Below are 288,358 nucleotides of genomic sequence, written 5' to 3'. Positions count from 1 at the left end.
ATTTCTTTTAAATATTACATAAAAACAACCAAATAGAAAAAAAAACAACCAATATGGGAAATAGAAATTTGTATATTACAATAAAATAAGAAAGCACCATTGATGTATATTAAAAAGTAGCTAAGAAAGGTCAGACTACCTTTCAAAAGTTGCTCATGGTCAGTTTTATGTACTGTCACTTATTTCAGAAGGAAAATGTGTAAGGATGCAAAGTACAGATAAAGAAAGAACAAGGTAATTTATAAAGTATATTGGTTTATTATAAGGATACTGTCTCAGAGACTGGCAGATTCTTCCACCTGTCCAGCAGATAATTAAAGGAATATTTTCACATTTTCTTTTCTTTCTTTCAAGTTTATCCCCCACATTGAAATGCAGCTCTTACAGTTCTGACAAGACATTTAAGAGGAGTTAGTCTGTAAAGCTTAATTGTTTGTTTTCTCTTGGGTGTCTTTTGTTCTTGTTTTGAACCATTCATTGGAGTTGGCTTTCAATTATGAGCTGGAATTCAGATCCTTGTATAGACAGACCTTACACTGTCCATAAATTCTGGAATTTCACAACCATCAGACAGACTCTGTAAAAGCTTTTATGAGGAAATATGGCTTAGGATGGAGACAGCTGGTATTTAAATTATCCATGTGAGAGAAATTACTCTTATTCATTCACCAGATGCTTTATTCATATATAGATTTTTAAATTAATAATTCCATAATACTTATAGCTATATAATCCTAAAATCCACATAGTTTTGCTCAATGACCTTAACAAGCTTTGACATCATTTTTTTATTTCTTGCAAATAGAGAAGGAGATTTTACCAACTGCCATTTTGATGGAACATTATAACAGATGTAAGAAAAAGAAGCCAGTAACCACTTACCAGGCAAGTAGAGTTCATCAAACCATTATTTCTGCCTGTACTCTAGGTCAAGACTCCACATTCACTCAACTAGGAAAAATATACATACCTGCTAATCCCATGCAATGTCTAACCCTACTTCTCACAAACTGTTCTGTGATATATATCTTGAAATTCATTACAATATATATTGTAATATATTCATTATGTTACATATATACATATATACAATATATATTGTAATATATTCATTACATATGTATTTTGAAATTCATTCATGGCACCGAGTGCCAAAGATATCTGTAGAAACAAGGATATATAGAGACATATCTATTAGCATAATTGGCCAATGAGAGATTTGGGGAAGAAAAGCAGGAAAAATAAGAAATAAACAAAATAAGATGTTTTGCTGGAACATTCTAGGAGATGATCTTAAGTAGACATGGTTGGCATTTATGGTAAATCAGAGGTAAAGAAGAGGTAGAAATACAGTAAGTTATTTTGAACAGGTATTCACTGTAAAATAAACCTGTAACAGCAGGGCACATTGTTGTTCAGAAAATGTTTATTCAGTCAATATCATGTTGTTTTTCTTTGCAGCACTGAAAATGATTTTTTTCCTGTTCTCTTCTTTCTGCTGGAATGCTTGTTCAAGATTTAGAGCTTAGTGATATGGTTTAGTAGAGGACTTGTTAGTGTTTGGTCAGAGGTTGGACTTGGTGATCTTGGAGGTCTCTTCCAACCTAGGTGATTCTGTGATCTTGATGATTACAGTTTCCTTATTTCAGGCCTTTCTACATTTTATTTGTCTTGGAAAGTGCTATATTTCTTCCTCATTTTTAATCCCTGTACTGGTTAAATTCCACTTTACAAAGAGTTCATAAACTTTGTCTCATGCACCACACAATGTCACTTACCACTTCAGCACTTCTCTTATTTTCTCTGCTCTTGTGCCATCTTTCACATATTCACGTTGTTTCATGTAAAGGTCAGTCATCACCTGTGTGAATCAAAATACATAGTGTCTTCATCCAAATACTCCTTTAATGTACTTGTCTGTACTCACCAGAAATCATTACAATATTAAAACAAAATTTGAATTTGAAAGCTACTCCAACTCAGGACTTAATGTGTATATTATAGATATTTAATATCCTTGGCATCTCTAAATGGGAATCTGCTTAGCAGTTTATTTTCTTCTAACCATGCCAAAAACAACAATTATACATAAATGAGTCCCAATTTCCCTTCCTGTTTCTTAACACAAGGATTTCCCTGGGCAAGGTTGTCAGAAGAACAGGTTGTCTTGAGAATCAAGGCTACAGTAACAGGTTTCCCAACTTTAAAGGCTTGGAAATATGTAGCTGATACTGCTAGAATAAGTTAATTTATTATTTTTCTTAGCTGCTCAGGTGGCTTCTTTTTAGCAAATCTACAGAGCATCTAATGAGGTTTAGGCCCCGGAGAGACAGAATATTGATATGTGGATATAAACAACCTTATGGACTACCAGTGGTCATGGTGGCATTTTCTGCCAGCTCACACTAGTCATGGCTCAACATTTGACCAAGACTTTCACTGCTCTTCCAAGTCACTCCATGGTTAAAAGCGGTAATAATTTTTTAATTGAACATTCAAAATGGCAGCTATGATATGAGAATGCTTCATGCTTGAAAAGTGGACGTTTTCAGTCAGAAAGCCTGTATTAACCTCCAAATTCCTGAGCCTCTATGATTCTTGCCCAAGCTAACAGAATACCTTCCTCCAAAGCCCTCTCAAATATCTGCAGCTAGGCATCAACCCCAGTACATCTGCTAATTTCCAACTCTGCAGCAAGACTTTAGGGATGAAAAGCAACCCTAGTTGCCTTCTTAATTTTTATAAATGAGATAGTTAAGCTTCAAACGCAGGCCAGAATCATGTCATGCTGAACCCATCACAGAAGTTTCACCCAGGCTTCACCTAGGCAAAGGATATGATTTCATTCATCAAGACAGAAAGACCTAACCAGAGGGTTTCATGGGCCCATCTGATATGGCAGTTGTATATTTAATAAGTACTTCTACTTCGTAATAATTTCAATGCATGTCAGACTACTAAATGTTGAAGCAACAGTCATAAGTCTACACTAGAACATCCCATGATTACTTGAGAGACCACCAAAGACACAGAAAAATTATGCCCTGGAATATTACTATACAACTCACCCATCACAACCTGAGCTTGTACAGCTGTTTGAAAAAAATGCTTTTGTCAAGGTAATTTTCCAACATGCAGCCAGCATTACACAGCATGACCAAGAACAGACAAAGGGTTAGTAACAGATAAACTTCACATCCCACCCTCTGCTCCAGTCATCTATGTTCTCTGATTCAGTTTTCTCATCCCCAACAGATACCTTTACTCTCCCAATGCACTGATGTGTTATAAGAATTAGTCAGTATCTAACTAACTGCTTGAACATTTAAAGTGCTATTCTTCAAGTGTTAATATCTCCAAAACATTTGGATATGATATTATTTATGCTTCTGACATTTGCTTTCCATGTTTTATTAGAGCTTGTAAACAATGAAAAATGACTGCTGCCAGGCCATATTACACACTTCCCTGAGATGATTCAGGCACTCTCAGACCTTTCACGTTTGTTGAAGTCATAGCCACTTAACAAATTTATTGAACTACTTTGGATTAGACCCTTCTGAAAAAGGAGAAATAACATTATTTATCTTACCTAGTGTTCCTTTGGTGGAAAAGAATTAGTTCGATATTTTTACAACAATAGCAACTTTAGTTCTTTGAATGAAGAAAGGAAGTCCCAGTTCTCTGCAGCGATCACTGCCCTGTTACTTTGGTTAAATAAATGTACACAGAGTACGACGACAGCTTCAGCAGCTGGGTGCAAAAAGGTGATCTCTGATCTGATGCTCCTGACTCAGGCTATTTTATGCACAGTGAAAATTGTCTGCAGATAATAAAAAGGAGAAATAATAGCTCTGTAGAGATGGTTCTCTTAGATGTTTTGGAAGACAGGTCTATTCCATTCATATACTTTGGAAAAACTTCAAATTTTCACATCAAATAGACAAGCTTCATTATTTCCCTGGGTGCAACTCAAAACGCAGTAGTTACAGTCATGTTTTCTGTCTTTGTTTGATGTGTGTGCACATCTATGCATATGAGTGCATGTATTTGAAGTGAAGAGTCTACTGATAGCCTGTCCATGTTACTTTCCATTAGCTATGCATTCAAGATAATGTCTAAATACCAATCATCCCAATTTATAAAAGATTTATTAACTTTGTCACATAGCAGTTGTTGTCTCATACTGGTAAAACCTCTTTTCTCTTCAAATTTCAAACTGTATTTTTTGCCCCATGGACAAAACAAATTCATTCATCCTGTCCTTCCCATTTCCAAGCGTGCATGCACATGCACAAACAGGCACATACCCCTGTGCTTTCATACAGGTCCCATCCCAGGAAATCCTATGATCTGAACACAGATGATCACACTAAAAATGTCACCATGCCTTTACAGTTTAGAAGAAGGCATCTGGTCCAATAGATGATATTTGCAATGACACAACTTGGGGATCTATGATATTTTATCTTGCAAAAAAAAAAAACAAAAAACAAACAAACAAAAACTTTCCTTCTTATGTAGAACAGCCAGGAAATGGAGACCAGTTAGATGAAACCTTGATTTGTACCAGCTCAGGAAATCATTTCTTGTTCTCAACATTTCTGCTTAAATTGTACTAGTTTAAGAAAATTATACAATTTAGTTGTATAGTCCACACAACACCAATGCTCAACTGTTTTGCATAAACCTATATCCACAGGTTTTCCTGATAGAACTTTATATATGTATAAAAAGAGAGAACATAAATGATCCTTCCATGATCATGATCTGGAATATGGGTTAGGATTAATACGGAGTACATACAGAAGTTTTGTATAGTACTGAAACATATAATCTATCAAAATGCTAATTAATAAATGAAGGCACATACATAGCACACCTAAGTCCAAATGTCAAAATCTTTGGCCCCCAAATCCTGACACACTGAGTTATCTGTAAAATTTCCTCGATTTGATTGCTAACATACACATAGTTCAAGAACCAACTGAACCTAAAAAAAAAAAAAAAAAAGTCTAACATATTCTTTGTCTATGCAAGGGATATGAATGATATGTAATTACGTCTTCAGCAACTACATGAGTAATTATCTGCTTTTTCTGGATCTTATCAACAAATTAAGGCTCTTCTCATATTAACAGCTTTCCAAATCACCAACTGTGCTGCTCTGGCAGTCCTGTTAATAAACATTGCCATATCACAAAAGGGTTTGAGGACTAAAGAGTAAATCTACCTATATAACTAGGCAACCTGTTTTATTCTGATGGTTTGCTGCAGGATAAGACTTAAAGAATGCCAGTAGAAATACAAACATGTTGACATGCTCCAGAATGCACTGGGTATTTGTTCCTTCTGCTATAAAAAGCCAAAACATTTGGATTAACGGCTGTCCATCTATCTTGAAAGCTTGACATCTACCAAAGCCCTTATTAGTCCCTCAGAGACAGACAAACACTGTATATCAGTGTTTGACACTAGGTTGCATCAAGGAGCTAACATAGCAAACAGAGGCAGTTCTAAGTATTCAGACACCTATGGGAAGAAAAGTAACCACTAGCTATGCTTTTGTTCTAACCACAACCTATCATGATGTAAATTCATTTAGAAAACACCTTTGATGAGGAACAGTAATTGACCTTCTAGATATTGATCCAGGTAGTAACAAGGGCTATGTGAGACTAAAAGATCTTCTCTGCCTCAGCTTCAAAAATTCAAAGATGTTGTTACAATGCACTGCTCTATCTGAAAGGCATGCAAACTTTCATAGCATTAGCTACTTCTCAACCTTATTATGTGGGCCATCAAGATCACTAACTGATGATTTTACCTAAGTTTATCTTTTTCAATCAATGACACTAAAAAGAAGCCTGCTGACAGTAGTTTTCTAAACAAATAGCAAACAAAAAAGTCAAGTTATAGAAAGTGCTGAAGTAGCCTGTGATGAGTCAGTCTGGAAGCATCATTTTAGGACATCTACATATTGAGTTGGCAATTATAATATATATCAATGAGTCCAATCAGAACAGCTGAAAAAATAAATATCAAACCTCACAACAAATTGTTGTAGACCAAGAATTATTCAGTGACTCATTCAGACTGGAAGTAGCTCTGAGAAGTCATGATCTCTTGTGGGTAATTCATAAAGAGAAAAAGGCCAAATTCATAAAATTATTCATAATAAATTATTCACCCTCCTTTTTGGAGGTATGAAGTGTTTAGTTTTGATTAGGTGAGGAACTGAACATCATAAATACAACATTTGACTCAATAAATCCTAGGAAATTAACTGGTTTTGGAGGAAGGAGAATAAACTTTTTTTGCTATCACTCTTGAAACTTGATTAGCTGTTTGCATAGTGAACATGTACACAGAGCCAGATCCCAAAAGATGCTGAGATTGCATAACTCCCACCACCTTCAGCTGTGGTTACTCGGCACATTTCAAGTTCAGCTGCAAAACAGCATATGTGAACTGCTAAATCTTTTCTTTTTTATTATTTTTTTTTCTTCCCAGGAAAAGCTCATGAAATTAAAGAAAGCAGTGATGAATGGTAGCAAAACTGTATCTGAAATGTCACTAGCAACCACTTCCCTTCCCAATCTTCCCTTTTCAGGGCATCTTTGACACTTATTAAGCCAGAATTATCAGCTTCACAACTTTTATCACTGATGTTTGTTTTTTCATGTGAAAAAAAAAAATCATTTCAAAGAGCTTTGTTTTTTTCTTAAAAATATTTCCCTCCTCTCCTGCTCACTGCCCCATACACAAAGACAAATATGAACCACATGGCTTCAGTCTTTGCTAAGACTAAAATGACAACAACAAAAAAAAACAAGTTTGAGGATTTTGTGTTTGTTTGTTTTCTCAATTACATTTTTGAAATTACATTTTCTGATAGGGCAGCTTCTGAATATTTTTCTTTAACCTTTTAAAAACACACTGAAGATTTTCCTTGCCCCTGTTATTATTTGGGTAGTCTGCTTTTAGTTTTGTTGTTGTTGTTGTTTTCTGGGGGGAAGGGCAGGTTGGCACTGGCATCACATCAGAAGCATCACATTAGACACTATCTCCCATTTCTTTCTTTGCTCTTTCCTGCCTGCTGCTGCATTAGTTTCATCTTTGGTACCACTGTTACCAATAAACACTGTGACAGAGTGCTGAGTAAGAAAGTAACTAAAGCACTGAAATGCTGCACATATTAACTACTCAGAAAAGCATACAAATATTTTCCTTTTTAATCTCTTTCAGAGGTGGCAGGAATTGAAGTCAACTTTTAATACATGCAAACAGTGAAATGTACATATATTTTTCTCACATGAATGTGCTTTTCTAATTATTGCCCTTATAAAGTTATGGGAAGGCAAGAAAGAAATTAAAAGCTGATGTGAAAGCACGATACACCACCCTGTTCTGAACAAAACTGAGCACAGAGAAAATCAATGAAACATAAGGTCAAATGATGGCTGTACTTTAGAAGTTGTGCCACAAGTGCTTGTCTCCTCAAACCCACAAATGAGTTCTGGGACATCTAAACACACTGCTTGGAGAAAAGGGATGCAGAGATGCACAACAATTTGGGAAAACCAGATGGCTAGTACAAGGACAAGGTCAAGAGAAGATTTGGTACTGTTCATATTTAAACTGAACCAGCTTTCTCATTCCTTTGTGAAGCTGAATCACTTCTTTTCATACATCAGTTCTCCTATGGACTCAGTGGTGGGCGATGAAAAGAGAAGCCCATAGGAATGAATTGCTACTGACAACCATTGTTAATGAACGTGGCCCTTTCATGACAAGAAGAAACCTGCCATCCTTTCCAGCCTCCCAGAGACTTCTGCACCCCCTCAAGGTGCTTTTACAATTCTCCTCAGCTCTCCAAAACTAAAAGAAAACTTTTCCAAGGTTACAATAGTTAGAGTTGAGTTTGATGCATCTTATCACCCTGGGTTAAAGAATATTAAAATATGACAAAAATGAAGCATTTTCTTTCAAAATTACTTTAAAATATTACATCTCCTAAAAGAGAGTTTGTAGGCTCTCATTTGTTTCACTTATTTGCAAATCTACAGCTTTTCCTTAGGAGGGAAGAGTCATCTTTTCATTAGCCTTTTGAGGATGAAAAAGCTGTAACCAGTTCAGCACCAAGTGTTCCACTCCACTGACAGGGCACTCTTTTGTACACTGGTTGTTTTTCCAACATTATACATGCAATTTTAGCAATAAAAATTAATTCCCATATGCTAGCTTTCCAGAACTGCATTTCATAACCCATCAACTTATGAAGTAAATTTAAAGCCTATCTCCTGTCAAAAGCAAACAAGTTTTTACCCTTACCCTGAGACTTTGGCATCTTTCCAGCCTAGATCTACATTTAGCAGCAATATTAATTTCTGTTTCCCTCAATTGCAGCTGTGCAGGAATAAAAAAGTCATTTTTCTACCCTGGAAGGATAGAACACACTTTTTAATTTGTTACTAGATTAAGCTAATGACAAAATACTGAAATCATTCCTTGCAATGACCTGGAGTCAAACTGGAGAAGGTAAGTGCACTAAGCCATTGTCCAGAATCTCTTCTTATTTTTAATAAAGCAATAGTTACACCTGTCAGGTGTAACACACAGAGAGCTGTACCTCACAGCACAGGTGTCAGGAGCCAAAGCCACATTTTCACATTGCTTAAGGAGGTAAAATATAAGCCTTTCCGTGTGTAAAGTAAAGAAGGATTTCTACACAGCTGAATAACACTGGAAGGATCATGTTAAATTTTTCCCAGCCCTACCATGTTCCATTATTAACTTATGGAGTAAAAACAAACAAAAATGCACAGAAATACACCTTATGCAACAAGGCATCCCAAACAGGATAGCTGTAGGCAAGAGGTAGGATCATTGAGTGCAGCTGGCATTACACATGGAAACTCAAAACCAGTCCTGAAACAATGTATGCATGCAACACCAACTGCACCCTCAGTCTGTCACAAGGTAGGTAGCAAGGGTAATTGAACATCTGCTAGAGTTTGGCCCCATAGTTATTTCTAATTGGGTTCTTTCACTCTCTACACCTGAATTGATAGCAGGTGTTTGGTCTAAGCACTCTTTTAAACATTTTGGATGGTTCTGGCACATCCCTTTATGAGGCACCAGATGTGCAGGTCCTGAAATAGTGTCTGCTGACTTCTACCTGTAGGGAAACTGGAAGTCATATCATTAGAAAATAAATAAATAAAATGAAATAAAAACTTATTTGGAAAAAAAAAAAAAAAGGCATTGAAAAATGGGTTAACCAGCGGGAAGGGGAAGATTTCTATTTTAAAATGCGGTTTTGAATTTCTCCAATCTTGTCAGTCCATCTGGACATTGCTAGATGCATAGTTACATCAACACATCATGTTTCATTTCGGTTCCTATTTTTTTTTTTGTTCTTGTTTTTTAATGTACCCTATGGTCCCCAAGCACCACAATATGTTCCAAAAATTCCATATTACATTTTTTGTCAAAAGAGCATCAGTGAAGAACAGTACAGGGGTTACTTAGTGCAGCGCTCAGGCCAACAGGAAGACTATGACTGTCTGCTCCCTTCTATTTATATATTTTTTGGCTCCCTTATCAGCATCTTCCCTGGATATTTCACCACAACTCTAATTATAGGACTGAGGATAACAACCATCAGGAAAGCAATACTTTATTTTTATACCTACTGCCAGTAGTTTGCTACTCGCGTTGCTCTAGGAAAAGTGAAAAAAAAAAATTGTTTACAAATGTATCATTATACAGCAGATCTTAAATTGCACAACTATTAGCTGTAAGTATTGACTATTGTCAGAGCTCTGCTGCTGCCCGTGAAAAGGTCAGGCCTTTTCATTTGTGTTCTTTTTATGTGAGGAATACCAAATAATAAAACACACAATTTATTGGGCTGCTGAGATATTTTTTTTTCACGCAGACCTGCAGAACAGTCACTGGGTTTGAATCTTCTTTCCCATTAATATAGGAACAGGGTGATTTGACTTTTTTTTCCATCTTGATTAAAAAAATTAATATCCCACACTAACACACAAAATGAATAGTCTTTATTTTACAGGTAAGCAATACACAATTACATCTCCATGAGCGGCTTCTATCCTTAGGATGTCCATGGAGAATGGGGCACTTTTGCTTGGATGGGAAATCTCAGTTCCCTACTGGTCTATCAAGCCAACCAACAACTTTTTCTTCACTAACATATTCAAAGCACTGAGTAGCTCATTTTAAGGAATCGTATCTAAATGTAGATGTCTGAAAATATTTTGACCTTAGGATTCCTTGATTTCAAAGAGTGCCCCAGTTTAATAAACAGCTTAATAAACCACACACTTATTTAAATTCAATTAACCAAATAACTACATGAAATTTTAATATCAGGTCATATAAGTCATATAAACAGAGCTGCCTAGCTCCATTTGTACACCCTCACAATTTCGAAATCGGTGTTAAGTGTTTTTCTGAAGCTGCTTAATTCACTGTTGTTACACCAAGCATTATCATCTTCTAAATACCCAGAGAAGCTGGTAGTGGTTTAGAGAAAACTACACAAGACAAAATACAGGAAGAAAAGACTCTCAGCCCATCATTTTTAATTCTTCTACCACTTTGAAGGAAGTAACATGGCAAGATGGAAACATCTACATGGTTTAGTTTAACATGAGTGCTAATTAAACATCAATAAATAAATAAATAAATAATAATAATAAAACATGTTGGCAAAGCACAGTAAAGGGCTAATCTCAAACCCAGGAATCAACTCGGCAAATATGCTGAACACTTTACATTGTGGTACTGAGTAAAGATGAACTCAGCAACCATCACAGGCCAGACACACAGAGGTCTATCTCAGCCAAAACCAGGACAGAAATGTAAGCCAATTCACCAGGCTGCAACATGAAACCTGCAAGATGTGACTCATCTTCCCTTTCACAATCCCTGTTCTGGAGCAGGAGCAATGAGCATGTGGCAGGAGACAACACCTCAACACTACCACTTTCAATGGCTCCAGTCACTTTTACTATGGAGCACCCATAAGCAGTTTTGCTCCCCTATCTGTTAGACTGCTCCTCTACACCACACGAAAGGACACATGACTGCTGATGAAATAAGGAACAATTTGGTGTGCCCATGGAAATAAATAACCACACAAAACACTATGTCACTAGCCCTACTGTTTATTTTTATTTTATTATTATTATATCATCATCTAGAGACTGTTGAGGTAGTAAAGCACCAAAATAAGGCCTGGCCTCAGAGGTTGTGGAGTGTATGTTGTTGCTAACCTTGTTTTCAGGAACTTTGAGGCAACCGTGAGGAATGGCCCAGGACTTAGCTGATCTACATTGGGGATGGAAAGGATGACTTATAGCATCTCTCAACTCCTACAGCCTTATTTTCTGTGATCCTGTGGAAATAATACATTTATGTGGTAAATGAGACCATTCCTGTTTCTAAGAGTTAATTCTTAAACAGAGTTTTGAATAAGACTCTGTGCTTCAGGGTTTTGCATTAATATTAAGGATGCATATTTTTTTCAAAATGGTGTGGATAGAGTTTTGTCCACTTCTCTCTGAAGCATCTTGCATTGGCTGCCCCTGGGAAGGAAGATCAGAGAGACTGTACATCTGATTTGGTATGACAGCTTCACTGTTGCAAATCTTTACAGAAAAGCGTTGCCATACTTCCTAACGCACAGAAGAGTGCTTAACATTTCTCCCACTTTGGAAGACTTCATTATCTTGATTCATATTTTGCATGTTAAGCATAGGAGTGGCAATAAAACTACTCTTTTTCCCAAATACAGAGATACATATATACATGCACACACATATAATGCACATATATACACCTATAAACATATGTATATTTACAGATAAAAATCTGTGTGCGTGGCACAAAAGCATGGTTATTTTGTTATCAAATACAAACAAACATTGTTACTGAATTAATTGAATTGAACTTCAAAGGCCTGGAACACAGATTTAATCGTTATAGCTGGGATTTGATGACAACAGCATCAAACATGTCTCCCTTGAAAGATCAAACAATGCTCTGCTCTTCTGTTTCAGTAGGCAAAGTTTCATTCAATGACATTTTCGATCTCCAAGAATGTGAAGAAACTGATATCCCACACATTAAGGTGACTGGAAGGCTTTTCTCTCTTGCTTTTAACAGATGTTGCAAATGTTTACATTTTACCCTAGAATAATTATCAGATTTAATACCTTCAGCCCAATTAATCCTCTGTTTCTTTACTATTTCCTTCAATGTTAAGCATGTGGAATCAAATAAATTCATAAACTGATGTTTGGCAACCACTGAACACTGATTATCATTTGAAGTTCTGATCAATAGCTTTCACATTTGCTGCACTTCAAACTCAAAACAGTCACATAATGAATTCCACACCAAAAACTAGAAAAGGAAGAAGGCAGCCAAAACTGTTATTGTTTTGTATCAGCTGAAAATATTCTAGCTGGTCATAGAGATACAGACGAAGAATTTAGGAAGGCTCAAACACACCCAAGTGTATAGCCATGCAGTCTTGAACCTGCTGTACAAAGCTGGCACCTATAACCACTTTATGCTTCAACATCTTCATTTTCTTTTAAGTTTCTGGGTAGCTTTTGCATCTCATCTTTCTTATCTGTTCTCTCATGTGAATTTAGTATTTTTCAAGTTTTTAATCACAGAGTAAAATTCAAACAATATTTTTAATAAACTAATACACGCACACACATATATGTTCCAAGTACAGCTTTTTCATATACAATTTTCAGAATGACATAAATTACAAACAAAAATATTAGAAGTAACCTTTGGACCACATGAGTTAAAAAAAAAAAAAAAAAAAAAAAGAAGCAACACAGAACACAAAGGATAAAAAAGACATCTTCAAGTTTGCATACTACACTTACAGCTCTGCATACATCAGAAACCCAAGCATTACACTCAACATGAATCTATTCCTGGGAGAAACGATGACAGATGTTAGTTACATTGTCAAAAAAGGTACTGGAAGGCTCCCAAATACTACACCGATGAGACTGATAAGTATAAAATCAATGTAGAACAGAGACAGAACATGCAGGCGTAGAGTGAAAGCTCACGTGATGAAGGTAGAAGAAGCTACATTTTAGATATATATAATGAATTTTCCCCATTGCTGAAAGCGTATGTCCCACACTTCAGAAACCTGTAACAGAGAGCAACTATTGCCTCTTGGCCATCATGCAATAAAAAATAAATAAAATAAAAAATTGAGGCATTCACAACTAGAGACAACATTAATGTCTACATTATCTTAGACCTTTCCTCCTCTCAGATAAACATTCCTTTTTACTGATTATTCAAAGACTTTCCTAATAATATATATACTTAATTTCTCATAGGAATTTCTAAGGACAAAATTTGAACTACTCTGACTTTTCTTCTTTGATTCAATTATCTTCATTTTGCTGGGATCAGCCTAGAGATTTTACTTTCAGTTGATTGTCAGGAATTTCAGGTATATTAATAACCATTGATTAAAACTAGGAGTTTGTGTAACAGTAGCAAGTACCAGATATATGGTAAAATAACATTTGGAAAATAAAACACACTAATTGTGATTCACTTATTGTCTCAACTGGAGTTTTATAGAGTTCTAGCATGATTATGTGCACAAGACTTTCAAAGAAAACCTTACTTTTGAATTAAAATGTCTAGGAATAGGCTGCCCAGGGGAGTGGTTCAGTCGCTACCCCTGGAGGTCTTTAAAAGATGTTTAGATGTAGAGCTTAGTGATATGGTTTAGTGGAGGACTTGTTAGCGTTAGGTCAGAGGTTGGATTGGGTAATCTTGAAGGTCTTTTCCAACCTAGATGACTATGTGATTCTGTGGAATAAAGCAAATGCATTAGAGTTTGTATTTTATTTTTCTTTAGCAGTCTGAAAAAAAAAATCATATTATAGCATTTATTACATAGTTAGAGATATTTTATTGTTGTTGATATAGTTGTTGATCTTACTGTCTCTTTGAGCTCAGCATGGCAGCCCTTAGAACAGAACAGACAAGTGGCTGGGGACTCACACTCCTCTCTCGTAGAAAGCATAGGTCCCTCCTGGTGTCAGGAATGGTGAAGGGTTCCCGTTTACTACTAAATTATGGAGCAAGAGGTCATGAGCAATTGTGTACGGATAGCAGCTTCTGTTGTTATTTTATTTTATTTGAATTAATGTTCCCAACACCTGCACATAGGACCCTGTCTGCTGACTTTGACAGAAAACTTTTATCCTCACAATACAGAATGCCTCCAAAGTTACACGCGTGCAAAGATGTTCATGCACACTGTGCATACGTATCACAAGCAAAAAAACTCAGAACCACAAGAAATAAACTGTTTTTCTCTTAGGGAATCCTGAATTAATCATTTCTTTTTTTCTTTTCTTGCCAGTAAATGTAATGAAAACGTTGGCTCAGTACAGCATAACTCATTAATACTAGGACCTAATGTGTTAAGCACTGTTAGAACATCTAGCCCATTATATAAGAATGAAAGCTAATCTAAACATGGAGTCTGAAACAAAAATCTATGACCTTTTTATTTTTTATTTGGAAGGTTTCTTGCTGACTTCATTTTGCTGCTCTGCTTTCCCTACATTTTGTAGAAGCCAAAAAACAGTAAGAGACCATTACAAAAGGCAGCCCACAATACAGTGATTCCATAGTACCATCTAGAGCTTGTGACTGTTATAACACCTCTAAAAAGAAAGCACTTCCCGGACTCTTGCTATGGGCCATGGGCTAAAAAAAACCACTCCTGTATTTTTTCCAGGGCCTCAGAGGTGATTGCCCAATATAATGGAAACAGACATCAAACTGAGCATTTTGCATCCTTTATGTAGGCATGCAGTTTATAACGCTGTCTTTTCATGCATACTGTTTTCAGGATGCTTTATTATTATCTTGTGGCTGACCCTTCAGAGGAAAAGCAGATCAAGAGATAAAATGGTATATTTGACTTAATCATTTTGGCATGTTGGGTTCTTTGGTCTGTCAGTGTCTCCTGAAAGCACATTTTTCACCAGTCACTGCAGACAGGCTCACAGCATGTAGTTCCCATCTCAACAGCAGTTTCAACATGACTAACTGTTGACAATATTAGAACTTTTGAGCCCTGCCATCCTTGGGCACAGACTCAAGAGCAGGCAAAAATACATGAGTCTTCACTTCAAGGATACTAGCCTCCCCTTCCCCCCCCCCCCCCTTCACAAACTAAAGCCTTCCACCTCCCCTTTCAAATCCCATCTCAAAAACACACCATGAAACCCATTTAATTAGAAATGCTCTCACACATTCATTATACTGGCTGGTCTCAACTCAGAAAACATATTCTTCTGGCTCATTTCTATGCACAGCACCTCTGTTTAAATACTAGACTCCATAAGGAGGACCTGTGTCTTCTCTGTGCTTTCTTATGCTAGAGGCTCAGCACTCTGGCAACTCCTAAGTATAAGTAATAGGCCATTTATAATTCAAGTTACACATGAAAGAAGGGTAAAAAGACTGACAAATGCCTCTTTCCTCTCACTTCCTCTTCTCCCTGTCTCCTTCAAACCAGCAAGTCAGCCATTCCTCTTGCCTCTATTCCATTTTATGAATCTCTCTTTTCTACAGAGACATGCCTACAGCTATCAGTGGTCCACAGTGCAGCAGAATCAATGCAGTTGATATGCGATAGAAAGGGGAAATGTTGGCGATATATCGTTCCAGATTAAATGATGCAATTTCAGGGTCAGCACTAGAGAAGGAACTTACGAAGAGGCTGACAAGTAAAGATGAATAGCAAACGAATGAGGGCAGTTACAGTATTTAATATACATTTGCCTTCTCTGAGATCTGTAGACTCTGCTACCATCTGCTGGTTTATGAATAAGAGCCAGGGAATCTATTTTAGTGGCTCTTTATACATAATCTTTCAGCTGTCTCTCATTATGAGAACAGTCCTTGTTTCAGGTCACAGCCTACCTTCAGCCTCCCCAGAGCTGTCAATTAGGCTTGCTTTTGTCTCCTGACGCATTTCCGACAGCAGGCATGAGGAAGAATGACAAACAGACAGTGCAAAATTTATGCTAAGTCCAAATAATATATCCCAGAGTAATGTACATTTTCAGTATCCTGCAAAAAGAAAAAAAAATGAATCAATGCAATTAGTTTCAGTTTATTCTAGAGGACAGAGGGTAAGGATAGATTGAAAGGTATTCAATTTTGATTTTGAATGAACATACCCTTCATTATACTTCCCCTATACAATTGATATATAAATTGGCATACTCCACTGAAATCAAAGGAACAATACAGATTGCTGTCTTTTGAGAATATGAACTAGGGAGGATACATACCAGACCTTAAACATAACTTAATGCAAAGTTATGGCCATTAAATAGAGTAAGAGAGAAAACAGGAATTTATTTCTAAATACAATACTTTTATTCTACGCATTCTTCCCTTGGATGAATGTAAAAATATGTAGACACTTACAGAACTCATTAAATAAACCAGTTTCTTCAACCATTTAACCCATCAGGACCATTATGAAAGGGTAGGCAGGGGTGGCAATGAACTCTTTTTGCAGATGAGTGGCATTATAAATTGGATACATACAATCAACCTAATTCTTTGGAACTTAAGGCCAAAATAGTTCATGGTGGCCACTTACCACAGTCCACAGACTTCTACTTCGTGGCTCCTTTTTCAAGTCATTATTGCTAGCTGAGTTTGGGGATTTGGAGAAGAGAAAAACAAAGAGAAAAACAAGAGCAAAACCACTATCCTGAAGTTAGAGGATTTACTACATGCTCAGGTCATTTATGTTGTTCACTCAGCCTTATTTCTGGTGACAGTAAGGTCCACACTGGTACCAAAACAAAGCTGTAGCACTCCACATGAAGCCCAAGGAGCATCAGCAAGCCAAAGGGAGCTAGAACCCTCCAATAGCTACTTTGCTTCATAAGAAAAGCCCATACCATCTTTGGACAGTCCAGTTTCCTTTCCTGGAAGCTAACCAAGACTATCCTAATCCAGCTGGAGCATGCTGTTCCTCACTGACATCACAGGCCATCCACATTTCATGGTAATGTCAAAAGACTGAGATTTCCTATATTTGGAGACATTGGAGCAAGGAGGCAGTTTTGAGAAAAGCCTGTAGTGAGCCTTCTGCATTTGCCCTATACAAATTGGACTTCCTCCCATCACCATTAAGCAACAGCAAGCTTAGGACCTCCAGATAAATGTGCATGAGGAAAAGAGATGTGCACATACTGTTTTTGCAGGAGTAAATATCACAGACAGCCTGTGTTCATTGTGTGCCACCTAGCAAAAAGGAAACTGAGGTTACAGGAGTCAATGAGAAATCATCAACTGCATCTTCTACTCCTACAAAGGTTTCAACAGAATTCCTTTTAAAATGAAACTGGACACAGTTTCAGTAGTACATTTTCTCAAGAGAGATAGAATTAGGGTGGTTGACATATGCTGCGTGCTTTAGAGCTGAGTTGATGCTACTACAGATACTGTGCAGATGAATGAAACCCTGGTATAGCCTCAAGGGACTTGAAGTAGTCTAGAGATGGACTTTTCTTGGTCTAGTTCAGGCAGAGTTGTTTTTTTTTGTTTGTTTGTTTGTTTTCTTTAATGTTGTAGTGATAGAAAACTCTGTACTTCTATAAACAACTCTATGATGAGCACACACACAGACAAAAAAGAAATATTTAAAACCATGCCTCCTAGTAAATTTAATTCTTTAACACTCCTTAGTAACATGTTATCTTAACAATTCCTTTTGGGAGTGAAAGAGAGAAAATATCTCATGAGGACAAGCCAACATGAATTATAGACCATGCACTGCTTGTCATTAGCAAGGGTGGAAGAATGTGGGAAAAGATATGATTTGACAACAACAATAAAAAAAATACCAAACACAACATTGTAAAATGAATTATTGATACAATAAACCAGTCAACCTGCTTCATACACTCAAGAAGCCAAACTCCAGTCACACAGTCACCCATCCTCATTAAGTTAATTCAGTCATCTATAGGATTTTCTATCTATATGAAAGAAATTATGGAAAAATATTTACAAAATAAATTGTGGAAAAATATTTTCAAAATATTTGGCTATACCTATTAGAAATCAGAAAAAGCACAAAGAAGCTTTGCAATGATGGTTCCCTTTTTCACCACATTGTTGAGAAGTGCATTTGGCTCTTATTTTTGAGACCCCACAAGGAGTCTGCAACACTTGGAAATTTTTCAATTTCCAGAGAGCTACAAAGTGCTGGAAGGGGGCTAAGAAACAGCCACAAATGTAAGCATTAATGTAAGCATCAGACAGATACAGAGGAACTTTTCCACACAATCAGCCTCACAGCCCAAGGGCACGATGATGTTCTTCACTTCTTACAGGTCCCAGGTGGAAGACCAGCCCCTTTTCTATTGAACCAGCATTTTTCGGGGGGGGGGGGGGGGGGGGGGGGGGGCGCAATTTCCAATTGCTGCTAGTCTTGAAGACTTTCATCTGTTTGCAACAATACAGTTGAAGAGTTGAAGAGCAGATGTCTTTTTGCAGGTTTTGGAGAGCTGCTACCTACAATAAATGCTTGTAGATATATACACCATATAACAGGATAGGCTGCAGCAACTTGTCTTAGTCTTAATAGTTTATCTATTAAGCTACATTAGCACATCCTAAAACAATATGGAAATAATTTTCTCTCCTTTCCTATTTTTTAAAGCATTTATCAGTTTCAGTTGGAAATAAGATAACACAGGGAAATAAAATCCAGATCCTAAGATGTTTTACCAGAGAAATCAGAACAAAAATATTGCATCGTGTTATACAGAGATTAATTTTCCCACCTGTTGATACCAGAGTCCCTGCAAGACAGCTATACATTTAATCAGAGAACCATTAAAATGAGCTAAAACATATACACATTTATAGCAGGAATAGTAATAAATTTCCCTTATTTTTAAACAAAATAAAATTCAGGAGCCAGATCTTTCAGATTTGCCCACAGAAATTCTGTGATTAAAAACAAACTTTAGAGCACAGAAAGTGTTTACTTTTTTTCATGAACCTGTTACCTAGCCAGTCTGTCATTTTGCATAGGCAGACCACCACAGTAAAAAATTAGGGTTCTGAATCACAGTTTATATATAGTTTAATTATTTATGTATTCATCTTCCCAAAAGAATCAACTAAAATAAATCATAAGAACATTGTCATGGGAATACACAGATGTACCTCTTATAACAAATAATTAGGCATCTAAATAGGAATCTCAAAGAAAAGGGAGAGTTATTTTGTGTCCCTTAAAATTTCACTGGACTATGAGGTCTTGCTTTTGTATGGGTTTTTCTGATATAATTACTATTTTTTAATAAGAAAACAGGATGACACACTTCAAGCGTGTATAAGAATTCAACCTGAGAAGGTAATAACAGTGTTCTCTCACCCTCTCTTTCTTTGTCTCATTTTGTGCCTGCAGTAAATTAACTAAATATTCTTTGAATCACCTAGTATATCTAAGAATCATGGAAACATTTCTTTTGTTGATAGTTCCATGAGACAATTTCCATTTTCTGTAGATTTTGTCTTCAGAGCTCATATTTTTCCCCAGCAGGGAGGCACTGTGTGACTCCTCACCTACCAGAAGAGACACATGGTTAATCTACCCGCCAGAAACTGGGACTCTATTCTCTGCAAGAGGCAGATGATTTTGTATGTAAATCCGATACATCCCAGGCACATTCCACAATAACTGACTTACTCGTGTTTCAGTTTATGAAGAATTATAGTGCTTCCCAATTCTGAATAAGAAGCCACATTTTGACTTTTTTTTTTTTTTTTTTTAACGAGAAAACATTATTTTCCAACTCTGGTGATAATCTCAATTAGTATCTTCTGAAGCAATTCTTCTAGTCATAGAACCACAATTTACCGAGAGTAAAAACAAAAAACCTTCATGCTTACAGTTCAAGGAAAAGAGGGTAAAAAGGCCAAGTAAACACTGAGCTCTTTAAGAGTGTCACAGAATCATAGAATATCTCAAGTTGGAAGGCACCCATAAGGATCATCAAAGTCCAACTCCTGGCACCACACAGGTCTACCCCCAAAATTTCAGACCATACGACTAAGAGCAAAGCCCAAATGCTTCTTAAACCCCGACAGGCTTGGTGCCATGACTACATCCCTGTGGAGCCTGTTCCAGCGTGCAACAACCCTCTCATTCTCAGTCTCAGAACCTTTTCCTGATACCCAGCCTGAACCTCCTCTATCACAGCTTGACACAGCTTTACCTCGGGTCCTAGTAAATATGGGCAACAGTGTTGCCTTCATAATAAAACCAATAGTCAAATCTGGACATGACTAAGTCAGCAGAAATATTTTCCCTGGCTTAATGAGGGCTAGGATTTCATCCTAGGTCTTTAAAGTAAGCAGAAGGAAAGAGCAAAGCTTAACTTTATAGAAAGAAAAGAGAGCAAAGAAAGTTGAAAATAGATCTTCGGATTTTTTATTTTTTTATTTTTTTTAAGAGTTAAAAGGTCATTTGTCTTTACAAAAGCTAATGAAACAAATGTTGTTAGATGTTGGAGATATGAAAGGTCAAATAAATATCCTGAACGTAGAGCTAAAATGTTACTGTAGGAATAAAAGAAGGGGAAAGGTACATTTCTTCCCTTGAGGATAAAATGATTAAAGAATAAAAATAAATTTGGAAAAAAAAAAAATGAATCTCAAGCAAAAAGAAGAAGTCCACATGCCAAAGATATGAAGCAACAAGCCTGCATTCAAAACGAAATAATTTCCATGTATTAAATATCTAAGGAGCAAGCAGTAACCAGAATCTGTAGTGATCACACAATGTAGAATATTATTGAATTTTCTTTATTAAAACTTGAAATTTTATAGGAATCATGTCCATCAGGAAAAAGGAATATTACAAGATAGAAAGATATCTTTTATTCAGTCTGAGAAATCACATTTGTTCAACAAGTGAAAGACAAAAGACAAATTATAAAAATTCCTTTAAAAAAAGACAGCAGCAGCAAAATAAATGTTAACTTATCATTGAATCAGTTTAGCAAAGAGAACTTTAAACTCTCTGTATGGATCCTTGGTCTCAACGTAACTCTTTCCAACAATCATCCTTGAAAATAAGGTATTTGCCTTTGGGGAATTTTCTTTAAAAAACTAATTTTTTATTTTATTTTATTTTTATTTTTTGAACTGTAAGGGGAACACCAGCCCAATCCAAAAAGCCAAACCAAAACAAGAGAGTCACCGACCTTAACATCAACTTCCAAAAAGATCAGAACTTTCATCCAAAAAGACATATTCATTTATATTTAAGTGTTGCAGGTTTGGGGTATTATATATACCAAAATTATTGGGAAAAAAAAATATTTATTCATCTGCATTTACTAATTTTCATAATTAAAAATTGTATTCAATTTTAGATAATTCATGATAAAATAGTACATTGTGCTATTTTTCTCATGACTCGAGTAACTGTCAGTGTTCACATTCTTTCCCCTTCTTGATTCTGACAAGGACTCTGAACAATAAGTTGATTATCGTAGTGCCAAACATGCTATTTTTAGGGAAGCATATGTTCCGGTGAACTCATAGCACATTTTGTATTTTTTCTAATTTGATTATGGGAATTCAGCTATGATGTGATCCAAGTCCTGAATGCACCTTCTCCTAATTTAATGCCATGTTTTAAAAGCACGACCCTTCTCTTCTGGCTAAAAAATGGCAACTGTTCTCCAACAAGATAAATATGAATTAACTGAAAAATGGCATGTTTCTACATTAAATCACAGAGCACATGCACCTGTTTCCAGATGCTAAGCATTCCACACTTTTAAATAGTAACAGTGCTGTTGTAAACTATGCACATAATGAAGCAAAATGCAACTGTATGAAGTTCTTAAGTCTTGAGATGTCAATGAATTCCAGATAGAAGACTTGAGATTTGTCAGCTCTACAGTATGTATTAGGTGATGAAACACAGTATAAGAATTTACCCAACACCCATTGCCTCATGATTAGGACAGTCATGGTTTCTACAAGCCACAGTCTTAAGTATCCTGATTGTCCTGTTTCTCTACTTGTAAGGGATAGGGCTGGACAGAGATTAATGTGTCACAGCCTGCCAAAAGTGAACAGAATTACATCCAGACAACAGGAAAGATGGGAACGAAGCCTCACATTAAACATACCTTGAGATGTGTGGGCAGAGAAACAAGTAACTGTGGGGTAAGCTACAATGGGAATTTACAGTCTGTCCACAGTTCAGTAAACACTCAGCCACAGGTATGTGAAGGTAGGTCAGCCAGCCTCTTCCACTGATGTGATCCATCTACTACTACTACTTTGAATTATTTATTTTCATTTCAGGACATGTGCATACAAGTAGTTCCTATAGAATTACTAACAGGTTTTGATTATTCAGGAATAACTGATTGTTATTACATATTCCTCTGTATCTCTTTCTTACTGAAGACAGAGGAGGGGAGCTGTGCAGAAATAAGTTCTCTTTCATCAGATCCCAGCTTATATGAACAGCATCTGGGAGGTAGTCAAAACCTTTCATGTGTCCATGTCCATAGTTACTCACACAGCACCCCAGTTATCTTCATTAACCGAAGTTCAACTTTGAGTTTCCTTCATGGGAAAGACCTGGGATGGAGTTTCTTTTCCATTAGGACTGTAGGAAGGACTTGGCTTTCCCGTCTTTGAGCCCTCACCCTGCCTTATGCTGCAGCTTTTCTCATTCCCTTTAGTTTTACCAGCTGCAGCCTAGCTCAAACTGTTACTACTCCACTGAAGACACTACTTAGGAGCTATGTCTCAGACCACCCTGGACCACAATCAAATCCAAGAGAACACACAAATCACTCTCCTGTTTAAACTTTTCCAGGCACAATCTTTTCTCAGAAGCTATTTTGGACTAAGTTGGCAGCCTTACAATCAATTATTTTTCTACTTGTCCACAGATGTAACTACACCATCTAAAAGATAAGAAAATAAGGGAACCCTATTTACACCTCTTAATTTGCAGATAAAAATATTTCTGCATCATATTTCATGTTCTCCTAAATGGTGAAAAGCCATTCTTATGACTTCTAGCATGTCTTGTAGTCGGATTGCCCAAGGTCTACAATGCCAATCTACATTAGGTGCTCGATGCTATATACATTTAAATCAGATAAGATGCATAATTCTCTTGCCACATACTTTTGGTATTTCATTTGCTCTGTCTGACAAGGCTAACCTGGCACAGCTGGAAAACTGTCTTACCTCCCCAGTGCAGTCAACAGGAGCAATACAGCCAATTAAAATGTCCTTTAAGTTCAGTGTAACCAAGAAAGTTTCCTTGCTTGGTCCTTTCCCAGACTGTTCTGTCTTGGAAAATGTCTCCAAAAATAGCAGTTTCTACAAAGAAAACTGTTTAAAAAACAAACCTACAACTACAAGTATGTTTTTTGTTCATATCAATTAATTGTTGATAGAAGATGCTGATGCCCCATCCCTAGAGGTGTTCAGGGACAGGTTGGATGGGACTTTGAGCAACCTGGTCTAGTGGAAGGTGCCTTTGCCCATGGCAGGGGAGTTGGAAATGAATGCTCTTTAAGGTCCCATCCAACCCAAACAATTCCGTGATTTGCTAATTCCATTAATTCATTTTCACCTGGAGTAGAAGCCTGAAAGAGCAATGGGAGCCCAAAAAAAAGTTCTCTCTGATCCCAAACAAACCTATGCATGTCCAACCTCCTCAGCTGCCTAAACAACTTCTCTGTTAAAACTAGTATTTTATCCTCTTCTGTAATTAAAACATCTACATTTTTACTTGTTGGCTTATCACTGAGAGAATGATAATTTTCCTAAATCATTCAATCAGCCATGTCATTTACTTTCTTTTCATCCCATTATGGGGTCTGACTTCCCCATAGGATAAAAGACAAAACTACTTACCTTTATTGCATAGTCCTACAGAGGACTCACACCTCAGCTTTCATCTCTAATTAGCTCCAAGAGGCTGAGTGACCTTTTCATCCATACCTGCATCCCTTTCCAGCTTTTCCCAATTCATCAACTAGATGATCTTCATAAATCATGAGTCACGTTCACTATCTTTCTTGATACTCCACCACCAAACACCCCTCTGTTGCAATATGTACTAAAAGCTTGACAACAATTACACTGTTAAAATACCAGAGGTCCCACTTACCACTTTGAACGTTTTCTCACTGTATCTTTGTTGCCCCTTTTTCTTCCACATTCATCACTTGTTTTGTACTTATATTGTAATGCTTTTCTAACACTTTTATGCTCAGTTTTGGTAGAGCACTAAGCACAGTGAGAATTTGGTCCACAGCTTGCCTCTAATTACTACAGTAATGCTAGTCCCAATAATAAATTGAACTATGAATTATATGTAATTGCTGTTTTCACATGTCAATTTGCATGCTGTGATACATTCTGAAGGAGCCACTGTACATATCTGCATTTCCTGTCAGGACTCCTGTTTGATATGTACTTTATGTACACAGCTAAAACTACAGATAGGACCTTAAATTATTTCCCAAAGGAAAACACGTCCATTTTCTTGATTGCTGTGGTTCCTTCTGATCAGAATACCCTTTAATTAAAGTTCACTAAATGGACAAGGAAGAAACCATTTTTTTTTCCAGTTATTGAAGATTATGTGCTGTGCACTTCACAAATGTTGTTGGGAAAATAAAACCTGAAGTAGATCAATGGTCTCAAAGTTAAGTTGTTCTTGACTACTGCTTATTTATATTAAAAAATACCCTAATAAAAGAAATTCTTACTTATTTAGGAATATCTTAGATTCAAACTCTCTTAAAAGTCTTTGAAGGTACATGCTTGTAACATTTTTTTTCTATAATTTTTCCAGCATGCTGCCTTGGTAGGTCTTAGCAGCCTTGTACTGCTTAGCAAGTGTTTCAAACTCTGCTAGTGATCTACCTGTATATGCTATATGTGTTTTGTTTTTGTGTGTGTTTTTGTTTGTTTGCTTGCTTGTTTCATTTTGGTCATTTGAGAAACAAGCATTCTAGAGAATGGTAAAATAGCAAAGCTAAATCTTCAAGTAAAAAAATAATAAATCAGATTAAGGTTTTTCAGGTTACAGGACAAGACAGAGTGTCAGATTTCCACATGTAGTTCTCAAAGTATTCCCAGTATACCATTTCATTCCTTAACAGAATTGGAGTACAGGAAAGTGGAGGTCTGTTTTCTGAGCCAGTGTCTGCAATATTTTTTCAGAAGAAATTTTAGTTTATTCCTAGAGATGCTTTAGACAACAGCAACAACACATACACAAAACAAAACAAAACAAAACAAACAAACAAACAAACAAAAAAACACAAAATACACCACACAAACAAACAAAAAAACCCACACCACACACTACACCAACTAAACTAAATTCCAGCTCTCACTTGCCTTGGGGAGCATATAAAAGTATTTGTTCAGATATTGAGTTTGGGAAATGTTGAAGACACTTTACTCACTCTAGAAAAGATTACACTGAACTGCTTAGGATTTTCACATGAAGAGATTTCCCCCATAACGCTTTAGGTAGTAGTGAACAAATATTCTAATCACATTATAGACAGTAGACTACCTCCCCCCCCCCCAAAAAAAAAAATAAATCAAAAAAGACAATAAAAAAACAACAGTGTTTAGCAAAAGTGATTTGGGCTTGTGATTTTTATTTTTTTTTTTAATATATATATATATTTCTTTTACAAGGAAACTAATAATCCCAAATTTACAAAACAAAGGAGGAAAGAAAGGAGAATTATGAAAATGAGCAAAACAATGAGTAATGCTTTTGATTTTCAAATTCTTCTACATGAAAGCCTTCTATCTAGCTACCTGGCAGAGCAGTTAAAGAAAATCAGAAAGATCAATAGAAGTCTAGAAATAACCAGTAAAATGATTTGTGAGTATGGAACTGGAAGTTAAGAGTTTACAACCTTTACAACCACTGAACCTGCATAAATCCTGTTATTTTTAGGAACAAAGTTTGAATCATTCTCTTCTAAAACTGCATTATCTAAAGTAATGGCTAAATAATGGCTAAAACCAGCTTCAAGCAGAATATTGCACCACAAAAGATAAAGTAAGGTTTAAAAAGAAGCGAAGCAGAAGCAAAATACTATCAGCACAATGTAGTATACCAAAGGAAATATTTGTCCATGTTTCAAAAACACAGTTTATTTGCTGGTCTAAAGCAATATAGCTCCCCCAACTTACACCTACTTCATACTGAAGTATCTTCATACTGAAATGAAATGGCTCTTGTCATGAATTCAAAAAATATTTCAACAGTATCCATAAATTTAAAACCTGGTAAGGACCCAACAACTGTAATTATCATCAGATGTCACTGCTACCTATTGTCTATAAAATAGTAACTAGTATTCTACATACAAAGGTAAATACAAGAATAATTAATATTTTAAACCCAGGTGAAGTTTGCTTTGTGATATGAGATAGCTGATAAGAATCACTATATGTATTGATTTTGATTGTACTGACAACAAGATGCATAGAGTAAAATTTTCCATTGTGAAAAGCTCCACCAAAATTCTCAGAATCTGTTATGAAATAACACAGAAGTCTGGTTCTCTGTACTGGGGTAAAACTTTTGTTCACATAGATGATGCCTGACCCACATATTTAACAGTTATAACCAACATGTATGCCTATCTATTAGTACAATCTCTGATCTATGTCTTCTGTGTCTCAGAATAGGCTTAAACAGAAACAAAATAAAACCAATATGAAACTGAAGGTCAAAAAGCAAAGATCCATCAGACACCTCTTCAATGTGAAATTTACTAGAACACAGAGGAAAGACATTTGCCTAAATTTACATCTGGAAGATGGAGATTCTGACACTTAGGAAAGGAGTGCCTGAATGACCACACAGGGTACCTGGAGATCTTCTTTAACAGGAGACTTATTTGTTAATCACTATGATGTTATCTATGGAGGGGAATAAATAAATAAATAAATAAATAACCTAAAAATTGTCTTGTCTGGAAAACTGGAAAAAACAATGTGCAAGTTCGAGGGGAAAAACAATACAAAACAAAACAAACAAACAAACAAAAATGCCTCAGAGCAAATACCTCTGTATTCTGTCCAGAGTAGAACCATCTCAAGAAGAGTTAATTTTGCAGTGTTTCAAATGCCAATCTGTGATAACCATCAGCAGATGGTGAATACTGGATCTGGTGGCCCCAGCAGAGGAAGTGCTTTGAGGAGGAAATCTTTGAGAACCAGCATTTGAGCGCATCCCTAAATTTCAATTTAACAACCCAATTAATAAAAAACAAACAAACAACAACAAAAAAAAAAAACTCAGAGATTTTAAAACTCACAAACAGCTTAATGATACATGATGATTTCTGATAGAAGAAAGCAAAGTTTGTGCTTCATTAATTTAAACTTTCACCCGTTTCATCTTGTAGAAAGAACTATAGATATTTATGAAAGAACTTTAGAAATGTGACTTGTTTCCCCTCCTCAAACACTTGCAGAGACATCCACCCTCAATACCTGTAAATCTCTCACTCTTGGCTCTTCATGCTGCATGGCTTTTTGGCAATATTCTAAGACAACACTGAGAACAGGAATGCCTGGTCAACGCAACAAAAATAGGCTTTCTGTTTCAGCGGTACTGGTGTAACAGTTCTGTAACAGAAGTGCCACTGACTGCTGGGAGGACTGTGGTCACCTAAGAGTTCACACTGGTATAGCCTGATTTAGATAAGACAACACTGGCACAGAACACAATTGACTTTGGAAATCAGTCTCCCCTCTCTGTAGAAGCCCGATGCCAGTTGCCAGCAAGGATCCCAGGAAGGCAGACTGCCTTGTGCCTTCCTTTTAGCAACCATGGACAAAGCACCAAGGAAAGTCATGACGCCTCTTGGCATTGGCTCTGGAGAAAGCCCAGAAACACATCATCGGGGATGCAAGTGGGAGGGGTCAAGTCACCTGTGGGCTCCATCAATGTGCAATATACTAAGATATTCTGGGATAAGAAAACCTGCCACCAGCTTCTGTGGGCATTGAGGGAGAAACAGAAAATTCAACAGAAAGTCACTGAAGAGGTTACATTTCTGGTAAGACTAACATGAGCCTCTCAATCTTCTACTGCTCAGGGCTGGCCTTTTTTTTTCCTCAGAGACCAGACCAGAAACCTCAGGGCCTGCAAAATGTCCTGATACACACCTGCTAACCTCACACCTATGCCCTGCTCAGCCTTTACTGTGAAAGCCTGCATAGGATGGAGGCAGAGAAGAAAAGCTACTTCTATCACCTACCCCAAATTAAAGATGGAATATAGATTAAATTCATTAAATCTTTCCAGTTTGTCAAAAGCAAGGACATCCAGGCTATTAACCAAAATTTGTAATTGCAGTTGCAGCCAGGTGCTGACACTGCATGCCATGGTTGTCTCCGATATTTATGAGTACTTACAAGGTCTTTCAGAGAACACCACAACAATTTTCACAATACTAGCAATTACTGTAAATGTAGAAGATTACGCAGGTTGAAATGTTCACAGAGCATGCCAGCTTAAATGACTTTATGGTTCCTTCTGACATAGGAATCTATCAATCTACAATTTGGTCAGTAAAGGAACTTTGGATATTGATTAAAAAAAAAAAAAAAAAAAAAAAAAAAAGAGAAAAAAAAAAAAAAAAAAAAAGATAATCTAGAAGCAAGTATAACAGCACTACTTTTCCTTAGAAGAAATATCTTAGATTCAATAAATGGTCTTCTAACAGTTAGATAAGAGTTCTGTCCTTGTCAGGGAAGTTTGGGAGTTCTTACAAGTTACATGCATACATAGGTATACATCTATATGACTAAAGAATTTAACAGTTTAAAATACATTCTGACAAGTTATTCACAGGTAGATTGTTCCAGGGGCTCTACTCCTTTTCTTAATATCCCCAGAGTTTATCATAATAGTGAGAAAACAATTGCTTTTGTATAGCAATATTATGTGTGCTATTTCAATTACTGTGCAGGAAGGGAGAGAAAAAGAAATAGTCACACACTTAAGAAAATGTGCTTCTGTAGGGTGGTGCCACAGTTGGTAGAAGCATGTTCTTCTTTATTATTATTATTTTTTATTTGTAAATATTTATGAAGAACACTGGGTCGGTATGGAGAAACACCTGTCCATCTCTCCAATGTCTGAGACCTTCTTGCAGGATAATTCAGAAAAGGGAGGCCGATTTCAATGAAAAGCAAATCTTGACCAAAAAAAAAAAAAAAAAGAAAAAAAAAAGAAAAAAAAAAGAAAAAAAAGATAATGATTAAATTACTACAAGTGGTGAAGAAATGAGAAAGTAAACAAGTACAGTTTGAAATGATACCCAAAGCTATGCTGCTTCAAAATCATATTATCAATAACACACTGAATGGCTTTACTCTTAAGCAAACACAACCATTCCCTCCCACCCACCCATTCACACTGAGCTCTAGTTCTGTAATACACTTAATTTTAAACTTTTTAAATAAATGCAGTTTTCCTGTCAAAATTGTAAAATGTTACCATCACATAACGTAACTAACACATCTTTAATGGATGAAATCCACACCATCTTTTAAAAAAAATCCACCACCACATATAATTGCCAAAAGGTGGCTCAAGACATGCTCCAAGCATATTCTCTACAAGAATAAAGCATGCTAAAATACTTTCAGTTTGTAGAGTAGATGTCAATCAGGCTTGACTTACTTGAAGCTCTTTGAAGAACTGTAGTACAAGGGTGGAAGAGTCAAGTGAAAGTTTTTCTGTTTGGTAACAAGCATTGCTATAGCTGTGATTTTTTGTCTGCTTTTCCACTCAAGGCCTAGCCCTGCAGCCATGTCTTGGGTATAACTCCCGCTGACATCTGACATTGATTATGAAAAAATTAAAAAGTTTATACAAAATCTTGGTCCTTACTGGCAGCTAATACCTCTACCTGAAAGCTTTTCTCAAGCTATACAAAAAAAAAAGCAATTCAAAGTCCCTATTTCCAAGATATTTTTACTCTTAAATTCGTATGAACTTGGCAAAATTGGTATGGGAATTGCAGTTAAAAGCATATATGCACATTTTAATGAAACTCCAGCATTATTAACAGATTTTTACTATTTGCATAGCTTACATCAAAGTTATAAAATATAAATAAATATGTATATATTAAAATACTTTTATGTGGATGTAAGAATTATTCCCACATGGAACCAAGAACTAATGCTCTTTGTGGGCTTCAGATAATCTAGAATGACCCTCAAAGTACCACCTCAGTGAAATACAATTCTGATCTACTTGGGGCAGTTGGTATCTCTTCTCATCAATACATTGTTTCTTTTAACAGCCAGATTTAGTTGCTTTAGAGAAACTACAAAAAAAAAATAATATAGTAGGCTAAAATAATGTTCTCCCTTTAACTTATCCCTGATGTTTCAGAAAGATATGCATGAAAATTGGTAATGGTTGACTTGAAAATCACTATAAAGATCCTTTCTTGTGGACAAAATGATTTGCAAGAAGTTGGCTGGATTATGCATACTTCAGTTTCAGCATCTTTTATGGTATAAGATTTGCAGCTTGGCTAAGTAAATCAGAAAAAAATCTTGCTTCCTCTGTTTAATGTATACAATTCCAACAATTAAAAAACTAATGATAATACTTTCATTCATTCTCTTTAACTAGGTCCCAAACCACTCACATTCACATTTCTTCCTCTCCAGTTTTTCTTATCCAACTTGGCATCTCTAAGCCCCTGAGTGTGTTGAGATATATATCATACAATGCACAAGTCAAGGCAATGAAACTCTGAAGCAAATCTCTTCACTCAAAACAAACAGGAGAAAATTAAATCTTTTCTTGCCAGGGCTAGACAGGGTTTAATTACCCCACAACAGTAACTTCAGTGGTCATAGACTTGGCTCATAAAATAATGACTACAAAACATATGTACCCAAAAATCCTCAGAGGAAACCAAAAATCATCAGTAACTGATGCATAGCTGAAAAAAGAGCTGAATTTGTCCCCACAGGCACTATTTGTGCATTCACGCACTTAATATTTCACATCAAATCTGACTGTTTGAGTAAATAAAGTGACATTTTGATTATGGGACATATTAGAGACTGACAGTAGTTTTATTGACCTACCAAAACATTTGAAGGATTGATTATTACAGTTCCAAAGTCATCCATTACCACAAAGGTGCAGGCTACAGTCCACAGCAAGTAGGCAAGTACAAAACTTGAATAATAATCTTGGTTAGAAATATAGTTCTAAGACTGATAAGTGAAGATGACTATCATTTGAGGAAACATTCCACAATGTTTGCTTAGCACAGTGATACAGATCTTTTTTTTTTTTTTTTTTTTTTTTTTTTTTAATAGGACCCAATGAACCCCAGAAAAGTCTTCCTTCATAATCTGCCTCTGGTAATCTCAAAGGAAAAACTATGTGATTACAATAAAAATCCATCTGAATTCAATAATATATGTCCAATAGTGAAACTAAACCAATCCCATTACAATCAGGTGCATAAAAATTATTATGAGATTTGATAAGTCACTTTATGTTGGTTTCACCAATAATCCTTTCTCTCACTCCTGAGCACAGCACTTCCCTGCCCTTTAACCACTAGGCCAACAAATGAGCCTTCCAGATTTCACATTAAAATGACAGCCATTTGCTTTCCAAATTCTGCTCCTACCTATGCTTCATAATTTAAAGCCTCCTCAGGTTCTCTAAAACCCAAGAAGAGTGGGAGGCAGAAACAACAGACACATCTTCAGCAGCGTGATTTTATCACCTTTGATGCCTTCAAATTGTAGTCTAACCATTACCAGGCCCCTTAGCATAATTACCTGCAGAGTCGAGGGTAGGGAGAGAGTACAGAATGGAATGTAACAAAGAGTAAAATGCTTTGAGAGGTGTCATGGCCTTTGTGTAGCAGAAAGATGAATTTTTATAAGAACTGAAAGAGGAGGTTAAACATGAAGAAAGGCTCAAGACAGGGACCTCTTACGAGATGTATTAAGTAGTATCTCAGGATAGAAAAAGAATATGAAGCAAAACCAGCATGAAACAGACAGAAATACAGTGCTCATGTGTATGTACAGTGCTCCTACAAATATCTGCACAAAAGGGAAATTGTTGTTTTCCTGCACTTTTTGGTTCACACATGTTTTTACACAGCCTCCTGAGGACAATGGTGAAGGAGCTCCCTCTTGTAAAATAAATAAATAAATAATCAAGCTTAGACTAACCTGTTGGAAAAACTTAACTGTAGTGAGGGCCATGATGTACAACAGGAAAACTAATGGAGTAATTGGAGAGTGTAAAAGAGAGAAACTAATGCCATTTCCTACTGTGAGCTTCACTGTTCCCACAGAACAGGGAAGGGGAAAGGTCCCAGCAAGGTGGGTCTCCAAGCTGCAGTTCCTCCCAGGACTTCCTATTTCTATCATAAAGGGTTGCTTTCTATCATCCCTTTCAGAGGGCCAAAAATAAACCTTAAAGATGACCTAGACCCAGGTTATGAAAAGGGGCATATTTTGTCATCTTTTTCCTTGCATTTATGGCAACACATGAAGCATTTCACACAGACTTCATTCCAAAGTTTAAGCCCAAACCTTTTTGTCAAGGGTTTGTGATCTTTTGAGTGGTTTTAGTTTTAAAGCAAAAGAAAACGGAAAAATTCTGAATATTTCATTTCTGAAAAAGAAAAGAAAAAAAAAAAAAAGATGGGGGAAGATTTTCTGTCAACAATCAAAACTAAAATTTGATAGGCAGTCAAGAAACACTCCATTGCATTCCAAGGAGGAATAATGTCTTCAAATGTGAAGATAAGATTATCAGTAAGTTACCACAAACAGACTTGTTCTCCATAAGTACCTAGAGCAGGGAAAACAAGCTTATTAGTGATCTTGCAATCACTCTGTGGTTTCTTATGATCCAGAAGTATGAAAGCTAGAAATATACCCTAAATGTCCCACCATTTCTAGGGAGAGGATCTGTTGCTGTAAGCAGTCATAGTCACTGGGGCTCTCTGGGAACAAAATTTACTCATCAATCCAGGACTAACTCAGTTAACAAACAATTTACTCCAACAGACTACATGAACATATGCATATAACTTAGAAAAGAAGGAAAATGCACTAGCTTTATTCAGTGTTGGTGGAAATAAAAGACCATAAGAAGGACAGAACAAATGGTGTTCCCAGCACAAAGAGCTGTAAAAAGAGGTGAAGAGCCAGCCAGACTAGAGTTTCTTAATGAGTTGATTTCTTTTTTTCCAGCTTCCTACAGTTAACTACCTAGATCTTGTTATTTCTAACTGAACTACTTCAAAAAGTGCAAGACAAGAATACAATTCTAGATGCCAAACCACTTCCTCAGCTGAGGCATCAAATTGCCAAAAACAATCAAGAGTTTGGCTGCTTTTAGTCCTTTATTCAGCACATGATGTTTGAAGATAAAAATTTATACTTTAATGAAAAGTTTTAAACATGCACCCAAAATTCATTATGAATATTTGAGCTACATAGTGTCAGATGCTTCCAACACTTAGCAAAGGTAAAGAAGGAAGCAGAATGGTACATAAAACAACTGAATGGAACATGTAAATTAGCTTCAGTGTACCAAATACATTAGCGTACAGAGTGCATGTTTTTCGCCAGCAGTTCATTGAGTTAATTTACTCATAGACTGCTGTATCATGTTCACATACTTCCAGAGAAGCAAGTGCCAGGAAGAATGCTTTTTAATGAGAAGTGCTCTGTGTAACATCCACTGCAGAGGGACCACATAAGTCTACTAAACCTCTGGACCCCTGTGACAGAAAAAGGACTGCATGCACATCAATGAATCCCACATCGGGTAGCCTCTTATAATCCATTGTAAATCTGCTTACTGCAGCTGAACATGAGAGCACCGTATCCAACACTGAAACAGAAATATAGCTCTAATGAGTTGGTGGAGTCTCTCTGAAGAGAAACACAACCTCTGACATAGGTCCTAAACAAGGTATTGACCACTGTTTTCATGTCCCAACACCCTGCAAGTTGGGATGTAAGCACCTATTCTATACTGTTGAGATGAAGGAAATAGGTGAAGGTATTAATAGTTACATTATGTAAAAAAAGGCTAGATCATTGTTTTTACTAAAGGTATTTTCAAATGAGAGTCAGAAATGTGATACCATATACAACTGAACAGGACATTTCAGAGCTTAATGATAAAATAGCATTTCTAAAATCAAGGTCTTAGAAACTTTTATTTTCCAATGATCAATGAAAAATTCCCAGAAGATAGGGGACATCATATACAAGCCTTTAAATCTTCTTATCAACTGAAGTTTAGCATCATAATGCAGAGAATTTAGCCAGTCTTTTGATTCAGAATAATTTGAAAAAAAAAAAAATAAAAAAAAAAAAAAAAAAAAAAAAAAAAAAGAAAAAAAAAAGGAGAAGGAGACAGAAAGAGAAAGAGAGAGAGAGAAAGAGCGAGCGAGAGCATGAGCGAGAAGAGAGAGAGCAAGAGAGTGAAAGAGTGATGGAAAGGAAAGGTAAAGGGGAAGGGGAAGGGGAAAAAAATGTCTCCCGGCAGAATAAATAATTTAATTAATAAGAATACAGCTCTCAGTGTTTTCCAAGAATACATTAGACATAAGTTTTTCATGGCTTGAAAGTTCTAGTTCTGGGTTTACTAGTTGTATCTGGATCACCTGGTTTTCTCACATGAGCTGAAGTGTGAGGAAACAAAGGAGAAATTAACTTTTTCTAACACAAGAGGAAAAGGCTAAGCTGCATGAAGAGAAACTAGAAGAAAATAACTAGTAAAATTTTCTCCAAAATAGAATGCACCAAAACCAATAAATCCCAACAATAAGCAACTCAAATAGCTGGTCAAATATTTGGCTATGGCAGGAGTAAAATGTATGCAGGAAATATGTAAAAGAGAATCTGACCACTTATGAAACCACCATGTGTAACAAAAACAGGTACAACACTGAAGACCTGATGCCACAGAATAGGTTCAGCTTACCTGGTATTTTTTATATAAGCCATACATGACCTTACACAAACATTCCCAGGAGAAATCTACTTGCACAGATTCACTGCATGATTAAATCATAGGAAAACAAATACTCATTATCCATCCAGTGATGTTTTAAAAGTCGTAACACCATCTTTGGTGTCACAACCAGAAACGAATACTGTATGATGCAAAACCTTTTTTAAATCATTGCCTTGACCAAAACCATTATTTATCATCCTAATAAACTTTGAGCCTTTGGCTTTGAAGCTGAATTTTTATCCTGTCTTGGTATGGAATAAAACAAGGAATCATAGAACATCCCAAATTGGAAGGGACCCATAAGAGTCACTGAGTCCAACTCATAATTCCATGCAAAAAAAAGGCAAGTGATAGTGAAGCCCAGTTTATTCATTCACTAGTAGACATTTCCAATATCATTTCTTATTCATTTATGTATATATATATATATATACACATTATATATATATATATTCCTTCTCCTTTCCTGTAGAAGTCTAAATAGCTGTGTCATTGATCTGCAGCTGGTACAAAGATGTTACAGCATCAGTTAGAAAGAGCACGCATGTATCTTTATGCAGTAATTCATGCTTTCTACCTTCAGAGGCATGACAGCTGGATTATAGGGAGCATAGTCAAAGATGACCATCCACACTGAAGAAGCAATATTATCACTCCAGTCATGAGACTGGAAGAGAACCTTCAGATTAAAAATCTGATGCAAATTCAGTGAATTGTCCCTTATGTTAAACAGCACAAGTCCATTAGAACAGTAATTATAAGACTTTCAGAAAGTCTACTTGTGCATATAGCTTGAGGCTTATGTAAACATTGCCAGTTAGAATTTCAATTGACTTCAAGTATTCTCCACACATTTTCTTCCAGAGAAATTTGTCAGATAATCTTTTATCCCCAGTCTAGCTACTGTGCCTTCAATAAAATGGTTTGTGGTCTTCAGCAAGAGTCATTTTCACCAAGTTTAATAATCCACTCCATTCAAAACGTATCAACATTCATATCTCCATCGTCAAGACCTACCCAGTGTCAATGGCCTCGTAGACAGCCAAGCTGCAAAGACAATACTGCTAAATACTGAATCTATTACCCAGAATTATATATTTGAAGAGCGTGAAAAGTTACTGTACCAGCAATCCAAGGTTCTATTACTGCGTAAGGTTTTTTGAATGTGTGTCTTAACAAGGCCTTTGACCCAGCAAACAGGACAGTCTTCAGTAACATATATCTGGTTTATCAATTGCAGCCACCAGGATAAGGGCTGCAAATGTGAAAATGATGCTTGATCCAAGTGTTGTCTTTACTAATCAAGAAACTAAACAACAACAAAACAGCTCTCCAAGTGTCATGAAAAAAATATAATTGGGTCAGGACAGCTTAAATATGGACTAATTTGCACTGAATTTGGAAACAGTTGCAATGCTTGAAGCATTCAAAAGGTGGTCTTTACCTGCTTCCTGTGATCTGCAGGCTTCACCCAAAAGAGGAACATGGACCTTTCAACTCCAGATCTCCATCCATTCCTTTTCCATAAGCTAAACCCCAGCACCCTCAAGCTACTCCAAAGGCATTTATTTTGATTTTTGCAACTTTGTGTTCCCCAAGACTAAGCCAAAAAGTAACCAAAGATTTAAAGCAAGGTTGATGCATTCAAAACTAAAACCTAGTCACTGAGCCACTCTCTGGACTGGTCTTTGTAACACCCCTAGGCCATTAAATTAAGGAAAGTCCTTAGTCTGACACCTAATGCCAAAAAGAGGAAGGCTTCTGACAAGACACCATCCAAGGCATCTGTGAGAACTGGAGCACGCAGTTTTAAGTGGGCAGGTAGGGGAGGCTGTAAGAGGAGAAAAGAGGACCATTAACATTTACTAATCTAATTGAAATCCAAAAATTAAAAATATCGTTTTTGTTCTATATGACTTAAAAAAATGCTCTAAACAATAATAAAAATCTCCTAAATATAAGGTTTTTAAATGAGCTACATAATGTTCCATGCCGTAATCACCACTGCAACAAGAAAATTGCTCAAATCATTTCTGAGCCAGATTTGTCAGTCATGCTGCTCTGTGCTCTGAGTAACAATGTTCTGTGCAATTAATATCAAACCTTCCAAGGCAGCTCTGATTTCTTATGTTCTGTGTGTTCCTGTCACTGCAGAAACTGCAAAGCCATACTAGACTATAATATAGAGCACTGAAGGGAAGAAGAGAGAAAGAAATGGGAATGAGGAAATAAAGAAATAAAGGAGAAAAGTTTTGCAGCCAAACAGAGGCCAGGAATAGTAAGATAATTAGGGTGTGTTTTTTCACAAGATTGCAGCGGCTTGAACTGTCCTCCCCTTCCCCCTCCTCATATTTAATTACAGTTTTTATTGCACTCGTAAGAAATTCAGCTGCTGAAATAATCCAAGGAGCCAAGAACAATTCATTTCTCCCCATTTTCCAGAAACTTTCAGCTCAGCCATTATACTCTATTTCTGACACAAAGATGGAACAAAGTACTATTGCACTCTTGTTTATGTTAGGATCTTATATGCCATCGTTATTCTCAATCTGCATGAAAATCCTAGGAGAAGAAATGGATGAGGAAGACACAGGGGCATATAAAGGACAGAATTCTTTTTCTCTGCATCTTGCTGTGCCTCTGCATTGCAAAATTGCCACTTACATCAATAAAACACACATCAGGCGATAATGAATGTATAGAGACCTCGCAGAGGGAAAAATCACAACTCCAATACATATGAAACATCAGCCTCCTACATATGTTTAAAATTATACACCGTATGCTGAGATTTCAAAAGAGACATTCACTCAGTAGAAGTATAGGGATGGGAGAGGAGGAAGTATGTACAATGCGATTTTTAAAGAGCTTTCAGAACTGCTAAGTACTGATTACCATAAAACCCTAAAGCATAATATTTAGCACAACGTAAACTGTAGGTCCTTAATATCTGTGACCAGACAAAAATTAAGCCTACATAACACCAAGCAGTACATGGGAACAAACAGGAGGCCATTGAACATGCTGCACACAATATTTTCAGGCTTTGATCTATAACTCCAGCCCACATGAATAGTCATACTGAAATCAATAATATTTTGTCAATAAAGTTTATATCAGTAAGAGTTAGTGGATTAGGCCAGTAAAGCATTTTTCATGGTAGGAAACCTGATTACAAAACCAGTCATTTGCTTTCAGACTGCAAATGAGGCTTTTCTTTCAGGAATTCTGTGGATATAGCTGGAGAAGGAAAAAAATGAATTCTCCTTTATATTGAAAGTTAAAGCTCAGCCTGAAGGAAAGAAAGACACTTTATTGCACTATTACCTACAGAGAATTTCATTTCTCATCATTGACTCGAGTCTTGTCTACAGCTGTCTTCTTCACAATGTTCCACCTTAGCTTCTGATATTCCACCTAAAATGAGTAACAGAGCTATTTTTCTATAGAAAAGCATAAATGAAATACTTATAGCAGCTGGAAAACCAGTTTGGAATTTTACCTACAATGTTTTCATACACAACTCTTTAATCTGAAAGGATAACTTTTTAGGCTGATTTGGCAATAAGTTTTTAGCAAAATTAAGCTCGAGACATGCTCTAAATGCCACACACTTAAAACAAAGAAAACAAGCAAACAAGCCAAAAACAACAACAACAAAAAGAAACAATGAAACAAAAGAAACAAGCCAAACCAAACCTTTACTCTATGCCTGAGGAAACTGCCAGAGCAAAATGTATAAGTGAAACAACAACGAAAACAACAGCGAAAATCAGTTTTCACTTCTAGTGGAGTGTGCAGAACAGAACACTATCAACGGAAAAGGAAAGGATGCTTTTCCCTCAAAATCAATGATTCAGGTGGGGAACTGGTCGAAATTTTCTAGACAAGAACACCCTTAGCAGTCTAGGAAGCATGGGAATATAAACAAACAAACAAAAACACAACACCACACACACAAAACAAAAACCAACAACAACAACTAGAAAACAGCCATGATGACTTTACATGAAATTTAAGTAATTTTAAGTATAAAAACAAAAGTCAACTTTGATCAAACAAGCAAGCCTTCACAGAAAGTGTCGCACAGAAAAGTTCTGATTGTTCCCTTAGTTATGAATAGAAGCCTTCTGGTGAGGCACAATGTTAGTCACGTATGCAGGACTGGACTTTTTACCTTTGAAAGGCTTGGGAAACTAATGAGTGAATTTCCTGAAGACTCAGATGATAAAGAAAGGCACAAAAGACCTATCTTCTTGTTCTTATTCTTCAGAGAATTGTTAGATCACTGTTAATAATGGACAAGTTTATCTTAAGACACTCTATCTCAAAGAGTGTTCTACAGGGAAGAAAAAAAGAAAGAACAATTTTTTCCTGCCCTTTACCTAATGGCATCATTTCTTCTAGCCCTTGGCATCTGTCTCACTCCACTTCTCTGTTTTTCCTTCGCATCTGCAGGCACACCTTGCTATAATGGAGTTTAACAAGGAGGCAGTCTCATCCCTAATCCTACCTGGCTGTGATATGGCTTGTAGAAGATCGGATTTACAATAGCATTGTATTTTAAGGCCCTTATCTATTAGATGCTGTCAAAGCCAATGGGGTGGGAAAAAAAAAAAAAAAAAAAAAAAAAAAAAAAAAAAAAAAAAAAGGAAAAGGAAGAAAACTAGCATGGTGCTGAGAAAAACAATTCTGGATCTGAAGAAAAAAAAAATAAAGCATAACTAATGGGTATAAAAATTGAAGCCTTCACAGCAAGCCTAGTTCACCCATTCAGAGAGTTTTGTCGTCTGTGTTGTGGAGTCTGGTGACAGAATCAGAGCGGTGCTCTGGGCATAAAATCTTCCATTGCTTCTGTGATAATACCTCTGATCTTCTTATTCATCATTTCAGATTTTATCTCCTCTCAGTACATCATAAATTTCTGGAGGAAACATAGCAGTCAACACAGACTGAGCATACTGGCTCAGTCTGAGTAATGCAACGGCACTTCCATTCAGCAGTGCAACAAAACACAAGAGAGTCACCACTGTGGCCATCTCTACCAGGGTGGCAGGCAAGCAAGCATCCCCCTCCATGACCCAAGAAAGCTGTATGTCTGGGCTGTTTTATGAAACAGTCATAAATCCAACCCAAGGAAGAATGCTTCCCATAAATGAGAAGCAGCGTACCAGAGCTCACTTCTGCTGCATTATATTTATTCTTGCTTGTCAAGATACTTATAATGATATACCATTTTCAGCTCACATTGTCACACCTCCAAACTCAAAGCCAAGTTAAGCTGCAGTCACAAACAAGAGTACACAGATTTCATGTGCCTGTTAACTACTAGGAACTAGCCATCACCATTTATCTCAAGCCCTTTAACATTTGTAATAGCTGCTTATTAAAATAATACATCTCACAAAATACACTTTTCAAAAAAGACTAAAGGACAATTTCTCCATTGTTGGCATTTCATGGCAAATTCTTTTTGACTCTATTCAGTCTGAATTTAAGAGAGATTTCTTTTGGTATCTTGCCATTCAATTTCATTTTCCCAGATGGTACTAGAAGCTTTTAAGCTTGAACTCTTGCTCATGTACTTAAACTTTCTGCAGTGTCATAATATCCAAACTTTTCTTAGATGAAATATAATCATTACCTTCTATGATCCATAAGAATTTTCAAAAATCAATAATTAATAATATTAAGATGATGAGAAAAGCCAAATTTCCCAGTATTCATTAACCTTGAGCAGAACTAAATTCCTTTAATTGTTTTAAATTGGAAGGAAGATGGAATATCAACCCTATAAATATCTGGGAAGATTTTTCAACGTGATCATTTATACTCATACAGAACTACTCATGAATTTTTCAGCAGGGACACACACAGCAGTTTCAGAAGGCCCGAAGAAAAATTAATTCTGACAACTTCTGGGCTGTATTATAGCATAAAAAGTTACAGCTCTTCACTTCCTTTATCTTCCCAAAACAGGACTGGAGCAGAACACCCTCGTTGCTCTGCTGTGGAGGTCCTACTGTTTACTTAACAGAAGTAGCTCCTGTACATGTCTAAGCTCCAGAGAAAACAGCCACAAAGCATACATTTACTGTTAAGTTTACTGAATACTACATAGCTTTTTGTTTTGTTCTGTTTATTTGTTTTACTCTTTTCTTCCTCCCTGAGACCCACCTCTATCATACCAGTGATGGTCTGATAGCAGAGATCAGAGTAAAAGCTAACAAGCCTCTTTACAGCCATCCCACCTTTCCAATAAGCCAATGACAACTGCCATCTCTTTGTGCCACAGTGGTGCATGGCTAGACAATGTAGTGAGTGGGGCAAAGGATCTGTGCTGAGATTTAGTCAGTCTTTTCCTCTCCACATTTCCCATTGTAGAGAAGATTAGTTTTATCACCTGTCAAACCAATATTCCAGAAGGGTATGGTATAAAGTAAAGGTAATGAAAACCAGGAGGAGTCTCTCTGTGGGTATCTGCAGAAAGAATGGCACATAGCTGTTGGAATGGGGAGCACAACTTATTTTCCTAGAACTTCATTTGCATTCAGTGTTTCCAGGATAAAGAGAAGAGGTGGAGCATACGTTGGTGAATGGGTGGTAACAGCCTCCATTTCTATTGCTGTTGATAAACAAATCTCATATGTTCCCCCAAAGTCTGCCCTAAAGAAGTGTAAACCTGGGACAAAATTGACATTTGAATTTCCCCCAGTACAAAAAAAAAGCCTTTTTTTTTTTTTTTTTTTTTTAAGAAGAGTTGGTACACTCCATGGTTGAGTTGATGAGAAAAAGTGGGATACTTTGCTCTTTTAACACACTGAAAAAAAAAGAGATCAGTTTGGGGATTAAAGTCCATCATGCAGCCCAGAAAACATTGTATACAATACATTATACTTTTTTGGGTTTATGATGCTTTTGCATATAAAGCAGTAACAACAGGGAAGATTTGAAGCTGTCACTTACTCTAAATTTCCTTGTAGCTGGGAGCAATAAAGAAGAGGCACTGAGAAGAAGTAGCACTTTCTTCTTAGAAAAAGGGTGTTACCTTGCACCACATGTCCTTGGCCATTTGGGGTATGCAATTTAAGAGCAGACAATGTTGCTACCCACTGTGTTGCTTATGATTGTAAAAATACTTGCTCTGATTTAGCCAAAGAGAATCCCCATATATTAGAAAGCTGGAGAAAAAATTTTTGGCCTCTTGTGGCATAAGACTTATAAATAAAGAAGGGAAGCTTTTGAGGGAGGTGAAAAGAATTGAAAAAAAAAATAGTTCAAGAGAAGGAATTTACCCTCCTAGAAAAAGAAAAGAAAACAAAACCAGAAAAAAAAAAAAAGAAAAACAAAACAAAACAAACAAACAAAAAACAAACAACACACAGATAGTCAAAACCAAAGCAAAGCAACAACATAAAAACCACCTCAAGACAGAAATGCAGGCTCTGTAAATTAACTCAGTTATGTTATATTATAATATGTTATATTAACGTTAATTTTCTCATAAATGCACAATCTTGCCTAAAGCACAGCTGAAGCAGGTCTAGTAAGGGGAATAATGTCTGTATGTTACATTAATTTTTCAATGTACTTAAATTAAAAAAAAAAAAAAAAAAAAAAAGGAAATTAAAAAAGATATTTTTAACCATCGTTCTTTTGTTACTCAGCCATCCATACTGCTCACTACCTGGCACTTCACAAGTATTAAAGTATAAAAGGACTTGTAAAAGATGCTCCTCACTCAGACACTCCTGAGAGCCAATGGAATTGGGAATGTTCCACTAGTCATTCATTTTCAAAACAACAAACCTCCTGTCTTCTCTCCTCCTTCAACATGCTGGCTGGATAATGTGCAATGGAAGGTCACGAGCACTCCCTCTTGGCCATCCTTTGCTCAGGATCACCAGTTTCCTCTTTCTAGCTTATAGTAGAAAGGACGTTAGAAGTCTGTGAGCTGTAATTACTCCATCTGGAATACAGCAACAGCTAAATTTTGATCACTTTCTGAGCAAGGCAATGCTGAAAAGAACAGCAAGGAGTCTTGAAGTAGTTCCTGCATACCCTGCATGTTTCAATCAACTCACAGAGAGGTTTGTTTCCCTTTACAACATCCTACTCTACTGGAACAGAGTTTCAGCACTGAATGAACACCTGAGCCTCAAACATGGACAATTTGAACAATTTAAATGAAAATTAGGGATGTGAGTAGGCAACCAGCACAGGATAAAATTGTTTTGCTCATCAGAACTCTGCCTGACACACATCTAGTTGTGTCAGCCTGCACTAGGGGCAAAGCTCTTTCTTGCTAATCCTACAGCATGGGATCACCTAATAGGAAAGTTAGATATAGTCTGTCCTTTGAACCAACAGCATTGCTGTGCAAAATTCCGTTGGTTACACTTGAAGAAATGCAGACAAGTCTATGGGGGTTTTTCCAGTTGCCATGAAGAGAAAAATACTGTTAGACTAGGATTGTATTTATGTTGATAAAAGCAACCCTTCAAAGCATGACTGAATTTAGAAAACTGGTGAATAGAAAATTTCGATGTACCAAGCTTTTATCCAGTTTAGACTGTGGCCACAAGTTTTTACAAACATAAGTACAGTTAAGGACAGAACACACCATCAGGAAACCTGGGTTTCCTCACATAGTTCACAAGCCATAAGGTTTAAAAATATATATATATACGTACTTGTCTAAATCACTTCTTAATTTCTTATCTCAAGTTGTATTGGTAATTATCTAACTCAGAAGAAACAAAAATGAAAAAGCTCAATTGATTAGTACCAGAAAGCAACAGTTTCTCCACTTCAGGCTTGAAACCTATCTTGAATCAGTACTGAAGAATAACATAAAGCTTCAGATACTCAAAAGTAGAGCGGAAGCTGCTTCTCTGTTCATCCCCCCATGCAGAGAAGTCGAAGCCATGATCTGACTCATGGTCAAAGAGAAAGCTTCAGGTAGTTGATTTTTATTATTATTATTTTTTTCTCTGAATGCTGCTGCCTCATGGACCATAGATGGGCAATTATAGCTGTGTAACACTGACCATACACATATTAGCACCATACCCAACAACAGTCTACATCTAATCCAGATACACAAACTTCTGGGCTTTACTCTCTGTACTCTATAGGTAAACCCCAAAGATAAGAGCTTAAAGACTATATCTGCCAGACTAGGCAAACCAGCTGAGAGTAGCTGGAGAATATTTCCAGAAGGGATCCAATACCCCCCCTCTCAATGCGTGTCTAAAACAGTCTCTCTAGAAACTCTGGGACAGCTGTATTTTCCCTCCCATTTCACATTCTAGGCTTGTTCTCCAGCTGCATGGAGAATTTGAGCAAATCAGTCAGAGGGTTTTCTACCAGTATTAAGCTCATGTTGAACAAAGTAACAAAGTTCTCTCTCATTTGTCTAATACTTTTTAAAAGTTGTGGTTTCAGGCAGTCTGTAGGTGCAAAGCAAATGCAGATTTAGAAGAACAACTTGCAATAGCTTAACACACCACACCTTCCAGGGCAGAAAGCCTTCCCTCCGGATAACAACATTACCATTCCAGTGTCACAAGCCCCTTTCTGCTTGATCAAAATCAGTGACATTTACAGGACCAAAAAGAAATACCTCAGCAGCCCAAGGAGAGATGCTTCGTTTATGTTAGTGAAAGCCAATACTGTGGGAACTGCTACCTACAAAATAAATAGAGTATCAAAATATATTCTAATGGTAAGTAGTATTCTTGCACACAAAGACATCCTCCCCTGTAGGCAGGAGCAACAGAAGAATAATTTGAACAATTACATCAAAGATTCAAGATACCAGAATACCATTTTAATGCAGATAACCACATGGGAAAACAAAATAGGATGCATAACAGCTGTGAACTCACCCTTCACCCACTGTGGCTCTCTTCAATTACTCTGCACATTTCTGGCAAAGCAAAAAGCTGCACTGATAAGAACTGATTCCTGTGAGCTGCCCTACTAGGGGTAAAAAAAAAAAAAAAAAAAAAAAAAAAAAAAAAAAGACACTTGCATATATCTGCCACCTTCCACAAATCCCTGCTATAATAATCCAGTAGTCACCTGTTAGAAGTGTCAGTTGATCAGGGCAAAATTACAGCTTGACCAAACACTCTTAAGAAAGTGTTTTCCACTTGACAGGCAGAAGACTGTTAGGGTGTTAGACAGTGCTCTACCATACACCAACCCTGCTTGCTCGTGCTTCTCTGTAGCTCTTAGTTTAGCTATTAGAAAATGCAACCCTACACACACACATACAAGATCATACAGATGTAGAGTACCTGGAATCTTCCTACTACACAGAATAACAAGTAGAATGCCAAGTCTGTATCTGTATGCCCTGCATATCTGCATATCTATTTAAGGCTCGTCCATTTTTTCCTTGTTCAATTTGGAAAAGATCTGCAGCCCCTTGCTTAGACACAGGGGTTTCAGTCTTGGCAGGTATCTCAGGGCTCTCTCTCTCTCCGCTCTAGCTCATTGCTTCTGTGCTGGCAGCATGCAGTCGCTCTGTGCGGCTGTTTTTTCCCCACCGTTTGTCAGTACATGCGCTCTGGGCTTCCCGCTGCCATCTGGCAATCAGTATGAGATCACAGCTCCGGATCCCAAGAGAAAGGCACCACAAGACAAGGTCACAGATAAAACAATATCAGAATACACAAATCTTTGTGTAGCTGCACCACACACTGTTTGGCGTTCCTGTGACCCACTTTTTACCTTTCTGTAGCAATTCAATCAGTGATTTTGCTACAGTAGGTAAGCATGAAATGAATTTTTCACAGTTGTTTACTGATACTGAAAAACCATACTGCTCAGAAATTCTTGTAGGTCTTAATGCTAGTCAGTTTATTTGTGTTTTATCTTTGGCAGGTGATTTCATTTAGCATCAAAACTGAGTTGCAATAGAGTCTTTTCCTTTATTCAGAAATCATATTGCTGATGTCTTCTTAATGCATATAGTCTAACATGAGCATTTCTTCCAATACTTAGAGGATATTAGATCTCTCTTAGCATTTGCACTAAAAGATTAGTCATGCTCACTGCACATTTTGCACAGAATTACAAAATCATTCCATTTGGACAGTTTCCCTGGGCACTGTTTTGTGTGGATAGATAGGTAAAAACTTTGAGTAACAATAAAACTGGCAAACTAATCTATTCTATCCTCAGTTTGCACCAATCTGGCATAATCACTGGGAGGAAGGGGCAGCTCGGTGTCAGGCTACCTGGACCTGACCATGAGGCAATTAAACCACCAGAAGGGTGGGCTGAGCACTTTAAGTTAGAGACAAAGGTGTACATTTATTTATTTATTTATTAGAAACATAACCTCTTATCTAGCTTCTCATATATTTCATCTTACCTTTTCTTTAATCAAAGCTAGAAGGGGAAAAACACAAAACTACAACTTGCAAATGAAGATTTTTCTCATTGGTTTCAAGCAGCTATTTTGTTGTTTTAAATGCGATGACTTTCTCATTAGCAAAAGTCCAATATACTCATGTGATTGCTATAAAATGCAATACTGAAAGCAGAAAGTTTCTTTGCCATGTGCAACACATGCAGAATTACTCACAATATCCATATTTCTTGTCTAAGGCAAGTTTTTTCTTCTAGTAAATTTTCAGTGAAGCTCTGTGCAGCTTATTCCATAAATAAAATTGATCTGTCCACTTTTTAGCTAGTGTAATGAATGGCAAATTCAGATGAAAAAGCCAAGGCTTTTTAAACATGTCAAGCAATTTCTCACCTACATGTTGTATAGTCATGAAAGCTATTACTGTACCATATGGATGAAATGGTTTTTTGGTTGAATAGATTTTTCTTATATTCAGTAGTCATATTCAATTCTTAGTTCACTGAACCTCCAAGGATATCAGGTCCTTCATCAGGGTAAACATATGTAATTCAGCCACTCTTTAGAATATATATGTTTCCTTATAGTCTTTGTTAGTGCTTAATTATAAAAGATGTTATAAATACATTTAGTATCTCTGCAATTTCATGAAGGTACACATTCACTTTCAGAGCAGAGAATAACCTTTTTCTTTTATCTTTATTTTTGAAAGGGACTGACGCAAAACAAACTCAGGAAATATTGTATAACCAAATAGAGACATCTGACAAAAACAGAAACAAAGTGAAACCATAAGATGCAAATTCTACGTAAGCCCCTTCAACTATAAAGACATTCAGAGTCCTAATACGGTCTACAAGTCTTTGCTAGAAATTGAATCTATGTCAAAACTTGAATGAAACGAGCAAGCATCTGAGCATGCTTCTCTGAATTATCCCCAGTACTGAGACGGATCTTCCTGTGTTCATTTAATTCAGATAGTGCAACATCGTTAGTGTAAATCATCATCCACTTAGGCACATAGGGTATCATTTGCATGGTAGGAGTTACGGTTAAAAACAAAAGTCTGAGAAATGGAGAGGGAGAGTGGTTTTGCTTGATAATATTATCACGTTTTCACCACTGCCACAGAGTTTGTCCAGTATATCATACAAGATGATGAAGCCACAAGGACTCCCTGCAGACAAGAGCTGGCAACAGTAATTTATGCAGAACCTCAAGAGTAATGAGTTTCATGTTACTTTTTTTTTTTAAATTATTATTATTATTACTATTTCCCTGGGAAAATAACCGAGATTTACCATATATGTATTTTAATATGTTTAACATATTTTACCTCAAAACAGAATATTTATAAATATATTTTCCTCCCTGCAGTATTCAGTTTAATGTAACTTTGACCTTAAACCTGGGGCTGGAGTAAAAGAAGAGGCAGGGTATTTCATATCACATGATCAAGTGAGCAAGCAACAGAATTTAGTGCTTAGCCACTAGGGACAGACAACAGGAACAGCTTAACATGGCTTTCATCGATGTGCTGATGCAGGTAGGAGGACTCTCTTGGTGGGAAGGAGAGTTGGGAAAACTAAGTCAAAGGAGGAAAACAAGATAAGTGAAATAAATTTAAAAATATATATATATACTTAAAGACTGACAGTTTTCAGCCCAGTAGCAACATTAAATAACAAACACAAAAAATACACCCTTTCATTCAGTCAGCAGTGTCATTCTCCCTGAGGCTAAAAGGCAACAGTTCTCACACATGTAAAGGCATTTAGATGTCTAAATTCATTTTCACACTCAGACGGAGCTGGGATCTCAGATAAAGTATTTTGTGATGCCACTATAAGGTTCTCAAACTTGTCTTTCATTGGGCATCAGAACTTGTCACAACAAACGGTATTGATTTTGTTAGTACTCAGATACTTTATCTAGGTAGTAAACAGTAGTAAAGCAGCTGCTTTCGTAGGAACACAATTTGCAGTTTAGATTTTCCAAACTAGATATATGGTATTAAAGAGCAGACCATGCTTAGCATTCTGATTTGTATTTGTTTGTTTGTTTTAAAGTTTCATCCCATCATGAGCAGTTTTTCCCTTCCCATTACTTACGAGATACTTTATGTTCATCTCAAGGAACAGCTCTCTAGAATCAAGATTATGCAAGAATCACACTTTTAATAGAATTATTTTCATTGGAAAAGATCTTCAAGATCATGAAGTCCAGCTATCAGCCTGACCTACCAAGTCCCATCACTATACTATGTCCCTTAGTGCCACATCCACACATTTCTTAATTACATCCAGAGGTGAAGACTCCACCACTTCCCTGGGCAGCCCATTCCAATACTTGACCATCTTCACTGTGAAGAAATTCTTCTTAATGTCCAATGTGAACCTCCCCTGGTGCAACTTCAGAAAATTTCCTCACATCCTATGAATTATCACCTGAGAAAAGAGAAGAGCACCCTCCTTCCTGCAAACTCCTTTCAAGTTGTTCATGTCCTGGAAGAACATGAAAAGATTCTTGACACCACAGTCACAGAGGAAGTTTTGCAAGCATTTGTTCAGCACATCCTCATAGGATGACTTGAATTTTTATTTTTATTTTTTAAATAATCATATGGCTTTATAAACCTGATGCACTGTTTTGTTGTTGTTGTTTTGTTTTTTCAAGCTGTGGTAGTTCTCCAAGACTATATTTTACTACATCACATAGCAGTAGAAGAACAAAGTGCCTAACTGACAGTCCCACATGTAGCCTTCACCTGGACTTCTAAGGATACATAAAAACGTGGGCGCTTCTCTCCCTACATCTTTAGTATTAAAATAGTGCAAATTAAAATGAAATATATATATATATATATATATATGTGATTTAGTATAAACATAGTATAAAATGCATGCCCCAATACAGCACAACTGGATTGTCTTCTGACAATTTTGTATCATTATTATTTTTTCTATGAAATAAATACACAATGTCACTCAATTGACAGGAAATACATCTTTATATTTGTCAGTGGTATTCCCCAAAAGAGCACAGAACTCACAGGTTTCCGTTTCACATCAGGAGATAATCAAGCAAATAAGATATTCAAAGAAAAAGGGTAGGGAAGAGTGGAATGGAAAGTTTTATTTTCATTGACCTTAAAAAAAAAAAAAAAAAAAAAAAAAGAGAGAAAATAATATAAAATGCACAATGACAGATGCACTATGTCAGATTCTGCTGAAGAAAGATGGAAGCTGGAGCTAGTCATGCTGTCAACACCATTAAAAAAAAATTACAAGCAAGCACTAACATCTGCAAAAGTGTTTGTTCTTCATAGTGAGAAATTATCTATCAATCTCCTTGTGATGTTTTCTTCTATGGTATTGACTTGTTATCCTTCCATATTTTACTCAATGCTTTGGTGTGTGTGTTTATATGTATAAATCAATGTGTATATGTCCCTTAATAAATTTCTCTAAAATAGATAGGAGGTTTTTGTATTTGCTATTTTCTGTGAAACAAAAACTCACCTGTTAACTTCATGCTTGCAAATGTATATGACAGACCAAGAGCCATTCACTGTGGAATCTACTTCCAATTAAAATTGCAGATCTGGCAGCTACAAAAATATGGATGTAAGCACTAATTTGATCTGTTTACTGATAGGAAACCCATTTTTATATAGCCATGAGCGTAGAAATATTGATTCGTTGTTCATGAATTATGTTTTACCGTGAAATCTGGAGTCATAGTTTTCATACTGGAACAAATTATGATGTTAAATAGCAAGAGCAGCTCTTCTGTGTTTAGAAAAGTCAAAGAACAGATTATTACAAGGTGGGAATAGTATCCTTGTATGTATACATATATTTACAGTATTTAGATGTCACACTAAGTCCTAAGTCTCAAAGTACCAAAACAATCCTTATTAGAAAATAGATTAAAGCCATTTCCAAAACCAAAAGACACTTGAATATAAGTATTTCATGCAAATAAGCTTTTCTGCTTCAACACTGTGATCAGGGAGATAAGCACTAATGTTAGGCCTTAATCCAAGAAGCAAACAAGAAAAATGCAACAGAAACGAATAAGAAAAAACAGTAATAGGAAAGAATCAAAATATTTTGTTTTGTTGACCATTATGAAGTTTGTATCTTCTATCATGTCTTTTCAGAATTTAAAGTATATGAAAAATGAATAGTTCATTATTTAATGTGAAAAATGTAACGAGTTTCTGTTAACAGGCTGAAAATAGAATTAGGACAGGCTCTACATCACTAGTTGATGCAAGTAACATAAAAAGTGACAAAGCCTGAGGGAAATTGGTCAGTAGCTACACCCATTTCTTTGCTTCCGCATAACATGACCACCTCTGGACAGCAGTAGCTGCTTGGGAACACCAGAAGACTAAACGCTGTTTGGACACAGTAGCTACATCCATACTCTTACCCTAGAAGTAATATTTTATGTGCTGGGGTAAAACATGATGCCAAGATAAAAATCCAGTTTTTACAACTGCCTAAAAAAGACATTGTGTGGTCATCAGAAACACTACTGAGGATCTACCACCCTCTGCTATCCCTGGAAGAGCAAAGCTAAAACCTGAGTAGTGTGATCCACTTATTGCTCTCACCCTGGACAAATGATATATACCAACCACAATTTCTAAAGAGCCATGTAGGAAACTCCATTTAGTGCCCCTGAAAATGACTGAAAATATTCCTTCGTCTGGATGTTCCCAGGAATCTGTTTCTTCCTCAGCTCCTGTCTGGCCTGTTTCATGATGTAATACCATGACAAATCGTCCCGAATCCAAAGTTATTTCAGGACAGACCCATTCACCGATGATGTTACGACATCAAGTTCCTGTCCTCTCTTTAGAGCAAAACAGCATCTCAGCTCAGCGTAGCACCTACAGAGGCTGATCATTCAGTAAGGGTCTAGAATTAGCTAACTGTCTCTCTGGTTTCTCAAGAGGCAGAAGCAATGAAATATTAACATGTTTTGTTGCAGCAGTGCCCTCAGAAGTCAGCCTCTATCCATAATCATCATGTTCTGCCCAAGGAAGTGCAGAAACAAACAGAAAACATTTAAGAATTCTGATATTCACAGAAATTCAGGAAGATTAAAATGTTTCTTTCTGATGGCCAGCTGAAAAGAAACCTTTAATTAGTTTATTTCTTCTAAATTAAAGTCATCTTCTTGCAAAAACCACTTTCTTTTAAATGACCCCAAAATAAAATTTCAAAGAGCTGTGCCTCAGTTGGTCCTTGTCTAAAATAAAAAGGACATGAAAACAAACAAACAAACAAAAACAAATGAACAAACAAAAATCCCTAAACACATCATTTATTGCATCATTTTACAAAGCATCTAACTTTTATAAACGTAACTCTGGATGACAACCATTTAATCATTGTCAATCCCTCTTCTGTTACAATTAATCTTCACAAATTGTTGCCTTTTTCCTTCTCTTTCCATGGTGGAGAAAATCATGCTACTAGATACAAGTTGACACCTCTGCCTGTAGCCATAAACGACACTTTGATTTCCATCCAGTTCTCACTAAAAAAAAGGGACAGACTATTCAATGTTAGAATATAAGTGGAAAAGACTAGCAGATAATAAACCCCCACAACATTTGCTATATAAATTTGAGCTATATAAATTTTGTACTCTACCAGCTTCCACAAGTAAGACCTATAATCTGGTAGTAAGCCACAGTGCACTGTGCTGCACTGCAACAAAATAAACAGCTATTTTCAGTCCAAGGTTTTACCTGTTTGGAGCATTTGCCCCCATTAAGTGTCTTGTGTGACCTCCCTCTTTGTTTATCTGAAGTCATTTTGATCTTGCTGACCACCAAGTAGTGTACATGGTTAGCAGACAACAACTCAATTTCCATGCCCTGAAAATCCTATTCTTTAACAAGTTATATACAAAAGCAGCATAAGGGAGAGGAAGAAAGGCCCTGAAATCATACAATAGTTGGAGGAAAGTAAACTGTAATGTTTTCTTGGTTTCAGAGCCAGAGATCAATGGAACATCACTCACTTTTCTGCAGTGAAACTCTACTTTCAGGGCAAGAATTTCAGTTCTGTAAGCCTTGAAAATCTTTAGCCAAATTTACAGTTAGGAAGGAAAAATAAGAAGAGAAAAGAGAAAATAGAATAAGTGTTCATCCCCAAGATTGAAACTATCATGTTTCATCTTTCTATCTGAATGCCATTTTAAAGCCTGCATAACAAAGTCTGTCCTGCTGAGAATCTTTTGCTCCTCAAGGAATTGCAGAGGAATAGATTCAAAATGCATAAATACATCAGGGCTTATTTTCACACTCTCTAAACTACAATAGCTAGTAGAGAGAGATAGATAATACTGTGATGGAGAGAGATGTCTACGAAGTCAAGAAAATGCCCAGAAAGGTGCATGAAGGGCTCAATAACATAGCAATGTATTATAGCCAGTATATGGTTCCTCAGAGATCATATGTAGCTGACAAAAGTTATAGCAGCTTTATCTAATCAAAGCCAAGGCTGAGGCAGAATCTGAGGATCAGCTGCTGGCTTTCTGGATGGCTATTTTATTGTTCCTAGCAAAAATCAGATGCATTAGAAAACATACACCACCAGATGTAAAATCAAGAGAGAAATTATTTAAGAATAACTACACTGAATAAAGCATTAGGACATTTTTGGGGTTTGCTTATGTTCGTGAATATTCTAGGAAAACAAACAAAGAAACAAAACAAAAAAGAAAAAACAAAAACAAAAAAACAAAAACAAAAACAAAAACAAAAAAACGTTCTCTACAGATTAAAATATCAATGAAATAATCAGTAAAATCCAGTAATACAATTGATCTATGCAGTCACTTACTATACAACTACTTTAATAAGAGCTGAAATATCAATACCGGTGATACTAATGTAATTCTAAGTTTTGGTGTCTACTTTCTCCCAGATAATGTCTAACTCCTTACTCACTGCTGAAATTCAAAACTCTGAGAGGAGACTTCTGCCGATGTCAAAAGGTGTTAAAATCAGTTGCCAATAATTTGAATATTTCTTTCCTATTAAAAAAAAAAAAAAAAAAAAGGCAAGAAAAAGCACATCTCTTCTTAAAAATGGTTATTTTTAGTGTAGACATTTGATTACTATTTTAAATGAAAACTAGCATGACAGAAATTTTCATTTCCAGCAAGCAACAGAAATGAAACATTCACAAAAGTGAAATCTAACAGCTTATTTTTATGTCCCTGATCAATCCACCTTGAAAGATGTTCTACATTACTTACCATTGGCAACGAGTGCATGATAGCCTAGAATATTGGCACGTTTTTCACAGAGACTTCTCTGCACCTGTGGACCCATGCCCAGTTTTAAATTGTCTAGCATCCCGATTACAAGGGTACCAAGCACTGCAATCAAGAAGACCTTACTATGCAATTTAATCATTTACAGCTGGGCTTGCTTCCCTGACTGTAGTTAGTTTCCGTAAGTCCTGTGACAGTGCCAGAAACGTATGTCTTGGGATCAGTTCTGGATATGGAATAATTTTCTCAGGGATATTTCTTAAACCACTATTTCATGTTTTATTGCTACTGCCACATACTGAATCAGCCATAGTTAACCCTGCAAACACCCTCTTCAGGCGTGGACAGATGTTATTTGTTCTCATTCATTCATTAAGCAGTAATGAATTATTTTTTCTACATTTCCTTCTGATCTCATCAAGGTGCTAAATGAGTGACTTCCTACTTCATATTCTTTGTAAAATGAGTGGATCTGAAGGTATCGTTGTTAGATCTCTTCCTCTTCCTTGCAGACATGGAGTCTCCCATATTCCAGTCCCATCCCCTGCACTGTAGCATGTTGCTTCTGCAAGACCTGTTCCACAACCCAAAGGCAAAGACCACCACCACAATGACACCAGTCTACCAAGTTTCCCAAGGGGGTTGGGACAACGACATGCTGGGGATGGAGAGAAGGAGAGAAAGAAGCTGTAGTACAATGCCGTGGGAAAAAGACCTTTTCTACTTTTCAGTACAGCATAGGGCAATTTAGCAGCCTTCCCTCACCTTAGACTAAGGGTTAAAAATGCCATTAGGATTATAATAGGTTTTGTGAAAGAAGTTAATAAAATACATTTCACACTGATTCTCACCTAGCAGTATAGTGCATGGTCTATTGGTCTACCTGCTCTAGGGATGCCTAAACAACCTTACAAAGATTGTTAAGTCTTACTGTATGTCATCCTCTGCAAAGCTATAGGATTTTCAGTCTCTGTGTGGGAAATCATAGTCAAGACAATGTATCTGCAAGGATCAGGTCAATCAAGTAACAGCTATTCTGCAGGTATTTGCCAGTCCACTCTGTGTCAAAGCATCCCTTGTGCTTGAACATAAATGACTGGCAACAACCTAGAGCTGCTACAATACAGGGTAAGTATGGACATGTACCCAAGTCCAGCCTGAGTGAGGAGGTAAAAACAGTTTCTAATCTAATCTATCTGTGTACATGCATATGTACCTGTAGCTGCTATAGGATAGCCTGAGGTGGAACATTTATGCCAAGCAATACACTATCAATAAACATTACATGTACTGAGGCAAATCTATATAGAGATTATAGATTTGGAAGGAAGATGTTACCTTACCGCATCTGGTGCAGCTGCTGCTTTATGCAGCAATGATGAGTTCAAAGAGCAAAAATTGTAGTATTTCCAGATGTAGAGCTGCTATGCATGGAGCTCAGACACTTGCAGGAGCATTGCTTAGATGCTTACTGCCCAGCAGCAGCTGCCTTGGCTCCTCACATCCTCTTGTCTACTGTGCATTTTATTCCCCTGAGCAAATGACAAACAGAGGCAGGTGCACCATTACCAGTTCTGATGCTAGCACCCAAGGCAGAAGCATCTGACAGGGTATATTTGCTGCTCTCTCTTTCCTCAGGCAGGGTGATGTGGTCATGGCCTCCTGCACCAATGTCATGACACCGCTATGACTGCTGGGGGGAAACAGAGTGTTGAAAGAGGGAACTTGCTTTTCAGTTATTTCTCCTTTTGCATCATGTAACAAAGATGAACGGTGACACTGCGATATCACTGCTTTCTCCATATAATCTGGACACTGATTTTTAAAGTAACATTTTTTAGGGAGAGAGAAACTGTGGAAGTTCCCCACAGCCCTGAGACAACACTCAGAAAAGGAAAAGATAAGTCTTTTGTTTCACCAGACAATTGTTTCAGCCTCTTACACTGCAGTGAAACTTGTCTACAGCTGGGGGTAAGCTGCTAGGTTTAGCAACGCCCTGTCTCTGCTGTTATAGCTGCCCTTGCATCTTTCTACATGCAATGACAATATTCAATCCCCTACAGTCCTAACAAAATGGGAACAGTTTCTCCTGTATGTAGCATCCCCTGCAGGTTACGGAAGTCAGAGTGAAGCTAATAATGTGGCTCCTGGGTGACCAGCACCAGCACTGACTGCAGGGTGAAGAGAAAACCCTTAGAGGAAAAGATGAAAGAGGGACACTGGAAAAATTAAGGTCACAGACCCATTTAAAGAAGCGTTAGATGGCTACTATAGTCACAAGTCACACTCATTGATTGTGACAGAAGGGACATCAAGACCCATCATGCCCTTGGTAGCAGCACTTGTTTTGAGAGCAGCACGACTAACAAAGTCAATGTTCCTATGGATGTGTGCTTCATGTCTGAATTTCCTAAAATGCAAAAGCTTTGCCCATGGTTGGGGCATTTATAAATGCCTGTATTTTCTGCTACTCTAATACTTTGTTTAGGGTAAACACCACCTGTCCTCTCTATGAGGTCTCTACCCAAAATACCTATTTTCACATAACTCATAAGAAATATATATATATTTATAACCCTTCAGCTGGCTTGAAATTGCTCAACAGGATCAGTAAGGGGAAGATGTAAAACAAGTGAAGCACATCAACACAAGGTCCATTTCCTCAGGAAACCAGTGTCAACTAATTAAAAGGACAAAGCTGTCTGTGCGGACTACAGATTGTCCATCTTCTAATTATTTTATGATCACCAAGTTTTACAAAATCCCTTTCAGAGATTCCTAAATATTCATTTTGCAGGTGGGAAACTAAAGGAAAGGTATTCTCAAGGCTAGAAAATACTAGTCACTGTCAGGGATAAAAGTTGGAAATTACTACCTCCAAACCTGTTTTTCTGTACTGATCTGTTGACAACAACTAGGCTTAAAACTTTAACCACTTCAGGAGACCACTAAGGTCACTATTAATCAAAGTCTCATGGCATTTTCATATACCTGGAAGATTTTACCTTGATTTCCAGGAGGCCAGAGTTTTCTGTTAGATTTAATAAGGAACAAAGGCCAGACAATAACTGAGTTTACTGAAGAAAATATTTAGAAACTGTTTTCAAAAGGGATATTCCTACTCCTAGGAAGAAGGACTAATCTAAGAAGGCACTACTCCATGATAGTACATCAACTCTTTAAGCTTTCTCTGGACTCCAACAGCTCCCTTCAAAAATTTATTTTAAATCTCTTTTCTCATCCATATTTGCCTGGAATTTTCACTTTCTCCATATTATTGATCTTTCTTACAATGTTACCTGTCTTTTAATATGCATTGTATCATGCACTGTATCATCATATAAAGATGTTGCGAGGCTGTGCAGGGACAAAATTAGGAAGGCCAAAGCTCATCTGGAGCTCAATCTGGCTACTGCCGTTAAAGATAACAAAAAACGTTTTTATAAATACATCAACACAAAAAGGAGGACTAAGGAGAATCTCCATCCTTTACTGGATGTGGGGGGAAACTTAGTTACAAGAGATGAGGAAAAGGCGGAGGTGCTTAATGCCTTCTTTGCCTCAGTCTTTAGTGGCAATACCGGTTGTTTTCTGGATACCCAGTACCCTGAGCTGGTGGAAGGGGATGGGGAGCAGGATGTGGCCCTCACTATCCACGAAGAACTGGTTGGTGACCTGCTACGGCACTTGGATGTGCACAAGTCGATGGGGCCGGATAGGATCCACCCAAGGGTACTGAGAGAACTGGCAGAGGAGCTGGCCAAGCCGCTTACCATCATTTACAGAATCACAGAATTTCTAGGTTGGAAGAGACCTCAAGATCATTGAGTCCAACCTCTACCTAACGCTAACAATCCCCACTAAACCATATCCCTAAGCTCTACATCTAAACGTCTTTTGAAGACTTCCAGGGATGGTGACTCCACCACTTCCCTGGGCAGCCTGTTCCAATGCCTCACAACCCTATCGGTAAAGAAGTTCTTCCTAACATCTAACCTAAAACTCCCCTGGCGCAACTTTAGCACATTCCCCCTTGTCCTGTCACCAGGCACGTGGGAGAACAGGCCAACCCCCACCTCACTACAGCCTTCTTCAAGGTATCTGTAGAGAGCAATAAGGTCACCCCTGAGCCTCCTTTTCTCCAGGCTGAACAAGCCCAGCTCCCTCAGCCGCTCCTCGTAGGACTTGTTCTCCAGAACAATTTATCAGCAGTTCTGGCTATTGGGGGAGGTCCCAGTTGACTGGCGGCTAGCAAACGGCCCACCTACAAGAAGGGCCGGAGGACTGACCCAGGAAACTACAGGCCTGTCAGTTTGACCTCAGTACCAGGGAAGCTCATGGAGCAGATCCTCCTGAGAGTCATCACACAGCACTTGCAGGGCAAGCAGGCGATCAGGCCCAGTCAGCATGGGTTTATGAAAGGCAGGTCCTGCTTGACGAACCTGATCTCCTTCTATGACAAAGTGACGTGCTGGGTGGACGAGGGAAAGGCTGTGGATGTGGTCTACCTTGACTTCAGCAAGGCTTTTGACACCGTCTCCCACAGCATTCTCCTCAAGAAACTGGCTGCTCTTGGCTTGGACTGGCGCACGCTTCGTTGGGTTAGAAACTGGCTGGATAGCCGAGCCCAAAGAGTTGTGGTAAATGGAGTCAAGTCCAGTTGGAGGCCAGTCACTAGTGGTGTTCCCCAGGGCTCGGTGCTGGGGCCGGTCCTCTTTAATATCTTCATCAATGATCTGGATGAGGGCATTGAGTGCACCCTCAGTAAGTCTGCAGATGACACCAAGCTAGGCACGTGTGTCGATCTGCTTGAGGGTAGGAAAGCTCTGCAGGAGGATCTGGATAGGCTGCACCGATGGGCTGAGGTCAACTGCATGAAGATCAACAAGGCCAAGTGCCGGGTCCTGCACCTGGGGCGCAATAACCCCAAGCAGAGCTACAGGCTGGGAGAGGAATGGTTGGAAAGCTGCCAGGCAGAGAAGGACCTGGGAGTGATGGTGGATAGTCGGCTGAATATGAGCCAGCAGTGTGCTCAGGTGGCCAAGAAGGCCAACGGCATCCTGGCTTGTATCAGAAACATTGTGGCCAGCAGGGCTAGGGAGGTGATCGTCCCCCTGTACTCAGCTCTGGTGAGGCCGCACCTCGAGTACTGTGTTCAGTTTTGGGCCCCCCGCTACCAGAAGGACATCGAGGTGCTTGAGCGGGTCCAGAGAAGGGCGACAAAGCTGGTGAGGAGCCTGGAGAACAAGTCCTACGAGGAGCGGCTGAGGGAGCTGGGCTTGTTCAGCCTGGAGAAAAGGAGGCTCAGGGGCAACCTTATTGCTCTCTACAGATACCTTGAAGGAGGCTGTAGTGAGGTGGGGGTTGGTCTATTCTCCCACGTGCCTGGTGACAGGACGAGGGGGAATGGGCTTAAGTTGTTCCAGGGGAGTTTTAGGTTAGATGTTAGGAAGAACTTTACCGAAAGGGTTGTTAGGCATTGGAACAGGCTGCCCAGGGAAGTGGTGGAGTCACCATCCCTGGAAGTCTTTAAAAGACGTTTAGATGTAGATCTTAGGGATATGGTTTAGTGGGGACTGTCAGCGTGAGGTCAGAGGTTGGACTCGATGATCTTGAGGTCTCTTTCAACCTAGAAAATTCTGTGATTCTGTGATACAGAAAGCAATACCCTTTAATATAAGTTATACTATTTAACATTGCTAAAATGTGTAGAAATCACACCACAAACAGAAATGCTGTACAAAGTAATACGGCAGCATGCCTTTGGTCTCGGCAAGATTTCCTTATGCTTATCGTCAGCCATGTAAAGGAATACTGTCAGTAAGTAATATAGGACACACAAGGAATTCAGCCTGTGTTTGCAAATATCTATGCATGTGCACAACACATACATTCAAGAAGTCATTCAGCAGGTCAGTTGCATTTAAGATGATAGAGGAAAGAAAAATTTCAATCTTTCATTAAGGATCTGATTTTTTTTTTTTTTTTCTGTATTGCAAAGCATTGCCTTTTGTAGTACACGTGATGCTGGTCAGAATTTTTCTTGGGTAAAGAAAACACCTTTTAAAACAGACGACTTAGAGCTTTAGAAGTTTGTTACAGTGTTCCCCACAGCTTTATGCATTTATTCATTCAAGTTCTGAAGGCCAAATGCCCTGTCACCTTCCAAAGGAATTCAATGGGAGCTTTGGTTTACACCACACAGACAATTGGTGCAACAACAGTGTGGCGTGCAGGCCTTCCCTGTGTCAATGAACAAAGCAGCCATCAAACCTGCTAATCAGGCAAGCCTCCAACAGGTTTCAAACTGTGCAGAATCCTAAAAGCAGCAGCAGTAGCTTTTGCATCATCAAATCTTTCCCATATAACACATTGCAACTGGGAAGGAGCAGGATCCATGCAGATCAGCCACAGCTCTTTGGCCTTTTTAACCTGCTGTTTTGCTCAGTCTCAGCCACACAACAAAGCCCTTCCACACCAAACCCAGGATTCCCCTGGGACAGCCCCAAGCCACCAAGCTACTTCCTTCCCTTCACAGCAGGCAAATAGGCAGATGTACCTACTGTAGCATTTCCAGCTAAGTTGCAAGGATAAAGGAAGGAGAGGAGAGAGGCTAGTCAGATGCGTTCCTAATGTGTGATGGGAAGAGATCTGGGAGGAAGCAAAGAGCAGTTTGACAGCACTGCGCACACAATTCAGTTTTCTATGTTCATGCCTCCAGCACTGCTAAAATCAGACAGGAAGGGAAAAACAACTCTCCCAACCTGTCACCTCAACCACCTCCAGTATCAGGTCAGAACATGCTCAGAGCCTTTCCTCCCTGCATGACATCTTGTTTCCTTATCATCACTTGTCTCCTGACCCGCACTACCGCTAGCTACCTCACCTTCCTTACCCTGTAGCATTGTCATTGTGCTGTGATAAAGCGTACAACATCCTTACGTGCAAACAAAAGACAATCTCTGCCAAGGAAGACTGCCAAACGATGGTTTCCATTAGGAAAGATCTGCATTACCACATGTTAATATTAGTACAGGTGAGATCAAAGGGAGGTCTTTTGAGTGTGGAACAGAAGATGTAAAGGTGCTCTGTGGTGCTCACCTCCTTGGGTGAGTACATTGTACAGGTTCACACAAGCAGCTACAGAACATCTGCCTCCTCCTCCTCCTCCAGCATGCTGTACCTGAGGATAGATTTTACCAATGATGGTGTCCACTAAGGAATATGGGAGGGAGCCAGATGGACAGGAGGAAAAAAAGGAAATAGGGATCTCCCACCTCTGGTATAACGCCTGCTTTCTACTTAACACTTGTGACCATGGCTGTATATACTTTGGATGACTTTCAAATGGGATGGCTCTGCCAGAGCCACTCTGCCAGGTTGTTTGCTGCATCATAGCTACAAATATGCATTACAGAGCCAGAAAGTAGAGGAGCAGTCATCCTGAGGAGATAATAACAAAAGGAGACATAACAAAAGGCAAAAGAGGATACCTTTGGTAAGTGTTAGGAAAAAAGGAGGAAAGCTGAGTAGTGGGAGGACATACACAACATTGTTCTCTTCATGAAAAACATTAAGTGAAAGAGGGAATTCTGAATACAGCAGTAAGAGAAAAGACAGATATTGTCAAAAAATTGTTCTCTAGCTAACACAATGACACAGGAAGGATGCTCTGAGGCCTACAGCCCTGAGCTAAGAACCAAGACACCTTGGATCAGCTGCCAGCTCTGCCACTTTGCCAGATTTCCCCTCTGATCTCTTGGCTGAAACTGCCCTTCACCCTGCCTTGAGCTGTGCAGCTGCAAAACATCCTCCCCTCCTCAGCCTCACACTTCTAGCAGAGAGAATTTTGAGGAAGAACTGGCTGTGGACACGTGAGGCCTGACTCGCAAAGCACCACACTGGCACCACCAGAGGAGCAGCAGTGGGATGCTGCAGGCTGTGCCCACCCCTTGCCTTCATCGCTCACCCAGGGGCATGTCCACCAGGCCATCCGTGGGACAGCTCCGCTGCATTTCACAAGTGGAAAACTGCAGGCCTACCACAAGCTCTGGAGTTTATTCCAGGGCCTCTCTTCTTGTTGTCTGGAAGGTCTTTGGCCTTCCTTTGCCTCCAGCCACTGCACTGGACCAGTGCCGAGGTCTCATACCCACTGCATGGCAGCTAAAATACCCTGAATAGATGAGAAAGTTCCCAGGAGAGCCATGAGTCCCTCAATAGCTGTTTTCTGCACTCTGAGTCCAAGCTGTCTACCCACACAGTGCAGGCACAAGAGTTGCACACGCCACAGCCTTCCATCATCTTCCAGGGCCTCTCAGCCAACAGTCACTGCACAGGTACTCAGGACATTGTTACATTATTACAACACACCCATAGCCAGAAATGAAGGCATTACAGAGCAGGCAGAACTCACTGCTGCATTGCAAAGTAGCCAGCAAGGGACGTGCACTTGTTGACCAAGGAAATACATTCATGTGTGGGCCTAGCTCAGAAGCTGACTTCTTATTCTAAAGCCTTTAGCACAGGATTTTTTCCCTCAGTTCCAACTTACTACTAAAATCTATGTAGGTGTCATCACCTATTCAACAGATACAGTCTGGCCTGAACAAAGCCAGCTAGCTCCCTCATCTTGCCATTGTACATCATGCAGCCACCAACGAACTGTCTTTGTGCCATCTAACAGGCTCCTTCCGATTTCCTAAAGTGCCAGGGAGTCCAGTGCCAGAAATACTATTCCAGGTGCAGCTTCACAAGTGCTAAAGAGAAGGGAATAATCACTTCCTATCTATCTCTCTGTACTTTTTCAGCACACAAGAAGTCTAGAACAGTGTTACAAAATTTTTATGAGACCTGGTATATACTGGCAAGTTGTGGCTGGGAGTACTACCATCATCTATACAGGCTGCCTCCTACTTCTTGCATTACCTTTTTTTTTTTTTTTTTTTTTCCCTCAGTTGGTTATTGTTTGGAAGGACTTGGGCTAGTTTTCCCCTGTCAATATCCATCTCAGGCTGAACCTTTGGGGAAAATTTCAGTCAAAATGATTCAGCCATTTCTGAGAACACAAGCAGAAATGCATTAATGCATTATTCCAACCAATCTGAAAAGTTTTGACAGGGTCCGCTTTGGGTGGAAAAAGAAAACAAAAAAAAAAAAAAGAAAGAAAGAAAGAACACAACATTTTTCCTATCCTTGTGAAAGACTGCCAAAGTCTGGGTGAGTTACAAGCCTTCAAAATGTCACAGTTCATATATGCAAAGATAAAACCTTGCAAGGAAAATCTCCAAGGGTTCTGTCTGAACTGGACACGCTTCATTTTCTTGCAAAGCTTAGTACTTCCCAGACTGCACAAGCACAGAGCAGCTGGATGCAGCTGCTATGGAGACTCACTTAGTAGAGGCTTCAGGTGAGGGAGGATTTGAGACATTGCTTTGGCAGAGGCTGGGTTTTGAGCAAATCATTTGTGGAAACTTCTCTGTGCCTCTGTTTTGCAGGCTTGAAAATAAATAAATAAATAAATAAAAAGCCGTGAACTCAACAGAAGAGGAGTTCTGTGAGAAAAAGTTTGCAAGTTTGAGATGATAGGATGAAAGATAGTTAAGGATAGTTAAATATAGTTCAGAAAAAGTTTATTTTTATTATACAGACCTATGAAATTCCTTAGTCACATTCTGACAGATGCAGCTGATTGTCAGACTTGGCTGGTAGCAAATTCTGCTGTATCTTTTTGGTAAACAACTATCTTTTCAGACCGTTTATAGCAGCAAGAGATGAGCCCAGCTTCTATTGGAAACATAAAATGTTTATCCACCACCTGCTAGGAAGGCTTTTGTTACTTGAAATTTGTCTTTTGAGCTCTATGGAAAGCAAATATGTATTCTAAATGTATTTTCAAATAATGAAGCAGTTTTGATGCCCTAAAACATGTTTTCTCCAAAATAAATAACAGGTTTTATCACTTGAATTGACTTTTAAATGATTATAAAAAGGCTCAGGATGGAACACCCTAGAGAGAATAAGTTTCTCAGCTCCCAGAGAGCCAGACTATAAACCCCTTACTGCCAGTAGCAAACAGCTACTCACTTGCATAACCCTGTGAGCACTGGTGTGAGCAGTTCTTCACTGACAGGAATTAAGCTTTCATATGTCTGGCTCAGTATGACACAAAATGGTCATCATCAGTGAATGTTTTCTTCATGACATTCTTCAAAATGTTCTACAAACATCCATCTGGAAAGATCTCTCACAAAAAAGAAGATCACCAGAAGCCGTTGTTTACTGCAGCAAAAGTTAAGTGCTCTTCTGATGGAAAAGCATTTTTTTCAACACCAGGCTGCACTGGTGTACTGGGTCTGGCTGGAATGTTAACTTTCCCGGCAGCAGCCCATTCAGTGCCGTACTCTGTACTTGTAGCTGGAACAGCAGTGTTGTCACACCAGTGTTGTGTCTACTGCTGAGCAGCAGTGGCACAGCATTGGGCCTTTCTCTAACCCTCCTAGGGGGTGGGCAAAAAAGTGAGGAGAGAAACATCACTAGGGCAGCTGACCTAAACCAATCAAAGGGATATTCCATACCATGTGGTGTCACACTCAGCAGTAAAAGGTGGAAACAGGAAGAAGAGGGGAGGGGTGGGCTCTCGTTGAGAAGACGTAGGTCCTCCTCTCGAACACCGGCTGCGTGCGTTCAGGCCTTGCTTCAAGGACGTGGTCAATCATCGCTCATTTGTGGGAAGTAGAGAGTAATTTCTTTCCTCTGCACTTCCATATAACTTTCATTTATTTTGTTTGTTTGTTTTCCTCCCTTTTTCCCCTTTTCCCTTTTACTTCCCCTTAGTTAAATTGTTTAGTTCATGGTAGTCTTTATTTAATTATTATAATTATTTCCCTTTAATTAAATTATCCTTATCTCAACCCGTGAGTTGTTCTTTGCTTTACTTCTCCCCCTCCTCATCTAACGGAGGGGGAGTGAGAGAGCGGTTGTGGGGTTTAGCTGCCCAGCACGGTAAAACCACCACAACTGGGAATTTTGTTTTTAAAGAAACCTGAAGCCAAACTCTTCACGCCATACAAGCAACATATAACAACTAATAGCAAGAACTACTGGTCAGTCATGACGTGGGCTAAAGGTGAGCTGGGAAGCAGGGGAACAGGACACCGTGAGCTGTCTACCACTAGACTCTGGAAACTGCTGTCATTTATAATGGGAGCCTGGCAGCAGAGAATCTGAAAGATAAAATCCTTGTTGGTATGCTCTTATTTATCAACATCATCCTTAAAACACTTGAAAGATGTTTTTTTTATTTTTATTTTTTAATTTTTAATTTTTATTCTTTAAAAAGAGGACTTCATCAGCTCTAGCAGCATTCTCCCTTGCATACTGGCAGTTCTAATAAAAAGAATAGATTTGTGGATTTTAGAGCTAAAGGAGAACATTGCTAGCAATTTTGTCTGACCTAAATATATAAAATCACATCCAAATAAAATACCTTAAAAATAATACCATTAAGGTCACATAATCCTGCACTGAAATGTCTCAAAATGGCAGTATTAAGGTTGCCAGAATGACCTTAATTCAGCAACCCTTAATTCAGCCTCCTTCTGTGTAGCATTATGTGACTGCACAGAATGGACAGGGTTTCTTAAATAGGTACCTAATCAGCATCTACTTTTGTCCTTAGTCAGCTGATATCTCCAGAGCAGCAGCAAGCACATACCACAAAAACCCAGCCCCTGAACTGCCTGTTATTTTACAGGTCATTACAAGCCCAGAGCAGAGCTTCAGTGACCCCAGGCTGCAGCACTGACAAGGGATTCAGAAACAGTATCTCACGGCTGAGACTGAAGAATTGGGAAATGCATAGGCCAGATATTTAGAGCCCTTTATGAAACTTGGCTGCCATTTTAAGAGTCTAAATCCAAAACTTAGAACTCCACTCTTAACTTTTTGTGCCTGCAATCCTTCAAACAAACAGCCAAACAAACCTGCTTCTAGACACAAAACAACTTGTGCCCAGGCAACACTATTGCTTCTCAGCAGCACTCTGATACCTACACTCCAAAAGAAATCCTATACATACTATTTTCTGACCTCTGTGGACCACAGCAGTAATACATTCATAAATACCTACAAAGGTCAGAGGGAAAGGTGGTGTGCCTGCCCTCCTCTTTAACACACTGGCCAGAGCATTCACATGAAGGTGAAGAGCCCTGGGTTTCAAAGTACCTTTTCCCTAAATGTATTTGATCATGTCTTTGGGAAACGTATCCATTCCATCACATCAGCATTTTGTGAATAGCTGCAGACATCAGAAACAGGATTGCCTAACCCAAAGTCTGGACAGTTAGGTATCACTGTGTTTAACAGCATCCAACTCAATACAGACCAACGTGTTCTTTTATTAATTAAGTACTTGCAGGCACATACAGGCACAAGGCAAATACTGAATCAGACAAATACAATCCACTTTTGGGTCATCCAGCATCCCTCAGTATGAATTACTCTGAAACCAGGAAGCAAAGAAGGAGAAAATCATAGCCCATAGCCCATAAGAAAGATATAAGAGAACTCACTTGTTTAAAAGCGAAGCAAGAATCGAACTTCTGCTATGACTTTTTAGGCAGCTTTGACCATTTGGATATTTCCCATTCAAAGTTAACTTGCTATAGCGTTCCCAAAGAGTACATCTCTACTACACAGCACCATGACATGCAGAGACACTCAAGACAGCAGGTCTGCAGTTTCCAAATGTGAAAAACAAACAGCAAACACAAACAAGGAATGCCAATTGTTCTTCTGGATACAGGTGCTGATAAAGCTGCTGGCAGATCAAAGACACCTTTCTTAAGTCTGGAAGCTGTGAGAAAGTACCATGCTTCAACTCTTTCCAGCTCCCATGGACTATACAAACCAGAATAATTTGTTCAACCACAGAGAGAGCTACACCAGCGCTGTCACAGAGCTGTGAGATTTCTTGCTCTGCAGCCTGGTTTCTGACCGCATGTTCATGCCACCTAATCCTCCAGCTGCTGTGCTGAGGAGGATGGGATCTATGAAGGCTTTGAAGGCCCTGCACAGGTAATTCCTGAGGTAATTCTGAAAGCAAAATAAAGTGACAGTCTGCTTCCTGATCCGCTTTTCTAGGAAAATTACACTTTACGGTCAATTCTGTCCTTACACAGTGACTATAAAATTAACTTATTAGCTGACTCAACTCCATTTTGTGTGAAGGATTGAGAAGGATTGCCTCCAGCCCTTGTCCCCTTAACTCTAATTATCAAGTGTATACTAGATTAAATTCAGAATGAAGTAGCCGGGTCAAGCAATCTACTTAAAGTTTAATGGAAGTTAATGATTCATTGATCAAACTCATTTATGTCTAATTAAAGCTTTCCTGCATTATAAAAGACAAGGGGGAAGTTTTATAATGCACCTCGCTCCCCCTCTGCGCATGGCAGATTTGCTGCAGAACTGAATGGAAAATTCACAGCATCTGTCTTTCATGAGTACATGGTTTGGCAACAGCTCCATGGATTTAAAAGTATAATTATTTTAGATGACTTCACCAAGTGGATGGGGTTTACACAATGCTGCCAAATACAATACCCATATCCAGCTGCACAGAGCCAGATTGAGAACTAAACTTGTATGCACAAGCACCAGCTCACAATAATGAAGCTCAGGGAACACAATAATAACCAGACCTGCGTCCAGATCTCAAGCAGGAGCCTCACTGGAGCAAGGCAGCAGTGATGTTGAGCCCAAGGCAGGGAAGCTTCCAATTGTGTGTGGATTCACTTCATGTGCCGCTCGTACTCAAAACAGGCAAAAAAAGACAAGCCATCTAAAGCATGGCACAGACAGTGCTCAGTGCTCCAGCCAAATGAGAGTGACAGGCAACCCACTGCAACACTAGGAATTTATTCCTTCCTCCACTGACTGTCCCCTCTTATTAAGCACTTTCTCGACATCTTCTTGTATGTAAATATGCAATCACACTACAATGCTTCTATTGAGGGGCTATCCACCAGAGCATTACTCATACCACATTTATTCAAGGTAGTATAATTAAACAGGAATACCATGGCCTACTTACATATTCATCGTTGTGTTACATGGTTTTAAATTTTATACCATTCACGTGAAGAGAAAAAAATACCTTTCTACAATCTCAGGCTACTGAGTACAGAAAAAGCTTTTTTTTTTTTTTAATCCCCCTGCAGTTTGAAATGATCAGTCTTTAACATGTTAGCTAGTATTATTTAATCTTTATATGATACTTTTTAAACTTTTCCGATGTACAGATTCTTAAAGTGGAATAATGGCATAAAGATCTTTTGTGGGGAAAAAAAAAAAAGTTATATAACAGTTCCCCTTCTTCAGTAACCTACAGTCCTATCCCTCCCAGGTGTCCACCAAACACAGGATGAAAACAGCTGGTCACACACACATGGGTGGTTTATAAACAGTTCTGTGTTGGAGCAACTAACAGGCTTTCATGTAGTGGAGGATATGGCCTTTTTTCCTCTCATGTTCTTCTCATTGTATAGCATTTTGCAAACCCGTATGGATGTCTATTGACAATTTGTTGGTTTATTCTTTCTGCTTCTTGCTCATTAAGACACAGTGAATGAATATTTCACCATCTTCAAAATTACATTTCTATTTTGCATTTCAGATTGTGCAATATAATTTTCCTTTAAGTAATATGTATGTTCACCCCTGTGAAGTAAATATGAATGGGTGCTTATACATGAAATGTACACCACTTCCTAAAGAAATACTTGACTTGTCCCAAAGAATCATTTTGAACCTGATCAGTTGTCATTTATGGAAGTCTAGTAGAAGCAGCTGCAAGCTTTGGTCTTTCATACTTTTTCGGCTGTAACTTCTTCTAGCACCCTTTGCAGCTCTGCCAAATCAAAAACATGGTAACAAGCACTCTGCTAAGTTGCAGATGAAACAAGCCAGCAGTAGTATCACTTCCAGATTGACTTACCATATATTGTTTTGTTGTTGTTGTTGTTGTTTGTTTGTTTGTTTTTGTTTGTTTTTGCTTTTTTGCAGTTTTCTTTAATAAAGCCTTAACAGATTTTACTAACAGTTTAACAGTGGCAAGTGGCTGTTGTATGGCAGTAAGATACAGCTTAATTTCTATTTCATGGTAAACTGTACAGACTCACTGTGAATATACTAAGGTCCATTTTTTTAAAACTACATTGTTTGATACCCTATTTCTGCCCAAATATTTTGTTTCTTTATCTTAAACATTTTTAGATTCCAAGAAGTCAGTCAGTTCCCAGAAGTCTATAGAGCAGTCTGCAATAATGAGGCAGTTTGTATGTTTCATAGCAGAAAGGTCATTTCCTATCTTTTTCCCTCGAGGTCTGTTGGGAACTACTTGTATTTTCATTGCTTCTTTTTGCTACTTGGCCTACGTATAATTTAAATACAATTAAATCAAATGGTAATTGCAATTTAATTTAATTGCAAATGCAATTAATTTTAAGGTCTCTGAAACACTTGGTCAGGTTTGACCAGCATATGGGCCCTCTGGGTTTCCTGAGGCAAGTTCTGACTCCAGAATGGTCATACATACACTTTGGTGAAAAAAAAAGAAGTTCACAATGAGCTAGGCATTTCCATCCAATTGTCTTTTTATATATGCCACCATAAACATGTGAATCATCTTGATATTTCCAGTAGTCTTGAAAGATAGGTGGGGTTTATCCTAGCTGTCATACAATCCAGGGAGAAAAATGCATATTAATACTTAAAAATCTTCATCTTGCAGATCATTTCACAATTCTTTTCAGTCTCCATCTTGCAACTTGCACATAATTCTTTAATAACGGGAAAATCTGAGAGGAATCACACAAGAACACATGACTAAGAATAAGTGAGGTTGAATCACGGTTTGTAAGGATAAAACGAGAAAGAGTAAGACATGAAATGAGTTACAACTAGCAAGGAACATAAAAGACTCCAAGAAAAAGTTCATGATTGCATCAGAAACACTTTTATCTTATTTATTGAATATAAAGGAAGGAATAGAAAATCTATGTGCACAGCATATTGTGGAAGGAGAACAAATAATATGACACAGGTAAGACTGAAATACTGACCTTTCCATTCTCTTTTTAGAATGACATAATTGACATTAAAGGGGAACAGAGTATGGTTCAGAATAAGGAAACATCTTGAAGAGTACAACAGTGAGTTAGATGTTTTCAACAGAACTGGACATGATGAAGTTCACCGCATAGCACGTCAGGAGCCAGCTAAAACCATCTCTAATTCTTCAGAGGACAAAAGTTTATCCAAGAAACAGAGACAAGTAAAGCAGTGCCTGTCTAAAATAACATCCCAATATACATTATGCAAGTTAGCCCCAGTTATCTTAGTGGAATAACAACTAGGAATAATTTCATTATTGGTTGCAATGACTGAGAAGATAATAGTCTAATAAAAAGCAATAATAAAACAAGGATAAGTCATATAATACCAGTTTAATTTGGTATACTTGTAAGGATTATTAGCCTAAATGATAAGCAGAAAGGAAAATATATGATATCTATATTCTGCTTAAACTTTTTGACACACCCACATTACGTTCTCATTTCAGCAAAATACAATTCAAAAGAAATATAAATAGATAAATACATAATTTTAAAAACATACTCAAGCAGTAATTAGGAATTTTCAGAATCTCAAATTGAGCTTAAGAGGCATCTGCAGTGAGACCAGTGCTAGTCAGTATTTTCATTAATGACTGAAAATGAAATAGGATTATATTTAAATTATTTAGTACAGTCTCATACTGAAAAGAACTGTAAGCACTTCAGAAAGTCAGAGCCTAGAATGACTCTGAGAACAAGACAAACAATAATAGGAAAATTCAGGTTGGAAGAGTTAGAAGCTTTAGCCTAATTTCCAGCTCAAGGACCAGGTTGCTTAAGAAGTTTTTCAAGACCTGACTCCTCAAGCCAAGGATAGAGATTGCACGACCTGCAGTCACAACCTGCCATGGGCAAGCTGTTTCATTGACTGTCCTCAGTGTGAAAAAGGTTTCCTGTAAATCTAGTATCAGTCTCTCTTAGTTCCATTTACATCCCTTGCCTGTTGTTCTCCCACCTCTGTGAAGCATCAGGCTAATCTTCTTGACAGCCTCTTTGATAGTGTTTGGGGACAACTGTTAGGTCTCCCACAAACTTCTTCCAGTTAACAGTATTCTCCTTTCGCTCACTGATCTCGTCTCCTCCCCTCTCCTCATCCTCATAACCTAACAAGAAAAAATGTAGGAAAAAAGACGTGTTTAAATTCAGGAAGAAGCAGCCAAATGTGCAAATGCAAAACGGGAAATAACTAGTTAGGCAGAAGCACTTCAAACACTGACAAGGTGTTGAACTATATCAATACACGTGCCATGTGAAAGACATTACTTTGCTCAGCCCTTTTGGAGCTCAACCCAAGTCCAGTTCTGGGAAACCACACAGAAAGAGAGATGGAGGTAAATAGGAGAGCCAAGCAGAAATAAAATGATTCAGAAATTTGGAAATACATTATTCTAGGAGAGACAAATGAATGGGTTTGCTGGGGGTAGAGCATGATGAGAGAGACAGAGAGAGAGGATGCTGAAGAGGGTCATGGAACAGTAGCTCAGTAGGTAGAAGTCTTCCAGTATTAAAGGGAGGAAAAAAGAGCAACAAATCCCTGTGCTCACTGTGATCATGATAAATAGAAATATGCTAATGAGGGGGAAGAAAAAGTGCATAAGATAGCATGAAAGAACTCCTACCTACAAAACTAATCAGGTAGTAAATCAGGCAGCAAAGTGAAGCAGTAGAATCCACACCACTGCAACCTTTCAACCAAGGGTGGAAAAATAGGTCCCAGGGTCAGCTCAGGAATAGTCGGCCCAGTGTCAGGGCAGAGAGGAGCAGGAGACAACATCTCATAGTCCTTCCTATTCAAACACCAAACATTTCTTAACACATTTGACTGATACTTCAGACAGACCAATATTCCAATACAATCTAAGCAATAACACTTCTTTATGGAATATTTCTGAGGTTTTGATGTCATAAAAGGCAGACAAAGATAAATTGGCTGAAAACAGCACCTTGTATGTTGCTTACATAATGTCAATATTCTGCATGAATACTTTCCCTTAGAATTTGATTGTAGTCCACAGCATCCTAATGGCATTTATTTGGCTTTGCTTGGCTTTATTTTTCTTGTGTCGTCTAACCTAGATTGTTAGTTGCCATTCTGTGGTTTATTTGGTATTTATGCCTAATTGTTAGAACAGTATAGCCACATTTTTTTTTTTTTTTTTTTTTTTTTTTTTTTACAGCTGGTGCTACTGGAATCTTTACAATGCATTGTTTTCCTGTTTGTTCAGAAGACTTTATTTCATTTTCTTAAGTGCACTAACATATTATTCAGGCAAAAAGTCTTATTATTTGCATCGTTTGCTTCTTCTGTAAGATAGTTTTCTTTCCAAGTCTGCAAGCTCTGGTCAGTCATTTCTTTCATCATAGTTGCTCCACTTGACTTTATATCCAAGGCATACTTGTATACATGCTTCTGCAGATATCTACAGCTCTGCACAAATGATGCTAATTCTCAGAACATCTCCACTCAAACTGTCTGTCTTCTTTCTCTGTGGACTGTAATCCCAAGCCCTACAATAAGGACACAGACTTTCTCTAGTTCTGAAACTACTGTACATGTGGTAAACATCCTGACTGAATACAAACTGGAGATTGAATAAGTCACTAGGTGGCAGGGCCTGTACAGGAAGAGAGTAAATAGAGGAACATTTGGGAGAAGAAAGTGCTTGGCCCCAGTAGCAGCTCCACCTGGTGTTACTCAAACAGTTGTCCAGTCGAGCTCCTGTGCCCAAATGGCATCCTTCCATCAGGGGCATATTTACTACCCGGAAACCTCTTTCTACAGCTTACCATGGCTTCCAGTGAATGATGCCTACAGGGAATTTCTTATACTTTATTTTTTAAGAATCACAAATAAATTCAGCTTTTATAGATATACTTTCATTTGATAACATTAGTGATACCACCTTACAAGCTTTGCCAAAGTATCTGAAATCTTATCTTTTGTATATCTTTTCCACTGCACTTGTGGCAAGCATAAAGTGTTCTGGAGTACATTTAAGATCCCACATGAGATCTCATCTGCTACCAGCACATCAGGATACCCTGGGAGCATAAAACTTTCTCTGTCCATTAAAGGCAGATGCAACTGCTTTTGTCTAGCCCTATTAAAGTGAGCTTTTTTCCTACTCTGAGCTAAAGACTAATTGTTACACATGTAACATACCCTTTCACATCTATCCCCTATGTTCTTTTGGAGGAATGGGAGAGAAAAAAAAGCAATCTTTGTACATTTGTTTTTGTAATAACCCTAGCTTCCGATAAACCATATTTGCAGAAAACTAATTCACTCCGTAAAATGTTCAGTGTTTGACTATAAAATGATACAGTAATAAAACTGTGCATTTGGGGGCTTTATTCGTTGTCCTAAGTGTACTATTGCTTCTCATCAGGCAGTTCCTGAATGGATTTATCTGAATGTTGAGGTATTATCTCAGTGCAGTAATAGTTTTTACCAGTCTTGGATGCCTTTTCTAGGGCTCTGCCCCTCATAAATGCTCCTTTCAAATGACAGCGCTATGCTTCTACTTTTCCTTGGAGAACAGGGCCTTGTAATGTAGCCACATATATCAGCATGATGAGGTTATTCCATTTTGATTAGGAGCCTTGATACCAAGCAGGTTTAACAGCTCCCTCAGGGAGTCTTGCACGGTGACAGTATGCAGCAACTTCCCCAACACAAAGTATCCATCAAAAAGTCTATGGCATTCAAACAAAGCTAATCAAAGACCAGATTTATGTGGACACTGTCTTTCCTATTCTTAGCATGTCTCTTAAACCAATATGAAGACATGACTTCAGGCTGATATCTCTAGGGAATGGTGTTATGACTCACTTCACCTTAGCAAGTTCATGTCACCTTGCTGCAGTTGACAACTCTGCCTCATCCATTTCCTCACTTTCTGCATGCTGTCTTCGGAGCTATAACTCCTCAACACTGAAATTCAGCCAGGAGATGCCATTCAAGAGCAAGCAAACTTTAAATGCAGAAAAAGTTGCAGTGCAGCTCTCCACCAGGAGCATCCATGAAGGTGTGTGTAGAGCTTTAGAATAAATTTCCTTTGCTCAGCTTCTGATGTACTCTGGACCCTCCTCATGCTCCTGAAAGCAAGCCATCCTTAAGTACTTTCAGTTACTGAAAAAAATAACCACAGTGCTTATGAAGTTACAGTATTTGAAATTTTAAGTATCTCTTTCTTTAATTTTTAAGTAGAGTTAGACATATTACATCTGGAGAAGTTACCATCAGGAAACCTGATCTGGGAGAAATAGTCAGGGAACACTCATCTCTGCAAGATCCTGTGAACCGTACTAGGTCCAACCTAAACTTCCTCTCCTTAGCAGGTACTGTTGAGTTACTTAGGAGCACTGTAAACCTGACTAAAAGAATCAGGCTTTAGCCTGATTTAATCACTCCTTAAAGCTGGCAGCAACTCATTTCAATGATTTGGAGCAATCACGAGGACTTGTCAAAAAACTTCCCTGAATGGAACCACACTGCATTAGATGCAGTGTAACTAAAAATTGTATCTTACCCTGCAGAGATTTACCATCATCTATAAGATGAGGGGGAGATACAAGCACAATGATATATACACAGAACAACAAGAAAGACAGCAAGAGAGGGCTTCCCCTCCCTGAACTTAAATGCTAAAAAAAAGTTAAGCAGCTACAAGATGCATATCTAATAGCAGAACAATGACAAGGGGAAGTAATCTGTAATATGGATTATTTCTGGAGTATGGTTGAATATTAGCTTAACTGAATAGCTTTCTTTTAATTAAGATTTTCAGCACAATTCAAAGGTAGTGTTTGAAAAATAAAACAAAGCAACCAACAAACAGCACTGATCTCAACAACGTAGCATTGAAAGGTACAGACTCTCATCCCTCTTTCAACTAAGCTTTTTCAAAACTGAATGAAAGTGTCCACCAATTTCTAGGGTCAGAAATGCAGCAAGTCACATAACCTGTTTTCCTAGGAAAAAACAACAACAACAAAACACACACACACACAAAAATAATAATAAAGATTTTGCTGAAGAGATTCCTAAACTCTCACATTTCACTGCTAACTTCCTTCTCTAGTGACTGCCGTAAATAAAAATATGCACCTTGGCCAGTAAGAGAAACAAATGCGCATCATGATTGTCACTCCAAGTCTCATCCTGGATCCTGTTGAACTTATCATGGCTGTGAGCCAGGAGCCACCCTGTCACAGGAATGCAGTTTCTCCCACAACCCCGCAGTCCTTACCAACAAGACTGACCTCCTTCAAGTGCCACCCTGTTGGTGTACACATTTGTCATACAGCTTCTTGGACTTCCTTAGTGAGCAGCAGATTCTTATCACTGTCAGCCAAATCATTGTTTTATCACTAGACTGTTCCAACATTTTAACTGATGTGGCTTCAATGTCCAAATTTTAGAAGTAGTACCATTGTACTTCTGTTAAAGCTACCTCCTTTGACAGATTTGGTCAGACATGAGGTCTTAAAAAAACTAGATTATTCTCTGGGAAGGTAAACAATCTGTAGAAGACCATTAGAAAATCCTAACGTTTCTAAAGTATTTTTTGAAAAATTTGATAGGCCTCAAACAAAGGTGTTGCCACAATGAAAAATCACCCATGCATTACAATCTTGAGCCCATTAATATCAGCTACACAGATGAAAAACAGACACTAATTAATAACCACTTTCAGTCTCGTATTAAATTAATATGATCTTTCCTTTTACAATACAAGATTATCTGGATAAAAAACAGAGTCCTACACATTAATTACCTTTTGCCCTTTACCTGTACTGTCTACAGTCACATAAACAAAGGCTAAAAGGTCCAATCTTACATGTCATCTCTGTAAACTTTGTGGGAATTTGCTTTCAGCAGACATGTGAGAAACAAGCATACAGGAAGGTGGACACTTCACCCATGTGTAAGATCATAAATGGTCACAAAGCCAACAAAAAGCTGGAAACCATCAGCCAATAACTTCTGAATGCTTAGCACTCTTTAATCCCTTTAAAGAGGTGCACTTTGTAATGCATGCGAATTCCCAGCAAGGCAAAATCAAAGATCTGAGTTTATTTCAGCCAAGTATTTACAAGAACAAAATGTTGTAGTATTACTGCCAAATCAAAAACCCTTTTGAAGGATTGCAGTGCGATGGACTGTCATGGAGCTGTGGGTGTGGTAAGCCAAAAGTACGTGGCATACTAAGATGGAAAGCATATGGATAGAGAACAGATTTCACAGAAAAGATTTGCCAGGAGAGACTAAAAAACTGTTGACATTGAAAAGTAGGACTTAAACTGTAAGGCCTCATGAATTCAGAATACATTTCTCCCCTGTATAACATAATAAGGAGAAAGCAACCTTTCTTCTACAGTCTTGCACACACCTTGGGAATGACATTCAGTCTTGCTGGGGAAATATTATTGAACAATAATATTTTTTCCTTAGCTTTATTTTGTTCAATAAAGATTTCCTGCAGAAGTCTGGAGGATTTTTAAATCTTCAAGGCTAAGTATGAGCAATCTTGAAATAACTACTACATCTACAGAGAGTTTATCCCAGCTGTTTTCAACTGGGGAGCAGATTGCAGTAAAATTTCCTTCACTGCTCTGAATCTGGAAAGTGAGCACAAGATAATCATTTTCACCTGTCCTTTCTCTTCCCAGAGGAGAAGCTACAGGCAAAGGGAAAGAAGGAAAAAAGAACTGCAGCGAGAAAGGGAAATGATCTGCATCATGTAGGTGTCAAAAGATGAAGGAAAAAATTAAGAAGTACTTGTCCAGTAAAAGAAAAGATTCTTATTTAAAAAAAAAAGGGGGGGGGGGGGGAGGACAAAATGACAAACAGACACGGCTAGAGGGAAAAATGACATTCATTTATTAACTGCATTAAAACATCCAGTTTCCAACTGATAGGAAATTCTTCAAGGATATGCCTACATCATACATGACTATTCATTAGAGAAGTGCCCTACATCACTTATGTGATCACAGAAATACTAGTCTGTAAAGAAAGACCACTTGCAACAGCATGCATTTATTTACATACACACATTTCTCATTGAGTAAGCACATACAGAGCTACAATCCTGATCTACGGAACCCCGGTACCTGAGTTAGTTCATGCAGGGTGGTCAATGGAGATACGTCAAGCTAACTCAACCTTCCAGCAAAGCATTGCACCCAGCTGCATCAATAGCCTGCATGCAAGGCTACAATAACATGAACATGGCATTCAGAGAGCAGAGGAAGAAAAAGCTTGAGGTACTTGGGCGAACAAGATCCAGAATATAGATCACTTCCTATACATCACAAACTCCAAGTATAAGAAACCATCAGTAGTGTCACTGACTGTTTGGAGTGAAGAGAAAGCTTTATTTACAGCTTGGAGAGTTCATTAGGTGACCATGTTTCTATTCCACTAGGAAGAGTGAATTAGTGTTACTAATCCTCAAATTATAACTGAAACATTATTCTAATCACTCTCCTAACGTTATTCTTGTCACTCTCTTCAGACCTGAAGCAGTAATTTTCCACATCAAAACATTTTAATAGATGATGCGTTACTGAAAAAGATGAAAGAATAACTTGCCTTAAACAAAACAATATTTTAATAAGCTTTTAATGATAACTAGTTAAAAGTACTTTGAAACAACTGTCACATAAGATCTGTATCTGTGCATTCCCTAGCTGATTGTTTTTGTTGCTGTTGTTGTTGTTAAAGAAGTAGAAAAAAAACCAAAAAACTATAATTCTCTTACTGCAAGTAATAGCAAATGCTATTCCCAATTTTCAAGCCCCGCATTTATTTCCTTTGTAAGTATACCCCTAATCAAACAACCCAATCCTATTAAGAATAGCAGCATAGCTCAGGATTACTGTGGATTATAAACACAAACTGTTCTTGTTATTTGATGCCCTTTGACTATTGTAATAACCCAGAAAAACTGGTGTTTTTCATGTTAACTGAGAAACCTTGATTAATGTAGAAAGGATAAGGTCAGAAAGGTAAAAATGATAGATGCTTTCCTTTATTGTCTATCCATCCACATCAATTTGTAACTTAGTGCCCATATGGCATATACTCAGAATCTGTACAGCCTTAGACCTGCTCAGAAAGGACATGACCTGCAAATACTACAGATACAATTGTTCTAGGCCTCGCAGCACTAGCTAGAAATACTGAACTATAAAATGTGAAACTTTTACTGTGTGTGTTCAAATAAAAATCCCAAAATCAATGTTAAAGAAATCCAATAAAATTGCTTTCAGATTACAACATCTTTCACAGAAAGGAAAAAAAAAAAAAAAAAAAAGTACAACAACAACAAAACATACAGCCATTTACCTTTCTGAATGATCATCTGCAGAAAATAGATGGCAAAGAGTACCCATAATAGGTAAGATTGGTTGGATCTCTTTTAAAGGTGTGAAAAGAAAACAACAAGAGCTTTCTTTGTTTTTACAGTTCTACCTCAATCCCCCAAGCTTTGCAGTATCCCTCCAGGCCCCTATCAATGAATGTTGTTGAAATTAGTCCGTTTAAAAGATAGGTTGAGCCATTTTCACACTGACTTATGTAAAGCCATTTTTCTGTTTTATTAGTCACATTAGCATTCTATTGCCCTTTAAATGTCACAAGTTCAAGAGCACAGCTGTACATATCCTGGAAATATTCCTGTTTGATGTAATAAAACAGAAAGGTACAATTTCCTGGGACAGATAAGGTGACAAAAAAAAAAGGGGAAATGAACAGGGCATAACGGCATGGAGTAAAACAACAGGCAGTAAAGCAAGATTGTTTCCAAGTGAAAGAGGAGCATGAGTGTTACTGGCAGCAGAGATCAAGAAAATCTTGTTTGCATTGTCTCTTATCAAAATAAGTGAAATAGGTGATGAACCTGCCACTGTCTCTAGCTCACAGAATGGAACAAAAATGACACCATACTCACTTCACGTGTATTCTCTAACCCATTAGGTGCCTTTTCAAAACCACATTGTGTATTCTGACTACTCATTTATTAGCAGTAATTTATTTCAAAGCAGAAACTTGCAAAACTCCCTGGTTGCATGTTTTTAAGCTAAAACACGGGCAATATGAAAACTGCAAACTGGACAGAAAGAGTTATTGGTGAAAAATGAATTCTGAAGTCTGCAGGATGTGACCTACCACATTCTTCTGCCAAATGCACTGGAGGAGATTTGAGAGAAAGAGAGAGAGAGAATGAGAAAGAGAGAGAGAAAAGAGAAGGAGAAATGTGGAAGTGTCCTAAGGAGAATATACAAGACAGTGAAAAATAATCCAGTGAAACCAAAGTGGTTATCCTCATATTGTGAGCTTCTCATTTTAGAACTCCACTATACATTATTGGAGCTGCATTACGACTCCCCCGGTTGAAGCACTGTCTACAGCAGAAAAGCCTGCAGCTGATAGCAGTTCAGTGCTTAGAACAGGGTACACAGCTTGAATATATCACCTGAACCACCAAGTTCAGTTACCCACAATGGAAAACAATCTACAAAGAAAGTTTTCCCCCAAAGTACCATGAAAACACCAGGTCACTACAGCTCACACTGTGCTACCCATCACCTTCTGGCAAGTAAAAGGCTCACTGTGGTTGCTTTTGAATGCCTACTGCAATGGGTCACACAAGGAGAGAGCTCCGCTTCTGTTGCGGTGTCACAGGTTCCTGCAGTTACAGTCAACTTAAACTCTCCAACCACCATAAGACTGTATGCCCCATGCACGATACAAAGGAGGGGGGCAAACTCTTCCTCCCTCTCCCTTCCCTCCATCCCAAAAAATCCTGACAAAGTCATTGTGGTGGTTTTACTCAGGTGGGTAGCCGAGCTCCACCACAACCGCTCTCTCACTCCCCCTCTCCTCAAAGAGGAAGGGGGAGAAAATACAACACAGAGAACTCGAGGTTTGAGATAAGAAAGGTTTAATTAAAGGGAAAGGGAATGGGAGGAAAAAAAAACAGAGACAAAAGAAGCAATCAGTCCGCGCGGAAGCACAGAGAGAGGAAAAATTATTCTCTACTTCCCATCAGCGAGCGGTGTTCGGCCACGTCCTGGGAAGCAGGGCCTCAAACGCGTAGTGGTTGTTCAGGAGGAACAGCCCCCTCTCTCACGAGAGCCCCCCCTTTTATTGCTGAGTGTGACATCAAGTGTTATGGAATATCCCTTTGGTTGGTTTAGGTCAGCTGCCCCAGCAATGTCCCCTCCCCATCGCTTGCCCACCCCCAGCCTGCTGGCTCTTGGGGGCTTGGAAGGAGTCCTGATGCTGTGCCAGCACTATGCAGCAATAGACACAACACTGGAGTGATATCAGTGCTGTTCCAGCTACGAGTGCAGAGTACAGCACTGTGTGGGCTGCTGCAGGGAAAAGGTGACTCCAGCTCAGACAGACCCAACACAGTCATTAAGGAGAAAACACCAACAAGAACAGCACACAGTGTAAGCTTACACATCTACACTGCCAGTGAGCAGGCACAGTTTAAAGCTTTTGTAGTAAAAAACTACATAGTTTTTTAAACTATGTCATTGGCACCTGAACTGCACCCACACCAATAAACCCACATTGGTTTCAGTTCCTTCCAGCTCTCATTGCACATATTAAAGTCTACTCACATTTTGCCAGTGCTCCCCAGGGCCAGGAGCAGCAGGGGCTGCCCATGGGTCGGGCAGGGCAGGGCCTGGCAGCTCATCTTATCCCCTCACAGCATTTGGAGCTGCACTGGGGGCACCAGGGCAACCCCAGCACCAGGCACCTCTGCCAGGACAGGCTGAGAGCAGGCTAGACCATGGGCACACAGGCAAAGGTCAGGACTGTGCTCTGTGAGGGGAACCAGCATCAGACACTGCTCTGTGGTGGCCATAGATCAAACTGTGCTGGTGGTTTTCAAAGCCCATCCCAAGGAGGACTTCTCTCACTACAGCACCCATCCTATGTGTCCTGAGCATTCTGAAGTCACAGGCAGGACAGTGTGGCCGAAACATCCCTTGCCATGACACCCACCTCACAAGTGGTTTGCCCCTCACATTGTGCCCCAGCACCTAGCTGTGTACCTATGTGGAAAAGCACACTGGAGACAGACCCACAAGTCCGGCCTCCCAGGCCACACCCAGACTTTCCTTCCTCTCAGCAGGCGAGAACCACTGCTGAAGGCAACACATTGGTCTGCAGAGGAACAAACATCTGTCTGCACACTCTGCTATGGACTAACACCTTTGTGGGCTATGACACAGCCCCCTCACAAAGCAGAGGAAGGTCCCCCAGCATCTACAGCACGGCCATGAAAACCAAAATCTCAAAGGTGGCACTGGTGCAGTCAGCATGTCACCACCTCACAGCAGCATCCTACTCAGCCCTTTAGAAAACAGGGTGCACTTTGGCCCCCAGATGGGGCTGTGCACATGGACCTACCCACTGCCATGCAAACTTCACCCAGCAGCTCTCAGAGAGGTGGGAGCCAGAGTGCTATGGCAGAGGGCTGGGGAGAGCTGCTGCAACACTGGCACTGCCTGCTCCAGTGCAACCTGTGTCATATCTACTACCAGGTTCAGAAGTAAACAAATACAAGATCAACAGCCTGAAGATCCAGTTACAGCTCTGGCAGAACAGGGAAGCCAACAAAACAGAGGCTAGAGACCCCCAGCACATACAGGAACAGACAAAGAAAAAACTCATCTGCCATTGCTTTTGAAGGGCAAATAACACCAGATGCCCTTGTAGAGGGGATATTGGTGGACAAGGCACAAAATTAGTACATCTTAAGCAGAAAGCTGGTGATAAAAAAGTAAAGGCTGTGGATAGGCACAAACACTGAAGCCAATGCAGCAGTCACCAGGAGTCCGAGTAAAAGAAGGGCCTTGGAAAGGGCATTCTCTTACCCAACAGGAACTTAAACTATCATACCTGTATTTGGTGCTGGGAACAACAGCCTCAACTCTATATCTAGGCAGTGCAAGTAAGCAGACCACTTGGAAGCTATTGTATAACACCTGTCAGATGGAGGAAAATTAAGGCTGAGAAAGACAACTTCCAGTCATATCTTCTAACTTACTATCCTGATCCATTCCTGGTTTACACATAGCACAAATCACCTTAATGAGTCTACTGCAATCCTGAAGAAAGACCTAGGCTCTGCTCTTTTTCATATACTTTCTTCACATGTATGTTTCACTGAAAGAACAGGCATAAGTATCTTCTAGGAAATTATATAAATATTTTCATGCATGGTGCCTCTTGGAAATTTATTTCTCCTTCCTTGAAGCTCTGAGGGCTGCAGCTCTGAGAGCTGAAGCTCTTGCAGTCTGTCAGGTCTGCAGCTGCAGTACTAAAAATGTGATCCCAGGAACTACTAAATCCACTCATCAGATGCAGTACAGCAATTCTGGTCAAAGCTGACTATGCTTCTGGAACTGACAGCTTGTGCAATTCATGCTCTATGATAGACACAGATTGCCTTCTCTGTGAGAGTAATTCCTTGCTCTGAACAAATCCCACACCTTTCATTCAAAATGTTCCAGAAACTACATCCTAGATTGTCTTTCTGCAAGTTCTTCTGACAGTTCTTCCCTCCCTCTATTGTTATAGAATCCAGAGAGATGAATTTATGTAGAAATACATTCAAGTATTTTTTTCTGAGCTATAGAAATCAGGCATCACTTACAGTATATGTTAAATCAACAAGCTAGGCAACATCTGCCATCTTGTTTCAGAAAACTTGTTCCATTTACCTGTTTCTGCATTATCACGGGAATAGGACCAAGCATTTCTGACAGATTTTTTATTTAAAACAACAACAACAAAACTCATTTATATTAGACATTTCTTCTTCAGCTTGTTTAAACTTTATTTTAAGCTCATTGATAATGCAGCACCCTAGGTAAGCCAAAAATACAGGGTACACTTTATTTTCCTTCATTTTCTTAGCTATGGTTTCAAAAAGTTATTTTACATAATACTGATACTATGTATGATGTTTCAGTTCAATCACATTTTGATTTTGTTGGTCTGACCTTATGAAGAAAAGCCTCCAAATTCTGCAAGTCTGATATTTGCATTTCACTGCAGTAACACAGAAGTGGCCCTACAAAGTCAGGGTAAACTTCCATCTGGTCCACAGTTCTGCTTCTATAATGGCTGGGAAAAATGTCTAAAATCAGTGAAAGCATAGATACATGTTCTTAAAGCACCTCCCCAGCTTCCAGCGATTAGAAAAGAGGGAAGCAGGAAAGAATACTCTCTCCCAAGGGGAAAAACAACAACAAAATCCAGCTCCCAATTTGTGCATTAGCAGCATACTCAAATGCAAACTGTATGGTCACTATGCCTGTTTATTGTCTTTCAGAAATTTAATTGGGGGCTGCATTTTCTATTCTATACATTGTGGACATTCACCACTCGCTATCTTCTTCTTTTGTGCAGGGAAATTAAGGATGCTTTTAGTCATCTCTGTGCAATACGTGTTCTGAGCTTTTCTCCAAAAATAGAGTTTTCCAAGAGAGCTCAAGGGGTCTGTGCTTATGTCAATAACCCTTTCTCAAAATCAGGCACCTAACCCATTTCCTCTTATACGTGCTTTTTGTTTTTTGTAGTTTCCAAAAAGAATTGGAGAGTTTCAAGTACCTAAAGCCCATGAGACTGGGCTGAGATACTGGAGAAAACCATTACATTGTGACACCACAACTGGGGCAGGTTGCTGTGAAGAGAAACCTGCACTAAGAGGAGATTTTTCCTTTCCTCTGTCCTACAACAACTACATTCAATCCTCACAACACTCCCTCCCTCCCCCTTCACCTCCCAACCCCCCCCAAAAAAAAAGGAAAGAAAAAGAAAAAAAAAAAATATGGAAGATCTTAGATATAACCACAGTAGGCCTTTTAGAATAATTAAAAAAAATAAAGAGAGAAGGAAAAAAAAAAAAAAAAACACTATTACATTTTTCCAGCTGGCCATGACACTGAATAAAAATGTCACAGCAGAAGTCTGCTTTTCCTGTAGCTAAGCAGTAAAGACACTCGTGCATCATAACCCAGAGCTGAAGAGACAATTTTCCTGGAATGGGATATTTTGCCAATCTGAATCTCTCCTCTGGGATCAGCAACATTTCTGTTAATAAGAGACCGCCCTAGTGTGGGACTTGTGACAGCATTGGGGTAGATTTGGAGATGAGGGAAAAGGCAGAGGAAAAAAATCTCAGCTATTAAAGTACAGGATCTAATCTGATTCTTCTGTGTTTATGAAAAGAGCAAGTGAAAGCTGATGCACCCCTAAGAAGGCAAGTGCTGTCATCGCTGACCTTAATGGATGATTTGTGCACACCCGTTGCAACACAGCCTCTTATGCTTCTCTCTGGCAGCAGAAAGATCATTCATCATTATCTGGTGGCTTTAGTGGAAGAAGTCAAAGCTCCCCCTGCTCTCCTGCCTTTTTCAGAAGCCAGGAGATGCAGCCTCAGGAGCTGGCTCTGATTGATATGGCAATAGGCTGGAAGTAACTGGGTCCTGTGCACATCCTTGTCCTTGAAAGGATATAACGTCAGATGTTATCATGTGCTTACTATTCCAACATACAGAGCTGGCCTACAAAACAGGATTTTTGATTTACTGACACCATGTGAATAGACTGATTCTTCTTTGATAATGAAGGCCTGCTAGTTTGGACCTGTTCTCCTCAGTCCTAGCCAGGACCCTGTCTCCTCATTTGCACTGATTTTATATCATAAAGTAACTAGACAACCTGATAATGAAGACCTCCCTGCTTCCCTCCCAAACCCTGTAAGAAAAAAAAAAAAGCCCATATTTAAGCATGAATATTAAAACATGGAGTAAATAGCATAGAAGGAGGGCTGTGGTGACTTCACATCCAGAAATTCTTCCCTCATGAGATAACTTGAATGGGGAGGCCACCACCCAAACAGTAAGCAGCACAAATCCATCCTGCAACAGATCCTTAGCTGAGGTTGAGAGCATAAAAGGACAAAGTTTACATATACTGTGCCCTGAGCATAAGGTGATAAAGTCCGTAAGATCACATATGTTTCCTGTTGCTTATTCTCCCTAATATATATGATTGTCTCTTTGCAGAGACCACTTAGGAGGTTTTTCATAGCACAGATACTAATGTCAGAAGCCCTGGGCATACATATAGCTTTCTTTAAAAGCCGTGAATAAAAGAATATAGAAGGTTAAAAAGTTTACTTTTGAAAATTGCTTTCTATGCCTTTTATTTTATATATCTATACATATAGTCTCATAGGCTTTACTAAATAAAGTATTGACTAAGAGTCATGTTCTCTGTATATGTGAGGCAAAATATGAAAGCAGACAAAAGAAATAATGTTTATATTGTTGTATAGGAGTTGTTCATTTTCATCACTGCCTTACAGAGAGTAAAGATAATGAAGAAGGGTGGCTGAGAACCTGACATGAAATAGCTACCGTTGTTTGAGTACTTAGGATCTCTAATTAAAAAGATTTTGACACCCATACATGACGGAAGAGCTGTATAAAATTAATAGCAAAAGAAAATTCTCTGTGTTTCTCTAATAGTTCATGAGTGCTTGAGATTTACAGGTAAGTTTTAACTGATGGGCTCTTATTTCTTATAATAACACAAAATAAATCCCACATATTTAGAAAGTCGACATTTCATAAAATCAGAACAAATCAAAAGGAATCCTTTCTGTTCTCCATCGCTTCTTCCAATCAAGTATTTCTTTCTTTATTCTCCCTTCTTCCACAAATATGCTTTTCTTCACCCCAAGAAATCTAAATTGAGAGCTTAAAATAACCCATAGATATGAGGGTTTTTTGTTTGTTTTGGTTTGGCTTTAGAGTAATTGAGGTTTCAGGCAATGTAGCCAAGGATATAAACACATCCAAAAATCATGACAAGTCTATTCTTCCAATATTAAAAACATATTTTTAAAGTATTTCCCATGACTGTGCTGTGAATTCAAAATCATGTTATACATGGACATACACTTGAAGTAGCAGAATAAAGCTTAATGAGAGTTTCCGTACCGGAATTCCACAAGTTGTACACTGTACAACACAGTTGTCACTCTTAAACAGCAGAGCTTTTATTTTAAAATACATTAAAATTCATTGCAGTGATGAAGGCAGAAATCCTGGTCCTCATTATACTTTATTACTCATTCAACTGATGCAGAAATACACTTTCATGAGTACTGGTGCTAAGTTTATTCAAAGGAATATTTTCACATCTAGTCACACGATCACCCTTCTCTTTCCACTCCTTCTATTTCAGGCTGTGATCTTATCAGAAACCTGAAGGCAAACAGAAACATGACCAGCTCCAGCTCCAAAGAAATCCCAGAATTTAAACATCAATAGTTCCCTCCAAAGAATTTGATTAATAGGAAGTACATATAAATTCACTGAATTTGATGAAAATCACATATGAGGTGGGTACAGACCCTCCAAGGATCAGTCTCTTACTTTGCAACTTCTGCAGTCATGATAATTGCAATTTGTAAAAATTACACTCAGTAAAGAGACTTTGCAGATGGAGCCTCAACTTAAATCTGACCACAGATTTTGATCACCTGTAGGTAAGCTTAACACTAAGCATTCAGCTTCTCTCATTTTAAATCCTCTTATTTTCATAAGGCTGTAATTCTGCAGAAAGCCGCTAAATTGAAAAAAAAAATAAAATAAAATAAAAAAATAAAACACACGCTCAGAAATATATATTCAAAAGGCATTGAGATACCAAATGTTTCAAAGGTGGGTTCAAAGTCTACTCTATTAACAAGTAAATAATATCTTAATGGAAGTAGTTTCACCCAAGTAGCTATAACTTTAGAAAACGTGCAAAGTTTTTGGAAAAGATGTATAATAATGTGAAATGCTGCTCATTGTTCAATGAAGATGATACCATAAGATGATGCCCAAGGGAATAATTTGTGAAGATATCAGATACTAGGAATTTGGATCATCAGCTGGTAAGCTGAACCTCATCAATGTCCTTGCCTGCACTGCTCCCCATTCTGAAAAACTAGTCAAAAAAGCATGTTTCAGAAATTGTGTGAAGCTTTAGCATCCTTAGGGAAAATGTTTCATCCACTTGCAGCTGATCTAAGAACTATTTATAGAGAGACATTATAGAATCATAAAGCTCCCTTCACCAGAAGAGAAAGCACAACTTCTTGAGGTAGATGATGAGATTAAGGAGAGGTGTATCTGAAAAACATTACTGTTCCTGACCTTCCATGAAGGTCCAACTGTCGTAATGGATTCACAAGCTGTGGGAGATTGGCTCTAAACAGTTCCAGATTCCCTTATCAAATCTGGGGGGGACACGGACGGACACACATCCTTCCCAGATTTACTGAAGAATTGACCAACAGTAGAAAATAAAAAGAATAATTAAAAAAATAAGAAAAGAAAATAATTCAACAGAATGACAACCCAAATAACTAAGTGATAAGGAGAGGTCTGGGTGGCTAAATGATACACAGCTTTAAAAGCAAGTTGGGGTGGGAAATCTGGACACATATGAGGAAAAGACAAAAAAGTGTACACAGAGGAAAAGAGGAATACAATGTTGTGGGTTTTGTTTGTTTGTTGGTTGGTGGTTGTTTGTTTTTTAATATCTGGAAACACAGGATAGTGAATTTCTGTAAGAAGTTATTAGGTAGAATTCTGACTTCCCTCAGGTTGTTTATATGAGCAACTAAGGACCGAGTTCATCATTAAAACTGCTGTTGCTTTGTATATAACAATCCTTTACCTGAAAGTGAGCTATTGATCCTCGCCTTTCTCTACAGTGGGATCCTGAGAAATAAACAGCCCTTTCTGCCCATAAATAGCTCTCACACAGTCAACCCTGTAGCCCTACCCCCTTAATCCAGTTTTTTGACATTCTCTCCCAACCCCAACACACAGACACACGCTCAGTCCAAATATTATCCATCTAGAAATCTGAAGGAGGACTGCAGGTACTTTTCTGTAGTAAAAGGTATGGCTCAAGATGAAAATTTTGGGGGATCCTTCACAAAGGGAACAAATTGAATAAAACAGTGATTTAGAAAGTCAGAATTCTGGCATTGAATCTGAGTTAATGCTATGGCTTTCAATACTGTATATTACTGTAAGTAATAATAGGGGCATATATTGCACTGGTGGTTTAATTATTTAATCTCACTAATTAAATTGCTATGTGTCTGGTATGTTTTGTGTGTTGTTATGGTTGTCAGGAGAAATTAATTCACAGACTTTTTTCATCTCCAGGGTTTACTCTATGTCTGTGCTGATGCAATTACCTTCATAATGTGCTCCTTTTCTTGTGTGACTATAGTTATATAGTCCCTTGAAAGCCACAGACAGCATCATCTTCTACATGTACATACACACACACACTGTAGTATAATAAACATAAAAAAAGCCTAAGCCTCCTAGCATTGTTGACAAAATGTCCATATTCACCTTAATGCTTTTCTTGAGCAGTAAAAGATTTTTGAGCCCTAGCAGGGGTGATTTTAAATACAGAACCAATTGTTAGCAAGAGTTCAATAAAACAAGCAAGCTTTCCATTTGCAAGGCAGGATCATAAAATATTTCAACACTGAATAAGTGGAGATACAGAGCAGACCAAGGGCTATGTTTTTTCAGAGGGTACCACACAGCTCTGAAGAGGTGTCACCTAACCTTGGCTGAAGATATGATTTAGAATTTGAAGATTAAAATCCTCTAACTTGGCAAATTTGCAAGCCCCAGTCAGCAACATTAACTGAAATCCATCAGCTAGCAATATAAAAGACAATGTTCAATGTTGATTTTATCAAAAGCATGCCCTTACCTAAATCCTTGAGAAACTCTTCTACTAATAACAACACCATATAACTCCATACTGTCATATATACGAGTAAGAATGATCTGCCTGAGTATCTAACAATGACTCAACAAGCATGTGGCTCTAATAACTGCTGAATCAGGAATTTCCTGAACACCTTGAACAGCTAGACAGACTTCTACTTACTTCTGTGTTCACTCTAAAGCTATGAAACAATAGCAAAACTTCTGTTGAGTGATAGAAGTTTCGTCAGATCTCCTGAACTTTCTCTTTCCATTACTAGAATGACAGCTACATAGTACTAAGTGATTTATCTGCACCTGGTAAGACACCACACTTGACTCTCTGCTCATTATGGTATCTGTATAAGACTTATTTTTTCAGGACAACAGACATGAGTGTTCCACAACAAAGACAACTTCCAACAGTGATCACTGGTGCATACAGGCTAGCATCAGCAAAGACTATGCTCAAAATCAGAGACCACTCCCAGGAACCAAACAGTAATGAGACTTACTGATTTTTTTCCCACTCTTCCTTCCAAAGGAATCCATTTTATCTGGAGACAAGGATTAAGCCATAAATCTATGAAGATTTATGTTAGTAAAGATTTAAATTAATGAAGAGCGTGTCACATATAAGATTAGTTTTGTTAGGAAGTCACATATAATAAGTACATCTACCTTTGCTGAATCAAGGATTATTCAATCAAACAGGTGCATCATCATTTTGGCAAAGCACTAGATGCAGGGCAGTAGATGCATGCTTTAATAACAATAATTAAAAAAGTAATAAGCTACACAGGAGTGCTTTTTTTTCTTTTAAAGAAACATATGCAACAAAAGGGCATAGTTTCATGTAAGCTGCACACAGTGTATGCAAATTAACTATTCAGAAGAGTACAACTGCAGAACATGTATTTTTATTTTCAAAGTCAATAACTTCTTTTCTTACAGCAGCAAGAACAGTTCTGCTTTATATAGGCAAAACTCATGTGCAAATTATTTTGTCAGGAAGAAACAGAAAATCGTGCAGAATTTAAATACGTTGTATCCTGAAAAGTGACTTTTAAACAGCATTGTGTATCTCTATGTATATTAATGCCCACTTATTGCATACCAGATTTGCTCAGCTGTGTCAGCCCTGAATTGCACTTTAGGCTCTCCTCTACCAGATGCCCACCCATTCTGCAAGGGACACTTTGTCTCAGCCCTCAGCTATATCGCTCAGGACCATGGCTTCACCTAACAACTGCATTTCTACCCTGACATCTGCTGCAAATGTAGATCAGTTCTGGGGTTATGTTGGGTCTGCACAATTAACAGCTAAACCAATACAGCTTTTCTATGAAATGTGGCTCCAAAGAAGGCAGTGGTAATATTCACAGGGATGGGGCTGAGTATCACCTTCATTTTCTTCAGTAAGTCTGAGTGAGAACAGAGGCTGAGCAAATCTTATGCTGAAATAAGTGCTGCACCCCTTTTCTGAGTATTACTATATTTCAAGTAGTCCTTCCTTCCTGATCAGAGGTGAAGGCATCACAGACTCCTGTTCTTTTCTTCCTGTAGTACTTTTTCTTTCTTTACACATTTCCGCACAATTTTGATTTGCATATTTTTCAGTTGGTTGGTTGTTAATTAAGTACATACACTAACATGCTTCATTGTTTCAACAACAAAATGCAGCATACATTGCTTTCAAAACAGTAGCTGAGAACAATAGCTAAGAACTTGTTTAAGTAGTTCTAATGAATTCTGCTACTGTGTTGGACAGTTAAGCTTTCAACTCACAAACATCAACCCTCACTCAAGAATGTATAGCTCAGCACAACTTTAAGAATACATTACTAGAGTCAGTAGACATACTCCTACATTGTTGTCTGTACATTTAAATACTAGCTGTAGTGTTACTGAATACAAGGGACAAAGGCAGCAGCATAGAAGTAAATTGAAACAAACTCAGGGATACAAGGTTAATGTTCTACATGGAAGAAATTACATTCTCTCACACTGAAAACTCATATGAAAAAGAACCAACAGCAATAGTATATTTTTCAAACTAGCATGCAGTAGTCAGCATTGTCAGTTAATCAGAATGAACAGCTTTCTACACAAAGATGATAAAACATCTTTCCTTTCAATTCATTGTATTCCTCAGACTTACTCTGACTGCTTTTACCAGAAAACATTTTTTTTCTTTCTACAAAAAGAGCTGTAGAAACTCTTTCACTAACATATCACTTATTCTGCATACTTATTCCTCTGCAGACTTTCGCGATGTACTGGAGCTTTCATAAAAAGGCTGTAAAGATGGGAAGAGGAGCTTTAAAAACAACAAAAAAAAAAGCGCCAAATTGATAATTGCACAAAGCAATTCAAAATGATACTTCAGTGAAAAAGAAAAAAGGAAGTCTTGTCTCTTTGAAGGCTAATGTTAGAGCATTACCTTTTCCACTTGCTCCATCTAAGCAGAAATACAAAAATGCAATCAAAACATTTTTTTTCTGTAGTTGTTGGGTGGTATCAGAAAAGAATCTTCAATTACGGTCGTTTGAACTCAACATATTATAACACTGATAGAAGCAAACAGTTTGAACACCAGCATGCTATTCTCAAAGTAGCAAAAGAGAAAAATGCTAGATAGACAAAGCATTCAACAACCAGTCATTAAATGGGGAAGTGGTGTTTTGAGCAAATGATGTCTGCAAAGCATTTGATTGTGCAGCAGTATTCAGTCAATTCCCAATACAACAAACCTGGAAGAATGAACTATGATTTCAGCTGAATACCCTCCTTCCTCTGTACTCCAATAATTGTGTCACTATCTTTTCCTCTTGCCACTTCTGCAGTTGCCCACACATATTTAAACAAATATAGTGAAGTACATCTCCATACAGAACATCTGATTTTAGGTACTAAAATTTTTAGGCCAATGAGCTTAATGGAATTTAAAACAAAAGCGTCTACTTACATTCACAGTTTATACTATTCTGTCCATAAGGAAACATCAAGATGAATTCATTCAGCTGCAGAGCAATCAAGAAGCCTTATAAAGGCCTAAAGGTGGCAGAGCTCTTCCTAGACAGGTGAACTACAAATGAATCACAGAATTGTAGGGGTTGGAAAGGACCTCAGGAGATCATCAGGTCCAACCCCCCTGACAAAGCAGGATCCCTAGAGTAGGTTGCCCAGGTAGGTGTCCAGACAGGCCTTGAATATCTCCAGAGAAGGAGACTCCACAACCTCCCTGGGCAGCCTGTTCCAGTGCTCTGTCACCCTCACCACAAAGAAATTCTTTTGCATGTTGGTGCGGAAACTTCTGTGATCCATTTTTTAGCGATTGCCCCTTGTCCTGTCCCCACAAACCGCTGAAAAGATGTTGGCCAAATCCCACCATCTCCCTCATTTCAGGGCCAATGCCTAATGCCTTGCCCACCACCAAGCAGTGTGGAACCCCACATAGTACCAGCTGCTAGAAGAAAAGCAGAGATGAAGTGTCCCTGAATCCCAGACAAGGACTTCATGCAGGAGCTAAGCTGTGAAGCTACTAAAAATTAGCAAGGTCTAGACCCACACTGGGACTATATCAATGCACAAACACCAGATAATGAGGAGGATACTTCAGGTGTCCACAAGATAGAAATGGGACTGGGGAGGCTTGGACTGGTCTGCTTTTACTCATGGAGGTACCAGTAGGATCTCTCTCCTGAAAGAAACAGGGGACGTTCAAGTGGCACTAGTTGTGTCACTTTGGAATATGTCTTGTGCTGGAGCTGGGCTTGTTCAGCCTGGAGAAGAGGAGGCTCAGGGGCGACCTTATCGCTCTGTATAGGTACCTCATGGGAGGCTGTAGCGAGGTGGGGGTTGGCCTGTTCTCCCACGTGCCTGGTGACAGGACGAGGGGGAATGGGTTTAAGTTGAGCCAGGGGAGTTTTAGGCTAGATGTTAGGAAGAACTTCTTCACTGAAAGGGTTGTGAGGCATTGGAACAGGCTGCCCAGGGAAGTGGTGGAGTCACCATCCTTGGAAGTCTTCAAAAGACGTTTAGATGTAGAGCTTAGGGATATGGTTTAGTGGAGGGCTGTTAGCGTTAGGTTGGAGGTTGGACTCGATGACCTTGAGGTCTCTTCCAACCTAGAAAATTCTGTGATTCTGTGATTCTGTGCTCACCAGTTTAGCCAAGCCATACAACTGTAGCACCTGTCTCATCAAATTTTGTCATTTCTACTTCTGCTTGTGGCCAGAGCAAGTATGTGCAGAGAAATGTGACAGAGGAAATCAAACCAACACACACAATTATCCTTCAGTTCCTCTGCAGATGTAAGGTGGGTAACTTGATAGGATCAGAGAGTGCAGTCAGACTTTCTCCATCTGTACCACTTCTGTTGCAGGCACCTCTTTCTCACCTATGAAAGTATAAATTCCTGAGTAGCTGCTAATAAATGAAGAGACAGGATCACTTTCTAGAGGATTAACCTAATAACAACAAACATGGGCTATAGATAGGAATGCACAAACAAATGTATACTGCTCATCACAAACCAGCTTGATAGCTATGAAATACCAGAAATAGTCAAGAAGGTAGTGGTGGGGAGAGCATCTGTAGCATGATGCTTTAATAAAATAAGTATTGCCACAGAGAACATAATGGACTCTTAGGAAGCAGTGAAAGCTACTGATTTTTGATTTTTTTTTTTTTTTTTTGAAATACAAGGAAAAACTTTTTTGTAGAGCCCAAGCATCCGTTTATCATGAAAGTCCACTGTCACACTGAACATCATGCTTAGCTAATCTTCAACATTATTAATATAATAAATGGCTCCAGGCAGATTAACATGAAGAAGTGAAATAGCTTCAGTGAAACCACTTTGAAAGATCACATTAAAACCTCTCTTTATGAAAATATGTAACTTGTGGATCAACAACATACTTTGCCTTTTTGATCCACTTATGACATCATGTATTGTGCAAAATCCACTGTGAGGGCTCAAGACTGTCTGTATAAGTTGTTTTGCAGCTTCATGAAACCCTGTGTGTCAATGAATAGCAAACAATGTGGAAGAAGGCGGAGGGAACCCACATTGATGGAGAGCTGTATGCCGGTAGTGAAACGATGGTTTACACGTCATTTACTGAAGACATTGGCACATCTTGCTAGCCTTGCTCTATCCAGTATTGTTAAGTTAAATTTCATTGAGATATATGCAGTGTAATAAGAATGTGAGTGTCAACACAATCTTTGAGCAAACCCAACCCCACAGCAACATTAGCATAATTTTTAAGACTGTGAATATGTTTCAGTACATATTTAGATGCTAGCTTGGAAATGAGTGTGTTATCTCAGATAAGAGCTCTGGGAAGAGCAGTATGAAAACTGGCCTCTCTGTAAATAGATATGTCTGATACTTGCATTTTCCTCAGAATATCCAACAGCACTCTCCCTCCCTAGACATATCTAAAGTTTTATGCCCTAAGAACAGATTAAATCCCATTTCTATTCCCATCTTTTCCGTGAAGTAAGTGTTCTGCTCTAAAGAAAAATCTGGGTGCATTTGCAATTCTTTATGTGCAAACTTGTCGATAACAGATTTTCTGATGACAGCCCTACAACATGGCATGCCCTTTCATTTATAGAATTATTATTTAAATTTGTTTGGACAAGATGGAATTTTACATTTCAACCCCAAACATTTTTCCCCACTGGTATGACAAGCAATCAGTAGAAGCTCTACTTGTGGTAAGCCTGACATTTAAGAGATACACAGAAACTTATCGTCACTTTGTGATTCCTCCTTCAAAGAGAAAAAAAAAAAAAAAAAAAAAAGATAAAAATAGCATTGATGGTCCACAGTGGGACCATCAATGGGAAAAGAGTAACGAGTAAAAGAGATGGGAAAAGAGTAACGAGTAATGGAAAATGCTAACTTCCCAATTTTCTTTCTTAAGAAGAATATTCTCACAGAGACCAATGAAAATTAATCATTGCTTACTTGAGGGTTGGAGAGTGAGACTGGAAGGAGGGGGAGGGAAGAGTCAGGAAACAAACCAGTGCGAGAAATATAGCAGATTATACACCAGTAACTTTCAAGCACTGTAACTTCAAGCCAGACAATGGAAACACTCCAAGATGTGCAAACTTTTTCCCCTATGTCTAGCTTTGAAAGCAATGTCTATTTTATCTGGGCATAAATGCCTGAGACAGGAACACCTAGCAGAAAGATGGGAACACCTTTATCCATATTGTATGTGGATTAAAAATAATAATAATAATAAAAATACACCATCTGTAACATAAAACAGTACACAATTTTTTGATCAACCTAGGTATGATATTTTTGATATCAACAAGGAAAGCTGAGCTTCACTGATAAACAGCTGAAGATCTCTACACAATTTTCATTAACTTCAACAGTGACTGTATCATTGCCACAAGCCTCCTTTGATGAATGATGTCCTACTGGACACTGAAGTGTGGAAGGCAACATGGAAAGAGCAAGGCAATGAGCCTGCAAGGATCTGTTTATTTGCCAGTTGTACCCATCATGTTGAAAAGGCTTCACAAATTGCTCTATTAAATTCAGACTATTTTCAAAAATATAAATAAAAAAATCAGATGGTTTCAAATCTAAGGAGATGCTGAAAAAAATCAAATTTCTAGAAGGCAGTAACTGCTGACCAAAAATAAATTTAGTTTACATGTTAAAAAAAAAAAAGATTTTATAACTCAACTTCTGATTATCAAATGCCAACAAAAGTGAACCACAAAGCAGATGAGATAGCTTAGCCATTATATAAAGGTGGAGAGGAAAATAATACTGGTCATTCACATATTTTAAAATCAAGGTTCTGATTGCAGAGCTATTAAAGGAAAGCTGACCTCATTCTGCTTTGCAACCTACAAGCTTTCAATAACAGTCACTTCCCAGCAAGTATCATTATTTTCCCATACTTTTTCCATTTTTTCTTCTTTTTTTTAAAACAGGTTGTAGCCGTACAATATGTGAAGTTGTTACATAGGAAATGAAAGTGCATTTTGTTCTGGGTATTCATTTTCTGCACTGATGGTACCAGATTATGGTAACTTAAATAGAAGCAAAACTTATTTTAACAGGAATATTTACTCTCATTAAGAACTACTCTCTATGCCCAAAATATTTTAGGCTTAAAGCCTAATATAGTAAGCAGAAAAAACACTGCAAACTGACACTCCACCTTGGCACCTCCCTATGCAAGGGGTCAAGAAGCATCCAGTAACACACACTGACAAAACTAAGCCAGCAAAAAGCACTAAAACACATTCTTAATCCTTACATATCACGTGCACTTCAGCAAAGCAGGCTGTACTATCAACTCAGAGACTAATCCTTTAGAATATTATTTTAATTGTGAATTTACAGCACAAATGTCATTGATTCCTGGCTGAATTGTGCATATTTATTGGCCTTTTTCTAAAGTGTTGGACGGTTGTCATAAGTATACCAGTGGGCTGAATCACATGACAATTTTTAATATTTTTTTTAAATTGCATATTGAAATCTAGATTGGAAGAGTGTTTTTTCCTTCCTTGCTTGAAATAATTCATTTGTATGTCTGTACAGCAATGCCCACTGTGTCTATTTCCCAAGTGACTCCTGAGAGTTTCCATAATCATAATAATAGTTTAAATTACTGCAATTCTCTCAAAACATGTTTTTTATTTCAGTCCCCAGATTCAAAGTAGAGGTGTCTTGAAATAAACAATATGATGGAGATTCAGTTTGGCTTATATCACCCTGAAACTTAACTCAAATACAGCTTCATTTTTTTTCAGGACTGGGCACTACACACGGAGAAATCAAGATAGAATGTGGTAAAACAGAAGCTAGTTATTCTGATGAAAGATCTGATGGAATTCACAGCTTGTGAGCAACTGTGACCCTTGACATTTCATGTGTGGAGTCAAGGTTCAGAAAATAAATGCATATGCAAATAAATCTTGAATCTTAACATTGACAACCCTGCTTGTTTTTGCTTATAGCTTCATAATGTCATCACCTTGGATTTGTAGAGGCAATATTGCGACTTTAAATGTAAGGAAAAGATGATATTCAGGAGAAGTCACTTACTGATGTGGGCAGCTTGATTTCAATAGGACTCTGTACCTATAAGCTTTTCCATAACTTGTCACTTGTTTAGTTCATCTAAGTATGTAACACAGAACCTGTGGATGAGGACAAAAATATGAATGAGCTTATTTTCTCATGATTTCCAGATTTCCTTATATAAAAGGCTTTTGGGGGGAAGAAAAAAAAAATATTATAAAAACAAAACACAAACTAGACGCAGGTAGGCTGTTTCTGAATAAATGAATAGATTCTAGTAGACTTGAAAGATGATATGGTTTCCATTAGGACTTTTTAAAAAAAATACATAAGTGGGACACATTTTAGAGGTGTAACAGATGGCCCAAGGAATTGCTAGTGGATTACAAATCTTCTGCTTTCTATGAATAGGGTCCCTATAACCCTATTCAAACCCTATTCATAAGTTATAGTCAGTTACCACCAGCTTTCCTTTTCCCACTATTTTCCATTTATGCAAAATGGATAGCCGAAATCATCTCTGAACACTAGAGTATGAATCACAGAAGCCACCATTATAAATTGCATTAGTTGTCAGTTTAGCAATCCACATGGCTCTTACCCAAATGGGTATAATTACTTTTAAACTTTAGCGTACCCTTTGAATAAAATGAAGAATTTTCATTGCAGCCTGAAGAATTTTGCACTGTTATAGTATGTGCTGGAGTTGGGAAGACTTTCTGCATAGATGAAGCATTCTTTAAGAAACAGTTACAAGTTTAATCTAGTCTACCCTCAGGTCTGCTCAGTAACATTCCAGAACCCTAGGAATGTCTTAAAAGGCCCTTAAATATTTTAATTCCTTACTGACTGTGTTTCCTTCTCAGAACTTCATCCCCAAGAGGAAAATAATTAATTCCTTGATGATGGTCGTCAATTTTCCCTCCAATTAAGGAGCTTAGGAAAAATATAGAAAGAATTATTCCCACTGTAAGAATGCTTGATACATGAAGTGTAGATCAGAGACTGAAGTTTATTTCCTAGCCTCAGTTAAGAACAACAGGGCAACAAAGGCCACAAGAGTCAATAAAAATTGAGAGCCAGTTCTAATTTCACTTGCTCCACTTTGACAAAAGGTGTAACTGTCTCCCTTCCTCCCAGTTTATATCACTGTTTGAGTAGAAATATTGACTGCAGAAAAAGAGAGACTATAAACAAAACTAGCCATTGTAAAGCAAAACAAAAAGTTGGGAATTAATTTCTCCCACTCGTTCAAAGTGATAATAAAGTCAGAGCTCCACTGAAGTCAACTTCAAGACAGGGTCTTCTGTGCTATGGGTTATCTGACTAAGTATATGCATTTGGACAAGGATGAGGTTGTAAGTTTGTGGCACTTGTGGCTAAACAAAATACAGGTAAGCTTTACTGTATCTTTTTCAATCTTTGAGAGGCAATGATTCAGTTTCAGAAGACAGCTTCATATAACATTTCACAGTAATACATTTTCAACGGACCTTATGGAATAACTCTGATTTCACCTTGTTACAAACTGTGACAGTTAAAAAAGTAACCTGTTTTGAAACTTGCTCCAACAAAAGACTGAGACCCTTTCCAGAAGAGAACAAATATTAATGAACTGAACCCATGCATGTTTTCCAATACAGCCATACAAATCTGTATTAATATTGTCAAAGTGAAAATAACTTTATGATATTGCCAGTAAAAAAGGACAATGACAAACTGTATATGTCATCCAGCAAAAAATCATCTGGCTTGGGAGAACTGGTTCATAAAGCAGACATCTCTATTTATGTGTGAAGTCTACTGCAATGCTTATTGCCTGACAGGATTGTTTAGTGAAGGGAAATACATTGGCCTTCAAAGTTTCTGTGTTCTGAAACAAAAACAGATTTCAGGTCAGGTAATATCTGTGGTTTAAAAAGGCTTATTGTTTCATTGCGTATTAGTCATATTATTATGAAATGTCTTTCCAGATATAGATTTTTCAAAGTGTTCATCAAACACACAATAAGCGTTAGATTTAGCATCTGAGTGAACTAGTTATTCATCAGTGGAGAAGGCTTTTCCAATCAAAACCCTTTGTCCATCTCTCCAGATAACAAGCATAAAGGGTTACTTCTCCTTCCAACTCATCCCACTCCTACTTCCTCCTAACCCTTGTCAGAGTTGCCAGAAGCTCTAGCATGGAGAGCTCTGAAGCTGATGACGTCTAGGAAAACCTAAAAAAAATCAGAGGGAGATGGAAATATTTTAACAACAACAGCTGCATCCCATTCAGCTGGCTTGTCAAAGTACATCCTGATTGGAATAAATAAATTACATCTCAGCTTCTGAACACTGGAGGGGAAACAAGGTGTTTACAACACAACACCTAGTAGGATCATTTCCAAACAGTGACATATGTCACACAAAGTTGCCTTGATAGAGCTAACCACAGGTTTCTTTGCAAAGTTGAAATTGGTGCATTAGCATTAAAGTGTTGATTTTCATTTTGAATGACAGCATCATCATATCAGCACATAATCAACATAACCGTGTGGAGAAATGCAAGATTGGACTGATGCAAGATGGGGAAACATCTTGAAGAAGCATGCTTATGATTTAGAACCAACAAAAGCCTACAGAAAATTATCACATTCCCCAGATGTGGGGAATTGTATTCTGATAGATTCCAATAGATAGTACATGTATCTGGAGATAAAAATTAAATATTCTTCAGCTTCTAAACAGTGGCCATTTTATATAAGAATGGTTTGGGAAAACTAAAACAAAAATAAAATATAGTCCTGCAACTAGTAGTAACAACAGTTCAAAGCCAGAATCTGGAACCAAATAGCTTTGGTGAAATCCAGCTACATGCTTTCAACACAAGCTTCTCTTCCCCTCCTCCCCTCTAAAAAGCAACAAATGAATGTTGAGAATTGTCAAACCAAGCCTATCAGTAAACTGGAAGTTAAAGCTGGAGGCTATATGAATCCACCATAATATAGCTCAGTGCAGAATTCTTGCATCCTTGCTAGCCCTATGATAGGCCTCTGCTGATCAGAAAAATGGTAAAGCTCTCCTAAACATACAACACACACCTATGTCACCATGAGCAGAAGGACAGATAGGACCCCAAGACAGACAGATCTTATACATATCCATCTCTTGTTTTTTAGGAATATATCAGAGTAGTATTATTCATGACAAATGTAGCAATGGTCAAGAAGAACACTGTACGTAAGTTGCATCTGCTTTGTACACAAGCCTCAACCATGATCAGAGAAAGGAAAAAAAAAAAAAAAAGGAATTATGTTACAGCACTACAAATATACATGCTTTTTGTCTTTGGTGCAATAAAGATTCAGACAGTACATACTACAGATATTTTGCAGTCCATCTTCACCAAGAGAAAAATATTTCTAACATTAGAGAATTTAAAAATTGGGAAGGAGAGAGAGGAATGTCACAGAGTCTCCATTCTGTGAGATTTACAGCAGAACAGTGCTAAAATTGGCTAACGTTATAAAGATGATGTAACAAAATGAAGGATCAGGTCCTAACCCCGAGTTACTGGAATTTACATAGACTTAACAAGAAACATTGGTCTAAACTGAAAATATATATATATATATTCCTTCTACACTATGTCCTTGTGAAACATTTATCTGGTATTTTTTTTTTTTTTTTTAACCTCAAATCAAATTTGAGTATCTGTACAAAGGTTACATTAAGAAAATGCAAATTATTAGCACTTTTTTTTTTTTTAATTATCACTTCGTTTTCTATTTCCAGAACTTTATTACTGATTGTTATTTGTTCCAAGGTGACAGCCTGCATGCAGTCCAACTTCCACAGGTTCGAAGGGCAGCTCATGACTCAGGGAGTGATCTTCCAACAGTGCAGTTGGCTTCCTTTCCCAATACCCCTCCCAACAAGCATCTCTGCCTCCTTCCTGCCAGAAGCTGTCCAGCCAGCAATAGCCACAAGCCATTCCTTTGTTAGGACAGATCTTCTGTTTTCAGACTACTCACTTGGTGTGAGTAGGAGCAGCAATTTCTCTGTGGTGGTTTACACTGACAGTGGTGTTGTGTTTTTACATATCCCTGTATTGGAACATGACTACTATCTTAAAAGCAAAACACAATGATGGGTATTGCTATAGCCCCATACCTGAAAGCCAGAAATGAAATGCCCCAACAATCTTGACTCTTCTGAGGAAACTAGGAAGAAACAAAATACTTATCTTCTTTGGTACTCATAATCAGGCCTTGAACTTAACAGACCTCAAATTCAAGTAGTCCTGTACCATAGAGAGTTCTGAAATAAAGGGTCTTTAATCTCTGCTGATTCACAGGGTTGCTTGTGGAATAAAATGATACTTCTGCTGGCTTCCCTCCATTTCAGAAGGTGGTGATCCTTCACATCACCTAGTGCACTCCTGAAAAGTTTGCAGACAGAGGAGAATGCTGGAAATCTCCATACAATGCGTCAGTAAAAGCAACAGTGGGAATGCCACCACATACATGTAGTGTAGTATTCCCCTTGCAGCTAGCATTGCAATAAATTCTAGTAGGTATCTTTCCTGATAGTTCTGTGCCCTATCACAGTAGCATCATGACACATGTATCTGGTTGTCCTATAAATATTTCCACACACATACTTGGCATACTTTTAAAAAAAATTTTAACCTGTGATGGATTAGATTAGACAATGAGTGGTTTTGTGCCTACTCAGAGTCCAGTTGGCAGCTTCTGCTAAGTAGGGATACATTCATCACTAGTCCTCTCAATCCCTGGCTCAATTATTCTAGAAAGGACAAGTCCTCTCACTTTACCACATCAAACAGCAGATTACAGCAATTACCCTCCTGTCTTCTTCTTTCCAATTCTCTCCCAGACCAGTTTAATAGTCAGCCTCCCACTTTCTGGACCCCAAGCATTATCAGGAGTACAAATAGACCCCCTGACCTAACTCTTTTGCTTCACCTTCATCATAGGGTTGCTTGCTTCATTTACAGATAGGCAGCTGAATAAATGTATTGAGCTGTCTGCGTTTAAGCAGAAAATGACACTGATTGTCACTAAATATAATGAGTGCCGCATGCATGTTTCATTGGAACCACAAGCTCAAATTAGCCTGTCAGAATTTGACTGTACCCTGATGCCAGCCTGTCAAGTGACACAATTAGCTCAAGAGAATAAAGAAAAGGCTTGTCAGAGCCATCAAGGCTTTCCACTTGCTCAAGTCCCATCCCTTTGCTCACTGCCTTTATTAAATCTAAATGCATTTTGTATTTGCAGTTAGGTAGATGCTGTCTCTTTGCTCCCTCTTCCTCAACTCCCTCGTTACCACCACTTTCTTATAAAAATCCATCAAATTTGTGCAGAGGAAAAGGAAGCAATTTCTTATAGGTCCCTAAAGTCTAGTGTTGTTTTTTTTTTTTTGTTTGTTTGTTTTTTCAGCAAAATGGAATGTTTACCTGTAGATAAAACCTTATCAGTGGCTCAACTTTGCTTTTCTTGTAGACCACTAAAAAGTATTAGAATAATATTGGATTAGGAGATGAACTGAAAGAGCAGAGACTTCAGGCTGAAGAGCTGTCTTCCTTGTAATTCTCTCTCTCCCCACCAGCACATACAGAAGGGCAGCATTTCTTGTCACATAGAGCAGCAGGGAAGGAAAAAAAAAAAAAAAAAAAAGTGAAATCAAGTTCTGAATTGCTATCTGTTGCCTCAAGGGCACAGTCGTGCCTAACACAAACTGCAAACTCGCTAATCCCAAACATGTCCAAAACTGACTCAGAGGCTGGCAACTACAAACTGCAGTTAGATCTACAAAGCAGACAGCCTGCTCAGATGGCTCCTTAGCAACAGCTCTTTCTTTCTTCTTTTCCCAAGGACCCTCTTTCAGCATCTTGCCAGCTCTTGGCCCCATTTAGCCCTGACTCCACACCACTTCTTTGTAATTCCAAAGATGCCATAAGGATACCAGCACACTAGCAAAAAGGAAAATAAAAAATAAAATGAAGCCACCAAACCCATGAAAATAAAACAAAACAACAATCCCACAATACTGAAAGGTATCATTTCAGGGTATAGTTTTCCTCTTTTGACCACAAGAATATTCATGCATGCAAAACTGTTATTAATAGAAGTGATTGGTGATCTCTTCCACAGACGAATCTCAGCCATGCTCATGGTAATTTACAAAATGAGGAGTCACTTGCTGCTGAACATGAAGACAAGGGTACCTTGTGAGATGCTCTGAAAGCTACTCAGAGCTGCCTGACAACTTTTAGGGGATAAGGGGTGGGTATCTGGACCCTCCTATATCCTTGCCAGTGGGATACGAATCCAGCAATGCTAGCTCCTCTACCAGCCTTGTAACTTAGTGGAAGACACTTTCCAGACCATAGTACACCCCACATAACAGTTTTCCTAAGGATCCCATTCCTATAGTTGTATTTAGGAGGGTTTCTTTTCAAGGAAGAAACACCCTAAACATGTCACTACCCCGAGGGCACCTTCAACAGAAGCTAAATGGTAAAAAATAAATTGATTTCATTAAGGGAATAAAATGAAACTTTTAGCTCTGAGACTGAAAAGTAAATCATAGGATCTCACACTGAGATTCCATCTTCACTGCTTCTCTAGTTATGCATGGAAATGCAGGAGTGAGGGATACAACTTTCTTTAACCCACTTATACCTCCCAAACCCTCTTCTGTATAACTTGTGCTGATAAACAATACTTCACATTCTTCTGTAACAAAAAAGACTCCTCATGATAATTTCTTAACTTTACTTTTGAGGTACCTCAGGATCCCAGGGCCCACAACTGGTAGCCTGTTTGCTCCTTTGTGTAGATTTCTGGAAGCTTCTACAAAGGGCAGCTAAACAAAAAACTTCTGTACAAAACAACAGAGCATAACTAGTGCACTAACACTTAAATATTAATTAGACAGGACTGGAATATGGAAACATTTAAAATAAATGTTCATGGTGCTATTATTAAATGCTAAATTTTATGCATACTAAATCATTCTGTATCCTGTTAAAATAGCTTTTTTTTTTTTTCTGGGGTCTAGGAGATGCATAATTAATATATATATTTTTTTTTCTAGCCATCAGTGCTTAATAATTAAATAGTTCAACTAACATTTAGATGGTAAAAGTAGAAAAGTCTTTGAAAAAAACACTAACATTTTTGTGAAGAGCAAAACTGAGATAAGTCATTTCTATTAGGGATTTTATTATTATTATTATTTATTTTAAAATAGTACGTAACAGTCTCTTTAGGCCTTTCTGATGTATGGAGAGGGGTGACAGCTCCTTTTTTTTTTTCCTCTCTAGCTTCTGAGTATATCACTCAAGTGTTTTCTTGTTGCACTTACAAACTAGGTGCAAGGAACAGCTAAATAAATATAAGGAACTAACAGAAACTTTATGTTTAGGTTGCCTTTGCATTTTATATCAGCCAAAACAGAGATTTGCAATAATAGTTAACACTTCTCACTACAGATTTTTACTACATAGTAAAAACACTGAGCATCATGAGATTGCAAGATACATAACAAGCTAGTGGATGGATGGATGATCCTCAACAGCTGTGGCACATACTCCTTGTCTGCCCTTCTCCCACCAACCTGCTGGTCACACACACAACAGCCTGCAGCATGGCAGCCAAGCAGGCAAAAGCACTGCACACCAAGCTTTTGGGGAAATGAAGCAAGGGGTGCGTGGGCAAGGGTCACGAAGCAAGAAGAAACCAATGCTTGGTATCACAGCCCAGTGCTCATAAACATATCATAAAATATGAGGGTGAAAGAACCTGGCACAGACAGTTCCAGGAGCTTACTGGAGGTGGGAGTCAAAGTCTTGGTGCTGTGAGAAAAGTTAGTTAAGCCTTAAGAGAAAAACTACAGCTTATGTTTGATGTGAGATGGAGAGTATCAGAATGGTGAAAAACGATGTGCAACACAAATGATGACTGGAACAGCATATCAGTTGTATCCTAAATAGAAGGAGAAAAAAAATGGATTTTTGGAAGTAGTTGAAATAGAAAAGAGAGAGCAATTCATGGGGGAAAAAGAAGGAAGTTTTCCTGGGGAAAAAAAGCTTCAAATTAAATGACTCTATACAGAAAAGTACAGATTTCAGCATTAAAACAAAAACAAACAAACAAAAAAAAAAATGCAGTTCTGCAGTAACTTTCTTATTCCAGGAAACAAGCCATTCCCTCTTTTCCATGCTCTTCAAATTATCACAGCACTGGCATTTCATGGGAGCCCAGCAAGAACCAGCCTGAACTTGAAGAGATGCCACAGGAATACTGCTGCTTTACAACAGGCTCTTCCGGAACTTTTCCCCCCACACCCACTGAAGGAATAAAACAAGCTGATAGCTGAATAATGTAATCAACACCAATTCATTGCCTCATAGTTCAGTAAATTTGCAGAAAATATGGAGTGTGAGGTAAGGTACTTTAGAAAAAAAATCATGGTCTCTGGACAGAAGCAGAGTGGAATTTTTCATGTTAATGAAAATCATATGTACATTGTATTTTATGAATACACAGTTTAAAAACTATTCTTCAGGGTATATATCATGATAGGTACAGAATCCAAAAACTAATGAATATTCTATTCAAAGCATATGGATTTTTAAAACAATCTTTTGAATAAACTCCCATCCAGAAATCATGTTCTTAGCAGGTAAAAGATCCTGCTGTTTTTACTCTCCTGAAAAGCAACACTGACAACAGCTAGTAGCAGGAAGAATTTCATTTTTCAGCACCATGGCTGTTTTCTTACCAGCCTGCTATACCCTACCCTGCCTGTGTTAGGGACGCTGTTTACTTAGTCCTGCAGGTCCCTTCACCAGGATCAGCACCCCCACTTATGGGAAGTTTTGGAGAGAAAACAGTATATTTCCCCAAAGGGGTGGGGAGCAGAAAAGGCCTAGCCACCTCTAAGACAAATGAAATTTATTACAGGCAGCCCCACAGGCTGACACCAGGATTAAGTACTTCTGCTTAATAACAGTTAAGCTACAGAATACAGCATATTTTTAATTTTATAAGATATTTAGAAAAAAAAACTGGGATGGCAACCATATGAAAAAAAGTGCACATGCTTTTAGTATATGTAGCAGAATTATTATTTTTATTTTATTTTTTAATCTTCAGGGCTACGGGGCATTAGTTGCCAATTACAAGCTAACAAACATACAGAGCATTTATTCTGAAAAATAGCTTATAAATATTGTTTCTCTACTGATGATATCATACTTTCACAACCGTCGTGAAACTGTTATCAGAGATTTGTAAATCACCTCCACCAACCTCTTAACTGAAAAACATGTAACAACCTCTTTCAAAGGAAGCTGATAACATTTCTCATCATAACATAATAATTAGAATGAAATAGAAGTTTTTACAGAATTGTGATGAAGTCTTGAAGGGCACTCACTGGGTTATGTGACTCCAGGACAGAAGCGACCTACCATTACAGAAGGTTACACACACAGACAGAACAATAAAAATACAAAGAGAAGAGGAGGGAAAATAAATAAATAAATAAAAAATGCCACTTCTCTCCGTTCTATCCATATTCTTCAGTTATAGGAACAAGTAACCAACAAGTAAAGCTGGAAAGCACAGAAGAACACTGCTACATAATAGAGGAAAAATGAAGGAAAATCATCTGAATCTGGGAAAAAATATATACATTAAAATACTGCTTAAGATGGGTTTTTCAATGGAATTTGTAACAGTAAAGACAGAATCTGGTATGAATATTCAACAGAAAGGTTGTTTAAATTCTTTAGTTGCATCTATCAAAGTAAGAAAATTGAAAAAAAAAAAAATCTGCAGTAGAAGTGCAGGGTTTTCATAAGTTTTGTTTTGCATTTATTCTTCATGAACACCTATCAGTGAATAAAACTCTGACTCTCATTACAAACAAAGCATTTAAACTTTAAAGTGGTATGTTTAGAAATGCAAGAGTTCAGGTCTGATGAGCTGAAGCACGAGCAGAATCACTCAATTCTTTCTGAAAGTCATATTGCATCACATCTGGGAATCACAAACTAACTACCATCAACTCAGAAGTATAGAAAAGGTGACAAGTAAAATCAGAGGTGACTTTTCTCATGCAAGAGGCAAGATTTTGAACTTGTTGAGCATGAAATAGAAGTTTTATTCCTCTGAGCAGACTTATATTAATCTCAGCATTAATCCAATTCATTTCAAGTAGTACTCCCTAAAACAAATTCTCCAAATACATTGTTCCACCTTGTCTTTGATAAATAAACTATTGGTTTACAACATTGCAAAACCACCATCTTAGTGTGTGTAGTAGAGGCAACTCAGAATTCATATGTTGTGAGAAATGCTGATGTTCCAGAGTATGGTTCACCACAATTCAAAGCAAAACAAGAGTTTCCTCAGCAATAAAACAAAACGCATCCTGAATTTTCAACATTTGATATTGCAAAATATTCTAAACAAATTATACATTTCATGACAAGTCAGCAGCAATATACTACAGACTTTACTACAGCTATCAATGACTCAGGTTGATTTTATGCAAAAGCTAAAATATTTCCTCTGTTAGTTAATGAGGATTGAAACAGATGTTTCTTCTTGATCAACATCTCCTGCTTCTATTGTCAATAAATATTTTGACAGAAGCATTAGATTGTTTTATTACAAACAGTAGAAAACCTGAAAAGGAAGATATTTCATTAATTTTGATGACCTCTTTGATGAAGTGACTATTTTAAAAATCGAAATTACACCTCCTGAGTTTCAGCTTTCTATAAAGTTTTAAAATATGATTAAAACCAAAATGCAGTATAATTGAAATATCCCTAACACACCCAAACTTTCTAAGATGGTAATATCACATTTTTAGGACTTCACAAAATAACCCAAACCTCATAAATACCCTCAAATAGGTGCAGTCACTGACAGTGACCATGAGCAGATACCCAGGAAGTAGTATAAGACAAAGGGCATCTATGCCTCTTTTCACGTGCCTGTGATGCACAGCATCCTCTCTTGCTTTCCCACCATTCATGATGGGGTTGTTCCTGAGCCACATGTTGTATCCAAATAATTGACATCCCTCAATGGATTTCTCTTCCAAGAGCTTCCCGTTTCTCCTGACCTCCAAGGCATTCCCTCATTTAGTTGAGGCATACCCTTTTGTTTCCCAAGGATTCATTGCTGCCACTGGTTCCTCAGCCTAGATTCTTACTAATTTGCCTTTCATTTAAAAGCTGGCATTATTACCTCTTGTAATTGTTACTTATTTGATTAAAACTACATAACTTGTTAATAAACAAGATGCTGAAAAATGCAAGTGAATAAAGCCAGCTACTTATTAACTGATGATAAACCATAACATCATAACATGGATATTTCTTTGACACACACCACCCACCCCAGTACCTGTAGTATTGGGCAGGAAAGAATTTCTCCCCTTAGTAGGCCATGCAAGTTAACAATTTTCAAGCTATAAAAGCTTTTATATGAAAAGGCTTATTTTGTTTTCTTGGGGGGGGGGGGGGGGGGGGGGGGAGCAGGGGATTGTTTTATTTTTTAAATAAGCAGAAAAAGCTAAATTTAAAAAAAAAAAAAAAAAATAGAAAGGCTGATGTAGGAACAAGTTTGACACCTGAAAAAAAAAATGTGAAAAACAAACATCAAGTGTTCTCTGATCCTCAATGAACTGGTTGACAGAAGGGTCTGCAGTTCGTAGCACAATAAGTCAAGCCACTTTTTGTATATTATCTTTTTCTGAACATCCATATTGATACCACATCCTGTAAGAAATTTTGTCTTCAGCGAGATCGAATGGCAGCCTCCCACACTTCCACAATACCCTTACCACACCAAAGCCCAAAGGTCTGGAGCTGGCCAGGGCCCATACCCAGAACCAGGCCAGTCCCAGTGGGACTCAGCCACACTCCAATCATCTCTGGTAAAAACTACAAACAGCTCGTCCAAAAGAAAGAGAACCTCTTGGCTGCAGCTGCTGGTACATCAGAGGCTGAAGGTGTAAGATATCCCCAGAAGCTTTTTACTACAGTTAAAATTCTTTCCTGACATTTTATAATTTTTAAGGTTTTATGTTACTGAAGGTACGATTAAGATTAAAGCAATATCCTTTTCAATTCATATAGTCATTCATACAGTTCCTTTCCAAAACAGAAAATGATACTATCATACTGCCTTGAACCTCCAGTTGTACCAAAGTGGAACTCAGTTACCTAAGGGACTACATCTTTCTAGAGTAATCAGATGTTAGACATGCTACAGGTATGAAGCATCTTGGAAAAGAAACAGGTATTTCAGCATGAATTATAATGAACTATCTTCTTGCTTTTACACTTAATGTGGTTTACCAGATACATACAAACAAATATTGGAAGGGGAACATTTTCATGAATGCAGAGTCTAACTGTGCAAGTCCCAGCCATGTGGATAGCACACCTAAAAACCATTCATGTGAGAAAGGAGGTAGAGGATCTACCCTGCTAAGTATTTCATTTATTTAATCGTACATTATTAGTATCTGCAGTACGGGTGCTTGTCACTTGTTGAACTCAGCAGATCTCTGCTTTAACAGCAAAATAATAGACCAAAGAAATAATTAAGTGCATAAACTAGCATATTTTTCAAACACGTTGATTATTTCTAGCACTGGACACGCAGATCCACAGTGAATATTCAGGCTTTTCTCAGTTTTACATGTGCTAGAGCATGGTCCTTCTATTTTATTTAGTGTCCATCCCTTACAAAACCTTTTGTAGGAAGTGCCAGAGAGTATAAACAGATCCTTTAGAATCTCCTTCTGCCACTGTTAATGTTTTATTTTTTACTGATTAGTAATGTTTTCATCCCTACTCATTTCTGGCTAAGCATGTACATACATTAGTAAGAAGTCAATACATTTCCCATATTTCTTCCCTTCCCTGAGGGACCTCAATGCCGACCACAGAATTTTTTCCCTTTGAGGCTTATACATTGTCCTCTTTAAGTGGCTGCTCTTTCTCTCTTTACCATAAGAGCATGATTTATTGTAACTAGTATGAAATCGGGGTTCAGAGACCTCTAATAGCAGGCGATGCTAGCCATGACATGAAATGGAGACACTTTGAAATCATTACTGCTATTTAAATTACTCTCCTTTCATTTTCAGCAAATATGATGTTCTAAAGCCTGGGGTGGACGATTAACTTCTCTGACTGGCATTTTCAATACTAAGAATTCCCGTCAAGTTTAAAGATGAGTATGGGAAAGAACTGGAAAAAAGATTTTAATTGTGCTCACTTCCAGGTCAATAATAAGAACTGCTAAAGGCAGGGATAGCAGAAGAGAACAGGAAAAACGGCCACGACTTGTGAATAGTACTTTAACCCAGCAGTTTGAAGTATAACAGTCCACATACTATTTAGTAATTACTTTGCCTGTGGAGGTTCATTTCTTTTTTTTTTTTTTTTTTTTCTGCCCCCATAATACATTTGAATTAGCAAGTGGATCACCATCACACAATATTGCTACTACTTGGCAATTGCCAATTCTACTACATGTTACTCATTTCAATGACATAGAAAGGCATATGCTATTTACCCTTAAGCTGCTAAAGCATGCATACACAAGTGATCGCCATTACAATTCTGACACTTCTTTATGTTAGACATGGTGAGAACACCACAGAGACATTATTTGTAAAAGAAATTTGCAAGTTTATAATGCAATCCATGGGGTCTGTTTACACATACACTAGAGAATAGACTTTTACCAAGGGAAGAAAAAAATCCATCAAAAAGCTGAAATTTCCAGTCTCACCAAAAGTGAAATTGTTTTCATGCAGATGTTGCCTGCTGGGAGTTTTAATTAAGTGCCTTGGGGGGTATCTGTAGCAGATATACTGTGTTCCTTGGCCAGACTGCCTGAGTTCCCGAACTGTCCTGCCATTTCCACACTTAACAAGTTTATAAGCTTCATGAAGTTTGGGATCCTATTCCTGTTGGAAGCATCCACACTGGAGAATAAGGGAATGAGAAATAAAATTACAGCTTTCTGGCATATCATCACTAGATAGCCATATATTTTAGCTGACAATATACATTTAAAGGAGCATTTTCATTTTTCCAGAGAAGGTTCAAAGTTTTCTCCTGAGTTCAGGCATTTTTCTCACACACAAAGTAATAGAGTCAAAACAATAAAAGAATAAAGATAGTATTTACTCAATTTTAATACCCATTAAGAGAGACAAGTATTTTTTGTGTATCCCTGGGATTTGCAACAACATTGGTGGGCTGGGTCAGGAAGGGAAATGATTCAGTTGGCTGTCAGGTCTTGGGGGGTGGGGCGGAGGAAAGATTACTCGAACTGCAGACTGCTATCATAATGCTTGGACATCACTGAAGTGATGTCTTGAAACATCATCTTCATCAGTTTTGGGTGTGTAGCAGTCCTTTCCAGATCAGTGAACATTACACTCAGTGGAGTAACAACCAAGAAAAATATATGCACGTTTATTATCTCCCATGGTAATAGCACCATCACTTTTCTTTTCCCCACTGCTCTGGGGTCTCACTGTATGGTTTACTATCAGGTGTTAGAGATGCTTGCTCTAATTAATTTGCAGGCCTATTTTGAGAAGTGCCAGAAACAGATTTTTGACTAGTTTCATATGCCTTCGCAAAAATTACATCTGACTCTATACATAATACCAGGTTTTGCTCAATCATTCATACAATACAAAGAGTGATAGTTAAAACAGAAATACATGAATGTCACTCTAACAAAATATAATTTCATCCTAATTTCAGGCTTCAGTTTGGGGGGAATTTAGACATTCAAAAAGAGAACAATTAATTTGCTGAAACTTTCTTGCACAAATAAGCTTTCTTATATAAATATAGGAGGAGTTATGAATTAATCGCTGTTGTTTCAACTACAAATTTATTGTCTTCCAACAACTACGTAGCTCATACTTTCCAGCAAGCTGGCTGATCTCTCCATTCTTTTGTTTCCCCAAGTCAGCCTGTGAAAATACAGGTAAGAGTTCTGCTTGGGAAATGCATTTTTATTATTTCTCAGTAAATACTTAATGAATCTCATTCCACATCCAGCATTACTCTGGTGTGGTGGTTTTACCGTGCTGGGCAGCTAAACCCCACAACCGCTCTCTCACTCCCCCTCCGTTAGATGAGGAGGGGGAGAAGTAAAGCAAAGAACAACTCACGGGTTGAGATAAGGATAATTTAATTAAAGGGAGACAGTTATAATAATTAAATAAAGACTATCATGAACTAAACAATTTAAATAAGGGGAAATAAAAAGGAAAGGGGAAAAAGGGAGGAAAACAAACAAACAAAATAAATGAAAGCTATACGGAAGTGCAGAGGAAAGAAATTACTCTCTACTTCCCACAAATGAGCGATGATTGACCACGTCCTTGAAGCAAGGCCTGAACGCACGCAGCCGGTGTTCGAGAGGAGGACCTACGTCTTCTCAACGAGAGCCCACCCCTCCCCTCTTCTTCCTGTTTCCACCTTTTACTGCTGAGTGTGACACCACATGGTATGGAATATCCCTTTGATTGGTTTAGGTCAGCTGCCCTAGTGATGTTTCTCTCCTCACTTTTTTGCCCACCCCCTAGGAGGGTTAGAGAAAGGCCCAATGCTGTGCCACTGCTGCTCAGCAGTAGACACAACACTGGTGTGATAACACTGCTGTTCCAGCTACAAGTACAGAGTACGGCACTGAATGGGCTGCTGCCGGGAAAGTTAACATTCCAGCCAGACCCAGTACATCTGGTCACAGGGTTTAATAAAGAAAGTCTGCAATTATGGATGTGTCTGGTTGCATAGGCTATACAGTCTCAGAAGTTCTCCCTGTGGCTGCCCCAAGATGACACAAATATGCTGAAAGTGTCCTTATATTCAAATATACTTCAACTTTGCAGCAAATAGCAACCTTTGTTAAGATGCTATTTGAACTACATCCACACCGTTATGTCTCTGTTACAAGAAGTTAATGCAGGACTACAGTGAAGCACCACACACACAAATACATTCTTTTGTATATTTAACAATAGTAGTCGCTTCTTTAGCAGTCCTTCACCATTAAATATCTTGATTGCTACTGTTTAGGCCTGGGACATACTAGTACTTTCATTCTAAGGAATGAAACAGTTTATATTAATTCAGATTGATAGCATCACCCTAGTTACGTAGCCTGAAATGCATAGAATAAACAAGATGATTTAGAGGTTCCTGTAGCCTTACATTTTTAGAAGTAGTTCTGAAGTGCATTTCATCACATTATTATCCAAATTCTGACATGTCTAGCCTCTTGTTTAGTTATAATCATGTGGGTAGTAAGACAAGAAATGCAAGCCAATTTGCAAGGATTATAGTTGTCCAGGTGTCTTTATCACCCTAATCATAGTAGGGATCTGGCATTCAAAGATAAAGCATAGTTGTGTTTAGAAGGTCTGCATTTCCTCTCTGCACACAAGTAATATTTAAAAAAAAAAAAAAAAAAAAAAGGTAAGGTTTGCATTTAGCAATACAGACTCTGTAGACATGGAACTTGTGACGGCATCAAAAAGTCTACTGTCTTGGTTTTTACACTGATAAAAATCTGTAGATGTAGATACAGATGGCAAGATTATGTTTATGCTCATTTGCATGGTACAAAGATCAGGTCTTAACTTGGACTTATAAAAACAGTGAGTAAAGCAACATCTGGAGTTCTTCACCCAGTGATAGTGTTAGCAGCAGTATACACAGAAATATATTGCTTTATCACCACAAACTAAGCTTCAATTCCAAATTGTTGTGTAAACAAACACTGTAGTCATGGTGTACCAAAGTTGCCATTGTCTTTTCACAGAAGCAGTCAGGAATTTGGTGATCTCTCACACACTGGCAAAATATCAATCCCCCAGCACCAACCCTTCTTGCAGAAGAGATCTTCTGAACATCTCTGCAGATGAGAGACTCAAATCAGTGTCATTTAGAGGTGCTAGACAATACCAGAAAATTATCTTTAAAAAGAGGTTATTCTCCCTGAAGCTCAAATTCCAGTCAACATTATGCATTACTTCACCTGAAAGTGATTATTTAAAAAGCATTACCTGCTCCCTTCTACCAAACAGCCTTAAGGAGCACCAGGAGGCTACTTCAGGAAGTTCTTGTGCTGTTTTGCATTCCATAAAGAGTCATCCAGCCATCCACAGAAGACTGTGGTGGTTCATTAAGTGTCAAGAGATGTAAACATCTCACTGCAGTTAAAGAAACCCCAAGGAAGCTAGTAAACTAGATGAAAGGGGGCAGTCACATGTAGAAATCCTTACAAAGGCTATCCTCCAGGAACAGTGCAAGAAAGCCAAAAGTAATGCATTGTGGCCAGTAAAAGAAATTCCCCCTCCCACATAAAGTCCTGCCCTATAGTCAGAGGAACCTAGGAATTGATGTCTTTAAAAAATAAAAAAAATATACAAGAAACGTCTCTTATTGAAAGCCATACCCTTGCAGAACTCCAGTACAGAACTAAAATTCAACCCAAGTGGTTTAGAACCCTTGAACATCAAACTGGATACAACACACACAACCATGGAATGGAGCAGCTCCATGTCCCTGTGTTATTGCTGAAAAGATCGGTAGAACCCATCTCCAAAGTGATGCAAGTAATTAAATACAACCGCCCAAAAGAGAAAACACATTTGCCTGCTTTTTTACAAGCACTCTGACTTCCCTCTGAAGTGAAAGCTTCTCGTTCACTCCCCTTCTTCCATTATACAAATAGAAGCACACTACACCTTAGCTATATGGGTTTTCTTTTTCTAGTTTCTTTGCATCCCTATTACCTTTGTAATATTTCTAATTTAAATCTTAGTAATTCTTTGGCACCTGAATAATAACTAGTTCATAAAGATTTCAGAGCTTTCTGGATCTTTAGATTCAAATTAGTCACCCCACTCCCACTTTAGTAAAGTGGGACAGGTTTGTGCCTGAACACTCTTAAAACAGTAAAGCATACAAATGTACCTATCCATATATATATATATGCATGTATGTGTGTATATATGTATATACATATATATATAAAGCCTCCAAAAAGCAGCTTTATAACTTGCATTTATATTGCTTCAGCTTTCAGCAAGCCATGGATTTTTTCATTAGCTCATCTTGCTCTTGACAACTACATATTTTCCCCATATTTTTGGTGGGATTTACATACCTTCAGAACAAAGTTGTTCTCCAGCTTGGTCCAATTTCATATCAAAATCATATCTGCCAGACATACTTGAAGGAAAAACACTATCACAAACTTAAATATATGCAATGCAGGCCTAACACCAGGAAACACTGAAAGTAATCACACTACTCTTCATTTGTGTTACCATGTTTCCCAGGTGCTGTTGCCCTTTTATCTGACACAGCTGAAGCTTCCCTGAAGAAAGCCCACGGGCCAGTTGGAGGCATGGGCAGTCCCAGAAGGTAGTCAGGATAATTGACTATCCATGCCTGTGACCCCTGAAATAGTGAGGAGGGAGAAAGCAAGAAGAAAGTGCACGTGGGTAGGATCAAATACCTGCATGGAGAAAGAATCATTTGCAGGTGTCAGGAGGAGTTGCAGAGCAAAAGTTTTAAACCTCGGATGGATGGAAGGAAGAAAATAGAGGAGGGATATCCTAGGAGAAGAGAAGAAATTTACCCTCTCGGTAAATAAGTTCTTCCTAATATCCAACCTAAACCTCCCCCGGCGTAACTTTAGCCCATTCCCCCTCCTCCTGTCACCAGGCACATGGGAGAACAGACCAACCTCCACCTTCCTACAGCCTCCTTTAAGGTACCTGTAGAGGGCAATAAGGTCACCCCTGAGCCTCCTCTTCTCCAGGCTGAACAAACCCAGCTCCCTCAGCCGCTCCTCATAAGACTTGTTCTCCAGATCCCTCACCAGCTTTGTTGCCCTTCGCTGGACTCACTGGAGCCCCTCAATATCCTTCTTGTAGCGAGGGGCCCAGAACTGAACATAGTACTTGGGGTGCGGCCTCACCAGAGCCAAGTACAGGGGCACAATGGCTTCCTTAGTCCTGCTGGCCACGCCATTTCTTGTACAAGCCAGGATGCTGTTGGCCTTCTTGGCCACCTGAGCACACTGCTGGCTCATATTGAGTCGACTAGCCACCAGTACTCCCAGGTCCTTCTCTGCCAGGCAGCTTTCTAACCACTCAGATAGCTTTTCCAACCATCTTCAAACTTCCAGCTCTAGAGGAACGCTTTGGCTGCAGCCTAAAAGCCACGTGCACGTAAGCTGCTGCAAGCCAGCCAACCTTCTTCCCATGACCTGCCAGGAAACAGCAATGTAGGCACGTAACCAAATTAAAGCCAAAACTTGCAGCCCAGTCCTTGACCTGAATAGTGAGTGAGGATCCGGAGCCTGGCATTTATGCGTGATAGCTTCTACGCAGCCGAAGTAAATACACCCCGGGTGCCCTGAGCTGGAGGACCATGATGGTGGGAATGATCAGCTCCCAACTGACCCTGAACATGTGCGGGATTTGCTGCTCCACCTGGATCTATACAAGTCCGTGGGACCAGGTGGGATTCATCCCAGGGTGCTTAAGGAACTGGCTGATGCCATCGCAGGACCTCTCTCAATTATTTTTCAATGATCTTGTGAATCTGGAGAGGTCCCAGTGGACTGGAAGCTGGCAAATGTCGTACCAATTTTCAAGAAGGGCAAGAAAATAGACCGTGGCAACTACAGGCCTGTCAATCTCACATCAGCGCCTGGTAAAATTCTGGAGAAGATGATCCTTGAAGTTCTTGAAGCGCACCTGGGGGACAATGCAGTCATTGGTCCCAGCCAACATGGGTTCATGAGGGGTAGGTCCTGCCTAACAAATCTGAATTCCTTTTATGATAAGATCACCCATCTAGTTGATCAACGGAAACCAGCTGACGTGATCTTTTTGGACTTGAGCAAAGCTTTTGACACGGTTTCCCGTGGGATCCTACTGGACAAAATGTCCAGCATACAACTTAACAAACACATCATACGGTGGGTGAGCAATTGGCTGACAGGCAGGGCTCAAGGGCTTGTGGTAAATGGGGCCACATCAGGCTGGCGCATGGTCACTAGTGGGGTCCCTCAAGGCTCCATTTTAGGGCCAGTCCTCTTCAATGTTTTTATAAACGATTTAGATGTAGGACTAGAAGGTGTTTTGAGCAAATTTGCTGATGGCACCAAACTTGGAGGAGTTGTAGACTCAGATGAGGGTGGAAAGGCCTTGCAGAGAGATCTGGGCAGATTGGAGAGCTGGGCGATCACCAACCGCATGAAGATTAACAAGAGCAAGTGCTGGGTCCTGCACCTGGGATGGGGCAACCCTGGCTATACGTACTGACTGGGTGATGAGATGCTGGAGAGCAGCCCCGCAGAGAGGGATCCGTGGGCGGTGGTAGACAGCAAGTTGAACATGAGCCAGCAGTGTGCCCTGGCAGCTAGGAGGGCCAACCATATCCTGGGGTGCATCAAGCACGGCATTGCTGGTCGATTGAGCGAAGTGATTGTCCTGCTCTACTCTGCGCTGGTGCGGCCTCACTTCGAGTACTGCATGAAGTTCTGGGCACCACAGTACAAGAAGGACATTAAACTGCTGGAGAGTGTCAAGAGGAGGGCAACGAAGATGGTGAAGGGCCTAGAGGGGAAGCCGTATGAGGAGCGGCTGAGGTCACTGGGCCTCTTCAGCCTGGGGAAGGGGAGGCTGAGGGGGGACCTCATTGCAGCATACAATTTCCTCGCATGGGGGAGTGCAGGGGCAGGTGCTGACCTATTCTCCGTAATCACCAGTGATAGGACCCACGGGAACGGTGTTAAGCTGAAGCAGGGAAGGTTTAGGCTGGACGTCAACAAGAGGTTCTTCACCGAGAGGAGGGTGGTCGCACACTGGAACAGGCTCCCCAGGGAACTAGTCACTGCACCAAGCCTGTCTGAATTTAAGAAGTGATTGGACTGTGCACTTAGTCACGTGGTCTAAACTTTTGGGTAGACCTGTGCAGTGCCAGGAGTTGGACTTGATGATCCTTATGGGTTCCTTCCAGCTCAGGATATTCTATGATTCTATAAATAGTGTAGTCAGAGGTCATGGGGCTAGATTTAGAAAAGTCCTGCATAAAGAAGGGATCTCAGAGAATAAAATGTAAATAACATTAATATCAAGAAAAGGAATTCTGATTGCTAAATTCTTTATCTGTCATGACTAGACAGATGAGAATCTATAATGGCAAGTTTGCCTTTAAGGTCATTTTCTTTTTTATTCATTTCTTTTATTTATTTGTATTTATTTTTTTAACAGGCTCTGTACTAATTTTGCTCACAGAATGACTAACAGAAACATGACCCTTGGGCACCTTTTGTAGTTAATTCATTAGGTCAACTGTAACCAATAAGCTCCTTGTCAGGTTAATTCTACTAGTGATAAGGAGAAATAGACCTTAAAACTTTGAAGCCAGGTAGACGAGCTTATTCCACAAGGTCTCTTGGCTCCACCCTTGTTAAGTGAAACCTGCCAGGTGTGGGTCATTTGGCCTTTGCTACATAGGAAGCCTGAGGATGTGTGGGGGAATTACCTCCCCAGGAGAGACTGAGGCTTGGGTAGCCTAGGACATTTTTCTCTTGTGGTGAATCGGGCTCAGTGTTCCCTACTAGGCTGCTTTTCCTTCATGATTTCTGCCCTCTCTGTGAAATAGATTTAAAGACTTTATGAGCTAGTTACATTGGTGGTGCCTTCTTCAGAAAAACGCTGGTGGCACTATTTCACTGCAAAGCACTTTGGAAGTGACTCGAGTTCAGAAGACAGCAGGTAAGTGTTCCTGGGTTCTGTGGTTGTTACTGTTAAGGAGTTTGAGTACTTCCTTCACCTTATCTGTTTTCTGTGAAATTACTTAGGTGGATTCTAAACTCCCTTCCAAGCACTGGAGGAAAAAAAAAAAAAGGCCTCAGAAGCCCAAGTACACACAGGTCAGCCTGACGTTGAAGAAGGTTCTTAAGTATTTGGAAGATTGAAAAACGGGCTGTGTGAAAAAGGTGCCTTAACGTGAATGCAGATTTTGACTTGTGGTAAGTAGAAACAGGTTGGGATGGATACTGGTGGAAAGATTGCTACTTTGACTAAGTGGAAATCATGAGAATGTGCTGTTTATTATAAAAGAAATACGGTTTTCACAATATGCAGGTCAAAAGCAGTATGAAGAAAGTCACAGAATCACAGAATTCCTAGGTTGGAAGAGACCTCAAGATCATCGAGTCCAACCTCTGACCTAACACTAACAGTCCCCACTAAACCATATCCCTAAGCTCTACATCTAAAAGTCTTTTAAAGACTTCCAGGGATGGTGACTCCACCACTTCCCTGGGCAGCCTGTTCCAATGCCTCACAACCCTTTCAGTAAAGAAGTTCTTCCTAACATCTAACCTAAAACTCCCCTGGCTCAACTTTAGCCCATTCCCCCTCATCCTGTCACCAGGCACATGGGAGAATAGACCAACCCCCACCTCACTACAGCCTTCTTCAAGGTATCTGTAGAGAGCAATAAGGTCACCCCTGAGCCTCCTTTTCTCCAGGCTGAACAAGCCCAGCTCCCTCAGCCGCTCCTCATAGGACTTGTTCTCCAGGCCCCTCACCAGCTTCGTTGCCCTTCTCTGGACCCGCTCAAGCACCTCAATGTCCTTCTGGTAGCGGGGGGCCCAAAACTGAACACAGTACTCGAGGTGCGGCCTCACCAGAGCTGAGTACAGGGGGACGATCACCTCCCTAGCCCTGCTGGCCACAATGTTTCTGATACAAGCCAGGATGCCGTTGGCCTTCTTGGCCACCTGAGCACACTGCTGGCTCATATTCAGCTGACTATCCACCATCACTCCCAGGTCCTTCTCTGCCTGGCAGCTCTCCAACCATTCCTCTCCCAGCCTGTAGCTCTGCTTGGGGTTATTGCGCCCCAGGTGCAGGACCCGGCACTTGGCCTTGTTGATCTTCATGCAGTTGACCTCAGCCCATCGGTGCAGCCTATCCAGATCCTCCTGCAGAGCCTTCCTACCCTCAAGCAGATCGACACACGTGCCTAGCTTGGTGTCATCTGCAGACTTACTGAGGGTGCACTCAATGCCCTCATCCAGATCATTGATGAAGATATTAAAGAGGACCGGCCCCAGCACCGAGCCCTGGGGAACACCACTAGTGACTGGCCTCCAACTGGACTTGACTCCATTTACCACAACTCTTTGGGCTCGGCTATCCAGCCAGTTTCTAACCCAACGAAGCGTGCGCCAGTCCAAGCCAAGAGCAGCCAGTTTCTTGAGGAGAATGCTGTGGGAGACGGTGTCAAAAGCCTTGCTGAAGTCAAGGTAGACCACATCCACAGCCTTTCCCTCATCCACCCAGCGCATCACTTTGTCATAGAAGGAGATCAGGTTTGTCAAGCAGGACCTGCCTTTCATAAACCCATGCTGACTGGGCCTGATCGCCTGCTTGCCCTGCAAGTGCTGTGTGATGACTCTCAGGAGGATCAGCTCCATGAGCTTCCCTGGTACTGAGGTCAAACTGACAGGCCTGTAGTTTCCTGGGTCTGCCCTCCGGCCCTTCTTGTAGGTGGGCGTCACATTTGCTAGCCGCCAGTCAACTGGGACCTCCCCCGATCCCCAGGACTGCTGATAAATGATGGACAGTGGCTTGGCCAGCTCCTCTGCCAGTTCTCTCAGTACCACGAGTCTGCTGTCTTCCCTTCAGGCCTGGGTCTCAGCTGGAGACTATTTCCTGAACAGGTCCAGCAACTTGAAGAGAATTGAGCTTGCTCCCAAGCTCTATGAACCAGAGTCTCAGCTATCAGGGGTAAGCGTCTATCTGTGCAAGAAAGACGACATCAGAATAGAGGCGCAGAATAGCATACACAAATGTTAGAAACAACCAAAGGTGACAATAAATATTTTCTTTAGCTATAAATACCAGCCTAAGTATGTAAAAGCTTTATTAACATACAGTGTTGCCAAATTTTGGATGATTCAGAGGAAAAAGAAACAGCAACTTAATCCATTAAAAACAGACTCAAAATGTAAATAAACCATGTGGCAGCATGCTTACTAGTTAGTCATGAGTTAGGAACTGGGAGACAGTGTGAGAACTCTTCCCAATCTACTACATGATCCAGACCAAGTTATTTAACTCCTATTATTTATCTGTAACATAGGTTTATTACCCATATGTCAGCATGGTGAAAGTTAATTGATGTGTTTCTTTTTTTTTTTTTTTTTTTTTTTTTGCTAGAGTCCCTGATGAGAGGTGATTCGAAAATAATATCACATTCACCTTCTGGGATCCCCTATATTTATTTCATAAATGCAATAAAGAGAAATTCAGGGTTACAAGAATTATTAAAAATTTGCTGAAATTTGCTGTAATAATTAGTGATTCCAAAATGCACATTCTAGTTCACAAAATATCAATAATTACTCATATGCTAATATAGAACATTTCTGGGTTAATGGCAGTCTTATACTGAGAGACTAATGCATACATTTTTACCAGAAGAAAGTTCAAATCACATTTCTATCCTTTCCCCTGCTGTGATTTTATTGAAATGATCTACAAGGCTCCAAACCACAGGGAGAGAGAGAAAAAAAGAGATAAAATATGGAATCTGGGGCTTTGTGGTTACTGTATTCTACTTTACCATCCTAAAGTATATTCCTGGGAAATCACAGCTGCTCCCACTTTTCCTTCTCTAAAATAAGGACATGGGAATTGGCACCATGGACCCAAATTGAGGAAGCATTTTCCACAGAACTCTGTCTCCAGCAGTGAGCGGCACCATATGTTGCTATATGAAGTCCCCTTTCTACTCAATAGATTAGATAGATAGATTAGATTCTGGCTTACTTCCAACTTCCTTTCTGTTTTAAACATGATTTGTTATAATTCTGACTACTCTTGTTACCTGTAGAAATTCCTATCCTTCTCACACTTCTTGGTGACAATATCATTCCATGGCAGGTTTCCACAGTCAACTGAAATCTTGAGTGGCAAACTGTGAAGATAGTATACTTATCTTTCTCTATTCCTTTTTCATTGTGGCTTGTTTAATTGCTCTCTAACATGGAAGGCAAAAGAACACAGTTTCAAACAAAAAGTAGTTCACTAAAAGGTGGGAGAAAATGCTGGGGGGATATTCTCTTAATCATTCCTTTTCTTGTGTTCTTCCTCAGGGGACAGAATAAAGGATCTACATGTCAAAAATAAACACAAGAAGAAATAGAGTATTTTGAAATACAACTCCTAGGACAAGCTAGAATCCTTCTGTGAGATGTCTATGTGTTAAAAACAGGGACATTAATGCCTCAACAGCATATCCCATAGGAGTACAAAGTGACTACTTTGGATTTGGTCTTTGTGTGTATCTAGTACACAGAAGGAAGCAGATTTTTTTTTTATTTTCTTAGTTCTGGCAGCTACAGGTTTTTATGGATCTGCACCTAAAGAAAGGAAAACAAACAAACAAACACACACCTAACAAGTCAGCTCTAAGAAGTAACTTCTCCAGCCTGACACCTTGCAAAGTCACTTACTACAGTGACAACCTATTCGTGAAATTTGATGAAACCACCTTATTAAAAAAAAAGTAATTGAAATAGCCATTAAATTTTCTCAAATAATAAAAGGCTTGAAGAAATACCAAGATCCCTGTGTCTATGAGTCTTGTCACGAGTATGTCTGGATTTCTCTTGCTTGATGCTGTGTGATTATTCTCATGAGCCCCTTCTATTTTTTTTTTAATTAATAGTAATAATAATAATCCAATGTCGTTTATCCTGCATGGGCCTAAAGATGTTTCTTTAGCATGGATTCAATTAAAAACAACAACAACAACAAAAAGTGTAATCTTTCTCCTACCTGCTTTTTCTTCACATTCATTCATAAAGATAAACAGAACCATCCTCATAGCATAAGTTGAATTACTGGTATTTATAACTTCCCTTCCAATAGAAAGGGACTATTTCTTTTCTTTGACTTGTTCTCTCAGACTTTCTGTGAAAAGTGCCTACCTGATCTGAACCTGAATTGTGTTTTCACAAAATTTTTGCAGCCATAAATAGATTTCATAAAATGAAAGGCAAAATTTACAAATCCTGAAAAGGCTGACAGAACTAATGCTCATGTTCCAGTACTTGGCACCATAATTCAAGGCCTAGTTCAAGACTAGCTTTCATGTCTTATTTAGAAGATGCAACTTCAGTTTACTTAAATAACTTTCCGCTGTGAGTTTTGTCCTGGGAGTTTAATACCTGATATTCCTCTAGTAGTAGTTCCTCTATTTAGAGAATTTGTGACAGAATGAGGGAAGTGTCTAGTGAAAGCTTCACAGAAAAACACAGCTAGTTAATTAAACAATTATTAGCACTAGACATCTTCTTAAAATGATATATGGAAATATACCATTTCCTTATATGGAAATATACCAATATATATGGATATATGGACATATATCATATAGCTTGTTATGCAGACAGTATAGCAATCAATAATAACATATGCAAAAAAAAAAAAAAAAAAGTAATGTTTCCAGTTTTGAAATTGTGTTTTAATATTGTATTCTAAGGTCCAACAGTACATTTTTCATGCCTGGGTTCCACTTGTACAACTTCAGGATGTTAAGAGTCCTTTTGGACGGGCGAGTATTTATCTTCCTTTACTTCATTACTCTTCTTCTGGATTCTCAGAAACTCTGTCTTCATCTTCACGTAACAAGACTTTCTCTATCAGTTCCCATATCTTCCTAAAAATATATGGCATATAAACAACAAAATCACTGAGTAGAATCATAGAATGGCTTGGGTTAGAAGGGACCTTAAAGATCATCTAACCCCAATGTCCCTGCCATGGGCAGGAATGCCACCTAGATCAGGTTGGCAAATGCTCCATCAAACACCTCCAGGAATGAGGCACCCACAGCTTCTCTGGGCAACCTGTTCCAGTGTCTCACTACCCTTACAGTGAAGAATTTCCTCCTAATATCTAATCTAAATCCATCCTATTTTAGTTTAAGACCATTCCCCCTTGTCCTGTCATTATGTACCTGAGTAAAGAGTACTTCTCCATCCTTTTTATAAGACCCCTTTATGTACCGAAAGGCCACAAAGATGTCTCCCCAGAGCCTTCTCTTCTCCAGACTGAACATCCCCAGCTCCCACAGCCCTTCATCATATGAGAGGTGCTCAAGCCATCTGGTCATCTTTGTAGCCCTCCTCACTTTTTTTCATCACTTTGATGAAAATACAGACAGCGTTGGGGAATCTTCCCATTATAGGCCATACAAAAGGAACTAAGCCCTATCTCACCTAACTTCAGATACCTGCAGTTGCTTATATATAAAGATTCATATCCACAGGGAGAATGGTTCATTCTTTCTAAAATCATGCTACCCCAGATGATGAAAATTTTTTGGATTGGATCTAGGCAGAAAGCTACCACATACCTGCCCAATCTTCTCAGTTGAATGCATAAGGTCTGATACATAAAGATGTGCTGTACCCCTTTAGATATTTCTAAAGAATAGAGGCCAAGAGAGCAAACTTTTCTAGATCTGGTATTCCTTGCTGAAAGCAAGAACAGTTTAACTTCATGGCACTGGTCCATACGTTTTTATCATGCCGAGTGTGGATGTCATCATATCCACAGCACAGCTTGTTTGCCTGCTGTATCCTTTCCTACTCTGACTTAGACATGGATCAAGCAGTGCTATTAAAACTTGGCAATAAATATAGTGTCTTATTTTTTTTCCCTCATAAATACTCGCTGATATTAAAAAGTACGTACTTCATCTAATTTTTTTCCTAGCCACTTTCTACAAAGTCTTAAGAGAGACAATTGACCAACACAAATAAGAATGGAAAGCTAAGTCCAAAAGGAATTTCACTATTTACACTAAAGCTTTAGGTACCTCCATCTAACCAGGAAAACAAATAAAACCATGTGACTTAATCCATCCATTTACAACCTGAGAACAGCAATTAAACTTCTGTATTTTGAATATTTTTATTTTCTTAATGGAGTAGTAAGAAATAAAATGTTTTTAATTAGCTGCTAAGCCTGAACAGATCACTTCCTTGATGCAGAAAGAGTAGAAACTAGCCTGAGTAAATTGTTTGCTGCAAATTATTTATTTAGCTGCAGACACAAGCAAAATATTTGCCCTCAAATCACTGGAAAATCTCTTCACACCTGAGGGAAGCTTCTACTGTAGATATTAAATAAGTATTAATCCATGCTTTGCCTCTAATTAAATGTCATCTAAGTTATCTTATGTGCATTAAGGGCAAAGGATGATACAGTTTTGACTTCAGATAATTAGATGCCCTCCTTTAATTATGCCTCAAGATAGACTTTGATTCAGGAATCACATGCTTCATGAAAGTCAATGTTTTAGTGTTCTTGATCTGTCCAGGAGAAATGGAATAATGTCAACTCCAGAAATATGAATCATAACATTAGAGGGGAAGAATTCTGGACATCCATTTTATAAAACATCTTATTATGCAATTGTCCCAAGACAGTGTACATCTTTGAAGTGTTTATAGCTAAGATCTACTGAAAGCAAAATGTTCTGTTAAATTTTTTCAACATTTAGTAAGTGTGCTTCTTTAAGCATCCTAGGGCTGATTATTTTTAATAATTAATATCATACAAATGTGACTAATTAACCTTGTATTCAACTACAGCTACTACTAATTGCCTTGATTTTTTACTATCAGTAGCTAACAGACTTCTGTGCTATTTTGCATATAGATTTGTAGCTGCCCATTAGCTTCTAGATTCTCTAGTACTCTGCTGTGGCAAAGCAAGGCTTGCAGCTTGAAGTAGGAAACCAGAAATATGACACTGCCTGGTAACTGCTCTCCATGCTCTTTGTGGGGACATGGTTTATTCAGATCACTTGCATTGCATTACTGTTCTTTTCCAATTCCTCCCCTTCCCCTCATTAAGCTAAATGAATGCATCCATCCAGGAAATTTTAACAACATAATATACAGTAACTTTATATCATAAAGCAGGTTACTTTCCATGTTTGTGAAATTATCATATATTAGTGGTCTTAGATCATTAGGTAGCAGCTCTTGAACTGAGAGCTATTTGCACTGCCATCCTCCAGCAACAAAATCTACTGTGCCTGGTCATTACCACCTTGTGAAATCTGATGTTGGCATTTCTCATGTTAATTAAAGATTAATTTACAGAAATGTAAAGCTTAACCTTAATTTTAGAAGTCCATAGACTTCTAGAATTCATTATTAAGTTAAAACTTAATTGAAAATATTTACACATCATAAGATTTGAGTTCAGTGTTCTATTTTGCTAAAGTCTTAAGAATTCTGTGGAACACTATTCCCCCCCCCCCCCCCTTTTTTACACTTTTCTACTACATTACTACATTTTTAAAAGTAAAAAAATAAATCTGTCTTTGTCAGCTAATAAAACATATTCCTCCTTTTAACACAAAATGTTGGCAGTAAGTTCACAATAGAATCATTCTTTTCTGTATCAATGGATCATTTTCTTCAGCATTTATTGGTACTAATTTGGCCTTCTAAAAAAAAAAAAAAAAAAAAAAAAAAACACACATTCTCATACCTCTACATTAAAGCGCACAGCTCACAGATTTGTTCTCACACAAGAATCTGCAGTAATTGTTCTGGGTTATATGTCACAAAATACCACCTGCCATCTAAGTTTGAGAAACCACTCCCTTACATAGCATCATGTTATAACAACAGGAAACAATTCCACGATGTCTACCTGAAGTCTGAAAAACTAAAAGGCTAATCCAAAATGCAATAAGATCAGTGAGCCATTCTGTGTATTGCTCAGGCCTTTCACTAACCTGTAAATAAACAGCTGAATCAATCAGGGAGGTTAATCAAAAAACATATATAATTCCCATTGATAATTTTTCTTAGTTTAATTCTCTGGGCCTTATCTATGTTAAAACTATAATCTCTGTTTCTGTCTCCCTGCTGCTATTGTGTATGTGCCATACAACTAACACCTGAATACAGCACAGCTGCTGTTAATAACTAATCTGATTTTAGTCTAACAAGTTGTTAGGACAGGCATTTCCATCACTCTAACACTTTTTGTATAACCACACTGACATAGTTATTTGAACATTTCAGACTCACCTTTGATTTTCCTGAGTGATACTCAGTTTACCTAAAATTCCTGTGATATGTCCTTCAACTTCCTGTAAAAAAATAGATTAATTTTTGAGAAATATCAAAATATCCTTCATTACATAAGAAAGAATCTGCAGTGTATTAGTATTAATTAGCAACACATCTGATCAGCATTTAAAATACTCCAATACTTTTTACTCCATTAACCTTGACATAAATTATAGTAAGTGGTTCCTGTGTGACAGGAGTTTTAATTTAACACTACATCTCAAGTTACACACGTCTTTGAGGCTGACATCAAACCTCATTTCTTGCCAGTTCTTACACCCTGAGGGAAACCCAACAGACAGTAAAACCAGGTCCTAGTGTGTAAACAAGTAAGGGTGTTTATAGCATTACTTTTGTTAAACCAATTACTTTTATATAAACGAGTAGATTTTTGTCTTTCAGCATACACATCCTTTTCTGGCTTCTGGATTGAGCTGGTAAAACAAACTCTGCTTGGGTGTAGTAAGTTTTGTATTTCACATTTCATTGACATCTGAAACAATGCCTGCTCTTTTGGCTACTGACACAGAGCTTCAGGCTTCAGTGTGCAATGGAGTATCAACTGAGCCAAAGACTGTTTTATTCAAGCTATTATTCGCGTTTCTCAAGATATCTGTTAGTGTGTATATTTTATAGAAATCTTTCTAAGTTCTTCTTGCTGAGATATTCCATTGATTTAATATATTGGAGTTATCTACCACAGGCTCTTTTACCTCACTCCAATGCCTTCAGTACAATTGGAAGCAGAGAGTTTTTTCAGCTTTGATTTAGATATTCAGATCAAAGTACCCTAAGCTTGCCACAGTAATTAAAATGATAACAACAATAATAATTTAATAAAAATAATTAATAAAAAAAGTGAAAATATATCCAGTACATTTCAACATTCTAGCTGGTAGCATATAACAGGCCTAACTTGGAACCTGCTGAAGCCAAAGAGAATCTTTCCAATGATGTGTTATTAGAAATACTAAAGGTATCTCACATACAAACTAATTTGCACTGTGCCTGAAGCACAATGGGTTCTAAGGAAATAACTTACTTTTATTTGGCCTTGGAGAAACATGTTTGATGCATTGAGTTTCATAGTTTCAGCCTGAAAAGACAGTAAGAGATCAGTTAAATTATCACACAACATACCAGCAAAACCAAATGCATCAAATCCACTTATCTTTAAAAAGGAAAAATGCAATCTGTATGGGAACAAACACATTGTACTTATGGAGCATTACAAAATCATGTTTTTAAAATAATATGGCAATGCACTGGTTCAATTAGATTGCTCTTTTTAAACGATAACGGTCTTGTCCTTCCAAATAAAAGGTTTTAAATTATGAATTGTTATTACAAATAACAATAAAAACTCAATAACTCTCCACAAACATTCAGCCAAAGTATACTTGGAGGGCAAACTCTCCATTGGCCTAGAGCGACTACTCAGTTTTCTATCTAGACTACTTACGGTGTCTCAGATTTCCCTGCCTTGCTGCTGCGACGATCTCCTGCTCTAATAACTATACAATATTGCCATCTGCTGACTCTTCTTTTTCATTACAAGCACGACGAAAGCTCCCCAAGCCCCTCCCCTGCCCCCCCAAAAAGAAAAAACGAGCCATTTATATTTAATACACTCTGAATGTTCATATTAAATAGAATAAAAAACAAACAAACAAACAAACAAAAACTTGAAAGAGAGGAACTTCTCAGCTTGGCTACTTCTTTAGAGGACCAGATTTCATATACACATCCGTTATGCTGTGGGAGCATATCTTACAGGGTACACAATCTTAAATTTCTGAAGGCATGGAGAGCATATGATCTCTTGTTTGACAGGAAAATAAATAAATAAATAAATAGAAAATGTGAAGACTAATTGCTTCTATTCATTTTTCTAATATCTTGATACCAAGTAAAATTGTCTAAATTAATCAAGAGTTCACCTCCTCCCCCCAAGTTTTGGTGCTGGAGGCCTGATAAATATTTTTTAAAACAAGTGACAGACTTCTGTCTTGTACTCTGAGGTAGTAGTGCAAAAGGCTGTTTGAAAAATTTTACTGGAAAAACAATGAGATTCAATATATCAATTCAATTTAAGGGCAGTCTAGTATGGTACAAGAACACAACAGCTGTATCTATACCTAAACTTGTAAAGACAGAAATATAGACTTGGGGCAATTTTGGTTACGTGTTTTTCTCAGCTTTCCTGTGATTTTCTGGCATCTTAGCTCTACTCTCTATACAATTAATTAATCAATTTGATGTTCTGTCAACAGGTAATTACTCTGCTTCAGGGGACAGAAAGTTAGAAGAAATGTTTGACCTTTTAAATGCTTATCTAAACCTAAGATCTATGTAAACATTTTGCTGTTTGCCCACCATTAAAAGTGACGCATTATTCCCTGCTCATGTACTTTTAACATCTATTTAGCTGCATGAAATTACCTCCTTACTTCACACAGCTGGAACACTTATTGGCGTAACCAGTGACAAGGACAGGTTAAAAGTGGTTTTAGTGAGATCATGTACTATTTCTAACTACACAACTGCCATTACAAAAGGTATAATGCTTTTAACACTGAATGTGTAAATCCTGCAGAAATTTATAAGCATTTAACTTTTATAGTTTAAGTGTTTCTCATACAAGCCACTCTCAGTATGCAAATTTTAGCACATAAATAAGTTACTACAAGTTCTGTACATTGGATGAGATTGCACAGTATTCAATACAAGCCTGTCTCCCACTGTTTGCTTTGTACAACACCAATCACAATGACAGCTCAAGGAGTAACAATACAGCCTAGCAAATTCCCTCCCCCTCCCCCCCCCAAAAAAAAAAAGTAATAACACTATTCTGTTACAAATATTCACACTAGTATTTGTACGTTTATTAAAAGTCAGTTATTTGATATCAACGATACATCATAAAACTCTTTTTCAGTCTAGAATTAAACCTGGCCTCCTGCCTGTGTTTGGAATGTGTTCACAGATATGGTAATTTATATACCCCTGTAAAGAATCAGCAGTCATATTCAGTTATTTGGCCATCTAGAAATCAGATTTCAAAGATCATCAGAACTGTCCTATCTTTGCCCCATTGAAGTTACCAGGTATTTCAGAAGTATTTCAGAATTTGGTTCAAGCGTAGATGAGTTAGCCAACTTGGGATTCCCAAAAGATTCCACCTGGAAGTATGCCATTCATAGACATAGTTAAACCAACTTATTACCACCCTTCAGGCCAAGAAATACAAGAGGTAACAACTAACAATAATCTAGTTATTTAAGGTATATTTGGTTACAAATGCCCAAAGTTGGAATATAAATGCAGAAAATACATCTATGTCTGTAGACCATCATCTGCCACAGTCAGGATAAAATTACAAGCCTCCTGTTTCAGGGGCAGAGGCTGGACACCGTGGTGATCACACAGCACCTTATCCAGGTGCTCCTGTGCTCTAAGAACATACTATGTTCCTAGAGGAGAAAATGAAGAGTGCTGACTACCAATCTCAGTTCTAAAGGTTCCATTGTTGTAGTACCTAGATAACAGTATTTCCCAAGAAACAATGCTAGGAAAGGTTTAGAAGTAGTGATTTCTTGCCTCTATTTCTTTAAGGGTGTTTTCCATAATATCTGTTATCCCAGCATAAACCATTGTTTCTTTCTTCTTGGTCTCTAGTATTTTCATTTCCTCCCATTTACTGAGAATTTTACACCTCATAGATTCATGCTGTTCAGAAACAGAAAGAGGTTTTTGTGCTCCCTTTGTATCCTGTTGTCTGCAGGTTTCTGGAAGTATAAAAACATACACACACAAAGACATAGTTAAAAGGACAGAGCTGGAAGTGGAAGTTACCTGACATCTAAGGCTGCATCCATAGCTCTTTCAGTAAGCTTACCCGATAACAAGCTTGAGTTAACCAAGCCAAACCGTACAGGACAGGAACACCCACGACATTACCCTAGCTCAGCTGATGCTTGCACCCACTGTACCCACACTTAATATCATAGAATCATAGAATCATAGAATATCCTGAGTTGGAAGGGACCCTTAAGGATCATCAAGTCCAACTCTCGACACCGCACAGGTCTACCCAAAAGTTCAGACCATGTGCCTAAGTTCACAGTCCAATCTCTTCTTAAATTCAGACAGGCTCGGTGCAGTGACCACTTCCCTGGGGAGCCTGTTCCAGTGTGCAACCACCCTCTCTGTGAAGAACCCCCTCCTGACGTCCAGCCTAAATTTCCCCTGCCTCAGCTTAACCCCGTTCCCGCGGGTCCTGTCACTAGTGTTAATGGAGAAAAGGTCTCCTGCCTCTTGACAACCCCTTACGAGGAAGTTGTAGACTGCAATGAGGTCTCCCCTCAGCCTCCTCTTCTCCAGGCTGAACAGGCCCAGTGACCTCAGCCGTTCCTCGTACGTCTTCCCCTCAAGGCCTTTCACCATCTTCGTAGCCCTCCTCTGGACACTTTCCAACAGTTTCATGTCCTTTTTATACTGTGGTGCCCAGAACTGCACACAGTACTCGAGGTGAGGCCGCACCAGCGCAGAGTAGAGCGGGACAATCACCTCCCTTGACCTACTAGCGATGCCGTTCTTGATGCACCCCAGGATACGATTGGCCCTCCTGGCTGCCAGGGCACACTGCTGGCTCATATTCAACTTGCTGTCTATCACGACCCCCAGATCCCTCTCTTCTAGGCTGCTCTCCAGCGTCTCATCGCCCAGTCTGTACATGCAGCCAGGGTTTCCCCGTCCCAGGTGCAGGACCCGGCACTTGCTCTTATTGAACTTCATGCGGTTGGTGATCGCCCAGCTCTCCAACCTGTCCAGATCCCTCTGTAAGGCCTTTACGCCCTCACTTGAGTCCACAACTCCTCCAAGTTTGGTGTCATCAGCAAACTTGCTCAAAATACCCTCTATTCCTACATCCAGATCATTTATAAAAATATTGAAAAGTACCGGCCCTAAAATGGAGCCTTGAGGGACCCCACTGGTGACCGCCCGCCAGCCTGACGCAGCTCCATTTACCATAACCCTTTGGGCCCTGCCCGTTAGCCAATTGCTCACCCATCGTATGATGTTTTTATTTAGCTGTATGGTGGACATTTTGTCCAGTAGGATCCTATGGGAAACCGTGTCAAAAGCCTTGCTGAAGTCCAAAAAAATCACATCAGCTGGTTTCCCTTGGTCCACCATACGGGTGATCTTATCATAAAAGGAAATCAGGTTAGTTAGGCAGGACCTACCCTTCACAAACCCATGCTGGCTGGGACCAATAACTGCTTTGTCCCCCAGGTGCGCCTCAATGAGTCCGAGAACCAACTTCTCCATGATTTTACCAGGCACTGACGTGAGACTGACAGGCCTGTAATTGCTAGGGTCTTCTTTCTGACCCTTCTTGAAAATTGGCACAACATTTGCCAGCTTCCAGTCTACTGGGACCTCTCCAAATTCCCAGGATCGTTGAAAAATAATTGATAGAGGTTCCGCGATGACATCCGCCAGCTCTTTCAGCACCCGGGGATGAATCCCATCCGGACCCATGGACTTGTAGGGATCCAGGTGGAGTAGCAAATCCCGCACACGTTCAGGGTCAGTTGGGAGTTTGTCATCCCCACCGTCCCGGTCCTCCAGCTCAGGGCACCCTGGGTCCCGAAGCCCATCATCGGCATTGAAGACAGAGGCAAAGAAGGCGTTAAGCGTCTCTGCTTTGCCTACGTCATTGTCTGTGAGGAGACCTTCCCTATCAAGGAGCGGCCCTATGTTTTCTTTAGTTCTCCTTTTTCCATTTACATATCTAAAAAAACCCTTTTTATTTTCTCTCACAGACACAGCCAGCTTCAACTCTAGCTGTGCTTTGGCCACTCGAACTTTCTCCCTACAAACACGAACAGCATCCCTGTATTCTTTCCATGACGCCTGGCCCTCCTTCCAGTAGCGAAACACTCTCTGTTTCCGCCTAATCTCCATTAGAATGTTCCTGGTCAGCCACGCCGGCCTCCTGCCCCGCCTGCCTGACTTGCGATATTTTGGAATTGCCTTATCTTGTGCTTCTAGGAGGCATCGCTTAAAGAGTGACCAGCACTGGTGGACATCGAGGCCTTCAAGAGCAGTTTCCCAGGGGACCTTACTGACTAGTTCCCACCTGCAAATGTCTGAACACTGGCACATGAGCTAGGGCACTCACCTTTCACTGTCATCCCAAACAAGGCCCTTTAGCACTTCATGCAAAAAAATGGTCAATCTCTCTATACAATGAGAACATAGACAAGGAGAAAATTCCTGTATCCCACACCAGCATGAGAAACTGATAACAGCATATAAGGAGCAGAATAAACATGCTGTACTCCCTCAGCAGTTCAGAAAACATACTTCAGTATTTTACAGGCCAACTTCACTGCCACCTCACCCACTCACCTCACTAAAACAAGTAAATAGCATGATTCTACGAGGTCCTACACAGCCAGCTCACAGTCCTGCCCAGCCAGGGTCTCACTCAACTCAAAGCACTTTTCAGATTTTCATAGCTTGTCAGTTAGCTCACCTGCAGCCTTCTAGTCTGTTCTGCTGTGGTGGGAGCTGCATTACAGGATCTCACCAGCCAGCTCCTCGCTATACATCTAGGAAATGAGGGAGTCTGCAGGCACAAACTAATAGTGTCCTTCACTCCAAGGCCATACATCTGGTCTAATACAAATAAATAGGACAGCCAGGAAAAGTGTCAGGGTGTGTGGTTATACCTCCAAGGCTCTGCAGTTGCAGAGTAGGTGGAGAAAAGAACAAGAGAGGGAGAGAAATCACTGGCAAAGGGAATGGGAAAGGGAAGAAGAACAACTCATCTCTCCACTGCATGAGACTTCCTAATGGTGTGACCTGGCTTGTCTGACTGGTGCAGTGAGCAGATCAAGAAAATCCTGGTGATTCAGGGGCTACCTTGAAGCTGGCAGGGGCTTTTGAAGCCCACCGTAGTTCACGTTAGGCATGCTTGCAATCAAACAATTTTGTGCCATGCTGTCTAATTCAGGACTACGCCACTGTGTTGGGTAATGAGGATGTTTTAACGATTAAAGACTGCCTGTTTTGCTCCCAGAACACCTACATTTCCTACTCTCTGAGCAGCCTGTCAATAGGCAGCCAGCTCCTTCTGCCATCCTCTGGTTTGCGGTGCAGTATCTATATGCAATCAATAGGTTCAGCAAGAGCTGACAGCTTTGATGGAAAGCGAGACAGGGTGGAGGAAGAGAGTGAGCCTGACTTAAGCGATGCACTCACTTGTGTGGGAAAAGTACAATACCCTGCCATACTTCCTATCTCTCCCCATCCCAGGGGCTAACAGCTGCTAGCTTCTCAAAAAGTCCTCCCCTTTCATGTGAGCCAGTGAAAGTGAGAAACAGAATAACCTTCCTGTGGATCAAGATGGCTACTGGACCTGGAAGAGCTTTACAGAAATGCTACATTGAGAGAATCAAATAATGACTTTTTTATTTAGAAAAGTTTAGGAAAACGTTTTATCCAATTAAAAAAAAAAAAAATCCCCATTTTTTTGTCTGGAAAAATCATAAAATTCTCATTTCAAGTTAAATTTGAGTGAATACTTTTTTTTGATTGCTTAGCATCCCACCTCCCAAAACAAAAAGGAAAACGGTATTTGCAGAGCCTTGTTCCCTGAGGTGCCTGTACTTGTTGACAAATTCTGGCCCCAGTTTCATGGCTGGGGCTTCTAAATACAGCTGTAACATGAAAAGAGGAACAGCAACGTTTACATCCTTCTGACTTGGCTGGTTTTGATTCCTCAATGTGTAATTAAGGAAGGTGGGGAAGGGAAGTATGATGTTAACTGATTAAGTACTTTTGAAATTAGTACCTGGTAGGGAGGAGAAGGGGAGAAACCTTTACCCACTGTTTAAATGTCTTTATATCATTTTATGCAAAAACATTCCTCAGAAAAGCCTTGGCCTAGAGAGTTCTGATTGTTTTATTCATTAGTACTGCAGGAGATCTAGAGCCAATGACCAATTTTATGTTTGTTTGTTTGTTTTTAGTGGTTTTTTGCAAAGCTCTGAAATTCAAAACCTGTAGCATGCTGTAGAAACAAACATATTCAGGGAAGCTGCATCAAGAAATGCATTCATTGATGTGAAGACAGTTATACTAGGGAGGAATTTGGACCATTTTAAATGCTAAGGGAAGGAAAAACAAGAGCAAGCAAACAAAGCAAGCAGAAGCTGATTTGATTGTTCATTGTTCCTACTTAGAGTGTGTTTGTAAAAGTGAATTAGATGCTAGTGGTAGGAGCTGCACATGGTGAGGTGAACAACTGCCCACAGCCTGGAGTAGGACAGTGGCACACTGAGCATAAAAAGTACTTAAATCTTTATCTACCCTCAAAAGGAAATGCAGAAGACATTTCATATCACTATTTTAACAGCTATTTCCTTATTTGCCACCTTATAATTTGCAAACTGGCATGTTCTCATACTCTAGAACAAAACTATGCTTTGAATACTTTTTATCAATAAAGGCATACAATGAAGGTATACTGTATACAGTTATACTGTATCCTAATGGAATTTTGCAGGATTTCTCAGTTCATCATCTATTAGCTTTTCTCTTCCACAACTGTCCAGATATACATATTTTATCTTACTATGGCTAATTCAAAGATCCTGATCCAGATTCCACTGATCAAAAGCCTTATCAAAAGATACTGTTACCCAGGCAGCACACAAACAGACTGTAAACTTCATTTCTGTTACTGAAATATAGTACTCTGCAAGTATCCAAAAGGGACTGGACAATACTATGGCTAACTAGAGGATCCAGGGCTGGTACAATCAAGACTGAAAAGAAGCTTAAGATGGGCTATGAAGTCACATGATTTAGGGCTTAACCTACTCACAAAAAGCATGAAATCCAGTTATCACACTTCTTATAGCTGAAGGGTTTAATATACTCTCCCCTGAGACATCTTTAACACACCAGAGTGTTGTGACTCTGACAGCAACAGAATCAGTCACAGACTCAGAGATGATTTGGCAGTTCCTTAGGTTCCTTCAGTGCTAGAAAGTCTCCCATTGACATCTTCCAGTTATAGATAAGGCGAGGAGTGAAAAATGTTAGAAAGATGTCACATGACTAATTTCATTATATGTCAGCACATTTTGATCATACTAACAGGAAAAATCTCAACAGCTGAGAATATTTTTCCAGCCATTTAGAACACTATAGAGCCACAATTTGCACCATATTTCATCTTTAATCAGAATTGTCCCATCCCTTACCTGTTTTATCCTCTGAAGTCTGGCTTATCCATAGCGCCATCTCCAATTCATCCTTCAATCTAGAATAGAACAAAAGGAACAAGAGATTCACAAAAACATTTTCAAGATCCTTTACAAATGATGTGAGTACATAGTTCTTGCATGTAAGGAATATTATTATATGTATGGCTAGTGGAATTGCTTGCCAAGCCACGTTCAATAATTTAACAGCAGTTCTGGCTAACTGGGGAGGCCTCAGTTGACTAGAGTTTGGCAAACATGAGGGCAGTAAGGATGATCCAGGAAATTACAGGTCTGTCAGTCTGCCTTCAGTGCCAGGGAAGGTCATGGAGTAGATCACCCCAAGTGCCATCACACGGCACGTACAGGACAACCAGCTGATCCAACCCAATCAGCATGGGTTTATGAAAGGCATGTCCTTCCATGACAAGATAACCCACTTAATGGATGAGGGAAAGGCTGTGGATGCTGTTTACTTGGACTTGACAAAGGCATTTGATACTGTTTTCCACGGTCTTCTCCAGGAGAATCTGGCTGCTCATGACTTTGACCGATGTTCTGTTCACTGGGTTAAAACCTGTCTGGATGCTCAGGACCAAAGAGTCATTGTGAATGGAGTTAAATCTGGTTGGCCACCAGTCACGTGGTGTTTCCCAGGCCTCAGTACTGGGCACAGCTTTGTTTAACATCTTTATCAACAGCATTGATGAGAGGATTGAGTGCACCCTCAGTTAGATTGCAGACAACATCAAGCTGAGTGAGAATTTTGATCTTCCTGAGGGTAGGAAGATGAAACTGGATAGGCCAGGTTGATAGGCCACATCTAATTGCATGACCTTAAACAACGTCAAAGGCTGGGTGCTGCGCTTGGGTCTTAACAACCCCAAGCAGCGGTATAGGCTTGGGGAAGAGTGGCTGTAAAGCTGTCTGGCAGAAAAGGACCTGGGGTTGCTGGTCAACAGCCAGCTGAACATGAGCCAGCAGTGTGCCCAGGTGACCAAGAACGCCAATGGCATTCTGGCCTGAAGCAGAAATAGTGTGGTCAGCAGAATTAAGGAAATGATTGTCCCTCTGTACTTGGCAGTGGTGCGGCCTCACATAGTTTAAATCCTGAGGGGCCCAAAAGCGAACATGGTGCTCAGTCTCCCTCTGCTTCATTAAAATTGCAGCTTCTTTTCATGGGAGAGGAAATTTCTTGTTCACTGTATGAAAATACTGAAGCAATTACACATTACCTACGCACATAGACAGATAGGCAGCACAATAACATAAGTGGACAGTTTAGTTCTGTATACACTTTAGTATTCTTTCTTCCCCCCTCCTTATCAAATCTCCAAAATCTTATCAGATATTCTAATATCTACTAACCAATTTTATTTACAAAACAAAAGACAAAAAGTCTTGTATGAAAGTCTTTTATTCTGCCTACCCTTCAAGTTTTCCTTCCTACATGGTCCATTGTAAGAAAAGGAAAAAATTGGTCTTAGGCTTCCAGTGGCAAATAACGCATGCAAATATTTCAGATTTTGATTGTTAATTTTCCTGCAAAACTTGAGTTTTATCATTACAATACAGCAAGGTTCTAAATTTCTGTGGTAACAGATTACTGTCCAGAACTGAAAGGTCTTCTAGGGTATTTATTTATTTACCTAGAGCTGTCAAATCTCTCAAGAACTTCACTAAATCATTCTAGGATGTTTATCATTATTTTCTTTCAGCCCTTTGGCAGAAGACAAATGTCGTATTTTCCCCCTTACCTTTAAATACTTATAAGAACTTGCACAAAAATCAATCTCTGTAGCCTAGACAAAATTTGTATATGCATGATCTATAAATATTACATACTATGCCCTGATCCATCTTAACTTCATGCCAGTTTGACTTTATCCCACATTACTATGTAATAATGAATTGTCTCTGTATAGACAAGCATACATGTGTAGAGTGCTGGACCACTATTATCCTCCTGTTTACACTAGTAGAAACTAGGGAACGTGAGTCTCTTTCACACTTTATCTCAAATGCAGAATCATCCAAACTACATTTCGAAAGCACAATGTAATGCTTAATGTGTACACACTAAATATTATGGAAACAACAACTGCAATGACTTAAAGACCTCAAGTCATCTAGTCTAGTTAGAAAACTGTTTACAAGAAAAAGGGATAGATAAGTCAGGCAACCACCAGTTTAGTGAAAGAGTGATTTCTGAATTCTTCAGGCTGTTGAAAGATAGTAAAGGGGGAAAGAAGAGGAAAGCTGCTAGGCAAGATCTCCTGCAGGATAGTTTTCAAGCTTAAAGACTAGAGCTCTGGGATTAACCAGCCATAAATTCCAACACTCAGGTTAGCAACCTAGATCAGAGTTTGGAGCAGGAGAAAGGAGATTTAGAAGCTGTGATGTGTAACATCAGCATCATGTAACAGAGTCATGGAAACATGGGGCCAGTCCAATGATGGCAGAGTGCCTGAGAAGCTCTGAGAATTAGCTAGTCAAACCAAGTCTGGTTTTAGAGGACAGGACACCAGCAATCAACAAAGGGCATGCTTTGTTGCTTCCATTGTAAGGAACATAGTTGGGTTCCAGCAGAAGTCACAAGTCTAAAATCTCATGATGCAGGCTGCTGCCTATGTGGTCAGGAGACTTCTCTGTGATGACATTAGCTGCCTGAATGGCATCAGTCAGGAATAGCAAAATGGGAAACCCTTTGGACTTCAGAGCCTTAGCTTCAATGCTAAACTATGTCCCCCAGTGTGATTGGTATGAAAGAAAAAAGAAATATCAGAAATATATATTAAGAAAGCAGAAAGATAATTACCTAGAATAAGTCATCCACAGGGTCTAATCTTTTGAAGTTTCTGAAAACTTCAAGAACTTGGTTTACTTGTTGCTGTTTTAGCCCATTTAGGTAGTTGTTACTAGAGGGATTGAAAGCATTTGCAACACTTACTCTTTGCTTCTTTCCAGGGCAGTACTGACTTTTTTCACGAGAGCCTTCAGGTATTTTCTGACAGACTGCATTTCTGAAGCCCTTGAAGACATTGTTTCCATCCCTTTGGCCTGAGCCTTTAGAGCCTGTAAGAATGCATAAACAAGAGTAAAATGTCAAGTCATGTAGCAGCAGCATTTCCTTTGCAAAACATGCAAGTTCTGGTACCATTTTTAAAATTACGTTTTTAGTAAAAATAAATTCTGATGAAAACTTCTGAATGAGATACTCATGAGACTAACAGCTAACAAGCCCAGGCATGAACCAAAAAACTATGGCAGGTTTTAGAGTTGGCCAAAGAGTTTCTTTCAATTTGTAACTAGATTAAAGGCTTGTAACAGATTATAAATAAATAAATAAATAAATAAATATTACTTAAAAAAAAAAAAAAAGAAAAGAAAGAAATTGTCTGTATAATTGTCTATATTCCCTTTTAAAAAATATATATATATATATATATTTTTTTTTTTTTTTTAAAAGGGAATATAGACAATTATACAGACAATTTCTTTTTTCCTTTGCACATCCCAACCAGCCAATATGAAGACTCAGACCCATGCAAACCCCTGCTTTTCCAACAATCCTTTCAGGTGCTTTGCCATGTTACTTTTTCTAGATGTTAATGACGAATGCAGCACAGCTTACAGCATAAACTTTCATTTTCATTTCAACAGACTGTTAATATCAAAGAGAAGCTCCCAGGCTCAACGCCAAAGAGAGTGGATAACTAAGGCAAAATCCTCAGAGCAAATCCAGTCTGCTCAGGGTCAATAGAGAACACCAGCATAAAAAGCTAGCAGGTCAGAAAAGGGCTAGTTTTAGAGTAGGGAAGGTTAAAGAGGAAGAATGCAAGAGAAGGGAGCAGGGACTCACAGGTCCAAGCTAGGCTGAAATGGGGTCCTGGCCACGGATGGGAGGAGACCCTGGAAAGGCTCAGCAGGGACAGGCAGGGCTGGTGGTACCCAGTGTCAGGGTCTGACACCTCCTCTGTGCTCTCTTTCCGTGGTGGAGCATGCCTTTCCTGGTGCCTTTTCCTTTTTCCAGAGATGAGATGATACTGACAAGGGAGTTAGGAGGAAAAGGGGATGCACAACCCTACTCCTGGCAGCCTGAAGCCAATGTCACCTCCTGCACAGCATCACTTCTGCAGTAAGCCTGACGTGGAACCACTGAAGAGGACACTGGACTGTAATAAGCACACATCCTTCTGCCACATTCATCGCATGTCTCACAGCAGAAATTCAAATTTGGCCACCTCTACAAAGAACAGAGAAGACATTTACCTGAGGCCTCCTCCCTCTATGTGCCTTCAACAGCTGTCTATATGTCTGTAACCTGCCTATGTACCATAGCCCTAAAGGTTTGGACACAGAGGAAAAGCAACTTTTCACAAGGTTGGATATGCCTGTTCTAGGGTTGAGAGTGAAGTCATTTACTCTTTTCAGAGAGACCACCAAAATGGAGCTCAGGCCAGCCTCTTTATCTGTTATTAGCAGTGGGGGGCACATGCAAATAAGTAATAAGTTTGATACAAGGACAATAGGTCTGATACTTCAGAAATCCAGCAAAGTCTATTCAGCTAATTCTCTGGTTATTCTGCAGCAGCTACTCTCTCAGTTATTATCCCTAAGGGTTGCTCCCACAGAAACTGAAATTGTCCGATTTCAAATACCTCATTTCTCTGTAGCATACTCAGGGAAAAATTCACAACTGTACGTGGATATGAAGATGTCTCTTTTCAAAACCAAAGTTCTTAGGCTTTACAGCATAATTAGGAGCAAAGATCAAGAACCAAATACTACCTTGTATTGTGCTATAGGCAGAGAGTCCAGAAGCATCATTATGTACAGCTCATACTCACTCTGAACAAATTGAGAGGAAAGAACATCAGAAAATGTTTAACACAGTCTAGAGATTATAAAGTCTTATTTCGCTTTGGTTCCAGAAAAATCATAACTTTTGTGCTGACATGAGGAGATTAGTTGTGCTGCCACACATGGTTTTACTTAAAACACAGAGTTAGTATTTGCCAATGTTATACCCAGTACAATTCAATTACCCAGCTAGCTCCTCTTCCTCAAGGATTACTTGCTTGTAATACCTATCTTTCCCTCACCTATAGCTGCTGAATTTCAGTGTGTAATTATTTTTCAACAAACAGAGGAATTACATTTTTCTGCTCAGTTCTTTCTGGGAAAGTTAATGTAGAATTTATGCCATTAGCAACACATTACAGTGTACAGAATCAGAGTGTAACTTCATTTTTATCATAAACATTTTATTTCTGTTTCACATGCAAATTACTGTCCTGAGTGCCCAGGAAGAGAAACAGATTTGATTCCCACATAAAAGGCTTCAATCCTCATCCTTCAGGACAGTGAAAAATCAAAAAATAGGAAAAAATAGGAAAGTCATTAATATACGTCAGGTGAGAATTATCACTCCTCACATGTGACTGTCATGAGTGAGAGGTAGACAGCTAATTCACCTGTAGGTTACAGATAGATTTTTTTTTTCCAAAATACTTTATGGACTTTAGAATTAGGGCTAGAGTTGGGGTTTTGTTTGTTTTATTTTTAATAATGTCTTTTTCAAACTGTTCAAGATGTAGCCAAATGTTTTGTGTCTGTGCAACTCACACATTAAATTAGGGGAAAGCCTAGAAAAGAACTTATAAATCTTTCCCAAAAGCTGACTACTCTTCCTACCTGATCAGGTACATTCACCCTATGTTGTGCTAAATCTTTGAAATAATTCTTACCTTAATTTCCTTGAGAATATCACCAAATATCAGAGAACTGTTGCATATATCTTCAAAAACTTCCTCAACAACCTGTAGTCGCTTGAAATTGAGGGGATCATAGCCACAGATTTTCTGAAGCTCCTGGTAAAAGCACCAAAATTAACAGCTACGTATCCACATGTGCAGAAGGTGCTCTACAGCAGTTACTGTCAGAATAAGTTACTTTGTTCAAGTTCGTGTCATTTCTTCTGATAGTATGCAGTAAGAAACATCATGAGAATCCAGATCAATTTCATAGTCATAACATGAAAACTGCATTTTTATCACAGTAAGAAGATCACATTCAAAAAGACTGGATGTACTGATTATTAAAAATAATAATAATAATAAAAATATTAGAAAACGAAGAAGTCACTGATTTTTGTTGCAAAAGACAATTATGACATTACACCTCAACCTTTTGCTGAATGTCTTGTTTACACATTTACAGCCAACCCTGCCATAAGCATAAATTAGTCTCTCTACTGATTTTAACAGATCATCGCCAGTTTGGGAGAAGCAGACCTTGGAACATGTTGCATCCCTTAAAGCAACTGTTGTTAGCTTAGAAAGACATAATTAATATATAAATAATCTGATAAACCCTATCTAAGGAATGCAATGCTTAAAATCATATGCTTATAATCTCATGGTTTTACATATCAGCTCTGAGTAATAAACCTGAGACAGCGAAAGAGTCTCTCAGGAAACCTCCTCTATCATAAAAATTCTTTCTCCAGAGTGCTGCCGGCCTCACCTCAAAGTGCTCTGTTCCTAAGATTAACTTTTCCGAAACAAGCCTCCTAGGTAGATAATCAACTGTGGCAGTTTTTCACTTTGTGAATATCCTTATTTCAAACCAAGGCTGATAGAAATTTTGACCATTTAATCAAAGGCCAAAGATTACCATCACTGCAAGAGTTACCCTATCTCACAAAAATTTACTGATTCAAAGTGTTTCTGATAAAATGTTTTTCTGGGAAAAACTGTTTTGAAAAATACAATATCAAGCTGTTACTCTGCTATAATACATTGCTTTGCCTTAAATGTTTTTCCTCCATCCCTTCTTCCCTTTTCTCTGGCTTCTTAAACCAGAGGCATAGGAGAATGGTTGCTTGAAATCATTTATTGGGGTGGGAAGCAACCATTTTGGCGAGTTGCTTAATTGCATGACAGATGATACTTCCTAGAATCCACTGGAGAATGGAGCTCTTACTCACACTACCCATTTTGTTAGTTTACCTACCCCAGTCTGCTTTCATTCAGTTCCATCTCTAATTTCTATGACTCCAGTACCTTATTCTTACTCCTGTAGCTGGTTCGAAGAGATTGCTAATGGTTACCCCAGGGCAGTAACTCAAGTAAATTCTAGAAGGTGTATTTGCTTTACTCACCAAATTCACTCCCCCCATTCTACCCATCACATGAGGCCAGTCAGAATGCAGCAAATATCTGTGCATAAAGACAGCCTACGGCATGCACAGAGAAGGTAGCTTTTACAGTTTATCTTAAACATGCTCCTAGACAAGAGGCAGAGCTGCTGGCCAAATGATTTTCCCATGCAGATCACTAGCTTGCAGTATCCTTCTTTACTGTATACTTAGCATTTCCACAAGACAAGAGGGGGAAGAGAAAACAGTGGAGTACAGTTTTAGTTCAAGGCTTTGGAACACAGAGTAGATGCACCTTACAAGAGGGCAACTAAGCAAATACATGCGATTAGCTCTCTGAAAAGAAACAAGAGGGTGATTTTGCCTAAACGCATTCATTCAGTTTTCCTGGAATACACATAACCCATCCACCTAGAAAGGTGCTCCAAAATTTACTTTTCCATCAGTTTTGGGGCTCTCTTACCTTAGCCAGCTTCCTTTCATGCTGTTCTGATACTTTTTTTCCTGTTAAGTCATTCTGTAACAATTCATGCTTTGCTATGAACTCCTTCTGGAACTGTAGGAACTTGTTAAACTGATCAGTTTTAGTTACACCAGCCAAATATGAAGGTATGAACTGGTATTCTTCCTTGGCAAGCTCAACAGCACACTGCCGGCTGTTCTTAACTGGTTTGTTTTTCAGCACCATAATCTCTGACATATCTAACTCCTCTCTTTTCAGACGCATATGGAATCTGTCAGTTCCCTCCTCTGCTTTCTTTTTCAGTGCTTTCAACTTTAATATTTCCGGTGCAGTAGAATTTGCATCTACTGAGGCACCAATGCTGATCACAGGTGACTGTGGATGTCTGTTGTTGGGGAAGGAAGATTCAGCCTGTGCTGGAAGCATAGGAATGCTGAAACAAAAGTTGCCAGAACAATTTTTCATCTTCCTTGTTCTCTCATTTCCAACCAGGAATTGATTTCTTTCTGTGACGAAACTAGTTTGCTTCCTGGCAGAGTACCATCGGCCTTGTTTTATTTTCTCTGAAGGCTTATAAATCTTGTTATGATTTAAGTGTCCTGAGGTGTATAGTTTAACATCTGTTCTGTAGGTCAGTTCCACGCTATCTGAGGGATGAGCCAGGCTCCTCACTTCACGGTTTCTCTCCATGATGAAATGGATTCTTGTGCCATATGCTTATAAGAAAGAAGAAATAATACACTTAATACACAAAATACACTTGAAAAATGGAAAGCTTTGGATGACCAAACGTTTTCACAGATCAAAACTCTCCCAGTTCTATAACAGAACATTTTAAACAGACATGCCCTACAAAACTATGCTACCTTCCTTCTTATTCACAGCAGTATATAAATAGTATATAAATAACCAAAGAGACCTGGACACACCAGTAGGTTCTTGTTAAGTTCAGACTCTGCTCATCTGCTCACACTGATAGGTAATGCTCTCTGTTTTTTGTTTGTTTGTTCCCACCCCAACCCCCCCAGCCTCTCCATGGTCCTGCTGCTCAAGGAGCCTATTCTGCCTAACATTAGGCCCATGGTTGGTCAGTTTCTACTGTATATCAAATAATCCCTTTCAGAAACTTTCAACATCATCATTAGCGTGTTGCTTTAGACATTCAGTCTTCTCATTTTAAACCTTTGTTCATCGTCAGATTATATTTTGCTACATGCTAATCTTGTCCCAGTTTCTGTATTGCTAATAGTTCTCTCCCATCATCTACTCCTTAATGTCTTTTATAGAGATAAATATTATGGCTCCTCTCAGCCTTCATTTTACCTAATAAAAGAAAACAAGCTTGATATATATATATTTTTTTATCTATAAAGTCAGTTTTGTGAGGAAGTCTCACAATTCTTCTAGTTATTTCAGTAATGATGGCATATTCACATGAGATCGCTGTTACAAACTGCAAACTTTTTTGAAACTCGATTATTATTGTACTCTGGCACAAAGTAACCTAATAAATGAGTCACTGTTGTGCTCTGATATGTTTAGTAGTATTTAGCCTTATGTACACAGATACCCTGCTCCTGCAGGACCTTGTATCCCTAGGGGATGAGGCAGTGATGCCCACAAAAGCAGAATTAGGAAGACAAGAAGTTTGTGAGATATTTTAAAGGGGGAAGCAATTTGGAGGGAAACAATTCAACTCCTTTCAGTGCTGCATAGAGACTGAGTGTCAGGAGGCAACCAAGGAGCCTATGGGTGCTTAGGACAGCTCTCCATATCTGTACAAGATCTTCAAATGGCCACACAGCCTGACAGATACCCACACGATACATGAAAGCAACTGGTACCTGCAGGAGGCCATGCTAGAAGGGCAGGGGCAAGGCCTGACCTCAACATCCCACTCCCAAGATCCACTGGCCACCCATGAGAAAGTCAATGAGAAACACAACAGTGCATTTGCATTGTCAGCATGATGACTGGAATTTTGCTGTCAGTGCTAGCAACAATAAGGCCAGCTACAATGAGCTAATATTTCCAAGTAGCTCTTCTTTTTGTCTCCCTGTTCTGGTTTAAGTTAGGACAGAGTTAGTTTTATTCCTAGTAGCTGGTAGAGTGCTATGTTTTGGCTTAGGGTGAGAAGAGTGCTGACAACATGCTGATGTTTTAATTGTTGCAGAGCAGTGCTTACACCAAGCCAAGGACATTTCAGCTTCTCACTCTGTCCTGCCAACGGGCAGGTCTGGGGGTGCAACAAGAGCTGGAAGGGGCCAAACCCAGAACAGCTGACCCAAACTAGCCAAAGGGGTATTCCATACCATCTGACATCATACATAGGGGTGGCTAGCCAGGGTGGGGGGCCGGCTGCTTAGGGTTAGGCTGGGCATCGGTCAGTAGGTGGTAAGCAATTGCATTGTGCATCACTTGTTTCATACACATTATTACTGGTGGTACTATTATCATCATTATTGTCATTATTATTATTGTTATTATTACTTTCCTGTTTTAATAAACTGTCTTTATCTCAACCCACAGGCTTCACTTTCCCATTTCTCTTCCCCATCCCAGAGAGGGAGGGGGAAAGGTGAGTGAATGGCTGTGTGGTGTTTAGCTGCCGACTGGGTTAAACCACAACATTCCCTAGCACAGCCTGCTTCACCTTCTCAAGATGGCAATATGGTTAAAAGAGGTTCCTCTTAGCCCACTCCTGCCTCCCCAGCCAAGCCAGTCTGCCTATGGCTGCTGAATTGGTGGCATAACAGGTTTTTGTTTTGTTTTGTTTTTTCCTGGCAAGCTGGCCCTGTCCAGTGCTGAACATGGAGGGCTTGGCATCAGTGCTTGTAGAAAAGGGCCTTCAAGCCAGTGAGACAACATTGCCAATACAGTGACACCTCCAGACAGCCATCCTGAAACAGGAGGACACATCTCCTCATGGAGGGATACAGGCCCTGCAGAGAAACATACAGAAGCACCACCTCTACATTTATACCAGTACTAGATACCATGATTAAAATGCATTAACATTAATGGGTAAAGCAAAGAAACATGTCCACTCTACGCAGTAGGGAAGGGAGACAAGGGGCCAAAAACGCCCAATTAAGCTTTTTCCTTCACTCATAAGTGAAAAAGAGGAGCAAGTGACTAGTACAGGTAACACAGTGAGAGAAGGGTAAATAAACGTTAAAAAAGTTATAGCCTGAATAGATGGATTAGACAGTACTTAGAGTAATGTGTTGCTGATTTGGCTGAACCTGATGAACATCTGTCTAGCACATGAGAAAAACTGCCTGAAACAGTCTCAGATGCATTAGCAGTTACTTTTGAGAAGACAGCTGGAGACAGATGACCCACCAATGATGGGAAAAGCTTCATCACAGGGTCTATCTTTAAAAAAAAAAAAAAGTGGGGAAGAGAGAGAAGAGAGGAGTGAAAGCTCAGCAACTTTACCTTCAACTTCCCAAGAGAAAAAAGTATCCTGGAAAAATAAAATTACTTTAAGAACCTAAACAACTAATGATGAGCTGAATAACAAACACATGTTATTAGTGTTTTATATTAAGGGTGTTAGTGCAGGGGAAAAACAGTAGTAGCTGCATATTTTGACTTTACTTAGGCTTTTAGTATTGCCTTTTATAGCATTCTCCTAAGTGAGAAAAAATAATAATCTAGAAGTAGGTAGGCTAGCCTGGGTACAATAAACAAATAAAAAAATAAAATAAACAAACAAACAAAAAAGTAAAACTATATTCAAAGAGGAATTTAAAAGTTTCTTTATCCAAATGAAGGAGGTACCAAGCAGTATTCTATGAAGATTCACCTGGAATCTGGACCTGATTTTCCCAGCATTTTTATTTATATTGTGGATGATGGAATACACAATATGCTTGTTAAATTTACAGATGACATGAAGTGGAGAGGGATGCAGATAGTCTCAGAGACAGGGGTTGGAACTGAAAATGCTCTTGATAAATTAGAGACATTCTGAGAACAGCTGCATGAACTTCAATATGTGCAGAAACAATCAGCTGCCCAGCAGCCAGCAACAGCTGGTTCAGCAGAAAATTATTTAGAAAATATCTTGGGAATATTGTGAATGATAAGGTCAACACCACTCAACAGTGTCAGTGTGGTGAGTAAGACAAATGCCATTCTGGGATGTACAGAGCACTATTGAAGATGAAATACTCCTGTCAATGCTAGCAGCACAGAAGAGGCTCCAGCCAGATGTTGTGCCCAGTTTCAGCCACTGCTCTTTGGGAAAGATTTAGGACAATGGAGGACTCCAGACAAGAGTGAGTTGAAACCACGGCTGAGAAGAAAAATTATATAGGTGGAGGAATTTAATTTAGCCTGAAGAGACTAAATAAAGGGAGAAAGAGCAAAAACCATGCATGGCTGCCCTTGCTACCCGGGAAAATAAACCTAGGAACTCACATACACAATCAGAAAGTCAAATCCTGACCCATCAGCTGAGATAACATTTTAACCACCAGGATTCCCTCACTACTAAACAATATTAGAAACCCATATTTATTTATCTGCAGTCAGAGCCTTGACTTACATAACAAGGAGTAATATATTTACATGGGATAGGCTCACTGGAAGAGGGTACACTGGGGAGAATTAGAAGCCTATAGATACGCATAGGTTTCAAGTAGCACAGAATAAAAGCTGTTGACTGACATTTACTAAGGCAGTCATTCCTTCATTCCTTATCATTCCTTCAACGACAGGGATGCAGGGAGTGAGGAGTGGGGGGAAATAAGTTAATTTTCCCTTCTTGCCACTCCAGTCATTTTTTATTTTCTTATTTTTAATTCTTCTGATTTGAGAACCATTTAATTGTTACTGTGATTGATTTGTGCTGCAGGGATGGAAATTGACATGATAATAAGATTGTGATTTTTTCATAAAAATACATGAGAGATAAAAGATCATATAGCAGTACGTTGAGTGGAGGAGAGGCAGTGGCAGCTGCTACTGAGAAAGAACTGTCTAACTGATTATATTTGCTCCCCTTTTCTTTCTTTAAGCACACACACAAACCTCTTGTGAAAGTTACTTTATTTATTCTAGAAATGTAACAGTATGCTGGCTAGGTGTAGGGTAGATAAGAAGACTACTTTTGTTTGCCCATTCAGAATAGAGCCTGCAATTACCCTGAAGAGACATCTAGAGTTGGAGTGGAATAAGCTCATACTCAGATGTTGTCCCTTAATTTCCTCTCTGGGCAGACCACAGTAGTCTCAGAACCTCAATGGAGGAGCAGCCTTGAGTTCAGCCCTCTTATAAGCTGAGGCTTTAAGTTCTAAATGGATGGGAGATGAGGTAAAGTAAGGCATGAAGCAAAAAAAAAAAAAAAAAAAAAAAAAAAAAAAGTAGTTTGTAATAAAAGGGTTTTCTTGACCTGTCCAGGAGCAGGAATTCACAATTTTGTCTCCTTATTGACTATATCAATGAGCAGATAGCAAAGATGAACACCTCAGGGTATGTATTTCCTGGTAGGGGACAGGTCTGCATCCTATTACCATCATTTCTCGTGGTAAGTGGGAAGACAGTATGACTAGTGGCGTACAAGTGTCCGAAGGCACTGAGCAACAGGCTGGGCAGCACAAGACCTTCCTTCTCTGTCTAAGAGTATCTACTTCAGGTAAGTGTAGCCTGCTTGTAAAAAGCCATCCCACCATGCCCATTCAGTTTATAGTAAAAGAAAATACTGCCTTGAGGGGGAACAAGGTCTTTGAACATGTTTACATAGCATAAACACAAGAACAAGAGGCTGGGGAACTGCATGCTTAAGAAAAACTGGGGGTTGGAAAAAAAAAAAAAGTCATAGACCTTGACAACAGGACTGGAGGAATGAGCCAACAGAAACCTCTTGAAAGTCAACCAGGAAAAATGTAATGCCTATAATCGAGGATGGCCTAACCTTACTTAGCAGTACAGGCTTGGGGTGGACTGGATAGATAGCAGCTTTGCAGAAGAGTACCTGTGGTTCCTTATGGTCAAGGTGCACAAGCCCAGCAGTGTGCCTTGAAATTAAGAAAGCAAATACATAGACAGCAGACATATGAAAGTGCTTGCTCTCCTCTACTCCACACCGGCTCACTGTGTCCAGTCTTAGGTACTATAGTGCAAGAAAGACATTGACAAACTAGAGAGACTAGCAGAGGAGTATTGAGATTCCCAAGAGATTGGAGCACCCCAGAAGGACCTCATTTTGCATAGACCAGAGATCAGACTTCTAAGAGGAGGCAGAAAATAAATAAATAAATACATAAATAAAAAATGCTGTCGCCCACTACCTCAGGTGGTAGAGAAGCAAGAACCTCCTCTCAGAGGTGCACATTGAAAGGTCAAGGGGACACAGCTACATGATGCAGCAAGGGAGAAATTGGTTGGACATAAGAAAATAAAATTCTTCACATCAAGAATGGTTTGGCACTGGACCATGTGTTAAGAGAGAGAGTGAAATCTCCATCCCTGGAAGTACTCACAGTTTCATAGGGTAAGATCCTGAGCATCTGATCAAAATTTGTTAGCCCAGTTTGGCAGAAGGATTGGACTGGGTGACTGCCAGAGATCCCTTCCAACCCAACTTTTTCTGTTTTCAGGAATATTTTCAAACTTGCAAAATGAAACAATAGAAAAAAAAAAATCAGGAAATACCATAATATGCCTTCCCTCATCCTCTGCCTTGTGCATTCAAGTTGTGCACTGCAGGTGGCAGAGAAGCAATAGGAAAGAAGTTTTACTGTAGACACAGTGCCTGAAGTATGTAAGCAAGGGAAGGTCTGTAGGAAGAGGTAATCTCTTTTATTAGACCAACTGATAAAGTTAGAAAAACTTGGAGATTTCAGGCACGCAAACATTTCTTCAGCCCTAAAATAGAACCTGTCCACTTCAGTGGTTGAAAACAGGTTGAAAACAGCCTGAATTTAGCTGGCTATATTTATAGCTATATATATATAGACCATCTGAGGGGGGGAAAGAAAGGTAATTGACACTTGCAGAGTGGAAGAGATGTTAACTACATTTTCACCTCTCCTCTCAATACCTCCTGAGGGAGGCAGAGGGATATTTTTTGCCTGCAGAACATGAGGGTGGAAAAGAGTTTTGAAGCACAATAAAACACTTCAGTATAGTTGATCATGGCTTCCTGGACATGGGGAAATTCAGGCTGCCTGTAGTGAAACACATACATGCACTGGATCCTGGTGTGATGTTTCTGATAAGGTCACTGAAGGCAGTAGCCATGTGGTGGCATGGACCACACCAGTGATGCTTGGCTTTTCCCACTGCATAGGAAGCCCCTGAGCTGGCCATCAGGCTGGGTGAAATGGCTTTCTCACCTTACACCAAGCATCCAAGCTGGCACTTCAACAACCACCAGCTTCCTCCAGTCCACCAGGGCCCAGCCATCACCACGGACACCAGCCAGACACCCTGCCGACCCCAGGTCCCCGCCCAGCAACACAGACCTGTGCCTCACCCTGCCTCAGTAGCATTTCAGTCCGGGCCATGAGGATTAATCTGGGACCAGCCATGTGTGGGGCTTCCCCACCATGGCCCTGGCAAAGTCCCCTCCTGAGAGTCCCCTATCCCCTCCCAGATCTACTGTGGGTGCCCTCTGTCCCCATGCATGCACTATCCTTCTCCTCACACCATCTCCTCCCCTCTCCTCCCCTCCCCAGCAGGTCCTCCCACACTCCGCAGATGTAGGTCCACTCTGACCCCCCAGGCACTTCTTGTACTAATTACCACTGCCTCTTGTGCTAATTACTGTTTTATTCGGTTTTGTCCAGGAACAGCTGACACTATTGCAAACCCCTGCAGACAATCATGCTTCCCTGGTCTAAAAGAACAAGTTACCAAAGAAAAGAGAGGAACAAGAGAGGAACGAGTCTGCTGTCCTTAAATGCAGGTAGTATATTTGCTATTTTCCAGTTGGATGACAACATTTGTGTGACACCTTTTATTTTTTTTTTTTAAAAGGTGATTGTAACCTTACACCCCTGCCCTCCCCACACTCACACCATGAGGTTTCAGCTGCTCCCTTTCACATGAACAAAGAGCAGCGCTTTCCATTCAGACAGGCTGCCTCCTTTCCTCTTCGCTTGTGCTCTGCCCCTTCTCCCCTTTCCCTCATTTGTCTCCATTCCCTTCCTCATTTAAAGAAATCAAAAAGGTTGTGACAAAGCAGGCCCAATGCAACACTGCTGAGCAATGGGGCTGCAGTAAGTCTGAGGCACCCAGCACCCACTCATGTCTCCTGGGCACTGACCTGCTGCTTGTTGGCACCAATTTCTAGCACAATGGTGAGACTGGAATCTAACAAGCAAAGGGAGCTGAAGCACCAAGACCTGATATCTAATCATGTGGTAACTTTTTCTTTTTCCCTGTCACACTGTCTGACCTCCAAAAAAAATCTGTTCTTGTCTGAGGGGGTGCCGTTAGTTCACTGAGCACCAAAACTTTTCATTATATATCAAAAGTATTTTAACCTTCAAGGAAAGAGGACTTCCTACTTTGCTTTGCTGACAGCATTCAGGGACTGAAGTCTTTTACTCCAGGACTGAGCTGAGGTTTATAACCTGTTAATAGCTGCATTCCCATATCCTTCCACAGAGAGGCCAGTATCTAGTGAGAGACCTGGATGCAGAATGAAGTCAGGTCACAGGCTTCTCCAGGAACTTGAAGTGACATGAGGTAGATGGTGTACCAGAAGGACCCATCACATGGGATGTGGGCTGCAGCTGAGTCTGTACACAAGAAAATGGCTTGTGGGAGAGGGTGAAGGGAAAAAAAAAAAAAAAGAAAAAAAAAGAAAAAGTGGTAGTCTTAAAAAACATAATATCTAGCAAAACCACAGCCAAAGTGGAACCTCCTTAAGTGTCAGTCAGACCAGAATCTGAACCTGCACAAAGTCATCAAATCAAAATGCAGGCAAGTTGATGACATAGGGAGAATACAAGGGAAATAAGGGGGAACCTAGATTATCCCTGACAGAAAACAGCAGGCACATGTCTTTAAGACCATATACAATGCCTCATCATCTTGTGATGGCCATTCGGTTACATGCTCTTTAACTTGAAAATCATGTGCTTTGTTCCCAGTGCAAGAAGAAAGGAAGAAATTAAGTAAATACCACCAATGCCTGTACTTTAATCCCACAAGCATACTTAGTGAAATCCACTTCTCCAGAACCTCAAGCAGTATCATACTATGTGTTTTGATTTCTGGTAAACTAGGTGACAAGCACTTTAGTGATTATCAAGCACAGCACCAGTCATCACATCTGCCTGACTCAGAAAGCTGTTCTTCAGTCAGTAGCTATTCTGTAGGCCTGCACACAGCAGCCTGAGTTTCTCTTTCCAAAGGCTCTCTGGTTTATGCTCAGGAGACACAAATGAGTTGGATCCAGCTATAGTTTATAATAACTGTGAAACCTCCCATCTGCACAAGGCAGTGATCACTCCCAGCCAGCATTCCTATGTATGGTGACCACAAATTTGGCTAAGTCAATACTTCTTTATTACTAGTGAAACATGTAGGCGCCAAGCTGCAAAAATCTCTCTTACCCCTGAGCTATTGCTCCTGCTCCTCAAGCCATGTTTGCATAAATGGAAAAGCTGCAGCATTCCTTCCATTACTGTTGGTACTACAGTGGGACTTTTGTTTGCAATGAACAACAGAAAATGCTGCCAAGAAATCAGATCTATTGCTACAAGTTTTATGGCTATTATCTTTCCCCTCAAATGCCCTGAAATGCAAATATCTTACAGTTGTCACATACTTTGTCACAGTAATGAGTTCCATTTACTTTAATTTATATTGTTATTACGTAAAAAGGCAGAATCAACCAGAGTGTAGGGGGCTGTGTGAGGAGCTGGGAGCATTTGTTCTGCAAGCTTTCACAGTGATCTGTGTAGCAGCCTACTGCAGCAGGAGCAACCCTGTACTCAGGTCCATGGGACCTGAACTGGGTAATTCAAACCTGTCTGATGTGCAGGGAAGGTTTTATACAAGAGGCAACAGAGTCCTTAAATCAGAAAGCATTTACAGGATCTATGAACACTATCACATCAATACCACTGGGAAGGCTGGTATCAACATCAGCAGGCTCAGTTTTCTAACCTAATTACTTAAAAAAAAAAAAAAAGCCCTTAAGTCAAAAATTAAAATCATTTTTAATAATGTGTTACTTAGATGTTTGTCTCCAACCCAGTTTCACAATCACACTACACACATTTCTGCCTCAGAAATATAACCTGTAGGTAATCCAAAGCACTGTTGCACTCAGTTTTGAAACCCAGATTCATCCACTAGGAAGTATTTTTTCCTGCTGTGGACAGCAGGAAAGTATTTATAAATAAAGCATCTTAAACAGGGGGAAAAAAAAAAAAAAAAAAAAAAAAAAAAAAAAAAAAAAAAAAAAAAACACACAAGTAAGCTCAGGCTTGTTCTGAGGTACTGCACGCAAATTGCTTTGTTTAGATTGTGTGTTAGGAATACCAGAAATAAAAGCTTGCTGGTGTTCATACGGCATGTAGGGTTTCAATATATCTTTTTCTTTTACCATAGCTCTAAATTCAAAGTATAAATTATAAAACAGTCTGATATCTTAGGTGATTTTCTAGTAATATCATGCAAGACCTTGCTCTCTCCCTGGAACCTTCATTCTCCTCCCATAAGGCTGTTGAATTTATTGGCTGAATTCATCAAAACTTCATAGGGGAACAGTCTCAAATATAATGAAGTTCTATGTTTTATAAAACTGGTGCCTGTTTAGAAAGACTGTTGGGGGTCCATCCTGCAACTTTTTTATTCTGTAGGTCATTTTCTACAGAATATGGCAGTCTGCATATCACAGCAAAGCCCTGACTTCATTATCCTCCATGGTGAAGAGGAACACCGTCCAGGTTCAAGCCCTTTAGGTAAGCTTTCACATCATCTCTGGTCTTGTAAATTTCACCATCTCATGTTGCTGGGAGCAGAGGTAAGACCACGGACTCCTGTTCCAGTTTTCTGCGCAGGTGTATATTCATTTGGGTGCGTACTGTTTATTTTGGTGACTGGCAGGGATTGCCTTAACAGTGGTACTTACCTCTTCCTTGACAGGGAAGGACTCTGTCCAGTCACACTGAGCACCCTCTGATCCAATCAATGCAGTGAAAGGCATGCAGAGCAATTTAATGGTTAGACCACTCTAAACAGACCATGCTAAGAAGTGAGGTGCAGTATCTCACAGCTGGATGCAACTACAAGAGAGAAAAGCAACTGCAGCTTCCTTAGTCTTCCCTACCCTGCCAACACCCCATTTCCAACAAGCTGGAGACATGCTACATGCTAAGGGTTGTGGAGAAAGTTATGTCTCAATATTTCAGTATTTTAAAACACTGATGTTTTTCTTGGTGTAGCCCATTTTATTTTTCCTGGTTATGAAGTTTGTTTCTGTTTGTTCCCAGTATGTTACTAGCATGTTGAGTTTACAGTATTTCCAGCTATTATAATGGCTGTTCAGGGTCTACACAACCTTGAAACTGTCCTCAGTGTAAAACTCAGTGTAACTGTCCTCAGTGTAAAAACGTCACACATGCATATGCCCAAAATATCACTCTCTATTTAAGAGTTTTTCCACAAGAACCTCCCCTCTTACCTTTTATCAGCATGTAGAAATTATAGCATGTTACATTTTTCTGCTGGGCTACTTGTGTTTGAAACAGATACTGAATGCACCATAGACACAGTGCTGGAGAATCTTAAAGGCTGCGGGAGAAGCATATATCTTAAAGATTAATTAATTAAAGATTAATAAATAAGCAGTTCTTTGAGGATGGTCAAACACTGGAACAGGCTTCCTAGCAAGATGGTTTATGAACCATGCCTGTCTGTCTACAAGAGGCATATATAAATTTAAATATATATGTATATTAGGGCATAATATATATGTCCTTAATAAAATGCTTTAATTTTTGGATAGCACTCAAATGGTCAGACAGTTGAACTGTATGATCCTTGTAGGTCCCTTTACAACTGAACTATTCTACTCTACAGTTTCTAATCTTATTGCAGAATACAACACTATGCAATACTGCATATAAATTATTACTTTCAGGGCTAAAAACAGCTAGGGTTTAAGGTCTCCTTTCCACAATTCCAGCCCATTAACTCAGTATTTTTACACATTTTGCAGTTTATATAAACCTTGGCAAAAGTCCAGAAAAGGACTTTGCACTTTTAATTCCCGATCATGAGGAATTAATAAAGACCAAGAAGTAGAGAGGGTAGAAGATGATGTAGAAATGGTGGTCTGGTTTACTCATGGAGTCCTTAAGGTAAAATAAAAATAGAAATTACTCCACCAGGAAAGCAAAGTTATACAACAAAACAACAGAAAGGAAAAAGGCAACAAATGAAGAAACTACCTTATCAGCAAATTCTATATAATGATTTCAAGGAGTTGATTTAGAAGCTTTCAGATAGCAAATAGGACATTAGTTTTCTGTGTGAAGCTTTCTGTACAGTCTGCAACTCAACATCACACTGAGACTGATGGTCATGGGACTTACACATCTTGTGGCATAGGACAGAAAAAGGCTTCAATTGATGTACCACCAGCTACAATAGTGACTACCTCTGAACACCGGAATGGTTTGATCAAACTCTAATCTGTTTGCATTGATGGTTAACTCTAACGGCAGTACAATACGCAGGAAGAAGTCATGAAAGACAGCTTTCAAAAAGAATATATTGGGGTTTTTGTTTGTTTGTTTGTTTGGTGTTATTTCACATACATTCCAAAAACAACCAACGAGAAAAAGGGTATTTATTCCTCAGAAACTTCAGTTCTACCACAGGCATGATTCTAGAGTACCTAGAAGATTTACTAGTAACAAGATTTTTTTTTTCTTTACTCTCCTCTCTGTTTTTTAAATAGTATTTATTATAAACTTACGTTGCTTCTCTAACTAGCATAAAGACAACTCTAGGAATATAAATAGCTCTACATCATATTCTTACCTGTATTCACAGGGTTTGCATTGCTGTGAAAAGTGATTAAGGCCAGCTGAATGTTAACAGACCATGTGATGAAATCTGTTCAGCCCTTTTAGTAACATTATAAATAAATATATATATATAAATAAATAATCTTTACCTGGTATAGTGCATTCTTTTCTCTTTAAAGATATCATTTGATCTGATTCATATTCTTGACTCTCAGGCTTTCCCTTTCCTTTAGAAGAATTTTCATTCAAACAACAGATCTTATGCACATGCCAACTAGCTTCTGCCAATTTTCTCGTTAGCTCTTTCTTGACCTAGAGTGAAAACTCTTCATCTTTGTAAGCAACACCTGTAACGCAGGTAGCACTTCCTAGAGCACTGTAAACAGAACCATTTTCAAAACAAAACAAAAAAATATTCTCCCTAACCTGAGGAAGTGCTTGCAGACTGAGGAAGAAATCATCCTCAGTAATTGTCTTCAGCAAAACATGTACAATGAAGTAATCTGCAACACCAGTTGATCAGGTGAAACTCATTGAAGGCATCAGCCACTACAGTTGACTCAAATGAGCATAGAATCTTACCGAGCTACTTACAATAGAGCATGATTTAAAGTTCATTGAAACTAACAGTTCCTCCCCAGGTTTTAATAAGCTTCAGTGGATGTCCTTTTACATTTACATTTTCCAATATCTACAAGGGGATATATTCAGGTATTGTTTTAATGATTTTCTGGTGATGTTTTTCAATAACAAATGACCAAAAATATCAGGAAAAATATATAGACTGTGCAGTGACCATCAACAGCAAAGAACCATGCTCTACTACAAGAGCTGTCTGTGTGACAAGAAGAAAAGTATAAAAAGGCATGAAATTGACTGCCATCAATTTGCCATCAAATTACTTGACCAGGAAGGGATTGACTTCACCCCACAGTTCCTTGCAAACATCACAGAAACAGGTAAAAAGGACCAAATTAATAGTATTCCCAGTAACATTCCTCCTGTATTACCCATCCCCCCAAAACATTTGGAAAGTTTAAACTTAAATGAATTATCCCTAACAAATGCATTAAATCTCACTGTACTTTGTTTCATCAAAAGAGTTAGCAGCTCCCTTGCAGCAAAGCTTTGTGGAAGTGTGGGCCCTAATAGCACAAATTCAGGAATACTTTGTAAAACATGTTTTTGACAACCATAGGCAGTAGTTAAAAAGTTGCTCTGGAAACCTCTTTCTGGCCAAGTTGTGCTAGCAATGCTCCAGGTTCCTACAATGGGGAGAAAGACTGGGAAAGACCAGGAGGCTGTGCTGAGAACAAGAGCACAAAGTCAGTCTGGAGCCTCTTTCCCAAGCACAATGTCCGTTGCTGATAATGGAAGGGTAGTGCAGACTCACGATGACACAAGACAATTTTGAGGGCTATAAATGGTGAATATCCAGTTTACTAAGCATGAACGGTGCAAGGAATCTTTGAAGCAAATCAATATGCTAAATAGATAAACACAAAAGATTTTTTGTTTTGGTTTGCTTTTTATAAATATCTGCCAAAGTACCATTCAGAACTTTATTTTACTGTTCCCTGAAACTAGCTTGTATTTTCAGGGTATTGACCATTGTCAAAGCCCTATATCCTTTTTGGGTAGCAAGCATTAAAATTTGTGTGCAGAATTATTTTTGTACATTCAGCATCTGAGTATCTGCATAATTCCCCAAAAGGTAATAAATTATTCTACATTAGCTACATGCCCATTTGGCAGTGCCAAAGCAAGGATCTATGTGAAATTACATCAACAACGAGGTAAGCTCTCTGGCAGATGGAGAGCAAATGGGAAAGTGGATCCCTTTGCAGTTTGTGACAATATAAACTCACAAGAATTGATTACATAAAAAAAAAAAAAAAGAAAAAAGTTTATGTTGGCAAACATAAATTATGGGACTCCATTATGTTTTGATTCCATTTCTCTTGTGGTTTACTCATGGTATATGAGCACATACAGGTGTGCACATGTGGGTGCACACACATACACACACACACTTCACATCCCTCACTTCCACTCCCAATAATAGCAAAAATAAACATGAAAAATAATATTAAAAAAACTCTGTATTCAGTAATATTCACACCAAAGAATATGTATAGATATATCCATTAAAATTATGAACATTTCTAAATATATTTTATGTATCATACATATATTTATATGTATAATTACATATCCACAGAAGTAGTCTTGCTGTGCTAAAGCCAGCAGTAAAAGCAAAAACAGGTTTCACAATAGGACACCCATATATGCATATGTACTGGCTGTTTGGTTTGTGAATTTATTTACAACGTAACTATATCATAATAAATGCTTACTGTTCTATTGTACAAACGTAATAGTAAAGGTTTAGGTTTGTTTTTAAATACAAAGACTGCAAATGAATACATGAAAAAAATTACACACCATGTACAGTATTTATAATTTATAAATGCAAAGTTAAGACCTCTTTAAATTATTGCACTTGCATATTTTTTGTTTTATTTTTACAAAGATAGTTTATATGTATCATATATATATATATGTGTGTAAATATATATATATATAAAACAAATCTTTCAGCTCACTAAATGTAGTAAAGTTGAATGTTACCTTGAAGTTCTTTCTTATTCACATAACAGCCCAACCTGAATTTTGAATATATATGAATCTACTCTACAAATCAGTTTGACCTACCCTAGAAAGCAGTCCATAGTTTTAGGTTGTGTTTTTTGTTGTTGTTGTTTTGTTTTCCTTTTGTTTTTTGTTTTGTTTTGTTTTGTTTTTGTTTTGACAGAGTATACACCCGTATTACAATCGAGCACAGTTTTTGGTCAGAAAGGAAAATAAGTGTTGTAATGTGCCTTTGCTAGATTGGGATATATAACCTAAAGTTTGAACATGAACTTCCTTGTAGTAGTGTGCAGAAAGTCTCTTCTGTGTTTAGAATGAACAAATGAATTGTACCACTTCACAGAACTGTTCCTGTATCACAGTGTTCGAGGCAAATGCATTATTTCAAGAGGGTCATAATTGTTTTGAGCATCTAACAATCTCTATTTTTAACGTGAATAGTTCTATTTGCAATCCCTACGATTTTAACACTAAACGGTCTAAATGCAGTCACAGCAAACTGATCACACTGTTTAAAGTTTAAACACATGAAAGAAGTCTGTGCCACACAAAAGGATGAATTCCACACTGCATGTCTCCTCCAGTGTAAATATATTTTAGCATATACTCCTACTAAAAACACTATTGCATTTCTCTAATGGAATAACTTACTAAAAATATAGCACTTATTTTAAAAAAGTATTGCCATGAGCTGAACCATTACAGCAAGATGCTGTACTGTATTTCAATATTCATAGATTAATTATAACAATGGAACTTCTGACATTGCTGTAATAAAATATGCGACATATCAGATGAATATCATGCTACGTGAACTATTTTTCTCACTTAGTGTGTATTTTTAGGCATAATTTCACAATATATTAGAAATACTCAGATATGGCTTCAGGTAGTCCTTTTACTTCTCCTGGGCTTAGAAGCAAAAATCCATTGAAATCACTAACAAAAATAATGCTGTTCTGGGAATACAAATTCTAACACTTCTAGGAAAAAAATGTGGTTTTTTTGGTTGTTATTTTTTATTATATTTTTTATATATATGTTCTTATTGATCTTGTACATCAGGTTTTAGCAGGATAAAAATGGCTTTTGGCAGTTTAACTTAATGAGCAGATTTGTGAGTTCAAGTCCACACTTTTGAACAATTAAATCTCAATATGTACTTGAGTTGTGAAATTCAAATGCAACTTCAAAGTTTCAATTTTTGGTGGGTTTGACTTTGGGAGTACTGATTTTACTTTTTGTTTGTTTGTTTGTTTGTTTTCTACAGAAAGTTACATCTGAATCTGTACTCTTTAAATGCTGAGACTAAATTTGCTTAAAAAATGTAGCACACTATTGCTAATTTTATTATAGCTACAGACAAAAAGTAATGTTTTGTCATGATTTTTTCTCCTTTCATAGACCAATTCACAACCACCGTAACAGAAGTTTTTAGTTTTAGTGGATCTTATACTATAATAAACATGTATTTTAAATATTTCAGATAGTTCCACATTAGAAAAAAACAAACAAACAAACAAACAAAAAAACATCTGATTGACTTGGGACATTAATAGAACAACTTATGTTCAATTCAATGAATTTGTTAGGGAACTATGTTCCATATCGGTACTTATAAACTTCAAAACAAAACATACCATGTGATATGTCAAATATTCTGAATAGTAAGTAACAGAACTAGCCAAGTTGTCTTTACCAGCAATGACTAGAAGATGAATTATAACTTTGCTTAACACAGACAGTGTGATAAGGAATATTTTTGCAAAGCTTGTAAGATCATCATTCTAAGAAGAACAGCAAATATACTTAACCCATGAAGGAAAAATGTTCAGTTCAGTTGGTGGCATATCTGAATTTCAGAGAATATTTTTGTGGTCACCATAGATTTAGATAAATTTCCATGTGAATTAAGAATGATTGATTGTGTATCAAGTACTCAGCAGATGAAAGTCTGCAACTGCATGATTTCATTAAAGCAGAACTACTAAGTAATAAAGCAGAAGACAGCATGAGATACTATTCATTCTACTTTGGTGTTTCCTGTTTTATTTTTTATTTTTTTAATCCAAAATGATTAAATAATTTACTGTGGTTAGAAATGAATTTCTGCACTTAGAATTAGCAAAGCACCTGAAAAAAATTATGGGGCTTTCTGCTAGGTAACCTGTATTATACAAATAAGATAATTTCATATTGAATTCTCAACCTCTGGGATATCTATGTACAGCAAAGGCTTAGGTGCATTTATACATTATGTGATTATGCATCACATACTGTACACATGTACACATACTGGTATGTGCTCGACCATAACAGAAGGCAAAATTCAAGAGTAATTTAAATGTCATTTAAATAAAACACAGAAGATGACATGCTTATTAGAGCAATATTAGAGCAACAGGTGTGAGAAAGAAAAAAAGAACTTGCATCCTGTCTTTAAGTTGCTACTGTTATTAGTTGCAGTTACACAAATGGCCATGTTATCATAGAGCCACTACAACAATGTATTATCTGTGAAAAAGCACATAATGCAGTATAGGCTGTATGTGAAAGGTTTACAAAGACTGTGAAAGGTATACAAAGACTGTGTTTTCACTTACTGTGTGGATCAATATGAAGAGTTTTTTCTCATTATTTTTAAGAGAAAGATGAAGGCAAATTAAGAGTTCTTGAAACATATTTTGTAAAATTGCACTAAATTCAAAAGAGTGGCATTAAACGAAAGGTCTTAAAGTCTGTGCATAAGTTTGTAAGGCTGAAGCCTAACTGTAGCACAGAACTGTAAACACAATATTTTAGAGTACTTTTCTTCTGTCAGCTGTTCTTCCTTTGAGAAAGGCAGTACTAAGTCTGGAAATTTTGCTGAACTAAGGAAAAAAGCAAACAAAAAGGGAGAAATTTCCTAATTTCACTATTTTGGGATGGGGATAAAGAGTAGAAGAAGACATGCAGTGTTACTGTGCAACACAAAAGCTAGTCTATACAAAAACATTTTTGATTTATTGTGATGGTACCACAATTTCTCTTATGAGACCTGACTTTTCTGACAGGGCTTTTGTTCCCAGCAGATAGCATACTTCAGGTATGTCTCTAATACCTTTTAGAATACAACTCAGCAGGTAGAAGTAAACATGATGACTTTAGGTATTTGTGAGCTAGGCAAGGAAATCTTTGCTGTCACATTTAAATTTTAATCTGATGCTTCTGTCACTATGGATACAAAAACTCCAACCTGAAACTATGCCTACATCTCTCCTTATTGGAGATAAACATCCAGCACTTCCAGTGTTTAAAGGGAGGAGTTATCTAGGTTGATAAATCATTCTGAAGAACAAAGCATCATCACTAGCTCTTTCAACATTTGCCTTGTGAGTGACAGTTTGCATCATGATGCTTAATGAAGTACTGTAAACCTTTAACCTGAATGTTGGCTTTCTTTTGTTTGCAGCAAGAGAATTCACCGTAACCTAAGCATGAATTATAGTCTCCAAGGATTCTGCTGGAGTTCAAACTGATTACAAGTAGATCACACATAAACATTCACAATAGCAATGGATATATTGTTCTATTTATAGCCAAGAACTCCCAAGTGACACTGGTGTTAAAGCCAGCCACAGTACAGTATAATAAAAGTACCATTGAAACCCTTACTAGAAAGATACAATTTAGAAGTACCCCCTAAGATTTTTTTTTCCCCATCAGTTTTAAATTAAGGCCTCAGCAATGTAGCCCATGAGATAAGGCCAGTCTTTTATATTCACAAGTCTTAAGTTTTCTTTTGATAGCTGATTCCAAAAAATCTGGGTTGTCGTTTTCCCTCTGTTCACATTGTGTCACTGGTGTAGGTCAGGAGATTGGCTGCCAGGGTTGTTTAACTGAGGCAACTCCATGGGTGTTACCTTCATTGGCAGATCTGCTTCTTAGTTAGCATTTTGTAGCTTTTCTTTTTCCATTGTCAAATAAAAACAAAGCAAACAAAAAAACAACCCCCAAAGCAAGAAGGGATACTTTTAGGGTTAAAGCAATCTGTTGCTGCCGTTCAGTCATCAATCTTCACAGGAAGCGAATCTGAAGTCCCAGGAGTGATGGACTGGGAGGGAATCCATATAGAGGCTTCCTCACCTCTTGTTACTTTTTCCCATTGGTTGAGATTGTCCCTGGAGATGCAAAAGAGTCAAAGAGGTAAAGCACTGTTCATAAGCTTACCGGGATTTCTTCCTAATAGTATTGTCTGCTGTATTATACCTCGAGGTGTGGCTTTATGCTGTATGTAAGTGCCAGTATGTCATCACGCTTTTATCTTCATTATATTCTTTCACCCTTTGCCTTCAGTTATCCCATTTTATAATTCTGTGTGGCTAGTTGACTATGTATAAACCTATGGCACCCTTCCCTCAGACTGAGCCCTGGAGCTAGAGGCTAGTATGTGCTTCCATTACAGATTTGGAGCCCTCACAGGTACAGAGAAAACCCAGTTGGAACCATGTCTGCAGAGACTCTGAAACAGCAGTCTGCAGACAAACAGCCCTCCTCACTTCAGACATCAGGGATTTTACAACAACTTGCTCTGGCCCTTTTTAAAAGCATCACAGAGATTAGTATCCTTGCCAGGAAACTTCCCTCATCTGAAACCACAGAATCAAATTAGGTTTTCTGAAACTTTTTCACAAGGGCTGCCTGACAGTATATAATATGTTGCAAGACAACATCATAGTGTTAACTTTCAATTACTAATGTGGTGATTATAGTATCAGTCTTCCATAACAAGAGTACCCGTTTCCATTTTCTGAGACAGAGAGACAGATTTTTTTTTTATTGTTTTTTATTTTGTCATTTATTTTTTTAGTGTCTCACAGCCTGGCCAACCCCCAAGACCAAATTTTAGTTTGCAAGCCATAAAATATTGAGAAATTAAGCTGGTAGTGTTCTAATGATCCAGAGGGAGTACGGACCCATAATCTTACTTGGTGTGCACTAATATAATTCCAGTGACTTATAAGTCAATGTTGATGATACCCAATAGTGGACCATACTTTGCAACCTCTGGTCCAAATCTGACATTCAGTTTTCAAATGCAGAGATAACGAGCAAGCTCAGATGGCCCTTAAACATCTTTAATAAACAAACAGAATGGTAAACCTATGAAGGTCCTACATGTTGTGTGTCATGTTATTGTTATTATGTCTGATTATATGTGGCAGAACTCTTCTGATTTTTATGTCATAGTTCTGCTGAAACAGTTAATAAAACATAGCAAATAATGAGCTGGAATCACAGCGAACAGGTAAGAAGAGAAAATGTTGCACTGTCTGGTGTTGGGAAAGGAAGGATCTGATGAAATCTACCAAAGAAAACTGGTGCCCTCTAGAGGAACAGCTACACCATTTCTGCAGGGAGATGGAAACCTGGTCTTGTAGTGCTCCAGGCCAAAATGAAGACACATATCCAGCATTAAAAAGGCACTGAATGTCAGCTAATACAACCAAGTACCAAGGATTACAAAAACTGAACCATCAGTATTCCTAGCTCCCTTTCCCAAAACTGGAAAGTAATGAGGAGAATTGCAGCCAAAAAAAAATTGTAAATTGTATGTACTTCAGCAACAATTCAGACACCTGAAGAAGGCACATGGAAAAATGTTTTAAAATATTTGGTCAGAATTAAAGGAAAAAAAAAATCACTTTGCCTCATACTCAAAATAAATATACTGCTACAGATTTGTCACTTTGGTAGGCCTAGTGAGTACATAGGCTACAAAACACTCATATGAATTATTCTGGAAACTGTAACACAGGTGGCTGATAGTTTTGATCCACAAAGAATACATAACATACTAAGAAATATTTTCAATAAGAAGATAAATATATTATAGACGACACAGTATTTTAAAATGTAGAATAAATTATCAGATCAGACAACTTTCTAGATTCTTAGATACTACCTTACTTCAGGGAAATTGGTGACTTTTTTTTTTTTTTTTTAATTTACCTTTTTTTATTTACTTATTTAAAGGTGTGGATAATACGATTCATTTGCCTTTGTACTCCCATTGAAGCCCTGGCTCCCAAATGTCTAGAATAAATGCTAGGAGTCTCTCAAAATAAAAACCTTGATGCTGAAATGCTGCATTGGCTGCTTCTGTTGCTATTATTTGCAGCTGGTGTCTGCATTCCAAACGATTCAAGGACGCAGCAGTTTAAACACTGTGTTCCAAGAACAAGCAATGCTCGTGAAGGGATGATATCAAAATCGGTCCAGTCAGCAGCTGAGGCAATACCAAACAGGAATGAAGTTGTGTTCCTCTTATGACAGTGAATAACATTTGCTACTCAAAAAAAACCTATAGTGCAAAATCAGCTATTTGAAACATTCTGGAGTAACCTAAACCCGGCAGGAGCACACATTTTAGTAATTAAGGAGTTGAAGTCATATCTGTGTTCTTGAATTTTTAGTCTGCATCTCCAAATCTGAACTCTCAACATTTTCTCCTCAATCCCCACAAACAGATCACTTAAGGAGGGCCTGCAGAGGGTAATTTCAAGTCAGAGCAATTGAGTTCTAAAGCTACCAAACTGTTAATCAGAAGACGTTAAGCTGTGGTATAAATTTTCAGAAAGCTCTTTAGTCTTATGGAAATCTTAAACTCCATCTATACATCCATGCACCAGTTCTGCATCACTGCAATCTAAATTAAGGAAAGCACAAGATCAGGGTGGAAAGCTGGGTCTGTACAGAGCTCTTCGCAGTCCAGAGATGATGTCATTGTAGCTTTCAGAAATATCTGTATCATATATAAGTTCAAAGCAATAACTGCAATTTCTAGAACAGAAAACATTCACATAATATATACCAGGAGACTGGTTGATATTGCTACAGACATCATATCTTTTGTGGAGAAACTTACTATTGAAAACATGTTACTGCTTAAGTTTCAGAAATATGATACACTTTCCATCTAGAAAATAAGTGTATGTGGATGCTTGATACACTAAAATTCAAATTTACATCCATTCAGCTGAGAACTGAAAGATGGACCATCAAGTATTACAATCCACTTTTGAAAGTAAGTCTATGTGGCTAGAAATCAAAAGATATGGGTCTTCCAAAAACCTTGATCCTTGAGGTGATGCTGTGCCAACCTAACCACTCAGCCTAGCTTCTCAGCCTCAGTTCTCATCAAGATGAATAGCAATGCTTACTACTTAGCAAAGATACTGGCAGGCTTACAGAAATGTTTCTACAGTACCTACAAACCCATTTTTAAGACCTCTCATTTGACTGTGCTAGTAACAGAACTTTCTTTACATTCACCACTGGGTTTTCTTCATTAATAATAAAAGCTCTGCGAGATATTTTTTGTATAATTATAGAATAATTTGAGTTGGGAGGGACCTTAAATACCATTTATTTCCAACCCCCACTGTCATGGGCACCTTCCAGTAGAAGGCGGAATGTTAGAAACATATAGATATAGACTTTAGGAGTAAGATTATACCCAGATGTTGACAAGTATGTAATTAAAAAATAAAATCAAAATTCACATACATGTTAAGCAGTTTGATAATATTCATTAGCCTGAGTAGAAACAAGCAAGTGAAAACACTCATGGTAAGCATCCCTGAATTTCTAATGCTTTGCATTATACTTGATGCTGTTTAGTCCATGGAAACAGTATGAAACTGGTTCTGATTGAAAACATGGTTATGCAACACAGAATCTGTATTCCAGTTATATGGACTAAATAAGTGACCATTTAGTTCTAAGCTATCCATACAGCCGAAGCAACATTCCTTCAAATAAAGATTACAAATCCAGCAGTTAGAAAACTTCCAAGATCTGAGACTACCTCTCAGTTAAGTAGTTGGATGAGTCACGACCTTGTAAAGATTGAAAGGATTACAAGTAGTTCTATAGTTTACTTCATGTTCTCTGATTTCACACTGAAAGCAACTCTTCTTCATTTGTCAGAGAACACATGATTCAATTATCTATAATCAAACTATCAACAAGTATATATTAGGTCAATGTGGCTCAGGGAGTACACATTCCTACCCTGTATTGTAACTCTGAATTCCAAAACAAAATTTGGACTTTGATAGAAACACACTTTGCAGCATTTTGAAACTAAAGAGTTTAATGCTGTATTACAATTCAAGGAACTACTAAAATATGCACTTATGAATACTTCCACAATACTCGATTTAAGACAACAAATTACTGCCTATTATTTTCTGTACATTGTTACTTTCATAACTTTTAAGGACAGAAGACACTACTATAAGTATTGTCTACCCTGACTGGAAAAGACAGGCCTCAGCATTTTTATCACAGTAACTGTACATCACTTGTGTATCCCTCTTACCCAGCATCTTTAAAAAGTATACCATAATTTGGTTTATGATCTTCAACTGATGTTATTCCAAATATTAAAAAAAAAAAAAAAAAAAAAAGGCATTCACTATACAGTTTGAATGTTGAGGCTTCAGCTTCCAAACACATTACCTGCTAAATTAATAAGCTTTGTCTAATCAGAAAATTTCCCATGGAGACAGCCTTTGTCATTCTCTCAAATTTTTTAGTCTCTTGCTATCAAGTGACTAAACCCATTCTTCGGGTCCTTTCTCAATCTTCTTGTATTTGCTAGCATCTTTATCTACTCTTCTAAAAGCACATACACTAAACAAAATTCCAGTTGTAGAGGCACTAATGCAATAACTACAGAGGTGTACTCTCTAATCCAATGAAGTATTTCCTCCCTATCCATCTAGGGGTTGCAAAGCCATGACCAGTAGGGGGAACTTAGAGACAAGTGACAATTAATTATTCCTAGATACTCACCATTTTTCATAACATAGTCATTTGCCCCTCTGTACAGATCTACATAATTTTCTCATAGCTATATGAAATAGTATCTGGCTGGAAATGAAATTATTTTGCTAACCACTATGTTAAATTTTGTGATGGTTGACTTTAATGAGGCCCACTCTAAAAGCCTCTTGTCTACTTGAAATCTTAGTGAAACACTAACTCTGCAAATACATGACAGGGGTTGAATTTCAACTGACACCCAGAGGACCAAATGAACAAAAATGATGGAAGCTTTTTAAAGTTTCCCAAACATTTTAACTGTGACTTAAATATCTCACATCTGGAAACAAGACTGAAGGTCTCCAAATTTGAAGGAAATACAACAAAACTTCACTGAAAAACAAAAATCAGTGTAATAATAAAAACATGGTAGGACATGTAAAAACATAGTAAGACCACCTGGTGTAAACAGCACCTGGGATAACCAAAAAAGGTTACTGACAGCCTCACCTTGATATGCAGAAGATGAGGACAGGTTGGATTTCTTAGGATTTGAAAAAAAGATTTTGAGAAGGATGGAAAGTTTTCTTTGTTTAGAAGCAGGCAGGAGGGAAATGAGAACAGATTAGATTGGAAAGAAGACAAACTGCAAGTTCACGTGTGCATGAGGCAGTGGTTTGCATTCCAGTATTATCCAGAAACTAATAAATCCAAAATTTCACCATGTTTTGTATACAGTGAGCATTCTTTTGTTACTTCACATATCACACAAGGTCAGGAAAGTGACAAAGAAAAAGCCCAATGCAAGCTAGGACCACAACAGAAAAAAAGTTTATGAGAGAGATGCTTTTAAGAACATTGAGAAACTTAACTTCTTGGATGTGACTAAGGAATGCTGTCAATTTACCAACCAACTGCTTTCCTTAGAGAATACTGATTAACCTGAAACTGAAATATTTCTGTGGAGCATGTTGATTTCAACACACGTTTTGTCAGTGAAGATTGCTGAAGTCCAGGATATAATTATGAGACTGAACTACCTATAAACAGATTCACCATCATTCCAGGATAGAAGCAGTCAATTGGTGAAGGACACTTTCCTCTCCTCCAGAAGATCCCAAGCTACATCCTTACTGCTTAGAAAGAAAGTTGCGTTTGCCTTTCCATATCCCAGTGGTACTGCCCTTATGCTCCAAATTACCAACCAGTCTAAGTTGGTATGTTTTTTTCTTTTTTTTTTTTTTTTTTTTTTTTCCCAGAAATGTTCTGACATGAATAAAGCCACATAAAAAAATTTTTTTTTTTTTTTTAATGAAACAGAATTCTTGTTTTCTGCCAATTTTAGTTGTGAGAACTATGTTGAAGTAAAAAGGACACAGTGAAATTGCACTGAAGCAACATAGATACAGATACATAATCACTGAAATTGTTTCTCTCTGAGTACTTTTGGCATCAAACACGTTTTAATCAACTGTGTCTGTAGATCTGCATTGGATAGTCCCAGCCAGTAGTTATTGCCTCTGGGTTTCTGCATAGATTAATATGAGATATATATCCCCCTTTATCTGCATGCAAATTCTCAAATTAAAGGTTTGTTTTTCCAGACAAACTAGCCAAGCATGTTTGTTTTTTCTTTAACCAAGCTACCTACTATGCAAAAACTTGCACATTTACTCACCTGCATGCTCGGAGTAGTGGCCCAGTTGGTGGAAAGATTTGTGCAAGCGTCGTGTAACATGGGATGGCTACAGCATTGTAGAACCCAATCTATGAAAAACAGCAATAAAAACAAGAATAGTTAATTGTTACCAAATTAAAATACTAAAAATTAACAGCCAACTAGAGTAAAGCTGTTGACTACCTATTTAATTACTGCTTATTTTAGGACTTCATACTTCTGCATCTCATCTTAATATCTAAAGACTTAGAATGAACATTAACAGTGAAGTGCTTGACGACTGCAAGTTGTTTTCTTGCCTCTCTCTAATGATTCTGGTGGCTGCTTCAGATAACAGACCTGCTATCTACAAGACCTTTTGCAATTCTATTGATTTAATTGATTTGCTCAGTATCTTTCTGGCTTTTTGGTAGCAATAGTGGCAGAAAATAGGTGTGGATGGCAGAGTCATTTTTATAGATACTATTCTCATGATGGAAAAAAAATATTTGAAAGCAGGAAATTTGTGCAGCATTTCCAAAATATGGTTGAGCTCTGGACTTTACTGATGTATGTATTCCACAGCTCAATTTACTTGAAATGCTACACGCTTCAAACCTTCATAAAGTTTCTGTTTTCTTTTCATGTACATAGTGGAGAGATATTTTTTTACCATTACCTTATAAATCTGTCCAGAGAACAAACACATTTTCAGTGATATCAGATTCACATAGGCTGAGAGCCTTATGACAGCTACCATGTTACAGGTGATCTACCATGACACATGGGAATTTTTAGAAAATGCTACTTATATATAACCAAGGATGGAAGTTTGAATTCAGATTCGTTATAACATCATTCATTTACCCCAGACTCTCATGACAGTCACTGTAGTCCACTATGATCCCTTTCTTCGGGAGAATTTTTAAACATGTCTTACTGAAATACCATGTGTACTGAAACCAAAGTATTTGATTAAAAAAAAAAAAAAAAAAAAAAACTCTTGTTAATAGTGTAAACATTGGCCCTTATTCCAAAATCAATGAGCAACTCTTTTCCTCACTTCCATCAATAGAGAGATTCCTCTTATGTCGCTATGTAAATAAGTCCCTTTTGTACTTAAAAAAAAAAAAAAAAAAAAAAGACATTTCTCTGACCTAAAAAGACCTAAGAAGACCTAAAAAGGCCTAAGAACCCAGCAGTCTGTGTTATAGTACTTATGGTGTAACCAATACAAACCAAATGCAGAAGAACATAAGGCAAAGCACACACAACACAGAAGTCATGTCTGTTCATCGTTTAAAATAAATAAATAAATTTCTATTTTGCATACTGCATTGTTTTCATTCCTCCCCCCCCCTTTTTTTTCTGGAGGGTTTCTATTTTATTGGAAATTTAATATTTAAATTTAAATATTAAATATGGATTTAGCTTCTGAATAAAGACAAGCTTATTAAAAATGTCTCTTTGCAAGAGTTTAGATTTCTAATGTTTTTAAATGTTCATAACTCACACAAATGCTTTGGTAAAAGGATTAGATTGCCTGAATACATAATTCTAGACTGAGTTTTATGTTGCCCTGGCCAGAGAGAAAGCCTGAAGTTCATTTGGGAATAAGTAATCCATTGAAGTCACTGCAGGAGAGGCAGCATATGTATATCCTAAGATGCATAAGAAGGAAGAACTAGAAAATATCTTTTGTTTCTGAAACAAACTGCTACAGTCTATTCTATTGTGTGTATTAAATATATTTATAGCTTTAAGAGCTGGATCTTTACTGTTCAGACAAGCATTTCAAATAAGAAATCACTCCTGACATTTTATTTATTTTATTTATTTATTTATTTTTGCATAAAACTTCTCATTTTCAACCTGAAAACTATATTTCTGAATTAAGTTGCAAATGGTTGGATCTTGTGAGCCATTTCTCACTCCTTCATTACTCAGGTTGCTTTGACTTGCTTATCTAAAGTTTTCAGGTCTCTACATTGTTTTGTCATTTCTACTTGCCTCACAGGTTCCAAAATTTTTAGGCCCTGAAAATGAGACATTTACAGGTCCAATGGAAGCTAAAGCAGAAAACATCCTTCAAGTGTGCAATCTTGGTGTAATCTGAAACACTGATTAAATTCTCAAGGAAGGAGCAGAAAAGAGGGTGAGGGAATCCTTACTGAGTAAGGAACAAATCCTCAGCACAGGCTCCACAGTAGGAAGACAACAAACTCAGGGAACCCTACAAGTGCAAAGGGCAACTGATCCAACCACTTAGATGAGTATCTTTCAACCAGTGAAAGAGCCAAACACAGAACTATTCTCATTAAAGATGAGCTTTTGAGGCATAATTATTTTTTCTAATTGCATGTTTATACAAATCCTCATTTCCTAAACATCATTGTCATTTAAATAAAGTTGAAATGCTTTAATTAAAATCCACATAAAAATATGGGATTCTGAACTCATTAATACTTTCTGTTAGAGCCCAAGGAAATGGATGATAATGCTCCATTAAATTCTTCTGTCTCTGCAGAAATATAAGAATGGTTACTTTCACAGAACTATGTATGTCCTAAATCTCACGTTTTGCTGTAGCATTGTTGTGAGATATAGCAGGAGCAACTACACTCTGAAGTTGACTTTTAACCTCTTTATTTTGCTTAATAGTTTACTATTTTACTATTAAGAAGCACAGAACAGAGCACAATGTAAAAGAACCTATGAAGATTCTTTTTAAAAGAGAAAAAAAAGTTTATTTCTCAGACCTGTACTTTCAATTCCATTAACAATTCTTTCATAAACACCCAGAAGAGTAAGTACTATATGTACTGTAATACCATGTACTTTTCAAGATGTTCAAAGATAAATAATACAGTGTGTGGAAAAATAAACTAAGTACAGAAAAATGTTTCTTCTCCTACTAGACTTACACTTGACACATGAATTCAATAAATTACTGCCAATTCCTTACTATAATAAGAGTAATAGATTTTATGCTAAAATATCAGATAGCATACAGGGTTATTTTTCAGAATATAAAAATTTCCATAGTCTTGCTTAACAAGTAATTGATCTACAGCATTTTTGATAGTTTGTTGTTTCTATTTTATTTTAAAATTATTGTTCCCTTCACAGTTCATGAAATGCTTTGTGATAGCCATTGACAATTACAGTCTCAGAGGCCACTAAAAGTAAATAAAATCTTATATGTATGTATATAAATAGACAACAGACCATTTGCTTTTCTTTGTTCACACAAAGAAGAGCTAGCTTTATTGTTTGCCCAAAACAGCTTACTCAAAGACCTTTTCTTCTTGAATTTATGTTTATAAAATACCTATTTTCACTAGGAAAAGCAGAAAAAAAGCAATAATTGCTGCACATTTTGCTACATATTTGTGCTCAGGAAAATCAATACACAAACCCTTTGAGAAACAGACAATTTAGGCTCTTAAAAATATACTACTTATTGCTTATCCTCAATAAACTCCTCTCATATTCCTTTTGTTTATTTTTAAAGAAATGTCAAAAAGCAATGTCTGTAGTTATCCAAAATAATAATGAAGAAGTATTGGCCTAAAATCACTAATATTTGAAAATCTGTACCTGAGTACTTTGGCCAGGAGCAAGTGAAAGCAATAGTTAAATTTGTAAAACAGTGAAAACTTTTAGCTAACTTTAAACTTCTAGCAATCACTGAGTTGAAAAGATGTCATTGACTTCTCAGAATTTGATGTTACTGTAGCTTTAGGAAGAGTTACCAGTAGAAAAAAAAAAAAAAAAAAAAAAAGAAAAAAAAAAAAGAAAGGAACAGTGACTTTCATGGTACTTCTATAGCTCACTGCAAATCATTCATGCCCCATCCCTCCTTTATGAAATCTCAAAGAAAAAATAAAAATAAATAAATAAATTAATAAAAATAAACAGGAATCAAAATGTAGAGGCCTCTGATTACACAAGAGTGTATTCACACAGAGGTCTGTGAAGATCTCTGTCCTGCTGCAGGGACAAACTGCTTTTTCCTTGAGTTGTCCTCCATGACTTTACTAACATCGTTTTAAGTATTCCTTAAAATTTTCCTAAGACTTATACATTATATGATACTGATCCTGTACACAGTGTCTCAGGAAGGTCCCAGAACTTGCAAAGGGTAGCACAGGCAACTGCTGGTGATCACCAGCGTCTGAGCTTGGTCATTGGCAACTAATCTCCTGTGTTATCTTATCACATATCACCATGTAATTGATGCCTTTATAGATTTTTTCAACAACCATTTTGACAGATATTAAAAATACTTGAGAAAGAAACTTCACATCCTTTCCAGAAATCTCATTTAGTCCTACTGATCCCACTGATAGTGGGATCGAGTGCACCCTCAGCAAGTTTGCAGGTGACACCAAGCTGAGTGGTGTAGTAGATAAATAGAAGGAAGGTATGCAATCCAAAGGGACTTGGACAAGCCAGAGAAGTGGGATCGCATTAACCTAGTGAGGTTCAACAAGTCAAAGCACAAAGTGATGCACGTGGGCCGGGGAAATCCCAGAGAGGAGTTCAGACTGAGAGAAGAACTCACTGAGAACAGCCCTGCAGAGAAGGACATGGGCATTCTGGTAGACGAAAAGCTCAACATGAGCCAGCAGTGCACACTTGCAGCCCGAAGGCCAACTGCCTCCTGGGCTGCATCAGAAGAAGTGTGGCCAGCAGGTCAAGGGAGGTGATTGTCCCCCTCATCTCTGCCCTTGTGAGACTCCACTTGGAGTACTCTGTCCAGGTATGGAGCCCCCACCACAAGGATGTGGAGCTGTTAGAGCAGATCCACAGGAGAGCCACAAAGATGAGGGCTGGAGCATCTCTCCTACAAAGAAAGGCTGAGAGAGCTGGGGCTGTTCAGCCTACAGAAGAGAGGGCTCCAGGGTGACCCCATTGCGACCTTTCAGAGCTTATAGGGGACTTATAAAAAAGATGGAGAAAGAGTCTTTACTCAATCAGATATTGACAGAACAAGGGGGAATGGTTTTAAACTAAAAGAAGGAAGATTTAGATTAGATGTCATGAGGAAATTCTTCACTAAGAGGGAGGTAAGGCACTGGAGCAATTTGCCCAGAGAGGTTGTGGATTCCCCATCCCTGGAGGTGTTCAAGGCCAAGGTAGATGAGGCCCTGAGCAACCTAATCTAGTGGGTGGCATCCTGGCCTACGGCAGAAGGGGTTGGAACTTTGATCTTTGAGGTCCCTTCCAACTAAAAACCATTCCAGGTAGGATTCTATGATTTGTTGCTCATTTGTCTTGCAGATCATAGAATCATAGAATCATAGAATCATAGAATATCCTGAGTTGGAAGGGACCCTTAAGGATCATCAAGTCCAACTCTCGACACCGCACAGGTCTACCCAAAAGTTCAGACCATGTGCCTAAGTTCACAGTCCAATCTCTTCTTAAATTCAGACAGGCTCGGTGCAGTGACCACTTCCCTGGGGAGCCTGTTCCAGTGTGCAACCACCCTCTCTGTGAAGAACCCCCTCCTGACGTCCAGCCTAAATTTCCCCTGCCTCAGCTTAACCCCGTTCCCGCGGGTCCTGTCACTAGTGTTAATGGAGAAAAGGTCTCCTGCCTCTTGACAACCCCTTACGAGGAAGTTGTAGACTGCGATGAGGTCTCCCCTCAGCCTCCTCTTCTCCAGGCTGAACAGGCCCAGTGACCTCAGCCGTTCCTCGTACGTCTTCCCCTCCAGGCCTTTCACCATCTTCGTAGCCCTCCTCTGGACACTTTCCAACAGTTTCATGTCCTTTTTATACTGTGGTGCCCAGAACTGCACACAGTACTCGAGGTGAGGCCGCACCAGCGCAGAGTAGAGCGGGACAATCACCTCCCTTGACCTACTAGCGATGCCGTTCTTGATGCACCCCAGGATACGATTGGCCCTCCTGGCTGCCAGGGCACACTGCTGGCTCATATTCAACTTGCTGTCTACCACGACCCCCAGATCCCTCTCTTCTAGGCTGCTCTCCAGCGTCTCATCGCTCAGTCTGTACATGCAGCCAGGGTTTCCCCGTCCCAGGTGCAGGACCCAGCACTTGCTCTTATTGAACTTCATGCGGTTGGTGATCGCCCAGCTCTCCAACCTGTCCAGATCCCTCTGCATTTTTTTAGGCCTTTACGCCCTCATTTGAGTCCACAACTCCTCCAAGTTTGGTGTCATCAGCAAACTTGCTCAAAATACCCTCTATTCCTACATCCAGATCATTTATAAAAATATTGAAAAGTACCGGCCCTAAAATGGAGCCTTGAGGGACCCCACTGGTGACCGCCCGCCAGCCTGACGCAGCTCCATTTACCATAACCCTTTGGGCCCTGCCCGTTAGCCAATTGCTCACCCATCGTATGATGTTTTTATTTAGCTGTATGGTGGACATTTTGTCCAGTAGGATCCTATGGGAAACCGTGTCAAAAGCCTTGCTGAAGTCCAAAAAAATCACATCAGCTGGTTTCCCTTGGTCCACCATACGGGTGATCTTATCATAAAAGGAAATCAGGTTAGTTAGGCACGACCTACCCTTCACAAACCCATGCTGGCTGGGACCAATGACTGCTTTGTCCCCCAGGTGCGCCTCAATGAGTCCGAGAACCAACTTCTCCATGATTTTACCAGGCACTGACGTGAGACTGACAGGCCTGTAATTGCTAGGGTCTTCTTTCTGACCCTTCTTGAAAATTGGCACAACATTTGCCAGCTTCCAGTCTACTGGGACCTCTCCAAATTCCCAGGATCGTTGAAAAATAATTGAGAGAGGTTCCGCGATGACATCCGCCAGCTCTTTCAGCACCCGGGGATGAATCCCATCCGGACCCATGGACTTGTAGGGATCCAGGTGGAGTAGCAAATCCCGCACACGTTCAGGGTCGGTTGGGAGTTTGTCATCCCCACCGTCCCGGTCCTCCAGCTCAGGGCACCCTGGGTCCCGAAGCCCATCATCGGCATTGAAGACAGAGGCAAAGAAGGCGTTAAGCGTCTCTGCTTTGCCTACGTCATCGTCTGTGAGGAGACCTTCCCTATCAAGGAGCGGCCCTATGTTTTCTTTAGTTCTCCTTTTTCCATTTACATATCTAAAAAAACCCTTTTTATTTTCTCTCACAGACACAGCCAGCTTCAACTCTAGCTGTGCTTTGGCCACTCGAACTTTCTCCCTACAAACACGAACAGCATCCCTGTATTCTTTCCATGACGCCTGGCCCTCCTTCCAGTAGCGAAACACTCTCTGTTTCCGCCTAATCTCCATTAGAACATTCCTGGTCAGCCACGCCGGCCTCCTGCCCCGCCTGCCTGACTTGCGATATTTTGGAATTGCCTTATCTTGTGCTTCTAGGAGGCATCGCTTAAAGAGTGACCAGCACTGGTGGACATCGAGGCCTTCAAGTGCAGTTTCCCAGGGGACCTTACTGACTAGTTCCCTGAGCAGCCTGAAGTCCGCTTTCCCCATATCTAGGGATGAGGTTTTGGTGGCACTTTTCCTTCTGTCACCATAAATTTTGAACTCAACCACTTCATGGTCGCTATGACCGAGGCGGCCACCAATCACCACATCTCCCACCAGACCCTCTCTGTTTTCTAGCAACAGGTCTAGGAGGGCACCTTTCCTAGTTGGCTCCGTTAGCACCTGTACCAAGAAGTTATCATCTAGGTGCTTCATGAACCTCCTGGACTTGCTCGTGTCAGCCATGTGGCACTCCCAGTTAACGTCCGACAAGTTGAAGTCCCCCATAAGGACAAGGGGAGTTAATCTCGAGGCCTCTCTTAGTTCTGTAAAGAATAATTTATCGGCGCTATCATCCTGGCCAGGCGGTCTGTAATAGACTCCCACAACGACATCCCCTTTATTCGTTCGTCCCTTGATCCTTACCCAGAGGCTCTCAACTTTGCCATCGCCGACCTGAAGTTCCACACAGTCCAGCCCCTGCTTCACATACATCGCCACCCCACCACCTCGCCTACCCTGCCTGTCCCTCCTGAAGAGCCTGTAACCATCTATCGCAACACCCCAGTCACAGGACTCATCCCACCAGGTTTCGCTTATGCCGATGATGTCGTAGTTGCGGGACTGGGCCAGGACTTCTAGCTCATCTATTTTATTCCTCATACTGCGTGCATTTGTGTAAAAGCACTTCAGGTGCGTCTCCTTACACTCAGCACCTTGTGGATCTGACCAAAGGACCCCACTGGCACACAGCCCCTCTGATTCTAGCGTACCATCCCTTAGGTCTTCACCGGCTCACCTGGTTTTAGCCCCTTCCCCCTTCGACTCTAGTTTAAAGCCCTATCTATCAGCCCTGCCAACTCCTGACCTAAGATCCTTACCCCTCTCCGAGAGAGGCGCATCCCATCCGGTGCCATCAGGCCCGGTGTAGCATAGACCTTCCCATGATCAAAGAAACCAAAATTCTGCCGGTCACACCAGTCTCGAAGCCACGAGTTTATGCGAACAGTACGTCTTTCAGCTTCGATCCCCCCTATCGGAAGGACAGAGGCAAACACCACCTGCGCCCCTGATCCTCTAAGTAGTCGCCCCAAATCCCTAAAGTCTCTTTGGATCGCCTTCGGACTTCTCGTTGCTACTTCATCGCTACCAGCCTGAAAGACCAGTAGCGGGTAGTAGTCAGTGGGCCGTACCAGGCGCTTGACTTTCTTGGCAAAGTCTCTCACCCGAGCCCCAGGGAGGCAACAGACTTCTCTGCGGGTTGGGTCTGGTCGGCATATCGGTCCCTCTGTCCCTTTCAGGAGGGAGCCCCCCATAACAATAGCCCTTCTTTCTTTTTTGAAGGATGATGTGGCAATGCGACGTGTAGGTCGCCTTGTCTTAGGCGCCCCCTCCAACTGGGACGGGTGTTTGTCTACTTTGTCATTTAGATTGTCTTGCTCTAGTCCTTCATATCGATTATTTAAGGGTAGATGAGAAGGTGAGGTGGGCAGAGAGAGGGCTCGCCTACCACCCCGAATAGGCACCTGCCTCCATTCCCCCCCTTGATCTAGGTCTCCTCCCGCTGCCTGGCTGGAGGAGTGAACCTCCGTCTTCTGCGTATCAGGAGACGCCTGTGCCGTGGCAGTCTCGTGAGCCTGCCTCAGAGAGGGTAGAGCGCACCTCCACCAGTCAATTTCCCTCTCTGATTCCCTGATGCTCCTGAGCCTGTTCACCTCCTCCCGGAGCTCCGCTACCTGGCCGAGCAGTTCTTCAACCTGGGCACACCTCCCACAGGCATACCCACTACTGCTGTCGGAGACCGACAGAAGGCTGGGGCACACTCTGCAGCCCAGGACCTGGACGGCTGCGTGTTTCCCCGAGCCCTCCGTCTGAGTAGCCACACTGGCGACCGTGGCTGGACATGCCTCACGAGATGCGGAGGCCACGGTTTTCTGCCTGGTCGATACCATGGTCAGGTTCTACGCAAGCAGGTTACAAGCACCGAAGGGAGAGGCAGCTGCAAAAGAGCGACGATGAGCCCCCCGCTCGCCCTGCCCGCGCGAACTGCCGCGCAAACTGCCACGCCCTTCGACGTGCCACGCCCTGTTTGCCCGTCCTGTTCGCCGCGCTCCTGGTCGCTCGCGCTCCCTAGGGGCAGCTTTTAACAGCCTGAGAGGGGGCGCTGCTGGCTCCGCCCTCGCCTCGTCAGCCTCCCTCGCGAGGACAGCCGGGTCCCGGCGGCTCCCCCGAGTGGCCTCGATGCCGGACAAAAAGCCCTGCCCGCCTCGGTCCCCTGCTCCGCTGCAGAACACGTCTGCCCCGGAGCCGATCGCCTCAGCAAATGGCTCTAAAACGGTGGCAACGCCTGATTTAAATAGCCCGCCACTGACGTTGCTGGCTCCGCCCTCGCCTCGTCAGCCTCCCTCGCGAGGACAGCCGGGTCCCGGCGGCTCCCCCGAGTGGCCTCGATGCCGGACAAAAAGCCCTGATAGTCATTAACACGTGCTATTGGCCAATACCAACACTCACCTGCCCCAATTTGCACATTAAAATGTCATGATGTGTTGAATACTTCACCATATGCCAGAAAAGAAACATCTGCCTTTTCATATCTTTGGTCAGTATTCATGACCCTCCATATTTTCTGATTTTTTTTTTTTTTTTTGATACTTCTTCAAAATTGTACTTGATGTAAGGATGAGACCGCAGTTCCTAAATGTTTACCTCCTTTTACAAAAAAAAAGTATCCTACCTCCTTTTACAAACACCATACAAGAAAGAATATACTGTATCCAAAAGCTTTTCAAGCTAGTATTTTAACTACAGTTCTGCTACCACTCCATGGAGTTTTTACTAAGGGGAAAGAAGTAAGAGTGAAAACAAGTAAATCACTGCATTGGGAATTACAAGAATAAAAAGAGTATTAAGGTATAATCAGAAGACAGACTTCATTTTTCTCATTGAAATTTCATGATGATTTTCATGGCAGAAGTATTGTATTGTGCCTAAATCACTCCTGAAGCCTTATCATGTTATAGGAAGTGGAGCTATGTTATACAGTAACATGTATAAGTATGTAATTCAGGACCGCAACAAAAAATTTACTATCATTTCAGTAATGTCTTTGAAAACAAGTTTTCCACTGTTAAATAAAACAATAAAAAAATAATAATTTAAAAAAAAAAAAAAAAAACATTTTGCATACAAAGCATGGAATTCAGCAGCTCACATACCCTAAGCATCAAATGCAATATATGGTAATATATGAAATGTTTTTCCATACATGTTTTATTAATACTATAAAGCATGTATGATTTTACAGAGAGAGTTCATACTTGACCCTGAGGGACTTCATCTTTCTTGTCTCTGTCCATCATAGGAATAGGCTGAATACCCGTTTTCTTCATTTCATCTCCCTGGAGAAAAGCAAAGAGAGAGATTAGGATTATTCCATTTTCTATTGCATGTGGATCTAAAACTCCTGAATTAAAAGTAATGCAACATACTAGTCTAAGGCAATCTCAGAAAACTGCCTAAGGAGAGTCTCATTTTATATACTCACCTAAACAATAATGTAAATAACAGATCCTGAAAATCAATTTTTTTAGTAAATGTACACATATTGTCCTTGTTTGCAAGGGTCTATCCATAATAAAAGGCAATTGGAAGAAAGAGAAGGAAAGAAACAAACAACAACGAAAATGGCATAAAATACACCACATTGACCAGTTCTATTCATAGTTAGTCTAACCTTTGAAAACATTACCCGTTTAAAGTGCTATAATACATAGACCAGAAGAACATAACTCAGCCAACCAAGGCAAAGATGAGTAAAGCAGATGAATTTATAATGTACCCTCTTTGTCAACAATCCATCTTTTTGACCAGAGATGAGGAGCATATTTTTACATAGCTGTCTGTCAAACAGCCTCCTTTAGTACACTAATTATTCTACATGCATAAGAGGAATATTGGGAAAAAGCAGTATACTCAAAGACCAGATCTATGTAAAGCGCAAGTGAAAACTGTCTCCTTCACAGAGCAGCCAATACACATTTCTGAACAGTATACTGGGCCTGAACATGATTACTTCTTACAAATCCATAAGTAACTGGCTAAATTCTGTAACAAGTTGAAATTTTCAAATAGACTTATGCTTCAGCTGCACTATTAAAGCAACGTAGGTGCTTAATTTTGAGGTTATAAAGGCAACAACAGCTGTAGCAATGGTTGCTTTTAGCTGCTGCTAATTTCTGGGTTTCCAAAGTCAATACAAGGGGGCAATGCAATCTTCAAATCATTAACCTGAGTAAAGGAGAAAGTTTAGGCAGGATAGCTGCTATTATATTTGTCTATTTGTATACTTTACTATGAGATTTAGCTTACAGATGTTTAGCTGAAAGCTTGGTACATTCCTTAAATCAGTGATCTGTTTTCTGCCACAGTTAGTGAAGGCATCTCTAGAAAACAAGTTATTACTCCTTTCTCATATGATTTTATCAAGACAAATTCCAAGCACCAATGCCCAAGTCCCTTCCAAGGGAGGATTTCGGCACCTATACTCAAAGAGAAGTTTACAATACAAAAAAAAAAAAAAATTGATTCTGGTCTAAGTAGAGCCATTAATGACCATCTTTCTATTTTGCTGCCTTGCAACTACCTGGAGTGTAGAAAAGATAAGAGCTTATGTGAGCTTATGATTTTTTTTTCTTCCCCTTGCATATGTGGCCTAAATATCAGGTATTGACTATGGTCCTGCTGCAGTCAACCAACAAGTGGTGTAATCAGGAACCTACTTCTGAAGTAGTCTATACAATTCTCTTGTGAACAATATTTGTCTCGCCAAGTAATTAGAACATTGACTCATTAAATCTAGTCTCTGTTAGACATTCTACTGTCAAAACTTGCAAAGAAAGTCAGTCAATTGATGTTTAGCAACTGTAAGCAAATTTATTTTTTGTCTCCAGTAAATAACATTTAATTTTACTTGTTTGTTTGCTTGTTTTTTAAGTACTGTTATTGATTGGTCAGGACTGTCTGCAGCTACCATACTCTCAGTGCTAAGACCCACAATGCTAAACTATTTAGCATCATATGATATAGGCTTTATTTAACATAATATTAACTGTCCAGAAAACACTGAAAGTGAGCTTTGAGGAAGCTATCCAGCCTCTGGCTGATTATGCCAAAACTGAAAAAATCTCAGAATTATGTTCATCATTCTACCTATCCCACAAAAAAAAAACACAGACACAAACTTATATGATCCTATATGCTGATCACCAAATGTATTACTTTGCTCAGATTGCACAACTGTGGTAAGGATTCTTGCTGAAGTGATAACAAGGTAAATCTTAGCTGAAAACACTGCCTATATTTGGCTTCATTCAATGAAAAAAGATCAGTGTGACATACCACAGAATTGCTGCAACCTCTTCTGCAGTTATTATTTAACAATTACATAAAGGAGAAACATTATAAAAAGACTTATTAATTCATTCCACATATTAAGATTATGAACTGAAGTAGTAATTAGGAACAACATTGTGTCATGTGTATAGACTTTACTTTCCCCCCACCACCACCCCTGTTATGTAACAATTTCTGGAGCGAAATTCAGTCTAATCTTCATATTCATATAGTTTTCCTAGAATTTTCTCTATATTTGTCTTGGTTTCCTGTTTTACAGAAGCATTTAGAACTATGGTTGATTTGTCAGCCATCCTGAATGGATCACAACATATCCAACTTCTGTTATATATCAGTTAAGTAAAATAGCAAATAAAGAATATAATTTCTGTCAAAAATGTCTAATCTACATTTGTTCCATGAAGTAGCATTATAATATAAGATGTACCTTTATTAAATCAAATAACAAAACAACTTAAAATCTGTGCAGGCTCAGTTATGTCCATAATTCCATCTCTAATATTGCTGAGTAAGAAAAATCAACTTGATCCTTCCCTTTGCACTCAGTTCACAAGACTTGCAAAAAAATATTTTATTTTAATTATTTTAAAGTCTTGTAAGCAAAACAAATTGGGCATGTAATTAGTGAGGTACATCAACATTATGCCTCCATTATATTGCTCATAAGAACACTCACTCTCCAGTGCTGACATTTTAGAAAGTGAATATTGAACTACATCTTTGAGCTTAAAAAGTTTACAAGTTTTAAACATCTTATCATAGACTGATTTGTTCATAACTAAAAGAACTAGAAAAATTAAATAATAATAACAAAAAAAAGAAAACAAAGACATGCCATGCACATCTTGAATTTCTTAATAAACATGCAACATGCAAAACAGAAATCTCCAAATTATATGCATGCTACATCATATCTGTGGGCCTGATTTCCACTTTACACCTATATAAAACAGAAATAAGCCCACTGAATTCTTTAGGCTTCCACATGGCACATAAGAGAAAAGGGCACTTCATGATATACACATGCAATAACAGTCTTGAAAATACAATGTATCTTCTAAAACCACACAATTCAACTATATGCAACATGCTCAGAATTTATTCCTTATACCCCTAAAGAAGTCACTTTTTCACTTTAAGAATTAAATGATTAAATCATTCCATCCTGAGCATAAGAAATGTTAGAGATTATATCTTTATTTCTGGATATGATTACAGCTCAATGTCATGTGTCAATTCTCAGTACATCTTATCTGTGGAGTAACATTCACTATATTAAAAATCAGCTCTCTCTCTTTGAGACCCAGTTGTTGAGCTGGGTCACAAAGATGCAAATGCTGGGATTGGAAAAATTGAAAGGATTGCCATATTTGCTTTAGCATTTCCTGGATTCATACTATTCATGCTGCAGCTTTATGTGTGTGTTTTAAGGCAGTTGGTCTGGAAGATGCTTTCATATTTTGGATTTCTAGAATACAAATAGATCCTTCACAGCATTACTCTTAGTGACTCAAAGAAGAAACAGATTTTCTTGTATGTTCTGTTAGGACATTATTTCTAAATTCATCTTTAACAGAGAGAAAAATGGATACCTGAAAATTAGGAAGCTATCTTAGCTCTTTAAATAGTTTCCAAGAAAACAACAAAACACATGCCAGCTGCAAAGAACAATCTTTAATATGTTATGAAAACATGTAGCTGTTGACATATATTTTTTTTTAATTATTGTTATTTTCCTACCCAGATATTTTCTTTGATAAAAGAAAATGAGAAAACAAAAATGCACATACCTCAGCCCAGAACTCTGCATATATATCATTGGCTGTTAGTCTGGTAACTGGCCACAGTTTTGTTACAGAACACAAATCACAAGCAGTCATCATCAGACCAATCACTCTATCTCTAGAATAAAACAACATGAAATTGTAAGTTTGGTAAAGACTTAATTACCATATCCCAAGGTTTTTATTTATCCTTTCTCAGTTCAATCAGCAATAAAGTGTAAATACTACAAAATTTCTCCCATCTTGCTTGTTTCTTCTCCACTTGTTTATGATTTACAGGTAAAGCATCACCTTTATTTTTTTTTTTTATATATATATACCCTGTATTACTTAATTGCTTGCAAGCAGTTCATCTGTAGAATTAAAGGAATATAGAGGAATACCTCTCAAAACACTCCTGTGCCTCTACTTCATTTTTTGAGAATACAGTACAAGTCTATAAATAGAAAGATGGCATATCCTGTTCCTGCATTTCTTTCCATTATTTAAAGAGAAATGAACACATATTCCAAAAATAAGAAAAACTAATTCTATCTCGAAGATCTTAATTTACAAGTAAGCTCTCATTTCTTCCTCTGCTTCTTCTCAAAAGTACATTTTACTTTTTCTTACTTCTGGCAACAGCCAGTGACTGTATCTTCTGTCTCAGTTTCTGTCTGAGAAATTATTCAAGAACTGCCTTAGCAAACTGTGTTGTTGATCTAAATGCGAGGTCTGCTAAAGCAATATTGTAGCTTTAAAGAGTAAGGTCTCCACAACAGCCCTAATACTGCAATAATCAGAGTACACCTATGGTACATGTATACTGAAAGAGAAGTCATTGCTTTTTTGGAATGAATTCTCCTCCTAACAGGACAAGACTCCCACAAATAATTCCATCCCATACACTGAGTAGCCTATTCACAGAATAATTGAAGAGGATTGGTAGGTTTATAACGATCATTACTAAAAGTAAGAGTTTTTGTGTTTTGTTTTCTAGCACTTCTCCATTACTCCTTGTATCTATTGTTTGTGAGTGTCTTATAAAGAAAACTGTCAAATTAATGAATGAATTAATGTGATTTCCATCTGATAGACACCTGCATCTTTGTTAATACCTATCCCATGAAAAAAGCACACAACTTGCTAACTTTCATGCCAATGTGATGGCAGTCATAGAAGCTGTATCAATAGAAAAATTACCATTGAAATACACAAACACAATGTAAAGAATAGATAAAAGCAAAGTACAAATTCCCTGAGTTATAAAAGAGGATTCATCAGCCACATAAGGGACAAATTTAACATCCTATTACATTATTTTTATTGTACAATACCAAGTAGAAGCCTTGGATTCTTTAGCCGTGTTACCAACTAATGCTGTATCACAGGGCATGTGGTTTTGCACTGAAAATGCTTAAAGGGAGCAGACAGGGTAAAAATTTTAAACATAACAGAATATTCAATCATATACCAAATAGTTGTGCAATATTCAAAATTGATAACTCCTAAGTTCAAGATTCCTCATAAGTTTCATTTTGAGGTTATCAGGACCTAATATACCTTTAAGATTTTGAGGCTTGCTCAAGCCTGATAAACTTAAATTCCATACTGTGACTTAAGTTTTAATACAAGCTTAAGCTTTTATTTAAGTATTAAACTGTGTTGTGATAATGTATTCAGAACTACCAGCAAAACCTTTTAAATTCCTCAAACAGTTAAAGAAGATCCAAATTCCAAAGTTCTTTTTGAAAAGAATCAGAATCATGAATCAATATACTCTCCATTTTTTCTCTGCCTTAGATCAAGGCCATTTTCCAGTAAAGAAGCTATCAAGGGAGTATGGTACAGAATCATAGAATCATTAAGGTTGGAAGACGCCTTCAAGAACATCTGGTCCAACCATCACCCTACTACAAATGTCACCCACTAAACTGTAGTGCTGAGTGAACACTTTAATCAACACTGTTATGAGACATATCTGCCATCCAGGGTACATTATGTTTTGCTTATGTGGACAAAAAGATTCATGTCTATATGAATATGAATATTTGTACATTTTGAATAGTTTTAAAACTTATAACTATCTTAATTCACAAAGGTTGAGAATTGACCATAATTCTTTCCTGTTTCTCTGTTTGACTTAGGGATTTTTTCTGGAGTCAAATGTTTCATCACAACAGAAAGTTATGTGAAAACAGTAGCTGATTTGGCTATTAAATTATGTTCTGGTGTTATTAGCTGCTTTATGGAGAGACAAAATGATTACAAAGGGCTTGATTTTTTTCCCTTCCAACAATGAAGTGGAAGTGACTTTGCTTCTAGTAAGGATTAATCTTTCAAAAAGCATGCTTACAGAAAAATAATTACATTGACATAAGAATGAAATGAAATTATTATGAAATTATTATTGCACTTTTTTTTTCCCCACTACTTAACTGCCTATGCACTAACTTCCTGGTGCAGATACGATGTCAGTGAACTGTGTAGATGAAATCCAAAGCTAGTGACATGCAAATATATATATATATACATGTATATATACATATATATATAATGCATATATATATATATATGATTTCATATTTTACACAAAGTTGGTGTTTGAAATCTCATCTGTAAGATCTCTGCCTACAGAGAATAGTTTTTTGTTTTGTTTTGTTTTTTGTTTTGTTTTGTTTTTGTTTTTTTTTTTCCTCTCTTACAATTCCTGGTTGTGTTCTGTGGAAAGAAAGGTTTTCCATTCTAAGACTAATGCCTTAGTGAATTAAATCTGGTTTGTTGCTTTACCTGTGTGCTTGGTTCTTAAGGTTTAATGCTCCCGCTTGATGCAGCTCTTCAAGCTGTTTTCTATTTCCAAAGTACAGGGCAAGATCTGTAGCAATGATGGCTTTCCGGATAATCTCAAGGACTTGCTCATATTCACTGGAGCTCAGATTGGAGAAGACATTGTGCCCTTCCAGCTATGAAAAAGTAAAAAACCAATAAAAAGCACAAGCTCTAATTCTGAGATGATTTCAGTCATTACTTCACCAGACAGGTTACAACAGTTCTACAACCCAATGACAATTTTTGTTGCAAATTCAGATGCTGACAGCCTGAAATTCCCATTTTTATCATTGTTTTTTAAATGCTGTCATGAAACCTATGACTAAACCACTGATTTGCTTTGGGGATTGCTCCCTCTGTAGCCTGAAGGTATTAATAGAGAAAAATGATAGCTTTTTCTGCTGTGATTTATAAGCACTACATGTACTGCACTTCCAGACACCATTAGCTTGGGAACTTGTGATTTAATCCTGATCCAGAGTATTGCACTGCCAAGCTGGTAAATCGAATGTCTGATTCACTCTGAAGAACAATTTTTGATATTGCATAATAAGTAATACAGAAGAAAAAACATCCAGTTTAAAATCCTAAAAGATTTTAGTATGACAGTGTTACCAATGACATATGCCTGCAATTGCTTCATTTATTGATGCAATATTCTCTTTAGAAATAAAGTTAATTTCAGTATGTTAATGTATAAAAATATTTAGGGGAAAAAAAAAACACTGCTTTGTTGAACCATAAATTGACTGACTGATAAACTAAAGACAATGTCTTCCACTATGGAGGCTCTGGCAACATGTCACTTTCATCCCTTTTCTGTTTCCACTATGTACGACTGCACTTTTAACTGACAATATCCATGCAGTGTGATCACTCCTAAAGCTGTAACACATTTCAAGTCAACACTGTTTGCTGTCTCTAAGCTTTTGAAAGCAACTTGTCAAAAGTCTTCCTACTGTTGAAAGGAAACAAAGAAAAATAAGAAAGAATGAACCAGCCATGTCAAGGTGTGGACATTCAAAAATAGAAAATATTATTAAAATATAACAAATTCAGATGTGTTTTGACATTTAATTGGCATTTGGGCTGAAGCTCATCAAAAGTTTCCCTGACTTTTGTCAAGCATTTACATAATTTTTTCAAAATAATTCCTCTATGGTACAAATAGGTTTGGTTTCTCTCACCATCCAGAACATAAATGTCATTTCCCAACATTTTTACTTGGAGAAGAAGATTTATTGTGAATAATGAATAGAAAATACAATCTGTCTGTCTCAATGCTCCTTTGACAGCCTCCTAAGCTGTAGTACATGATGTTAAAAAGGAAGCTCAGAACATTTTAACCCATCATCAACACTTTGGAACCAGGAAATTGCTGCTATTTATTTATTTTCATGATTTGAGGTTTTGGGAACTCTGTACTCCCCAACCTTGTTGCATAACATGCTATTCACCCTACTACTTAAATTATACTAGATTTGGAGGTGTGACTTCTAGGCTTTAGAAGTTGCAATAAGAGGAAGACTGTTGTGACAAGTCTACATTCTACTAGGACCAAAAAAAAAAAAAAAAAAAAAAAGACACCATTAAGTACCAATAGAAGCTGCTGGCTCTGAGCGTGTCACATAGACTTCTGAGAACTACATACAAAGTACACAAAGTACAGCTCCTAAGATTTTATTCTTTCTCCACTGAGCTAGAACTAGTGAACAGAACCTTCTGTAAGTATGGCATACAACAGAATTACAAGTGGACAACCAAAGCACCTATAAAGTTTTGAACAGTGAAAAATCCTACATGTTATTAACATAAAATTAAAAGTCATTGAGATAACTCATAAAGGGTTGGATTTTTATTTTTTTTTTCCATAATAGTCCTGGAAATATACAGAAAGACTTGATTCAATTGAAAAAAGACCAAGTTGAAAAGGCTGTTCTCATCTGCCTTTGCTGCTAAATATCACTTATTGGCACCTGGATAGTCAGTGTCTGAATCCACTCTGTAGCCCTGACCATTTATCCACCTTTCCTCACTTATGTATGACTGTGACAGCCAAGGCTAACAGGTAGCACGGAAGCAAAAGGGTTCCCCACCCTCTTAGCAAATGGAACTTTCATCAATTGCACTATTTCTGCAGGAAAAATGCATAATGGTTATTAAAGAATGAATGAAGTCTGCTTCACATAGCCATAGAGTGCAAAGAAGCATTACTGACTGAGGAACTTGCTCACTGTGCACAAACTCACATGAAGAATGAATACTAAAAATCTAATGCCATACCACCACCACTGAAGGATTCAATTACACCCTCCCACATGGAGGAATATTCAGAGATTAAGCTTCCATTCTCTGATGAAATGTGTATGATACATAAAACCATAATATCACAAGATGTGCTTCTGAATACAATACAGAATATGTATGTTTCCTAAAAGGTGATTAGGCATTTAAGAAAAGAAATATCTTCCCCCTGAAAGACCAGAAAAAAAGAAAAGTTAACAATGAATTAGTGGCACACTAGTATGGCAAGGCTATGCATCAGGTGTGTGCACAGTAAATTAAAACCAGCGAGCACAAGTATATCATGAACTGGCAGCTGTTTCACTGGTGAGAGTTCTCAGTCTTCTAACTGAAGATGAACAAATTTTTCAGTGATGAGAAAATATTTGTGTGTCAGCAACACACTTTGATTTCCCAAAATATATTTGCATGCTTTCCTCTACTTTTCTGGTAATTAAACATACAGACAATTTACCTTGTAGTAGGAACTATCACAGAATATTACCTTACTCATTTTATTCCAATTGCTGAAGAACAAAAAAAAAAAAAAAAAAAGTGTGATAACATAATGAAACAAGCTGAAACTTTTCATGCGTGCAAAATTAACATTTGCTCCCATGTAAAGAATTTATGCATACTTCATGCCACACATTTAATGTTCATGGAATTTATTACAGCAGGTTTTCATACTTCTCATACAGACTTTTGACAGTTCTTTAGTTTTTGTTAAAAAATTCAGGATAGTTGAAGACTTTGTTGAAGCACATTTTACTGAAAATATGTAACTAAATGAGAAACTGATTTTTCATTTTCAAAGTTCTTGTTCCATAGCGTTGTAGAAGAAATCCTTATTGATCCAGAAACTGACAATTCAAAGGAAGACTATAAGTATAGACCTTCAAATGCACTGTATTTCTATAACATCAAGATTTTGGGAGAGCTATGTTTTGTGCTATTATTGAATGCTTGGGTTGCTAATATTGAATGCTTGGGAGCTAGGTTTGCTGTAATAAATCAAGGCAAATACTTCTTCCACACTTCTAGATGAGCACTACAGTCCAGAAATAAAAATAAGCATGCTTCAGAAAATCTACTGGCTAATGATGTGATTCCTGTTTCCAACAACAGACTCCAGTGCACAGAAGATACAATTACAATAATCCTACCTGCAGGATGGACACAGTCTGCGAGAAGTGGTGCTGTTCCATAGTTGATGTGGAATAGAGAGCAGCTAGAGGGTGATCAAATTTCTGAAGATAGCTGTTGCTGTAACCTCTGTGATCCAGGTCATGACATAGGCATGCAACTAAAAGACCTTTTCGCTATTAAAAAGTGAGAGAGAGAGAGAGAGAGAGAGAGAGAGAGAGAGATAAACAAGTAAGATGTATTTCCCTATGCCCCTAGATGTCACTCTCTTCCCAAAATACTGTAATTGTTGCACTAGAATTACACTGTCTTCAAAAAGTACACAGAATCCTTTGTGCTACGTATCAGATCTAGCAGACATAAGCTTTTCTGTCTTGTCCCGTAAGCTTAATTCTCCTCTTGCATCCTTTACAGCCTGCATTTTTTCCAGTATTACAGCTTTCATCAGCCTCTCTCCTTGTCCCAGATAGTTCTCTTTGTCTAGCTCATCCCAGTCTATACTTCTCTGGAAGTCATTCTTATCTGTTCTTCAGAATTCCAGTGCCTAATTCCAGTGCTTTTCACCATGAACCCACCTTCCCTGCTTGGATCCTGACTCTTTGACCACTCCTACCTATTGGATCTGTTTGTCTCTAGATCACAGTCCCTTTTACAATGTTTCATACTTCTCGCGCCATCTCTAAATCTAGATTCAAGGCACCATTCCTCACCTGAGACCAGCCCATCCTAGTTTCCCAAATTTTCCCCTTTAGTAGCTTCCTGTACTCTTGCTGTATACTTCTCCAGTCTCAAGAGAGGAGACTGCCAAAAGGAGCTGAAAGGGGTAAGGCATTTGAATAGGTGGAGGCTGGCTGGAGCTTGTCAGTCTCTTGGCTAAGAGGCTGTTCCCTTGTCTCTTAACAGCTGCCTCTTTTGCTCCCCCAGTCCCTCTCACTCAATTGTCAAGAATCATAGAATCTTTTAGGCTGGAAATGATCCCTCAAGACCATCAAGTCTAATCATCAACCTAACACTAAGAAGTCCACCACTAATCCATGTCCCTAAGCGTCACATCCATATGGCTCTTCTGTACTTCTGAGGATGGGAACTCTAACACTACCCAGGGCAGCCTGTTCTGATGCCTAACCACCCTTTCCATGAAAGATGGGGTTTACTACTTGGTTAGCACTGAAAGTTATGAAACCTTTAAGTATTCCCTGAGGGTGCAAATGCACACATTTTTGTTGTTAAAGAAACATTGATTTTTTTCAAATACGGATAACTTTGCCAACTTCCAGTACTTGCCTGGTAAATGCCACTTTCCTATTTCAGTGCCAATTTTCAAGTCCCTGCTTTAAAGCAGAATACACTAGACATTTTCATATGAAAGACCACCAAATTTTATTTTACTCTCATACACTGCACAAGAACCTGGTTTCTCCTAGCATGCTTATCGAAAAGAATCAAACAATTATGGCTGAAATTTCCCCAAATGAATCTGCCAGATTAAGTCAGGAAACTTGGAAAATTACAACTCAAATGGCTAGTATTTGGCAACGTTATTAGCAACTGAAAACAGGTTCTCCTAGTTGGAAGTTTCAGGTAGCATTAATAAGACAGCACTCCCAGAGTACCTGCAGTAATTCAGAAGAAAAACATGTGGCTGATCTTCACAGTGTGTGTTATATAGAATTTAACCATTCTAATCATTCCATTTTATTATCAAAAATTCCACAGCGATCTACTGAAAGTATATTTTATCTGAGTTTTCTAAGTCCTTGCAGTTATCTTAAAAATACTTAAACACATGCTAAGTAAACTGTTGTATAATAAAAGTTATATTTTAAGTTATATAACATATTTGGACAACTATTTTCCTTCCGTCCTTCCTACTGCTCTGCTTTACTCACATATGTCAACCAGCTCTGCAACACCAAGACTTTCTCCATAGTCCTCATAGTCAGGACCTCCCAGATCTCACAGGGCCTGAGATTCAGGGTGTTTCCTTTCCCTCAGCACACATCTGACAGTTAATTGAGTAATTAAAACAAAGATTGTGGTTGTGAGTGGGCAGGAAGAACCTTAAAATGCGGACACGGACTTATAGCAAATCTGCTAGCATTTCTTCAGTGTTATGAAAAAAATATGAAGTTAAGGAGTCTGAAGAATTCTTTTTTCTCAAGCTCCCTACTCATATATATACTCTCTGCCCAAGCTGACAGTAAAACCTCAGCATAAAGAAAGCACTTATGGTTGGTACCTCTAATGAAGTCTAGTAACTGATACGAATCATCTCACCTACCTCCAGGTCAGTGAAAAGCCCCTGGTTGTTCTGAAGTATGGCATACATGCAATGTGCAACTGTAACTGCATGCTTCCAGTTGTGGTAGGGCACACGGCGATAGTTCTTCTTTACAGACATAGTAAATCGGCATAGCTTTTCAAGTTCAAAGCTAGAAAATAATGAATTTGGTGAGAAATAAAAATAGAAAAAAAAAAATAACCTACAGAGGAGTGAACATGACTCATTGCTTATGAGAGTCATTCAAGTTTTGGCAAGGACAAAAGAGTGTGAATACTTGACAACATTTGTAGTTTAATTTGTAAATTTCTGAAACGTAAACCGAACTACCCAGCTCATGCAACACAATTACATAACGTTATCTGCTTCCAAAAGCTTCAAGTGCTGTTTCTTTAAATTATTATCTATTCAACCTGTGAAATAGTGAAAACCTATATCTAATTAACAATTTGAAAATATAATTTTATCAAAACATAAAATTAGGGAGGTTTATGCAAACGTTGAAGAAATAATCCTGTTTAAAGTGAAATCTCAGTTAAATACCAAATGCAAAAATTGTTTTGATTCAAAAATGTTGAGATGCTCCATAATGACATTATGAAAAACATATATATATATATATATACATACATACATATATATATATATATATCACTCTTTCTATATATATAGTTTGTTGTTTTTTTTTCCATTTGGCCAAACGAACAGAAATTCATATTTCAGTGTTTCTGCATTTTTCATCAAGATAAATCATTGTTAGGTAATTGCTTTTACAGGATTTTTTTTAATCTTCTTGATATTATTATATGCAAAGTGAATCTATTTTCAAAAGTATTTTTACTAAGGTAATGTTAAAAAGTAGTTAGAAAGTCATTGTTATGTTTGGCTTATGTGCTCATTAAGAATGTTTTTGAGACACTTTGTATCCTCCAGTATTAGAGTTCTACACAACCTTTGAAAGGAAAGAAATCTTTTTGTTTGCAGATGGGAAATTCAGGCATAGACTAGGTATCAGGTAAAATTTTCTAAAGTAATTAGAAGGCTGCCAGGGTGAAAAAGAACTACTATGCCCAGAAGTGAACAGAAGCTAGCAGAGTCCCAGCTCACTAACTTTCTCTAACTTTCTCCGTCATGAAAAGATCAGTTTTCCTTTATTTTCTATTTTTTTTTTTTTTTTTTTTCCTGTTTGACTTTTTCCATGTTTTTATCATGTCTCGCAAGGCTCATGGAAGCTTTAATGGAAGCATTAATGTCCTAGCTGCAAGTCCTTGTTTTGGAGGGTTGAGAAGATCTGTACTTTCAGAAACTAAATATAAGTCTGTCAGTCCTCCTTTTCAAATATTTTTCTCACTTTTATTTCTTTAACTTTGTATGTGAGACTTGAGACATTTGAAAAATGTGAAATGGATATCAATTCTTTCCCATTAATTCTTACACCTTGGCAAAGTGAACTAAAAAAAAAAAAAAAAAAAGGCAAAACAAAACAAAAAACAGTAGAAAATTTGAACCCAAATCCTGAAGCCACAGCCATTCTTTCAGGAATGGAAACAACCTAATTACACTGAGAAGTAGAGAACTGCATTTAATATAATCATCCAATTCACAATATGGAAGAGGAGAAGAGAAAGACCTTCAGATTTGACTATATTCAGGCTTTGAGGGCATGGAGATTCATCTAGTTATTAAGATGAAGCTGACACCAATAAATTTTTCCCAAATGTTTCTTCTTCCATTTTGCCAGGAGACGCTTCCCCTTTCATTCACTCATTTGTGGATTTTTCCTCAATTCAGAGCAGTTCCTTTCTCTCAGCAATGGAAGCATACTTAGCCAAGACACTACTGATCTTGGTAATGGATGCTGAGAGAAAGGACAATAAATGAAATGACATTTCATTCCAAAATCACTCATTTACATACTTAATGCACAATGATCATAGAATCAAATAATGGTTTGGGTTGGAAGCAACCTTAGAAATCACCTAATTCCAACTTGCCTGCCATGGACAGGGACACCTCCCACCAGACCAGGTTGTTCAAAGCCCCATCCAACCTGACCTCAAACACTTCCAGTGATGGGACATCCACAGCTTCTCTAAGCAACCTGTTCCAGTGCCTCAACACCATCGGGTAAAGAGTTTCTTACTCATATCTAACCTAAATCTTCCCCTCTTTTAGTTTAATACCATTCCTTCTTGTCCTATCACTACACTCCCTGACAAAGAGTTCATCCCCAGCTTTTCTGTAGCCCCCTTTACGTACTGGCAGGCCCCTGTAAGGTCTCCCAGAGCCTTCTCTTCTCTGGGCTGAAAAACCCCAACCCTCTCAGCCTGTCTTCAGAGGAGAGGTGCACTATCCTTTTAAGCATCTCCCTGGCCCTCCTCTGGACTTGTTCTAATACATCCATGCCTTTCTTCTGCTGGGAACCCCAGAGCTGAACATAGTGCTCTAGGTGGAGTCTCATGAGAGCAGAATAGAGGAGGGAGAATCCCCTCCTTTCACCTATTGGCCTGGCTTCTTTTGATGCTGATAACAAATCTATTTTGCAAGATAAGGTCCAACCTGGAATTATTTTAACTGTTTATTATAATTAATTTAAACAGCTATATATTCTACAAATCAGTAGTTATGGACCATCTCTCTTTATTTGTGTGTAAAAAAGAAGAAAGAAAGTGCCTCCAATATCTTCACGACCTTCTGACTCAGAAACAATTTCAACTCAGAACCAAGCTGTACGTCTATGTATTGTGTTGGAAGAACAACTTGAATAATAACTTGTTTGGACAGTATCATGAGTTCTTTCATATCCATGAGGAGACGCCTGTGAGGCTGAGGACACATGAGTTGTCCAGTCTGGAGAAAAGGAGGCTTATTGCTCTATGCAGCTTCCTGAGGAAGGGAAGTGCAGAAAGGTGCCAGTCTCTGCTCCCCAGTTACTGGTGACAGGAAGAGCACAAAGCTTTAACAGGAGAGGTTTAGACTGGACATGTGGAAAAATTTCTTCACTGCACAAACACTGGAAGAGGCTTCCTAGTGAGGTAGTTGATGCCTAGTCAGTGTTCAAGAGATGTTTGGACAATGCCTTAATCATATTTTAACTTCTGATTATCCCTGAAGTGGTCGGGCAGTTGGACTTGATGATCTTTGTAGGTCCCTTCCAACCAAACAATTCTAATCTAATCTGTCCCTAAATTTTATGAACCGAAGACCAAGAAGCTAGGACAAGAAACTCAGCCTGCTTTTGACAGCCTTGTACAGACCATACATAATAAATAAACTCCAAAGAAAATATGACTGTGCATTAGGAAATAATTACCTTAATATTTCCTAATAAACAAATGCATAAACAATGGAATTAAAGCAATAAATCATGTAGTTCATACCAGGCTGTCCCACAGGACTGGTGAACCATGTAGACAAAAATGGCAGGCCAGACATCCTCATAGGGGCTGATGTCAAAGTGGTATCTAAGAAGAAAGTTTCAGATTGGTAAGAAAAAACACTCTTTCTTAAGAAAGTGAATATGACTAGATAATGTATATCTGACAGCATGCACTTGTTTCTGAAAATACACAGAGTATATCTACCTGACTTTACAGGGTATATCTTCCTTCAATGTAGATTAATATTTTTCTAGTAAGGTCAAGGCAACTATGATGGTTAGCCTTTGGCTTTGTTTAATTAATAGAAGCATAAACCTTCATTTAAGAATCCATTGTTTAATAATGTAAAACAATCTGTGTTCACTCCTAAAATTTACTTTTCTCCCAAGAATTGTAAGGATGGTGTGTCTAATAATACCTTTACTATCTTTTTTCCAAAAAATTTCTGTCATGAATTTGGTGAGACTTGCTTTAATTTCGATATAGCAAAAGTCACCTTTTACTGGCTAATAGAAATTAAACACAAACTTCAAAAATCAAACATTTTTTTTTACGACTGCATTTTTTATGTTTCATTAGCTAAGGACTTCCCCTCTCTCAGTATCAACATTTAGGCCTAATGCTAGGTACTTGCTCAGCAGAACTGTTTGTCCTTTGATTATTAATTAACCCTTTTCTCTGCACCTGCTGTGCTGCAAGTCTTCTATTTACTTTCCACTGAACCCAGCTAAACCCTTGCTCATGTATGTGATGTACTGAACAGCACAGCAGATGCAAGAGAGCTGAAGGTAGCTGAATTGCTTGAAAAATGGTTAAATGTATTCAGAGTTCTCAAACTAAAGGATGTTAATATAATTTAGAATAAAACCTGTCATCTTTACAAGTAAAAGTCATTTTGGTGAGGAGGTGGGTTATGTAATATCATCTAACAAAGCATAAGAAATTGTGTTGCAAAGAATAAGCTTCTGTTAGGGTGTAATCCTGCAGGCTGCTAATACTCCGGCTTTCAAGCAAATCACTTCAGCATGTAATGAACTTTAACCGAAAGAAGTCTCTGTTAAGCATATGCTTGCATGCTTTCTCAGTCACGGCTGCAGTGTATAACACTTGACAGGAGCGAGCTCTAGAGATCAGGTTAATGAAAACAGTTTAGATTTTGTGACTCAAAACTGTGGAGTTTTGATTTTAGGCACCTGGTCACTACAGCAGAATTTATTATCCTGGGTCAGAAATGGTGACTTAAAAACTGAGGTGAGTCCCAATGTCAGTACTGAGGGGGGAATACAAATCAAACAGATAAAGGCACATCTTCAGCACATGGAAGACCCATGAGATCTGATAGCAACTGAATTATTTCAGAGAAAGTCTTAGATTATTCAGATATTGCAGACTAAGGAATGGAAAGTCCTCCAAATTTTGGGCTGTAACTTTAAACCTTAGCACATGGGACTCATAACACTGAATTATCTTCAGAGGTTTAGAGTTCTGTATCCATTTTTCCCTCCTTTGAGAAACACAGAGGCAAAAAACACAAAGGCAAAAACAAAAACAGGGAGGAGCTGAATCTTTTATTCTAAAACATATAAATGGGGATGACGGCCTGCATTTGATCTTAACTACTCATGTAACAACTCAGCCTCCTTTCTGGGTCTGAGCTGGTGGTGACTTAGGAGCACTGGAAAGTAAATTCAGCTCTGCAGTCCTTAGATATAAATTAATACTTACTGCAACTACTGTAGATATGCATGCCTATGGAAAATGCTACCAATCTAGGTAGGTATTATTTTACATCTTTGATATATACAGTTTGCTCATAGGTCATAAAGTTTAAATAGGTATAAGATTGCAAGAGATAAACATATATGATATTGGGATAGTTCTATAATGAAAGTGCTTCCTACAAAACCCTCAGCTATACTGAGGGAACAACAATAATATATTTCACAATCAGATATCAGTTGTAACTGTTGCTATATTGAAAATACACTTACAGTTCAATTTCTTTATAAATATGTGGAGGCAGTGTACAGTGCATTAGGTTTTGCCACTCTTCTGCTGTACAAACACTGTGGTAGGATAATTTCTCCATTGTTACACGGTAAATACACTCTGAATGGCGAATTCTGTGGTACATCTGAAAAAGCAAAGTCATTCATTAATGTGACATTTTAATTAAGTGAAAACACCATTTATTTCCTGTATTCAAGCACATATTCTTAAACTACACATTTGAAAAAAAAAAAAAAAAAAAAAAAAGTTAATGATTTTGGCTGCCCAACTTTACACATCAGAAAAAATAATAGGAAATTTGGAACTTCTGAAAAAAATGGGTGTTCAATCACATTATTCAGCACCTACTCTCTCACAGATACAAATCTAAGGCTTGTCTGACTTTCCACTGTGTCTAAACTCTTCTAAGAAAAAGAATTAAAGTTCAGAAATTAAAAATAGAGCTTAAATTGTGGTGACAGAAATAAAACTGATGGTGGGGCACAATTCATATTTAGTGTCACTACATAAATTCAACTATTAATTGGTACAAATAACTGCAACTTATGTACAGTAAAAAGCACAAGAGGTGTTTTTCATACCTACATTACTATGCAGTAACAGTGAAAAATTAATACATTTAATTACTCAATGGTTCAAACAGCCATTGTGGACATGGCATGTTTTGTACACAAGTGAGGACAGAACAAAAGTAAAGGAAAATTCAGGAGCAGCATGCCCCGAATAATAAGGTTCACCATTTAAAATGAGTAAATTCACACACAATGGACTGACTGTATAGGTCCAAGTTTCATTTATATGCAGGCCTCTTTACTTGTCTTGAATCGTGTGGAACACGTTTAAATAAGTGTAGATAAAATTTACTGCATCATAATACTGACAGTATGATGTAAAACAGCTTAATGTAAATCACCAGCTTTAACTGACATGGTATCTTACCTCCCATGAATATGACACATTTCTTCAGCATTGCATTTTTATTGCATTTTTGTACTTACATAGTAATGACCATTAAATTGTTTGCACTTTCTACATGAATAGTAATGTTAGAGAAAATAAAGAGTTTAAACACAAAAATAGTATCCACTCTTGGAAGCGTGGGTAATTATGACAATAACACAGTATATAAATGTATAAATATTTTTTAATATTTAGAATGGAGAGAATGCATATAATCTCCATCCCCCTGATAAATTTTTAAAACATGTGATCTGAATTTATAAAATTAAATAAGAATAATATTTTATTATTTTTAATGAAATATTAAAATTATTTTATAATATTAAATAAGAATAATATATTCTAATGGAAAAGACTAGACAGTTATAATTCACATTTCAGTTTGTTCTCTCAATTTAGCTACATAAAACGGGTGCATCCAGAGTACAATTATTTCAGAAAGCATCAAACAAATCCCTACTTATCTATTAAACACAACTATTCAGTAAAGAATTCAGTGATTCTTCAATGATTCTGTTTCCTTATTAATTCAATGGAACAGATTTATGGATTTTAGTAATCTGGAAAATCAAACAGTAGATTAAGATTCTAAATTTTAAGACTGTAACAGTTTACAAAACTGTAGATAAAACTTACATTAGCACAGTGTAAGGCTAAAGCACAAAAGACTGCAAACATTTTAAAGTTGTTCTCATCAGTTTTAGAGAAGGCACTTCCACTTATTTTGTTCACCATTTGCACAACGCCTATTACACTTCCTCGGCTCACAATAGGCATGCACAGGATATTTCTGGTTGTGTAGCCTGTATAGAGGTCTACTTCTCTGGAGAGCCAAACAAGAGAAAAAAAAGAGAGAGAGAGAGAGAGAGAGAGAGAATATTATTAATTAGTATCTATTCCTTGTTCCCTAGAAATGTTGGTGTACAATACAGCAAATAGTTTTAAGGTAGATGTAATTAGTACCTGCATGAAGTTCACCTCTAAAGTTCTCACATATTTTCATCTACAGTGTCAGAGTTAGAAAGAACTTTTAAATTCTTTAATCTCCATTTGCAAGACAGAGAATAAGTATTTCCTCAACTGTATAGATGGAATATTCAAAAAACTGAATATGTTTAAGTATTACCCATGACTTTGTTAGGAAAAATATATATATACACTTATTTATTTTTTCTCCCCTAAAACCTTTCAGATTCCAGGATTGCTAATATAGAAAATCAGCAAGAGTTTACCTAACTGGCAGAATTCCATAAAAGGAAATCAACAAATTTTTTCTCCTGATACTTATGTTAGATAAAAAAAAAAAAAATACTTTTTTTTTTATTTTAATATCTTAAAAATACCTCCAATGGCAAAAACATTTAAAGGGATATCTATAGGCTTAATCAGAGTATCGCAGCTCCATGAATGCATCCTAATGTGAAACTTAAGTAGGAAATTTTAAGTACACTGAGTTAGGTTTACTGAGCTATCTGTTTTACCCTTATGAATAACATGCTACCTGTTAAAGCGTGGATCTGCATAGGCATCAGGGATGTTAAGGACTTCCCCCGTTCTTGCCACTTGACCAGCTATTCCTTTTTCTATAGAAAATCTGCAGAAAATAAAAAACATGTGTTAGCCACAATATGAACTATTTGGAAAAGCGTTTTTCCACTGGAGTCTGTCTTGAGCACGGTAATGGATATTTGTTCCCAATCAGCGTCATTTTGATGCTTTTAGGAGAAAAATCTTACAAGACAACAACTAGTAGTAAATGATAAAATAAAAGGCAAGTATTTAAATAGATACTTTCTGAAAACATTTTATATAACTATAGAGTTGAAAACAAAGGATGCCATAGTATGACATTTTAGTGACAAAAAATTCAATGTCTTCAATAATGCGGGAGGTTATGTCTAAAAACATGACTTTTGTACAAAACCTGACTTGAGTTTACCTTCACAAGCTGTCAATTTTATCGTTGCTTTTACATATTCACTGGTTATTCAAAGGGCAGGTGGATTTCATAAAAGTAAAGTTTGGAAGAAGACCAGTGGAAATGTCAAAACTAATCGTCATGTGCATTTGCTATGTACACTTCAGAATAACTATCGTGTTTCATCTCATGACGTTCAAACAATACCGTGATACTAACCGTACCACTTAATTACCACCATAAAATTAAACACAGCAAATATATTCCAGAGTTGAATCAGAAAATTTAAAAGTCTGTATTGCTAAGAAATAATTTTCAATTCCTCGACATAGAACAGTTATGGTATACAAGCACAAAACATTTTGTGGGGGAAAAAAAGCCACATGGAACTCTTTTAAATCTAAGCATACCTCCTGCCCCTGCTGAAGCTGGTGACAAAGCTGACAGGATTTCACCCTGTACACCTGTATTAGTTTCTCCTGCTGTTTCTTATGATATGAACATTACACCAACTCAGACCCTTTGCTGATGAGTGACTCAATGTGACTTTCTTACAGATAATTAGGTTATACTTTTCTCTCAGTATACATCACCCTTGAAATGGCTCATACTCTTGTAACTCAGTCAACGTTTCAATAATTTTCATGCAGAAAAGACAAAGATATAAGCAAGAAAAGCAATTATCAAGGAGTATGAAAGTGTATGTTAAAACAGGCCACCTTCCTACTGTACACCGCCTCACTGCTTGTCAGTATGTAAATTGCACTAATTTTTGACTCCTTCCACTTGCACTCATACAATGTAGTAAGTGGGAGTAAGTTTGTCTAAAGGAGTCCAAATGAAGACATGAATCACATTTCACTTTGGCCCAGAACTTCAAAAGTAAAAGGAGGAATTGAAAAGAATTCTGAGAAATTCACTGCTGCCTGAGTATTTTAATAAAATTTAAATGCAGTATATTGTCGTATATTTTTAAGAAGCTGCAGGTTTCAAACCTGTATATCTATTATTTGTCATTTTTGAAAAGTGAAAAATGTTTTAATTACTTTTGCATTTCACCTCTTTCATTGAAAATATTCATACATGTACAAACTATACACTTGTGGCATGAACCAGAAACACACATCAATTTCACCATTCTGAGCACACTTCAGAATCACAGCTCTTTGAAAGTTTTAAAATACTCTAAATTCACATGAGAAAAATTTAAACTAAAGTACTGAACCTAAAATCTTCAAAACCAATTTTCAGTTCATACGAGATTTTACGTATGCCTAATCCATCCGTAGGAAGTACAAATTGTGTTTCCTTGCTTTGGATGTGCTTGAATAGCACTAATTTCAATTCCTCTTGGGAACCCTCTTGGGAAAAATTGTCCCATACTGGCAGAACTATGGATTAGGTGCACCTTTACCTGCACCTTTACCTACCTCAGAACACCTCTGTTTTTTTCCCAACATGATTTCCAAAAGGACCGCCTCCGGAAGACGGCATTTCCAGGAGTGACGTTATAGCTTCAGAGACGTTGTTTCGATGGCACTGCAATGTCATTCCCAGAAGTACTACCTTCTGGAGGCGGGTCCTGGTGGGAATGATATCACAGTATGACAAGTATTGTCAGGGTACCTGCAGATAGGCACAGAGACTGGGTAATAAAATGCCTGCACATCTGTAGTTATAATGAAACAGCATTCTTCTGCTAGCTACTCTTACCTTATTTCTTTGGTCTTCTTAAAAACCGGTTTCCCATCATTTTCTTCTCCAATATCAAAAAGGTCTGAATACAGTTCCTTGTTTTTGTGGTCAACCTGGAAGAGTGCACATCTATCTGCATTCACCAGGTTTTTTGCATATATCTACAGACAAAAGACAAAACTAGAGTTAATGGTCATGGGTTAGATTATCTTCAGTTATTTGTCTGATAAAAACATAAATCCTTAGAAGTTTGAAAAACTTATCCAATGTGAAAACCTGGTTGAAGCAGCATCCACCTTCACAGCAATATTTTAGGACACAATTCAAAAGGAAAGTGTGATATGCTTTTTCAAAATTTTCTGTAAATTAATGTGATCTTTCTGAGAAATGCAGACCTATCTTTAGAGGCTTGAATGTTTGCTAAAAGAGAAAAGGCTTTCTAATTTAACTGTATTTCAAGTACAAGGAATGCTTTTCATAATGGTACCTTTCCCTCTATTTTTAGAAATTATTCATCTTCATGTGATTTTAAATAGACAGTATATAGCAAGACTTAAGAACATTTTTTTGGCTTTTTTGTGTGTCTTCAGTGCAAATATAATGGTGAATATCCAGTGAAGGAAGACATAACAGAGAGTCTAGTGTTTGTTTCTAAAAAAAAAAAAAAAAAAAAAAACATGTAAATGTGCCTGTGACACTCAAAAATAAACAGAGGAAAATTAGAAATGTCATGATAGATTACCACTTGCAGCAGTATGGGAAATAGATGCAAACTCCTGATACTAGGGACAGTTCTTGGACAAAAATTCAAAAATTGAGAGCTAGTAAGTTCTTCATGAACTAAATAAAGGCCCCAAGATACCACCCATAGTCAAGTACCACAGTGTAATAATATACCTTCATGGCCTTTATCATACTTCGAGCTAGGTACTTTCATCTCAGCAAAACTAATCGCCAGTCAGCACAGAACTTTGTCCCAGGAACACAGCAGAATTTCACTGAAAGGTTTCTCAGACTTAGGATGGACTTTCTGAGAACACTAGGAAAGCTAGGAAAGACTGTTGATTGTGTCACATGAGTATCACTGTGTTAAGATACATACTCAGGTTCAAGAATGTGCTCTGTCCTATTCAGGTACATCTCCTGCTTTTCTTATCTGCTCAGAAAGTATAGTAACTGCATATTATAGAAAGGTCTAAGGTGTCTTTCTCTCTCTCTCTCTCTCTCAATTGTACATGTATATATTCAGTCAAAGAAAGAGACTAATTATGATTACTCCTTGGTCTTTGGTGTGTAGGACATGCAGGGAGGACAGCTGAGACTTCTCAGGCCTTCTGTATGAATGAACTCTTTTTTTTTTTTTTCTCTCTTTCTCACTCTCATCTTTCAAACAATAACAACAAAAAAAAACACCCAACCTAAAACATTTCATTTCGTGTTAATGGAAGTAGACAAATGTTAGACCTTTGCAGGAAAAACCTGTGAGATGGTAAATCACTGGCTGTGAAGCTTTACTCCACTGTCATATGAGCTATGTAACGTGCACTGCACAGAAACTATCTAGACTTTACTAGCTGGAGAGCTCTCCAATATTGAAAGAATCTGTGGCTAGAAAGATCCTGCTGTTTTCTTCTGGTCCATCAGAGCAGGGTAAAACAGGGAGAGTGCAAGCTAAGATATAACTTTTGTGAAATATTGAAGTAGTGAAGTGAAACTGACTGTCACTCTTCTGTCCCTCTGAGACACAGAATATGCCACATAATGATACAATCACACTCTCATAAAATGGCAATGTGTGCAAATGTAATTCAATTAATTGGCCCAAGAAACAGCCAACTACTACAGATTAAAAAGGAAGCTGAGTATGAAGCATCTATACAGGCTAAAATGCAGAACCAGGATACAGCCAAGTGTCTCTGAAAAGACAAGGAAAGAGTAAGCATATTTTACTGCCAAACGTGTTTTCCATCAGAACTCTCTTCACAGTGAAGAACAGGGAAGAATATGAATATTCGTCCTCAATGCTGTATGTTATATTACATCAGTTCTTTTAAATGTTAAGCAATTATTAAGCAGTTCATTTAAACTGGAAAAGTCAGTGTTCAGAAATGTATCCTATGTGCAAAAGTCTTGACAATGTACTAACTAGAATAAGACAAAAACTGCAAAATATTTTCTATAACTAATTCAAGTTTCTAAGTAAAAGCACTTTTATATTGTTTGCATTTTTTGTTTCTTGTCTTGGAATACTGCAGCTAAGAATATCACTTTGAAGATTAGGGCATATGTTGGAATACTCTTGGAGAGTACATTTGAATATGCATATTGAACTAATAGTATCAGAGATATGATTAAGATTTACATTTAGGGAAAAGAACTGCAGTATTAAATGAATGTGCCTGAAGCTAAAAAGTGTAATTCATTTCTTAAACATTCAAAATGTACTACAACCAACCAGTCCACCAGATATTTGTAGACACTGTTCAGGAAATAATTCCAAATTTGAAAATGATTCAAAAAATTGTAATCTGTTTCTTGACTGTACGTCATGTAATTCATTGATTAAACACAGTCTGTTAGCTATTTCATTGGATTTGGCTTTCATGTTGTTTTTTTTTTGTTTGTTGTTTGTTCTTTATAAAATATTGACTGACTCTTCTGTTATGTCTGTAAATACTTCTGCAAAGCAAAGGGGATGTAATGTCTTGCACATCTCATTCAGCAGCTGGAACAAATACGCTAGAAATAATGTTTGACTTCCTACAGACAACTTCCTGAGGAATGTTTTGCAGCATGTAGAAAACTTGAATTTAGGAGAAAGGACAACAGGTTGAAGTAATAAGAAAAACAAAAACCTTTTTGTTACAATTTTCAAACCTTCAACACGCAATAGTAATGACATAGTTCAAGGACAGTATTGTGTCATTACTTATGAAAGCTGTGAAATGAAGTTATTGCAACAATCAAAATCGAGCTGACATCTTACTTTCCTCTTCCATATAGAGATGTTAATTTTGTTTGTATTATGTATCCATCACAAACAGCTCAGACATTTCAATGATGTGTAATGTCTTACTTTAAGGAAAGGAGAATGGAGGATTTTAATAACCAAAATTAAACAAGTTAGAAGGGAAAAAACAGAACTTACCATTATATGTTCAAGTAGAGAATCTATTGCAACTATATTATCAAAATATGTTCTGTAAAGAAAGAAGACTCAGTTAATATTTGCATTTAGCTAAACACTTCTCAAATGACTGTTGTGGGCTCTTGTTGGGCTCTTTTCAATTAACTGAATAGTTAATAGAAATAGGTGAGAAAAAATGTTTGCATCTTGAAAACCATTTACTTGCTTTCTATTGCACAAGGAATTCAGCAATGGTCCTACTAGATCTGTTCCTTTAAGCCATTATTCAATAATGACAGAACTCCTTAGAAAAAGAAAAAGACTACCAAACATTGTCTGTCTTGAATTGAACAGGCCCTGACTGGGCAACACCAAAAAGGTATCAAAATGCTTTGCCATCTTTTACACACTTAAAATTTTAAAAGGAGAAGCAAAAAGGGAAAGCAATCCAGAAGATATACATTAAACCAAAAAAAACCACAATCATCTCTTCCATTGTTCACTACAGATATATAACATTATCTGCACATGTATTCAAAATGTCTCATTAGGTTTATGCATAGAGGATTATGTACTGAGAACTAATAAATACCATGTGTTGTAACTAAATTCGTATCATATTAATCTACTTAAATACTATTTAATAGTATTTAAAAGCAACAATTTATGAAACTTTTAATGAGTATTCTTTATTAGCCCGGGTGTTTGCATATTGGTGTTGCAGAAGACTAATCTTGTGACTTAAAAAAAAAAAAAAAAAAAAAAAAAATTATCTCAGTTTCACAGTGAAGGGGTAACTGCCCAAGGACAGCCAAGAACACTGAATGATAAAGGTCAAGCTTATTAGTAAAAGAGGCCTAAATCAAATCTTCCACATTCCAAGTCTTAATAACCCTTGGATTACAATGCTCCCAAGAGACAGAAAGACATTCTCCCATGGCCTTGCACACATATACAGCTCACTTCTGTTTGGGTCTAGTGAAAAGGTATATAAAACATATAATACAGGTGTATAATACAATGTCTTAAAATTTCAGAGACATGAAGAGGTGGAGCACTATATACCCTGCCCTTTCTACAATGTTATAGAAGATGTCCTACTGACAGTGCATAGTAGTTAATTTCTCATTGAATAGGAAATCCTCTTTCCATATAAGAACATGTACAGACCGTGTCTAAAAGCAAACTGAGTATTTCCTTGCCAGTGCAATTCTTTACCTACATGAAATTGATAAAAGTGTTAAATGATATTCCTTTTTTTTTTTTTCTCAAAGCATAGGCTTTCTTTTTTGTTAAAATTAAAATATTCTAACAATTGATAATGCTATTTTCTAACAATTGATAATACTTTTTTTGCAGAAAAATCTATTAAATATTTGCAGTATTTATTGTAATTTTTTATCTTAAAATTTTTAAATATAAAATTCTTTAAAACAAATTCAGTATTATTTACCAAAAGTAAATTGCCAGCCACTAAATTTGGCTAGATTAATCCAGTGTTCACAGGTAAACTAGCTCAGTACAGATGCTAGCAGCAGACAACCACTGTGCAAAGGAATGTAATGGTGCAAGACACCACAGCAATTGAATAGCTCTGACAAGGGAATGATGAGAATGCTCTTTAGGAGATACACTCTAAAAATAAGCTGAAATTAAAAAATAAATAAAACAAACAAACAAACAAAAAAACATTTCTAGGACCAAAATGTAGGAAAAACATCTGGGTACAGCCTACTTGCCCTCCATGCAAGAGGCAGGCTCCTTCCACCAATCTATCATCTCCCATTGTGGCAGAAGTGATTCAACTCCCTGTATTTGCATTTCTGAGTTATGGCAGAGGCATGCTGGACATCCTTTAATCCTATCAGCTTGAGAACTATTCATCAAGACCCAAAAAACAATACCACCAACCCTTAATTATTTAAATTTACTATCTCTATTGTTTAAAGATGCTTGCAACAGTAACAAAGGAAAAGGGATGAAGGACAAGAAGATCGATTAGAACACATAATTGACTTCACAAGTTTTAGAACAAACTTTCATATTTCTACATGGTTTTCAGCTTAATCTTTCATTTATCATGATGAGAAATTAAAATAACATATACCATACACAGTTACAGTTCTTTGAAAACAAAAACAGAGTCTCCAGAAAACACAGAGATGAACAACCGTGTGACAGTCCTGATTCTTCAAGGTTATACCCTTGAAGTGTGTATACTTATGCATATATACTTATACATGCATGTAGAGGTCAAAAAATTAGGAGGGAAGTGCTGAAACAAATTGACTAAATTTTCAAAAAATCCATACAAACCTTCTAAAACTGACCCTGACAAGAAATGACACCTGTTTATTCTTTTGGCATGCAGAGCCACGTTTAAATCCAACGGGGGTGGGGGGAACAACAACAACAACTTGCTAAAGACCACAAATGTAAATAAATTCTATACATTATAACTGGATTTTACATTTTCTTCTGCCATAGGAATAAAGCAGTATAACAGCAATACACCACTGCCACCTACATCATTCATTCTTAGCTCTGTGCTGAAGTTTTTCTGCCCTCTTCACCTGTTCAAATTAGAAAGCTCATCAAAGTAGACTGATGAGGTTATAGTGCAAATCATACTTACTTCGATACATCAAGCAAGAAGTCATTCAGTTCAGTCTGTTTGGCAAGGCCTCTGCACACCTGTGGAAGAACAGATTGTGTTATCATTTGTTCCAGGGGAACACTGAAGTCAGAGGGAACCTGAAGTCATGTGGTCTACCCATTTGATTTGTATTAAAAAAATACCACTCCTAGTGTATAGATATATTACACCATTGTATAAAATTAATAGTAGGATTTGTGTATTGGGCTTCAATCTTAGCTATCTCTTTTGTAGCCTAGTAGTTAAGGCCTAATTCCAGATCAGAAGTCCCACATTCTTCCCAGGCAAGAACCTGGGTAGGGTGAGTATTCTCCTTTGGCCTGCAAGAGCTGAAGGGAAAGGAATGAAAATGAACAATGAGCAGGCTTAAACTAAGTTTTTTATGTTTTGTTTTCTTAGATGTGAAAGACTTTACTGTTTAAGAGTGAGTCAGTATTATAAAGTGATGAGAAGTTGCAACTGCATGCAATTACAATTCTACTAGTACACAATAACCAAGGCCAGTAAATTCTTTCTGTATGTGCCAGGGTGAATGATCACACTAAACGAAGTAAATGATTTCCAGCAATGAGGTGGCAAATATTAGTCTTGAAAAGAAAAGCAGGACATTTTGTGCAAGCCTTCTGTGAGGTTCATAAAAGACATCTTGAAAAAAATAATGTAATAATCTTCCTTCTGTGACTTGACAGATGAACTTGTTTCAGTATCTTCTGAGTGCTGATGGAATATGTTTAGATTCAGTGCTACTATCTTCTGTTAGCTGAAGGAACAATACCTCTCAGTAAAGCTGTTGGGATTTGCTACAGGAGATAGCAGTTTGTGGAGCTTCATTAAGCACATCCTTAGTTGGAGTAGCTGGAGAACCATGAAGCAGCTAGCAAGGATAGCTTAAAGCAGGCGTAACTAGCAACACCTAATAATTTCAAACTGATTACTATGTGAGGAACCAGGCGGCCTGGCAGTTGCCTTCTTCCAAACAAAACAAAATAAAACAAACAAACAAAATACTGTAAAGTTGTTACAATTCCACTTCAATAATTATCTATCTACTTCACTAAAATTTCTTTTCTCTTTAAAATCAAAGGAATAAAAAAAAAATGTTATTTATTAAGTCATTTGTTCCATGGTTGCAAGTGGAGAGAACTATATCAATAGACACCAGAAACTTAAGCATACTTTTTCAGGATCTGGGAAGGGCCTTAAATCAATGTTTTAGTAGTGACACCATTTAAGTTTGAACATAATCCATATTTCTACCAATCAAGTCCTGGCAGAATGGCTACATAATGAAAAAAAATGAAAATCAACCCACACTTACTTGTACTTGATGTATTGCTACTGAAGCCCATGCAAGATTTGCTGTTGCAACCTGAAACAAAAGAGAAAACAAACAAATCTGAACAAACATTGAAAATGTCACACAATTTACATTAGATTTTTCTCTGTATAGCTAAGTGAATTAGACAAAGACAGGCAGCACCAATTTGTGAGGAGATAATTATTTTGTGAAAATCTCTGTATACTTGCAATAGCTTCAGTATCAGTAAGATACATTCAGACACTGGAGAACATTCCTCCACTTCTGTCATAAAGGTGGTTATCATTGCTCATAAGCAATGGTATTGGCAACCCATCAGGTCAGAAACATAACATCAAAACAAATGTCCCATGAGTCAAGGACATTAAAAATTATGTTATGTATATTTTTTTGAAAGACATCTGTTACAGAAATAAAATATAACACTTTCTGGGGCTGCATCTCTTCAGCCACAACTATTTCCAGCTGTAAACAGGCACTGTCTCTTTCACTACCATTTTGGTGGCAAAAGAAACAGACCTGATCCCTCATCGCAAGACTAGTGTTTTAAAGTATGACAGTTTCCAGGCAACATTTCAAGTAAATGTCAGGTAAACTGCAATTAACTAAGATGTGCTACCATGCATAATCTCCTGTCCTTGAAACACATAAGCTTTATAGGAACACAGAGGACACAAGTACTAAAAGTCTGCTGCTGCATTCCCTCCCTCCTCATGTCCTTTATTTTTTTTATTTTTTAATTTTTTAAGCAGAACACATTGTACAGATTTAATAAAAACTGCTAATGGTATTCAAAGGCTTTCTGAAACCTGAAAACAAAAAGAATGCTTCAGAACTCTCAGAAAGTGACCTTTAAATATTTTTAATTTACTAATAAAATATTTTTATTTAGTAGTCTGTCTTTTCCAAGTAGAACATTAATGAAATTCAGTTAAAGAATGTATTTAATATAACATAAAAGATTCATACAGCTTTGCACAGAACAATGCATGTTTGAGACTATCTGAATTGTAGAATGATTAATGTAATAGGAGAAAATTAAAAAAAATAAAATAACTACATTGTGTGTAAGCAGAATTAATGAAGCACGGTATGTGTCTGGTCTTTTTGTTGTTCTGTGGACAGGGACACTAGCACCACCATACTAATCCAGCCCCTTGCCATGACCTCTGTGTACTGGAAAAAAATACCAGCTGAGACACTGAGGCTGAAGCTACACATGTGCTGACTGCCTAGCTAATATACAAATATCTGCATCCCACTAAGCTTCTTAGGTTACTGATAAACAGAATATATGATTGACAAATGTTACTATTTTTTTCCTTCCTTGGGAGAACTAGTTTAATACCTCTCGTTGGCATGTTTTCTGCTTTTTGTGTAAGAATAATTACTCTTCAGTACAGATAAAGTGTAGAGCATTTGTGTTCCATGTAACATCTCATAACACTATCAAGACAACAGACCTTGTAACACTATCAAGACAACAGACCTTGCTAAGACTCGCCCATTTTGTCCTAATCTCTAAATTTAGGTTCATTTCCCTGAGGAAGGGCACAGATAGAAATGAACGACACAGTCCTGAGCCACCTTAGCATGTAGCTGGGACATAACGAGGCAAAAATCTCTGAGACATCTAATCCATTTTCAGATTCATTTGTCCTTGGCTAACAACTCAATGTTGAATGACAAATCGGCATGTGTGGACAATTTAACTGCACAGGCCTTATATAAATACAGTACACCATATAGCATACAGAACAGTCATGGAAATGGGAAAATGGATACAGATGGGAGTGTCTGTGTGGGGAAACGCCAGAATGAAAAAAATAGAAGAGGCTTTTATGAATGTCATGTAGTGATGGCATCTAGATTAGCGGGTCGTCCAAGTACCAGCATATGCAAACACAGTTTCAGAGGACATCTAGATCAGGAGAAAAATAACAATGACGACACATCAAAAAGGACATCTTGATGACTCACAGAGGTGGGACACACTGGAGAGACAAAATATGTCAACTCCTAAAAGCTAAAGACAGACTAAAAACCATCACATGGCTGCCAACCTAGAAAGAAACCAGGAGACAAGAGGACTCAACAGGTGGCATCCCTTGTTCTCCACGTCCCTGAGAGAAGTCCTGGAGAGACTATCTGGATAACCACATCTCTTGTGCCTGGCTGTTGGAAAAGACCACTTAGACACACACGTCTTGGTGCCTGCAAGCGTGTGGATATATATAAGTATGCAAATAAGTGCTTCACTTATACTTTAAAGTAAAATCACTTTCTCCTGTGAGACCTAGCATAGAGAGTTTCTATATGATTGCAACAACATAGCAAAATTATATCCCACAATAGGGCTATCCCCTTGAGAAACAATATCAAAAACAAATTAACCAAAAATATCTTTCCATCCTGTAAAATAAAGCTTTTTCTGGAAAGTTAAAATTGAGACCCAGTGTAACTTAGCAGTATAAAGTAACTTCATTTTTCTGACATATGATGTACACTTGCATAGATATGCTTTATTCGGCACTTTTGCATTAACTTCTTTAATGACTTTGTATTGAGTTTATAATCAATAAAGACAAATATTTGATGATAAAATTCACATATGAAAAAAAAAAAAAAGAAGAGTGAGAGAAGAAAGTTTGGAGGGTGGAGGGCTGAGGTGCTAGTCATTGCTGCAAAGGGGGGATTTGCAGAACAAGTTCTGGAAAGTGGTGCCTCACCTCTTGGTGACTTAGATGGAAGGCCTCTTTGCCCCAGTGACGATAAAGCTCCAGAATACCAATCAGATCACCAATTGCAGTGACGATGGGTAAACAAAGAACAGATTGGATACGAGTCCCTGATTCCAGTCCAGTACCTTTGGGAAATCGTTCATCCTAGAAAATGTAAACATAATCTGATAAAATGTAAATATCATAACATTAATATAAAAGATAAATTGGTGCTTTTCTCGCCCTCCTGACTGATCAAATCTGCAGGAACATATATTTAATGATAAAATTCACTAAAAATCATAACTCCCAGCATAATTTACATTTAGCATTAAGACATTTACTAGAAAAGTTCCATAAAAAAAATCTTCTCAGCATTAATTTATATGTATAGATAAACTTAGTGATACAAAGTTAGAATTAGTTGTGATATTAGCTTCAGGTTTGCTTTTATAATGCATTTTCTTTATTCTCATAGGCAGCAAATCAACACTTCATTGCTAATGCCAGTCCAGATTAAGAGAGAAGGAAAGAAACATACAAAGAAAAAAGAAAACTAGAGCATTTGTAATTATGAAGTGGGCTGCTCAGATTTCAGTGTTACCAAGCAGCCAGCAGTGTTTGCAAGAGGATAAAAATCAAAAACTGAGGCTAAGGCTAAGGCTTTAGGTTATACAGAGTTATAATCCTCAACTGACTCCTGAGGAGAAAAACATTTTCAAAAAAAAAAATTACATGAGAGAAAGTATTTCTCCTTCCCTTGCTTATGCATCCTGAATAAGCCCATGCACAATTTATATTAATAAATGTTAAAAATGACCTACCAGCTGCTATAAAAAGCCCAAATGTATAACATTTGCTTTAAGTAGGTAATATGCAACACTTTATAACTTCAACTCCTCGTGAATGAAAACTCACAAAAAACAGAGAAGCTACCTTTATGTTGAGGCAGTAACTAGCTGACCTGAAGCATGCCAGAAGCACTTGGTTGCACACAGTCCTTCTGTGCATGATTTTTACTAGCTGTTCTCTGCAGACTCTGCTTAAAAAACTCTCTCTTCTTCATGGCTGATCCCACTTACACTGGGGAATGGGATACTTTCCTTTCTCAAAGAAAACAGGAAGTAATCTCTACCTTAATTACTAAAATGACAATTACTAAGATGAAAATTACTAAGATGACCTGAAAGTCTAAGAACAAATGACAGCCTCACACAAACTGGAAGGCAATGGAGAGTGGGAAGCACTTTTCAACACAAGCCTCCTGCTTTCACTATTTAATTCTTTCTTCCACAGAAGAGGGGTGACGAGTCAGTTTGCATCCTAAAATCACAGGAAGGCAAACCACGTCACCACAATTAATCTTCCTTTTCTGGAGGGGTGAATAGAATAAAGAAGGACCAAAGTGAAAGGTCAGAGTGGGGAAATTGGACTGGGAATCAAAACAGCCAGTCCCCTGCTGCAGTGAACTTCCATCCTGCATAGCCTTCACAGAGGTTCACAATTTGAATTTCACAGTGAAAGGAAGTTAATCTTTTCTTCTTAGTACAACCCATTGAGGTACATTAGATGTTCTCTATGTACATCCAAACAGTCAATTCAAAACAGGAAATTTGTCTGGAGTTCTGTCAATAATCTGCTTATACTGTAAAACAACAAAGAGCTCAAAACTCCTCTCCACTAACTCTTCTTAGTATTAGGGATGTAAAATCAACACATACCATCTTAATATACAAGCCTATCATGACATTAATTGGAAATTACCAGTGACGATTTAAGCCTGTCTATTGTATCTCTATGTTATAGACAGAAAAAACCTAACAGCATAGAAACACTTGATACTCCAGCTAAGTACCAACTTCTACTACAGAGAAAGTAGCATCTGCTTTTTGTTTTCATACATGGAGAACAGCATCCCTTCATCAGTATGGGGCAACTTCAAGTCCCCTTGGGCTACCTTCTTCAGCACCTGGCCACCTGAGAGGTCCACCAGGTAGCATGTGTATTTGGCATTTAAAATAGAATAAATAAATAAATAAAACTTTTAAAAACAGAGATGGAAATGTCCAATTTTGATCACTTTTGAGAAGATTCTTATTCTAGATCAAAAGAACTCAAAAGAGTACTGAAAACACTGAAGAGTAACCAATTTAAACAGTCTTGGTTTTCTCACAATCAGCCAAACATAAAGCGTTCTCATAAAGTACAATTAACTACCCAATTAACTATGCAACTGCATAGACATGACTAGAGAATAAAGTTTTCCAAGAAATTAAAAAGGACAGACATACATGGTGCCAGGAGTTATCAGAATATTACATACAGATTTTCTGAATATTTAAATAAATACATAAATTTCTGCCTTTTGCTATCAGTTACATATGTAAATCTTGTCTAATAATCAGAACTGTGATTGACATTCGTTTAAGTATGAGCTAAGTGCTATAATTAAATCAAACTTTGACTATCTATATGGAAGTCTTCTTGTTTGGGATCAGTACACTAATTGAATATTTCAAGACCAAAAGGACAGAAGTTTTGAGTGCTGTCTTTAACTATAATACCCTTACTTCTATTATCTGACAACAAAAAGCTAATAAAAGACAAAAAAAAATCTTTAAATATAAAAATGAATGCGATCTTCTGAATTTACTCCATGAAGTTAATCCAAAATAAAACTTATTTCCTCGGTAGCAAGACAGATGTTAATTACATTGTTATACATTCTGCTCAATAAATATATCAGCATCAAAATATTCAACCCATTAATATGTTGTATTCATCTCATTAAAAACAGAAAGCTTTTTACCCCCAGAATATCTTCTACTAACAACGTTTTTCTGGATCTGGCTACATAAGCAGATACTGTAGTGCCATGTGCAATGGGCCCTGCCGGAATGAGCCGTGGTTGTCCTTCTTTAGCTCCTGGTGGTGTAAATACACACAGACTCTAGTTAGAAGAAAAAAAAAAAAAAAGGAAAAAAAGAAAAAATAACGTAATTAGAGAGCATGGCTACATTTACAGAGTCACTGTGATACATATGTAGTTCAAAGGATTGAATAAAGTAGGTAACAGAGAAACAGTTTTTGTGCTTTTGAATATGAAAAATAGTTGGTAAAACTCCATGTAACTCTTTCAAAATCATATAAAATCCCACTCTACATTCAATATTCAGACAGTGAATAACTCTTCCGCTGAAGTCAGTCAGCACTTATATCAGTTGGATTATGTTTACCTTGAATGTAGTTCAAGACTTCGAGTCACAGAAAAATATTATGCCTTATAAAAAATATTTTTTTCTAGAATGCAGTCACTTACTTCAATAGAGAATGCTCAGAAAGTACAGATAATCTTTATTTTTACTGTTTATCTCACCCAAATGAAAGATAATTTCAAAATTATTATTAATTTATTATTAATTTAATTATTACTAAATTATACTTCCTGAAATCCAAGTGACTATATTCATCCCCTGTACTAAAAGGGGACACAACACTATACAGCATATTACTAGAGCTCCTAGTAAGAATGGCCACTCCTTTGTAATGATCTGTTTTAACGTTAGATTTTGCTTTCATTACAGCTATTACAGGGGTTCATCTCCCAAGATTCTATGGCATCAATGGTTATGATAATCAATAGTAATTACATCTAATCCTTCTGCTACATTTATAATTTCCAAAATTTTCTGTTACAGTAAACAAAAGCAGGTGCACATGTACTGTAGATACCAGTTGCTCTGGATGCAACATTGCCTTGAAAGACTGAAAAAATAACTTTTTTTTTTTTTTTTTTTTCTAATAAGATTTCAGCTTCAGCTTAGTAGTATGCAGGGAGCTTTGCTCTGGAATTGTCATTGTATGTATAGCTAATTCTCAGTAGAAGAAACAACAAAAAAAAATCCCATAAAATCTTTGGGTCTGGTTCCTTGAAGAAATTAAGTGAATTCTGTGTACTATGAAATCAATAGCATTTCTGTTATTTCACTCTCCTCTTTAAAGACTTGTGAGGTCATTATTACTATGGTATTTCAATATCTCACAATCTCTATGCCTGTAGTCTCTAACTCCCTTGTATTGTGGGCAGTGAATACCATCCTTGTTTTATAGATAGCAACTAAGATTTAAAAAACAAACAAAACAAAACACACCTTTTATTTATATTGTTATTTTAGCTGAGGCTCCAATTACCATTTGAATACAAATTTCACAGATCACTACCCAGAGTGCAGAATGCCCTGCATTATGGTTTAGAGTCAGAGCAAGCCAAAAGGATCACAAGAGAAAGAAAATTCAGGTATGAAGGAAAGGTGAGACAGATTTCATAAGTCAATAGCCACCATCATGAGCCCTGTGAAACAGGATAAATTATTAAACAGGGGTTGTTTTCATAGAATCATAGAATCATTAAGGTTGAGAAAGACCTCTAAGATCATGTAGTCCAACCTTTAACCTAGTACTGAAGTCCACCACTGTGGACTAAGTTCCAAATCTACACATATCTTGAAAACCTCCAGGGATAGTAACTAAACCAGTTTCCTGGGCAGCCTATTCCACTGCCGCACAACCCTTTCGGTAAACAAATTTATATTAATATCCATCCTAAACCTCCCATGGTGCAAATTGAGACTATTTCCCCATGTCTTATCACTTGCTGTAGAATCACAGAACATAAAATACATCATTTGTAGGTGAAAATTCTGCAACTAGTCTCAGTTGTAGAAAATGAAGTGATGATATAAGATGTATCCTTTCATAATTATCATTTACTTCTTCTAAAAACATGCATGGTGCATCATAAAACATTCTAAAGAATTCTGAAAAAGAACACACTGAGACTTTCAGAAATTAAGGAGATGCAATGTAATGCACCATTTCTGAAGTGATTAAGGTACCTTAGCTGGAACGGACATCATTTTGGAAGGAGAAAGTTGGACTTTAGGATGAGGTAAAAACAAATGATCAAAGAAAAGTATGGAATTAATGGTCATAGCAATTGTGAAATTTATCCAAGAAGATTTAGTAGTCTAATGATTAGGGTGATTAAAGAGTGTAAAAGAAAAACACTAAAGATTCGGATAAAACTAAAGAAGTATTTGTTCTGTTAAGGATAATGTCAGGAAGTCTTTAAAAGTTCCACAAGACAAGGCAATGTGTTTTCCATCCAGTTCCTCACATGATACTAATGTGATACAGATGGCAATTAAACAACCATAAAAAAAAAAAAAAAAAAAAAGCTGCCACAAAGTATTTTAGCTCTGACAAGACATTTTAGCATACTTTATGTCATAATTCTCATGCAGCTGGAAGGAAAGATATTTTTTTTCCAAGCTCTACTGAACTTGTACTGTATACACCCCATATAGAATCATAAAATCACAGAATGGTTTGGCTTGGAAGAGACCTTAAAGACCATCTAGTCACAAACCCCTGCCACAGGTATGGACATCTCCCACTAGATCAGGTTACCCAAAACCTCACCCAACCTTGAACAATCCCAGGGATGGGGTATCCACAACCTTTTTTTTTTTTTTTTTTTTTTTTTTTTAAATATAAAGCCATTACTTCTGTCCTATCACTATACTCCCTGATAAAGAGACCCTCTTCAGCTTTCTTGTAGGCCCCCTTTAGGTACTAGAAGGCTGCTATAAGGTTTCCCCAGAGCCTTCTTTTCTCCAGGCTCTCTCAGCCTGTCTTCATAGGAGGGGAGCCCCAGGCCTCTGGTTATCTTTGTGGCCCTTCTCTGGACTCATTCTAATAATACTTGTTCTAATTTTGATGTTTTGCATTACAGTACAAGTGCAGAAAATCTTGGATCTCTCTGTTTATTCTGATCCCAAATTTTAGTCTTATTCTTTAAATCCTTTTACACTCACAGCTTCTTTAAAGAGTGGCCTTTAAGAGTCAAGGACATGGGAAAAGACAGAATGTTTATTTTATGTACCCTGTACAAGAATGTGCTAAAAAAAAGGGGGGGGGGGGGGGGGGGGGGGGGGCAACAAAACATACAAAAACAAACAACAACAGAAGCACTGAATTGGCACACTGAATCTGCCAGAATAAGCATGCTCAATTTACCAGAATAAAAAGTTCTATTTATTCTTACTTTCTTGTAATCTAGTAAAATACAGATACATACAATTCTTAACTGTAAACTTAGTTTCATTATTACTTGCCTCATAAGCTTAAGTTTCATGATTTTACATGCACTTAAACAGAATGAAAAAAAAAATTCACTTAACAGATCCAAGAAAAGCACTTCAGTAGCTGGAGAAAAAAAAAAAAAAAAAAAAAAAATACATTTGGGGAAGGGGAAGAGGCTTAGGGCATTAAGGGCACAGAAATACTGAAATACATACTGTTGCAAATATTTGACCTGCTAAGCTATATGCTTTGATTAAAAAACAAACAAACAAACAAACAAACAAACAAAAAAAAACCAACAAAAAACCTACTACTGAAATAGTACTTTCATAGTAGAAATAATAACACTATATGTTCGATACCAAAAAATTGGTTCATATTGCAGAGTATTGCAAAATTCAGGAGATAAAACACAAACTCTGAATTACATAGTCAAAGTAGTGGAACAAGTCAAATTAAATTAACAGGACACCAGGGACCAAAGCTGATCTTTCTAAAGATTAACACTTTTACTAACACAGTTCTTCTTATTTTTCTCAAGACATATTTGGTTCTTTATGCCAACAGAGCAATATGTGATGCTAAGCAGAGTAATTGTGCAATTTAAATTACATATATAAAAAGTGCTTCTCCACACTGATCTCCTGAGCCCCGCCCACAATTAAATATAAAGCAACACACAAAACTTTCTCTTCTCAGAAACACCTTCTCAGAACAGAAGAAAGGAAGAAAACACAGACACATATTCTTGTCCAGAAGCAGCCTTCACTGGATCTTCAATGTAAACTGTGTTTACACAATGAAGTTTCACTAGCAAAAGTTGCTTTTGCCAGCATGGTCTTTTCTGGGTCCTTGTGTAAATAACAGTTTGGCTGGCAAACCCCTCTGTTGCTACTACAAAGAAGTACAGCTGTGAATATGTATTTTGCTATTGAAAAAAGCACATGGATACTATAGTAATTTTACCAATGTAAAAGAGTTTCTTAGAAGAGATTCAAGTTTTGTTTCTTTTAGAGAAAAAGACAAACAAACAAACAAACAAACAAACAAAAAACACAATACATTGTTAAGAGGTCAGCGAGGAAAACCTCTTCCAAGTACCTAGCAGGTACTATGTTTGAAACTATTCCCTCTCTACAGGTAGAGAGCATGGCTGTTCAAGGATAAACCATCACTATCAAACTAAGCATTATCAAACAGTCCTTGATGTCCAAGGTCACTGAACAATCTAAAATCTCATTCCAACTGTGCAGTACTATTCAAAAAACATGCACATTTTGTCATAACTATATATAAGCTGCAATTAGTCCATAAACTTGTACTAACCCACATCTTTCATAGAACCATAGAATAGTTCAATTGGGTTGGAAGGGATCTTAAAGATCCTCCTGTTCCACCCACCTGACATGGGCAGGGACACCTCCCACTACACCAGGTTGCTCAAAGCCCCATCCAACCTGGCCTTGAACACTTCCAGGGATAGGGCATCCAAAATTTCTCTAAGCAACTTTTTCCAGTGCCTCACCACCCTCAGAGAAAAGAATCTCTTCTTTATAGCTAATCTAAATCCTTTTAGTTTAAAGCCATTACTCCTCGTACAATCACTATACTTCCTGATAAAGAATCCCTCTCCAGCTTTCTTGTAGGCTCCCTTTAGGTACTGGAAGGATCAACACTGAGCCTTCTCTTCTCCAGGCTGAACAACCCCAGCTCCCTCAGTCTGTCATCATAGGAGAGGTGCTCCAGCTCTTTATCTCCTCTGGACTTGTTCTAACACTTCCAAATCCTTCTTGTGCTGGGAGACCCAGAGCAGAACACAGTGCTCCAGGTGGGGTCTCGTGAAAGCCAAGTAGAGAGGGATAATCATTCCCTGAACTTGCTGGTCATGCTTCTTTTGATACAGCCAGGGTATGGTTGGCTGTTTGGGCTGCAAGTGCACATTACTGGCTCATGTTGAGCTTCTCATCAACCAGCACCCCCAGGTCTGGCCACTGTTGAACAGAGACAAATGTAACAAAACTCATCTTTTCGTATTTCACAGGCATTTTAAATGAATGAACATATTGTAATCTCTCATGTCTATTCTATAATATATTAATAATAATTAATTAACTAATATATTAACTAGACTTTCAGTCTACAAGAATGCATAATGCATAACTGTAATCTGTTCATGATGAATATCATCATGACAGCATTCTCAATTACAAGCAAAAGACAGTAAATTTGGCTTTCAGATGCATAACAAAACTAGTATGTACCCATAAAGCCATAATATGGTTCTTGATGCTCATTCCTTGGTGCCTTGCGCTTAGTCTTTTGAATTTACAAAGCAATTTATCTTAAACCACTTTACTGTGGCTGAAACAGAAACCTCAGCACTCCTCACTTTCAGCAGATAAGAGAATCCACAAGAAGCACAACTGTTACTCATCTCGTCATGCTGTGATATCTTGGCCCTACTTTTTTTTTTTTAATTTTTTATTATTTTTTTTTCTGGTGAAATGTAATGCTTGACAGAGACAGAAGATTAAAATCCCAATAAAAGAAAAGATGAGGAGGAGCAGCCCAAGTCTCATAACACATACCATCAGCTTCTCCTGACAGATGTTCCTCCAATGATAAGAAACTACCCACAGTTTTCAGGTGCTTTCAGTCTTAGTCTTTGGCTCCTCTGATGAGGTCAACTATAGATGTAAGCGATGTTATTCCTCTAGTGGCTGTTGGGGTGTAGCCCATGGGAATATATCAGAACAGCAAATCCCAATCCAAAAAAGTGAGGCACCATTCAACCAGCTATATAAGGTTTGTCTGGATTTGAACTGCAGAACTGCAAACATGTATTGTTTGCATTTCCCAAACTGCTCAGTTGTTTATTCTCTACCAACAATATTTCTTATAACAAATACCAATCATTTTTTTTTTTTCTAAGAGATCTTTGTAGCAAAGAGGTCTGGATAAGTACCAGGTTTAATGATAAGAATGAGGGTTAAAGTACACACATCATAAGCGTTCCATTAACTAGTTGTTTTGGAGCTACGAGTGACTCTCATTGTGAGTTTTGCAGATAAAACCAGCCCTGAAAATGCTTAATGGAAAATGATTTAATATTCATTTGACATAAAATGAAATTCTTAATACTACAACATTGCTATACAAATTGATGCTTGGGGAAAAAAAAAATAAAGAGAAATGGAAATTCAGCAAGTTGACATTAAGTGAGCTTAATAGTATTTGCAGCTCACATCCCTTACTGTTTAGTGATAGTAACAATTTTTTCCTCTTAGTAAAGGATGCAACAGCAAACATAAGACCATACAGCTTAGTGATGATACAATTAATTGTAGATAGGTATTAAGGCTGCTCCTTAAGACCAGTTTTTGCAGGAACAAAGCTTACCACAATAAGCAATTATTACCAAGAAAACCAACAAAACAAAAAAATTTGGGAAGCATCCACGGGAAAAAAAAGCTTGGATTTGTAAACTGGCTAAACTGACATAGTAGCCAATGTTACCATGCTAAAATCTTAAAGACCTATAGGCATTTATGTCCTGAGTTTAAGCACAAGTGCAGCAATTCTGCTGCAAGAAGCACACAAAGGATAAAAGGGAAAAAATTATACCCATTTTAATAATTTTTAAAACAATCTCTTATTTCCTTCTTTAAAGCTAACCAAGTACTTGAGAGATTTGCATTTTTAAACTCTATATTATGCAGGTATGTTGGGAAAATATACAAACGTTAGATAATTGTGAAATGAAAACAATGCATTTATGTGCTGTAAAACAACTAGTAATTGTTTTGTTTTTAATATTTGTATTCTTTTAAATAGTGTTAATTAACTTCATTTAATTCCTGAAAACTCTCCTGTTGATTCGTAAAACTGAAAACTCCCTCAAGAGTTACACTAGCTTATTGACACAGAAAACTACAGTGACTCACCTCTCTTCCACCCCCTCTGTATTAAGGCATGGTCAGCTAAGCATTTTTCTGAAAGATGTTTGTATAAACAGCTCTCAAAAGACTTGCGAGGGTGAAGGTACCTGAGCTTTCACAAGCAACACACTGTAGTGCTTCATTACAGATGCAGTTGAGGAAGCTTTCCTAATCCAACCCTCCTACTTCTTGCCTTATATACCATAAATATATAGAAAATTACCTTACCCAGGTAATCTCTGCCTTACCCAGGCATATCTTCACCCCTCAACTTTGTTGTTGTTGTTGCAGAAGAACTGCAATGCCAGTTCTTCTGTTTCCTGACTATTCTCTCTGTTCTCTTTTGGGCCCTCTTCAGCCCTTCCACTTTTTAATTAAAGTGAAGTGCTTAAACCAGACATATTTTTCCACCTGAAACCACAACAAGAGTACAGAGTAACAGGAAAATTACTTGTTGTGAAGACTAGACTTCTGATACACAGCACGATGTCTCTTTTACAATAGCGATGATGTAGTTGGCTCATGTTTACTTTCAGATTCACTTCAACTCTCAGAATCTTTCTCAAAATCATCAACTACAGAGATATACAATCTATGCAGAATCTGGAATTTGTCCTCACCAAATTATTGTCTGGTTTCTTCAGACCACTTTCTAAAGATCGTTTTGAATTTTAATCTTTCTGTATAAGAACATCTGAAGTCCTTCCCAATTTCACACTAGATGCAAATTTTATAAGCTTTTCATCCATGCATCAATGAATATACTGAGCAAAACCAGATCCTGGATAAATCCTTGAGGATTTGTACAAAATAACCTGCCATTTTGATACTGAACCACAAATTACCTAGTCTCTGACTAGATCTGTATTCTACGTGTGGTATTTTCATCATGACTATTTCACCATATTGCCTAGCTGAATAGTAAATGAAACAGGACCGAAACTTCTTTAAGACATATCTTGACAGTTATCCATCTCATTTACTTACAGTTTCATAATTTTTTAACTCAAAATTGAACTGTTAAATAGTAATTGATCAAGAGCTTTTCCTCTCTGCTGAGCATCACTATTCTCTGGCAAGCAGGAAAGCAACAGATTTCTTTCACTATGTCTGTAGAAAGTTTACATAGTGGTAGAACTAACTCAAGGATAGAGACTAAATTTTTCTGAATTTGCTTGCAAATAAGAAGAGTTTCACCTAGAAACATGTTTAAAACATTCGTATCTCAGAGAAGATGTCTGCATACTCAAAATCATGTATGTCAGGTTGGCACAAAACTTGAGACAGTTAGCAATGAGTAGATTCTTTTTCCTTTTCCTAATTATTCACATCACCCCATAAATTCACTAGGTGGCACTGTATGTCAAGAAGCAACAACATTCTGTATGACTAAAAATTCTACAATGGTTTAATAACATACACTCTGAAGCACAGTGTGTGCATGGATTTGTGGCCCCACATAATTATTTCTTAAAACATAGAAAACTCCTACATGAAGCAAGGATAGTCTGCTGGTAACACAATTTTCAGTTTCAGGAGCTAAGTAACATGCACAAAAACTAGTAAAAGCTACTTTAAGTATATGCCAATTAAATTCAAACTCACACAGCTTTACATAAGAATCAATATGATCATGTGTTGAATTACACAAATAAGTACTATAAAAAGAGACATCTGAAGAATGAGCTAATGTAGTAATACATTAGAAACTCTGTATAAAGTATTTTAGAAATATTGCCTGGCAAAGATATCGGCTTATGAGTTTAAATCCATGCTCAGCTAGCATGGTACTTGGGCACATTAATTTACATACACACCCTGTCAAATCCTTTAAGTCATGTTTAAAGATGATATTCAATTAAGGTAATAGCATGAGAACTATGAACTATATTTTCATCCCCATCAGTAATAAAACAGAGAACTGTAACAAAATAATGTCGTTTCCTTAAGAATTGTGGAACATTTCTGTTTGATTTGGAAGTGTTTCCAGTCTACAAGTTTATAGTATTTTCAAATTGAGTGTTATCTAATTTAAGATCATTTTATTTGCATAAGTGCAGTAAGCCATGGGCAAATCATAAATTCATAAAGGTACATCTACATGGCACAATGTAATAGAGTTCAAGAACCAGAAGTAGTGAGCACAGTTTGGTTCAGATCCTTTTACCATGATGAAAAAGCCATGCTGTTTCCAGCACCTGCATATTTTGCACTCTATTTTACCAGATGCATAGCATATGCAAAAACAGATTCTGAAACACGGAAAGACTTTACGGGGGGGAGCAAGGAGTTGGACATGTGAGTGGTACTTACCTGCTTGGGGGCAATTATTTAAGAAGCAGAATCATAATATCAGCAGAATTGAACTATCAGTTAACACGGAGCACACCAAGTGCCAGAACTCCCAAGCAATCTGAACAACCAGAAAGTCACTAAAATTACTGAACTGCCCACACTCATTCTGGCACCAATTCTGAGTAACACTTGCATAAATAAATGCCCTATAACATGTAATTGGTGTGGCACCTTCTATATCAAGCAAATTCACTCAGCTAAAGATCCCAAAGGCATTCCGTCTGACACATCAGCTAGAAATTTCCTCATCCTGCTGTTATCTGACTCAAGGTATGTTTCTACCTTCAACAGAGAGAAAGAAAACAAGGCTATAAAGAAACCTAATATGTGGTCAGGTACTTTAACAAACTCACAAAAGCCCAAAGTAATGATATACTATTGAATTCTGCTGTGTCCTTAAAACACCTTCAGCAACAGGGTGTTTACCATGTCCTGTTAAATGGCAAAGGAACTCTTTCTACAAAGCAAGGTCCTCCTTTAACAGCAAAAGTATCACCTATGCTTTGCAAAAAGAAAAAGGCCAAACTTATCTTTACATTAAACAAAGATGCTTTCAGCTCTAATATAATAGAGAAGTGCTGTCTATATTAAAAATTGCACCAAATAAAGATTTACGAAGAAATCTTAGTAAGCTATGAAAGAAGATTTGCAATGATAGGGCAATCTCTCAATATTAAGAAATAATAGCACACAGTATGCAGTAATCATTTGCTTGTTTTCACTCTGTAAATGCCTACAATTTCTGCGAAAGGAAGCTAACTTTTATCCTAATTAGAAACTCCTTATTTAATTTAGGCTAAAAGCAGTTACGGAAATCTTGTATTACGAAAATGTTCCCCAGCTGAACAGATTAGCACCTCAAAATTCTCATGTTTGGATTTCTTTAAACAGGCACAAGTATACTTACACATATGGACAGTGAGAGCTGAAATGAAGTAGAGTTAATGCTTTAGCTCTGGTTTTGATCCTAAGGTCCCTTACAAAATTAAGTCAGAACAAAAATCACTAGAGAATTATTCAGGATAAGGTAGGTATCTAACTTATTATCAGTCTTCCTCCATTTTGACACAATCCCCTCTCAATACTTAGTTCTCAAAAATAAATAAATAAATAAAATCTACACACGCTCCAGAAAAGCAGTATGCAGGCACAAATTATTTGTTTGAAAGCATGGTGAAAATAACTGTCACATCAGGTATGCATAAGGTTGCTGACTGCATAAATACAAGGAGATATATGCATATTTTTTAATCAAAAAAAAATGCTAAAATGGAAACATTTCGATTTTTCTGGATTTGAGAAATTAAAATCTCAAATCAAGCATCAAAAATTGACACAAAAAAAATAGAAGCTATTCTTTAATATGTGGCTATACGTGTTCAGTACTTACTTTACTTTGTCTACACTAATTACAGGGTTTTGTAATTTTTGAAACAAAATAGTTAACTTCAGCTTAAAGAATTAGCCCCTTTCTGACTTTACACTATGCAGAATCTTTTTGTTCCCATTTAACAGAGACTTATTTATACATTACCAGTACTTGCTGACCAATGGTTAATATCTTGGACACATCCTTTAGATTAAATATTCAAGAGACAAAGATAACCAAATTAATTTTCAATGGCAATTTCCTACAAAAAGCAGGCTAATGCATTACCATTTATTTATAAGACTACAAACATGGGACTGGCACAGAGCCCACTAATGTGAATGGAAAATCTCACACTAACTTCAAAGAACTTGGGATCAGTCCCTATAAAAACTACATCAGGAACATTCCATTTTGGGAGATGCAGTTACATAGCAGTGGTTAATAAAGTCAATGTGTGTTTTTAGTAGTTGGAACTTTATGCAGGAAAGTTATACTGGGAAGCAGATTCATTCAATTGCTTGATAGGCTATTAAAAACAAACAAACAAACAAACCACACACAAACACAAAGCAGAAGGTCAGAAAGTGCCCATGGTAGGGAGACTGGGAAGAGTTCCTTTTACCCCTTTTATGCCACACAAATCTAACTTTAAAAACCTCACCATAGTAAGAATTGTCTAGGTCTTATTCTGTAAAGTTAATTTTACTGTAATGTTTTAAAATCAATTATAGAGATGTACCTATTGCTTAGTTGGCATGCAATTACTGCCCCTGAAGCTGTCCAGTACTGTGCATTCAGAACTGATGGTTTCAGTTCCTGCAAGTTCCTGTCTTCAGTGACTGTTTGCATTAAAGTGAAAATTGTCATCAACTAACACAGAGGATGGATACATTACTTAAATTATCACCCTTAGTAAAACAGTAGTTAAAATACACAATATCTTTGTATTTACAGAACACAGATCAAAACCAATTTCTAAAGAATACAGCTGGTAAACTTCATCATATTAAATAATCTTGAAATGAAAAAATACACAGAACCCATTTCCACTTCTTACTTTGAAGAAATCTCTATATGGGCCTTCTAATTAGACAGTCTATTTGAACAAGTTAAAAATATTCTCAGGCAGGGCTTAAGTCACTTGCAGGTTTGTATATCTTGAATTCACTTTTTTTATTATTTCAGAAGTGGCATTCTTTCCCTTTTCCTGAATGCAATCATTTCACAAAGAGCAAAGATTAATGGACTTTGCTCTTGAGTTGATTAATGGGCTACAAAATGTAAATTGACTATGTAAAGTAAGGAAACAAAATCAGTGAGGAAAAATAAATAAATAAATGTTTTCCCCTCTAGTCAGTTAGAAGAACTTAATTTGTTTCTTGAACAAATGAAAGATACAACATTTCTGCCAACTTGTGATTTTTAAGTTGATCGGAACTTAGTGAAGTATAAACCGTATTTCCTTCTCTGCAGCCATTAAAGTAACTACAAAATCTTGTGTAATGGTAACTGTACAAATTGACTTGGATACAAAAAGAAAGAAAAAAAAAAAAAAGGAATTTGAAATGTTAAGTGACAAAACAGTATTGCAGTCATTGCTATTCCAATTATTAAACTAAAAACTAATCTCATTTGTGAATTTTAAAAGCACAATTTATCTCATGGTAACCAAAATCTACACCTGAACTTTACATTATCTTATGGTCAAGTTGCAGCTTACAGTTAACAGAAGACCTGATACTATTTTAAAAATCAGAAGCATAACCAGATGAAAAGAACAGGTTATACTGAGAGCAAATTCATATTACTTTGCATGTTTGCTAAAGATAATTAATAATGGAGCCAAATCACAACTTAAGTTGATAGTCAGAGAAAGAACAGCTGTCTACTGTCAATTTAAAAAAAAAAAAAAAAAAAAAGCCAGGACACAACATGCAGAAAATATTTTTTTTTTAATTACCACTATGTTCAAGAAACGTCCAATGTACAGAAATAAAACTAACAGACAGCTAGCATTTAGCACTTAGGTAATATTTCCTGCTAAATGAGGTACAAAATAAATTCAAAATATTGTAAAATTGGAAAATGCACTTTTAACTGTATAGAAAAGCAGTATCTTAATCCAGAATACTTACATTATTGCATTCTCCCAGGAAATATAGTGCAAATCCATCAGCTTTTGTAGCTGCCAAAGCAATAATAAAAGAAATAATTGTACTCAGAGGGGCAATTGAACTTATATGAGTTCTCTGAGGTGAAACCACAAATTCAATTCTACTTAGGACAAGTATCTACAATTCTAAAGGTGAAAGTCTATTACTGTGTCCTTTGAAACTTCCAAGACTTTACAAAATTAGAGGTACAGTACAATACTTGCTTACAGCACTGTCATTTGTTACAGTCTAAAAGATAATTAGAAACAACCTCTTTACACACCATGCTCCTACTCCAAGGCCGAATGTCTGTAAATTCAAATTGGTTCATATGAGAGTATAGAAGTAAAATAAGAACATGAATTTACAGTATGATCAGGCAGATAAGATTATAATTTCCATGAGTAAAATAAACACTGTTTGTAGATGGTAAGCTATATTTATCCTTGCCTTAAGACAGAAAAGTATGGGAAAATAAAATGTTGCAAATACTGCCATAAAAATGTGTTTCAAAACAAACAGTTTCTATTTTCTGCACCTGTCCAATTCCAAAACCAGTGACACACACCAGAAGTTTTGTACTTGCCCAATTTTTGCCAGATTTACATTGCTGTATGAAACAGGATAAAGTTGAATTCCTCAACCTTTCAAAAATTTAAAGTCAACCAACAATCAGAACTTACAGCTAAAATGAAAAGTCTCAGAATCAGAAAGGTATTCTCTCAGATACTCAGTATCAGAAGAGTTTCAGTTTCAGAAGAGCAGGATGTCAATTTTTTTTGTCTCTGCTTTACACAGCAGACTTGGTATTTGATCTAAGTAAATCTTTCTTTTCAACATGTAATAACCATTTTAACCAGTACATGTACTTATCTGATACACTATTTTTATGAATGAACGCAGGAATCCACTTATTGGATTAAATCCAATGCTTCATGGGAGTAATTATACTTTTGTGTGATCAAATCAGTTGGCTTTCTGTGTATCTTTGACAGAAGGAAAAAAAACTACTCTGTTATTTGCTCACTGTCAACTTTGTAACATACTGAGAGTTTAGGACATGGCAATATTTATTCACATTTTAAATCCTTCACCTGCAGTACATAAGCACATTGAGCTACATGGTAAAAAAAAACACAGTACAATAAATATAAAAAATCTCAAGTGCTTTAGGAAAGAAAGAAAAAAAAGATAAGCGGACCCAGTCTTCCACTTGCTGTGTATAAGCAAAAACCAGTTCTGATTTGCTGTGATCTCGACATCAATATCCAAATAACCACTTAAGCAAATACAGTAAACAGAAGTGGTCCGTTCAAAACATAATGTATATAAATCAGAACAATTAAACAAACAACAACAACAAAAAAAAGACGTGTCAGTAATGGGGAAGCTTTCTAAAGAGTTGTTTGAAAGCTATACTGAGCATACCTACCTATTCTTCCTATAGAAGTGTGAGTATATCAACTATGGCTAAATAAATAAATACATAACACAACATATAAATTACACACATTGTTATTGGGGATTTTTTTTTTTTCTTTTCTTTTATGTTATTTTAAGTTTGGTCACGTGTTTTTGTTGTTGTTTTTGTTTTTATGACAAGTGTTACTTAAATCTGATAGAAAGAAATGCTTATACAACTGAATGCAATCTGAAATCATGCAGAAGACATAGAATCATAGAATAGATTGGGTTGGAAGGGATCTTAAAGATCATCATTCCAACCCCTCCCCCCGCCATGGACAGGGACACCTCCCACTAGACGAGGTTGCTCAAAGTCCCATCCAACCTGGCCTTGAACACTTTCAGGTACAGGGCCACCCACAGCTTCTCTGGGAAACCTGTTCCTCACCGCACTCTGAGTGAAGAATTTCTTCATTAAAATCTAATTCAAATCTACCCTTTATGGTTTAAGACATGCTGTCAATAACATCTCAGTTTTGTTTGAAAAGGGGGTGTGCAGTGATATTACTGATAGATCTCTTTTTACGTTCAATATTGATGTTGCAAAACCATCATAACCAGAATAACCTATTATTTGGTTCATTTAACAGAATCACAGAATTGGTTGGAAGGGACCTATAGGGATCATCTAGTCCAATGTCCTGGATCAAGAAGGGTCCCCTAACAGGGTGCTCTGATTTTGCAGTTGGATACAGAACTCTCTACAAAGATGAAACTCATTTAAGTGCTGTCAGGAGTTCACTGAGGTACTGAAGTTCATACTGACACAACATCTGAAGAATATACTGTTAGCCCTCAATACTTGTCTTCATAAATTAAACCATATAACAAATGTGCTGTGCAATGATGCTAAACAAACAACAGCTCAGAGACATCTGAATCTGTTTCTTACCTATTTTAATGATGCTGCTCAGTTCATATAAAAGTAGTTGGTTATCTCCTCCTGTATCCAGACGTTGTTCAATGTAGCTGTTCAATTCATATACTACACCTTGCATATTCGTATCCTGATACTAGTGAAGCAAAAAAAAAATGAGAAAAACATTTTAGAATAATGCAGAGGTATTTGGCAGTTTTCAACATATAAATTCATTAAAAATAATACATTGAGATTCAATACCAAGTCAATATCAATCATCCTATTGCAGCTACCTAAAGAACTGGGTCACTGCCAAGTAAGAAACATTTCACTGTCTGCTCCATTAGCCATTTGTTCAAAATGTACTGAGTAAACCAGTGAGTGATTACTAATTGCCTAAGCTTGGCCAAGGTCACATGACAATGTGTCAAGAAAAAACTCAGAGCTGTGACAATTAGAAGGTAAGCAACCTTCAACTCCTTCCTTTCAAGCCCCTCCATTAGAAAAGGAGGCAACTAGCTCCCTTTATCAGTATCTTCCATCTCAAACTCATGAACCAAATGTCAGGAATGTGCAAAGCACCTGAGCTTTGAGCAGGTAGCTTGAGTAGATCCATCTTGGAATACAGAAGCAATTAACAGTACCAAAATGAAGGACAGAAATTGTATGAGTCAAAGCCATGCTAGCCATTGTGCTAACAGGCATTTGTCTCGATCAAAGGTGGTAGACAGAGCAAGAAAGAGATTACAAAATGATTAAGATATTTAGACAGGAGAAATGAAACAGCAGCACATGCCTAGAATTTCATGGAAAAGGAGAAGCAGCCTTCCTTCAGGGGCCCAGATGCATTTGGTTATCCAGTTCCTCAGTCCTGAAGGGCTGATAAAACTGGCAGTAAATGTGCATATGTAGCATGACAGCATCACAAACAATAATTTCACAGAAAGCAATACTTGGCAGTAAGTACAGATTCATTACCTACCCAAAACTGGTAATGCAGTGACTGAGATAGTAGTATGGTCAATGACTTATTGAACTCGGTGATGCAGTAAGTTTTGTCACTTAAACTAAAAATGAAGCTGGTGATATTTAGACAAATTAATCTTGCTTGAAAGACTAAGACTTATTCTCCTGTTCATTCATACTTAGAGCCAAATGTATTATCGAGCAGATTAATATAAGCATCATTACGGAAAATACACAAAATTTCCCGAGTACTACAGTCTATCCACCTCTCCCACTTCATGTGCACACATTTAAGCCTGCTTCTAATTTCTGTAGATCTTCTGTCTGTATCTTTGTGTACACATATACATTTGACTCTCACTGATGGATTAGACACAAAACCTACGCAGAGTATTCTATGACATAATTTTTGTTATTACTTCAGGCTACATACAGCACACTATGTTGTGAATAAAGAGCCCATGGCTGTATATTTAGGCTACACTTGGCTTCTTCACTTCAAGCCAAAATAAAACAAGAAAAAAAATCAAAAAGTATTTGCTGGGTATTGCCAATTCATAATTCCTTTAAATTAAGCAGATCTTAATCTGGACCTAAAAAATTGTTCCTGAGAACATACAATCTCTGCCACGACCCCTTCTTAACACATGGTGCTGTATTAATCTATTGTCCAGATGGTACATATTGGAACATCTGAGACCTAGTGAGTCCAAAATGTTTTTCACTGTATAACAATCCTACACTTAATAATTCTTTTCTATAAATGATGTGATTATTATAAATTTTGACAGTGATATTAAGGTCACACTGCATACATGTATTTACTGCCTTGGGTAAGTCTTGAGTTTCTAACACAGGTTTGCCATTACCATTATTAGCACAGTATGGCAGCTGGCAAGCTTCCATTTGCAAACTGGCTGTCCTCTGCTGTGTCCCACATTTAATAATGTATACTTTTTCAGAGGGAGAAACAAACAGCATAGTTTCATCGAAGTGAAATTTTTATGAACAGCTTTATACTTACAGTACGGCTGTAAGAAAGCAATGTAATAGGAAATGTTGAATGAGAATTTCTTTTACTCCTATCTGTTAATCTACATTAGAGAAAATATGTGCAGTATGTGTATCCTAAAACCAAGACAGGTAACCAAGAACAAGTGCACAAAACCTTATTATATAGGAAAATGCCTTCTCATAACTTGGGAGTGAATACTTTTCACCTGTGATACACAGTCAGGATTTAAATCAAACTCTTCAAAGGTTAAAGCTAATACAATAACAGGACAGCATCAGCAAAATGAGTCCACTGGCATAAGAGCAGTGGCATAATAACAACTTTCACCCATAATCAAGCAGCAGTTCTGTGTGCATAGTAATTACATAATAAGCTCTGTGCCCTTTATCCTCACCTCTACAACATATGCTTGCAAACATTTTGTAAGCAGGGAAAATATTGCATACACTGATGTTACTAAAAGATAGTAGCCTCATAATACATACGGTTGTAATACGGCAGATTTCTATTACTGACAATTTGTGAATCCACAACTGTCCAGATGGACAAAATTCTGTCCAGATTCACAATTAAGTAATTCTACAACTTAGATCAGTCACCAGCAAGGAATTATTCCGTCATGCTGTGAATGTTTTGATTTTTATAACAGCAAAGTGAAAGAGGTTTATTTATTTGGTTTTACGTTGGATAACCACAATATGTTTGGTTGAAAAGCCACAATACTCATTATGAAACCATATATTTAAACATTGAGTAAGTCATAAGCAAACCATGGTACAAGCACTATTCAATGTAGTTACTAACACAGTTCTGCATGTATTTGGTGTCATGCTTACTTTAGGAAAATAATTCCTAAAAGAAAAATTCAACACACTTAATGGATATATATATATATATATATATATATATATATATATATATATTTGTCATTATATTAATCTTTTTTTTTTTTTTTTTTTTTTTTAATTTCTTATGGTAGTTTATTTTGCACTTTAAATTTTATTAACACTCAACTCTCTTTAATTAATCCGTTCTTCCCATTGCTGATTTCCTTCTAAAATTCAGTGTCTACGTGTATTTTGGTATATTTAGTGTAAACTTCTGCATTTTGATGGCACTACATTAAAATAATTCAAGTGAATTAGAAAATGGTTTGACCCTATCATACCACTATGTTACTGGCATCATCATGTTTCTAATAGCTGCATACATCACAATGCTATGAAAAAACTAATAATTTAATAATTAAGAGAGGAATCATGTTAAAGTATTCATATTTTTATAATAATAAATAATTAAAAAAAAGTTTTTAGAGGATTTCTATAAAACTATTTATATGGTTATTGTCTTAAAAGGTTGTGGTACAACAGAACACAGCATGCAATGACGGATGATCTAAGAATAATGCCCTATCTTGTGTCTACACAAAAAGGCTGAAAATCACAAATATTTTTATTGCATGAAAAGAGATACTGAAATATCACAGAGTTGAATTAATGCATTCACTCTGAATAATTAAGTCATAAAAAAGGCAAGCACACAATTTAATATATAAGAAAATTTTATCTATGACAAACTGCAATGAAGATTAATGCACATGCTTCTATGCTTATAAGGAAGCTGTGCCAAAGGCGTTTCATGATACTGCAGAAAAGAAAAAGCCTTTCTGCTGCAACAAGAAGGCTTCAGTAACAGAGCACAGGGTCATTAAGTACAATTACAATCCAGAAGTTTATCTGGTTTCTCTGTAACTTCCTAAACTGTAATCTAAATAGCAATTAGAAGTTGCTTTATAATACTTATTCCTACTAGAGAACACTTTCTCCAAATCAACAACCACTATCTGCCACAATAGAAACATTTCCTTTTACAGACTTCATAGCGCATGATGTTATCACATGCTAGGAGGAGTTAGAACAAAAGAACAGCTGGATTTCCAAGTAACACATAAAGGGATGGTCAAATGTACTATGGGGATGCAAAATTGCACTAGATGTGGATGAGGAAAAACCCTTCAAAAGCCACAAAACATGGGAGAAAATTAGCCATAGACAGAGTTGATGTTGCTTATTTTTCATCTGCAGTTTAAGTATCTTGGGCTGGTTTCAGAGAGAATCACAAGACAGAGCTCTTCATCAGCTGATGGAGAAGGCCTCTAGCTGACCACAGGGCTATGAGAGCCAGAGGAATACTTCTTTCTGGGAGATGGATGTAAAGTCCTGTTTTGCAACAGACTCAATAGGGCAGGACAGCACAGTTGTTTTTCCCAGGAGAATGGAGAAGTTATTGACCTGTCATATCAGTATGCTTTGGAACCTGACTTCTGGGAAAGCAGGAACCAATCCTAGGTCACACAAACATTTTCTTGAACATTTTAAGGCTCCAGGCCCACCCTTATGAGTATTACCAGACTGAATTGCAGAGAGCAATGGGAAAGCAATACAGCTCCTCATAATCAGTGCTTCTCTTCCAATCTCTGGTCCCAATGTGCACAAGAAGTAAAGAGATGAGGGACAAGGCCTAACCCACACCACTATGCAGGCCAGCTGGACACTGAGCATACAATGAGGACATCAGCAGGTGCTGAAAAAGCTCACGATATGCATGCTGCCTCCACCAGATAATACTTCAACAAACCACCTTAATTAATCTATCAATAACAGGTTAAAGACTTGAAGATTCTGCACAGTGACTCATACAAGACAACGTCCTTAGGCAGGGACAGGATTTCATTACAAACATTTAAGTTGTGAGATCTGAAATGTGACTGAAACCTGTACCCAAACTTCTTCAGTCCTCCCTTTACAATGACAATTTGCAGTCTTAATGCTCTGAACATTTCCTTGACATTTGACTGAGATGTCAGTCTGAACTATTTTATGCTAGATATGTTCATTTTGTGTCAGAAGCATAAAAAGACTGGTCTTACATGGGTAAGTTGTCAATGTCATTGCTACCTGCTTTAAATCAAAAATAAATAAATAAATCTAACAATGGCACTTTTGTACTCCTTGAGAACAAGTACCACAGTCACAAAAAAACAAAATGCATAAACTGTTTGATGCCTTTTTTGGAAATGCATCAGCTTTCCCTTCCTTTCAGGTAGCATTATGGTAAAATTATAATTAATAAAAATAAAAAAAAAAAAAAAGACAAAAGCAGATGCACAGTTGGCACCCTGATTTATTAGCCTCACTTTATCTAATATTCCAGTTCCTTTCATAACATAGCTCCTTAGTCTTCTTCAGGGAAGATCACTAATGCTCAATTACTATAGATTTTTAAAAATATTTTACAAAATATCAGTTAAATAACTTTGGGACCATTAGTTTACTTGTCTGCACAATAAACATATTTTTAATCTCAACTGTGTTCTTTCCCCGTCCCAAGGAAGGGAAGGAAGGGAAGGAATACACAGAGAGGAACATAACAGTGGCTTTTAAAGAGAAGTCTTGTTTCAGAGTACTTAAAATATTCCACATATTACTGTACTTTATTATAATGATTATCAAGTATCAGACATCTAATTTACAGACAAAACAAAACAAAACAAAAAGTCATTTAAGTATCACAACACTTATTTACTTCTTTAAATGTGAGAAATAAAATATTGATTGCATTTTAGTTGTAATATTGTTACTGCATTTCTGATAACCAATGGGTATAATGAAAGAAACATTTGTAGAAAAAGCCAAAACATTTAATTAAGCCAACTAATACGGTTAGGAAAATGACACACACTTTTATTTAGGTCATTGCTGTGTGAATGCAAGTTATGTGTATGCAAGTATATCTTTAATGTTTACATTTACATGTACATCTACCTTCTGTAGGCCCAGCACTTTCACAAACTGCCAGATTTTGTATTGTTTAGGTGCAAACAGCTAGTTCACATCTTGTATAGAAACTGATATTTCTCCTTGGGGCATGGTTAACAAAGGTTCAAAATCTACGCTGCACATGTGAAGAACTAAAATATGGGTCTGGACCTCATTCAAAAAAAGAAGAGGAAAACCACAGAAAGGGAATAAAATTGCTTGCTTTCTTTAAGGTAGAAATGCTGAGCCAAGGATGTCAAATCCTCAGACTGAAAAATAAGAGTAAAGAGAATGTGGTAAGCAAGCTTACGGTACTGAGTTGGTTTTCAAAAGAGCAGTGCACTTGGAGAGGATGCTCAGCAAAATCTCTTAGCTCCAAAAACCCGAGAGAGGTAACTAGGACTTGCTTGAGTAACCAGTTTTGTTTAAACTTGGACATTGGAAAGCAAGAAGCTATAAAGAGCAGAGTTAGCTGAAGTGATTAATTTTAATGCTTGTATACAGCCTCAGAGAAAGCTGCTTCTACACGCATTTGTCTGATGTCTATTCTTCTTGTTTTGACTGGAGAGGACATGGGTTATAACTTGCTCAGTAAATAAAGTTCAGCATTGCAGTACCATACACAGGTATTTATGAATTGTTTATTCACACATCAAATGCCGTTCACGACAAAGCCAAAGAGAGGAAAATATGAAATGACAGTTGGCAGGAAGGCCCTGTTATTATGTCAAAAGATGCAAAAGAGCTCTCACTATGCACAGAAAGAGTTCACAGATTTTGAAGGCACATATTTCCCAGCCTTTTTACGTAGCTGATGCATATCAAGCCTTTGAGAGACAGTGAACACCTTACTAGCAGAAACTTCTTGTCAAGTAGCCCCCATTTGCAGGCATCCTATTGAAATCTTTCCATCAACTCCTTCCCCATTATCAAATTGTAACAACAAAATATTGCTTCACTAGTATCAGGAAAAATACATAACAAAAAGCAAAGGCTTGGCTTAAAAGAACAGAGCATTAAGATTATATAGAAGTAACAATATAAGCTGTGATTAACTGTAAAGCTCATAAAGCTGCATGAATATCTTTATTATATCACCCCTCTAGATTATATAACGCAATAGCATGTCAATTAACAGCTTAATTTTAACTTGACAGGGCTGAATACAGCTCCTGTTCTTAAAAAGCTTTTTATAAAATCACATTCTCTCCTAATAGTTGACTTGCGAACACTCTAGAAACATCATGTACAAAATTAAAAATAAACTTCCTAATTTTTCCTCCACTGTTGCTCATCACTACCATAATATCCACAAGACTTTCCCTATTTAAAATAAATAAATAAATAAATAAAAATCAGCTTGTACATGCATCTTCTTCTCATTACAATGGGTGCAATGCCATTTGTACCATTTCTAAAGTCTGAATATTTGTTCTAGTTCTCCCAACTTGTTGATAAATTTATTGCAGTATTCAGTTCTGGGACAGTACAAAAAGGCTTAAATATACAATCTTTAATAAGGAAATCCTACAAAGTATGAACTTGCTTTGCCACATCTTTAATAAGGAAATTCTACAAAGAACAAGCTTGTTTTGCCAATGTATCATAAAAAGCCTAAACTTTTGTTATCAGTTGCACAGTGGAGATGCATGCAATTATTGCAACTGTTTACTGAAAACATATTCGCTAATTCTGTAACTGTCAGTGACATGCTGTGCTGGGTGCTAGCTAGTGCCAAGGCAGCTGCCAAAAGCTCCAAGTCCAAAAACGGGAAAGGAGAGGATTAAAGTATTATTCCTGCTTCCAAGAATAAAGTACTGTAAATGAGCTAGTCACTTGCTAGGTAATAATTTTCTGGTGTTTATATGGCAAACCTACAAAGTGAATTGCTGTTGGCATCACTAGAGTTTACAAAGCATAGGTACTTGCCAAAATGCAGCTTCACTAGAAGTATTGTTCAAGTAAACATGGAATGGAAAGTCATTAAGTGAAATGAACAACAGCTAATTTCACTGTGATCATATCAGGAACATGAAGTATTTTTCTTTAAACTTGAGAATCTGAGGTACAAAAGAGCACATAGTGATCATGGGAAACTTAACAGCACGTAGAACAAAATCCTGGCTATAGTTCATGGAGGAAGGGGGTTATTTTTGCCAACTCAAAAGAATAACATGTCTCCAGCATGCACTGTTTTCACTAATACCATCAAAGAAACACATCTTTAGTCTAGATATACATAAATAGATATGCACTTAGTGCCCAAACTCATATTCCTCTGTTTTCTTTTCTTTAGCAGATAAAACAGGGAAAGCAGAGTACAACATTCAGCTGGAGTTTTCTTCATTAAAATAGCTCAATATTTGGTTTCCTTTCTGCCCAGAAAACCACTTCTGTAGCTAGGACAGGATCAGCCAGCACACATCTGCACAATAAGTAAGCAGAAAATGCTCAGCATTTCCAAGGAGGTTCCCAAATACTGTATCATATGGAAAGGAGATTCTGTCCTTAGTTACATATATTTCATAAATACTGGAATCTAAAATAGAGAAAAAAGTTCACAGGTTGAGAGTTTGGTCACAGATGCTCATGAGCTATTTTGTAACCAGAGTATTCTTCATTCCAAGCGTAGTCTAAAGGAATCAGGAATTTTTTTTTTTTTTCTCCTTCACCCCACTGGTCAGTAGTTACATGTATGTCAAGGCAATTTAAGTTATCTTTACATACAAGTCCTGATCAGCAAAATATTGATGACATTGCTATTGGTGGACTTGTTTTAAAAATAATATTTTGAAAATATTGAAAAGCTTTATTTATGTATTGGGAAAAAAAAAAAAAAAAAAAGCTATTTTGAAAAGCTTTTTTTTGTTTTGTTTCTATAAGTCTCAAAATGAATAATTTCTGGAGGTTTTCTTCAATGCAATGCAATAATGATATCTGAAACTGCTACTCTATTTTGACCCTGAGCTTCTAAAAATGGCAAAACTAAAAATGCAATTCCTACAAGATTTTTCAAAACTCACTCAAATTTACCACTGTGAAACTACACTAAATACCCTTGAAAATACTGAAATTTCTTTTAAATATTTGAAGAAGTAAGTTTTTGTTTTGTTTTCTCAAAAGTGCTAGACACCATTCATCCCATTGTAGTTTGCTAGTTAAAAGAAACAAAAGCAAATAAATGGCAAGTTCAGTATTTAGAGCCTCTAGAAGAATCCTATATTCTTGTATGTTCATAAATCAAGAAGGTGAGGCTTTTCTGAAAGAGTAAGGGGTTAGATACATTTAATTAAAAATATCTTCCCTCCAATTTAATTCTATCATCCTGTGTAAGCACAACAATAAAAGCAACCAAAGAAACTGATGTCAGCATATGACTATGAACATTTTAATGTTTTTACTCTTGCCCAGTGTTGAAAGATGATGTGCAGAAAGATTCAGCTATGCAAAACACATGTTTTTAGCATATTTCTATCCTGGTTCTTTACTAATACAACATTTTCAAACAATTTGGTTAATTCTGGAATAAAATTCTTTTCACTGGGCTTGACTTTTGCTTCCCTGAGATACAGATAAAATTTTGTTCTTGACATTTTCAGGAATTAAAAATTAACAGTTAATGACTTTAAAACTCATAATTCTTCAGTCAGCATTGACATGTCTTTTTCTCTGAAAAAAATTACTCATGTACAGCACTTTCCTAATTTAAATTCTAATTTATGTTCAGATTACAATTAAACTGGCATCTGTTTGAGCTACTGCTGAAGAAAAAAAAAAAAAAAGAAAGAGAGAGAGGAAGTATTACAATGGTCTATATTGTATTATTCAAAAATGCTATAAACTAACAAAATGTGTCCATATAAAGTCTGGTGTGTTACTAATTGCCAATAGGCCTTCATTCAACTGCCATAACTGCTGAATACTAAGAAACTAGTAGGGGTTACCAAAATGGTGTTATAAATTAATAAAAAAGTAAAGCATTCACTTTTGCCTACATACACTACACCATGGGAAATCCATATATCCATAGCATATCAACTATATGGAAACTTTCTGCTTGCATAAACTCATTTTAGGCATCATTCAACCTCTTTTTTTTTGCAGTCTTGTAAGCAGTGAACTTCAGTTCCCTCTTCAGCACTCAAAGTTACCAAAGTGAGGTTCCCACTACCAGTCTGTTTCTATTCCTCCCATATCCCAGGGTTTTCTGAACAACTTTACTGAGAACAAGACACCCAGCCTGCTTTTGCAGGCATTCAACCAGCCTTATTTCTAATACTTCTGTGATATTCTTGTATTTCTCCTAGGAACCCAAGACAGTTTATGCAGAAAGTTCAAGAGGAAGAACAAAACAAGACTATGACTCCACATCACAATGCTGCAGGTGGCCCCCTAATCTTACATGAAAAAATACCTGGACACTTCAGGATGACTGGACAGATCTGAGGGCAGCAGATTGTCCTGTACTGATCTTTTGTCATCCCCTAGCAAAAGCACTGGTTTCTCACAGGTTCCCCTAATTAGTTCTCATCCATGGACTGAGATTCTGCAGGACACTGTGTCAATCATAGGTAAGGCTAGAGTCAGGAATTCACTACTGAATATGCATTTTAAGATTTTTACATTACTTTTCATAGAGTACACTGCAAAACATTTCAAATTAAAGAATTGAGATGATCTGTACCATAACATATCTCAAAGGGAATAATTAGATAGGACATACTCCTTCTTTTGTTTCCTCTTGTTATGCGTACTATCTCTTGAGGCAGCAACACTGATTAAATAGTCTGCAGTTATGCCTAAACTCAAAGTCCTGTAATTTTCCTGGTTTCTGTGAAGCACCTTTTTAAAATTGGATCACAAAAATAGCACTAAGAAATATAAATTTGTTAATGCAAAATACCCTTTAATTTATTTCCAGGCAATCAAGTGTTCTCAATATTTATTTTCCTTCTTAACTGTTCTGTAGTCAGTCAGTACACCAACTTTTTCTCCAGAGATCCAGTTTGTACAGGGAATAGAGTAAAACCTTGATCAGACGACTGCATGAAAATCATCTCAAGTGAACAGTGGGCCTCAGAGATTACACTACTTTCTAGAGGGGATGAGGAGCAGCACTTACCCTGCTGACTTCCTTCGGAGTCGATTCATCTATGAGGAAACAAAACAAACAATTAGGCACTCATGGAAGTTTCTAGAGTGAATGAACAACAAGATACTATGCTTCAAATAACTTGTGCACTGCTGTACAATATTTTTCTTGCGTAGTTCCATAAAGTAAATGTAATTTAGACTGCTGTGTATTTACAATACTAAATTCCAAGATCCAAAAATTAATTATAATTAGGTTAAAATATTCAATAATTTTGTGCTGTCTTAATACAAATACAAAGTTTACTATATTTCATAAGTCAGTTCACAGGCCAGCTAAACAAGAAAGTACTGTATTATTCTCCTACTTTAATATTCCAACTCAGTAAGACAATTGGTAGCATTCCACAGTATGAGAAGTAAAGGCTCTCTGCTAACAGATATACCACCGACATCCTACATATAAGATTAGTGAGTAGACTGAGACTTTCTGTTCTCAAGACAAAAGAAGGTATTCTTGTCAACTTCTTTAAATGTGGAAAAAAATATATCCTTGTGACCATAAGACCATCAGAATATAACTGATTTCAATATATTACAATAACGTACAGTAAGTTAAAAACACAAATTACAGGCATATATATATATATATATAAATGCTACTATGTTTTTTCTTCAAATGCCAACCATCCTGAATTTTTTGTAATTTAATCATGCACTGATTAACACAGGTACAATAACTGAGCATGAGCTAAAACACTGCTTAGTATTTCTGAAAATAAAGTGAAAGCATACACAACAAGAATTCATCTAACACAGGAAGAGTTTCCAACTTCCAGTCCAACCACACCAAAAGTAGCTTAAACAGACCCTTATCCTCCAGTTGTTTACCTCTTTTGAAAAACAAAAAGAGTAAGATTTGTATCCCTTTATTTTTATACTAGAAATGAAATTACTATGTTTTTGAAAATAATTTTAAGTCATCAAATTAATTTAATCTTGCAGAGAAAAAACATGTTTATTTTTGTGGTCCTTATTTATACATATCTGGACACTTCTCTACAGAAGATACCATAACTTGTTTGTTAGATACATACATAATATCAGATAGACTATACTCTCCAAAATGATCCCCAGGTGATAGAATACTTGAGAAAGACACAGTTACAAGAATTTTTAAATGGTATCGCTAGCAAAGGCTTTTCAGATATTGACATGTAAAAAACATTTTCCAGAAAACAAATTCAAGACCCAGTTTCCAATAAGTGCATACTCAATAATCAAATCGCGTTCTCCTCAAAATTATATGAGTAATGCAAGGTAAAATCTTTTTTTTTTTTTCTTCTCACAATTGTGAGTGAAAATTAGTCTTCTCTTATCCCCTATTAAATGACATACCATGAATTTACACATGCAGAACACAAAGTAGTACTTTAAAGTAGTTCTACTGTTTGCAGTGTAATGTATAGTGCACACTCTGCAATGTTCGGTAGTGTTATTAACTTCCTTGACTGGACAAATCCACATATGAATTACAAGGATTAAATTTAAACTCTAAATCTATCTTCCCAACTACCTTAATTCTGACAGCAAGCAACAGAAGATGTTAACAAAAAGAAAACCACGTGATGGTAATTATGACACTTTGCTGCATACTGAGTTTTTAGTAACCCATAGATCAAGTATTTCTTGTTTTGTTTTTCTGTTTAAAAGTCTAGGATTTTTTTTCCTTCTATTTTCTGCTTTGTTTGTTGTTGTTGCTGGTTGTTTGGTGGGTTGGGTTGGTTTTATTTGTTTGTTTTTGTTTGTTTAAAACCAGTGCCACAGTCCTTTGCCATTTACAATATTCTCTGAGTTCCACAATTGAAATACAACTGATAAGAAAAATTATCTCTATTTTATTTTGAATCTGCAGATTTTGAATTTCATCTGATGCCTTCTATTCACCTTATCTTCAGAGCCTACAATTCTACAAATCTGTCCAACAAGTCCTTCTTTGCTTCACACCCTACCAAAACTTTTCCTGGCTTAGGAGTTCTGCCTTGCTTTGCTGCCGCTTGTCACTGCTGCTCTCAATGCTCCTGCACCTCCTCCAGTACCACTACTTCCTTCCAAGACAAGAAATCCACAACTACAGATGATACTGCAGCTGAGGAAAACACAGCAGAGACAAACAGAATGGCACAGAGACGATTTAGGGGCCTGTTTTCTAGTTGAAAGAAATAATTCCAAACATTTTTAAATATTTATAATACCAATATCTCTCTCCAGAGTGCTAATAACTAAGAGCCCATTAATGTATATATAAAATTGCAAACATTTTCGCTCAAGTTCAGCAGTCAGCATTTGTCAACATTAACCCTGACAGTTGTTTTATCTCTCAGTTACTCCATGCTTTTAGTACCATGAATAACTTCACGCTAAAAAATATATATTTATAATTTTTCAAATTTCATTTAAACCTCCTTCCTCTTACCCAAATCATATATATATATGCTCAAAAGCATGGGTACAGCATGCTGGTAATCCACTAGTGACCTCCCTCCGGTAGAAAAAAATAATAATTTATTGTAATATATCTGCCAAAATGACTACCATCACAATTTCATGGCTTTCACACCAATTTGAGACCAAACTGCCACTGCAATTTCCAATGATTAAAAAAAAAAAAAAAAAGCTACTAATCAAAATATACCAATCAAAAAGCAACTAATAATTTCACATTTTTGGAAATCCTTGACATTGTAATTTCATAGGCTTAGAAATTTTTGCAAATGTCATCTACCCAACATGACTCCCATATATACATAATACTGTGCTTTGATTTGTATAACTTGAGACGCCGAGGTGTGGCTCCTGCCCTGTAATTCACAGTTAATTACTTTACTATAAATACAAGAATCATTATATTAAGAAGTTATATAAAGAGAACACACGAAGCAGCCTTGCGGGTACCCATTTTGCAGGGTACAAAACATGAAAATGGACAGATGGTCATTATGTCAAAAAACTTTCAATTTCTTTCCATGAGGAAATTAAAAGAACTACACTAACAGATCAGAAAGAAAAATATAACACCTAAAGGTACTCAGTAAGGACAAACTTCATGGAAGGATTAGCAGAGACAATACTTTTATTCAGAATCAAAAAGATAAAACCGATATGCCATTCTTTCTCTTTCAGAAGAAACATAAAAAATGTTCGGTAAGTTTGGTATTAGATCTCCATAGGTGTAGTTTGCTATTCAGGGATTGTGAATGGAGGGGAAAAAAATGAAGACTTATGGACTTATGGGAAGGAGGAAAGTAAAAAATAGAAGGAGAAAGGGAGAGAAAAAAAAAAAAAAAAAAGGCATCAAATACTACATTAATACATCTAGATTCAAGTTAAATTTCTAACACAATAAGCTAGAAAATCATCTAATGCATTCAAAGAATCCAAAGGCCTAATAAAAGGCCTCTTTTTTTTTTTTTTTTTTTTTTTTTTCGTATAGTAAAGGAAGAAATGTGACCCCATGAATCTCAAGTGTTCTGGACCATTTTTCTGGAGCAAAGTGACACATCCATGGAGTGACTGGATGCTCACACACCTCCATGCCGATACCCATTTGCTGTATTTTTGTCTGTACTGTGTTTGCCACACTATGGGCTGTGGCAAAGCCTTTATGGCTATTTTATACCTCCTAAATACAGGGAAACTCATTGAAACAGCAGATTTCCCACAAATTACTTTATTAGTGAGCTCTCCTAGCCAAAATATGGATTAATTAATATATTTTATGTATTCATATGTATATGTATGATACATACTGTATGTGTTATATATAAGTATGTATGTACAGTTATCTTTTTTCAAGAGTTGTTCACTTTATATTTGAAACTATCAAGAACAATATTAGTGCATTCAGAGTGCCAGAACAAAATCATACACATTTTTGGTACTCTGTGTTAACAATTTTTCAGGTATCAAAAAATGTTAACATGACACTCTTAATTTCTACAAACTGCAATGTTGCTGTGGGGTGATGGGAGTAGCTGGGAAGAGCACACAACCCTAGCCAGAGGCAATTTTGTGATCCGGAAACACCAGGCACATGTCAGTAACCAAGCAGAAGACCATGGTTTAGCTGGCGTTAGAAACTCTGTTACATTCATGTCTTGCTAATTTGAGCATAAATGCTCACTGATACCATAACTGGAGAAACAGGAAACTGTAGGGAACAGAACTAAATGTCAAGGGTTTCCCACCAAGCATGCAGACCAAAACCCTTGTGCCAGCAATGATATCCATCTTGCCCCACAGTGAGCTGGTCCAGTCCACTAACACTGCAGGAAATGGTTCACTTTCTAAACTTTCAAAATCAAATAACTGTCTTACACCATAAAAATAAAGTTATGCTCTATTTTATCTTGACAATTTTGCAAATATGACTATCTTAAAAGGCCTCTCCAGACACTAGTGACATCAGGAGGAGTGTATGGAAGACTGAGAAGAGTTTCATGATAAGATTTGGGTTTTAAGAACCAAATTGCAATTTAACAGCCTATAATACCTCAGCTTTGCTATCTATATAATTATAGTCCACATCTGGACACCACGCTAAATATATGCATGATAATTGGTATGGTAATTAAAGGCAGCATCCATCCAAGAAAGCTTCCATACTAAACCAAGAAAAGCAAAATCGTAATACGCAGAAAGCTTGGTATTTGGCACAATATACATAGTCTGGGTTTGGTGTGGATTCTGATTATCTTTTCTATCATGGGGAAAAGGAAGAAAAGTTAAATTGTGTAGCATTTCATACAAGGGAAAATCAAGTTAGATTTGGCACATACAAAATCTCATTGCATGTACTTATTTCTGTGCACATTTTTTAATTTTAAACAAAGGTGAATGATCGTCCGAGAACTGTAAGATGCTAAGACAGAGTAGTCTCAGTGATGACTTAATTCAACATCTCAGATATTATATTCTCATGCATTTATCAAGAAAAAAAAATATTTCTGAAAAACAATACTGTACTTTCTCTTTGGTCTTATGCAGCTCTTTGTTCTATGTAGTTAAATGTTACTGCGGATCCACCATCGTTGATGATTACAAACAACTTCTCAGGATTAATTCTGTTTATGAGATCCCAGATAGCTGTACAGTCACATTTTCCCAAGGAATGTTTTCCCACACAGCAGATGTCAGATTGACCTAATAATTTTTCTCTTAAAAAATTGCTTTAGGCTTCTTTTCCTTCAGCTAATAAGACACAAGTTGTTTTGAATGCAATTAGACCAGTGTAAGTATCTTTGCTGCTTTTTTTCCATTAGAAGTGACATGCACCCATATGTCAACAAAAATTCTACATCAGTAAATGTAGACCAACTAAAGACTACTCTGACAACCATGAAAAGAAGTTTACTAGGTTTAATTTAATTCTTTCTTTAGAAGAATAGCATCAGATACTTTGGTCAGTCAATTTTAATTCCAATTTGCATTCTTATTTTAGATGTTTTGCATTTGGTATCTTATGCCTCCACTGGATTTGCAAGATCTTTTGAAGACATCTAAACTGAGGATGTTTCCTGAAGTGACAGCTATCACATACCCATAACTGACGCGTTAAAACCATCATTGAAAGATGTTCTTGCTTCTTAATGCACAATCTCACCTACAGCATCTGAACAGCTCTCCCGACATTCAGCTATCTGGATTTATGTCACAATTCAGAAGCACTTGTGAATATTTAATAGACAAACTGAATTAGACAATTTGTTTAGACATTGACTTAGACATTGAAAGGGAATAATCATTAATATTGATCTGTGGCACCATAGAAGGTTTCTTTCCTTGAAGCAGGATAAAACATGAATTCAAGCTTCTTGACATCAACAATAAGATCAACGTAAGTTCCTGAAAAACAGGTCAAAGGGATGGTCAGTTCATTCTCTCTCTAAAAACAAGCTAACATGGATGAGAGATTAAAAAATCCTGAACAAGGACTTCTTTGCAGATGGTAGGGAGAAAAACACATTGTTTGTCAGGTGTCCTACACTCTTTTGCATATAAACAAACAGGTCATCACACAAAATAGGAGCTAGGAGACAGCACGTTTGACTTCTTTAGAGACAAAAAAAATGTTTGGACGCTCAATGTTTTCTATGACCTTAGCCCTCATGGAACTGATGAAACATTTGTAACAATTTGGCTGGACAGCCTGATCTGGCCAGTACATTTCTAAAGGACTGTCTTCTGAAAGTATCTGTTGTGAGAACAGAAAGGCATATGGAAGATTCAAATTTTGTTCATTTCTGAAATTGCTTACTGACAGTAGCTCTGCACTTTCTAAATCCACAGACAAGAAAATCTCCACTATATACTTGATGTGAGAATTTAAGCTAATCTAAGCAGTGTATTTCTGCAAAATGATGAGAAGAAAAATTGCTTTACTGTTAACATGCTTTCTTTCTCCCTTGCTTAATGACTGGATGATGGATCTACTTCTAAATTTCTGGAATTTCTTTCCCACAATAGCTGAAGTAGTTTTATAAAATTCTTTAAAAGTTTCTAAGGTTGAATACACCTCAGCAAAAATCACGTTGGAACCTGGTCTCCGACCACTAGAAAGAAACTCAATAAGAAACTAGCAGTGAAGTTCTTCACCAAGAGTCCATGATTGTGTTTTAAGGTCATAGCCTATGACTTCAGATCCTATTCAACATGACTGTCGAAGACATTGTTAAATCGTTTAGCTCATCTACCTTATCAGTTAATGAGCTGTAAACATTGTTTATTACTGGAATACAGCCACTAGACAATAGGCTGAAGAACATGCATAGCAATTAGAGGGTTTTTGTTTGATTGTTTGTTTGTTTTTTCCCCATGCTTATCAGTTTACAAGTACATTTTCTTGGCTATATATACCACTTTTCTTGCCTAATACTGCTTTGTATTTGCTACACTAGCTGTTGTATGCAGTCTTTAAAATTGATTACAAGTCTTGCAAACATGTAGGGTATAGGAAGTCTCTCAACCAACAGTAATACAATTTCTGTATTACTCTTGTTACATCAAACTTGAATTTTTCTTATTTTTTGGCCCCAGAGGATGCTGCTCATTTCTGAGTATAAAGTATCCTCGAAGTTTGCTGCTATTGCTGCATCTCAGGAACAACATTAACACGACTAAGCCGTTCTCCCAATACTGAGCAGAGCTGTTCCTTCACTTTTTACTGTTTTAAAACATACTGCACAAAGGTTGAAGCTTCTTTTTTTTTTTTTTTTTTTTTCATTCAGCTGGTGTTTTCAATGAGATGAAAAGAATTACGTTGTTCTTGGCTCTAATGCTACTCAGACATATACCTTAGGCAATTCCATTGAAATCAATAGAACTGCTACAGCATGCATTGGAAACCAGCAATGTTTTCATGTATTAAATGTCTCAGCATTCCTGTTATGTATAGTAATCCAGGGCTGATGGGGATCATTACAAGAGAATGCTATTTGAAGCACTTCCCAGAAAGCTCCAACAACCTGAGAAAGCCACACTGCATCTTGTCCATTGCAAGACACTTGGAAATTCTAAAAACATGTAATATCATATATACTCTTTGGAACCTCCTGCAATTCTCAGGTTTGGCTGGTTCACATGTAGTCCATAAATGCCTCCTCATGACTGATAAGATGTCTGCAGGATTTCAAAGAAAGACATTTCCTCCTACTTCCCCAACACCTGAATACAGTGCGTCCTCCTTCATTCACAGCTGCACATGGCAGGGCGCACAGCTTACTGCCATGAAGTTCCCATCCCTGGCATGCAGTGATGCCACAGTGCTTTAGAACTCAAATGGGCCAGGAAATTTGAGCAGGTCTGAAGCATATTGAGAAGGAAATACAGCACAAGGTTCAATGACAGCAGGAGTGTAATAATATTACACTTGTTATCAGCACTGCATGTAAGCCTGGGGGGGGGAAGTTAGCCAGACACCAGTGTTTTTTACTGCGGCTATATATTTTTACCCTTAATCCTTTCTATTTTATTCTAATCCCTTCCTTTTTGCTTTCCATGGTTCCACCTCTTTCTGTTTAGAAATGTAGAGGGGTATTTGTGTTGATGTTGCTGTTTTTGTTTGTTTTAGGGAAAATTATGTCCAGGTAATAAATGTGTAAAACATCACTCTCATGAAGTTGTTTCATATTTTCAGAGTCCAGAGTTCTCCTATACAGAAACTGAAGTTGAACAAGAAACTCCTGCCTGCCTCCTTTTCTTGTTTCTGTCTCTCTGAACACACTGAAAACAAACATAGCGTCACTGAACTTTGCAGTAAAATCCTCAACATCTGCAGAAAAATCAAGACCGAGCAGTCTTCCTCTCTTTCAAACAGCTGACAGAAGAAACAAAAGAAAATGCCCCAGAGGAAAAGTTTGCTAACGTCAACAAGGGTAAAGGGATCATTAGCGCTTGAGATGATAGGTTACCACATGGGAGGGTGTAGTGATCTGGTGTGAAACATATTTACGTCAGGGAATCATTTCAATCCCTCAGAAGACACCCTACTGTAACTACAACATACTTACATTTGTATTAGAGATGTATTTTATTTATTTTACCCTGGAGACTGAAAGCTGAGAAACTGAGAAAATGTTCAAATTAATCTTGATAATACTAAAGAAAAGAAGTGACAGCATAAAATTTACAAATTAAGCCTCTTTGCTTTTAGGAATTTCAGTTGATTTATTTGTAATCATAATCAAGCTCTCAGTGCCTGTGTGTTGAGTGTTACAGAATAATGATGTGCAGATAATTCAGGATTTTGGAGTCTTTGAAAAATTACATGTTAAACTAACACGATAAACAGATTGGAACTAAGAGAAGATTGAACTATTTACTACTTATCAGTACCACCACCACTGAGTGAAACATTTTGCTTGCAAGAAGGAGACTGTTAGAACAAAAAATAATTATAACTTCAGTGAGTGTAAAGGAAGAGAATATGTAACTACAAAATTATACATAGCTCTCTGTGAAAGGTAATGACAGTAACATCTGAATTTCTAAACTACATGGTTTTACTATGAAAAGATTTATAATGACAGATAATGATAAGGCATGGGAATTATGCAAGAAAAAAAAAATCAAAAGAAAAAGAATGAAATTTATCTTCTTGGCTGCTGCACAAAAATAAATAAATAAATTCAAGACACTTGTTGTGTTCAGTATTCTCGTGCTGGCATTCTAAAAAATGCTAAATTTTAGCTCTCTGTAGTAGCAGATATAGTGTTAAATATATTAGGCCATATTTAGAAAAGTTTTCAGGCAGCAATATATGCACTAAGTTTTCCAAAAAATCTCTAAAGTCAGGCACACAATTCCTTGAAATAAAAAGAAGTTAAATGCTGCAAGAACAGACATAATGATTTACCACAGCTCAAGTGACAATGACAACCCAGTAAACTGTGCGGACTCAGCCACTTGTGACCCTATAGCATGATAATGTAAAGCCTTCAGATCATTCTATATGTAATGAATCTCTGGTTTAATGCCTGAAGTCACTGATGAAGGTTATAGTGAAGGACAGTGAGCTTACTAAAATGCAACATAAAAATGCAACACACACCAGTTGTGTCTGGCTTAAAACAAGAACTTTACACGTAAAATGTTGCTTATACTACACTGCCATTCAGTCTTGCATACACTTCAAGGACGCCCCATCACAGCCAACATCAGATACTTGAGCACCAGAACATACTGCAAAGTTGTGGCACCTAACCTAAGTCCACATTCATCAGGGGTTATGTACATTAAATACCTTGCCACAGCAGCACTCAAATTATTCAGTCCTTTTATCCACAGTGGTTCTGTCAGAGATTCTATAAAAACTGATGGGCAGAAACCAGTCCTGAGTGGACTAATGATGTTCTCATTACTGACTGGTATATTCAGGATGTGCTCACACTCTGTTAGGTCAGCAAAACTACTGCTGATCAAGTTTAAGTACAGAAATTTTGGCACAGGCTCCAAAGAGAGGAATGGCTGTGCTATCAGGAACAGGTGGTTGCTCCTTTGTAAGGAGCTGACCATTTAACCATAGGCAAAGGAGGTATCTCCACAGTTGGGAACATGAGAAAGATTTGGTGACAGAAACCACACAATTTGTAGAGGTTGCAAGGCAAACATACCTTAGATACCCACTCATACAGGGAACCAATCCAATGGCAGTTGTGGAAGGAATTCACTGCTTGCAACCCACCTGACAGACAGAAATTAAGGCAAAGGGGGGGAAAATGTAGAAACGTTCAAAATAAAACTGCAAATACAAATGCACCATATTAGCATGAATGAAGAACTGTGTGTGTTCACGCAACACAAAATTACCTTCATGTGCTCTTTTATTTAACTAACAAAACGCAATGCAGATGGTAAATTAATTGAAATACTAATAAGAAATCAGGAAATATATAAAGAAATCAGCTGGGAAGCTAGTAAACTATATCTAACACAGCAGTGTTAGAGAGTGGAAGTACCACTTCTGTCAGTGGAATAAAGGGAACCAGAGCCAACTGCACCTCTTCAGCATGGCTGAAGTTCCCACCTGCTGGGATAAGGAGCTGTATCTATCTCCCAAATTGTCAATCTAAGAGAACTACTAATGATCACACACTGAGAGCAGGCAACCAAGTGAGAAGTCTGTTCCCACATGTATGAAAAGGGTAATTCATAATCTAAGTCCCTTCTCCCCATGCAGTCAAAATAGTTTTGAAACAGTCATGATTGAGGAATCTCATATTTTGTCACTTACAACATTATTTTTCCCAACCTTCTTCATCAGGCCTGCTGTATAGTTCTGTCAACACCAACATGAGATTCTTACATAAGCAAGTACTACACAACTACCTGGAATAGGAATTTGGAAAAACAACCCAGTGATGCAACTGCTCCAAAAACACTTTCTTTGTATTCTGCACCTGCCTAGTTAAGGAACACCAGAACTATATTAGATAATCTGCTTGAGTCTCACACCCATTTAGGCTTACATACACGCTGTCTTATTTCCATAGGCAATAAATGGTCAGAAGCACTGCTTTATTCATGAACTACTAGGGACCTGGCCATTGTTTTGACACCTAATTATACAATAGAGATATCAGCTTACAAAACCACACCAAAGAGAACAGTCTAAGAACTACACAAGAAGCTAGTGGTTCAAAAGACAAATGGTAAAATACGTAAACAAATCAAGATTGAAAATGAAAAGAAGAGCCAAAGGAGAGAGCTTCAAGACAGAGTTGTAAAAGTAGGAGAATATAAGAGAGAGGGAAAGAGATGCTAGGGTGAGTAAGAAGCTTGGACAAAGATGTCAGACACTACTAGCTGTGATCTACTTTACTGAGCTCTCTAGGGTAAATTTACTCTCTGCTAAAGTAGGAAAAAAAAATACTAAAAAAAAGTAATACTGTATATCAAAAAATTATTTGCATCAAAAGAAAATAGTACACATAATACAGAAAGTAAGATGTATAAAACTTATCCTTTTGCTTGCAACATTGTTCACTGTCCCTGTTAAAGAAAAACTGTAAATTTACATCTTAAGCTTTAAAAATACAGCTGACAGGAAAAAAGTCCGTTACTTTAATGTTCTTTGCCACTTTTTATAAAGTGAACAGATGGCATTATTAAAATTCTAGTAGAACAAAGTATTTATAAGTTCATTTGACAACACCAACTATACTAAAAAGACAGTAATATTGCAGATAAAGCTGCAGGATTCAAAATAGCATAAAAGTACAAATACTGGTTATAAACCCACATTCATGAGTTAGCATATATTCAAAAATTAATTAATGCCAAACAAAAGAAAAGTGCACATGAAATATATGAAAAGGGATATAAAACTGCAATTTATTTTCCAGGGTCACTTCCAAGTTACTCCATGCACCCTGAAGCCTGAACTCTATACAAAGAATTCCAAGTTAGATAGCCTATAAGGCAGCTGAGAGGCAAAAGCCTATTGGTTTTGCTACATTTACTTTTCTTTAAATATGTATGGAAAATTAATAATATGATATACAATAAGTAACAATGAAATTACACTACAAATAATCCCCACAGAAATCTCACGCTTAATCTCATAGGCAATGTTCTGAGAAAACAAACAAAAGGTCAGCCAAATGCCTCTAGTGTGCATGTGTCAATGGTTTTAAATGTTGTGCCAGACTGGCTTATTTGATACCTGAGAGATGTTTTATTTGCTGTTCTCTTCATCATCTTGAATTATGAGCCTACAGAGGACTCGCTTAGGAATTGCATGATTTGTAATTGTTTGTCTTTCTTTCTTTTGTCTTTCTTCCAGCCACAGCAACGTCTCAACTCAGTAAAGTGGTATCTTTTAGCATTCTAATTTACTTGAGAAGATGCAAATTCCTGTCACCTTCAAAAAGTGACAAAATGGGCTCACTATAAAAAGAGATAACTAGCACACTGAAAATTTAGCTTTCTCTCTAAACTATTGTATGTCCTTTCCCATATGTGCTGATTTATTCAGAAGTACACAATTTCTCTGTCCACAATTTTTATTAGTACAATCTGTATTTTAGTAATGTTTCTCTCTTTTAAGCACACTGCCCATTCTAAGTGTATTTATAGAATCATAGAATCATAGAATATCCTGAGTTGGAAGGGACCCTTAAGGATCATCAAGTCCAACTCTTGACACCGCACAGGTCTACCCAAAAGTTCAGACCATGTGACTAAGTTCACAGTCCAATCTCTTCTTAAATTCAGACAGGCTCAGTGCAGTGACCACTTCCCTGGGGAGCCTGTTCCAGTGTGCAACCACCCTCTCTGTGAAGAACCCCCTCCTGACGTCCAGCCTAAATTTCCCCTGCCTCAGCTTAACCCCGTTCCCGCGGGTCCTGTCACTAGTGTTAATGGAGAAAAGGTCTCCTGCCTCTCGACACCCCCTTACGAGGAAGTTGTAGACTGTGATGAGGTCTCCCCTCAGCCTCCTCTTCTCCAGGCTGAACAGGCCCAGTGACCTCAGCCGTTCCTCGTACGTCTTCCCCTCCAGGCCTTTCACCATCTTCGTAGCCCTCCTCTGGACACTTTCCAACAGTTTCATGTCCTTTTTATACTGTGGTGCCCAGAACTGCACACAGTACTCGAGGTGAGGCCGCACCAGCGCAGAGTAGAGCGGGACAATCACCTCCCTTGACCTACTAGCGATGCTGTGCTTGATGCACCCCAGGACACGGTTGGCCCTCCTGGCTGCCAGGGCACACTGCTGGCTCATATTCAACTTGCTGTCTACCACGACCCCCAGATCCCTCTCTTCTAGGCTGCTCTCCAGCGTCTCATCACTCAGTCTGTATGTGCAGCCAGGGTTTCCCCGTCCCATGTGCAGGACCCGGCACTTGCTCTTATTGAACTTCATGCGGTTGGTGATCGCCCAGCTCTCCAACCTGTCCAGATCCCTCTGTAAGGCCTTTACGCCCTCATTTGAGTCCACAACTCCTCCAAGTTTGGTGTCATCAGCAAACTTGCTCAAAATACCCTCTATTCCTACATCCAGATCATTTATAAAAATATTGAAAAGTACCGGCCCTAAAATGGAGCCTTGAGGGACCCCACTGGTGACCGCCCGCCAGCCTGACGCAGCCCCATTTACCATAACCCTTTGGGCCCTGCCCGTTAGCCAATTGCTCACCCATCGTATGATGTTTTTATTTAGCTGTATGGTGGACATTTTGTCCAGTAGGATCCTATGGGAAACCGTGTCAAAAGCCTTGCTGAAGTCCAAAAAAATCACATCAGCTGGTTTCCCTTGGTCCACCATACGGGTATTTCATCCATTCAGCATAACACATCATTTTTGGAAAGTCCTTACTTTGATATATACAAGGCAAATGACTTAAAGAGGTCTCTATACTCAAAATGCGTGTTTTTCCACATTTTAAAGAATTGCATGGCATTGCATTTATTTTTATTTTTATTTTTTTACGTGTATGTTATCCAAACCTTACCCACTGTTTCACCACCATGTGCCTGTTATGGAATAACCACAACAAATGCAACAATCTCTTAATGAGAGTATTTACTATTTCTTCCTGAAAAGCCAAAATGATCTAGAGAACAATTCCAGTGTGCAGTTCCATGCCATCAGGAACCCATTTAAACCTGAGCTGCCACTGCTGTGCTCTCCCCACTGCCTCCTGATGGCATATGCGTTCCAGCCTCCTGCCTTTGCCCAGCACCAGCACAGGGGGGCAGGGAAATGGTTCAGGCCACACAGTCACAGCCTGAAAACCCTTTTTTTTTTTTTTTTTTTTTTTTTTTTTTTTTGTATGGACTATTTTCAGTTTCAGCGAACTGTAGAAATTATCTACAATTACATAAGCATGACAACTAATGCAAGGGAAAGGATGGATATACTCACCTGGGGATGGAAGCTGAGGGCAAGCAGTGCAGGCTTAGATCACAGAACTGTGGAATTATTTAGGTTGGAAAAGACCTTCAAGATCATCAAGTACAACCAATGTCTTGGTTCTCATCATTTCCTGAGAACCAAGAGGTGGCTACATATACTATTTGAACAGACAAGACTTACTGGCATTTCAGTTTCTTAAAGTCTGGGCTAGTCAAGATTAGCTGGTGCCTACTGAAGGTGCTCGAAGTTCTGAAAGCAGCTAAGAAGGCATTAGAAGCTGTCTTTTTTAAGGTGGTGATGATGATTATTATTATTGAGCTCATATCACCTTCATATATGATAGTTGCATATTTAATTATAAAAAAAGAAAAAAAAAAGATAAAAAGATGCAATTATGGCTACCTTCAGGCAGCAGAGACAGACAAATCTCTTTAGAGAAACATAGTGGTTGTAGATATGTCTAGATTCAATGGATTCTTCCATTTAGAGGGTATGATGATCTATACTCATTTCTACAAAAATAGTTTCCTTTAGCACATTACTGAAAAGAGTAAGAATTTTTAATATCTTGTAGATATAGGTCCAGCATGTAGAGAAATGCTTATGTAAAAATTATCTCCAAATCATAGAATGCTGCTTTAAGATTCAAGACGAACACAGCTAAGTCATACCACCAAGAAGCTTCTGTTGATCCATTCTACAATTTAATGGTTTAGGACTGACTCCTTTGCTGAGAAGATTTTAAGAACTGTCAAAGAAGGGAGGGAATTAAGATTTAGAAATCTTGTTAGCTTCCTGGTTTAGATTTAGTCAAATCTCAAGAAGAAAACAAGCACAGAGAAGAACTTGCTTTGACAGCAAAATGATTCTACAATTTTAATTACTCATTTCCACTGTATTTTTTCCTTTACTGCTTTCTTTTTCCATAACAATTCCAGGAATAGTGGAAAAAAATGCAAAACAACTCCCTAATTTACTTTTGTTTGTTTGCCAGTTGTATTATGGCAATGAAATTGGAGAAAGCATGCCTACTATAGCAATGACAGGGCAAAAATGTGTCCATTCTAAGAAAAATCACAGCTAGAGACTACAGTTTTTAAAAATACAGTTTAGAAATGAAATGAGTCTATTATATTTCAGTTTTGGCTTGGGAGAAATATGTCCTATATGACTACAGGAATTAGATTTTTCCTGTGAATATCTAATGCAAAATATTAATGTAAAATAAAAAGCTATGGCTGAATGCTTGTAAAGAAGTGGATGCAACCTACTGTGCAGTAGAAAGCAGAAAATAATAGCTGGCTTTCCAGTGGAAGAATTTGGCTGTCAGCCACGTGGTACAGACTGGATTTTGTCCCCAAAGACACATTCACATTGGTCACATATTGGGAGGTTGTTTAGAGTCTAGAGATTGAGAAGAATAATCTTTCAATTTAATCTATCACCTAGTTAATGCTACTCATAACCATATTGGACATAATTTTATCCAAAGAAAACACATCACAACAAATACTCCAGCAGAATCATTTTAATGACAGAATTCTGTGTTCTACTAAACATTATTTTGTAATTCTGAAAACAAGCAAAAAAAAAAAATCCTGATTAAATGCTTCAGTTTCGTTTTAAATATTGTCAGTCACTAGGCTTATTTCTTGTTCCATGCATTGTTTAGTAATAGAGTATCCTTTAATTTGACACATGAAAGGATTTCCCATAATCTTGAAACAAGTGAAGTATCTAACTGCAGGCATTATTTTACAAATTCTATGTTGTCTGTTTAAGTTAACAGCTAATATTAATATAAAAAACAAAACCTATTACTTGAATTGCATATAGAACTTGTTATATTCTAGACAACAAATTACATTGTTGTTAAACCCAAAGAAACCCAGCCTCTGTAGCACACAACCTGATCAATCTACCAAGAGTTGGAAATGAAAAACAGCAAGAAGATGAAAAACAATAATAAATATTCTGCATCTGTTGGAATGTGTGAGGCATTAATTGAAAGGGACAAGACAACAACCAGCAATATATTATACAAGCCGCTCACACTTTTTCTATCCTAAGTCTACCTGCTCCCCAGTTTTGTCTATTTCTACGTATCCTATTCTACCCTTAAAGACTCAAGTTTTGGTACATCAGGGAACCCTTAAAGAAAACTTTTGATAAACCATTTAATACTCTCATCTTTACTAGGAATGTAGCCAAGAATGTTTACAAAAAGCCTAAGTGGCATAAGTAGGTAAGTTGTTTCTTAAGCTTCTCTACTGACAGAGTAGCTCAGTTTATGCATTATGCCACAATGCCTTTGCAACTATTATTTTCAGAGCAGTAATTTTTCTAGTAAATATTAAACTCAGTGGTGGAAAATTTAGAAGATACTGAACTTGTACAAGGATGCAACGAAGTGAGGATTTACAAACAGCTAGGAGGGTTCTTCAGGTACAAGTCAGTACAAAAGGCAGGAGGTAAACACTTAGGTACTGTCAATTTCTTGAACACAACTATTCTTTGGATACAGTATCTTTTTTTTTTTTTTTTTTGGCCAGAGTCACCAAGATTTCATCTTCAGATGGGTTTTAGAACCAAAAGAATAAGACCTCTGTACCATCAGCTTGAAGAAAAGATCACTGATTAGCATGCATTCTCCTGTGGTACTTCAATTTACCAAAAGAATTCCAGATATATTTTCTCTGGAAAAGTACCCTCTGCTCTTGCATAGGACTAGACTTTTCTAGTAGAATTTATGAAACAGACTGTAGCTATGTGATTTCTTTCAGACTATATGGATGTCAGTACTTAGAAAAGAATATATATTTTGTGCAACTACTAGAGGGAAAAACAGATTAAATAGATCAAATGAAAGAAAATAATTAAATATTATTATCTCTCTTGCAAGTAATCAGAGGTATTTTCAAAGCAGAGGTCAGGGTGAAATATGACAATACAAATACTGGAAGGTCAGAACTGAAATTCAATACTGTTCTCCAGATTCCAGATCATCCATTCCATTTCATTCCTTAACAGAATGAAAGAAATGCAAGAGGTACCAAGTCAGTTTTTAATGATTCCTCTTCCAGCTTTGGATCTTGGATATGATCTAAAAACATTAAAAAAAAAAATCAAAGAATCCCAAAAGCAAAAGATGTAGTCCTGTAGGGCCCTGGTTAAGAATGAAGAAACTTTTGCCCTCTTTTTCTGGATTCTCCTTATGGAAATGTTTGTCTTTGCCACTTACCACAGCAGTGTTTTTTCTTAACCCTTTAAAAAGTACAGATGGATCTTTTAGGAAAACAAGAATAACTGAACTTTTTTCCAAGAGGTAAAAGTAGAGTCAGAACTAACCAGAGTTTTGCTAAATAAAGCTTGCCATCAGTCAGAAAGCCCCTGATTGCCTGGCTCTGAGACACAACTCATCTAGATGCTGTACATAAAAAGGCTTGAGAGAATTATCTCTTAAAGAAAATCTAGCTCCAGATTGAGCACTGGTAATCATACAAACATGCATAAAGAATTTGGACATATCAAGAGACAAAGCTTGAAACTAAGGAAATTGTTCCATCGTTGTGATATATAAAGAGAAATGGAAGACCCTAAAATGAAAAACTACTGAACCTACTAAAAATTGCACATCACCCAATAATCCTAGAAATACATGGGCATATATATAATATTTGCCAAGTCTAGTGTGATGAAATGAAATTAAGGAACACTGAGCTTTATTCTACCCATTATGTCAAAAACAAACGAGGTGATGCTGATATAAGAAGGTGTACATTTGAATGCCAGAAGGGAAGGTGTATACACAGGCAAAACTAAAAATAAAAAATAAAAAATTGTTCAATCATTTTTTTGTCAATTCATAGAAATGAGCTCTAGAAAAACTGAACTAAAATTCTGGAGTTAAGAAAACTCCCAGAGGAAGTGCTGTTTTATTTGAAATAAGCTGTTCCTTTATATTTCAAGATGGACTACAATACTACAGTAAAACAAGTATAATAACAACTAAGACACTTATATTTTCTGTCCCTTCAACTACAGATTTATAATGTGAAAAAAAAAAAAACAAACAAAAACATGTTGAACCTTTAACCTGAATTCCACTCCTGAGAATTCACTGTATATGGCTTTGTTTCTTTTATTCTTCCTAACCCCCCAAAAATTGCTCTGCTAAAATCAGAAACCTTCCCAATGAATTTGTTTCAGCTAAGTCCAAAAAACATTTCTAGATTCTATCAGCATTTCTTTATTCCTAGAAGTGTACCAGAAGCACTTCCAGGTGAGTAGCTTCCAGACAGCCATATAAACTAACAAATGACAAGTTTAGAATGGTGACAAATTGTCCACATCTGTGAGCAGAAAAGCCATCTCCACTGTCACATTGCAAAAATGAAGTTCAAATAATATACTCCATTCAGGAAATGCATACATTTGTTGATTTTCTTCGAGGCACATTTAAAAGCATCTTATTTATATCCCTATATGAGAGGGTCAGTCTTGGCAAGGCTTGAATGTTTAGGAGGGAATTTGTAGTATGTATTCCATAATTCGAGTTCATCCATTCTCTAACCTTAATGACTTATTTGTGAAATATGGAACTGTTATTATTGGGCAGTAGTCACCATTTTTCAGCAATGAAAATGGTCAGTAAGTGATAGAGGACCATAACAAACAACAGTATTTCTAAGATATCCTATGTTTCCATGACTCTCCAATCCTGCTATATGCTACTTACCATGAATGGAATAAATAAATGTTTCAAAGAGTCTAAATTTCTAAATTGTTTTGCCAGACCTCAACAAACTGTGTTGATTTTTAACTTGATAAATGCTATTAATTAGTGCAACCAGAAGTTTTTGATGAAAAAAAATAAGGAAAGGCTTGTAATATCCTTTTCTTAGATTATATGCTACCATTTTCACTACACTTGGTGTATACAGTTGGCTGCTATAGCAGGTACCACAAGTATTCATTTATATCAGACTTTTACTGTCACTTCTGACTACTCATAAGCAAAGCTTTTTAAGGAAAAAAAAATGTTGGCAGAGGGAAGGATAATTATTGTTCTATAAAAGTACTTTTTTGGCCACAGAACATTTGGGAAAGCAATCTGGTAATAGTGCATTCCTGTAGAAATTTACTAGCATTTGTATAACCATTTTTTTTCTTAAGAAAAGTAACAGGCAATAGAGAAAATGTAGATTATTATTAAGGCACCTTTTTATTCATATGATATATCACAAAATATGTACATGATGGTAAGTCATCAAGTGTCACATTGACACAGTTTCCTAGGTTGTATAAGGCAAAAAGAGCACATTCCAGTAATTTAAAAACTTCAGATTAAGTAAAACTGCATATCTCCTGTCATTCCCTGTGCGGGTCATGACAGTTCTGATTCAAAAATATGGCTCACAGTGTAGTTACTAGCTTTAAAAGTTGTTTTGATAAATCTCCAAAAATGTTCTACAGTAAAACTAAAATCACAGCCCAGCAAGTCCCCATGAATAAATACCTCTATTACTTTATAAGTTCCTGGTGCACAGCATGAAAACACTTCTAGATGTTCACAATAACCCAACAGGAACTGACTTTCTACAGTTGTAATAAAAGTCTTTGCCACGTTCCCAACCCAATAACCAAAATCTAATGCCACTGTTACATCAATTACTATAAACACTTCAAGAACTCAACACATATTCACCCTCCCACAGCTAATACTGAATTGTCTTCTTAATTTCCTAACCTTTGTTCCTCATCAGCAGAATAATCTCTTTCCCTTTTATTTGCCATACTTATTTAATGGCAATTTTGGAGGGTAGGAACAAACAACTAGTAAAGTAGCTTCCTTCTGTTAGCTGGACAATGAAATAAGCCCTCAAAATATTCTAGGGTTGCATTAAAAATAAGAATGTGATTCTATTGCTCAGTGTTACTCAGTGATTTCAATGGGATACAGATAAAATTGCTCTTTCCTTCTGCAAGACAGAACTGCGACCTTCACTTATGGGTAAATTTGTGTAAAGCAGTTTGGAATAGAGCATAAAATAATTATGCTCAATACTGCAGCAAAACAAAGTGAGTCTGAGTAAGGTGTTTTCTCCATAGGATTTGAAAGATGCCTTGGTATTACAATTGAAAAGTCCTTTTGCAGCCTATCTAAAATTATCCATAAGCAATGTGCCATAATATTAAACACAATTTCTTTTTCAGTATACTCCAATGTGTTAATAAGTCAACGTGACTCAGAATTTTAACAATAGATAGTATATATATATATATATATATATACACATATATATATAGAATCATAGAATATCCTGAGTTGGAAGGGACCCTTAAGGATCATCAAGTCCAACTCTTGACACCGCACAGGTCTACCCAAAAGTTCAGACCATGTGACTAAGTTCACAGTCCAATCTCTTCTTAAATTCAGACAGGCTCGGTGCAGTGACCACTTCCCTGGGGAGCCTGTTCCAGTGTGCAACCACCCTCTCTGTGAAGAACCCCCCTCCTGATGTCAAGCCTAAATTTCCCCTGCCTCAGCTTAACCCCGTTCCCGCGGGTCCCTGTCACTGGTGTTAATGGAGAAAAGGTCTCCTGCCTCTCGACACCCCCTTACGAGGAAGTTGTAGACTGTGATGAGGTCTCCCCTCAGCCTCCTCTTCTCCAGGCTGAACAGGCCCAGTGACCTCAGCCGTTCTTCGTACGTCTTCCCCTCCAGGACTTTCACCATCTTCGTAGCCCTCCTCTGGACACTCTCCAACAGTTTCATGTGCTTTTTATACTGTGGTGCCCAGAACTGCACACAGTACTCGAGGTGAGGCCGCACCAGCGCAGAGTAGAGCGGGACAATCACCTCCCTTGACCTACTAGCGATGCTGTGCTTGATGCACCCCAGGACACGGTTGGCCCTCCTGGCTGCCAGGGCACACTGCTGGCTCATATTCAACTTGCTGTCTACCACGACCCCCAGATCCCTCTCTTCTAGGCTGCTCTCCAGCGTCTCATCGCTCAGTCTGTACATGCAGCCAGGGTTTCCCCGTCCCAGGTGCAGGACCCGGCACTTGCTCTTATTGAACTTCATGCGGTTGGTGACCGCCCAGCTCTCCAACCTGTCCAGATCCCTCTGCAAGGCCTTTCCACGCTCATTTGAGTCCACAACTCCTCCAAGTTTGGTGTCATCAGCAAACTTGCTCAAAATACCTTCTATTCCTACATCCAGATCGTTTATAAAAATATTGAAAAGTACCGGCCCTAAAATGGAGCCTTGAGGGACCCCACTGGTGACCGCCCGCCAGCCTGACGCAGCCCCATTTACCATAACCCTTTGGGCCCTGCCCGTTAGCCAATTGCTCACCCATCGTATGATGTTTTTATTTAGCTGTATGGTGGACATTTTGTCCAGTAGGATCCTATGGGAAACCGTGTCAAAAGCCTTGCTGAAGTCCAAAAAAATCACATCAGCTGGTTTCCCTTGGTCCACCATACGGGTGATCTTATCATAAAAGGAAATCAGGTTAGTTAGGCAGGACCAACCCTTCACAAACCCATGCTGGCTGGGACCAATGACTGCTTTGTCCCCCAGGTGCGCCTCAATACATATATATACATATATATATATGTATGTATATATATGTGTGTGTGTATATATATATATTCCCAGGGAAGAAGCAGAAACAATGAGAGAGAAGACTGGCCCTACTTTTTTGAACTAGAAGTCTTTCCATCTGTGTTTGCTGTCTTTGACAATGGCTAGTAACAGCTCATTACAGAAAGAGTATGAAGAAACTATTCTACGAGAAAAGAGAGATTACACAGATTAAAGATGCATGGAGGAAGCGTACACTGGTATGTCCTCAGAGCAATCAGAGGCTTATGAATTTTCTCAGCTGGAGGCTGCATCAGGATCATAGTATGTAACAGCTCTTGATGAAATATTTCTTCCTTGGAATGTGTCTAATCACTTTTTGAACTCATTTACATTTTTAACATCTGAAATATCTGATGCTAATGAGTTCACAATTTCGGCATGTGTTGTGTGGAAATGGACGTCCTGTTGTTTCAAATCTGTGGCCAAATCATTTTGCTGGGTGCCCTTCAGTTCTTCTGTCATGAAGAAGGTAAATAGTCAATTCTTACTTGCCTTCTTTCTGACAGCAATAATTGTAAAGCTTCTGCTACTGTTTAGGTCTTTTGTAGATTGAAAAATCTCCCTGTTTGGTAGCAGCATCATAAAAATCATGAGTATAAAGATAACAACTAAGGCAGGTTCTACAAAGAGCAAATAGTGTTATCAGAAACAAGGGTGATTTTATGTGGCTGAATTGACCTAGATGCACTAGCTACTGCAAAAAATTCAGACCTTGCTAACTTCCATACACCACAACAAAAAGCCCTCTACAAGTGAGCATTAAAATCTTCAGCTATTAAATGTGCATCCTCAAACATATATTTAGCTCAACAGACCTCAATGTTGATAAAATGTTACTTTTAAAATACCTAATTCATTTTCAGCCAGATACTGAAAAGATAAGTCTTTCAAATTGCGCCAGGGGAGTTTTAGGCTAGATCTTAGGAAGAACTTCTTTACTGAAACGGTTGTTAGACATTGGAACAGGCTGCCCAGGGAAGTGGTGGAGTCACCATCCCTGGAAGACTTTAAAAGACATTTAGATGAAGAGCTTAGGGATATGGTTTAGTGGGGACTGTTAGTGTTAGGTCAGAGGTTGGACTCGATGATCTTGAGGTCTCTTCCAACCTAGAAATTCTGTGATTCTGTGAAATAAAATTCATACCTGTTATCAAGTCAACACCAGTTGGCACCAGTTTCATAACCCATTACGTTTCTCTAAAATGTGCTTTCTACTGAGTTTTAAATGTTCAACAGGAAAGACAGATCTATCTCTTGCAGACACAGAGGAGATTACGATCTCTAGTCTCCTTCTGCTCCATAATCGATAATCACTCGCTTCACTCAAATTGTCTAACTGATTAAAATAATTAAACATAATTGAACTCAGTCTGCAGTTATCCAAGCACAATCTTCATTGGCAAATCAAGTTAAGTGGTTCTTACCATCCTCACATGCTGTTAGTCAAACAGTTCATTGCCCCCCTTGAGCGTGATGATAGAACCATCAGCTCATTGCGTATTAGATCAGTAAGAAGATGTAAATTAAAAGAATAACTCCTTTCTTGTTTGCTTTTCTGACTTTCAAGAACATGATTTGTAGAATTCTATCAATCTGGTCATCTTTGTCCTTCTCTATGTGATGAGATGGTGGCATTACCTGTACAGAGCATCTGCAATTCAAGCTAATCACAAATTTCCACAATGACTTAATGATGTTTCCTGCCTGGCTATATTTGGCTGAACTGTCTATCTGTTGCAAAGCACTAATAGGGTTGATTTTTTCCAATATATTCCCAGCACACCTTCTTGAGCTGCATTAGCTAGTTCAGGCTAGGTGACAGAGAAAATATGGCTGGAGGCTGGTCTTGAACATTACTTGCTCCTGATTAGCTGTTTGCACCCTTGGCATGACTCAGACCATGTCATTTGCCCTTTCCCAAAACAACTTATGGGCTCAGTTCAGAGGACTAGTACATGCCCAGGACCATTCTAGAAGGCAGTATGGGTGCAGCATCCTATTTGGAAGAGAAAAGCAGTTTAGCTTTGTAGTTGTATCTTGTGTCACACAACTTGGCATCTAAGACAAAGATCAGTCAAAACTGATATTTATCCACTACTTTGTTTTTCAATTACTTAGCTTAATGAAATTATTTTGAGACTCTATACATCTGATTTTAATTTTCACTGTCTGAAACTTTATTATCTTAATACGCATCCCCCCCCCCCCTTTTTTTTTTCTCTCCTGAGGAGCTTAAGACAATGGAAATCCCTCTCAGATGACTGATTACTTCATGCACTATGAAAACTGTCTAGGATTCATATATTTTATTCCATAGTTTTTAGCAATTTAGTAATCTATAGGAGGACTTTTTCTCTAATAAAATGGATAGGGCATCAAGAACTTTGCTGAAATTAATTTTCACTACTGGTATACAGAACATCCACGAAGAAATATGTTACTCATCCTTTCTTTGTGCACATGTAGCACAACAGATTATTAAACTGCATGATCACATGCTGTCTTTTCACCAGAGATGCAAATCTCATTTAATGGATATAACAAGCAATGCCAACATATATAGCTATTTCACAGTTTGTTCTTTATATCCTTGCTGGTCAATGTGTGATTACAGGCCTTGTCTACCCAACATTTTCCAAGTTAATACTTGTATATTTGGATTTAAAAGTTATGGTCCCATAAAGTTAATGACTATTCTCTTGCTCTTATTTATTGCTTTCTCAGCTTACAGACCATGGGAATGTTCCTACTCCTATTTAATGCAGGTAGAACAGGTTAGCTTACATCACCATAAATTACCATTATTAAAAAGTGTTGGCTATGTGGGTATACATTCTCCACCCATGTGATCGGAATGGAGCTTCTCCATTAAACAGTGAGAGACTGAATATTTTTGCTTGCTTGCTTTTTCTTACTCTATAACCAAAGATCCCGTGTAAAGGAGATAAATGATCTGAAAATAAAGAGGAGCAAAGCCAGACAACAATAAGGAATACTGTCTTGAAAAGGAGGAACATGGTTTTATATTGCTAATGAATGCATTATTGCAACATTCTCTCTCTTACACTGTCCACACTTTAGAGAAGACGTTGATCACCTGGAAAGGATCAAAAGGTGAACTGATGAGAAACGATAAGAAATCTGGGAAGCCTCTTTCTCACTAAGATACTAAAAGAGGCTCCATGCCCTAACGTACCTAAAAGGTTGTGACGTGTCAAAATCACAGTCTTCTTAGTTTTTATTATAGTTCATAGATACAGGCAAGAAAATGATTCAGTGATGCAAGGCTTATAAGGAGAAACACTAAATTTGAATAGACAAAAAAGAAAAAAAAAAACCTTATCAGCCATAAAACCTCTTAATTCAAGTCAAACATAGACACAACAAAAATCAGTGTAAGTGCATGGTGAGAATAATTGGTCTAGATATAATGTGATTAGCATAATTAGCTCAAGAGAGGACTCAGACCAAGCAGTGACATCTGCTCCCTAGGGCCAAACATTTCACCATTAGAGGATTACCTTCTGCAAATCTCTGACCATCCAAACAATTCTAAATATGCACAAGATTTCCAGAAAAAAAATCACCTCTTTCACTTGACCCACTCATAAATGAAAACAAAACAAAAATTTAAACAAGAATTGTTACAAATTATAAGAAAATAATCCAGAAACATATTCAACTAATGTGCCAGGTTTACTTCTGTGTTTGTTTGGAATTTGCTAGTGACAGACATTCAGATAAAAAAGAATGAAATCAGTAACTGCTTCAACGTAAGACACATTCTGAACAAAAATCGTGATCATGACTTAAGACCTCACACCATATTTTCTACCAAAAAGCCACTGTTCAGTATTCTTGTATTATAAGTATGTACAAGCAATTCCTGACCTATATATCATCTACACTAATCTTTTCTCTGCCCATAGGAACAACCTGGCAACACAAGCCTTTTCACAACTCCACCCCAACAATTTCACAGCTAAAATGAATCAATTTCTAAGGTGGCTCTGTTTTGTTTAAATCAGGGAAAACAATAAAATATAAATAAATAATCTGCTGAACTGTACACATGGGTAAGAAGCAATTTCACCTTGGACAATTATACCAGCTGAGGAACTGACTCTGATAGAATGATTTGTAAAAGCAGTGGCACAATACAACCATCTCCTCAAGAATCAGCTCCAAAATCTTTCCTTATTTGTGACAAATGTATGCCACTTTCGACATCTGAACTAAAATGACGCTCCCATGTATGTTTCTTCCACAACTCTAAGATGTGCCATCACTTCATCTGTCTACCTCTGAAGCACTAATATACTAACATAGACTTCCTAAGCACTATGATTGATATTAAAAATGGCAACCTGTAAACTACTTCAGACAAAAATCTACAGATCAATTTTATCTTTACAGAAGTAAGAACAAAATATGCAGACAAACAGGATCTACGCAGTCAAGTCTCCAGATACTATTGCAATTTTCCCAAGAAAAACATTCACAGTATCAATCTTGAAAAGCTCAAGACAACTGCTACCAGTCTGGTTATTCTCCCAGAAAAGTAGCACCTGTTAGTATAACAGTCATACTTGTTCAGACCACGAGGATCACCTAGCTCAATGCCTCCTCTCCAACTGGCCATTAGCAGACTCTAACAGAAGAGTAAAAACACATAAAGTGATTATGTTTCTTGCATTGGAGGGGAGTTGAGGATGGATCCTTTCTATCTTCTACAGAAATGGTTCTAACAGATGCACCAAAATGTGTACGTAGTGGTGTTTGGTAATAAGAAGCACTAAGAGCTACTAGGTTCGTGTCCATGCTGCAAGTGACACACTACCCAAATCATTCCCACATTCACTTGTGCGTTTTGGCAAGTATTCATGTCATTGGATATCACAAACATAAGCACAGCAGGGCTGCATCAGAGTGAAACAGCATGTTTGCAGCATTAATGAAATATTAAGACAGAATAATTATAAATCAAGGAGATCATTAAGATGCTGCCATTTCCTTTTGCCTAGGTTGGGAAGATGTCAGAATCGCAGCAAGCTGTGGAGTATCACAACAGTGACATTCTCCAGCTTCCAAGTATCTGTCATTCAGTATGCTACAACTACTATGTTAAGACACAGAAAAGTTATTTCTGATTAGTTAGCACGGAACTGCAAAGTTGTAAAAAATTAGCAAATTCAGCATAGTCTCTTTTTTAATGGAACAGAGATGACTACCATAAACTTTAAAGCGCATCACCTTAAAATCTGAAAGTGCATCATCAGAAAATAAATTATTTTCTTTCTATTTCAGATGACAGTTTGGTGGTTTTTTTGTTTGTTTGTTTGTTTTTTAATTTGGTTTGTTTTTAATGTTTTTATGTTGCAGCTTTCTATTTCAGTGTTAGTATTAAAGAATAGTAAAAAAATATCTCTCTGTATATTGACTCAAAGCTTTCAAAGCAATCTGGGTCTCCAGGGAAGACCCAGAGGAACAACATTCAGGTGAGGCTTTTTATGCAGACAACTTTCTTCTGGAAGCCTACTCAATTTTTGACCAAAATGATTTTAAAAATTATTAGAGTGAATGTATCCAGAGATAACTGCTTCCAGTCCTTTACCAAACAAAGCTGTACAGTGCACTAAATCTCACTGCAACCTTTGCACACTTCTAGGACACATGGTAGGTATGAAGGGGGAAAGGGTGAAAAGCAAAATGGCTGAGCTTAGGGAAGAATGGCATCAGGGCTTAGTCTGCATTCTGTAACCAAATATTTGTCATATCTGCTTCACAAGAACCAACACAGGAATGAGACACTATCAAAAAATTATGCATTTAAATGACTAATGAAGGATTCTATTTTATACCGCAGTCAGCCAGGCTGCTTATAGTAATTACATAAAAGTAGTAATGAATACGCTCTGATTTATTGTATAATGATAGATAAAAAAAAAAATAAAAAAAATTGCCCTTTAACTGAAACAACTGATTACACTGATTTAATCATTTGCATCATATTAGCAAAAGCATATCTGCTGAACAGCACATTTAACACTGACAGTAAATTAACAGATACAGGAAAGCATAAAAGTAAAAATCAACAGTTTATAAAAAAGAAAATGTATACAATTATTAAAAAGTCATTTAATGTTTCTGTTTATAAAACTTAAGTAAGAAAATGCTAAAGCTAGGTTTTCTAAAGAAGCATTATTTTGGTCACATCACACAGTATTCTCTATTCTTGCTTGAACATACATCAGGTTATGGCATAGTCACACATTACAAGGTCTGTAATTGGAAATACAAGTATTAGGATGTCAATACTTTAGATTTACTATAAGACAATCAATCATGTGTGTTTTTTTTTCAAAGTCCAGGAAAAATTATGTGATGTCTTCTTAAGGACTACACATCCTCAATGATCATTACAATAACATCACAGTAACTTTATATTAAGCAATGACTTTTGTAGTTTCTTTACATTTTTCCTTTTCTTTTTTTAAACAAGTTAATTCTGAAATGTGTTTCTTTAAATGCAGTAAGTCAACTGCACTTAATACACAGCAACTTATGACTGTGTATAATCAATCACAGTGTACTGAATGTACCAATTTGTATAAAATGTTTCAATTAAAAAAAATGTATTCAAGAATTACATAAGAACAGCATTTGTATGGTATGAAAGCACCTTAAGTTCCCCTTATACATAGCTTTACATGTTTTTGGCAAGTGTTCTTGGATGAAAACAGTGTACAAAGTTGTTGACATGTCCAGATCCAGCAATAATTAAGCACACACCCATGTGCTTTGATGAACCAGTCTCTGGAGTAGAGAGAGGAAGAAGTGGCCAAGAAAACAAAAGTACAGACCAGAAAGAAAGGTCTAGAACTAGCAGGACAAAACTTTGTGGATGTTGCTGTATGGAAATATGGGGGGGGGCAAAAAACGAATAGCAGACATGAGTATAACAAAAAAAGCAAAGAGAAGGATATTTCAAAATGACAGCTTCCCATAATCTTTATTCTTCTCTTCCACAAATGCACTCCTCCCAGTAGAGATCTGGACACTCAGGCAGAAGATACAGTGCCCCGGGATGTTTTTATTTAGCCTCATGGAGAAGCCCTGTGACACTTCAGGAGTGTCTGTGAATGAGACTAATCTGAAGCCACAGATTCCTATGCAATGCAGTAATTTTAGAAACCCACATAAATTCCTGTGGAAACTTCAGTCTGCATCAGAGTTGAATGTCCTACCAAGAGAAGCAATTGTGGAGTTCACTATGTTTTTCTTACAATATGCTCATCAAAAAGATTAGAAATGTAAAATTAAGTGACACAGCACAGACAAGCAAACAAATGTGATCCTTTCTCCTTCTATATTGGAAATACTTTACTATAGTCAAATTGCAAGCATTACCAACCATTTTTGAAACTTAACTAATGAACATATTAATAAATACGATCATTTGTGAAATTTCAGGTTTTATATTTATCTAATATTTACAATGTCTTCCGCATAAAGTCTGTTGGCAACAATCCCTGATCACATTTGTCCAGAATAACACAGACTGGACTAAATTAAAAGGTTCCTAGGTTTATTATATTCTTCCACCACTATGAGCAAGTATTTATAATCGTCTTCATGCATGAGTTATAAAAATCCTTTTTTCACATTCTTTGACACATAATAATGTTGATAGTCACTTCTGAACTGCTAATTTGGAATCAGTGCAATAATTTGCTTTTAAAATAGTTGTAAACTATTACACTATTCTACACTTGTAAAAATTACATAATTTTTCAAAACAGCTATATTTTTGGCTTAGACGAGAACAAAAACATTCAAAAATAAAGATTTTTTTTTTTTTTTTATAAAATTAAGAACATCTGAATCCAAAGTACTACTCACTGCAATTGCTTTGAAACCTTAACAAAAGCGTTATCTGACAAGGGAATACCAAATTTAATCACAAACCCAAAATATCTGGAATATCTTCTCTATATAGATCAACATCCAAGGAAACCATTCTAAATGTTATGATTTATTCAGAGATGTTCAATACTCTTTTTATTTGCTGAGAAAAAGGAAAATGGGACAGAAGCTGTGTCCCTTCAGCTGCCAGTATCAGTATCATTCTTTTCTTCTGTGCCTGATACCCACCACCTTAAAAACATTAGGGCCATCTGCTTAGAGAAGTGATACCTCAGCTCCCACAGAGCAAGATATGATATAGTTCTCCGTGTAGAAATTAAATGTGTCAGTACAGTTTGCCCTTTTTTTCTATACAGAAAGGCCATTAACCGTATGAAAGACACCTGTTAAATTTACTATTATCATTGTAAAAAATGCTCGCCTGGTTACAATCAATGTGTTTAGGATCTTTTTATTGTTGTTGCAGTGAAGCTTTGAATAATATATTTAAGGTTGGAGTCAGTAAATATTTTTGTGAGAAATTTGTTGGAAAACTGTGGGCCTGAAACTTGTGTAATCTTACAGCTCTTATTACAGTCACCTTGTTACTTGTGCATGAATGACATGGAAGAGGACAAAAGTAAGACATGTTGTGAGTTTTGCAAGTACTATATCTGAGCATCTGGAAAAATAAAAACTGCTTGCAGATACTCTTAAAGTCCATTGGAGAAAAAAAAAATAAATCTCTTCTTACACAAACATACCTTTAAACTTTAAATTGACATCATGTAACTTAATGGTATAACTTATACCAGCACACCAGGAAAGATGGGATATACAAGCAAAGGCACTTTCTACTGTTGCTACTGTGTATCTATGATTTTATTTTTTAATTTTTTTTTGATCTATAAACTCCATAAAATATCCCCTGAGGCTATAGTGCATGAAGCACAGACTACAAGAAGTGGGATTAATTTGTAAACAAGCTTATTTCATAGTTAATAGGTAAACTATATCAAATCAGAATTAAAACAAAGTCCAAATCTGTTTCTTTAATCAAGACAACCTCTTACTTGTCAGTGTTGCTTAAAAATAAAATAAAAATAATACATATTTTGCATCAATTGCAGTCCACTTTGTGCTCCAATTTCAGCAAATCTCCTGTGTAAGTCATGATCTGGACACACACAATTTAAAACTTCAGGGTTAGTTTATTACTAGTAGGATTGTTTGGAAATGCTGTATGCAACAATACAAGACCTGAATGTGTTTTAAGTATGCATTTCATTGGTAGAAAACAGTCATGGTCCAAAGATTTTCAGTGAACAGCCAAGCACTGGTATCAACAGTGTTCTGTCCCTGTGCTATCTGTGTGGGTTTACTACAGTAAGCTATAAATAAATAAATAAAATCTATAATCCCAGGTAAATCACCGCTTTCATGGGCCACTTTCAAGCTAGCATTTACTGTGATAGATGTCAGATTTACCTGGTATGCTGAGATGACACAATTTATGGTGTTTTGGAATGTAAATTTTTGTTATACACTAAGTACTGCAATATTCACTGATCTTATCCCTTTTCGGTACTTTGATTAAAAAGTAAAAGCAAAAAGGAAATACATCGAAGGAACTAATTCAGCAAATTTCAGTCACAGAAAAATTTTAGTTCATTTAAGTCCAAATCAGACATTTCAGTTTACATTCACGCTAATGAAATTCAGATAAATTACCCTGGCTGCAGGCCCACTGACTTCTGGCTGAGAAGCACACACAGCTGGATGCTTGTAAAGCAGGCAGTACACAATTTCTGCATATAGGTTAATGACTGTTCTGCGTCACCAACATATAAGAGTACAGACACTATGCCAAAGATCTCAAAAGAGCATTTTGCCTGCCTCACAACTTTCTTATAAAAACAGGGTTTATTTTTCTGTCTGTATCAGATTACTTGATGTAAAAATCTGAAAGCATTTTGAAAAATCTCTAAAACAAGGGGGATAAGGGGAAAATTATAATCCTATTGTAAAGTGACTTAAGGTACATATTCACTTGAATTCATCACAGAGCTTTGCTGACACCAAAAGAATCAATTCTCTTCTTACTTCTCACTGCCACCATTAGTTTGGTAGTAGAATTGGTACAGACATAATGCAAACTGGGTTAAAGATCCAGCAAGCAATTTTTTTTATTATTTTTTTTCATTTCCTAGAAATGTTGCATTGTGACAAATTAATATATTTTGCTATCAGTGACATTTTCTTTGGCTACAGACTATCTTCCAAAAAGAAAGCCACAGATAAAACTAATCCGTATCTGTTGCATTCTAAAAAGGAAATGCATTCAAATTATTCTTTATGACTTGGCAACTGTAATTCTGCTTATTTTCATCTAAAATCGAACACTAAGAAAGCCACGTCTGTACAACTGTCTTTACTGTAATAAATACAGACACCTTAATGATTACTGCCAGCACCAGGGAAGGTGCTTTCTATAAGGGAAGACAGAAAGGCCCACTTGATAACAAACACCAAGTTGAATTAGGTGACAAAACTATTTCTCAATGATTTTAAGTTAACAGTTTTTAGAGAATTAGTCACAAAGCAGACATTTTAAACTTTAAGAAAACAGTGGGCAAAATAATTGTTGCAGTTATTCATGTTCAAACTGTGCTAAGCTAATGGTCAATAGTTAATTTGCTTTTATAGTTGGCTCAAAAATTTGCATGAGCATGTTCACGAACACTTTCACAGAAATGTATTTTCAGGTTTTTTCCCTTCCCCACCTTGAACAGGCATTGCAAAGAAAAAATAAAATGAAACAAAACTAAAAAACAACAACAACAAAGGAAACTTCAAGCAACTGGAATCCACTTAACAATATAGGATTCTTGAAGCTGAAATGCAGTCCAAATCATTCATTCAATTTTAGTATCAAGATCCCTGACCCAGATTATAAATTGCATTTTAAAGAAGAAACAAGGGTCAAAATGAAGGATTATTCCTAAATCCAAGGAAAAAAAAAATAAAAAAAAAATTAAAAATTCAACAGACTGTTTTACAATCTATATATCAATGTTCCTGTCTAAAACTGACTTAAATTGTGTTGCAAACAGGAACTTCTGTGATAGTGCTGTGTGTTACTGAGGTTTACATTCTTCAAGTACAACATAATTTTATTCAAAACTTGCCAAATTCAGATGCAAGAAGCCCATGGTATGTTCTTAAAACACACAATAATGTTACAGATACTGCACTTTAGTTTGATACCGATATTGAGTTACAAATACTAAACTGAACCTCCCAAATGAATACTAGTACGTTCCAACAAGAAATGCTTAAAGGCAGAAAAGATTAAAAAAAAAAAAAATTAGCCTCTTTTGCCTTTCAAAAAAATGGTGGAACTTATATATAAAAATTACAACAGCCAAGTTTCTACAGTAATAGATTTCTTTTTTAAATCTGAAAATAAGAGCTAAGCTGTTCAAAGCTAAATATTAACTGCAAATAATTGCAAACTTACCTTCCTGTCTGTTATTTTTCCTTTTTAGCCATTTTTCAACAGTTTCCGCACTTACACTTTCTGACACAAACTCATCCAGTACCTGGGGATGAAGAGAAAGATAGGCCTTCACTTTTTCATCTGTTAAACCTGCAAGAGAAAATATTAATCGATTATGCCATTGGTATAAAATTCCCCATGTGAAACAATATACAGATGCCAGTAATAATCCACATCCTTTTGTTTAACATGCTGATTGAATACATGCCTATTTAAATAGTTTTCCTAGAGAGAATGATAGCCAATCAAATAAAACAAGTTGCCATATAATAAACAGTAGAAGCAAAATGCATGCATGTGAGATGCTTTGTATAAAAAGTATCCTGTAGGAGTACACATAAGCATTCCCTGAGAGAAATGGACAAGAAATCTGTGATATAGAACATGGATGCTGGGGCAAGTAGTGAAACAGCTTTTAAAGGAAACAGAAAACACAAACAGTTCCAAAAAACAGAAACATGCATCTAGTCAGCAGCAAACAACAAAGTCTCCACACCCAATTTTGTTGAGCAAGTGACATGAGACTAAAGCAAATGGGAAGTAAAAAGCTATTTGGGATTTTTCCTGTGAAAGCAAAAGACAATTTAAACATGGTAAGGAAGGAAAAACTAGCTATGGGCTCACGCTGAGTGTATCATAGCACAGAAAGAATAACACAAGCTCGTGCAAATGCTAGAGGCTTGCAGTCAAGAAATAATCTGGACTTCTGCTTTGGCCACTCTGAAATTATTCAGTTGCAAGTTATGCAAGAGAATATATCAGAGAACTGATAAAGAAACTCTCTTTAAGAAGGAGACAGAAGAAGGTGATCTGCAGCAAATTCAGTATTCTCACGGCAAGTGGCAGCAAAAGCAACCAAAACTCTATTATGCAACACCAAAACGAAGTGCAGCTTTTAAATACTGGAGTTAATTAAGTAACTTTCAAAAAATAAACCGTTTCCACATGTGTGCTTCCAATGCCTACAAATTCAGTTATCAAAATAAATATAACTGTAGATAAAAGGGCTTTTCAATATCTGCCACAAAAACAAATCACGCCAGTACACACTTCAGAAAACAAAGCAAAAGTCAAACTCTCAAATCCCTGATACAATCATAAATAAATTACTGAATTCATAAGGTGACAATCTGATTGAACTCGCCACAAACACACCAAACAAAACCACCAGCTTCAAGGATAGGAATATGAGTGCTGAGGGTTTTCAAAGGAGAATGGGAAATGAGTGCAAATGCCCTGAGGGACTAAGGTTTGAGCTGTCCCAAAGGGAGCATACTAACTACAAAGCATTAATTAGATCCGAGGGGAAGAGGACTAACAAGTGCTGTAATGACTCTAAATACTCGTCTCGTGGTGTGTGTATATAAACATAATTGTTTCAGTACAGCTGAGAAGTCACGACAGAATGCAGCCTAGGTTCAGCAGAAGAGAAAGTTCCCACCAAACAACGCTGACCTCTTTTGGAGAGCATTAATGCTCTATGAGATCAATTTTCCAACTTTATGTTTAGTACAGTCTCAGAATGTGCTGAAAAGAGCTACAGGGTATTTAAATGCTAGTCAATTACTGTAACCTTTGAGGTCTCAGACAAATATTTACTAGGAAAACACTCATGAAGCAACACCACAGCACAAACTGTGAGCCACTGCCAGCAGAGCACTGCCCACCTGCCCTGCTGCCTGCGCTGACTTCTCTTATCCACCAGAAGCTGCAGCCTACCCAGATCACCAGAGCCTCAGATATCAGTGTTCCCACTTACACACAAAATCTGCAATCTAGATCACTCAAATTAGAGAGCTAAATGAGCATCCTGATCTTCATTAGTAAAGAAGGAAGATATTCATCAGTTAGCCATCAGAAAGATAATGAAATTTATCTGCTTCTTAAGTTTGGGATGAAAAATGATCAACACAGACTTGTCACAGAATGCCAGCTAGTTCCAGGTTGTCTTTAGACTGCGAACAGATGAACACTTCTCCGTTCTATTAAGAAAAAAGGAACTGGAAAGTCTGTAAAATTAGTAATGGAAGTTCAGCACGGTTTGATTTGTCTCTGAAGTGAAAATAGCCTCTGCTTTCTAATGTGTGCAGTCTTTATTCCTTAACTTCAATGGAAACACTTGATTGAAACCTTTATGGGAGGTGTTTTTGTAATATGCCCATCAAAATCCAATGAAATGTCAATTTTGGAATAAGAGTTCAGTCCACATGTCATGGTTTTAATTGCTATTCCAGGTATCCTGCAACTCCAGCAAACTGAGGGTGAAAACTAGATTAACCTTACATGAAGAAGCGATTCATGAAGCTGTTACAAGAAATACCACAACAGTCTTTAAATTACGCTCTGTTTCACAAAAGACGCCTGTGCAGGTGTATTTTTTCAATGTCAGATTTTTAGATAGAAGCAAGCAGAATAGGATTTAAAACCAGACATAGAGGTGTTTGTTTTTTGTTTTTTGTTTTTTTTTTTTGTTTGTTTGTTTGGTTGGTTGGTTATTTTTTTTTTTAATATACTACTAATAATTTAAATCTACTTTCTACATACAACACATTTATTGATCCTCCCGATCTTTAGCCTAGTTTGTTGAAAAATACTTGCTACAGCCATACCAAAAAACAAACAAACAAACAAAATAAACACATGGCAAACAAAGTAGTAATAAGACACTCTAACTTCACGTGTAACTTCACAAATTATTACATTAAGAAAATGCAACATTAATAGAAAATAATCCTTTAAAAGCAACTCAAACATTTTGTACACTTGTATATACTTCAAGGAAAAAGACTGTCATAAAGAAGCTTGAGTACAACAGTACAGCTGTGCATAAACAGTCATTTTATGGCATATATACCATACATTGTAATATATACATAAGAATAAGATTTAGATTTTTACATAACAATATGCATATGGTAAATGATTGACACACTTGCTCTCCATTTACAAGTTCCTGAAAACTTCTGGTACACAGATTTTTGTTAAAAATTGTCAACCTCTCTATTGAACTTTTATAGTCTTTTAATCCTGAAATATGCAAAAAAAAATAATTTAAGAATTATTAATAATATTTGAATGAACATGACAATGCTACTTACACCCAAATTTATGAACTAGCAGTCTATCATGGGTATTATTTACAGAAATGAAAGAAACAAACAAACCTACAAGATAATGCTAGTTATTCCTTTTTCTATTAGTAAGGTAAAGTATTGATCTTAAAGACTTTGGGTAGTAAACTTTTCTCCATCCATTCACATTAGAAACATTTAACTACTACTCCGTTCTTTTTCCCTTACCCAAAACTACTTTTGGACTAGTAGACATGGATTACTGTGTCTGCTACTTCCACAGTGCTCCATAGACTCCAGGGATGCCTTCTCTTGTTTGGAAAGGACCACCAAGTATCTAGTCAATAAAATAGATAAATAGATACGTAGAATAAAATAAAATAAAAATTAAATAAAAAGGTAGTAACAAATTCATACTTATGTGATCAAGCAACCTAATAAAAGCTCACTTCTTTTCATGCAGCCCCTGAATGTCTCCTCTTGTATCTGGTGAAAAAGCTAAGACCCATAACCCTTGTTTCCTTCCAGACCCTAGTTCATCATACATTATTTTTGCCAGAAGCACCATTCTCCTTTCCTGGAAATGAATTTTTCCTCTGAGAGTGCTCTGGTAGTATAACAAGGACCATCATTCCACAGGGTAGAGTTCTGGCCAACAGCTTAGGATGTATCTGTTCAGAAAACACAGAATGACTGGAGTGACCTTATTTTGTCTGGAAATAAAGGGATGAATCTGACATTATGGTTGAGTATCCATTTTTTTTTTTTCTATCTGCACAGCTGAGCATCCACTTGTTCCATCTATACTTCAGAGTCTGCCTTCCTGATTCATCTTGTTTAATTAAACACACACACACGCACCAAACAACCTCTTGTATGCTTATTTTTAAGTGAAAAAAACATCTTTCAATGCTGTTATCTTTTTGGCACATCTTTCTAATGCCTGGTTTTATGCACACGTTAGTTATTTGTTCTGTATTTATGATAGAACAATGAAAATTATAATAAAAGTATAACACAAAAGGATACATGCGTGTCAGATAAGTACACCCTTATTTCATTTCCCTCAGAACAAATTATAGGCAAAGGAACTGCTCCACTAGGCCTATGTGTGCACCAGGTCAGCAGCTCCCAGCTTCCTGACCAGCATGTTTGTTTAGGTTCTCTTTGCAGATCTCAATTTGAAATGTTCTTTTTGGACATGCCATCTAAGCTTAAAAAGCTAATGCATATGCATGGAAAACATTAAATCAAGGCTTGCTTGGTTTTGTTCTATCCATTTCTTTGTTACCCTTGTCTGAACAGTAACTGGAAAGACAGACTTCCTATAAATGACAGGTTTTATGCAAGTTTTTCACTTTATTGTGCTTTTGAGCTATTGTGCTCATTCAATATAACTTGTTTATTTCAGGCTGTGTTGAACTTAAAGTTGCAAAGCTCTATAACGAGCAGAGGGCAGAAACAGCCTGCAGAGGCAATTCCTTGATCAGTGAAAAGCATTTTCACTGCCAAGGGACAGTATTATCTGGCAGTACGCTCATTCTGCGATGTTAGGAGTGGGAAGGCAGAATCAAATGACAGAAAAGAAAGAAAACAATTATGTTTACCTCAGGATTTCTATAAACTGATGCATCTTGGTCTGATGTTTTGGTGTACTCCACAAAATAGTCATGTACCTATTTTCCCACTTTGCATATGCAGTCTATCTAATTTGACACAGCTCATGCCAGACTATCAAAGTTTTGGTTTTCAAATTTGTTTTCTTTTAAAGAGCTCCTTGATCTTCAATGGAGCATGTAAAAGAGTGTTTTGTTTTACTTGCCTTCAGAGGCTAGGTTAAATGGTTTCTTTTTCTCTGAACTTAATGTCAGAAACACATGCAGTTGAAGACAGAATTATGGATTGATTTTTCCCTTTTCTTGTCTTCATAAACTAACTACAGTATTGCTTCTGAACACCACAGTCTGGTAATTTCATCAGAAAATAGTCTGGTTTAATAACTATCACAATTGTTTGACTTTCTATCTCTTCATTGGCCCTGCGACAGTTACTTAAAAACATGTTCCATTTCACTAAGTAAAATGAATAAAGAAAACCTTTATCTGAAGATCATTTAGCAAGGTTAGTAGAGTTATTTAAAGAGAAATAGTTTTTTTTCTTGTAGATTCTTAACTGCTACAAGAAAAGCTATTTTCATTTATTTCAACTGTGTACCAAAATTAGGTAATTGGGGCTTCAAACGCATAACTAGAACTTGGATTATTTTGCAAGTACTTCTACTAAAAGCCAAATGATAAGAATACCTCAGCACCACCAAAAACTTCCAGTATATCTGCATTTACATGTTTTAAGTGTCATACAAAGCTGGAGTAAATATTGCAGATTACTTGATTTTCTGGTTACCTGGATCTCAAGCCTTGTCATCTACCAGTAATGCTTACATTTTATTAACTCCATCATTTCATTAGTGATAATATCAGGCACAACCTAAAAGAGCTCAGCTGAATTCACACTACAATTTCCAACTATTCAGTGGGAGATCAGTTTCATAAGTCATAAACAAAATCTGTAGTACTGAAAAGAAAGAAGAAGAAAAAGCTTAATGCTAATTATAATAACAGAAAATTAGGAAATGTTTATTGCAGCTGGGCATGCTATGCAAGGGCATCGTTTTACTGTAAGATTAGTGGGTCTTCAGTTCAATGAAACTGCCTTCAAAACTGCTATCCAAAGTAAGATTTCAGATTTACTCTTTTATACTAATTTGGAAATATCAGCAAAAATATGTACGCATATCCTTTTCCAATTAAAAACAAAACAAAACAAAACAAAGATACGGATAAGGCTCAAAGATTCACAAATCTACCAACCTCATTACATCTGTGAACATTTCTAATGTAAAGCTGGCCTTCCAGAGTAGCAAACTAAATTCAACACCACACCCACTGTGACAGTGGGCAAATATATTAGTCATGATGCTCTCTGCAGCAGTTTGCACACCACTTTGAAAATTAGTGTTTTTTACTGAAAGCAGAGTGTTGACCAGAATACTGACATTGACTTCCTTCTTTTCAAGATCTGAACCATGTACATCCATGAAATCAGGCACTGGATATTCTCAAAAAGAACTTAGGGTCAATATTCCATAAGGAGTCCAGAACCTTTAAAAAGAAAACAAAACCCTCTATGACTACAGAATTAAAAGGATTGGTAGTGACACAGTAACTTTTGAAGAAGACTGAAGCAAATGAAGACTGTTTCCAAATCAAATGTATATTTGTATGACCAATAAAACAATGAAGCATAACAGAGGACCCAGCTTATGGAATAGGAAGATTCATGTAATAAATCTATCCATATTTTCCTTGTTAATTACCACAGTACTCATAATTTTTGTGTTAGGGTTTAAGAGAGACAGGAACTGTAAAAACAGTCTTACATCTTGCACTCCTTTTAAGATGCAACTCTTTGGAAAATAACTGGATATCAACACTTTAAAAAAGAAAAAAAGAAAAGAAAAAAAAGAAAAAATAGTAAGACTCACTATTAATTAAAAGAGCTTTTTGAGCAGGTGCAACAACATACACCTAAGTTAGCACCATAGAAACTCACTTTACAGGCTTAAACACTGATGGTTCTCAAAGGCAATGTTATAGGCTTATCTACACCAATAAACAGAATACGTCTAGGGTTGTTCACTCACCTCAAACTAACTGGCTTAGAACTTCCTAGATCCATATTAGTAAGTTCTCCTGACCTCCAATAATGACTATGACGGAAAAATGAAATGTGAACACGTGCAAACTGCCTGCAGGAAACCATCCCTGGCCAGGCCCTCCTCCAGAGCAATACTTGGGAACAGTCCGGGGTATCACTGTTCAGCTTTGGCCAACTCACTGCCAAGAAACTCTTCTATCCATTCAACAGCGCAGACCAAAAATTCTGGTACATAAAAATGTTCCTTTGAATTGTTTGTTTACAATCCCAGATATAGCATAGCTGGATTCCAAAAGAAACAAGATGTTCTCAAAACCTCAAGTAACAGTAATTACTCCTTGCCTTTGAGCCAGTCTCCAACAGCCTTTCTTTAAATAATAATAATGAAAACAACAATAATAATAATGCAACCAGAAAATAACCTGAAAAATCATATTTCTGTTTTCTGCTTCCTTTTTTTTTTTCTTCTTTTTCTGTGCAAAATATCTAAAATATTCCTTAGCTATTAGATAACCTGTGTGGTACTGAGTTGATTAAAGCCTCTAGTCTCCAACACTGAATCCATGTTGTATTGCACCCTCCTCTGAGAATAGCTTCACTGAGCTCAGTGTAAAGCAGAAACAACTGCGAATGAGCTGAAAAAATTGAAGCCTAGAGCTATGTTTCAAAATCTGCTCCATTTAGCAGCATGAGTCAGTCACATCATTAGCAATTTCTGAATTTTTTTCATTAGTGCTGTGATATTTGGCCTTTTTCTAAAGCCACTACCTTAATCAAAACCCATGACTAGGCAAAAATTTTAGTTTTCACCTAAAGTTTCTGGTCCTGCTTATAGAGGAAAACTTGAGAACAGCAAGCCTTAAGAAACAAAACAAAAAGGCAAATAAAAAGATGGCAGGTTGGGGGGACATGGAGAGACAGAAAAGAATGGATAAGAATTGTTGAGCTGAGTGAATAATAACTATCAGGGCTCAACATTTTACCTTAGAATCGCTATGCTTATAAAGATGGCAATCACTGCTTTCCTTAAACACTTTGCGACACTGATGGATATGGCAGACTTTTCACACAGTTAGACAGGACACAGTGTTTTGAAAACCCATTGTGAGGGTATAGATTATTTAATAGGACAAATCAAATTGATTTTAAGCATACAATGCTTTTATTAATAAAGATAGAAGGGAAAACTTTACTTTTTTAATCTGTAACTAACTTTTTTTCAATGAGACATTGGGTTATTTGTTTTTAAAATGTCTCTGCAATCAGAGGGGCCACAGAGTCACAGCAAAAATGAGCAAAGTCATAATATCTGCATATAAGTAACAAGATACTGTACCACACAAAATCTGCAAGCCAAAAACAAAAAAAAACAAACAAACAAAAAAAAACAAACAAACAAAAAAAAAAACAAAAAAAAACAAAAAAACAAAAAAAGGCAAACAAAAAACACAATAAACACTTTTCAGATAAGGTAATACCATATCTGAGACAGAAAACAGCCTTACCTCAAATACATTTTAAAATAAGCCCTAAAAATATCTGAAAATAATACAGGAAAAGTCAAGTTGAACAACAGCCTCTGCAACTTCCGCTAGTTTAAAGCACTCATGTGCCATCACTTTCTAACATAAAGATCACCTCTCCATATCTTTCTAACCAAACCAAATAAATGATATTTGTAGTCATTCTCCAAAGCATTCAAGGCATGTGTGTACATTGCCTCATTTGGATTAAGCATTAATCCCATTAAATCAATCCCTCCTTTGTTCAAAACATCAGGATTCAAAACCACAGGCACAGTCAGTTTTAGAATATCCTTTTCAAGTCAGACTTTTTATCTTAATCCATTTAAGTATACAGGAATGTAATGCAACCAAGTGCCCAAACTCTGTGAAACCTGACATTACTGGTCTGGCAAAAAAGGTACAGTCAACAACTGTAAGCAATCAGCATGCCCAAACCTTTTTCATTTTTCTTGTCTTGAAAATTTAATTCACATTTAAACTTAGCTGTGAACAGCTCCATTCAAGATTTTTGCCCCTCGTTTTCCAGCTCAGCTTGCATTGCTATGGGAAAAACAGTACACAGCTCCTGCATTCAATACTTGAAAAAACTGTGTTAGCAGCAAAAAACAATAATAATGGAGTACAAAATACCAATAAATTGAAGATCTGGATATTTCTAATAGGCATACATTTGTTTCACTTCATAAAATCTATCATTAAACATTTTAAATCTTCATATAGATATGAAGAGTTAATTTTGCCAGCCTCAAATCACTGTATCAAATTGCAAGCTCTGTATCCATTTAGATCACATTTCTGTCCTCAATCAGATGCAGTCACTTGTGCAGAGGCATACGGCAGGCAGCAGCACGCTGTATAATGTTTCAGTCAGGAGACCAGCAGTCCTGCTTAAGCTTTAGAGAGAGAAAACAAAGACCAGAGCAGCCAACCGAAGCTAGAATTCTTCTATAACGAATGAATATCAATAATCACTTTATCTGGTACACTGTAATTCAAATCCCTTAGTCCTGATGAAGAAGCCATGGATGTGTCTATATGCATCTGAACGCAGCAGATGCGGAGCTATGCATGGACATACACACCAGCTTCCACAGTGGTTGCTCATGAGGCCATTTCCAGATAAGATCTGCACCTTGCAAGATTGAGCCCTAGAATCAGATTGGGACTCAGCTGGTTATGTCTTCCAAAATCCAGAGCTCAAGAACCACAAACTACTGGCAGCTCTGAGCACTGATTCACAGAACTAAGGTGAAAAGCAAAAAGCCACCTGAGTGTTTATATAATCATTTTTCATTAGCTAGAGTTAAAAAGCCTATAATCTTTCCATGGGAATTATACATAGGCTTAATGAGGTGAATAAGTGTTCCTAATTTGAATAACCATTTTTCACAGGGTATCAATACACACTCCAAATTGTACAAATGGCATAATGCTGCACAGCACAGACAATGTTACACTGTGATACCATCCATTACCTGGATGTATGGGGCTTGTTAAAAATCTGAATATTACTTTCTTGGTTTGAGAGCAGTTTCTCCACAACTCTCATTAGCACTTAGGAATAACTGAGAGATCTGCAACAAGCTTTATTCTCCTTCCAGGTGCATGACGGGACGAAATTTTAGGATTTAATTAACACTCTCCAAAAGCTAACAAAATGAATATAGACATACTTTAGGAGTTGCAAATTGTAATTGAATTAATTTCAAATCTTTGCTTGAGGAAAATGCTATATATCATCTTAAGGTTACTGATAAAAATAATTATCAACATACTTAAAAATAAAGCATCACCATGAAGTAAGTAAAAAAAGATATTTATAGACCGATAATGAACATCTCTGTATGATTTATAATTAATTGCTCATATTTATTCTCTACTCCAACACACAAAGCCAAGGTATCTTGTCTCCTACCCAAAATACACCTGACCAGTAAGACTCAAATTAACAGTGATAAGTGCCAAAATACGACTCATTCCTAACTCAATATGAAAAATGTCAGGTCATTCATGACTACCTACTACTCACCTACCTTATCTCAGGAAAGATTATATACAGCTGTGATTTAGACTGCTTATAATTATACAAAGTAAGAATACCTTAACTTTTCCCTTGAGTACAGGTGTTGGGACAAAGTTCTTAATTTATGACATTTCCAGTAATATTTTCTGGCTGATGCAATACCTTCCTCCCACCTGACACCTGATCCTGAAATAGCCCCATATTTGAGTAAACTCTTCTGTCTCAGAAATAGCCCCATTGTCTTTACTACCAAAATTTTACTGCTGATTTTTTTTTCTTCAAATGAACTCCCACAGATAAAGTTCTGTAAATCATTTATAATATCAACTTATAATACTCTTAACTAAAATGCTACTTAACTTAGTGCACAGACAAGATCCAGCATGATGAAACCTCCTCTGAAGGATACTACATATATGCCAAGTCTCACTCATTTATTTGACTAAATAAGATACAGAGAATGTACTTCCTCTTCTTGAAAGGATCATCCTACTTAGTCTTAACAGTTACATTAGTAGACCTGTTGGGACAGTTTCGCAAGGCACAGGACTCTTCTTAAGTAAAAACTACACATAGTCAGGTAATGAGGTACATGCCAATGAGACCAGATACACGAGTGTTCTCTATTTTGGCACTACTAGGACTATATCTGCAGCAGCACAGATCAGGATATGTCTTTCTTTTTAATTCTCCCCAACCTTACCATCTGAGGAGGTTCAAATAAAAATACAGTCAACATTCTTTACAAACTGGGAAGATACAAAATCCAGAGAAAGCAATCACTTTTAGTGTGACAGTTTTTAGTTTATTTTTAGATAGTATCTTTTGAGAAAGAAACCTAGCACAACTGCATCCACAAAGGTTTGGTCTGGTTCATGAGAAGTGAGGTCCCCCAAAATAAACCATACCAGCCCAACTAAGGCATTTTTAAAAACATAATATCTAAAATAAAATGTAAAGAAAATATATCTCTGTTACTTAAAAATTATGTATTTCACATATTCTCTAACTGCAGTAACAAACAGGCCCACCGAGTATTTGAATATTCAGAAGTCTTCATAGAGGATGCAGGCTGTGAAGTAGCATTCTTACCAGATCTAAAACTTAGCCATGGTGTTCTTAGGTTCATTTGTATTAAAGAAGACAGAAAGCACTGTCAAGATCCTGCCCTCTTGATTAACACAAAATGTGTAATCTGTTAGTTTACATTCAGCATAATAATTTGAAGTCTTAAGTGGTGAATACCTTTTAAAAAGACATCTAATTTATATATGTGTGTATATATATATGTGTATATATATATATATATATATATGTGTGTGTGTGTGTATATATATATATATATATTCAAGCTGTAAAAGAGTTTAGCGTGTTTCCCAGTTAATCTCTTCAGGTTTGTAATGATGGCTGTACCCATTTTCTAATTCCAGCATCAACTTTTCTTATTTCAACTTCTATCCGTTTGTTTTTTTGTTTTGGTTGGTTGTTTATATTTTGGCTATTAGCTTAAAAGTGTTTTCATCATTAGATGCATGATGAAAAAGTGTTTTCATCATGTCTTTGCAAAGGTACTGCTAGTCTGAATGAGTAATACCTATCATTTTTACAAAGCGAAACAGGCTCCCTTTTCTAAATTATAATATTTAGAGCATTTCACAATTCTGAAGTGGTTTAACTCCAACTATTCATATACACTATCTCACAGTAGTTTCTGGAAAGTCTCTAAACTAATTCAAGCACCTTGATCAAATTTCAATATTTGCAAAAAGAAAGCAAGTTTTAAAAATAAAAACTTCTATAAGTCTCAAAAAAAACAACTTCTGTGACAGGGATTCTAATTTTACCACTTGAATGTTAAAGACTACAAGACAGTCTCCCCTGATCCCCACCAGAAGTGATGCAACTTCAACTGACATTAAAAATTAAAGCAAACGTATTAAATTCTTGTCTAGGGAAAAGAAAGCACACCTTCAGGCTTAAGTATTAGAAGTTAAGCACTGACAACATCCAACTGTCAGAAA

General features: G+C 37.5%; 2 protein-coding genes and 1 long non-coding RNA gene across 3 annotated transcripts; all 3 read right to left on the bottom strand.

Moving 5' to 3' along the window:
• Positions 1-123,655: 123,655 nt before the first annotated feature.
• Positions 123,656-128,393, bottom strand: LOC116487134. The gene is made up of 3 exons (XR_004253055.1): positions 128,337-128,393; positions 127,253-127,314; positions 123,656-123,852 (listed from the first exon to the last, which is right to left on the bottom strand). It is a non-coding gene; the product is annotated as an uncharacterized LOC116487134 (long non-coding RNA).
• Positions 128,394-130,873: 2,480 nt separating this feature from the next.
• Positions 130,874-144,893, bottom strand: C3H6orf118 (chromosome 3 C6orf118 homolog). Its single transcript, XM_032183864.1, has 6 exons — positions 144,204-144,893; positions 142,329-142,451; positions 141,370-141,429; positions 139,529-139,653; positions 136,579-136,637; positions 130,874-131,082 (listed from the first exon to the last, which is right to left on the bottom strand). Exons 1-6 carry the CDS (start codon positions 144,891-144,893, stop codon positions 130,874-130,876), a joined length of 1,266 nt encoding a protein of 421 aa, XP_032039755.1.
• A 14,867-nt stretch (positions 144,894-159,760) lies between these two features.
• Positions 159,761-279,355, bottom strand: PDE10A (phosphodiesterase 10A). Its single transcript, XM_032184611.1, has 22 exons — positions 279,300-279,355; positions 275,962-276,090; positions 242,498-242,526; positions 231,610-231,730; positions 229,236-229,285; positions 216,101-216,241; positions 213,301-213,456; positions 210,572-210,622; positions 209,233-209,291; positions 206,619-206,670; positions 203,489-203,631; positions 201,359-201,451; positions 200,494-200,680; positions 198,879-199,021; positions 196,888-196,971; positions 193,508-193,658; positions 191,247-191,402; positions 187,759-187,931; positions 184,996-185,107; positions 181,111-181,191; positions 170,349-170,437; positions 159,761-164,019 (listed from the first exon to the last, which is right to left on the bottom strand). Exons 1-22 carry the CDS (start codon positions 279,325-279,327, stop codon positions 163,902-163,904), a joined length of 2,346 nt encoding a protein of 781 aa, XP_032040502.1. The 5' UTR covers positions 279,328-279,355; the 3' UTR covers positions 159,761-163,901.
• Positions 279,356-288,358: the final 9,003 nt, after the last annotated feature.

This window comes from Aythya fuligula, chromosome 3, assembly GCF_009819795.1.
Source record: "Aythya fuligula isolate bAytFul2 chromosome 3, bAytFul2.pri, whole genome shotgun sequence".
Lineage (NCBI taxonomy): Eukaryota > Metazoa > Chordata > Aves > Anseriformes > Anatidae > Aythya > Aythya fuligula.
The sequence above is the reverse complement of the archived record's forward strand: the minus strand, read 5'-3'. Positions and strand labels throughout refer to the sequence as shown.

Excerpts from the sequence above, each read along its gene's own strand:
- C3H6orf118 (XM_032183864.1), bottom strand. The coding sequence starts at position 144,893 with ATGGAGAGAAACCGTGAAGTGAGGAGCCTGGCTCATCCCTCAGATAGC. Across the intron at positions 141,430-142,328 it reads ATATTCTCAAGGAAATTAAG|AGTGAGTATGAGCTGTACAT; the intron begins GTAAGAATTATT and ends CAATTTGTTCAG. Across the intron at positions 139,654-141,369 it reads TGCCTATAGCACAATACAAG|GCTCTAAAGGCTCAGGCCAA; the intron begins GTAGTATTTGGT and ends GCATTCTTACAG.
- PDE10A (XM_032184611.1), bottom strand. The coding sequence starts at position 279,327 with ATGTCTACTAGTCCAAAAGTAGTTTTGG. Across the intron at positions 216,242-229,235 it reads TCCTGGGAGAATGCAATAAT|AGTCTGTGTGTATTTACACC; the intron begins GTAAGTATTCTG and ends TCTTCTAACTAG. Across the intron at positions 164,020-170,348 it reads CCACTACTCCGAGCATGCAG|GGACAATCTCAACCAATGGG; the intron begins GTGAGTAAATGT and ends TTGCATCTCCAG.